The sequence below is a fragment of the Mauremys reevesii genome, linkage group 2 (assembly GCF_016161935.1).
Source record: "Mauremys reevesii isolate NIE-2019 linkage group 2, ASM1616193v1, whole genome shotgun sequence".
NCBI lineage: Eukaryota > Metazoa > Chordata > Testudines > Geoemydidae > Mauremys > Mauremys reevesii.
The window spans coordinates 49,456,363-49,699,284 of record NC_052624.1 but is presented as its reverse complement, the minus strand read 5'-3'; the positions used below and the strand labels follow the sequence as shown (position 1 = coordinate 49,699,284).

The following is a 242,922-nucleotide window of genomic DNA, read 5'->3' as shown; positions in this document are numbered from 1 at the left end:
TCCTTGGACTTCGGCGCTGGCGCGGGCTGTCCATTTCTTTCCCGGTCATTCACCGACTGCACAACGAGGGAGTCGGGGGCACTGAGTACTTTCGCTCCACGCCTCGAGCAGTGGGAGGGATGGACGCAGGTGATTGCCAGATTGTGTGGCATTTTTCTGAATCGTGCGAATGAAGGGCAGGGCCACTCGCATCGGGGCCTCAGCTCCAATCACATTAGTAACCGGATCCTCGTCCTCAGTGACCGCTGCGACTGGGAGGTTGATGGCTTGTGCCACCCGACGGAGGAGGTCCTGATGGGCACGCAAGTCAATCAGTGGGGGATCCGATGATGAGGACCCCGCTACCGCCTCGTCCAGCGAGGAAGACGAGGAATGGCCCTGACCCATGGCTTGTAGCTGTGGTTTGCCCATGGGGTGCGAAGCCTCCGCCTCTACGGGATGTTCCGCCGGTACAGGTGGCGGCGGAACCTCAACCGGAGATGATGGAGGGGGCCTGCTGACAGTGGCTTCTGGCACCCTGTGGTCGGAGGGCCTGGGTCGCCGGAGGGAGGTGAAAGGCCCAGGGGGTCCAGAAGCCCCATTGCTGTGGACCGTGGTCCTGTCCTTGGGGGTCTGCCCGGTAATCTCCATTGCTGCCCTCGTGCGAGGCGACCGACGGTTGGCGGGAAGGCCACGGGGGGGCAGAGGCGCTCAGGGACTGCGCCGTCGATGCCACTAGTCTGTCCGTGGATGGTGCCGGGGACCGGTGCCGATCGTCGCGGTACCGGGAGCGAGAGCGGGACCGTCGACCGCGTGAGTACCGGGAGGTTGACCGTGATCTCGACCGTCGTCGACGGGAGCGGCTCCGAGAACAGTGACGGGAGCGGTGACGGGATCCGGACCTTCTTCGGTGCCGACGGTCCGGAGACCGGGACCGGGATCGCCTCCAGGAGTGCGACCGGTACCGCGATGAGGAGCGGTACCGGGACTGCGACCGGCGCCGAGACGGAGAGCAGTACCGGGATGGTGACCGGTGCCGGGACCTGGATTGGCGTGAAGGTGACCATCTCCAAGATCGGGAGCGGGACCTGGATCGCCTTCTATCCCGTCTGTCAGGGGAAGTAGGCCGTATCATGGCCGGCTTGCCCACTGACTGCACAGCCCGCACTGGCGGTGCCGGGGGCCGGAGGCTCGGTGCCTCTGTTAGCTCTATGAGCTCCCTCGCTGTCGAGAACGTCTCGGGCGTGGACGGGAGAGGCAGCTCGACCACGGTTTGCACCAGGGAGCACGGAGGTACCGGACTCAACGGCCCTGTCGGCGCCGGAGTCGACGGTACCGCGCACGGTCCGTGCGCTGTCGAGGTCGGTACCGAGGGGGTCGACACTGGCTGCTGGACAAGCGGTCTCGATGCAGCAGTCTTCCCAGACTTTGGCTGCGGCTTCCGTATCCCCAATGGTGAGAGGGAACAGTGCTGGGGCTTCGGTGCCGGTTGCTTCTTAAGAGTCTTGGTACCGGACCGGTTGGGGACCGCTGGAGCACTCTGTGCCGAGGACGACGGCGGAGCTGATGGTGTCGGCACCGCAGGGGTAAGCGCCGATTCCATTAGGAGCTGCCTTAATCTAATGTCCCGCTCCTTTTTCGTTCTAGGCTTGAACGATCTGCAAATAGGGCACTTATCTGGTTGATGGGCCTCACCAAGACAACGCAGGCAGGAGTCGTGAGGGTCCCCAATAGGCATGTGCCGCTGGCAAGCCGCTCAGGGCTTAAACCCTGGTGTCTTGGGCATACGCCCGCACCGGACGGGAAAAGAGGGGCTAAGCCCCCCTAATTCCCCTTAATCTACCTAATAACTTACTTAACTAACTACTACTATATACACTAACTACAAAACTAGAACCGAGGTGAGCTAGGGATGTGGAGGACAAACGAGCACTCCACTGTTCCAACGGCCGTCATGGGCGGGAAAAAGGAACTGAGGAACGGACGGGCCGGCTGGGGTATATATCTAGCGCTATAGCGGCGCCACTCCAGGGGGCGCCCAGCCGGCCCGCCGGTGTTGCTAGGGTAAAAATCTTCTGAAGAGCCGTGCACGCACGGCGCGCACACCTAACTGGAATGCATAGGAGCAATCACTCGAAGAAGAATCATGCATTTTAGGAGCCTTGAAATGGTCTTGGGGGAAAGGGTAAGAATAACAGAGACCTGTGTCAGCATGCAGAATTTGAACTTCTTGATGTAATTGTTCAATTTCCTAAAGTCCATGATGGAATAAAGGTAGAGTCTTTCTTTTTTCTGACTGAGGAAATATCTGAAGTAGAAACCCTCAGCAAATGGGAGCTATATTGATGAAAAGAGATCTGCACTCCTCTCCAATTGGTTGGGAGTTTTGGGTTAGCTTTGTGAGTCATCAGTGTGGAGATAACAGTGGAAGCCATGTAAACAAATGAGATCATCTAGAGAAAGGACACAAGGGGAGAGGGAGGAGATCCAAGGATAGAGCCCAATGGAAACTCCATGAAAAGTGAAAGCTGGGAAGAGGAACCCTGCTGAAAGAGATGTTGAAGGGATCAGAAAGAAAGAAGAACTAAGAGCGGACAGATTTGCAAATGTCAAGGAACAAGAAGATTTCAGAGTGAGAGTATGATCACTGGTGTCAAAGGCTATGGAGAGTTTGAGTCTGAAGATGGAGTACAGGCCAGAGATTTGGTCAGAGAGAGAGATCTTGGTGAAAGCAGTTTCAGTGGAGTGAAGACAGCAGAAACCAAATAGGAATAGACCAAAGATGGAGTTGATGGAGAGGAACTTGAGATGTTTGTAGATGGCACATTCTTTGAATTTAGAAGTGAAGGGGAAGAAAAAGAAGAGATAGTAATGGGAGAGGGCAGTGGATCTACTTTGGGATTGTTAGCAGCACACTATGATTACTCCCTATCCTATTGTGATGGGAAGTGACCTGATGAGAGTAGAGTTAGGAAGAGTGTGGGAAGGAGATGAGATGATGGAATCACTGGGAAAGGTGGCATGGTTAGAGAAGAAAAACAGGTTAAATTCCTCAGTGTCAGTGATAGGGGGAAGAAGGAGAGGGGACAGGCAGGTGAAAGGAAAAGTAGGAGAGGGTTTTTCATGTCTGCTCTTGTCACTCTTCTTGTTGAAAAAGTCATCAATAATGTGGAAAAAGAGGACGGTGCATGAGTGGGGAAGGGCTTTAGGGGAGAGTTAAGTCATTCATGGTGGGGGTTGCAATTTGGTAGGCAAATATGTTCTTAGATTATAAACAAGCCAGTAGTAAAAATAATTTAATCATAATTTTTTTGTTATAAATGTATAGCTACAATTTTTTTTTACAATCTCCATTTTCAAATTACATTAATTTGATTAGTCATTAGAATCCTCCTCAATCTTAATGAATGGTGGCATGATGCTTAAGTGTTCCCCGGCACCTAAAGAACCCATTAATATTGAAACAACTATCAAAGAGCTCTTCTTCGTCTTCAGTTACACAGGAAAAATTGTGTGTGTAGATGAAGATGAGATGACAGCTTCAAAAGTTTTATTTTCTAGTATAAATATGAATATATAAACATTATAGAATGAATCAGCAGAGGTAGCACAAAGATCAAGTTTTATACTTGTGTTTATACAAGTCAGGTTCATTTTTCCTATTATTACTCTACCATCTTCCAGTCATTTCTAACTTCTTCAGCAAAAGTGTGATAAACACCACCGCACTAGTGACAAAGTTCTAACACTAGAGACTCAACATGCCAGTCCAGGGGTCAAAAGTCATTCAGGTATTATCAGTTTTATTTTTACAAACCTATAAAATTAATTTCTTACAAATGCCTGCATTGGCAGCAAGGAGAATCAAAGACATTCTAGCTGGAAAAGATGCAGTATGTCTTGTCCACCCTACTGTCCCAAATCTGGATTGTTCCCTTCAGTATCCTGTAGAGTATGAAATTTCTCTAGTGATGGAAAAATTAATTCCCGTAGAGAGTACTCCACAAATTAATAGATCTAACTGATATATATAGAGAACCTAGCTGTTCCCATATGTACAAATTAAGCATAGCATCAAAGAGTGAAGTATCCTACTTTACTGTATATAAGTTAAAATTTTTAATCAACTAGCTTGGTATTAGCTTCTGTGGAATTGTTCAAGGTGTGTATGTTTACAGCTGTGCAAATATCCTACATTAACACACTGCAAGAAATAAGTAAATATGACCTTTATGAGGACAAAGGTCCAACTAGGCCATGAGTTAGTCTTCAAGTCATGATCACTTTGATCCAGACATTGGAATGCTTTTAATCAACATCAGTGGGAGGTCCATGCATAGACTTAGAGAAGTTTGTGTCTCTCAGTTTTAGAACTCTATGATGGCATGTACACTGTATGGACTGTGTGCACCAAAGTCTTGGCTGCATTAAGGTCACTTTGGACTGATCTGGCAGTGCAAAAGAGATGTAAAGACTATAGATCCAGCCCTTTGAAGATTTCCCTTGTGCTAAGGGAATCCCTTCTTGGCACAGAGATTCTCAGGCCCAGATTCACAAATGTACTTAGGTACCTAAGTCCCAGTTTTAGGCTCCCCTGTGAGTCACAAAATCCCCCCTGAACTACCACCTAATCTTGTAGGCACCTAAACTAACTTGGGCCCAGATCCACAAAGGTATTTGGGGTTTAGATGCCTAAGCTTAGGCACCTAAGTTTCAGGTTTAAGTGCTTAAGTCCCAGTTTTGGCTCCGCTGTGTGACGCAGTAGGAAGCGGGGTGGATTGACCTGGGAATGCCGTTTAGTTTTACTGGGACTGTCTGCATGGGGGATGGGAGAGCAGGGGATGACTTTAGGTGAGGAGGGTACCTAAGCCTGTAATCTGAGCCAGGAACGGGGATGGGGCAAGTCAACACCTTTGCCCAGATAACTGGACAAAGGGAAAGGGGAGAGAAGGAGGGGGAGAGAGCCTGCTGGAGGGGTTTTTGGTTTCAGTTTGGGGCTGGCTGGGAAGAGGCAGGGAACCCCAAGTCTGGGGTCTAAGATTCTTGCCCCCCGAAGGGACCTGGCTTGAGGGGTCCTGGTTGTACCTACAAGCCCTGCTTGGGACTGTGTTTCTGTCGTCTAATAAACCTTCTGTTTTACTGGCTGACTAAAAGTCACAGTGAATTGCAGAAAGTGTGGGGGGGTGCAGGGCCCTAACTCCTCCACACTCCATGACACACTGTGAGCCACAAAATTCCCATTGAATGTTGTAGGCATCTAAACTCACTCAGTGCCTATGTTTTCAAAGGAAAAGTTCCTAGGTATCTGAGGGCAGGTCTATACTTACGTGCCAGGTCGACGGGTTGCGTTCGACTTCTCAGAGTTCGAACTATCGCGTCTAATCTAGACGCGATAGTTCGAACTCCGAACGCGCTCCCGTTGACTCTGGAACTCCACCACCGCGAACGGCGGTGGCGGAGTCGACGGGGGAGCCGCGGACTTCGATCCTGCGGCGTCAGGACGGGTAAGTCAGTCGAACTAAGGTAGTTCGACTTCAGCTACGCTCTTCGCGTAGCTGAAGTCACGTACCTTAGTACGACCCCCACCCCGCCCCAGTGTAGACCAGGCCTAAGTTTCTGCTCCTGGACATAGGCACTGCTGCCTCCCTCTATGGATCTGGATACATATCTAAACCCAAGCCCCAGAGAGATTCATGAACTGGGGAAAAATATGCATTTAAGCTGCCTAAGTTGCATGCAGGGCCTGATTCCATATGTGTGCTAGATGCTGCCTACTGGGCCCCGTTCAAAATCTGGTTTGAGGAGGACATGGTAGTGGTGTTACCCACCTTATAACCTTTAGCCCAGTGGTTAGAGCACTTGCCTGGGATGTGGGAGATCCAGGTTAACTGACATTCTGATGTAGGTCTTCTGCTCTGTGTAAATAATTAAAGAGTTGAGTCACTGGAGCCAGGGCTGAACCCTGGGTTTCTGAAGGGGTTTTGTAACAATCAGGCTATAGGGCCATTCTCTCATCCCCTCTCAGGCAGAGGGGAGAATTGAACCTGGATCTCCCATGTTCCAGGTGACTGCTCTACCCACTGGGCTAAAAGTGGATCAGGGCCTTGGCCCCCCAACACTGGGAGTATTTCCAGAGGAAAGTGGGTTTGGTGGGGCATCCCCACATCCCAGCCTATCAAAATGGCCCCTTGTGGTCACTCACAATTGGGCTTATATTAGAACAGCCCCACATCGAGAGAATGTAAAAGCAGCTTAACATCACTTTTGTACCCCTTGCTTCTAATCCTGGTGCTGAGTGCAGTTTGTCCAATCAAGAGAATTTAGCCCTGTAGCATCGGGTCGTGCCCTTCCTTCTAATCCTGGCTAAACCCTATTGTCTTGGTAAAAAGTACAGGGATGTGTAAAACTGACTAGGGGCTGCCTAAGAGCGTTTTTTTCAGGGAAATAGCAAACTAGGGATTTCTAAATCTTCATGTTCTTTGTTGGTTCTTCTGGGTCCTGAGTGCATAACTCCTAAAGACCAGTTGTGTATCAGCTATTCAGAGTAAGCAAACACCCTTACATTAAGAAATGAACCAATTAATCAAACCTTTAATTGACCTTAACTTTTAATAGTTGTGGACTTGTTTTGCTTCGAAGAGAAGAGAGGGAGTGAGAAGGGATGGTCCAGAAAAACTCCCGGTACAATACATATAAGCCACTCTGAAATATGAAGTGTCAGTCCTCTTTATTTCAGAGCACAGCTCATCAAGCTATGTATATTGCAACCACACAAATTCAGTTCCCAACCGTAGCAAATTGTAGCATGTAATGTCTCAGTATCCCCAGCAACTTTACATGCCAAATATCATAATGCAGAACCAAATTTTAGTTTTGCAGACTTAACACTGTTCAAAAAAGAAACATAAGGAATTTAGAAGTACAGAACAAGTTGTTATAATACATTTAAGTTTGCCCTTAAGCCACCCACTTCCTTTACATAACCGCAGTCTACACCTGTGTACACAGATGTAACTGTGAAAAGTGCCATCTTCCCTCCCCCATCCCCCCAAAAAACAAAACATTCCAAAATGGTTTTGTAGACATTTTTGTTTTGTTTTAAAGGATTCTACAGTAAGTGGAACTTGAGTTTTTAGCAGAAAAAACATTTTTAATAAAAGACAGCATTGTATGTGTTAAGAATTCATAAATATTCACAGGCAAGAAGGGGGATGTTTACAGCAGTCATCTGGGATGGGTTTTTGAGAAAGGTAAGGAAGTCAGTTGATTTGTTAAAGACAATACACCACTACCTAGGCAAATATGAAAAGAAATATCCTCTGTATTTAGGGCAGTGCATAAACTGTTGCCACAGTTCTGGGCTTAACTGCATCTCTGCTCCCTCCCTAGTCTGCTCAAAGGCACCCCTTTTAGATCTCAGGCCTCCAGCTGTCATCTCTTTGTTGGTGGGGACTTATGTCCCTTTCCCTCCAAACGGGATTTAGACTTGCAGTTCCCCTGCAATTAAGAACATAAGAATATCCATACTGGGTCAGACCAATGGTTCATCTAGCCCAGTATCCTGGCTCCTGATAGTGGCCAGAGCCGAATGCGTCAGAGGGAATGAACAGAACAGGGCAATTATCAAATGATCCAGCCTCTGTCATCTAGTCCCAGCTTCTGGCAGTCAGAAGTTTAGGACACCCATAGCATAGGTTTGCATCTCTAGCCATTTTGGCTAATAGCCATTGATGGACCTATCCTCCACAAACTTATCTATTTTTTTAACCCATCTATACTTTACTTAGTATATACAGTATAGTATTTGTAGTTCACTGAGTCTATCCCAGCAGATCTGACCTTAGTCCAGCACCCCATGATTCTGCTCTCTCCCAGGGACTATGACAGTGTTTCCCAGTGAGCAGCCAACTTTCATAAAGTACAGTACATTTATTTAGGATAAAAGCATTACAGAGAAAACATATAATACAAAAATAAATAGTCTACATGCATGCTAAGCTTACCAGGTATTACCCATCTTCCACAAGGAGAATCTGTCAGGTCGCAATCTTTCAAACCCTTCCAGCAGGGTTTTGCCCTTTAGGTTACAATCTCGTGTCACTTTTTGGATCAAAATGAGGATCTTTGAGTCAGTTCACGCTGACCCTTTATACCAAAAGTCCTTTGTCTCCTGGATCTCTTCCATTTCCCCTCCCCCATCCCACTTTAAGGTGGTACTTCTCTGGAGTGGTTTGCCTGTCCCAGGAATTGCAGTAATTATTCCCTGATGTTTTTAGTTCCTTGAGGAAGCTCAGTAACCCTCACCATGGAGTTAGCATACAATCCTTTGCTCACAAAAGATACACATAACATTTATAGGTACACACATTTAAGAATAATCCCATGGCCCATCTGGCACATCTCAGCAAAATAGCCTTTTGAAGTTTCTATGCTTCCAAGGTCTCACATCTATCAGATATATCCTGTATCAAAGGGGTAACATAGTATCGGGATAGAACTATAATATAATAGTCAAGATTTGTTACAGTCTACGGTTTATATGAGGAATTTTTTTTAAAGAAGATCATTCAAATTCATACAGCCCACTTCAACTCTTGAGTTCGGATGTGCACCATGTGTACTGACTAATATGTTATATGCATAGGTAAAATGCACAGCAGTGGATCTCATTTAAGAAGCATTCTGATTTGAATAAACTTTACCAAATAAACCATATATGGACACGTGACTACCCATTTTCTCCATTATGTACATCTACAGCTGACATCATGAGTGTCTTTGGCACTGGTAACTCATACTGTCTATTTTGGAAGAGTAAAGAACAGTTATTTACCTACAGTAAGCATCTACAGTGGTCCTGTGGAATGTTTGTCTGTGTACATCCCCACTCCTGGCATCCTGTAATCTTTAGTGTCCTGTTCGCGTATTTTTAGCCTTAGTTTTCCCAGCTTATTGGTCAATGTCAAGACCTCCTTTCACCTCATGGCTGAGGAAAACACTACCCCACATGCAGCAGGTTTACATTAATTATGGATGGACACATAAGGTATCTATTATGCCTTGGAGAAGGTCATATTCCTGATCAGTGCAGCATCTGCCCTTCTCCAATCTCATCCGGCATGCTAGAAAGAGTTACCTCAAATTCCATCTCTTTAAGCAGGCTGTGAAAAAAAAATCGTACTGTGAACAACTGGAGGTTCATCCTCCTAATCTCAGTCCCATGACCAGTGCTTTGGTAGGGGCTTCCAATTTAGAAATACATCACAGTACAAATGCCTTCAGCACTATTAATGTACACCATAGGGGTAACTTGCACTATAAGAAAGTAACAAAGGAATAACTTGGTTGTTGGATAGCCTATTCTTATTTTCACTCTAATCCCACCTCTTTTGTCAGTGAATTTTGTCCTATACATACTTCATCATCCTTATGGATATTTAAGTGTGTAGGAGAATTCTAGCTAATTAACAATACCAATTTACATGAATTGTAAATAACAAGTCAGATGAATTTACTCATCAAAACATATATGTGGCATATATTTGTTGACACGTGTGGGCCCAGAGTGGCAACTTTAGCCATCAGCAACCAGCACCTATCTCATAGGAGTTATCAGAGCTATTGGTCAAAGTCAGATTATTTTAATGGAAAAAAGACTGTTTTCCTAGTTTAGGAAATTACAAGCAATTAAGTCTCTACAAATTAAGTGTGCGCTATTATTTTTGCAATGTTGGTCCCAGGATATTAGAGAGACAAGGTGGGTGAGGTAATATTTTATTGGATCAACTTATGTTGGTAAAACAGACAAGCTTTCAAGCTTACGCAGACCTGAAGAGCTCTGTGTAATATTAAAAGCTTATCTCTGTTACCAACAGATATTGCTTGCAAAAAAGGTATCACCTCATCCACCTTGTCTCTCAGATGATTGCTCAAATAAAGACTTGAGTGACTTTTCCAAGATCAGGATGGTGATTCCCTATTTAATCCCTTATCAAGACCAGCAGGAAACTTCCCTCTTCCATAAACTAAAGCCCCCTTTCTGCAAACTCTAAGAGTATGTCTACATTTGAACTGGGAGTTGTGATTCCCAGCTCATGTACATACCTGTGCTAGCTCTGCTCAAGCTAGCACCTAAAAATAGTGTGTCGGTGATGGCATAGGCAGCTGCCCCAAGTACAATACCGTCCAACCCCCTCGGTATGTACTTGAGCTGCCACCCATGCTGCCATCAACACACTACTATTTTTAGGCGCTAGATTGAGCAGAGTTAGCATGCATATCTATGCAAGCTGGGAAGCGCACCTCCCAGTTCAATTGCAGACATGCCCTAAGAGGCAGGTATAGATTATAGAATAGAATTTCTTATATTTAACATAGCAAATTAGGTCATCAGTTACACCTGTGCAATGTACAGTCTTAAATTCCAACTAAATTATACCTGTGCCACTCCTTTGTTTTCAGTGGGGTTGCACAGGTTGAAAATGAAAACAGCATTTAGCTTTGGTAGTTAATTAAAGTTTTGTTGTTGATGAGCAAAAAGGAACACTAGAAATGACAGGTGAATTGGTTTAGAGAATCAAAACATGAAGCAATGGCACCCGTGCTTCCAACCCCCTCATCTGAGGAGAGAGAAAAAAAAGAATGCTGTTCTCAGGCCTCTGAACTCTACCAGTTGTGGAGGTAGAAGGTAAAATTCGAGATGACCCATCACTGCCTTACACCTCCCTCAGAGGTTCCTATTCTTTCCTTTCCCTGGAGACTGCCTCCTCAGTCTGATGCTGTTATATTGTGTTACCAAGACCAATAATCTTCCTCTGGTTTAGCAGCTTCATGAATTTTGAGTAAGGTCTATTATAATGGTTGTGTATTAAGTCTAGCAGCTGGTAAGAGGAAGGATTTAGTTTCTCAATCTACATAGTGTTACAGTTGTTTTCTCTAGGCACACTCCTATTAGTTCAATCTTTGCTTTTAGATGTGATCTCTGTAAACAGTGTAATAATTCACACTACTACCTTTATTCATCTCCATAGATCATTCTTTCTGATTAAGATTTATATTAATTTATGTTAATTTACTTAAAGGCCCATGTGACTAAGCCTGTAAATGGAAAAAATTAAGAGTGTAAAACGATCAATACACTATAGAAACACAAACATGATTTTTAGCAGTACATTTCAACAACCTCAACAAAATGTCAGCATATAAATTTACAGGCAGTGTTAAAAAAATTAAATATCTTGGGGAAAAAATATCAGCTTTTAAAGAATAAATCATTTGGCTAGAGGAAGCTATGCTGACAAAACTTTATAAAAAGTAGGAATTGAACCTACATTCTAAAGCCCTATCTTGCAAGCGGTTTAATGTCTAAATGTGTAACATGTAACATTTTAGATTTCTTTAATCTTATCCAGCCTTGCACATTTTATAACCTATTCTTCTTATTTAGGAAAGCATCATTTGAAGGTCAAAATAGACTTTTTGATATCTTAAACCAGATTATTGAACACATTTTTTATATATTTCTCATGGTAATTTTACAAACTATTTATCACTTTTATTCCTCACTGACACATTTACTTGGTTGCTGCTTCTTTTTGGGGGCAGGAAGAAGAGGGGGTAGTTATTGACAGTAGCAATATTTAAAGCTCTCATGTTTATGTGCCTGGATATTACTGTTATTTTGTTTTATAAAAATGCCTTTCAAACAAAGCCCTGTAACTCATTTAATTCTCCTATTATTTTCACCAGCCTTAGGATTTAACAAAATACATACACACACAAATCCTCCTTCCATACTTATAAATCATGATTTCTGCAGCCTTGTGTGCACGTCTGTGCCTTAGACACTGGACCCCTTTAATTTGCTAATTAGGGTCCTTTCTTGGCTAGAGTAGCACTTGGCTTCTCCATTTAATAATTTTGGCTTTTCTATGTACAGAAGCCTCTGTATTTCTATTACTTGCTCAGAAAGAGGCTGATAGGGACAAAATACTGGAAAACTTTGTCAGTTGTATTTTTGTTTTCCATGTTTTTTATCCTCTAGTAGTTGGTGGCATCCCACTCCCTTGGGAACCACCAACAGATATAATTGATAGGATCAAGAAGCAGGCCAGCGGGGAGTAGGCCTACAAGGGAAAGGCAAAATTAGATGCATATGCAGTCTTCTGTGAAGGTGCCTGTGGGCCCAGAAAAGCTTTGAGAAGTAGAAAAGGAGGATGGAGGCAGCATGCAGAACATGAGAATATTGGCAGAGCTGAGCAGCCATGGACTAACGGTTTAAGAGAATGGAGGAATGACTGGGGCAGGAAACATAGTTGAGATCCATGGAAGATATCTGTACCAGAAGTAGTTTTGTCCTTCATCACACCTAGTGAGGATAGATAATTCCAATGTAGGGTTGGTAAGTAGATGGCCAGCATCTCAGGGCGTGGTTTGCTGCAGAATAGAGGTTCCATGAGGAAGCAGCAGGGGGACTAGAGGCCACTAAGAGAGAAACTAAGATTAAAATGGAAAGGCATCAAGGGTCTGGTGGGAAAATGTAAAGGAATGGTAACAACAGAGGCAAGGGGCCAGATTTTTAAAGGTATTTAGGTGTCTAAAGATGCAGACAGGCGCCTATCTGCATTTCTAGGCACTTAAATATCTTTAAAAATTTGGCCCTAGGAAGTAACTGGCAAAAGGAAACACAACTTCAGATTAGTTCCAAAGAATGATTAGCCATAACATCAACTTAATTACACTTCTGTCTGAAAACTTTATGTAGCTGATCCAAGTAACACTTAAGATTACTGTAACTAAAATATTAGATCCAAAATATTTCTCTATTTTTTCAGTCTCTTTACTTTGAGCATTTAATATCTCTTTTATTTTAGGTAGTTTCATTGTTTCTTCTTTATAATCACTCAGTTTCCTTTGTTGTCCTTGTGGGGTCTTTCACACAGCAACAAAGAAGAAATAAAAAAAACAACCATAGGAAAATGTGATTGTAAAACCACAAAAGTTGGCAGAGTATTTCAGAGGCAGAATTAGTCCCAGATCCACAAAGGGATTTTGGTGATAAAACTGAGCATTGAAATGACTAACTTTTAGGCACCTAGAAAATCACTGGAACAATGTGATCCACAACATCTGTGTTAGGCACTTAGGCTCCCTACACAATGAATGGGGAGAGATAGGGACCTAAGAATGCGATCCACAAAACTCAGCAAATTTGGTGGGGAGCTGCCTAAGTTAGCCAATGGGAGATGCTGATAAGAGGGCATGTCCTAAGCCCTCCCCCTCTCATGAAGTTAGGTGCTTAAGTCTGGGCTGCAAGGAGGCACTTATCTTTGCTAGCAATCCACAACCAGATCCCCTCTCCTGGAGTCATGTGGCTTAAGCATCTAAGTCAGGGGTGGGCAAACTTTTTGGCCCGAGGGCCACATTGGGTTGCAAAACTGTATGGAGGGCCAGGGTAAGGAAGGCTGTGCCTCCCTGAACAGCCTGGCCCCAACCCCCATCTGGACCTCTCCCACTTCCCACTCCGTGACTGCCCCCCTTAGAACGCCTGACCCATCCAATCCCCCCTGCTCCTTGTCCCCTGACCACCCCCTCCCGGGACCCCCCCCAACCACCTCCCGGGATCCCATCCCCTATCCAACACCCCTGCTCCCAGTCCCCTGACTTCCCTGACCCCTATCCACACCCCCACCCTGACAGGCCCCCCGGGACCCGACGCCTATCAACCCCCCCTGTTCCCCATCCCCTATCCACACCACTCCCAGAACCTCCGCCCCATCCAACTTCCCCCTACTCCCTGTCCCCTGACTGCCCTCTGGGACCCCCCGCCCCTTATCCAACCCTCCGGCCCCAACCCCCTTACCATGCCACTCAGAGCAGTATGTCTGGCAACCACGCTGCCTGGCCAGAGCCAGACACGCTACCGTGCTGCTCGGCAGGAGCATGCAACCCCACTGCCCATAGTGCTGCCTGCGTGGCGGCGTGACTACAGGGAAGGGGCCGGGGGCTAGCCTCCCTGGCTGTGAGCTCAAGGGCCGGGCAGGCAGGCCGGTCCTGCAGGCTGGATGTGGCCCGCAGGCCGTAGTTTGCCCACCTCTGATCTAAATAATTTCTTGTGAGAACAGGTTAGGTGACTTTCTAACTGCACATACAATAGTCAGAGGAGGTGGTGCCCACCTTATAACTTTGAGCCTAGTGGTTAGAGCAATCATCCGGGATGTGAAAATACACAAGTTCAATTCCCCATCCCTGGGGAGAAAGGACTTGAACAGGGGTCTCTCAATCCCCACCAGAGTCCTCTAACCATTGAGCTACAAGATAGTCTAAATATGGGTCTCCCTCAATCTCTTCTGTTGAAGCTATTCCACTGTGAATAAAAAAAATAGAGTGTCTGGAGCAGGGGAACCGGATATTGCGTCTCTTACCCACCAGGCTACAGCATCAATCTCACATTCTCTTTGGCTCCAAGTATTTATACATAGTGGAACTGCTTCAACAGAAGAGGTTGCGGAAGGCTCACATCAGAATAGCCCACATCTCAGTAATTAGACCAGTCTCCTGAGCAGTGGCGGCTCCAGGCACCAGTGCAGCAAGCACGGGCCTGGGGCGGGAAGCCGCGGGGGTGCCCTGCCAGTTGCTGTGAGGACGGCAGTCAGGCAGCCTTTGACGGCATGCCTGCGGGACGTCCGCCGGTCTGTGCTTGGTGCGGCAAAAAAGCTAGAGCCACCCTGCTCCTGAGAGGTAGGATTTGAACAGGGTCTCCCTTCTCCTCCTCAGGCAGAGAGGATTATTGAACCTCCTATATCCCAGGAGATAGCTCTAACCACTGAGCTAAAATGTATAAGGTGGGCACCTCCACCCATCCTCCTGCTGCCAGATTTTGAATCAGACCCAATTCATAGGTGGCGCTAAGCACACCCACCAGATAGGGCCCAATAGGTGAGATAGACACTCCTCCACTTATATTCCCCTAGTATGTGCATCATTCTGGGGTTTGGGTAGGAGATACGTGTCCGGATAGCCAGAATTAGGTAGTATTGTGCATGCCCAGAAGCAGAAATAAGGGCACTTAAGAAACTTTAACAATGGAAATTTAGGTGTCAAGTAAATTTAGGTGACTACAGGATTAGGTGGCAGCTGCGTGGAGTTTTGTGGATCACAGTAGTGCCTAAAAGTGGGACTTAGCTTCCGAAGTACCTTTGTGGATCTTGGCCTTAGTTCATTTTTAGAAACTGACTAGCCTAGAAAAGAAAAAGCAGCTTCTCTCTTATCTAATCAAGAGCATAATTAATCTCTCTTTCACCTTCCCTGTGAAAAAGTTATTCTAATGAGTCCCTGTAGATGTAGTATACATCATGAATTTCCAGTTGATGGTGCCCCTAGAAGTCTCAAGCACCACAACACAGGAAGCCAGCTCTGAAAAGATCTATGATAGGAAGACAGTGAATGTAAAAAAACATGAGCTTAGGAACATGGACTTGATCCATCAAGTCAGTATCTTGCCTCTGGCAAGGGTCAATGATATTTGAGAGAAATGCACACATTCTCCTCACCCATTACACACACAGACTACACCAAAAATTCCTCCCACCCATTTGTTTATGCTCACAAGCTTATTCAACTTGTCCTGTACAGAATTAACTGAGCTGAAAGGTTTAATTATACAGGAACTAAGCCAAAACTGGAGAGGCCTAGTAAGCATAGAGATTAATGTTCCAAAATATAACACTATATATTTTTAAATGTTCATAGCCTATATGTTGTTTTGTAAAAGTCTCCTGGTGAAGAGCTAGAGAAACACAGGTGAGAGTGACACAAGCAGCAGTTAGCATCTACTGTGAAATTAGTCCTATTTCCTAAAGTTAAAACTCTTTCCTACTGGTGGCTGCACCGCCATTAATAGCACTGTTTGTTCGGTACAACATGGATAGTTTCCGTATGTACAATATGAATCTGTTTTAAAGGGCAATAGAAGGAGAATGTAAGGGTAAGGCTACAACTAACTGAAATATGGTGAACTGAAACTCTTAATAGGTTGGCTATGCAATGTGTTACTACCTATATCCCAAGTGGCCTGGAAAAAAGAAAGCAGGTGCTGCCATACCTAGTCAAGAGTGAAACAATCCTTCTGAGTGCCTTCACATGTAGCAGCCACCCTGAATTTGAAGGTACCTGAGTTGAGAATTATGAAAAAGTCTGGAGAAAGTTTTACGTTTTGTAGGTGCTTTTCTCTTTGAACATGTTCAGTGGGCTCTTTCAAATGAAGGTGTAAACATGGTGTGAGTAGAGCTGGTCAGGAATTTTCCAACAACGTTTTTCCATATGAAAATGCCAATTAATCGAAAGTGTGTTGATTTAGACAAATTTCCATTGTTAAAAAAAAAGACATGAATCATTTCAATTATGTCAATTCAATGGAATTTCCATATTAATGGAATGGAACATTTCAGTGTTTGTTTCAAAATGACTTTTTGTATAGAATTTCTTTTATAAATATTTAAAAAAAATGTAAGATGTCAAAGGTGGAACAAAGTGTTTTAATTTGACTGAAACAAAACATTTCTATCCATCCTAATTCATTTTGTTTTGTGGGAAATTTTGAACTTTTTGTTTTGTTCCAGAATGGAAACCTTCTTTACATTTATAGAATTTCCTGTGAAACAGAAAATCTGGTTTCCACCTAGCTCTAGTTGTGAGTATAAAGGTAAACTATTTAGAGATTAGGAATTATTTCAAGGCAAGGTGGGGTTATTTTGTAGATCTGTAAATAGTATGGAATTATATAAGGAATGAGATGGGGTCTGGAATATCTTGGAAGACCTAGACAGTGTTCTGGAATAGCTTTAATGGGTTATTGCCCTGACATATCTGTTCTTCCTTACCTGGGGGACAAGTGTTAACTGGTGATGACATACAATTAGCATTTAGTATCGCTCAAAGTTTGATCCTATCTTCCAAGAACTCTCAGGATGAGAAGCAGCAATACATTAGGGGACATGTTCTAAGGTAGTGAACCAGGGTAAAAATCTTGTCATCAATTTCAACCACACCCTTTCCATGGAAAGACATGCTGGACATGTTATGAGTTTTTCACTTTCCCAGGCAGTGCCCTTATTATCTTTTGACAGTCTCAACAGCAACATAGATCTGTGTGACCATGTGCCTTGATTATTTTAATGCCTTCCCAGCAGGTGTTTCAATAGTGCTTCTCCATCATTTGCCATTTGTACAGAATGCTGTGACATATTTGGTCAGTGGATTGAGTGGTTATATTACATCTACCCTGCCCTCTCTTACTTGTTGGCCTTTTAAGTGACGGATTGATTTCAAGTTGGTCCTCCTGACTTTTAAAGTGCTTCATGGGGTTGGCCATGGCTAGATGTGAAATCTCCTTCTTGAGGCTCCTGCTGAGGGGTATTACTTACACTATTCAGAATTTCCACTGTTTGCCAGAAATATTAAGGCCATTGCACTGTTACCATGGTGACCTCTAGCATGCAGAACTTGCCTGACCATAGCAACAGCCTCTGTCCATTCTTCAGTTTTAAGCAACACCTGGAAACTTTTGTTTTCCAAAGATATTTTTGACTAATTATTATTATTATTTATATTTCCATAGCACTTACGAGTCCCCATCATGGGCCAGGACCTCATTGCACTAGGTGCTGTACAAACAGAACAAAAAGTCAGTCTTTGCCCCAAGAGGCTTACAAATTCCTCTTTTTATCCTTCCCTTTTCTTACACTTTGAATTTGTTTTATTTTAGAGGGTGATTTTTTAAAAGTGTTTTATTGTTGTCTCCACCCCACACACCTTCTCATAGGCCCCTATAATTATTATTGTTCTTGTGGGATTGCTCAGTGATCCTCAATAGGCCTAATCCAAAGACCACTGAAGTCACTGGAGAGATTCCCACATTGAATAGTTGGACTAATGTGCAGTAAACAAGGCATGGGAGCTACACACTGAACAATGAGGAGAAAAAAAATTGTTCATTAAGTGAACACTGTCAATTCTGTGCAATGAATGAGGCAGGGATCCTGAAAAAACAGTATATGAATCATGTGATTAAAGATTGCATCATAATTCATTTTCACAAGGGATCAAATTATGGTTGCGCAGGCAACCATAATTCTGACATTTCCTAACTTTTGACTGCTTGACTTTGCAACCTTAATCATCTTTTTAAGGTAATTTATTTTTATGTAATTTTTCAGTTTTTAAAAAAAGGAAACTGAAAAAAAATATTCCATCATGCGGCATCATATTGACACCCACATGAATCATAGGCAGGGTTGGAACCATTAAGTGCAGTTGCACAGACTTGAGTAACTGTCAGCTGTAGTAGGTTGTCATCCTCTATGTGGATCAGCACTAGAGGGGGATGGGACACTTTGATAGTGCATTTCACAAATATTTGCCGAGAGTAGGCTATGGAGGGGGATGGTCCCTAGTGTGCACAGATTCTTCTGCCCATTCACATAGCTGTGATTCTTCTGCCCTGCCCCCCTCCAACCTATAGTTGTCCCAGATTCATCTTTCCCCCGTCAGTATCCTCTTTCCAGTCTCATTCTCCTCACCTAGCTAGTCCCAGTCTCCACTCCTTGGGCTTCTCATCCCACTCCCAGTGTCACCTGTCTGCATTCCCAATCCCACCGCTCAACCATTCCCATATCTCTCCTCCCCACACGCCCCAGCTCCTTGCCCCAGTTCCTTGTCAGCCAGGCCTAGTCCCCCCCTCTCCAGGCTTCTTATTTGATTTGTCTCCTCCCTGCCTTGACCTCCAATTGACCTCTACATTTCCCCATTCCACTGTCCCCAGTCCCAATATCCCTCCCTGGGCTCCCTGTTCCAATTTTTTTGCCCAGTCAATCAGAATTCTCCATGCCCACCTATGCCTCTCCCTCACCTCCTACCCCTGCCCCACTGGTTTTCAGTCCCAATCTCCTTTCCCAACCTGTCTCGGTCTCTCCTCCCTTTCCCCTCACCAGTCTCTAATCTCAGTTTCTGCCTCTCCCTCTAATCTACTCCTTCCACTCACCTGCACATCTGGCTCTTGTCTCCTCTGCATTTAGATCAGGCAGCTTCATCCTCCTTGTTGCCTGGGCCAACAAGGGGGTTACTGAGAAAACAGGAAAGAGCATTCCTTCTCTATCTAAGTTCAGATGCTCAAACCCAGATATGGCAAGGCCTGTGGCAGCCCAAAACTGTAGTTGCAGAAAAAGTCCTGCTCAGCCCTGGGCTGGTGCATAGTTATACACATGGAATCTTCAAGGAATTTAGTGGTAAAAATCTAAGTCTCTAATTGAGCATGTGCAAATTGTGATTTTTCAAAAGCTTACAACTAGTGAAATTTGGGCAAATTTTCATGGGGACAGCACAAGCCACATCCCTGACACAGAGGCTGCCATCTTAACACATTTTAAATCCCTGTTCCAAAATTTGGGGGGGGGGGGGGGACGGGGATGGGACGAGAGCTTTTTAAAGAAATGGTAATCAGAATTTTTTTAAATTGGCAAAACAATGTACTTTTCTCTTAGCTTCATTCTTGGAAATAGTGGAACCATTTTGGCTGAATTTTTCAACACATTCAGCCTAAGACAAATACTCAGCATGGAAAACTTCAGACCAAATGGTTAAAGTTTGGCTAAGTTATAAGCAACTGAATACTTATAATGGGAAGTGTTGGGCAACCTTAACAGGCGGTGATCCTAGCCCTGCCATTAATTAGTGAGCACTGTATCCCTGGCCAGATTCTGCAACTTTTACTCACTGAGTAGCCCCATTGATTTCAGTGGTGCAGTATGAGGAACAAACTATTAAAGAATGTTAGTAAAGGTGGCAGAATTTAGCCCTCAGTGATCAACTTCCTTGGTAGAAAAGTGTCCTTGCTCTATACACTGGCATAAATTGATAATTTTGCATTTTCATAAGGTCAACCTTTTTTCAGTATAAAAATCAATATTACACATTTTTATAAAGCACCCATACTAAGAGGTTTTGTATTTAAAATGATAAATTGTTTTAGAAATGTTAATTTAACTACTTTAGGAAACGACAAAAAATCTAACCATTTGGTGCCAAATTCTGGTCTCAGTTAAACAAGTGTAAATTTGGAGTAACTTAGCTCAAATTTTGACTTCAGCAAAAATGTTTTGCCCTTTTGGAGTTGGCTCCTCTATCTCAAAAGATCTCCTCTAACGTGAAAAAAAGATGCAAGAATCTTTTGCATGATTTTCAGAAGTATTGAGGGGACTTGTGAGTGCTCAGCATCTTTGAAAAAAAATCAGGACATTAAACTGGAATTACTGGTTGGTTGGTTGGTTTCATTGTCTTTCAGTTACACACAGTAATGCAAATTTTTTTTCAGATGAGTCCATTTCAGAGATTAGATCATTAGGAATTAGTCTTCTTCCAAACCATTCCACCTTTAGTGTTGTCCACTGCATTTTGAGTATATAGTATTAATGAATGGCAAATCTGTTTTACCTGAGAATTTATTTTCTTGGAACAGTGTTTGACTGATTTTCTCCTCTCTTCTAGGTGGCTGGCAACAGACCAGGCCTTTTATCATACTGAGGCAGAAGATCATCCCACCATGCTTTCCCAGAATTGTAGTTTTCAAGGGTACAAAATACTTAATCTTCTTATCAAAATATTTAATCATAAATTAAACTAATTTCCATTTTTAACAGGGCCTTTCATTATCAATAACAGGCCTGAAGACATGGACATTCTGCAACTATTCAGAAATAATCCTCTGTGGGAATCTGATTCTAGGACATGAAGGGTCTAAGCAAGGAAATTCTCAGGTAAGAAGTGTTTCTCCTCTCTGTTCCCTTAATGTCTCATCATCCTAACAATGAGATGTTCACAGCAGTAAAGGCCATTTCTGGGTCAGAAAAGGATAGGATCAATAGTTGTGTACAATAATGACAGAGCAGAAGAAGCCAAGGGATTACGGAGCTACCACATACTTGACTCTCCTGAATCTACTTGACAATCCACAGGATACCTACTTTGCAGTGTCTCAGACATGTGGACGGAAAGTCAAGTTGCTGCCTTCCATTTGTTTTCATGCAAAGCATTTGACATTGCTGCCAATGATGGTTCAGATCCCCCAGTTTAATGAGCTGTGATGACGTTGTGTGGACCTGCTACTTTCGCCTTGTATGGTCTCCTGATTCAAACATTGATCCAGATCACTGTGGTGGTCTTATAGGGTTTCTTGCCCAGATATCAGTTTTGAATGGTCTCTCAAACACCGTGGGCTACCGGTTTGGAGGCCAGTGAATAAGTCACTAACTTCAGAGTCCAGGGATATATCTGTTGCAAATGATGCTTTAAAGAAGATATTTTTCAGCATTGCCTTCATTTTCTTGTTCTTTGGGGAGGTAGACTGTCAATTTGTCCAAACCATGATGGCTCTTTCAAACACAATAATGCAGTGGAGGCCACGAGGAGCTGATGCAGTTACCTCATAATCTGCCCAGACACACAATTATCTTCTTATCTGCAGGATCTCTAGGTAAGAACTCACCCTCCATTGGAATTACTGTCTGATTAGTGAGGTGCTGCTACTTCCAACTTTGGAATCTCTTGTTCTTTGATACAATGGAAAAATCTCTGGAGCAGCTGGCTGGCTGTCATGGACCTACTGGCAAACTCCCATTATGCCTCCTTTTGTATGCCAAGTGGAGAGTAAATTCACAGACCCCTTTCGGACACTGAGAGAATACTTCCTCAGCATTGCTTTGTAAGAACCAACTCTCCCTATGTGCATCTGGACTCTCCTGTCTGCTGCTGGAGACCTTGGCAGAGTAGACAAGCCAGCTTTCCATGACAGCTGCAGGTGAGCTGAGCACACACTGCATTTCCTGTCCTTGTTTTTCCCCGCTTGTATCCTTCATAGACATCTCTGTCCCAGCAGTAAGATTGGGAACAGGAGAGTACCTTAGTAAAACATCTTTTCCAAAGCTCCAAGGAATAAATTTGCTGATTCTCTTTAATGGAACTGAAGTCGCAATTGAAATAACGTAGTTAAAGTTAAAATAAGAGCAGAGTGGACTGAAAAAGCTTCATGATGGAAGTCTGTAGTCTGCTGTTCACACTCTTTTGGCAGAGTAATCTGGAAAAGGCTTAGAAAGCAAAATCTTATGCCCTAGCCAAGGCAACAGGTATAAGGAGAGATCCTTAGCTGGTGTAAATTGTCAGTTACTTCAGTGAAGCTATGACAAATTTTACCATCTGAGGATCTGCCCTGTGGTCTGCCACCAACATTGAGGAGAAAACCTCTGGCTAAAATTGTTGGCCATGAAGATGATAGAGAAGAACACTGAATTAGGGGGCACAATTAATTTCACAGAAGCACAAAAAGTAGAGATACAAAAGTACTATTTAGATCTGCCAGTGCCTGTCTCTGACAACACAGAATTGCGCCTTACAGTAGCTACTCTTCTTATGCTAGTTATCCTGTTGCAAAGAATGTATAGGCTGAATGTTGCATATAAGAAATAATTTTAAAAAACTGTACAAGAACTATTGTTTCGTAAGTGTGAATGGAAATAATTTAGAGCCAAAAGACAATTTTGGGTAAGCAACGGTTTTATTCATAGAGTTGCTCTTAGGTATGCACAAATTAACAGCTAGGGAAATTTCTAGTCAGATTAAGTTATTGTGGTGATACATTTAACAAGAGTAGAGATAGTTTCACTAGATATTCTTTTAATTAAAAAAGCTCATTGACCACCTTTGCTCATCTAACATATTTTAATCATGTATATAAACATAATAAAGTTTTAAAACTTACTTTCATTTTAAATTTTGGAGACTATTTTTATTGAAATTCATAGGTCTATTACTACTTTTAGTGGTATAAAGCATTTAAAGGGCTATACTCAAAATGGCAATTTTACTAATCAACAGTGGCATCTATTATTCTCATATTGGAAAAAAAAGGTGATTGCAACTTTTTAAAATCACTTTTAGTTTCCATAAATCTGTTACTTTGTTTACTTTATCTGTGGGGAAGAATGGATGCATCTATTGCACAGTACATACAGCATAAAATAAAATACAGAAATGCCTATAGTGAAGAGTGAGGATTTTTCTCCCAGTTATTCTAATTCCAGAAACATGAAATCTAGGAAGGTATTTTAAATTCCTTCCTTAATGCCACACCTGTTGCCACTATTTCCCCCCCCTCCCAGAATATTAAAGTTAAATAATACAGATACAGGGTTAATACCGTAGGCCAGATTCTAGTGTAAATTACACTAGTAACATCAGAATCTGACGCAATATCTATAAACAATTCTGTAAAATTACATAAGAGTAAAATGCCATAGTGTATTAAAATCTGGCTTTCCTTTTTATAGTAGAAATTTAAATCTACTCCACACTACCATTTAAAAGGAGGCCTTACGTAGTTTAACATTAAGTAACATTAATTTAACGGAAGGTAAGATCGAACAAGAGCAAAGATGATAGAGCAAAGATAATATTTTGACATTATGGAAGAGACAAAAAGCAAAACAAGGAACAATAGAAAGATCCACAATACCACTTAGACTTTTTTCCCAAAGGTTTAATATTTAATAACTTGCTGGCTATCTAAAAAGTTAGTGGTGCAACCAAAACTGTCTCAAATCTTTGGGCGAGAACAATAATTTATGCAATTACATTAGTAGCTCATAATGGCAGCTAAAAGGAAGGAAAGTATGGCACAATCCAAAAGCATCACATATTGTGCAACTTGCTTGAGGGATAGGACCAGTGGGGATATTCTTGCTAAAATGATCATGCAATAGCTAGTCCAGCAGAAATAATAACTGGGTGGGTAACACTCTCTTACCAGGATCCTAGTACATGTCCTTATGTCTACTTTATGGACCTTATACAATTCTTTAGCTCTAATAAGACATCTGTCTCTTTAAATAAAATATTTTCCATACCACTTCTGGAGGCCTGTTTGCTTGGACTGTCTAGATTATCTAAATGCCAATCCTTCATGAGCCTAACATTCTTTGAATGCTGTACTTCATCTTTTTTAGAATTCTTTTACAGTGGATTTAGATGAATGCCCAGAGCTGACCTTTACAAACTGCTATATAAATATTTGAGTTTGAATGGATGCACTGAATGTGTAATAATGATTTCTACAAATGGTTGCATGTGAGATGTTAATTACTGAGGTTCATATAGTTGTTACTTACTTATAAGCAGTTTCCTTTACATCTTAATACTGATGTGTATGTGTCAACTGACTTAAAAGGACATCCTTGCAAGTAAGATCTTTGATCTCAAGAGTTTATTTTATCTCTGCAACAAAAGATAAAACTAAATTTAACTGGCTGGCTGAACTAAGCCCTCTGTTTTCTCTGCACTACAGCTACTGCCTCGTTCTGAGGATATCACAACTTCCACCAACACCACCGGATGCTGCATTTTGTTGTAGAACTAGGAAAGGTCTTTCCAACTTCTTCACATAAGCTAGGCTACACAGTGAAATCTTCACAACTGCGTGTTTATTATAAAAAAAACAATTCTGGGCTGCCCGTAAGCCTTTGCTTCTCTGAAAGAATCTGTCAGATTTGTGCCTACTATGTACCATGGTTAAGGAAAATCTAACTATCTTTGAGCTACTCCTTCATACTATTTGATGGGTAAGTAGTAAACCTTATTAGAATATTTACCTTCATGTTTTGGTATGTTGAAAGCATTCAGACCACAGGTCTGCAACAGAGAGGGCTAAAGATAAAAACAAAATAACCAAAAACTCTGTTGACAGGATGTATGCAATCAATTAAATGTTAACTCCATGACTCTCCTATTATTTACATTACAGTACAGCCAAAAGGCCTTAGCCAGGATCAGGAGCTCTTTGTGCTAGGTACAGTGCAAATACATAAAGAAACTGTCCCTGTCCTGAAGGTCTAGACAGAAACTGTGACAACAGCAGTTTTGGTATAATGAACAGGGGGATGATAGAAGGGAGGCTATAGCTGATACTGCTAATTTTCTCTTTGAAAAAGCCTTCCAATTCTTGTTCACAGAATGAGGCGGGGACAAATGCCCCAATTATGTTGTGACTTTAACCGCCCATATGCCACGTTCTGTCCAACTGCACTTAATTTCATCTGTACATTTCAGTTTTGGTTAGTTATGTCTTCTACAGCAAAATGATATGCAATGAAAATTGTGTCTCATCTGTTAATTTATTTTCTCCTATCTTCTGACACTCCTACTGTGCATCCTCCTTTCCCGTGCAGCTAAAGCACAGAACAAGAGGTGCAGAAGAAAGCCTTGTCCTTTCATAAGAAGCTCCAGACAGCATTGCTCCCAAAGCTGTAACAACACTTAACTGTTAAACATGGAATTAATTCATAACTATTTGTAAAGAACCAAACAACATTTTAATATCCTGAAAGTGAGTGAATGGAAAAACAAACAAACAAAAAAAAACAACAACAATAAATACAGCTAAGGATATCCCAGAACCCATAACTAAGGTTGGGGAGATTCTCAGATATGACAGTTAGGAGAAAAGACATTAGAATTTTCAGACACTCCTACTGAAGGATTTAAGAATTAGTGAGGCTCTAAAGGAGAGGGAAATTCAGAGCAAACCAGTTGTTTTTGGAAGAGTAAATCTGGATAAGGGACTAAACTACTGAAGGCACTGCCCATTGCAGAGTTCTTCTATCAAAAGTTGCATCCACAGAGGGCATCATCTATTTGGTAGTGTTTTGGATCTCATTGCTTCTTCAGGAAGACCGTCAGACATGAAAGTGTAGAAGAAAAAATGTCTTGCCTTTAGCCTCACATAAGTGTGAGCAGAAGAGCAGCCTTACAAATACCGACAAAGATTTCATGAGATCTCTCTGCCCCAGAAAAAGCCAGTGACCTGGTTGAATGAACCGTAATTCCTGGAGGACCAGATTTGCCTCTGACCTTGTCTGCTTCTGAAATACACATCTCAATCTTGAATATTAATAATTTAGAGACATCTTCCCTATAAATGACTGACAGTACAAAGGGAATCTGAACAGAGAATTTGCTCCCCTTCAGATATGCATATTTGCTTCCCCATAAAGTTCACATCTTTCTTCTTTACGTTGTTTTAGATTCAGACAAAAGAAAGGCAAAACAGTAATGTGGGGTCTGTGCAAATGGATCTTTTTGGGGAATGAAGGCTGGGATAGCTCTCAGTCCTGAAGGAGACCTTGTCACTGTGAAAGATGCTGAGTTGTGGCTCACTGACAAGGTCCCCAATTCTGAAATTCTTCAGAGGTGATTCAAAGGAAGAGGATAATTACCAATCACCAGGTAAGGAACATGCAAGATTAATGGTGGAAAAATTGGGGAAATAGGGAAGACGACACTCTGCCACTTCAAGGAATCTTTTTATATATTGATAAATCAGACCGTCTGCCTAATTCTAGTAATCTATACAAAGTCGCCACATGTACCTTCAGAATGTTCAGCCTAAGGACCTAGGATAGATACAGAAATGGAGAGGCATTGAACATGCTTTGCTTTTTTGTAGTCCTTTGCTTATCTCTGTTCCCTTCTTCCCTGCTAAAGCATGCTAGAACCATCTTCCTTTGAAATGGTTTATAAAAGGGGAAGTTCCTCTTTAATAGTTTGGTCAGTATCTTAAGAACTTAAAGTTATACTTTTAATTTTGCTTCCTTGTTAATGTAATATCACTATATCTGGCAATGCTTGAGTGGGGTTGCGGGCAGGAACTATTCCCCATCCCCACCCCAAAAAACCCTGGGAATTTGGAATTGCTTTGTTGCTGCTGAATGGGTGGAACAATCTGTAGCTTCCTATGAAGGGAAGGGCTTATATCCCCATAGTTTCAGGTCTGATTCTTCCCCATACTAGGTATAGAGAGAAGTGAAAACCCAAAGCATGATTGTCAGACGTTTGCTTCACAAAAAGTTGTTTCTCTGATATACATTCTAGTCTTTTGTGCAAACAGCGCAGTCCTCCTGGATAAAGAATTTACATTTTTTTTTACAAATTTTAAGAATTTACATTTTTTTCATCAATTTGCCTGGTATCCATGAAGTTAAAAAATAAACTATATATAAATTGTGTATCAGTTTGAAACACTAGTAATTACACTCCTGAATATACTCTTTTCCTCCTCTTTTTTATATTTGTTCCAGGACCAAAGCCTACACCTGTAGTCACACAAAGGGTAAACTTGGAAACTGCAGCACTGAGATGTCAAGCTTCAGATTGTACTTTCCAGGAAATAGCAGTAACTGTGTCTGTGGCTGTCTCCATGGCAGATTTCTTGCACACCCTATTATCTAGTTCCATTTCTGGTTTTGCTTGTCGCTATAGAGCTGTTTGTAGGGGCTGGTTCATGATCAGCCTGCTGTCAGGCTGTTCTGGATGCAATTATTCTTTGATTTACCACTGAACATGTGGACTTTGCTCTTTTTTCCTACATTTTAAAATTAGGCCTTTCCAAAGACTTAGTCACATCTTTTTCAGATGAAATAAAAGATGTTTTGTTAAGTTTGATTTATAACAAAATATTCATAAGGAAGCCATCACACATTATAGAGGACATCCCTTGCAAAATGAGGTTTGTTAACCATAGATGACACTTAAAGCCTCCCCTGAAAAAAAACAAAAGGGACTCTGTCTGGGTAAACTGTTTACTAAAAAATAAAGGCCTGTTACTGCACCTACTGAAGTCAATGGAAAAGCTTCCATTTTCTCCAGTGAAACAGAATCAGACGCTAAATGTCTATAAACATTAGCTTTTGAGATGACAACTCAATTTCTCTTGAGAGATTATTGGTACTGTAACTGAAAAACTTCAAAGCTATCAAAAATCAGCTCAAATACATATATATCATTTTGAATTGTTCCAGAATTTTTTATACTGAACGTGTAGTAGAGCACCTATGATACCTTATGACACTTAAAATATGTTATTAACCATCTCTGCTTAGAAATTATTAAAAATTATTATTTTTGTATGCTGCTTTAAATTAAATTTCTTCATTTATGGCCAAATAAATATTCAAGCCACATTGTATAAAAGAGCTCGGTGACTAATCAGTGACTAATACAAATGTATTCCAATGTATATATATCCATCTACTAACCATTTGACTTGTATGGTCATTGAGCACATACATAAATAGGTATCACTCTCTTCAGACTAAGGTTTGAATGGAAACAGCTATATTCTAAAGCATTTAATTTTCTAATGATGTAATGTCGTCATCATGTTAGTAGTGGGCAAGTACTCAGGAGCTAATGCACATAAATCGAATGATTTCCTAATAGTTTTTTTTGGGGTGTATTTTCCATCTCCCAGTGGGAAAATTCACTTTGACTGTCTGGATACCATTAGGATTCTGTATACATTTTTTGTCGATGATGTCAAGCAAGAGAGTGATTTGAGCCCCTAGGCTTTTTAGAGAGAGGGTAATGAGGAATATTGCTAGCAGGTTTGTTGTATGTAAAATTTACCCTCTCAAAGAGATACTGTTATGGCTGTAGGTGAAATGTTTGACCTACTAGCTCTATTTCATGTCGTGGTTGTGTACTTTCCCCTCCTGTGCTCATCTGCTCTTTTCCTATGCATATAGAGCCTTACTGGTCTGTGAGCATTTGAGAGCAGGATTCTAGTAAGGAATGTTTTAATTTAATAAGATATCTTATAAACAAGTGGAAAAAGTGTATTTACAAGTCTACTAATATGGAAAGAACCAGTTCTATGGGTTTGTTGGATACTCATCTCTGTTTTGCAATTCTGCTCTTGGAATGGCTGAGTTGAGGACAAATATCAGTTATGGGATGAAAAACAATATGAACAGGAATATGCCGTTTTCAAAATAGGTAGAAGTTTGAAGGTTAAATGCAAAAGAAACATGAGAATTGAGTTTAGCACTGAAAACCAGAATTTAATTAACGTCCCCCACTAGCCAAGGGATTCAGCACAGAAATAGATTCTAACCAACTTATTAAAAATCTGTTTTCCCTCTCTGTAAAATCTTAGCACTTCTTGGATCACAAAAGGTAACCTTAGAATACAGTGTCATCAGTGCCAGATGTGCCACTGGAATCTATGGGCACAACACAGAAAATATAGTATAAACTAGATTATTCATAATGTCCCTTATGTGAAACTCCATTTTCTTTAAAAATAAAAAGTCATACCCCTGATATTTATTAGTGACACTGAAAATTCTCTTGGTTATCCAAACTTATTCAGTATCTCCCCTGTTGTAGGGATAATCCTGACTGTAATGTACTATGTATGTAAGGATTAGATAATAATGGCATTCTCTTATATGTTTAAAAAGACCCACCATGTTAATATATTATTTAACCACAGCTGTTATTTAAGTGCAATAGATATTTTCCCTGAAAACAAGTAGCTCAAAGCATATTTATAAACTTAACAGATACAGACTGCAAACAAACTAATGAAATGCATAGGTTTTCCAGAAAAAAATCTGAGAAAATAAGATCATTTAACAAACCAAAATGTAATTACAACATAGCTTCTCTATCATTTGTGGTATTTATTATCCCAAACATCTTAAAAGCACCCACATGTGAAAATCTGTATGTATGTTTTTAAATATCCTATGTCACACATTTCTTATGAAAATACCCACTTACAGTTGGCACAGTAAATATATTTTTTTCCTGATAGTCAAAACAAATTTAATCTTGCATATGGCACAGAGAATTCTTCACACAACCCACAAAAGACTTCAGTGAGCAGTTCATTGGGCAACAGCAATTTAGTTAGGTTTTAGCTATAATAAAATATGCATATTCAAGGCTTGAAATGAATTTTTAGGTATTTAGTTGGGTATGGAACAATTTAATGTTTTGTAGTAGTTAAACACTGCCATCTGTATCTTTGGGCCACAATTAAAAAAAAAACCAAGGGTATGACCATTAAAAGTACATATCCTGAGATTTCTTTCTTTAGGGGGCACAAAGGTTAAAAAGGAAAAACTGATCTATGCATAAATCAGGAACACATGTGGCAATGAGAAAAAACAGCAAATGCAGGGCAGTTAGAGAGAAAACCCTTGAGAAAGACAGAGAAAGAGAGACCCAAGTGACCTGGTAAGATGAACAGCAAGGTCTACTGGAAAAAAGGAGAAGCTGACTAGCTTTTCGTTTTGAGTATAGTAAAATCTACTCAGTCATACTAACAAAGTTAAACCTGTAAACTTTCCTCAGAAGTTTAAAACGCAGCATTTGAGACTGGAGCATCAGTTGCCTATTGTAATGCAAAATAGCATGACTTCATTTACAATCGGCATTCATTTCCATCCCTGGAAAAAGCAAAAGATAGTCTAAAAAGAAATATGCACAACAGGCTTTGCATTTGTGGCATTAGAGTAAAATATCAAATGCTGCAGAAGTCCATGACATCACAGGTAAGAATAATGAAATGTGTGCATTTACAGTCCACTTATTGACAGTCACCAATTAATGTATTAACAGATGGATCTCTTACTCAGGATTAAACAAAACTAATAGTTCTGCTTGACTATTTTAGGAACAAATTCAGTATTTCTGATAAGTTACTTAAGTGTAATGTAAGATGATATGTTAAGGAATAAAACAGTATGAGATTTTAATTATTTTAGTTTTTATGCATGTGTTATATAAATGGCATACCACAAAAACATTTAAGCAGTTAAGTTACAAAACAAAATATTTGTGTAATTATCTTCAAGTTGTCACGGTGCACATTCAAAGGGACAGAAAGATAAGGACATATTACAAATCACAAAGCACTGAATTTTCAAGTGTAAAATCATACCAAAATCTTGATAAATTATCATTGATGTTGTAGGAGAGCAACTGGTCTGGAAGGCCATTAGAGATGTCCTGTACTGCTAGCACATTGGGTGCTAGGGTGAAGGGTACATCATTGAGGAACTCTGACATCAAATGATTGCTTTCCAAATGTTGACTTGTTTCATTTCCCTCCTCAGCACCCACTACAGTCAAATGTGAATGTTTTTCTGTATTTGGCTAAAGAAAACAAAGGAACAATACTTTAGACACTACAAATTACGAAGTTTAAGCTTCACACTTGAAAACATGATGACCTATTTATAATATGCAGTAGTGGTGTTTGGTTGGGGTAGACTACAATTGAATTCTTAATGCATACCATGGCAATTCCTGGAGTCAAGCTTAGTTTAGCCAAGGCTGTAATAACAATGGATTTTTCTGAATGAATAATGGCAGTTTTTCTGGCCACATAATCCTACTATACAATTGTGAACACTGATTGGTAAATATATCAATGTAGACTAATTTAAAACACAAATTGCCCAACTGGTTGGGTGTGCCTGTAATGACCACAAAGTTATTGTTTGTTTTTCTTGTTACATGCACTAACAGTTTTTGCACAATGTGACCATCATAGATTATGGAGCAAGCACTGATAAAAAGAAAAATCTGGGCAGTTTACTTCAAAATCCTGCTATGCAGATTAAGCAAATTATATAGTCCATTAGATAGGGTACTGGATTAGGGGAGACTTGAGTCCTGACCTGCTCTGACACCTTGGATAAATCACAATCTCTATCTCAAACTATGGTCCTCAGACTGCTCCTTTCAGGTGGTCTGCACCTGGGTGGCCGCACATGAGAGAATGAGGGGCCACCCACCTAATTAGTGGAGCCGTGCTGGCATGGCTCTACTAATTAGGTGCCTAGATCCTGGAGAAGAATCACATGTAAGGTGAGGCGGTGGCCTTTGGGGGAATAGGGGGTAGGTGGGAGGGGGAAGTGGGGTGAGAAGAGGGGGTGGGGTGAATTTAGGATGTGCAGGGCTGCGGCAGCCTGAGAAAGAGGCGGCTTTCTCCAGCTCCAGGCTGGGGCTGCTGGGGAGAAACAGCTTTCCTTCCCAGCCCCTGCTCGGGGGCTGCCATGGTGGAGGAAAAGAGGAAGAGACCCCCCCCTTCTTAGCCCCAGCTCAGGGGTGCCGCGGTAGGGGAGAGAAGGAGAGACCCCCACCCCCAGCTCGGGGGCTACTGCGGAGGAGGAGAGAGAACACATCTGTCACATTAGAATGGTAAGACTACTGATATTAAAATATGAGTTGTGTGCTTTTATTTGTAGAACAAAACACGTTAATTAAGCTTTTTTATATAGCACTTTTAGTGCTTTACAATAGTTAGCTAACAGTACAAACAACATTTGGAAAGATCATTAAGTGGTCTGCCGAGACCCTCAGCAATTTTCAAGTGATCCGCGAAAAAAAAGTTTGAGAACCACTGCTCTATCCTATAGTTTTGCCATATTAAAAACAGAGACACTAAACCCTCCTTCCTTTGGAAAGCACTTTGAGATCTATGGATGAAAAATACTCTACAGGAGGTAAATATTATATTGCTATTTATAGCTTTAAAGCACTATACAAACATTTGTTAATAATTCACAGCATCTCTGCGAGCTAAGTGATTACTGTATCTCCATTCTACAGAAGGGCAAACATACAGAGAGATGTTAAGTGACTTGTTCAAATCTAGTTAGTGATAGAAGGGCATAGAACAGAACTCAGAAATTCGATTCCCAGCCCCATGTTTACTCCTTTAAACCAGTCTCATATACAAGTAAATGCAAATATAGAAAAACCTAAAGAATATTTTTATTACTAAGGAAGGCATGTAAAGTTATATGATCAGCGTGAACATAAATTTTCAAACAGTTGGACAAGTTTTTAGATGCATGACTCCCATTAACTTTAAAGGGAGTCATAAAGCTAAGATGAGCAATGCTAGATTTGTGTGTCATTTGCACGTAACTATAGTTCTTGTGGAGAAGCTAAGGGTTGTGGCTGTTTGGCAGGGGATAGTTTGGGCTTTTGGTTCCAGGGAAATTATAAGAGGCAGTTGAGTCTTTTGGCAAGGGGATGGGGAGGGATGGCATTTTCCCCCTTGTGAGCAGGACTGGAGATGTCTTGAAAGCAATCTGATAGCAAATAGATGCCTCTCATCTAGTAATGATGGATAAACAAACACTAATAACTGTCTACTAAAATGATCAGCAGTGAAAGAGTTAACACTAACATTTACAATTCATTAGGTTTCAGAGTCATCACACTGCTAAGATTAATAAGGAAATGCTGACCTCTCAGAACGACCTGTTTCAGAATAAGGAAGGATGTACTCCATCACTTACATTTGGAAGACTTTCTTTACAATGATAAAGGCTAGACATTTAAAACATAGGATCTATTGCACAAAATCCACAATCACGGAATATATACGAACACTCACCTTGGGTTTGGAAATTTTACGAGATATCTAATATCCAGATGAACAAACTTAGTAATCAGAATAGATACAAAAGATGGTGTTCCACTGTCCATAGGCAATGCCCAGGTGAAAAGAGAACCTTCCACCCAGCTGCTGGGATTCACTCTAGGCGGCTACCTTTGAACTTAGGTTGTGGTCTCCCTCTTTCATACCAGCCTCAGGGGTCAAAGCTGAAGGCCCTATCTCCTTGAAAAGAAGGAATATTCTCTCTCTCTCTTCTCACATCTCATTCGAGAGCCTCCTGTCAACAGAATATGCCTATGGTTGGATTTCTGCTAGTCTAACCCACCCTCACCCAGTCCCTTGGCTGCTGCAATATGGGTTTGTGTGTGTCTGCTACTCAGGCCTGGTCTACACTAGGCGTTTAAATCGGTTTTAGGAGCGTGATGCCCAAGCTCAGTCAACACCCAGCCGCCGCCGGGAGCAGACGTGCCTGGCGAGAGCCGGCGCCGAGAGCTCTCTCCGCGTAACTGCCCTGCCTGGCCCACTACCCAGAGGAGGGAGGAGCCCCAGGATTGCCGAGCGCTCACACGAGGGGGAGGGGCCCTGCTGTTACCCAGAGGAGCCGCCCGAGCAGTCCTGGCCCAACTTCCCAGAGGAGCTACCGGACCTGCCGCCAAGCCCTCCACCGGAGCCGATGCAGACCGACTGGCCTGAACCGGGTGGGACGGACGAGGTAGGCCTTGAGGGGGAGATGGAGTGTAGCCCGGGGGTAGCCGACTCTTGTCCGGCTGAGGGCACTGATGTGCCCATGTCAGTGTGTTGCGGCCAGGATCCCCACTGACTGCAGCGGGTCCACGCCGCTGCTAGGGCCCCGGGCTGGGACACAGTGGAGTGGGTGGGCCTGTGTCCCCCCTGCCACCCCACTCACGGGTGGCAGTCTTCCCCCTCAACCCAGCGCTCTGGCATAGCAGCTTGCACTTGGCTGTTGCTGCTCAGCCCCTGCCTGAGGGTCTGAGCTAGAGCTGCTGTTTTGCTGCCCCGCCCTGACTGAGGGCTTGGGCTTATTGAACTGCTATTGCCCTGCCCTGCTCCAGAGGGCCAGGGCTTATTGAACCGCTGTTGCCCTGCCCTGCTCCAGAGGGCCAGGGCCTATCTGAACTATTGTTGCCCTACCCTGCTCCAAAGGGCCAGGGCTTATTGAACTGCTGTTGCCCTGCCCTGCCCCAGAGGGCCAGGGCCTATTTGAACTGCTGTTGGCCGGCCCTGCTCCAGAGGGCCAGGGCTTATTGAACTGCTGTTGCTCTGCCCTGCTCCAGAGGGCCAGGGCTTATTGAACTGCTATTGCCCCGCCCTGCTCCAGAGGGCCAGGGCTTATTGAACTGCTGTCGCTCTGCCCTGCTCCAGAGGGCCAGGGCTTATTGAACTGCTATTGCCCACCCTGCTCCAGAGGGCCAGGGCTTATTGAACTGCTGTTGCTCTGCCCTGCTCCAGAGGGCCAGGGCTTATTGAACTGCTGTTGCCCCGCCCTGCTCCAGAGGGCCAGGGCTTATTGAACTGCTGTCGCTCTGCCCTGCTCCAGAGGGCCAGGGCTTATTGAACTGCTATTGCCCCGCCCTGCTCCAGAGGGCCAGGGCTTATTGAACTGCTGTCGCTCTGCCCTGCTCCAGAGGGCCAGGGCTTATTGAACTGCTATTGCCCTGCCCTGCCCCGGAGGGCCAGGGCTTATTGAACTGCTGTTGCCCCGCCCTGCTCCAAAGGGCCAGGGCTTATTGAACTGCTGTTGCCCCGCCCTGCTCCAGAGGGCCAGGGCTTATTGAACTGCTATTGCCCTGCCCTGCTCCAGAGGCCAGAGCTGTTGCTCTGCCCTGCTCCAGAGGGCCAGGGCTTATTGAACTGCTGTTGCCCCGCCCTGCTCCAGAGGGCCAGGGCTTATTGAACCGCTGTTGCCCTGCCCTGCTCCAGAGGGCCAGGGCCTATCTGAACTATTGTTGCCCTACCCTGCTCCAAAGGGCCAGGGCTTATTGAACTGCTGTTGCCCTGCCCTGCTCCAGAGGGCCTGGGCCTATTTGAACTGCTGTTGGCCGGCCCCTGCACCAGAGGGCCCGGTGATCTACGTTGTTCCCGTGACTCCGTATTGGCCTCCGAGCTATCCCCCAGTGCACCAGTGACCGCTCTGGACCGCAATCTGAACTCGGATGCAGTGGTCAGGTAAACAGGAAAAGCCCCGCGAACTTTTGAATATTTCCTGTTTGCCCAGCGTGGAGCTCCGATCAGCACGGGTGGCGATGCAGTCCAAATCAAAATAAAAAGAGCTCCCGCATGGACCATGCGGATGTGATCGCTGTAAGGGCAGGCAAATCCGTTCTATCAGCGCTCCGTTACAGAAGATGAAATTCAGAATCCTTTTTTAAAAATCTCCAGACAGACGCCATAGCAGGGACTCAGCGCACTGCAGCGTGACAAGCGTAACGGAAAGCCAAAGAATCAAATGGATGCTCATGGACTGGAGGACTGAAGCTATCCCACAGTTCCTGCAGCCTCCGAAAAGTATTTGCATTCTTGGCTGAGCTCCAAATGCTTCTAGGGTCAAACACAGTGTCTGCGGGTCAGGGCATAGCTTGGCAATCTACTCACCCACCCCCACCCACCCCAGAAGCGAAAGGTAAAACAATCCTCTGACTCTTTTACATGTCACCCTATCTTTACTGAATGCTGCAGATAGACGCGATAGTGCAGCACTCAACACCAACATCCTTGCTCCCCCCCCCCCCGCCATGGGTGGCTGATGGTACAATATGATGGAAATCCATCCTCATCATCAGCCTCAGCTGATGGTACAAAAGGACTGGTAACCGTCCTCGTCATCAGCCTATTGGCCCTAATATTTTCTGGTGGATGGATGGTGCAATATGGCTGGTAACCATCCTCATCATAGCAACAGGGGGCTGAGTGTAAAGAAAAGATTCAGTTGCCCCTGGACTAGCAGTGGGATGCTGGGCTTCTCTCCTACACACTGCTTAATGTCCTGTCTGGACTATCATAGCAGCTGGAGGCTGCCTTCCACTCATTTCTCACTAACAAGTCAGTGTGTCTTATTCCTGCATTCTTTATTAATTCATCACACATGTGGTTGGACAATTCTACGGTAGCCAAGAAAGGCTGGTGGAAGAACGGAATCAACAGGTGGGGTTGTTACAGGAGCACCCCCTGTGAATAGCATACAGATCATAATTTCTGCAGGCTCTGACACAGAGCAGCTGTGCTCTCTGGTTCTATGATACGGTGGTTCTCTAGTACACTTGCCTATATTAGGCAGCACTGATTCTATTTTTAGATACCAAAAAGGAGGGATTGACTCAGGGAGTCATTCCCAATTTTTGCTTTTGCGCCCCTGGATGATCGGCCAGGGGCACTTATGACAGCAGCAAATGGTACAAAACGATGGAAGGTGCAATATGGCTAGTAACCAGTCTTGGCTTTTGCGCCCCTGGCTGATCGGCCAGGGGCACTAGCAGCAAATGGTACAAAAGGACTGGTAGCCATGATCATCCTCAGTTCCAATTTATGGAAGGGTTTGGATGGTGCAATATGGCTAGTAACCATCTCTGCTGTCATGCAAAAGCAAAAGCATGCTTCTGTGTAGCGCTGCTGAATCGCCTCTGTGAGCGGCATCTAGTACACATACGGTGAGAGTCACAAACGGCAAAACAAGCTCCATGATTGCCATGCTATGGCATCTGCCAGGGCAATCCAGGGGAAAAAGGCGCGAAATGCTTGTCTGCCGTTGCTTTCCCAGACGAAGGAGTGACTGACGACATTTACCCAGAACCACCTGCGACAATGATTTTTGCCCCATCAGGCACTGGGATCTCAACCCAGAAGTTCCAAGGGGCGGGGGAGGCTGCGGGAACTATGGGATAGCTAGGGAATAGCTACCCACAGTGCAACGCTCCAGAAATCGACGCTAGCCACGGACCATGGACGCACACCACCGATTTAATGTGCTTAGTATGGCCGCGCTCCACCCGATTTTATAAATTCTGTTTTACAAAACCGGTTTATGCAAATTCGGAATAATCCCGTAGTGTAGACGTACCCTCAGCTCTCCCCTCTGCTTTCTAGATGCTACAATGGATATGTTTCTTTTATTCTTCATCCCATCCCCAGACTCCCTTTTTGGGTTCTGCATTCTTGTGAGTAGCTCCAGTACCTGCTTGTGCTGTTGCTCATAGTTTTGAAAAGGATTAACAGAATGCAACAGACAGGGTCCTGGTCAGTTTCTTTACTTTTGCCTCTAGGAGCTAAGTGACAGCAGTGAAAATTAATAAAAAAAATAGTATGTTCAATTTTAACTCTGCTGAAGGTTTCCAAAGCTGCAAGGAACAGCTGAGACAATGGAGCTGTATATCTCCAAGCTCAGTAAGACATTCTTGCACTGGTTTATACTCCATTCAAGTTTGGATGGTTATCTTTGCAACTATCAAGGCCAGCAAAAAAATTTTTATAAAAGGAATCTTGGATTATAAAGCAGTTCATCTCACTGGGAAAGCTTCCTACTTGCCAAGAGCAAACAGGAAAGTGGATTTTCAAGCTCTGCATGATAAAAGAATTCATACTGAAATAAAACTATCATGCCTATATAGACACTTTCTTTTCTGAGAACTTTGATTATCAGAAGGAAGCACACTAGTTTAACAATTCAGTTTAATTTAGAAAAGGAGCAATAAAAGACCAGGTATCTGTGCCTTTAATTTCTAACCTCTAAATAAAAAGGCATGTTTACCTTTAAACTGTACCCTGCACAAGCATCACAGTCACTTTATCTCTCCAGATAACTGTCCTATTCGGGCTTTTTTAGAGGTGCTGGTATCTGCTTGCATTACATCTGCCTCATTCTGGCAAGCACAGATCTGAGTCAGAGCACAGTAAATGGAGGTTAGGAAAAGGTGGTATTGTAAGAGTTTGGTTATAAGGGGTTTTCATATAACATTTTTTCTCACCTTTCTAGGGAAAAATGAGCCCTCATTTGCTGTCCTGATCCTATGGCCTAGATGATAATCAGAAATCCCTAGACTCCTATGTTTGTTTGGAAGACTACACTCTTAAGAACACCTGTTTACATCCTAATTTTCCCACAAAGTGGATGAATTCAATTTACAATGCAAATTAGAACATTATGTGCCAAAATTAGTTTAAAAGAAGATGAAAAATACAGGCGTGCGGTACACAGAAAAAAGGTTACATATCCCCTCTTCTTCCATGTAATAAATGTAATACCTGTGAAAGGTGCAAATTGGTAGTACTGGAAATGTTAGTGCAAGATTTAAAAAAAATAAAAAAGGACTGTTAATTTACTTCAACCAGTGGTTGGATTAGGAGGAAAATAAACTGGCAGTATTTTACTCTTAAACCCCATTTTCACCATACTTCCAATCCTCACAATTATCATTCACCAAATCCACCTTGTCAGGTATTTCTGTATTACATAGATATGCATGCTATTTAACTTGTAAAAACAGAATTGCAAGAATATCTCTGAATAGCTGGGAGCAAAGCAGCATGTGAAAAATAGGAGCTGAAAGAAAAAATACTGGGACATCAAACCTGTTACTGGGATAATCTGATCCCTGGCTTCAACAATGCCATGGAGAGACAGCCTCAAGTTATATATAGGTAAATTGAGGCTCAGAGATGTGTAAAGTGTTTGTCCAATGTCACAAAATTCCCACCCCCTGCTGTTGTGGAGAAATAAAAGTCTCAGGGGGATCAATTCTCTGCAACACCTAAGCTAAGGTTAGGTGCCATGGATAAAGGGGGGCTTACAGAGACCTGGTCACTGTTCCCTGATTCCACTCTGCTGGGTCCTGGCATCACTTAAACCTGCAGGGGGGATTCTTTACATTGTGCTACTGGTATGACTACTTCTGCCAGCAGAAAATCAGATGGAATGGATCCTGGTTCTCCCCCTCTGACATGTCTTCTCCTTATGCCAGCTCCAGTGTAGGTGGTGGTGGCAATGCATGATAAAGCCACCACTGCCGGCTTTACACTAGTTGAAAATAATCCCTACACGGGGAAGTCCCCAGGGGATTTCTCAAACAAGGGTAAATTCACTTTACATTGTGTAAGCAGCACAAAGTGAACTTAGTCAACTGGAAAATCCAGCCCCATGTTTGCACTTTTTAACCCCTTCAGTATGGTCGAATACATCCAGGTATCTGGTATAAAATGGAACTCCATTCTTTAGCATATTTGTTTTATGGTAGTTCCCATTTATGTACTAGATACGGTAAACACACACAAGGAAAACAAGTCTCAGCTCTGAATAGTTCACAATTTCAGAATTTTTATTTCTATATTGTCTGGGGTACCCAGTACATGTAATCATGGTCCTCTGCAGTAAAGAAGTTGCATCAGAATGCATGCAAGAGAGATTAGGTAAGATCTTCCACATACAACTATTATAAAGCTAGGAACATTTTTATGCCCCAGAACCTTGACAGTGTCCTTTAACATTAAATACATTCCTCTCTCTCTTAGACTCTGGACAAATAACAGTAACACCTAGGATAATGCCCTCAACACCCAGATTTTATGCCAACTACAGCAGCACAACAGAGAACTGGACTCTCTAACAGAGCACTTTTTCAGTTTGTTAAAATCACCAAGCCAGTTACAATATGCATATCATTACAAAACTGTATTATACAATCAAAGTTGAAGTTATAAAATGGCTTATGTTTTCATGCATGCATCCTTCAACCACATTATTTACAGCAGCAAATCTGAAGAATTTGATATCCCGTATTAGTCACACTGGTTTCTATTTAGACTTCTAATGTGTTTATCCAGTTTACACAATTTCTGAAATACAATGCATTAAAATTATATACTCTGGACATTTCCTAAAGAAAACACTGCCATATTGTGGCACATCATCCTACTAAAACAATATAAATTAAATGCATTCAGAATATCAAACAATTTACGTTTCATCAAATAAATTTACAGGAGGAAATGGTTACACAGAATTAACTTACATAAATGGGGCCTTTTCTTCAGCAGTGAGCCAACATATTTTTTTCCAACATCAAAGGCATAAAATAGATAGCATTTGAACAGGAAAGAAGAGATACACAGTATACAGGTATGGAAAATGGTTAGCCATCATGAGTTAGTGAACAGGAGCAGTAAACTGGGGAGTTTTGCAATAGTGTTCGTCAAACTGGAACAGAGGCAAACAATCCCAGAGTTGGGATCCTCCTTCCAGATGCTGTCATGGTATCCTCTCACACTAAGGATACCTCTCTAGGGGACGGGACTCTTGTTATTAGGAAGAGACAGGTAATAGTAATGAGGGATTTGATTATTAGAAATACAGATAGCTGGGTTTGTGATGACTGGGAGAACCGCATCGTGAATTGCCGAATGGGTGCAAAGGTTGCGGACCTCTCAAGACATCTAGATGGACTTATGTGTAGGGCTGAGGAAGAGCCAGTTGCCACTGACATACAGAAAGATAGGAGAGAGGTCCTGAAGACCAAATTTAGGCTGCTAGGTAAGAGACTAAAGTCCAGGACCTCCATGATAGCATTCTCTGAAATGCTTTCAGTTCCACGTGCAGGGCCAGCTCCACATAGGGTGAACAGACAGCAAGTGTGAAAAATTGGGATGAGGGTAGGGGGGTAATAGAAGCCTATATAAGAAAAAGACCCAAAAATCGGGATTGTCCCTATAAAATCAGGACATCTGGTCACCCTAGTTCCACAGGCAGAACTGCAGTGTCAACGCATAGATGAGACAAATGAGTTCAGAGGAGGAATTTAGGTTTATTAGGAACTAGGGAACCTTTAGGAAAAGGAGGAGCCTACAGAGGAAGGAGGGGCTCCTCCTAAACCAAAACAGAATCAGATTAAAATTAAAAAAGGTAGTAGAGGAGTTTTTAAACTAAGGTCTGGGGGAAAGCAGATTGTGCAGAGGAACACACAGTTAGGACAGACACATCCCTTAGGGAAGGATTTATTAAAGGGGATATAGCCTGGTAAAGAGGAGAGGACAGAAGCTGATAAAGTACAGGGCAGGACCTGAAGAGAAACAAACGAATGAGAGTCCCATTTAACTACATCACATACAGGCAGACACAAATAAATATTGACAAATTTAATAAGTGCTTGTATACAAATGCAAGAAATCTAAATACTAAGATGGGTGAACCTTGAGTGCCTACTGTTAAATGAGGATATTGATATAATATGTATCACAGAAACTTGGTGGAATTATAATAATCAATGGGACGCTAATACTAGAGTACCAAATATAAAGGAATGACAGAGTAGGTCATGCTGGTGAGGAAGCACGACTATGTTACAGAAAGAATAGAGTCAAATATAAATCTCACATGAAACAAACAGTACCTGCCACAGAATCTCTATGGATAGACATTCCATGCTTGAATAATAAGAGTATAGCAGTAGGACTATACTACTGCCCACCTGATCAGGATAATGACAGTTACTGTGAAATGTTCAGGGAGATTAGAGCGGATACAAATTAGAAAACCCAATAATAATGGGGGATTTAAACTATCCCGATATTGACTGGAAACATGTCAACTCAGGATAGAATGCAGAGATAAATTTTCTAGACACCATTAACGACTGCTTCTTAGAGCAACTAATCGTGAAACCCACAAGGGGAGAGATCATTCTTGATTTAGTCCTAAATGGCACACAGAATCTGGTCAAAGAGCTGAATATAGCTGAACTGCCCAGTAATAGCGACCATAATGTAATTAAATTTAACATCCTTGGGGGTGGAGAGGGAAATAGGAGGTAAACCAGAGAAACCCACCACAGTAGCATTTCATTTAAAAAATGAGGAAGCTAGTTAAATGGAAATTAAAAGGAACAGTCACAAGAGTGAAATGCCTACAAGCTGCATGGAAACTTAAAAAACATCATAATGCAAGCTCAAATTATATGTATACCTCAAATTGGGGGAAAAAAAAAAGTAAGAGGACCAAAAAGATGCCAACATGGCTAAACAACAGAGTAAAAGAGGTGGTTAGAAACAGAAAGTCACCTTTTAAAAATTGGAAGTCAAATCCTACTGAGGAAAACAGAAAGGAACATAAACTCTGGCAAGTCAAATGTAAAAGTAAAATTAGGCAGGCCAAAAAAGAATTAGAAGAGCAACTAGCAAAAGACACAAAAATTAACAGCAACATTTTTAAAGTATATCAGAAGCAGGAAGCTTGCTAAACAATCAGTGGGGCCACTTGATGATCGAGATGCAAAAGGAGCACTCAAGGAAGACAAGGCCATTGTGGAGAAGCTAAATTAATTCTTTGCATTGGTCTTCACTGAAGAGGATGTGAGGGAGATTCCCACATCTGAACCATTCCTTTTAGGTGACAAATCTGAGGAACTATCCCAGACTGAGGTGTTATTAGAAGAGGTTTTCAAACAAATTGCTAAATTAAACAGTAATAAGTCACCAGGACCTGATGGTATTTGTGCAGGACTTCTGAAGGAACTCAAATATGAAATTACTGAACTATTAACTGTGGTATGTAACCTCTCTCTTAAATCAGGCTCTGTACCAGATGACTGCAGGATGACTAATGTCCTATGATTTTTTTTTTTTAAAGGCTCCAAAAGCGACCCTGGCAATTACAGACCAGAGAGCCTAACTTCAGTACCAGGCAAACTGGTTGAAACTACAGTAAAGAACAGAATTATCAGACACATAGATGAACATGATATGTTGGGGAAGAGTCAACAGGCCTTTTGTAAAGGGAAACAATGCCTCACCAATCTATTAGAATTCTCTGAGAGTGTCAAGAAGCATATGGACGAGAGTGATCCAGTTGATACAGTGTACTTGGACTTTCAGAAAACCTCTGACAAGGTCCCTCACCAAAGGCTTGTAAGAAAAGTAAACAATTATGGGGGAAGATCCTCTTATGGATCACTAAGTGGCTAAAAGATAGGAGACAAACGGTAGGAATAAAAGGTCAGCTTTCACTGTGGACAGAGGTAAATATCTGGGTCCCCCAGAGATCTCTATTGGGACCTGTGCTATTTGACACATTCATAAATGACCTGGAAAAGGCTGAGCTGGCAAAGTTTGCACACAATACAAAATTACACAAAATAGTTAAGTCCAAAGCAGACTTCAAAGAGTTACAAAGAGATCTCACAAAACTGGGTAACTGGGCAACAAAATAGCAGATGAAATTCAATACTGATAAATGCAAAAAAATGGTGGTGTCTAAATTAAGAAAGATCTTGGAGTTATTGTGGATAGTTCTCTGCAAATATCCACTCAATGTGCAGCAGCAGTCCAAAAAACTTACACAGTGTTAGAAACCTTTAGGAAATTGACAGATAATAAGACAGAAAATATCATAATGCCACTATGTAAATCCATAACATTACAAGATTCCATGTTTAGTGAGTCTCACTGATTCTATACCGTATGTGCTCATTTTAAAAATAAAAAAAGATGCTTTCCTTTTATCTACCATTCTTGTACACTCAAGCTGGAATCAGAGCTAAACTGGGTCCTTTCTCTGTTGTGCATAATTGCCCATATGAAGATTCAGCAAGTTTGAAGAAACATTTCATTTGTAAACTCAGCAAATCTGTTATGGAATCTTCCCATGTTACTGTTTTTAGTCACTATATATTAGAACCACAATTTAAATTACTCTGAATTAAAATGCAAAAAAGTTAGCCATATACCGGTAAGAGGCAATGCAAGGAGGAGTGTGAACGAGTGGTGTCATAGAAAGGGAGAGATGCAACACCAAGTATGTGTGTGTGCTGGGAGAAAAGATGCAGCAAGTGGCAACATAAAGGGAATTGGAAGAGAATGACCAGCACACACAAGTCTTCAATATTCCACCAAGCAAATTCTATTGTACCTCAAACAACATTTCTTTCACATATATTTGGACTGAATAACCTTTGGAGTTAGACTAAAACCTCTACTTGGTGTTGACGTCTGAACACCAGAGTGTACAAAGGGGGAATAGGCATATGATCAATCAAACATTCTTCAAATAAGAGGAATTGTGGCTTAGTTGGGTCAAGAGATTTGGGTTCTATTTCCAGTTCTGCCACTGATTTGGCCCTCCCCAATTTAGATATATTAAATATGAAAGAAGGCCTGATCCGTTTGTTGGACAAAATGAGAGGCCTGAAATGTTAGATGCCTAAGACACGTAGCAGTTAATTTGATTTCTATTTCATTTTCAATTATTTAGACAATTAAAAAAAATAGAGGCTTGAGACTATTTAGTACCCAGAAATACGCCAATGTTATATAACGAGTAGCCACCATGTTCTGATAGATCTAACTGACTGACTCCTGGTCAATTTGGGTTCATGATGTATAGTACAAGACAAGCCCATCAAGCAATCTTTTCAAAACATAAGTATACTGAGAATTATCTGATCCCTATTTGGTTATATGGATCAAAATTTTGAGAATTTGAGCTCCATGAGGCCAAAAGAAAGGCAGAAGATATCGTACGATTATTTGATAGGTACTGACAGACACTGTTTTAGGACTCATACCATCATGTCTGATGGATTTACACCAACAACGTTATTAAAAATGGCAACATTAATAAAACAGACACAAAAGTCTCAGTGCTTTACTGCAACTTGATAGTAGCATCCTAGGGAGAGAGACAAAATCATAAGGCAACCCCCTGTGAGTAATGCTAACAGTTAATATTAAGGGCATCAAAAGAAAAAAGAAATCCACTCCAAATTAAATTTAAAGATCAGAAGTGGCAGATTCACATGGCTATGCTAGAGTCATGGTGGTGCACAGAATGGACCTCCATCTTGAAAAATCCCTTGCAAGTTTTCTTCCTTCTGCAAGAATCAGAATAGGAGATTTAGATTTCTTAAGTCCCTCAAAATTGCATTTTCCAGTTGGGTTCGCCTCATGCTCTACTTCTTTCCATCTCGACTCTACAAACCTTCTATAAAAGCGTATCTTCTTCTGCATGTTGGACTTGACCCCATCATTGAAGTTGTCTTGTTCTTAACTGATGCAAGACTACAACTTGCCAGGATCATCCAAGTATCACCTTGTTGATGAAAAAGTCAAACCAACTGATGTTAAGAATATGTCACAACTTTTGACACCAAAAACTCTTTCATTTCCTCTCCTCTGCTGTTTTTAACAGCCACATTTCTGCTCCATATAACAGAATTGTCATCACTACTGCTTTGAACACTCGTATCTTAGTTGTCTCACAGACATGCTGCCACCTGAACAAAGGCCTTTGAAGATGCTGAAATAACACTGACACAAGACTGATCTGACGTGACTGCTTTGGACATAGAACCTCTTGCTGTCAACCAGCTACACTCGACAGATAAACCTACCCACCCATTCAATATCATTTCTATCTACAGGCAGAGTTTGCAGGTCATTTATTTCTATTTTATAGGAGGCACACATAGCTTTGTTTCTATCACCTTTGATCTTAAGTCCCATAGGTTCTGCAGTTTTTTGCAGCTCTCTTCCAGCATTAGGTGTAGTTGGTCAGTAGTCTCTCCAAGTAAGGCAATATCATCTGAATGCTCAAGATCCTCTAATGATGAATATTTAAATATCACACCTCCTACTCTGTCATCAGATACATTATTTAATGTTCTAATAAACTAAGTCAGAGAAAACATCTCTGGCATATTCCCAATTCTACTGAAAACCAGTCTGTAATACAACTGTTAAACCTCTTTGGCAAAGTGCAGGGAGTTAATAGGTGAGCCTGCACTCTGATCACTCTGACACCAATTAGTTCCCCCAGAGAAAGCTGCCTGAGATAATGAAAGGTAGTTAGCTAATCAGGCTGGTGGGCTTGGTGAGCTAATGAGCCAATTAGCCACTCACCTCAAGACTGATGAAAAGACACAGGAAGTAAGTACCAAGGGGAAGATTAATAGGGCTAGCTGAGCCCAGTCTCACAGAGGCCTCAGGGAAGAAAAGACCTCTGCTCCTCTCAGGTCCAGAGGAGAGGGCCTAAAGCACACATGATACTGTAAATAGTACTGTTGCTCAGGACTCTAAGCATGTCGATGGAGGGAACTGAAATAAATAAATGGTGGATACACTACCGGTAGAATCAGAAACAGTTTCTGTGATGGAGGCAGGTGCAGGGCCCACACTGCTACACCCGCACACACCTAAATGTACCATGAAACATTTCCTCCACTAGGCACATTAAGTCCTCAGGCACCCCATACTGTGGGTAGAAGTATCCACAGTGCTGACTGATGCACTGAGTAAAATGCGACCATAAAGTCCATAAATGCGATGTTACCTTCCTCCTTTTGCTGATCTAATAGTTTTTCAAATAACATTCTGTAAGTGACCTGTGCAGAAACCACACTGGTTAGCTCTCATTTTGGGTTGAGATAGTATTTCACTTGGTTCAGTAGCATAAGCATAAACACCTTCCTTGGGACAGACAGACAGCATCATTCACCTATGCGCTCCTTAGAAATAGGATGATGCAGCCCTTTTTCCAATCTTCTGGAATGTGACTGGTTTTTCAAACTGAAGACAATGCTATGAAGACAGTGAACTAAATCTGGACCTCCACTTGAACAATTCTGCTGCAATACTGTCAAGACCAGGTGCTTTATCTTTTCATAACTGTTTAGAGGAAATAATGTTTGTGTCAATGTCATTGGCCTGTTTTCTGCCAGTAAACAGAGGATTTTGTCAGGGGTGTGTTGGGGAGGATGTACGTGTGTTTTTTCATGTCAGGAGTTTAGGGAGGGAAAGCTATGGCAGTAACCCGAAAAATGGAAGAAACACTGAAGATGACTGGATTGTGGAAGCTGTGGGGTGTACATTATTCTAGAAAGTGTACCGGAGAAGTGCTTCATCCAAATGAAGTGCCACCTACTAGAACTGATGGAAGAGAAAATCTGAGGTAGAAACTATGGCTGAATTTATAAGAGGATTTGAGCAGATAGAGGAAAGGAGAGAGGCAACTGAAGGGAAAACCCAAGACTGGCAGATGCATTCTGGATAAGAAAACTGCAAGGGTAAGATTGCTGGATGAAGAAAGTGGTCCATGGAAGCATGTGTCTATAAGAAAAAGGCAGAGGAAAAGACCCGCTAGTGAAGAAGAAATAGAGCTGAGGAATAAGTTTGCCGAGATCCAAATGAAGGAGAGAGGCAGGCTGGGAAAGGAAGAAGAGAAAAGTAGCGAGTCCTACAAAAAGAGGGAAGAGACAATGGAGATAGGTAGACTTTGGAACCGCAGGAAGATAGAGGATGACTCACAGAAGATTGCGAGTAAGAACAGAAGACAAGATGACATGCAGCCAGAAAGAACAGAAGGGGGAAGGCCTGAGAATTGCATAAACACGAGGAAGAGGCAGGTCTACATAATTGGGGACTCCCTATTTAGAAAAACAGACAAGCCTGTCAGCTGATCCAGAGGACAGAAGGGTGTGTTTTCTGCCAGGAGCTAAGATATGCAACGTGGACCTGAGGCTGAAGAGGATCCTAACGGGAGTGGGAAAGAATCACTGATTATCCTTCATGTGTCATGCAGGAACAAATGATACTGTTAGATTCTTGCTGGGACGCAACAAGGAAGACTACACCAGGCTGAGGAAGATGCCTAAAGAAATGGAGGCTCAGGTGATCTTCAATGGGATTCTCCCTGTCCCTAGAGAAGGAGAGCAAAGATGAGATGAGATAATAATGATCAATTGGTAGCTCTGGCAATGATGCTATAAGAAGGGCTCTGGGGTGTTTGACCACTGGGAGGCATTTACGGACAGAGGACTGGTGGTGGTGGAGTAGCATTGTATACTAATAACAAGGTAGACAAAAAAATAAGAAGTAGTGAAATGGATAAAATGGAATCGGTCTGGGGGAGAATGGTAACAGGCTCCACTGAGATAGTGCTTGGGGTCTGCTACAGAACCCCAGGATCCTATTTCGATATGAATACAGACCTCTTTAATATTTTTAATTAAATAAATACCACTGGGAGGGAATTGTGTGATTATGGGAGACATTAACTTGCCAGATATAGATTGAGGATAAATGCTACTAATAATGGTAGGGGGTCCAGATATTCCTGGATTTGATATTCAATAGATTTCTTCATCAAGTAGTCACCAGACCAAGAGACGATGTCATTTCTGATTTAGTCTTGGGTAAGTAGTGAGGGCCTCATAGAAGTACTGGTTGTAGAGGACAACCTTGGTTCAATGATCATGAGTTAACTTCAGTTTAAACTAAATGGAAAGATAAACAAAATAGGTCTGCAACTAGGGGTCTGGATTTCAAACTTAAAAAAATTAAGGGAATTAGTTAGAGAAGCGGACTGAATTGAAGAACGCAAGGATCTGAATGTGGAGGAGGCTTGGTATTTTAAGCAAAGTTGCAGAAATTATCTGGAGGCTACAACCCAAACAAGGGACGGAAAAAAATACGTAGAGAAGGACTGCAAACTAAACTAAATGAACAATCACCTCAAAGAGTTTATTAAGAGAAGCAGAGAGCTAACATGGAATGGAAGATGGGATGGATCAATAAGGAAAGCTACCTATTGGACATCAGAAAGTGTAGTGATAAAGTGAGAACTCTCAAAAGCCAAGCAGAGTTGCACCTTGCAAAGGAAATTAAAACCAATAGTAAATGGTTCTGTATTCATGAAAATACAAAGAAAACAAAGAACGAAGAAGTGGTATCCTTAAGTACTGAGGGTAGGATGGAAATTAAAGATAATCTAGGTATGGCCCAATATCTGTACAACTACTTTGCCTCAGATTTTAATAAGGGTAATAAGGAATTTGGATGCAGTGGCAGGGCGGTTAATGGGAACAAGGATATGGAAGTAGAAATTATCACATCTGAGGTGGAAGCCAAACTCATATACATCTTAAAGGGACCAACCTGTGGGCCCCAGATAATCTCCATCCAAGAATATTAAAGGAACTTTCACATGAAATTGAAAACCAAATAGCAAGGACTTTTAATGAGTCCGTAATCTCAGGGGTTGTACCCTATGCCTGGAGAACTGCAAACATAGTACCAATATTTAAGAAAGGGGAAAAAAAAAGTGATCCAGGAAACTACAGGCCTGTTAGTTTGACCTCAATTATATGCAAGATCCTAGAACAAATTTTGAAAGAGATTAATTAAAGATGAGGGTAAATGGTAATTGGGATAAAATAAAAAAAATGTACATTAAAAAATGTATCTCGTGCCAGACCAACCCAGTCTTTAAGATAGCAAATTTTATTGAAAAGGGAAATGCAGTAGATCTATTCTACCTAGATTTCAGTAAAGCATTTGATACAGTTCTATATAAGAATCATTAGTTGAATTGGAGAAGGTGGGAATTAACGCATGAATTGAAAGGTGGTTAAGGAACTAGTTAAAAAAGAAGATTTCAGAAGGTCATACGGAAAGGTGAACTGTCAGGGTGGAGGCAAGTTACGAGTGGAGTTCAAGGATCAGTATTGGGACCAATCTTATTTAACATTTTTATTAATGATCTTGGCACAAAAAAGTGGGAATGTCCTAATAAAATGTGTGGATGATACAAAGTTTGAAGGTATTGCCAATAAGGAGGAGGACCAGAATATCATACAAGAAAATGTAGACAACCTTGAAATGTGAAGTAATATAAATGGGATGGAATTTAATAATGCAAAGTGCAAAGGTTATGCATTTAAGGATTATCAACAAGAATTTTTGCTGTAAACTGGGGATTTACCAGTTGGAAGCAAACAAGGAAGAGAAAGACAGAGCTGTACAGATCAACCACATGATGACTATGAGCTGCTAGTGTGATGTGTCTGTGAAAAAGGCTAAAGCAATCCTAGGATGCGTTAGGGGAGCTGTTTTCAGTAAAGAAAGTTAAGAGGGTTACTCACCTGGTGCAGTAACTGAGGTTCTTTGAGATTGTTCCCGCTCCACTTTTGGTTTTCATAAGCCCCCAAGCTTGTAATCAGAGATTTGTAGTAGTGGTGCCCTGTTAGGTCATACATGTGCTGCCCCCATCTCGCACTGCCTGAGGTGACTACATAGCACCTTTTCTACCACAAAGCTCCCAGCAGAAACTCCAAAGTAGGGGGGCGGAGGGAGGGTCGTGGAGCACCTACCGGGACAACCATTTTGAAGAACCTCAGTAACTGCACCCGGTGAGTAACCCTCGCTCCTTCTTCTTCTCCTTCTTTGAGGAGTGTCCCTGTGGGTGCTCCATTTTAGGTGACTGTATAGCAGTGTCCCTCAGTGGAAGGAAGGATCTTTGGAATTGTTATTTGTGGCTGATGATAGGATGGTAAATCCAAATATAGCATCTGAGGATTAATGTTCCAATCCATAATGCTGTGTGAATGTGTGGGCTGACGCCCAGGTTGCTGCTTTGCAGATGTCCATAATGGGGACATTGTTGAGAAATGCTAATGAGGCAGGTAGGGCTTTGGTGGAATGGGCGCGTAACCTTATGGTGGTTGCAGCTGTTGGTGGTGGTAGCAGAAGTGGATGCATTTGGAGATCCATTTTGACAGTCTCTGTTTAGAGATGGCTTCACCTTTTCAGCGTTCCGTGATGGATATGAACAACTCTCAATATAGAAGGCTAATGCCCTTTGGACATTCAGGAGTACTGTTTCTCATTTATTCTCATGGGGTTTGGGGAAGAATGATGAGAGATGGGTGAGTTGGTTCAGGTGGAATGATGATGGAATCTTCGGTAAGAACTTGGGATGTGGTCTCAAGGTAACTTTATTTTTGAAAAATGGCATACATGGTGGATGTACCATGAGGGCAGCTAGCTCCCCTACCCATCAGGCAGATGTGATGGTGACAAGAAAGGCTACCTTCATTGAAAGGTGGAGTAATGAGCATGTCACCAATGGTTCAAACAGTGGTCTGATAAGGCTGCACTAGATTAAGGTCCCAGCTGGTGTAGGAGTTCGTATTTCTTGGTATATGTTACGAAGGCCCTTAAGAAAACGTTTAGTGATTGGGTGAGCGAAAATGGATAACTCACCCATCTTATGATGGAACGCTGTGAGGGCTGTAAGGTGTACTCTAATGGACCTTGTGGAGAGGCCCGATTTCTTGCGTTCTAATATATAGTCCAGTACGCCAGGTGGGGGAGATGAGGTGGCTGTGATTTTTTTTATTTTGGCAGCATGAGTGAATCGTCTCCATTTTTGTAAGTATGTTTGTCATGTAGTTGGTCTACAACTAATTAACAGAATTCTTCTACTTTCTCTAAGCAGGTCATTTCAGCTTCTCGGAGCCATGGAGAAGCCATGCTTTGAGATGCAGTCTTGTGAGGTTGGGATGGTGAACCTGATCTGCATCTTGTGAGAGGAGATGAGGCAGAAGAGGGAGAGTGCGTGGTGGACAAGTAGACATCTTTAGAAGGTAAGGAAACCATGGTTTCTGGGGCGACGTGAGGATTATTAGGATGACTTTGGAATTGTCCATTCTGATTTTGTATATCACTTATGATAGAAGAAGGGTCGGGGGAAGACATAGCGCAAAGGTGCATCCCATCTGATGAGAAAGACATTGCCCAGTGATCATGGACCCAATCTGCTCTGGAATAGAAATTAGGACATTTGGCATTTTGTGCCAATGCAAAGAGGTCTATGATTGGAAACCCCCATTGTTTGAATATATTCCTTGGTTCCCATTTCCCACTCGTGGTCCTGGGAAAATTTTCTGTTTAATGCATCTGCAGTGGTGTTCTGGCATCCTGGTAAATATGCGGCTGAGATGTCGATGCTGTGACTGATGCACCAGGTCCAAAGTAGCATGGTCTCTGTTGGCTTACCCCTTGTTGGCTTATACAGAACATGGAGGCAACATTGTCTCTGAGGATCTTTATGTTTTTTTCTTGATCATTAGTAGAAAATGGGAGCATGCATTGCAAACTGCCCGTTGCTCCAGTAGATTTATATGAAGGATAGATTCCAACCGGGACCAACAGCTCTGGACAGTATGGGTGTTTAAGTATGTCCCCCAACCTAGTAGGGAAGTATCCGTAGTTATCATAATTGTTAGAGGATTCTGTACGAAGGGGACCCCTGTGCAAACATTGTTTGGTCTTATCCACCACTGTAGTGAGTCTTACTTTTTTTGGCATTTGTTTATTCTGTGTCTGTGTGACATGTAGACAGTGCAGAGCCAGGCTTGCAGACATCGCATGTGTAGTCTTGCGTGTTTGATGACGAACGCTGTTGCTGACACGTGGCCCAACAATTGTAGGAAAGTTCTGGCCGATGTCTGGGAGCTGTCTAACATTGTGGAGATCAGATTGAGTAAGGCTGTGAACCATTGCCAGCGTAGCTTCTAGCGCCTCTTGTTGGGTTGATTCTATGAGTAAGCAGTTGTTGAGATAGGGGAAAATTATGATTCCTTGCCTGCAGAGATGAGCCACTACCACTGCAAGGACTTTCAAAAAAAAACCCGTGGGGCAGTGGATAGTCCAAAAAGCAGTACTCTGTACTGAAAATGTTCTGCTCCAAGGACACACCTGAGGAACCTCCTGTACAAGGGATGTATTGTTATACGGACATATGCGTTCTGGTGGACAAGGGGCGAGAACCAGTCCCCTCTTTCCAGCGCTGGAATTATGGTTGCTAATGTGGCCATTTGGAAATATTGGGTCTTCTCGAATCTGTTGAGTTTTCTTAAATTGAGAATGGGCCTCCATCCTCCCATTTTTCCCCTAAGTTAGAAAATAGTGTGAGTAAAATTCCTCCTCCCCGTGTTGTGTTGATACTGTTTCTACTGCTCCTAGTTGGATAAAATAGTTTACTTCCTGTTGCAATAGATGCTCATGAAAGGGGACAGGGAAGGAGGGATGGAGCGTAGGGTGCATGGAAATAAATGGAATGGAATGGAATAGTCTCTCTCAATTATCTCTAATACCCATCTGTCTGATGTGGTGGTCTGCCTGACTGGGTAAAATGGGGTTAGATGGTCTCCAAATGGGCAAGAGGTAGCAGATGTTTCCAGCGCCTGAAGTGATGGGGATCTCAAACCCTCAACCAAGACCTAAAAATTGCTGTCTTGGAGTAGGTTGTTGCAATGTCGGGGCTATCATCATCTTGTCGGTTTCTGTCTATGTCTCTGTAGTTCATATTGCCTTTGTGGTTGTGGGTAAGGCATTCATTGAGCTCTTTGTGCTGTGTAGTATTTGCCCTGTTTCTTCTTGTTCATAGGCGTGTAGCTGCCCAAGGACTTCAGTGTCGCTCTGGAGTCCTTCAGCATATGAACAGACTCGTCAGTTTTGCCAGCAAATAATTTTGGACCCTCAAACGGAAGTCTTCTACTGTCATTTGTACCTCTCTGGGAAACCCAGACAGCTGTAACTAGGATGCTCATTGCATGACTATGGCTGTGGCTATTAATTAAGCCATGATGTCTACGGAATCCAGTGCCTCTTGCAACACTGGCCAGGTAATAAGATTGCCTTCTAAAATCATGGCTCCAAATTGTTCTCTCTGTTCCTTCGGAAGGAATTCAATAAATTCTAAGAGTTTTGAATAGTCTGTGTGGTTGTACTTGGCTAGTAGTGCCCCGTAGTTGGCAATCCTAAAATGTAAGGTTGCTGAAAGTAGGCCTTACAACCGAAGAGGTCTAACCTCTTCCAGTCTCTATCATACAGGGTATTTCTAAAGGGATGCTCTCTACCCTGTTTTTTCACTGCCTCCACCACTCAGGAATTTGCTGCGGAGTGTAAAAAGAGGAATTCCATTCCCCTGGAGAGCATATAGCATTTTTTATCTGACCTTTTACAGATAAGTGGGGTTGTTGCCAGAGTCCGCCAGATAGTTTTTGCCAGTTCCATAAGGGCATTATTAATTGGTAAGGCAATTTTGGAGGAGGTTGAGGAATGTAAAATGTCTAATAGCTTATGCTGGGATTCAGCCACTTCTAAAGATATGTCCAATGAGTCCACTATTCTTTTAAAGAGCTCTTGAAATTGTTTAAAATCATCCCCCATGGTGGGAGGTGGGGAAACAACACTCATCCAAACAAAATTGGCTGTTGGGGCATCTTCCTGGTCTGACAGCTCCTCAGATTCCTCAAGAGCCTCATGTGAAGGTTCAAAGGGTCCCTGTACTGAAGATGAATATCATGGCCTCACCTTATGTGGACCAGAAGGCTTGTGATGGTGTGGGGGGTATGCAGCCCATGGGTTCCAGTAAGGCCAATGTGGTGGTATAGCAGTGGTTATCAAATTATTGTACTGGTGACCCCTTTTTTATAGCAAGCCTCTGAATGTAATCCCCTTATAAATTAAAAACACTTGTTTATATATTTAACACCATTATAAACGTTGGAGGCAAAGCGTGGTTTGGGGTGGAGGCTGACAGCTTGAGACCCCCATGTAATAACCACATAACCCCTTGAGGGGTCTCAACCCCCAGTTTGAGAACCCCTGTGGTATAGGAATTGGAGGTATCCATAGATGCCCGTATCACTTCTGAGCTTCATGTCCCTTGAAATGCTTCCCCTGCTGTGATGTGCCTGGTCTGGTAGAAGCAAGGGCGGGTGGGGGAGGAAGAGTGGTGGGAAGAATAGATTTCCCCTTTGTCATCATCCTCTTCATCACTCAAGAAGGGAGGAGCAGAGCTGGGTGGTGTGGTGATGTGGCTCAGTGCCAATCGAGCTGGAGTGATATTGGCACAGAGACTAGGAGTTTCTGGCATCCTGGAAATCAGTAGATCTTTCCTGCGCAGGAATTGTTGCGGTACTGGGAGACTCGATTCCACTGAAGATGCTGTCAGTACTGGGGGCTGCTGCGTGGATGTTGGAGCCATGCACCGCATCATCTGGATTTTACTAGCAGATGACATCACCATAGTTCGTAGTGATGCCGAGTTGTTCAGTGCCGGGTATTTCATCGGCGCTGATGGTGCCAAGGCAGAGGGTTTCGATGTCCCTTTGGTGCCCTTGTCTTAACTAGCCTGCTTAGGATCTTTCACTCTTGTGGTACTGATGGCACCAGATGGTCCTGCTATCTCAGTGGTGGTAGACCCCGGTGCGGTCGGTACCGATGTGGCATGTCGAATCAGGGAAAGCCTTTTCTTGGCAGATTCCTGAGAAGGGGATGACAAATCCCGCTTTTTGGTCACCTTCTTGGCACTGTGTTCTTTTGCTTGAGACAACCTGGCTGTTAGAGGAGACAGCTGTCTAGGAGTAGTCTGGGCTTCGGGTTTGGACAACGGATGCGAAGACTTCTCCAACATAAGGAGTTTCAATTGCAAGTCTCTAGCCTTTCTGGTGTGGGCTTTCAGCTTATGGCTGTGTGAGCACATCTGCGGTATGTGCATTTTGCCCAGGCAGCAAACACACTGCAAATGCGCGTCCAAGACAGGAATCAATAATCTACACATATGGCAGTGTTTGAAATCTGGGGAACTGGGTATGTGCCCTTAAAGAGGGGTTTTCTCCCTCAAGGAAGAACAACTCTAATCGAAGGAGTCACTAACAACTGAATATTAACCTCAGACAATTTTTTAAAAAGAAAGTAAAATAAACTGGGAAAGAGGCTATAATCCAAATAAACACTATTAACCGTAAGAACTATGCTAAATAGCAGCACCTCTGTATCTAATCTAAGTGCTCTGACTCAAGCCAAAGGTGATAGAGAAAAGGGGGTTGGCTGCATAGCACTATGTAATCGCCTCAGGCATAGCAAGATGGGGCAGTGCAGTGCGTGACCCCACCGGGCACTGCTTCTACAAATCTCCGATTATAAGCACAGGGGCACCTGAACACCTAAAGGGACACTCCTTGAAGAAGTAGTATTATTACAAATGCACAAGGCATTGGTGAGATCTCATCTGGAATAATGTGTGCAATTCTGATCTCCTATGTTTAAGAAAGATTAATTCAACCCGGAACAAGTGCAGAGAAGGGCAACTAAGATGATCAGAGGAATGGAGAATCTGCCTTACAAAAGGAGACTTAAGGTGCCCAGCTTGTTTAGCCTAACAAAACGAAAGCTATGGGGAGATATGATTGTGCTCTACGAATACATAAAAGGCATAACACCAGGGAGGGACAGGAGTCATTTGAGATACAGGCAAATGATGGCACAAGAACAAATGGCTATAAACTGGCCACCAACAAGTTTAGGCTTGAAATCAGATGAAGATTTCTAACCATCAGAGGACTGAAGTCCTGGAACAGCCTTCCAAGGTGAGTAGAGGGAGCAAAAAACTTAACTTATTTCAAGACTGAGCTTGGTAAGTTTATGAAAGGTATGGTATGATAAGGTTGCCCACAATGGCATGTGGCTCATCTATGACTGCTATTAGCAAATATCTTCAACGGCCAGAGATGGGACACTAGATGGGGAGGATGTATTAGCACAGAAGTGGGCAAACTACGACCCACAGGCCACATCTGGCCCGCAGGACTGTACTGCCCGGCCCCTGAGCTCCTGGCCCAGGAGGCTAGCCCCCGGCCCCTCCCCCGTTCTCCCCCTTTCCCCGCAGCCTCAGCTTGCTCGCTCTGCTGCCGGCGCAATGCTCTGGGTGGCGAGGCAGTGAGCTCCTGGGGCAGCGAGCTCCTGGGGCAGCGCAGCTGCAGAGCCCAGCCTGACCCAGTGCTCTGTGCTGCGTGGTGGTGGCGGCAGCGGCGGCATGGCCCAGCTACAGCGCCACCAGACACCGGTGCTCTGGGCAGCATGGTAAGGGGGCAGGGAGCGGGGGGGGGGAGGGTTGATAGAGGGCAGGGGAGTGCGGGGTGGTGGTTAGGGGCGGGGGTGTGGATAGGGGTTGGGGTGGTGGTGGGAACAGGGGGCTGAATGGGGACAGGGGTTCCAGAGGGGCAGTCAGGAAGGAGGAGGGGTTGGGATGGGGCGGCAGGGGGCAGTCAGGGGACAGGGAGAAGGGGGGCTGGATGGGGAAGGGGTACCAGGGGGGCCATCAGGAATGAGAGGAGGGATTGAATGGGGTGGCGGGGGTCCAGGGATGGTCAAGGGCCAGGGAGTGGGGGTGTGTGGATGGGGCAGAGGTCCCAGAGGGGCCATCAGGGAACGGGGGGGTTGGATGGGGCAGGAGTCCAGGGGGTAGCAGATAGGAGGTGGGGGCCAGGCCACGACCACCTCCCCAACCGGCCCTCCATACAATTTATGAAACCTGATGCAGCCTTCAGGCCAAAAAGTTTGCCCACCCCTATATTAGCAGGAGCATTGTAAGTAAAACACGAAAAGTAATTCTTCCACTACTCCATGCCAACAAGGCCTCAGCTGGAGTATTGTGTCCAATTCTGGGCATATTTCAGGAAAGATGTGGACAAACTGGAGAAAGTCCAAAGGAGAGAAAAAAAAAGTCTAGAAAATATGACCTGTGAGGAAGAGTGAAAAAAATTGGGTTTGTTTAATCTAGAGAAGAGAAGACTGAGAGAGGACATTATAGCAGTTTTCAAGTACATAAAAGGTTGTTACAAGGAGGATGAAAAATTGTTCTCCTTAACCTCTGAAGCTAGGACAAGCAACAATGGGCTTAAATTGCAGCAACAGAGGTTTAGGTTGGACATTAGGAAAATCTTCCTGTCAGGGTAGTTAAGCACTGGAACAAATTGCCTAGGGAGGCTTTGAAATCTCCATCACTGGAGGTTTTTAAGATAAAAGTTAGACAAAGACCTGGTCAGGAATGGTCTAATTTTTCATAGTCCTGCCTTAAAATGCAGGGGACTGGAATAGATGGCCTACTGAGGCCCCTTCCAGTCCTACACTTCTATGACTCTGAGTTAGTACAGAAAATTCTTTCCCAGGTGTCTAGCTGGTGGGTTTCACACACATGCTCAGGGTCTAACTGATCACCATATTTGGGGTCAGGAAGGATTTCCCCCCCAGGTCAGATTGGCAGAGACCCTGGGTTTTTTTCACCTTCCTCCAGAGCATAGGTCATTGGTCACTTGCTAGTCTGAACTAGAGTAAGTGGTGGATTCTCTGTAACTTGAAGTCTTTAAATCAAGATTTTAGGACTTCACTGAAGTCTTGTGACCTATGATGGGAGGAGATCAGACTAGATGATCATGATGTTCCCTTCTGGCCTTAAAATCTATGAGTCGAACAGATTCCAGAGCAAGATCAGCACCTCTAAATACACATACATCCCAGATGAATTTAGTTAAAAGTCTCCAAACTAGAATGTGATCCAAGGTTGAATTGCTGCCTGATGGATATTGAAATGTATATATGGCAATTCTTATGATGAAACCAGTTAGCCATTAAAAATAGTCAGTGTAGGGAAGCAAATTCTAATAAAATATGCATCATTATCTGGTCTCTCTTCTGGTAAGCTGTGTGGTCCCAGTAACAATTCAAATCCAGTCCTATCATTGTCAGTTCTCACGTTCATATCTCCTAAGATGACAATATGAAGTCAGGGTGATGTACTAGATACAATGTAATCTAATATGGCATAAAAAGCATCTTTTTCTGAATCAGGCCTTGTATCATGTGCAGATATACACTAATAACTACCGCATGTCCTACATTCAAACTGAAAATGGCAGATATTGGGTGTGGAGAATAAGACTGCCAAGTCAGTAGTGAAGACTGTGCCCTCGGGGATAAAACCAGAGCAACACCAATGTGTCTGCCAGATGTAGTACAGGCATGCAACAACCGAATTTAAAGAATATTTTCTTTTTCTTTGTTGACATTCATATACATTGATTTGTTTTAAATAAATTTTGTCGTGTGAAACCCACTTACAATGTCTATTTCTTCTTAGAATTAGTGTATCCTGCCATTGTGGTTTTAGGAATATGAGACTACTTCACTTGAGAGTAATAAAAACAGTAAATCCCTGAATTTACAATCTTGAGAAGATTAGATTAGAACAAGAGGTGGAAGTGCTCTCTGAGCTGGAGGCCAATCTTTGACCCGAAGAGGGTCTCAGTACCGGGTCAGGCCACATGGCCGCTTCAAATAGGTGTTGCTTGAGGCAAAAGGTCCCAGGCCACCTGGGTCCTCTTTTTGAATGATTTACAAATCAAACAATGCTCTTTAAGTGGGCCGCACTGAGACAAAACAGGCACTGCGTGTGGGGGTCGCTGTTGTAAGAATATGTAGAATGATGTAAGAATGCACTGAACACACTGTATAAATGATTGGAGACCCATTCCTGGGTCATAACAAAATACACACAAGTCAAATCAAAATAAAATATGAAATCACTTATGAAAAGTTATCCATTTATTCTTCTCTCCCACCCACCCCCCTTTTTAATTGTTGGATATTGTCCCTTATTTATTCCTGCCTTGTGCTTTGGCCCAAAGGTAAATAAATTACTGTTCACAAAGCCGGAAGAACAGGAGCAGAAGCAGTGCCCCCTGTAACAGAGGAAACAAATGGGATGAGTGGAAATAAGAAGGAGGGAATAAAAGTGAAAGGGCATTTATTTTTCTGAAGTAAGATATCCCAAACTCAAATACATTTCCGCCATCTGAAAGTGTTCTTTGCAGCACAGATTGATATAGTTATGATACATCATCATATCATGTCATGACATGACACGACATCATTCTGCAACATAACTAGAGCTGTTCTGAAAATTTGTTGAAAAATAACTTAAATGAAAAACAGAAAAATATTCACAATATTTTCTGACCAACTCTAATCATGACACGACAAACTTCATTCTCCTGCCCGTACTTACTTTCAGCCCAACCAAATTCCAGATTTTTTTTTAAATCCCCAAATCTGGTAATTTAGGATATGAGACAAATACTAGAGAAGTGGGAGAGTTCTGCAAAACTTAACACGGGGACTTTTAAAAATTTTTTATCATTAAAATACATTAATCAAGAATCATTTAAATTATACAGAAATTACCGTAACCTAATGAAGTCACATTTCCACACGAGTATAATAAGCCTTATATGGAAATTGTCTTATATTTATGGATATCTCACCTACTAATACCACTTTCTTTAACCTGCAAGGAATCAAAAGGGCCAGAGCTACAATTCAAATACCAATTTGTAAGATCTAGTTAATAGTCCACAGCACACTGTCCAAATGTAAACAGTTACTCCATCTTCTCTTAGCAGTGCTGCCTCATGGGTATACCCGTGTATTAGATCTTCTAGCAGTTTTGATTTTAGTGTAAGTTTACAACATATGAAAGGATTGTGTAGTCAAAGCAGTGACCAGCATGTTAGGTTCCAGAGCCTGGGACCTCTCTTTATACTCCTCAACTAAGATCTGCTTTGAAGGCCATAAGTTTCTCTCACTGATGGATACAGACAGATTTTGGCTAAAAAGTAACTGACAATGACAAGAGGTTAAGGAAATGGCATCAGAGAACTATTTATAGAGCACATGTTTTACCTCTTGGTTTACCTTGTTTTAGTCACAAGCTATATCCAGCTGGATTGCTATACTGAAATTATACTTTGCAGTGCCATTATTGTTTTTTGTTTTATCCATACCATATGGAAAATAGTATGGCTTATTGTACTGGAGGATACATTTTAAATTACCCTTTATTCATCTATAATACAAATGGACAAGAACTATTATGGAAAATATAGAGATCTGTGAATGAAGTGGAGATAGTTATGTCTCTTTATGGCAGACTTAAGTCTGGTTGGTTATAAACAGATGGGAATGCATCTTTCACTCTTTCCTTCACAGATGAAAAAATTTGGGATGCATTAGGCAGGAGCACATCCCAAGTCTTTCTTTTGGTATTATTATGCTGTATTCTCTGACTGCCATGATTTCCTCATATTCAGAGTTTATATAAAATACTTTGTAAATAAATTCAGGTTGTACATACAATCAACTGATGTTCATTTAACACAGTTCCTCCAAGATATTCTGCAGTGCTAATCATAGTGAAGGTTTCACAGTTTGAATGGACTATGTAAAGGAAGCGGGCCCAATAAAAGATATTACCTCACTACATTGTCTCTAATATCCTGGGATAAACACGGCTACAACACTATGTAAAGGATAATATTCAATAGGTTGTGCTTGTGTTAGGAAATATTAGTACCAATTAGGTATATAGTAGAGCATCAGGCCAGACTGATCTCTTATTCAGCCTATTGCATAACTGTGAACTGTGCTGTTGCAAATATGTAATATGTCAGTGAAATGGTTACCGTCCGAGTGGGTAGAGAAGGAAGTTCTTTTATTGTTAAAGTTACTCACTACAGTAAGTTTCTTGCTAACTTGTAGTCTAAAAATAGAGGAACATTTAGAACAGCTAAAGTTATACATCACACTGTGGTAGCGGTGAAAGACAATTCCGTTAGATTATGAAATGGATATAGAAGTCTGATGAATTCTGATGGCCGATTTATGTTGGGACATCTGAGCATCATCTGAAAGCACTGGGTACTTAAATCTATTTTGCTGCTGCCCTTATATTTCATGCTGCAAATACAGAACTTCAATAGATAACTGAACTTTTAACTGGTACTGTCTGAAGCAGCTTTCAACCATATAGGAGTTCTTATTTCTGCATGTGGCTGTATTTTTGAACATCTAGAATGTAAATGGAGCTTTCTGACTTGCAAACAGTCTTTTGATGGGGTCAGGATAGGGAGAGAACTGTTACACATTCTTTATGGACTCTGGACTTTTAAGACAATTTGAGAAATATACTAAACTAGAAAAAACCGTTACCTTCTCATAACGTTTGTTCTTCGAGATGTGTTGATCTTGTCCAGTCCAATCAGGTGTGCACACGCATGTGCAGGGCAGTCAGAAGATTTTTCCCATAGCAGCATCCGTTGGGTCAGCCTGGGCATCCCCTAGAGTCATGCCTTCATGGCGTTCAATAGAGAGACCTGCCAATCCGCCACCCCTTCAGTTCCTTCTTGCTGGCTATTCCAACAGAGGGGTAGGAGGGTGGGTATTGGAATGGACATGAACAACATATCTTGAAGAACAACAGTTACAAGAAGGTGAGTAACCCTTTTTTCTTCTTCAAGTGTTTGTTCATATCAATTCCAATCAGGTAACTCCCAAGCCTAAGTTCTGGAATTGGAGTCAGAGTTGTCCACTGATTGGAGCACTGCTCTACCGAAGGCCGCTTCGGCTCTGGCTTGCTGGGTAATCGCATAATGTGCAGTGAACGTATGGAGGACCATGTCACCACCCTGCATATTTCCTGAGTGGGAACCTGTGCCAGGAATGCAGCTGGAGAAGCCTGAGCCCTGGTGGAGTGCGCCATGAGCAGAGGGACAGGTACCCCTGCCTGGTGGTAGCACTTCTGGATGCAGGACGTGATCCACAATGAAATTCATTGGGAGGAGACTGGAAGACCCTTCATCCTGTCTGCTATGGCCACAAACAGCTGAATAGAGTTTTGGAACGGTTTCATTCTCTCAGTGTGGAAGGCCAGCGCTCTGCGGACATCCAGTGAGTGAAGCCTCTGCTCCCTGCCACCTGAGCGAGGCATAGGATAGAACACAGGGAGGAAGATGTCCTGGTTGATGTGAAATTGGGAAACAACCTTTGGGAGGAAAGCTGGATGTGGCTTGAGCTGAACCTTGTCCTTGTATAACACGGTGTAAGGAGGCTCAGATGTTAGGGCCTTGAACTCGGATACCCTCCTGGCTGAGGTTATCAGTATCAGAAACGCCACCTTGTAAGAGAGAGAGAGCAGGGAGCATGTTGCCAGTGGTTCAAAGGGCGGTCCCGTCAGTCTGGAAAGAACCAGATTGAGGTCCCAGGCTGGGACCAGCTGTCAGACGTGCAGGTATAGCCTGTCAAGACTTTGAAGAAACAGCTGACCATAGGGTTGGCAAAGACCGATTTGCTGAATGGAAGGCTGAGGTAGCAGCCAAATAAACCCTTATTGATGACATGGACAGCCCCTGCTGCTTGATGTGGAGAAGATCGATCAATATATGCAGTATCGAGGCAAGGGCAGGTGATGAACCATGTTGCATCTACCAGACTGAGAATCTATTCCACTTGGCCAGGTAGGTAGCCCTGGTGGAGGGCTTTCTACTGCCAAGAAGGACTTGTCTGATCAGGTCAAAACAGGAAAGCTCCATAAGGTTCAGCCATTGAGCTTCCATGCCGTGAGGTGTAGCGACTCGAGGTCCAGGTGCTGGAGACCACCATGATTCTGGGTCAATAAGTCTGGGAAGAACGGCAAGGTGGCTGGGGTGTCCATGGACATTTCCAGGAGTGATGTGTACCAGTGCTGACGAGGTCAGGCTGGAGCTATCAATATCACTGAGGCTTGTTCCCTTTGTATTTTGAGCAGTACCTTGTGAATGAGCGGAATAGGCGGAAACATGTATAGGAAATGGCCTCCACATGGGAGGAGGAACGCGTCCACGATGGAGCCTGGGCTGTGATTCAGGAAGGAGCAAAACTGCTGACACTTCCTGTTGCGTCGTGGGGAGAACAGGTCTATCTAGGGAAAGCCCCATCGTTGGAAGATTGAGTTCACGAGGTCCGGGCATAAGGACTGCTAGTTGCTGTGGAATGACCAGCTGAGATAGTTTGCCAACTCGTTCTGCAACCCGGGGAGGTATGATGCTTGCAGGTGCATTGAATGTTCTATGCAGAAGTCCCAAAACATGAGGGCTTCCTGGCACAGGAGAGTGGAGAGTGCACCCTCTTGTTTGTTGATATAGAGCATTGCTGTGGTGTTGTCTGTCATTACTGACATACATTTCCCTGATATGTGGGTTTGGAAAGTCTAGCATGTCAAGAGCACTGCTCTCAGTTCCCTGACATTGATGTGGAGAGTGAACTCCGCCTGAGATCTGAGGCCTGGAGTCCTGAGATCTCCCAGATGTGCTCCCCAGCCCAGTGCTGATGCATCTGTCACTAGTGAGAGAGACAGCTGAGGGCTGGTGAAGGGGACCCCTGTACATACTATGTGAGGGTCAAGTCACCACTGGAGGGAGTTGAGGAACTGGCGAGGCCGGGTCACAATCCTGTTCAAGGTGTCCTGAACTGGCTGATGCACCAACGCTATCCACAACTGAAGAGGTAGAAGTCTGAGTCTGGCATGCTGCACCACATAGATACAAGTGGCCATGTGTCCTAGAAGTTTCAGGCAATTCCGGTGGGGAACTGCCTGAGACATCAAATGATGTCATGCTTCCGGGAGATATGCCCTGGCCTGTGTAGAGTCCAGCACCACCCCAATAAATTCTATCCACTGAACTGGGGCAGCATAGATTTCCCCACATTCAGGAGAAGGCCCAGTTTGTCGAACATCATTCTTATGAAGTCAACTTGTGCCTCCACTTGAGACCTGGAGTGGCCCTTGATGAGCATGTCGTCAAGGTATGGGAACATGAGAGAGACCATGCAGAACTTGTGTTTCTTCATGAACTTGTTGAACTCCCGCAGGTCTAGGATGGGCCTGAGCCAGCCTTTGGCTTTCGGTATTAGGAAATACCGGGAATAGAAGCCCTTGCCCTTCTGCTCCTGAGGAAATTCTTCCACTGCCCCTATCGACAGGAGCAAGTGCACCTCCTGTACAAGGAGTTGCTTGTGAGAGAGGTTCCTGAAGAGGCATGGGGAAGCGAGGGTGGAAGGGTGGGGTTGGGGGGCACAGAATTGGATGGAATATCCCCTCTCTACTGTGCGGAGCACTCAACGGTCCAATGTGATGCGGGACCATGCAGGGTAGAAAGGAGATAGTTGGGACAAAAAGGTAAGGCGCCGTGGATCCAGTCCTTGTGCTGGTATACCGTCCTCAATCGCACCTTCAAAAAGGCCTGTTTGGGCACAAAGGTGGCTTGGATTGGCTAGAGCCCTTACCTGAGGACAGGTGCGGCCTCTTCCTGCAGTTCCTATTCCTCCTCCTGGAATCGTTTTGTTGTTGGTAGAACTGCAGCGAAAGTTGCGGCCTGAAGTGTTTCCGCTGCGTGGCGGGGGTGTGAAGGCCCAAGGACTTGAGTGGCTCTTGAGTCCTTCAGGCTGTGAAGCCTTTTATCCATCTTTTTGGAAAACAGAGTCACACCCTCAAAGGGAAGGTCCTGTAGTGTCTGTTTGACCTCGAAAGGGAGACCAGGAGCCTCTTCTCATAGCCGCCACACCCTCGTGGCCGCATCAGCTCCGTCCAGCACAGCCTGCAGGGAAGCTTGGAAGATGAGCTTACCCTCCTTGACCAAGGCCAACAATGGCCTGCTGATTCAAAATGCAACGCTGCAACCCGCTTGTAGAATAGACCTTCCTCCAAAAAGGTCGAGTCTTTTCGCCTCTCTGTTCTTAGGGGAGGGTCCCCACTGATTGGCAGTGTACATGACAAGGGAATCAGGCGGCGGGTGCGAGTATAGATGCTCGTAGCCCGGAGATGGCACAAAATAGCACCTTTCATTGCGCTTAACTGTGGGGGGAAACGAAGATGGAGTCTGCCATAAAGTTTTGGTCATGTCCAATACAGTCTTGATAAGAGGCAGAGCAGTGCGTGCAGGTCTGGAGGGGGCGAGGATATCCACCATGGGAGCTGCGTCCTCCACTACCTCCTCTGCCTGAATAACCAAGCCCTCGGAAACTCGCCACAGCAGCTGCTGCAACACTCTGTTGTCCTCTAGGGTTGAGACTATAGCGGTGCCCACCAGCGCCTCATCTGGCGAGGAAGAGGAAGAAGTGCCTGAAACGGGCGGTTGTTCCCTTCCATCAGCACCCAAGGGGTACCACGAATCGTGAGGATCCCGGGCTGGTGACAACCCGGACAGTGTCATGCCCCTCAGTGCTGGGACAGAAGACAACCATGGCAGGGTTGTAGGTGGTGCTGTCGGCGGTGCTGTCAGCACCGCTGCCGGTGAGCAGAACTTTGAGCCACCGCTTCCTCTCTTTCAAAGTTCTGGGGTGAAACCAGATTCTGCAACGGTCCTTTTTGTGATCCTCACCCAGGCAGCTTAAACATGTGGTGTGAGGGTCACTTTTTGACATTCGCTTGGCGCAGACCTCACACTTTTTGAATCCCGGGGACCACAGCATACCACGGCTCTGGGGAGTCAGGGAGGGAACCCCAACACACTCTAAACTAACAGTAAACTACTACTAACTACAGAAGAACTATAAACAAATGACACTGATAAGGCCCTTGCTAAAGCAAGAGCTATGGGATGTTCCAGCTAACCTTCACTGGTGGTAAGAAAGAACTGGGGGAGGGGGTCAGCAAGGTTCTATATTGAGTGCCATGAATGCACGACACCAAGGGGCACGCAGGCCAACCTGACAGATGCTGTTCCAGCTGTGTGTGTGTGTGTGTGTGGCTGGGTGTGTGGGTGGGTGCGCGCGCCTCCTCCCCCAATTGGAACGGACATGAACAAGCACCCGAAGCAACAGAATTTTCTATTAGATTTTATTGGTCAATTTATCAACAGCATCCAAGTGTGATATATTTTCATCCAGTGGCTATATCTGTTCAAGATAACTGTGCATCAAAAAAATGGTGCTTACTTAACGGCATTGTTCCAACCAATAGCCTATGCCAAGTGGCTTTTAGGAAGGTGAAACCACAAGAGAGCAGATCTGTCCACTTGGAATAACTGTCATTTCACCGACCCTTTCAACCTATTCTTTTATACCTCCACCCCACTTCCTAATCTGTGCTGAAGCTACAACATAGCACTAACTGTTGTGGGAGGAAAAGCAGAAAGTCTTCTTTGAAGCTGTAAATCTGTTTTATGTCCAGTTATTGGAAAGGAGAGCTAAAGAGTGATGTATCCAGCAGTCTCATCTTCATTCCACTGGACAGTAAAAAGTCCTATATTTGGACTGTACAGAAAAAGTAGGGTGATTATTTGAGAAAAGAACTATGTAAGTAAAAATAATTTCACAATACAGATGTAAGAGGAAAATCTTTTAGTTAAAATGATTTAAGATAGGTGTGTGGAGGGGGGGGGGGAGAAATCAAAAAATCCATTAGCAACTGCACCAAGTGGAAAGTCAACTTCTAATCTCTAGTTTAAGCTATGTTTTCAAGAAAAGAACTAAATTTCTCCTGAATGACCTAATCTAGATGGGAAGTTATAAACTAATGAACATCATCCATTTGGGTCTCTCTCTGTGGAATGTGACTATCAGAAATTGTTCATTACACTGACAGTCACAGAGATATTACAAACATTACCAATATGTCTATCAAGAACAAAGATAAAGTTAGAGGAAACAGGAAAATTGTCTTGGACTTTTCAAAAGTGCTTATAAGCTTGGAGTGATTTACAGACTATGTTGACTCCTTTGAATCAAGGAAAGGCTTCCTCAAGAGATATTTAGTGAACAATCATCTCTAGTCTATGAACTATGGATGAAAATAAGTTTCCAAGGAGAAACTAAATATGTTCAGAAAGGACAAAAAGGAGGAAAAAGCAGCTTAGTGTCTTATGGTTACATCAGAAAAACCATCATTTTCCAGACCTTCTTTAGATATTTTTCTGTTAGAAAAAATTACCTACTATAACGCCATTTTCCTGACAATACTTCTAATCAGTCTGGAAATGACTAAACAGTTCTCTGAAGAGGGTACATGAATAGAGAGATGCTTTTCCAAATGTTTTAAGCTAGAATTTCATTTAGCAGTTTTAAATCCAAAATACAAGGGTATAGAGCTGTTATGACATCTGTTGGATGGTTGCAGGCTTAGACACTTCAGAAATTTGATTATTTGAGCACCTTCAAACCTCAATCATAAAAGGCTATACCTTAAGGGTACCACAAAGATACTCCTTAGAGATTAAGGCTATGTCACATGAGCTAGTACTGAACAGAGACAACTCGCAAGTACCACCTAGGGACTGGAGTTATAGATTCCTTTATTTATTAGCTTTAAGAGATTAACCCCCCTAACTTGAGGCTACTACTTTTTCCAATTCAAGACATACAAAATATTTGCTTAAGTGAAAAGCATTAAGAAAACTGCCAGTTATTACTTCTGAGCAAAGCACATGACTCTACATTCTTGTAATATTTGAAGGCATTGTTGTAACTCACTGTAGTTCAGATTTCTCACACTTTCTTCATAGCTCTCAGTTTTCATTTGCTCATAACTTCCCAGAACTAAGCTTTAGGGCTGAAATTTTCTAAGCTTGATTTCTGTCTGAAGGTAAATATTTTGGATGTTTGATCAAGCATTTCAGTCATTTTGGAATATGACAAAAGGAAAATTAAACTTTTTTAAATCAATGAGAGTTAGGCATCTAGGCGTTTTTGAAAATCTCTAGGCACCTGAATTCCTTTGAATATCTGACCTGTAGTCCATTGCCAAGCATAATTTTGTTGGCAGCTGAATCCTACAGACCAATACTATGTAGGGGGGTGGGAGCTGGTTTTTTATTTTGCTCTGCTTGTGAACCAAGGAGTTATAAAACAACATGACCTGCAATTACTTTATTAAAAATACACGTTATTTCAAACTAATCAGGATGCTTATGAGGTAGTGTGAGACTACAATGTTTTGATTCTTTTACTTGGCACTAATGCATGCATTTTCAAGACTATTACTATAAGGTAATACCAGAGGGGAGATATATAAAAGAGAATTTGAGTATGTGTATGCGTTGGGAGATTTTCAGCAGTGAGACTAGAGAAAAAGCTACCACACAAGAGAAAAATCTATTTTAAATAAGAGTAGAAAAACAACCAAAAAAGCTACCCTTTTAAACTGGTATCAGCATTTCTGTAAAGATCAGTGAGTGCTGGGGCAAGCCATACGTAACAAAAAGCTTACAATTGTCTAGATATATTCTGAATCCTGCTAAATAGAGACCTGATCTTGCAGCCCTTACTCATGTGCATAATCCCACTGGAGTGGGACAGCAAATGTGAGTAAGGATTGGAGGAATTCTCATTGTGCAAGCTGAAAAGGGCACATACTGTTATTTACCGGTAATTGCAAGCATACATAGGGTGACTACCTAGATGAAATAAAACAAAGAATGCTCACACACTGCCAAGTCAACCAGGTAGAAACCTGTTCTCTCTATTTCCTCCCTACCCTGTGCATAGGTAAATGGAGGGAGAATACAGTGCAGCTGCAGCAAACAGACTCCCAGAAGCCAAACTATTTAAGATTTACAATCTACAAATATTTTCAATATAAAAGCTGTTGTTCAGAGGCATTACAATTTAGACTTAGGAGCCAAAGAAGTAAAAATATGGTGATTTTGGAAATAATTAAGGAACATGGGATTAGAACAAATCAGTTGCACATCCTATAGGTATCTCTCTCAGCCTACTGGTTCTCTAATTTGAAATGTAGGCTACTGAACCATGAAGAGAGAGAACAGAAGCATCTTTTCCCCCGTGGCACTGAAATTTATTTTATCCCGAAAATATAAATACAATATTTATTAAACATTAAAATATCTTGAATTCAAATTTCTAATAAATTGGTCATTAAACCAAAAAGTAAAATTAATTTTACTCTTTCATCTAACATATATAACAAAGAAGTGTTAAAGTGTGAAAAATTCCACACAATACAAAGTCCTTTACAACTCTGAGTAGACTCAGAACTTCGATTGTGTTTTTACAAGACTTTTTGACAGACTGTAGACTGATACAGCTGAGTAGATATTAGCACAGTCATATCAACTTTTTGTTTTTTTCCTGGCAGAGCTGCAGAAACAGCATGTTGGCTGGGCTGGGTTTCTGGTATCAACAAACTGCATACAAGAGGAGAAAACTCATACTCCTGGTTTACCAACACCATATGGATGTTTTGGATTGAAACATGGCTAGTTCTCATGGAATTGCTTTTTCCTTCCTGATGCAGTGGAATGAGCAGTGCTGCTTCCTTTTGCTGCCAGTTGAGGGAAAACTGAAGTAAACATTGTGATTCTGTTGTTCAATTTCTGTTTAGTGTTGTCTTTCAGTCAGGGGCGGCTCTAGACACCAGCGCGCGCCAAGCGCGCGCGGGCGGCGCTTCGGGCGGGCGGCATTTGGCTGGGAGGAGCTCTGGCATGCCTGCGCCTGGTAGGGGGGAGCCGGGACGCCGGACCTGGCGCAGCGCATGCGCGCGCGCGGTCCCGTCTTCCCCGCGGGCTCGGAGCTCCCGCAGGCGCGCGCGCAGGCGCGGGTCCTGTCCCCCGCCCGCATGCCGCCGCCGCGCGCCGGAGCGAGCTCCACAGGAGGCAGGGACCGACCGCGGGAACGGCGGGCGGCGCGCGGCGCAGCCGCAGCTGCCTGGGCGGCAGCCCCCGAGCCCCCCCCCTTTCAGTCACCATTTTATGCTGATGTGTCACGTTGCAAAGGTCATTGTAACATGATGTTGTATCATGACATCAGGCTGTGATGACACTAACAGCATCTATGGTATTTCAAGACAATTCAAACATTTGGAAAGCCTTACGGGGACTTTCAAAATTCACCACAAAATCAGGATGGATAACAACCTGACTGGTCTGTAGCAGGACAGTGAGCCAGCACTACGGGGTTGCTCCCAATGTGAGGAATACCACAATCCATATTTCGGAGAAAAAAGAAAACTACTGATAATGAGGAATTAATTCTATTTGGTGATTAATTTAACTGCACATTTCCAAAGAGGCAGCAAAGGCAGAGAAGGTCCTGGATCAAATCTGTAGAATTATACATTCATAATCTGGGTGCTCAATAACTACAAATAAGCATGCACAGTAATTTGCATAGTTATATGACTATTTAGATTCATAATGGGTCATTTGTGCAGATACACTTGGGAATGAAATGGGTAAGTTATGCTTGAACCTTTGAATGTAATATTCTAAAACTTTGGTTCATCATTTTTAGCACATCTATTCCCCCCTTCAAATTCAGCCTTCACAATATCTGTTTTGTCAGAGAACTGAACACTTTGACAACAGCTACCTATCAGGTTAATTATTACTGTGTGGGTGTAATATATACACATAGAAATATGTTGATAGGCACAGTGTACAAGCCAAAACAATGAAAAAAACATTTGTCTCCTCTCAGTAGTGCAGTCCAATAGTCTCTCATGGCTCAAACCTGTCCTCTCATATCAACTGTGGAGCTGTCTCATAGGTTCAGTGGCATAACTATTGGTGAAGTAATTAATGTCAGTCTCTCTCTACAGGATGCTCTTTTTGTTTTTATACAGTTTCAATTTATAAATCGCCTAACTAGATAAAGGGTGCTCAAGACCCTTCCAGGAAAGAGTCCAAAAGTTTAACATAGTCTGCAGTCAATCTAATGATTGGAAGCAAAGGATAAACAAGTGAACCTTAAATTTATATATTTTATATAAATAATACTAATACTTCACACTTATTCAGAACACAAGAGCTTTGAATTGTTATCTTCATTTTATAGATAGGCAAGTCACTTCACCTCACTAAGGACACAGAGCAGGTCAGTGATGAAACCAAAATACAAAACACAGGTCTCCGGACTGCCAATCCGGTGCCCCATCTCTTAGACTATGTTGCTTCCCATAAAATACTGGATGGTAGCATGCTTTACATCACTATACAAGGAGCTTCAGAGAAGGGTTGCTAAATGACTGAGGCACAGTGTAGCATGTGTTGTCACTAGTGAAAGGACAGTTACCTGTTCCGTAACTGGCATTCTTCGAGATGTGTTGCTCCTGTCTATTCCACAGTAGGTGTGCATTCTCGCCATGTGCACCAGTGCCAGAAGTTTTTCCCTTAGCAGTACCCATACTGGGGGAGCACTGCGGCGACCCCTGGAATGGCACCTGTATATCGTGCTATAAGGGGAGCCGCGGGCTCCCCATAGCCTCGGTTCCTTTTTGCCGGACAACTCTGACAAAGGGGAAGGAGGGCTCGCCTTACTCGCTCTGAACACCTATTCCCCTCCTCATTCAGCCATGGAGCATCCACGCTGTCAGGTGGAGCGCGGCCAGATTGGGATGGAGGATGCACCCTCCATCCTGGGAGAGGAGGTCCGGGCGGAGTGGTAGCGCCCTTGGGGGGGGGGCGCTAAGAGGCGCAGGAGGGGCCCGTACCAGTGTTGGTGGGCCCACACCGGGGCTATGAGAATGACTTCTGCCTTGTCCGCTTTCACCTTCTGAAGGATCTTGGCGATGAGGGGAACGGGGAAAGGCACAGAGGAGCTGGCCCGACCAGCTCAAGAGGAATGCGTCGGGGATCGTGCCTTCCCCCACCCCTCCCCTGGAGCAGAACCAGGGGTAACGCCGGTTCTGACAGGTTGCAAACAGGTCGATCTGGGGAGCTCCCCACTCTTGGAAGAGCGACCTACAGGTGGAGCGACCATTCATACTGGGGGGAGAAGACCCTGCTGAGGCGGTTTGCTCGCGTATTGCGGACACCCGGGAGATGAGCCGCCCTTAGGGAGATACTGTGGGCTATACAGAACTCCCATAAGTTCAGGGCTTCCCAGCAGAGGGCTAGGGAGTGAGTCTCGCCTTGCCTGTTGATATAGTACATGGCGGCGGTGTTGTCCGTGAGGACTCTGACCACCTTGCCATGGAGGTGCGTGAGAAAAGCCACGCGTGACAGTCGAACTGCCCTGAGCTCCTTAATGTTTATGTGAAAAGGCAAGTCCGGGGCTGACCACAGTCCCTGGGTCTGCACGTTCCCCGTGTGGGCTCCCCATCCGAGGTATTGGATACCAGGTCTATGGACGGGTTGGCCTCTCTGAAGGGAACCCCTTGCAACATATTGGTCGGGCAGGACCACCAGAGCAGGGAACCCAGTACCAGGGGCAGAACCGTGAGAGCCTTGTCCATACTCTCATGAGCTTAGGAGAATTGGGAGGCCAGCCATATCTGGAGGCGCCTCATGCGGAGTCTGACGTGGTCCACCATGCAAGTGCATGCCGCCATGTGTCCCAGAATCCGGAGACACGCCCTTGCTGTGGTCATTGGGAAGGTCGTGACCCAGGCAATGAGATCCCTTAGGGTCTCGAACCGGTCTAGGGGAAGAGAGGCTGTGGCCCTGGAGGAGTCTTGCAGGGCCCCAATGAACTCTATGCACTGAACGGGCACTAATATTGATTTGGTCTCGTTCACGACCAGGCATGTCAAGAGGAGCAGCTCCACTTGGGACTGCACTTGGAAACGAGACTCACCCTTGAGGAGCCAGTCATCTAGGTAAGGGAAGATCTGTACCCCCTCCCACCTGAGGTAGGCCGCCACCACAGACATACATTTCGTGAAGACTCTGGGAGCTGTGGAGAGGCCAAAGGGGAGGACCGCAAATTGGCAGTGGTCCATCCCTACCATGAATCGGAGGAAGCGTCTGTGCCCTTCGAAGACATGGATGTGAAAGTACACGTCCTGAAGGTCCAGGGCCGCATACCAGTCCCCTGGCTCCAGGGAGGGAATAATAGAGGCCAGGGACACCATGCGGAACTTGGAACGGATTAGGAACCTGTTCAGGCCGCGCAGGTCCAGGATAGGCCTGAGACCCCCTTTCGCTTTCGGGATCAGAAAGTAATGGGAGTAGAACCCTTTGCCCTGGAACTGAACCGGTACCCTTTCCACCGCCCCCAGGTGAAGCAGCCGATCCACCTCCTGACCCAGGAGGCGGACATGTTCCAGGTCCCCCGGGGCCATCCTGGAGGGTGGGTGATTTGGCGGGGGTGAGGTGAACTGCAATATGTAGCCCTTGGAAATGGTACTGAGGACCCACTGGTCCAAAGTTATACGGGACCACGCCCTGAGGAAGGCAGACAAGCGGTTGCAGAACACAAACTTTATTAATAGGAGGGCCTCCCTGGCAACAGGCCCGGTGCCCCTCTGCAAATAGTCAAACCCGCCTCTTTCCCTACCTCTTGCCCTTAGATGGTCCAGGCTGCGGGGCAGAGCAGGACTGCCGCTGAGACCGACTCTTCTGGTCTCTGGGTCTTTTGTACGGGGGCTCATATCTGCTCCTCTCAGGTTGAGCCCCTGGGAGCGATTTGGCCTTGTCTTTAGCCGGGGGGACATAGAGGCCCGAGGTCTGCAAGGTGGTGCAGGAATATTTCATCCCATGCAGCCTGACGTCCGTCTGGTCTGCAAAGAGCGCCTTGCCATCGAACGAGAAGTACTGCATCAGAGACTGGGCCTCCGATGACAGCCCGGACAACAAGAGCCACGACACCCTGCGCATGGCGATCATGGAAGCCATCGAGCGGGCCGCCGTGTCAGCAGCATCAGACACTGCTTAGCTGCCGCCGACTCCTCTTCCACAAGAGCCTTGAAGTCTTTCCTATCCCAGTATGAGAGGAGGGGCTCAAATTTAGGCAGGGACTCCCACAGGTTGAAGTCGTACCTCCTCAGTAAGGCCTGGTGGTTGGCTACCCGAAGCTGGAAACTAGCCGACAAATAACATTTTCTGCCAAAGGAGTCCAGTCTCCTGGCGTCTTTGTTCTTGGGGGTGGGGGCGGGCTGGCCCTGATGCGCTCTGTGGTTTACCGATTCCACTATAAGCAAGTTGGGTGCTAGGTGGGAATAGAGATATTCATGGTCCTTCGCCGGCACAAAGTATTTCCTCTCGGCCTTTTTTTGAGACTGGGGACAGAGAGGCGGGAGTTCACCACAGGGAGGGAGAGCGTCACTGGTCGAAGTGGCCCCGAGTCTGATCTGCGTACCGGCGTCGGGGTCAGTACCGACTCCATCAGGAGAGCTCTACGTCTAAAGTCTCTCTCCTTCTTGGTCCTTGGCTTGAACGACCTACAGATCTTGCAACAGTCACTAATGTGAGTCTCACCCAGGCAGTAAAGACACTCAGCGTGAGGGTCGCTCCTGGGCATGGAACAGTGACAGGAGTCACACGACTTGAAGCCTGGGGCACGGAGCATGCCCCAAGCCCACTCTAACAACCAAAGGACGATCTATCAATGGTGCCACTAAGGTCGAGAAGAAGGGCAGCAGCAGAGCTGGAGCACAAAGTTCCGACTACCTTCACTGGCGGCAAGAAGGAATTGAGGGTGGGGGGAGCCCGCGGCTCCCCTTATAGCATGATATACAGGCGCCACTCCAGTGGTCGCCACGGTGCTCCCCCAGTACGGGTACTGCTAAGGGAAAAACTTCCGGCACCGGTGCATGTGGCGAGCACACACACCTACTGTGGAATACACAGGAGCAATCACTTGAAGAAGAAATAAGCAGTCTTAAATGGTTTTACTCTCCCAAGATCAATTCACGGGTCAGTAGATTTTGTTGATCTTTATAATATGATTGTCCCTCCTCCTTACATAGTTTGAGCAACAGTAAAATAGGTAATAATGCACATATTTAAATTATCATTAAGATTCATAAGTTAATACCACATAGGAACAAACATGAGCAGTTCTTACCTCTCAAAGATAGAGAAGACGCTGCAGAATAAGACACACATGACTGAATTGGTTTACATTCACCTCATATGTTGAATGCTATTCTCACAGCCATACAAAAAAAAAAAAAAAGACAGTGGGACAAATCCTCAGCTGGTGTAAATCAGCAAGGCTTCATTGAAGGCAATGGCAATATGCCAATTTACAGCATATTACGACCAGGCCCTATAATTTTAAAAAGAAAGCTGTGATTCTGATTCACAACATGATATTCAGAGAAAAGTACTGGGTCACTGAACTGTTGCAGGTGGGCCCAATTCAGCTCATTCTAATAGCAGATGACTTCAGCATGTGGTTTGTGGTGTAAGGAATAACCAAAGCATAGACAATTTGGACCAACATTCTGAAAGACTTTGTAGGTCAAGAGAAGCCCTAAAAGTTAATATGGCATATGACTAGCTAGTAGTGTAACCTAGCCAGAAACAGAATTCTATTATATGCTCAATCATGCTTGTACCAGACAGAATCCAAGCACTGTACTTTCTACCATCCTAAGTCAGTTAATTGTGTTTGTATGGGTAGTAACAGTTGTCTACAATGGGGCAAAACAAAACAAACAAGGACATCAGACAGTAGTCCTCAGATGGTAAACAACATATTTAACCAGAACAGATGTCTATTATTAAAATGTTACAGCACATTCAATCTATGACCGGTATCAGAGGGGTAGCTGTGTTAGTCTGGTTCTGTAGAAGCAGCAAAGAATCCTGTGGCACCTTATAGACTAACAGACTTTTTGCACCATGAGCTTTCGTGGGTGAATACCCACTTCTTCGGATGCAAGTAGTGGAAATTTCCAGGGACAGGTATATATAAGCAAGCAAGAAGCAAGCTAGAGATAATGAGGTTAGATCAATCAGGGAGGATGAGGCCCTGTTCTAGCAAGTTGAGGTGTGAAAACCAAGGGAGGAGAAACTGGTTCTGTAATTGGCAAGCCATTCACAGTCTTTATTTAATCCTGAGCTGATGGTGTCAAATTTGCAGATGAACTGGAGCTCAGCAGTTTCTCTTTGAAGTCTGGTCCTAAAGTTTTTTTGCTGCAGGATGGCCACCTTAAGATCTGCTATTGTGTGGCCAGGGAGGTTGAAGTGTTCTCCTACAGGTTTTTGTATATTGCCATTCCTAATGTCTGATTTGTGTCCATCTATCCTTTTCCTTAGAGACTGTCCAGTTTGGCCGATGTACATAGCAGAGGGGCATTGCTGGCATATATTACATTGGTGGATGTGCAGGTGAATGAACCGGTGATGGTGTGGCTGATCTGGTTAGGTCCTGTGATGGTGTTGCTGGTGTAGATATGTGGGCAGAGTTGTCATCGAGGTTTGTTGCATGGATTGGTTCCTGAGCTAGAGTTACTATGGTGCGGTGTGCAGTTGCTGATGAGAATATGCTTCAGGTTGGCAGGTTGTCTGTGGGCGAGGACTGGCCTGCCACCCAAGGCCTGTGAAAGTGTGGGATCATTGTCCAGGATGGGTTGTAGATCCCTGATGATGCGTTGGAGGGGGTTTAGCTGGGGACTGTATGTGATGGCCAGTGGAGTACTGTTGGTTTCTTTCTTGGGTTTGTCTTGCAGTAGGAGGCTTCTGGGTACACGTCTGGCTCTGCTGATCTGTTTCCCTATTTCCTCGTGTGGGTACTGTAGTCTTGAGAATGCTTGGTGGAGATTTTTTAGGTGTTGGTCTCTGTCTGCGGGGTTAGAGCAGATACGGTTGTACCTCAGTCCTTGGCTGTAGACAATGGATCTTGTGGTGTGTCTGGGATGGAAGCTGGAGGCATGAAGGTAGGCATAGCGGTCGGTAGGTTTTCGGTATAGGGTGGTGTTAATGTGACCATCACTTATTTGCACCGTGGCGTCTAGGAAGTGGACCTCCCATGTAGATTGGTCGAGGCTGAGGTTGATGGAGGGGTGGAAGCTGTTGAAATCGTGGTGGAATTTTTCCAGAGTCTCCTTCCCATTCAATCTACAACTTTCATCTTAAAGTTCTAACCACAGAAATAGGCCATATAATCATCATCAGCAGCATCCCATTACGCCTCTGGCGTTTAGAGCAGCAACGAAGCTCCTCCACTCCTATCTGTTTCTGGAAAGTCTTTCAGGGGTTCCTCAGCTGTGCCCCAGGTTTTACAGCTCAGCTTCAACAGCTCTTTGCCACGTCGTTTTCAGGCGGCCTCGTTTTCGCTTGCCTTCAGGTGTCCATTTTACTGCTACTCTGGTGATGGAATCAGTTTCCAACCGAAGCACATGGCCAATCCACCTCCAACACCTCCTGAAAATGATGCTGCTCATATCTCCTGGCCCCACTGGGTCAACAGATCTTGGTTTGAGATTGTTCTGGGCCAAAAGATATGGAGGATTTTTTTCTGAGGCAGGTTGAATGGAATGAAGATAGTTTGGACATGTCATACTTTCTCATTCCCCAGCATTCTGCACTATAAAGTAATGTTGAAAGTATGCAGCTCTGATAAATCTTGGGTTTAGTTTTGGTTTTGTATGTTGATGATTTCCAGACTCTATTTAAGCTCCTGAAGGTGTTCCTGGCTTTACTGATTTTGTTCTGGATGTCCTGGCTTGTTCCACTGTCCTGGCTGATAGTGCTGCCCAAGTATGTGAATGTTTCTACATTGGTGAGAACTTAATCCTCTATCTTAGGTAGGCTAAGGGTATGTCTACACTACCAAATTAGGTCAAATTTATAGAAGTCTGTTTTTAGGAAGTGATTTTATACAGTTGATTGTGTGTCTCCCCACTAAGCGCCTTAAGTCGGTGGAGTGTGTCCACAGTACCGTGGCTAGCGTCAACTTTCGGAGCGTTGCACTGTGGTAGCTATCCCACAGTTCCTGCAATCTCCGCTACGCATTGGAATCCTGGGTTGAGCTCCGAATGCCTGATGGGGCAAAAACATTGTCGCGGGTGGCTTTGGGTACATGTCATCAGTCGCCCCTCCCTCCATGAAAGCAACGGCAGACAATCGTTTCATGCCTTTTTTCTGTGCAGACACCATACTGCTTTCAGCAGACAGTGCAGTAGGACTGCTAACCGTCACCATCCAACCACTGCTTCCGCTGCAACTCTGCTCTCTTCGTGCCATGAATCCACCTCGCAGGTCCTCTCGTCGTTCTTTATAAATATCTATTCTCGTGGCATCCCATCATCATTCACCGATTCCGCAGCAACTCTGCTCTCCTGCTCTTGCCTCGATAGCGAATTTCTCCATGTTGTCTGTCATGGGCTCCTGGGAACGTCTGTTCTTCATCGGGAAATGTGCGCGGTGCTAACCATCATCATCCACCGCTTCCACTGCAACTCTGCTCTCCTGCAGATGCCATACCACGGCAAGCATGGAGCCCACTCAACTCACCACTCCTGTTGTGAGCATTGTAAACATCTCGCGCATTATCCTGCAGTATGTGCAGAGCCTGCAAAAGCAGGAGAGGAGGCGATGACAATGCAATCATGATAGTGATGAGGACATGGACACAGACTTCTCTCGAAGCACAGGCCCTGGCAATTTGTTCATCATGGTGATAATGGGGCAGGTTCATGCCATGGAACACTGATTCTGGGCCCGGGAAACAAGCACAGAGTGGTGGGACTGCATAGTGTTGCAAGTCTGGAATGATTCCCAGTGACTGTGAAACTTTCGCATGCGTAAGGGCACTTTCATGGACCTTTGTGACTTGCTTTCCCCTGCCCTGAAGCACAAGAATACCAAGATGAGAGCAGCCCTCACAGTTGAATTACCGTTGGGGATGCTGAAATGCCTATAGTTATCCTTCAGGACCCAGCCTACCCCTTAATGCCATGGCTCATAAAGCCATACACAGGCACCCTGGACAGTAGTAAGGAGCAGTTCAACTATAGGCTGAGCAAGTGCAGAATGGTGGTAGAATATGCATTTGGATGTTTAAAAGCTTGCTGGTATAGTTTACTGACTAGGTTAGACCACAGCGAAACCAATATTACCATTGTTATTGGTGCTTGCTGTGTGCTCCACATTACCTGTGAGAGTAAGGGGGAGACGTTTATGGCGGGGTGGGAGGTTGAGGCAAATCGCCTGGCAGCCGATTACGGTGTGACAGTTCTGTTTGTTTCTCCTTGATGAAAACCTACCCCCTTGGTTGACTCTACTTCCCTGTAAGCCAACTGACTTCCCCCCTTCAATCACCACTTTCAGAGGCAATAAAGTCATTTATTAATTCAATCACACAAATAGGGGGAAAACTCACAAGGTAGCTCGGAAGGGGTGGGTGGGGAGGGAAGCACCAGGTGGGGTGGTGGATGAGGGGAGGAGGGAAGGACAATGCCATACTACAGTTCAAAACTTATTGAATGCCATTCTGTTGCTTGGGCAATCCTCTAGGGTGGAGTGGCTGGGTGCCCGTAGCCTCCTCCTCTCCCCCCCCCCCCCGCCTTCTTGGGTGTCTGGGCAGGGGCGGCTCTACATATTTTGCCGCCCCAAGCACGGCAGGCAGGCTGCCTTCGGCGGCTTGCCTGTGGAAGGTCCCCGGTCCCACGGATTCAGCGGCACGCCTGCAGGAGGTCCACCGAAGCCGCGGGACCAGCGGACCCTCCGCAGGCATGCCGCCGAAGGCAACCTACCTGCTGCCCTCGCGGCGACCGGCAGAGCGCCCCCCGTGGCTTGCCGCCACAGGCATGCACTTGGCGTGCTGGTGCCTGAAGCCGCCCCTGCGTCTGGGTCAGAAGGATCTGGAACAGGGGCTGCAGCAGCGGTTTGTGCTCCTGCTGCCTTTCCTGCAGCTCCACCAGATGCCTGAGCATGTCGGTTTGCTCCCACATTAGGCTCATTAGCCTCTGGGACGGAGATGATAGGGAGAGTGTAGAAACATTTGCAGCTGCGGGAGGAAAAAAAGGGAGAGTAGTTTTTAAAAAGATACATTTTAGAGAACAAAAGGGAAGACTATTTCACACTCAATCAAGCAATTCACATTACAAAGCATATGTGCTTCCCTCCCCTCCCACCACCGCATGGCTAGTATCAGGGAAGATCCCTCTCAGCCAAACATGAACAGCTCAGCATGAACGGGCCTCCACCCACCGCATGGCAAAGGCTTTTAGAGTACCTCCAGGAAAGCTTCATGGAGATGTCCCTGGAGGATTTCTCCTCCATCCCCAGACACGTTAACAGACTTTTGCAGTAGCTATACTGGCTGCGAATGCATCCCAAGTCTTCAGGGCAAATTAAACACGCTTGCTTTTAAACCCTTTGGAGGGTGTACCTTTGTAAATATAATAGACGTGCCTTCTCCAGCTTCATGGTCAGGGAGCCCTCTTTGGGAGGGTATTGGCTCCAGGGTGATAAACAGTTCCGGGCTGCCGGGGAGAAGGGATTCTACACTTGCCTGCTGTGCGCTTGCCTGCTGTACAGATTATTTTCCCCATATAGCAATCAGATTCAGTACTTCCCATTCAGTCCATGATGGATCTCTTTTGTGATTCTGAGACTCCATGGTCACCTGTGCTGATCAGCAATGAAATGAAATTCAAAAGTTCCCGGGGCTTTTCCTGTCTACCTGGCCAGTGCATCTGAGTTGAGAGTGCTGTCCAGAGCGGTCACAGTGGAGCACTCTGGGATAGCTCCTAGAGGCCAATACCGTCAAATTGCATCCATACTACCCCAAATTCAACCCAGAGATGTCAATTTCAGCACTAATCCCCTCATTGGGGAGGAGTACAGAAATCGATTTTAGGAGCCCTTTAAGTCAACAAAAATGGCTTTGTCGTGTGGACGGGTGCAGGGTTACATTGATCTAACACTGCTAAATTCAGCCTAAAATTGTAGTGTAGACCAGGGCTAAGAATTGAATGGCTGAATCCAGACACTTACATCCTACAGGCAGTAGCTCTTGTTTTTGTCATTAACTTATTAAAGAAATAATCCAGACAGCCAAACTTGGCTATATCATTTAGGCAAGCTGACAGCCCAGTCTCATTGCCAAAAACAAAACAGGAGAGATAATGATAGCACTGTCCAGCCCTAGTACTGTCCAGCCTCTGAGCTTAAGTCAAAGAAATTATTAAAAAGGTGACCAGCTCAAGTAAATGTGAAAGTCTATCAACTTAAACAACATGTGCTATTACCCCTAAGATCCAAATAAAATGGACATTAACAACAAAAAATCTCACTTTGTCCTTTTTGGGTCTCATGACATCCAGCACAAACTAAATCATATTTGGGACTATGCCAGACAAGCAAGCACTGTTTACAGAAGTCTCAGAATCCTAGAAGATCACAATGCTGACAAAGAGCTCAGCTAAATATGTTTTTTATAATACTGTCTTGTTTTGCAGAAGTTTTCCTACTGTTAGTGTATGCTCCCGAAAACGTTGTGCATTGTATTACCCGCATTTGACACACAAAACTACAGACAGTTTTCCACTTGTTCCAGATCAGAGAGGATTTCTGTCTCTGCCATTTCCATAGTCTGTTGTACCAAATGCTCCAAGGAAGTTCCAGTGAGCCATATGTAGTCTTCCACATGAATTGTGATACCTAACTATAATTAGGATTATAAGTATCTTACAAAAGGTATATAATTAAAAATGTCTAACAATATATAATTTGGATAACTAGGGATTAAGCAATCCCCCGAGGGAGTCATTTCCCCCCACACCACCATAAAAATATACAAGAAGCCCTCCAGACACAGGGGAACAGCCACTAAATATTTGAGAGGAGTATGAAGCCCATGAAAGAGGAAATCAGCAGAACAAACAGTATAAAATTAATAGGCAAAATTCCTTTAATTTACAGACCCAACATAGCTCACTTTTAGTAGTTTCTTTTAATACAATTACTGTTACCACAGCTTCTGCCCATTAAATTTGATGACATCTGTTGGGTAAAGCGGGCATATTGGTCATCAATAAGAAGTGCAATATCAAATAAGACATGAGCAGCTTTACAAGGTGACAGTAGGGAGATATGAAGAACCAAAGTTATTACTATAAATATCTTTTGTTTCCTGTATCAATTTAACCTCAGGGTGTCCTCAACACCATAGACTGAGAGTAATCTTTACAAATCCTAATATACAACCATACCATCTGTCAAATAATATTTTATATCAGTCTCCACAAGTACATACTAACATAGTTGTCAAGGAGGGGCAAAAAAATATATATAATTTTACTACCTTTCCCTGCCAATGGAATGGGGAACTACATGAAATTAAAGGAAAATATTACCAAAGCTTCAAAATACTATTAAATATATCTAAATAGTCTAACAACAATGCTGATGTTGGGATGCATTATAATCTTAATTTTAGAATCTCAATGAAAATAGGTTAAGACTGAATATTGACAAATTGTGCAATAAAAATGCAAAAGCTACAAACTGAAGTACTGTGAAAACTGATAAAACCATGGTATTTCCTATCACTGTAATACTGTAACTAAATCAGAAGCTTCATGTTTCATAAACAAAGATTATTTTATGGGTTCAGTCCTGAAAAATTGAGAACTCTGGCCCTTATCCAAAGCACAGTATTTAGGAATGTGTTCAACTTGAGGTATGTGAATAGTCCCAATGAAGTGACTTACTGAAACTACACAGGCTGAATTGAAACCAGAGTGCTCAGCACCTTGCCAGGTCATGCCCCTATACTTGAAATTCCTCTGGCTGCATTTTACATAGTGTTACGCCACTTCAGAATAGTGAAGACTGGGAATTGCTGAAATCTAAACAAGTTCCCTTGTGATATATTGAGGAGGACAGAAAATAGTTATCAAGATGGTTTTGTTTTTATTTAGCTATCACTTATGCACTATGCTATTAAGTTAAGCAAGTACTATGTAAAGTGGATATCATTTAACTGCCACGATTTAGAAATTTGCAGTGTTGTACCATAGTATTCCCAGGATCTGACAGAGATGTGGTGGCCTTCTGGCTAAGAGAGATGAAAACGTTATCTAGTATCTTTTGTTGGACCAACCTCTGTTAGTGAAAGAAACAAGATTTTAAGGATAGCACTGTGGAGCTCGAAAGCTTGTCTCTTTCACCAACAGAAGTTGATCCAATAAGAGATATTACCTCACCCAGCTGGTCTCCCTCAAGATTTAGAAAGACACACAGAGAGAGCAACAAATCCAGTAAAATCTAAAGGGAGAAGGAACAGCAAAAAAGACAAAAGTTAATGGAGAATCTGTAGAAGGTATTTGCTTCAAGAACCACACTTTTCACAGTTTCACCTCTGAATAAGTAAGTTACCTATGGAAAATGACACTAACATTATTTTTTATCACCATTTTCCCTGTACCCCAATTACAAAGCCCTCACATTTAAATTCTAAATCAGACAGTGTTTAAAAATAAAAGCCAGTTTGCAATGAGAAAATAAGGATTTGATTCCTTTAAACAACTGAACACTCCTGGTCAATTATGCACAACAAATATTTGATACCCATTATAGTTTAACAGACAAATAGCTTTAAATAAATTACAATATCTTTGCAGAACATTCTTCGAATTCATGTGCTATCATTAATGCAAGACTAAACAAGTTGTATGATATTGTGTTTCTCACTAACACCACATTAAGTATATAAGATGGCAATCTACAGTACAGAGTTAAATACAACAATCATGTAGTTTTTAGGGCTGTCAAGCGATTAAAAAAATCAATCGTGATTAATCACACAATTGTGCTGTTAAATGGTAATAGAATACCATTTATTTAAATATTTTTGGATGTTTTCTACATTTTCAAATATATTGTTTTCAATTACAACACAGAATACAAAGTGTATAGTGCTCAGTTTTTATTTATTATAAACACTGGCACTGAAAAAAACAAAATAAATAGTATTTTTCAATTCTCCCATTGCAAGTACTGTAGTGCAATCTCTTTATCATGAAAGTTGAATTTACAAATGTAGAATTATGTATAAAAAAACCTGCATTCAGAAAGAAAACAATGTAAAACTTTAGAGCCTACAAGTCGACTCAGTCCTACTTCAGCCAATCGATCAGACAAACAAACTTGGTTACATTTACTGGAGATGATGTTGCATGCTTCTTGTTTATAGTATCACCTGAAAATGAGACCAGACATTCACATGGCACTCTTGTAGCCGGCGTCACAAGATATTTACATGCCAAATGCCCTAAGGATTCATATGTCCCTTCATGCTTCAGTCACCATTCCAGAAGACATGCATCCATGCTGATGACGGATTCTGCTCGATAACATCCAAAGCAGTGCGGACCAACGCGTGTTCATTTTCATCATCTGAGTCAGATGCCACCAGCAGAAGATTGATTTTCTTTTTTGGTGGTTCAGGTTCTGTAGTTTCCGCGTCGGAGTGTTGCTCTTTTAAAATCTCTGAAATCTCTGAACTGCTATAACATGAACTATACGGTGGAATGTGGGTAAAATAGCAGGAGACATACAATTCTTCCCCAAGGAGTTCAGTCACAAATTTAATTCATGCATTATTTTTTTTTAACAAGCATCATCAGCATGCAAGCATGTCCTCTGGAATGGTGGCCAAAGCACAAAGGGGCATATGAATGTTTAGCATATCTGTCATGTAAAGACCTTTCAGTGCCAGCTACAAAAGTGCTATGTGAACGCCTGTTCTCACTTTCAGGTGACACTGCAAATAATAAGCAGGCAGCATAATGTCCGGCAAATATAAACAAACTTGTTTGCCTTTGCAACTGGTGAACAAAAAATGGGACTGAGTGGACTTGCAAGCTCTAAAGTTTTACATTGTTTTGCTTTTGAGTGCAGTTATGTAACCAAAAATAAATAAATAAATAAAAATCTACATCTGCAAGTTGCACTTTCACAAGAGATTGCACTACAGTATTTGTATGAGGTGAACTGAAAAAATACTATTTCTTTTATCATTTTTAGAGTGCAAATATTTGTAATAAAAATAATAATACAAAGTGAGCATTGTACACTTTGCATTCTATGTTGTAATTGAAATCAATATATTTGAAAATGTAGAAAAACATCCAAAAATATTTAAATAAATAACTTTCACTTGGTATTCTATTGCTTAACAGTGCGATTAAAACTGCAATTAATCATGATTAATTTTTTAATAGTGATTCATTTTTTTGAGTTAATCGCATGAATTAACTGCAATTAATTGACAGTCCTAAGAGTTTTATTGTGGTTTTTTTTAAGTCCTGTGATTTCTCCTTGAACTACAAATGAAAACACAAACACGCGCACACAAGACTGGAATCAGTTTACTGATATCCAAAATTATCCATCTTCCTTCCATAGGAATTGAAATGTGTGCATTATTATTATTATTTTTTTAAAGTACACTGAGGTTTTAAAAACTGTTTGGTGAATGTCCAAATACTCAGTTACATGGGTGCACATATTTGCGTGCGCCTAATATATGGACACCAATGCCACATCTTAATTTGGCTATTTATGCATGCATGTAGCCAGTTATTTAGGCACCCGCAACATGATGTTTCCATGTGACAAACACTCTGAACATCTCTATGCTTTAATATTTAGAAATAAAATAAAAGATTTACTCCCCCAGAAATTAAATCCAATATTTAATTTCGGAAACTTCTCTCCTCCTTCCTCTAAACATGTAAAACACTTTGAAATAATGCAAGATCGAAGGTATATTTTACATAAGTTATGAAGAGCTATGTTGTCAGCCATTGTTGTGAGAAAACTTCAGGAAGGTTTGTTTTCCTCACATCCCAGCCATAACTTACTTCTCCAGTAGAGACAACATTGTGCATCTATGTCAGAAACCCAGATGGAACAACACATATTAAGGGTGAAATTCATCTTTTTGCAGGGATCCCTCAAAACAGGGTTTAAGTGGAACTTAAGTAGTGCACAGGTCTTGGGCTGCCCTTCTTCACAGGGATGAATTTCATGATAAAGGTAACTTTCCCAACATCATGCTCAGACAATTTGCACGGTTCCGAGATCAGAATAGAGCCCAGCAATGATGTATAGAGTCCAATCCTTGTCTAGTAGAAATTATGTTAAAAGATAACAGACATTTAAAATACATATTGCATTTCTTTGTCAGCTGACACAGAGAATCCTAACCTGAGATGGGACCATTCTATTTGGTTTCATTCTGACCATTGATCGATTCAAGAGCCAGATTATGTTTTAGGAAAGTTTATAGACAACTCCTTCTTCCTCCAATGGCCAAACTAAATAAAAATGTACACTTAAAATACACAGATAAACTATATATGTCATAATAGATCATACAAGTAGCACCTGTAGCATAAAGGGAGATGAAGAACATTCCAATGAGAAAATTACAGAGAGAATAATCAAGCCAGGGGCAGATGTGACATTCAAGAAAAAAGATTCCATTGTTTTATTAGAGAGGGAGTAAGGATTCATTGAAATGGATCCTCATTAGATGGTTTAGTTTGGTTGATAAACCTCAAAGGACCACAGTTTTAAATGTATTTTTCCTTTAAGAACACACAAAAGATCAGTTATCAGAAATAATCAGTATATGAAGAAATTATAATTCAAAAAGTTATACTACATTTTCAACCCTGGTACTCATGTTTGTTTTCTTGCTTAATCTCTCTCCAGCTCTTTTCTAGAAGCCTTTGCTACCAGTTCACCAAATCAGTTTTTGGTTCCTCATTATTTTAAGCTAAACAACACTCACTAATGACGATGAATTAAAGATCATCATATCAGGCACATTTTTTAATCCAGATTTTTAAAAAACCTGCAGACCTTATTTAGTGTCACCCGCTATTAAATGAACAACACTAACATCATGCAAACCTCCAGGATACCAAGAAATTACTGAGACCAAGGCCTTCATGGTAATAAATGCCATAATGACACACAGAAAGCAGAAGGAGAAATAGTTTCAAGGCTAAATTAGATAGCTTTTCCTAAACATTTTACTAAACATTTTAAACAGAAAAAAAACCCCATTTCATTGTGGTACTGCATATAGTTAAAATTATGGGACTATGCAGAGTAGGTTCGCGTTTAGAAAAAAATCATTTATGAGGGGGGAAACTGAAGTGCTTGTGTGGGTACCATGTACAACATTTTTGGGGTGCAAATGCATTAACATGACATATGGATAAGTTCATCTTGTTTATCTGTAATTGTTTCTGTTTCAATGCCTAACTTGCTCGTTATAATTCATTACACCAACATATTTATAACTTGTACCATACCATTACCAGAGATCCATCTTTAAAACTTTCCTAAAAGGTTCCCTTTCCAAATCAATACTGGAGTGTATGCTGAACATACTATCACAGTCTTAGCTATGTCTCCATCTAATTACTAGTAGTAACGTTCTTTTCAAGCTGGAAAACAGGTAAGGGCTGACAATTTATGCCCAATCACAGAGGATATGAGTCTGTTACAGCTCTTCTCTATTTGTTCAGCTTAAACTGTAGATGCTCAGACTTTCAGTTCTGGGGGGCTCTGATTCAATTCTTAATGTTAGCTAAGATGACAACTGACATTTTCATATTCCACAGCTGACAAAGTTAGTGGGAAAGATCTTCTGATCACTTGTCTACATGTGGCAAAGACATCAAATTTGATTCCCCCCACCCCCAAAAAATTTTTTGTTAGATTTCTCCGCATTCTTCTTGTTCTTGACTATTGTTCTAGTTTCTCGTTTTTATTTTATTATTTTGGCTTATGTAAACCTTACTTGATCTTAAATATTTTGTTTAGTCTTCACTATTGTATAGATTAAATTTCCACTGCTACCAACAGACTAAGACAGAATTAAATTATTACATCATAATAGCTCTATTTCAATTCAAGTAAAAATCGTCAATACCTAATACCATGTATAATGTCTAATAGGTTTGAAATAAAAAACTGATCATACCAAGCTGTACTAGATTAGTCCTTCACTAATGCTGTCTGTTGTTGCTGTCACGTGTTCATACTGTGACTGGGTTCATAAAATACACAGTGCTCTTCGTCCATCTTCAAGTCAATACCATATAACCAGATGGGGCTGGAAAACAGCTACACTTGGACCATTCACTTATAATGCATCACGTCCTGGAGCATGCTTTGCTGTATATGTGGGTGCGAGTTTGTTTTGATTAAGTTCATTTTGAAAAACTCACATTCTATCATTGTGGCATTTAGGACAATGAAAACAGTATTTGCACCAAGGCCTATATATCGTGAAAGCTTTGTTAAACCTTTACTTGCACTATCATTTGTTGAGGATTTGTTGGTATTTGCATAAACTTTTAGATGCACTACTGATGCAAAGCATTCTTCTTTTCTTTCTCACTCAACACTATGCTTCTGGGTGACATCCCCGGCCAGTTTGGGCATCAGCTCTACCTAGCCTGCTTGCTGGTCCATTGAGGACCATCAGCTATACAACTGACCCACTGAGAGAAGACAGATGCACCTTATGACTCAGCAAGGCCTGGAGGGGCATGCCTATGGACAGAACTCTAAGGCTTTCAAGCCACGTGCTGGGCAGCTTGTATTTGAAACAAAGAAAGCACAGGCCACATGGCAAAAAACTATAAAAGGCAACTGCATCTTCTTCATTTTGTCTTCAATCCTGCTTCTTAACTCTGGAGGAACTTTGCTACAAACTGAAGCTCTGAACAAAGGAATGAATGACCCATCCAAGCTGTAGATGTGTTCTAGAGGGACTTTCAAGCCAGCAAACTCACCAGTACTGCTAGGAACCTGATATATGGACTTTGAAGTTTTTGTATGTGACTGTTTTACCATCTCTCTTCTTGTTCTTTCTTTTTTCTTTATAATAAACCTTTAGTTTTTGCCAGCCAATTCTTTAGTATCTATGTGGCATTTTGGATAAGATCCAAACCTATAGTGAGCTGGTAATGTGGCTGACCCTTTGGGGTCAGAAGAACATTTAGTATATGTGAGCAGAGTTTAAAATAACGTCTCACTGTACTGGACCTAGGTGCTGATTGGGAGCCAGAAACTGGAAGGCAACAGATTGGGGGGGCTGTGTGATTTCTTTTTTGCTTCTTGATAACCAGTGTGGGAGATCAGAAGCACAGTTGTGACTGCTTGGGGGGAGTTTAACTTCAGTGTTACCCACCAGTCTTGGGAGTATCTGCTCTCCCTTTCACAGCCTGCTCTGACCTTGGCTTTTCCAGCAAGGGCTAACCCAGGCACCTTGGTCACAGATAGTTCAGTGGTTTGAGTGCCTGCCTGAAACTTGGGAGACTCAGGTACAATTCCCTACTTTGGCAATTCATGTGTGACCATGATCAAGTCACTTTCTCTGTGCCTCAGTTCTCCATCTGTAAAATTGGAATTCTACTACTTTACAGCTCCTCTGTGAGGATACAAACATTACAGATTAAGCAGCATTCAGATGCTATGCTAATGCAGGCTATATAAGAATCTTAGATTGATAGAAAAAGGCTTGAATGCAACAGCGCTATTACAGTTGTGTTTCTCTACCATACTGACTTTTTTTTTTTTGGACTCTCAGCAGGACCTCAGTTTATTTAGTTTAAAAAATTAAATCACATCTATGCCCTTGTCTGCAAAGCCAGAGCAAAATCTACTACCTAATATCCTTAGAAATCTCTGGAATAGCAGCAGTTTATTCAATAATCTTCTACTAAGATATGTCACCAAAGACACTTAAGGAAATGTATTCTCTCTTACCTGAACAGGTTGACTGTATGTAGGTCCTGCCTCAGGAAATGAATTTTTATCTTTAGATGCTCTTCTCTGTTCATTAATTGTATCACCTATCAAAGCAAAAAGATAAATTTATTTTAGTGAAAGGTTTTCCATTTTCCACACAAACCAGTAAATTAATTTCCAGAGTACTACTTTGTAATTATATGATTCACTGTACAAGGGAGAATTAAGTCTATGTATAATATGTCATTTCCACATTTATATTTTCCAACTTGAAATCAAGGGAAAAAACCATACACTTGCATTTTGGAAAGCAGTCCACACACAGCTATAATTAGTGGTGGTCCATGAGACAACAGATTAAGATGAGACCCAAATTATGAAAAAATCTTAGAACCCTTGTTTTAGACTGTTCTGGGAATGTTCCAGCAGAGCCAGTCTGGAAAAAGAAAAAATGCTGTCAGTCTTTGAGAGGCAGCAGCAAAGTGGGGATCTGGAGCCTAAGAACATCACACACACAGTTAAAAAGCATGCACCAGCAAGTTGGTCTTCAAGATGTGGTGGATGCCACAGCTATAGCAGGCAAAATCATAGTAAAATTCTAAAGACCATGAACTTGAATTGATCTTGAGGAGCAAATAATGTAAGAGTGGCGAGGAGATAATTTGGAAAGGTGCAAAAATTATTTTAGTCAGATTATCCTGTATACTCCCAATTATCCAAATAGCATATGAACGTAAGAATGGCCATACTGGGTCAGACCGATGGTATATCTAGCCCAGTATCCTGTCTTTAAACAGTGGCCAGTGACAGATGCTTCTGAAGGAATGAACAGAATAGAGCAATTTATCAAGTGATCTATCCCCTGTAGTCAAGTTCCAGCTTCAAACAGTTAGAGATTTTGGGGACACCCAGAGCATGGGGTTGTATCCCTGACCATCTGAGCTAACCATTGATGGACCTATCCTAAATGAACTTATCTAATTCTTTTTTTTAACGCAATTGTACTTTTGGCCTTCACAACGAGTTCCACAGGTTGACTGTGTTTTGCGTGAAGAAATACTTCCTAATGTTTGTTTTAAACCTGCCGCCTATTAATTTCTTTGGGTGACTCCTGGTTCACGTGTTATACACTTCCTTATTCACTTTTTTCACACCATTCATGATTTTATTGTCTTCTATCATTTCCTCCATTAGTTGTCTCTTTTCCAAGTTGAAAAGTCCCAGTCTTATTAGTCTCTCCTCTTCTGGAAACTGTTCCATTCCCTTATTCATTTTTATTGCCCTTCTCTGTGCTGCTTCCAATTCTAATATATCTATTTTGAGATGGTACAACCAGAACTGCACACAGTATTTAAGGTGTGGGCACATCAGGGATTTATACAGTGGCATTATGATATTTTCTGTCCTAATATCTGTCCCTTTCCTAATGGTTCCTAACACTGTGTTAAATTTTTGGACTACCACTGCACATTGAGCAGATGTTTTCAGAGAACTATCCACAATGACTACAAGATCTGTTTCTTGAGTGGTAACAGCTAATTTAGAGTACATCATTTTGTATGTGTAGTTGGGATTATGTTTTCCAATGTGTATTACTTTGCATTTATAAACATTGAATTTCATCTGCCATTTTGTTGCCTAGTCACCCAGTTTGGTGAGATCCCTCTGTAACTCTTTGCATGTTGGCTAGTTTTTTGGGCTTGTTAGGGCTTTTAAAATAGCTTTTTTTTTTTTAAAATTGGCTCCCACCCCGACCCGCCCCCAGGACCAACCAATCAGAAAGCTTGAATGGTGATTAGCTCGCGGGGTGGTGGGATAGAGCTGGGCACAGGACTCTGGGGAGTGGGGCGGAGGAACCAGGCTGCGGGGAGCCAGGCTGAGAAGGGAAAAGAGCAGGAGAGGGGCAGAAGTAGACAGGGTTGGCTGCGGCGGGAGGGGCAGAGCCGGGCAGAGGACCGCTGGGAGGGCACGGCTGGGCAGGACTGGAGCCTGGCTCGGGGGGGCAGGAGAGGTGGGCAGGGACGGTGGGAAAGTGGCAGGGGGATGAGGATTAACTGGAACACAATTACACAGATCTGTTACCTAAAAATGGTGGCTCAGGTGTGGGAATCTCCCTCACATCCTATTCAGTGAAGACTGATACAGAGAATTCACTTAGCTTCTCTGCAATGGCCTTGTCTTCCCTGAGTACTCCTTTTGCACCTCGATTGTCCAGTGGCCCCACTAATTGTTTGGAAGGCTTCCTGCTTCTTCTTATGTACATTACTTTATTTTTATTTTTTTGCTACTAGATTGTATGTCTTTTGCTAATTGCTCTTCAAATTCTTTTTTTGCCAGAGTTTATGCTGCTTTATAGCTTCCTCAGTAGTATTTGACTTCCAATTTTTAAGGATATCTTTTTGTCTCTAACCACCTCTTTTACTCATTTTTGGTCCTCTTACTGGTGGGTTTTTTTTTTGTTTTTTTTAAATTTGGACTATATACATATATTTTGAACCTCTGTTGCGGCATTTTTAAAAAGTTGCCATGCAGTTTGCTGGTATTTCACTATTGTGACTGTTTCTTTTAATTTCTGTTTAACCAGTTTCCTCATTTCTGTGTAGTTCTCCTTTTGAAGTTAAATGCTATTGTGTGGGTTTCTTTGGTATCCCCTTCCACTCCCTATGGACGTTAAACTTGATTAGATTATGGGTGCTACTTATGGTTACTTCTTATTACTGCACAGAACCTTATTTTAACCAGTTGCTTCTCAACTGAATCACTCCCTGCTTCTTCCAGTACTTTAGGACTGCTCCTTGAACCAAAAGGTCAGGTCTCTCTAAAACTGCTCACTCTGAAGTTCCTATTACTAGAGTCAATAATTTCAGCCCAATGGGTAGAGAACTGAGGCACCTTATTATCTTGCCACCATATATGCAGTTTTTCCAGATACTGTAAGGTTAAATTATTCCTAAAGTGTTTACTGAGTTTTATTGTTATGCTGACCTTCTATCCCAACCCTTTAGAATAGGCAACTGAATTATCTGGGTGTGCACTCAAGGTTTGGTTTTGTTTTTTATATCTCATTCTCAAGAGTTTAGGAAAGTTATTTGCCTGTTGGATAATCACCAATATGGAAAAGCAATTTCTAAGACCCCCACTGATATACAGTCTAAGCATTTGTCTAACCTATGATCAATCTTATTGTCCTTATCACTTGAATGTCAGGGATCATTCCTCTAGAAGCATTCTCTGGTTCCTGGGGAGTAAGGACTGAAGGATCTGTTGTAGACATGTGTAAGGTTGTCATATGGACTTCCCCACACACCATTAAGTCTCATCAACTGGACCTTCTGTCTGTGCAGGATACCTCCTTTGGGCAAAAGACACTACAGGCAGCACTTTAAGGTAAGCCCTCTTCAATGGATACTGCTTCCTACACCTGTCAATTATCTCTAATTTTTTCCCTAGGGTTGGAGAGAGGGATACATGATGACTATTTCTCACTGGCAATTTAAAAAAAAATAGCTCTCCGGCATCCTCTTGATTTTTGACAAAGGGCGACACTGTTTTGCCCTCCCTACTCTCTGATTCTGCTTCACCTTTGTAACTGTTGTTCTTTGAGATGTGTTGCTCATATCCATTCCCATCAGGTGTGCGCGCGCCACATACACATTCGTCGGAAGATTTTTACCCTAGCAACACTCGGTGGGTCGGCTGGGCGCCCCCTGGAGTGGCGCCACTATGGCGCCGGATATATACCCCTGCCGACCCATCCGTCCCTCAGTTCCTTCTTGCCGGCTACTCCAACAGTGGGGAAGGAGAGCGGGTTTGGAATGGATCTGAGCAACACATCTTGAAGAACAACAGTTACAGAGGTGAGTAACCGTCTTTTCTTCTTCGAGTGCTTGCTCATATCGATTCCAATTAGGTGATTCCCAAGCCTTACCTAGGCGGTGGGGTCGGAGTGAGATGTTGCAGAACGCAAAACTGCTGAGCCAAAGGCTGCATCATCTCTGGACTGTTGGACCAGTGCATAATGTGAGGCAAAGGTGTGGACTGAGGACCAGGTAGCTGCGCGACATATCTCCTGGAAGGGTACGTGAGCCAGGAAGGCAGCAGAAGAAGCCTGAGCCCTGGTGAAATGTGCAGTGAGGTGGCTCGATGGAACATGGGCCAAGTCACAGGAGGTGCGGATGCACAACGTCACCCAAGATGAAATCCTCTGGGAGGAGACAGGTAGGCCCTTCGTTCGGTCTGCCAGTACGATGAAGAGTTGGGGCGTTTTATGAAAGGGCTTTGTCTGCTCGATATAAAATGCGAGCGCCCTATGGACGTCTAGGGAGTGCAATTGTTGCTCCCGTCGCGATGAGTGTGGCTTCGGAAAGAAGACCGGAAGGAAGATATCCTGGTTGATATGAAAGGCCGATACCACCTTAGGGAGGAAGGCTGGATATGGTCACAACTGCACCTTGTCCTTGTGAAACACAGTATACGGTGGGTCCACCGTGAGAGCCTGAAGCTCAGAGACTCGTCTGGCCGATGCAATGGCTACAAGGAAAACTGTCTTCCAGGACAGGTATAGCAGCGAGCAGGTTGCCAGTGGCTCGAATGGGGCAGTCATAAGTCTGGTTAGAACCAGGTTGAGGACCCAGGTTTGGGCGGGGCGGCGAACTTGGGGGTATAAGTGCTCCAAGCCCTTGAGGAACCTAGAAACCATAGCGTGCGAGAATACGGAGCGGCCACTCTCCCCTGGGTGGAAGGTAGAGATGGCTGCCAAGTGTACCCTCAATGACACCACCAGGCCCTGCTGTTTGAGAGACCAGAGGTAGTCCAAGATGGTAGGGATCGGGACCTCGGTGGGAGTAACACTGTGCGTTTCGCACCAGCAGGAGAAACGCTTCCACTTGGCCAGATATGTTAACCAAGTGGAAGGTTTCCTACCACTCAGGAGAACCTGTTGTACCGAGGCAGAGCAACGTAACTCGGATCGGTTTAGCCATGCAGCAGCCATGCTGTGAGGTGCAGGGATTGCAGGTCTGGGTGGTGAAGTCTGCTGTGATCCTGCATTATGAGGTCTGGGCAAAGAGGCAGGGGAATCGGGTTGGCTATCGACAGGTCTAGCAACATGGTGTACCAGTGCTGCCTGGGCCACGCTGGAGCGATCATGATCAGGTGCGCTTTGTCCTTGCAGAGTTTTAGCAGGACCCTGTGAACCAGCGGGAACGGTGGAAAAGCGTACAGCAGATGGCTCGTCCACGGCATCAGAAAAGCATCCAAGATCGAGCCCAGGGAGAGGCCTTGGAATGAGCAGAACGTCTGGCACTTCCTATTCTCGCAAGAAGCAAAGAGGTCTATGCGAGGAAAGCCCCACTGGCGGAAAACGGAATGGATAATGTCCAGACGAATCGACCACTCGTGAGATCCGCCTGAGTGTTCCGGACCCCTGGGAGAAAGGACGCTACCAGGTCTATTGATTGGGCTATGCAGAAGTCCCAGAGCTGGATAGCTTCCTGCAAAGAGGGGAGGACCGTGGTCCTCCCTGCTTGTTTATGTAATACATGGCCGTTGTGTTGTCTGTGAACACTGAGACACAACGGCCTTGTAGCTGCTGCTGAAACGCCTGGCACGCAAGGCGGACTGCTCTCAGCTCTCGGACATTGATGTGCAAGGCCAGCTCTTGAGCTGACCAAAGGCCCTGAGTGCGAAACTGACCAAGGTGAGCACCCCAGCTGAGAGATGAGGCATCCGTCGTGAGGGACACCGAGGGCTGAGGTGGATGGAACAGCATCCCTGCACACACCAGGGAGGGTGTCGACCACCAGTTGAGGGAGCCTAGGATGCTCGGGGGGGATCGAGACGATCATGTCTATGCTGTCTCTGCCCGGGTGGTACACCGAGGTGAGCCACGATTGGAGGGGATGGAGGCGAAGCCTGGCATGTTTGGTTACGAACGTGCAGGCAGCCATGTGACCCAGGAGACCTAGGCAAGTGCGAGCCGAAGTTGTCGGGAAGTTCTGTAGACCTTGTATAATTGTTACCATCGCCTGAAACCGAGGCTGAGGTAAGCAGGCTCTGGCAAGATTGGAGTCCAGGATGGCCCCAATGAATTCTATTCTCTGTGTGGGAATCAGAGAAATCCACTCTATATTGATCATCAGGCCTAGACGCAGGAATAGGTCCTTGACGATGCCCACATGACTGGTAACTTGGGCCTCGGAGGTCCCCCGAATGAGCCAATCGTCTAGATACGGAAAAACGAGTATCCGACGGCAGCGGAGGGAGGCGGCGACTACAGCCATGCACTTTGAATACTCTTAGGGCTGTAGAGAAGCCAAACAGAAGGACCGTAAACTGGAAATGATGACGGTTGGCCACAAACCGGAGGTACCTTCTGTGTGGAGGATAAATGGCGACGTGAAAATACGCGCCCTTCATACCGAGGGCGGCATACCAGTCTCCAGGATCCAAGGATGGGATGACGGTCCCCATGGATACCATGCGGAACTTCAGCTTTATCATGAACTTGTTGAGTTCCCGCAGGTCTAGGATAGGTCTGAGACCTCCCTTCGCCTTGGGGATTAGGAAATAGTGGGAGTAGAACCCCTTGTCCCTTTCGTCCTTTGGTACCTCCTCTATAGCTCCGATGGTGAGGAGCATCCACACCTCTTGCAAGAGGAATTGCTCGTGAGAGAGGTTCCTAAAGAGGGACGAGGATGGAGGGTGGGAGGTGGGGGACAAAATAAACTGGAGGCGGTACCCAAGTTCCACCGTGCTAGGACCCAACGATCTGAGGTTAGATGGGACCACGCAGGGAGGAAAAAGGAGAGGCGGTTGTAAAAGGGAGGGAACGGACCCTGGGTAATAACTGGTACGCCGTCCTCGGGCGTGACTTCAAAAGTTAGGCTTTGGTCCTATTGGTGGTTTAGAGGGACCCTGATTTTGGCCCCCTTGGGGTCCTGACTGACGCCTACGACTGCCTCGGCCACGCCTTCTGCCAAAGTCCTGTCTTTGTCTAGGCACAGGGTAAGGGCGGTGAGGCTGGGGACAGAAAGGCTGGCGCTGAGTCACCGGCGTGTGCATGCCGAGAGAGCGCATAGTGACGCTGCTGTCCTTTAGGCTTTGCAGCCTAGGGTCAGTTTTTTTCGGAGAACAGGCCTTTGCCATCGAAGGGCAAGTCCTGTATAGTATGCTGCAGCTCCGGGGGAAGGCTCGACACCTGGAGCCATGAAATGCGCCTCATGGCAACACCCGAGGCCAGAGTCCTGGCAGCGGAGTCAGCTGCATCCAACGAGGCCTGGAGGGAAGTTCTCGTCACTTTCTTCCCTTCTTCCAGGAGGGCAGCAAACTCTTGACGGGAGTCCTGAGGAACCAACTCCGTAAATTTGCCCACCACCACCCAGGTATTGTAATTGTAGCAGCTAAGCAGGGCTTGCTGGTTTGCTACGCGGAGTTGCAGGGCCCCTGCCGAGTACACCTTACGGCCCAGTAAGTCCATTTGCCTAGGCTATGGCTACACTTAAACTTCAAAGCGCTGCCGTGGCAGCGCTGCCACGGCAGCGCTTTGAAGCACTAAGTGTAGTCAAAGTGCCAGCGCTGGGAGAAAACTCTCCCAGCGCTGTCTGTACTCCACCTCCCTGTGGGGAATAACGGACAGCGCTGCGAGCGCGGCTCCCAGCGCTGGGGCTTTGACTACACTGGCGCTTTGTAGCGCCGCAATTTGCAGCGCTGCAGAGGGTATGTTTTCACACCCTGCTGCAGCGCTGCAAATTTGTAAGTGTAGCCAAGCCCCTAGCCTCCTTCGATTTAGGAGCTGGTGCCTGCTGGCCATGGCGTTCCCTCTCATTGACGGAGTGGATGACAAGGGAGCAGGGGGAGGATGTACATATAGGTACTCGTACCCCCTGGAGGGTACCATGTACTTGCACTCGACTCCCCTGGCCGCGGGCGGGATAGTGGCTGGAGATTGCCAGATGGTATCCGCATTGGCCTGGATCGTCCGAATGAACGGTTGGGCCACTCTAGTGGGGGCGTCAGCCGACAGAATGTCTACGACCAGATCCTCTACCTCCGAGAATTCCTCCACTTGGAGGTTCATATTGAGTGCCACCCGTCTCAGAAGGTCCTGATGGGCCCTCAAGGTCGATTGGAGGAGGGCCTGAGGAGGATGTTCCTGCCACCGCCTCATCTGGGGAGGAGGAAGAAGAAAGGCCAGGGACAAGCGGGTCCTGTGTGGGCTCGTGCTCCTGGACGACCTCCTGTTCCGGTGGGATCTGGGATTCCAGTGGCTGAACCGGGGCTTCTTCCATACCGGTCGGAGGGGGACAGCTAACTGTCGCCTGTGGCACCCAGTGATCTGACAGAACAGAGCGAGATGGGATCACAGGTACGCCTTTGGCCTGGTGGTACGCCCAAGGTGTCCAGAATGACCACTGATGGGGGCCAGCGTCCTGGGGCTCCTGGAAGACTCTGGTGGGCACATCCGAATCACAGTCCTGTGTGTATGAACTGTCCGCGCGGGGACAACACTGATGCATGTCTGGATGGCCATGGAGGAACTGAAAAGCCCTGGGCAGAGTCTCCCTCTCTAGCTGACGTCGCTCGACGCTGCACCGGGGATCGGTACCGGGAGGCATACCGGTACCAGGAGCGAGAACGGGACCTGCGACCGGAGCGGTGCCGGGAGGTCGACCGAGATCTCGAGGCTCGACGTCGGGAGTGGCTACGTAAGTCATGGTGCCTGAAGCGGTGCCAGGAGCTGGAGCGGTGCCGAGTGTACTGGGCCGGCGAACGGGATGCTGACTGGTGCCGCGAGTATGACCGGTATCGAAATGGAGAACGGTGCCGGGACTGCGAGCGGCGTCGGGACCTGGATCGGCGACAGGACCGAGAATGTCTGCGGGACCGCGATCGTGAATGGTGCCGCTCTGCGGTGCTGACGGAGGGTGGTCTGATCAAGGCAGGCTTGCCGATCGACTATATAACCCGCACCGGCGGTGCCGGGGGTTGAGGCAACACAGACGCTGTCATTGCAGTCAACTCCCTCGCCATGGAAAATGTCTCCGGCGTGGAGGGAATAGTGAGCTCAACCACGGCTCGCACCGGGGAGCTTTCAGGCACCGGACTCGACGGCTCTTGCGTGGCCGGAATCGACTATGCCGATATTGTCGGTGCCACGGCAGGTATCGGGGCTGGGCGGTCCAACTTAGTATAGCGCTCGGGCTGCGGAGCAGGCGGCTCGGACGCAGCAGGAGTCTTGTGCCTCTTCACCCTCGGGGAGAGGGATCGGTGCCGAGCGGACGTCGGTGCCGGTGACGGCCGGTGCCGAGAGGCCTTGGCGGTACCGGCGCGATCCGGTGCTGAGGGAGCGCTTCTTGAAGACTGTCCAGCGCTCGGTGCCGAGGGCGGAGGAGTAAGAGCTTCCTCCATCAGGAGCTGCTTGAGACGAAAGTCCCGCTCCTTTTTTGTTCTCGGCTTAAAGGCCTTACAAATGCGGCACTTATCTGTTAGGTGAGATTCCCCGAGGCACTTAAGACAGGAGTCGTGGGGATCGCTTGTTGGCATCGGCTTGTGGCAGGCCGAGCACGGTTTGAAACCCGGTGAACCGGGCATAGGCCCCGGCACCGGGTGCGGGGAAGGGGATAATCCCCGAACCCCTCTGAACTATATACACTAACTATACTACAAATGAATAAAGTTAACTACAACTATATAAATCTGAACTATATACACAAGAATTAACGAGAGAACTACAAGTAGCTAGGGAAGTGGAGGTCAGCTAAGCCGCGCTCCACTGTTCCAACGACCAACACGGGCGGTAAGAAGGAACTGAGGGGCGGATGGGTTGGCAGGGGTATATATCCGACGCCATAGCGGCGCCACTCCAGGGGGCGCCCAGCCAACCCACCGAGTGTTGCTAGGGTAAAAATCTTCCGACGAACGTGCATGCAGCGCGCGCACACCTAATTGGAATCGATATGAGCAAGCACTCAAAGAAGAACTACATTTTTGTACATTATAACCAGCTGAGACATCATGGGCTTTGCCAACTCTGCACTAACTGAATTTAATCCTAATGCAGTAGAAAAACTTACTGTGCACATCTTTTGGATCTCTCTCCCCATCTGTGCAAATTGCTGTCTCCCCATATATACGATGAGTAATTCTCAAAAATTTCATTTTAAAGTTCAACCTAAAACTGTATCCAAAGGACAATGACATACACATGGAAAGGCTCTCAAAGACTCACTGACATAATATTTATGGATAGTAATATTTGTAAACAAATATACAGTTCAGTTTGTGACTATGAACTCTGAAAGTGGGAATTCTGAGGCTCATAATCATGATGTTCTTATCCAAAATTACATCACTACAGTACAGACTGTCATATGGATGGGATGGTACTTTCCTAGTACCATCTGATCGGATCAGAATTGTTGAACCATCCAAGATCAGAATTCTTGGTTTCTATCCTTGGTTCTGTTATGAGTCACGGTGTTACCTAGACCAATCATTTAACCTCTCTCTGCTATTTTCTGTAAATGTTCATAAAAATGAGTTACCTATCAAACAGCAATGTTCTAAAATATGTTTATGCACTATTTTAAAATTTTCATATGAAAGAAGCTACATAAGTGTGAATTATTATAAAGTTAGACATAAAGTACAATGCATTTTAAAAACACTTTCCTTGCCTGTACTACAAATTATGAAGTGCTTAGCTTGTTCATGGATTAGACAGCATCAAAGAAGCAGGAAAATAGGAAGATACATAGTAAAGAGAAAGAAAAAAACCACAAAAAGGAACCGCAAGGAGTTTAAAGGAAAGACAAACTAAGAGAGGAAGACAGACTGACAGACAACTAGACAAGAAAACCTGAAGTAGCAGTTCTCAACCTTTTCCAAATCAGGTCCTCCCTGGGGCCCTTCTTTTAGCAATATGGGAAGAAAAAGGACAGTAGCAATCACCTAACACCTGTCTGTGGTTCCCCAGGTTAACCCATGTTCTGGAAAAAAAAAAAAAAAGAGAAGAACAAAATGGAGTAATGTGAATGTTGTAAACATTGTATTAAATATGGGAAAGAACATGGACTAATGAAACTGAGGGGATACAACTTTGCTAAAATCAGCTAACTATTTAGACACCCTCGGCAGGTCTTTTTTAAAGCGCTCACTGACCACTTGTACATTCATCCGAACAACAAGCTGGGGCGGCTCTGCACCACCACAAGGAGATACTTGCACAGAGCCTCATTTGATTTAGTATTAATAGATTAAAAATTACCTACCATACTTGCATGTAGTTGCTTAATTTTAAAATATCTAAAGGAAAAAGTTAACATAATGATACCTGGAAGTAGGAGAAGAATATACAATAGCATAATTCGATCAAACTAAGGGATGAGAATGAATCTTCTTAATTGTATAAAAACTCTCTCTCCACAGTTATCAACCATAATTTGAAAATAACTCTCCTACCCTACAGCTACCTCTCCATACATGTGCCACAAAAAAAAAACACACACACAAAAAACCACACAGTAGCTTTAGAAAAAGCAATTTAAAAACTGATACACTATAGCCTGTAAACCAGGTCTATTGTCTACATTTCCCAGGCAAGAATTACTAATACTTGTAGATCAAGAGATTGTGCCCCTCCCTACCTATTACTTAATACAATCTCTCTCGAAATTGCAGCCTCTTTCAAAATCATAGGATTGCAGCAATGAATCCAGAGATCTAAGATTCTAATGGAAGGTTTATGTTGCACCCATTGCAGTATTTGCATTCCATCACAACTTTGTGGGAAGATCAATGTTACTCTTAGGTTTATAACCCTAAGGAAAAGCAGATTCTTTTCCTCTAACATAATATTGCACAATAATCTACTTCTTCCACCAATAATAATCGCCTGAAAACTCCTGTATGTCCTAAACAGTATACAGTAACATGAAACCATTACATTATGACAACATATGAAAAAAGGAATTCCGAACCGAAGACAATTTTACTAGACAGAGGGCATAACCTTTCCGCAGTACCAAAAATATATATATTTCAACAGCTAACACACTAGTCTTGGTCTTCACAATAAAATTAACAGTAGAAATACGCTTACTAACTTTAATGACCTGATGTACTTTAATTTGTGTGAAAAACTGGCTATTTTTCCCTATTTTCATCAACAAAATTAAACGTGTGTGTCTAATCTGTCCTCAGAAACAGTGAAAACAACATCCAAAACCAACAGAATAGCTAATCTCTGGATCAGACTTCTTTACTGTGTAACCAGCTCCATACAACAAAAGATTAAGTGCTACATTTTTTAAAGAGCAAATAGGTCAATAATGTGGATTAACTGGGATTAGTGTTATTTTCAGATTACTTTTGTGCTTTAAAATGGTTTAATATTTCTAGGAACTTCACTTTAAGGCCAGTTTTGTAAAAGAGACTCTGAACTAGGGAACTCCTGATTTACTTTTATCCTCTAATATAAATTTATTTCCATATTGTTTATCAATTTAATTTTATAATCTAAGAGTTTTTAAAATTTTTTAGTAAAATTAGTTATGAAAACCTTTATCACTTTAATACATAAAAAACTTGCTAACAACCGTTGATTCATTCTTTTTATTTTCTTGTTATACTTGGAAATATAACAGTACAACTTCCTTAAGAAAAAAACTCTGACCTTTAAAATACTGGGATTTTACACAAATCTGCTGACCATTTTAATGGAAATCATACAAAGATAAAAACAAACAGATACTTTGTAACAGAATCAAGGAAAATTTATTATAATTTCTCTGTAACTAGATAATTACCATAGACAAGTTATAATTTAGGCAGAAAAATCGAGGTGAATGATCACAATCTTCCACTTACAAGGCTAGTACACTAAAAAGCCATGAAATACAGGCATCTTTTCAGCTGTCTCTTCCAGGTAAATGTGAAACAAAAACACCACAAAATATGAGCTGCATTTATTTCATAGCTTTAGCAACAGAGTTCATACAACAAAACAAATGCATTTATGGATTGTTTGGATATTGCATAAACAGATATAGCAAAGTTACTACCACCAAAAGCTTGTATCATTTGTGGACAAAATGGAAAACTACCATAACCGCAAATCATCGAACACTTATATTACAGTGAAGTATAATGACCACAAAGAGCCTAACCAGAGTCCGTTGGAAATTTTCTGATGGAATGCTTTCAGTTGGAAAATGCCAATTCATCAAAATCAAAACATGGCTGGAATGTGCTGATTTCAATTAAACTTACGGTGGAAACCTGCCTAATTTCCTGCCAGTTCACCTATCCCACCTCCCCAGACTGACAAGGCTTCCAAGCTCCTGGCTCCTCAGCAGCGTGCTTTGCTGGAAAGCCTGAGCATCCAGGCTCCACTCTTTGGACGCATGGGATCCTCCTAATTTCCTGGCTCCCAGTCTGTTTGGCAGAATGCCTGGCAGGCTATTGGAGAGTCCAAGTTCCTTTACAACAGTGGCTCTCAAATTTTTTTTTACTGGTGACCCCTTCCACATAGCAAGCCTCTGAGTGTGACCCCACTTATAAATTAAAAACACTTTTTATATATTTAAACACCATTATAAATGCTGGAGGCAAAGCGGGGTTTCGGATGAAGGTTGACAGCTCGCAACCCCCCATGTAATAACTTTGCGACCCCCTGAGGGGTCCCCAATCCCCAGTTTGAGAACTCCTGCACTATACACCACCTGGCAGGCTGCAACTGAGTGGAAGCTCCCAGGGCTCTCAGACTCCTGGCTGCTTCATAGCCCATCTGACGAGCTAGCAGGGAGACAGGGCTCCCGGGCTCCATGGCTCTTCAGCAGACTGGGGCTACCAGGGCTTCTAGTTCACCAGAGTCTGCAGCTCCTTAGCAGCCCAAGCAAAGGCTCCCATACTCCCTGACAACCTGCCTGTGGGAAACCACTGGGCATGCTCCTGGCTCCCAGGCTCTGCTCCTCCACTCTCCAGACTGCTCTGCAGCTGGCAGGATGCTATGGAGCTCTGGCTCCCAGATTCCAGGGGCTGCTTTGCAGACTGGCTGACCAGCTTCATAGGCTCCCAGGCTGGCCAGTTCCCTGGCAGCTCATCTGGTGAAATGCCAGTTAGCCAGGGCTCCCTGAGCAGCCCAAGGAGGAAGCCAAAATATTTCTATTTTGCTTCTCCCAAAAGGTAGTAGGTCCTGTTTAAAAAAAAACAAAAAAAACTTCCATCACAATTTGATACAAATATTTTTTCTTCAAAATATGAATGAGCCTTTTCACACAACAGAAAGATTGTTTCCCTGTCATCTCTAAACCTGATCTCTGGAAGAAAGTCTTTTTCTATATATTTAAATTAGGCCTGATCTTATTTGCAATAATTTCAAGGTTTGATTTTAAACCAGTTCAACTAAATCTACACAACATTGTATGTATATGGACAGTCTTAAAGTCCACTTAAACTTGGTTAATACTGATTTAATCTGTGTTAGTAAATTACAAGTAAACTAAACAGGACACTACCAGTTTTTAAACTAATTTATGTTTAACCATGCAGGCATTTACACTCATTTAATGAAAATTTTTTAAAGAAAATTCTACCACCATAACATTCAACAATTTATTTCCCTACACTCTAAAAAAAGTGAAACATTAGGTGGTTTCATAGTTTAGAACCATGAAATATGCTACTGGTTTGCATATGACATTATTATATAGTAAATCAGAGGATCTTATAGTATACATCACATCTCATGCCATACGTCTTAATACTGTGGATCTGTAATTTGTAACCAAAACTGATGTTGACAGACAATTAACTTGCATGCAACTGAAGGAGAGAGGAAATGCATGATATGAATTAAAGTATTTCACTGCTTCAAATGAGTGCCCTGGAAGAAACATTCAGACCATCATCTATTTGGTGGTATTTAACTTTTAATAGAAATGCAGGGGAGGTTTGGATTTTCCAGTTCATTCCTCAAATGCAAGGAACAACTGATCAGCTTTAAATTTTGGTCGTTCATTTGGGTGCAAACTAGTATTTTTCTCCTTGCCATGTCTTGTGGAATACTTAACATTGTTCACTTCATTCTCTGAGTCATTAATAGCATTGAAACTACAGAGATGGTAGTACTGGGAATTCAGACTGTGATGAATTTTAGTAAATTCAAATCACGTAGATTGTTTATTTTTCCCCCCTCTCAACGATATCTTCGGTCCTATAAATGTGTCAGAAGATCGAACACACTAAACCCCTGATTACAGTTCTTCAACCATAAACCCTTGCTTGTGATTTTTCTCTTCATTTTCTCTGCAAGACGTTTTAGGACGATACCATAAACACATTGCTTGACAGTTATTTTAAAACATCATCATCTTTTATTACTAACATTCTAAACAAAACAAGTTTAACAAACTCTTTGTAGTTTATTTTGTATGTGGCTAGACAGCCATTGTTTTAACCCAAGGGTAGGCAACCTATGGCACACATGCCAAAGGCGACACACGAGCTGATTTTCAGTGACACTGCCCGGGTCCTGGCCACCGGTCAGGGGGGGCTCTGCATTTTAACTTAATTTTAAATGAAGCTTCTTAAACATTTTAAAAACCTTATTTACTTTACATACAACAATAGTTTAGTTATATATTATAGACTTAGAGAAAGAGATCTTATAAAAACGTTAAAATGTATTACTGGCATGTGAAACCTTAAATCAGAGCGAATAAATGAAGACTTGGCACACCACTTCTGAAAGGTTGCCGACCCCTGTTTTAATCACACCTATCATGTTACATAATGAAAATATAATAGAATCTGCACTACAATGATATTTTTTATATTATTCATCAGTCTATTTAAACAATTAAAGCTGCACTAACAAATGAAACAGCTAACTTTGGAGAAGTGCTCCTGGCCAATTTGTACAAAATGAGATTAAACAGTTGCAATTCTGTTTTACTGTTCACATTACCCAATACAGCAGTGATCTTTTACTTTTCTTTGTTAACAGAAAAGTTTCTAAGTTTCTCAAATCTCAACCCAAAACTGAAGATTCCATTACTCCATAAAGCTTTTGAATTCTCATATTCTTAGTCATCCTCCTAAGCATATTTGGTAATATTGAGAAACTGCAATACACCTAGTCAAACCCACAACCACCACCACACTGAGGCAGATCTAAACACTAAAAGGGTTAACTATTTGCACTTTAAGAAAGAACATTAATTCTGAAAAATTTGTTTCAGGACTTCCAGAAGCCTACATAAGCAAAGTGTTCCTCTTGGTCAAAGCAATCAGTTTACCTAGGAGTACCATTTCGTTTGGGTCTGAGTGCAGATGACAACTGAAGGAAGAAAGAAAGACAGATAGAAAGACAGAAAGAAAGAAAGAAAAGGGAGATGACGAACCTTCAGTGTGAAGAGGAGCACCATAAGGTACCTACACAGATAGAAATGGATGCACTCAAATGAGTATCTGTAGAGTGGGCACCTTTTACAAGTAAGACTAGAAGGAGAAAGCATGGCCATACACATCTCCCTTCCTTTGTTCTGAACTTAGTATCTAGCTAGACAAAGGATGGTCAAAATAGGCCAAAAACTGCCATCCAGTCATGTCTCTGTAGAGCAAGCTAAGTTGGGCATCGTGGCCACAGCTGAAAGGTGTGTTCACGATTTGCTGTTTTTCAAAGATCTGTAACCTTGTGGTTAAGAAATTCCATTGCTAAGCTTGGGTTCCTAGTTGTCCCCAAAGGGTTTACCAGAGAGATCCCACTGCTAGCTAGACTCTGGGGAAATTATCTAAGCAACTGAGGGATTGGAAGGGGTATGGTACTAGTTCCAGAGTGTAAAACAATGGGAATCCCACTGCCCAAGAAGGATGTCAGGCAGGGGATCTGCACTTGGGAGCGTGCCTGAGAGATCCAGAGCTAGGAACAGTAACCAGTCATTACCCAAACCCAGGTGGGCTTAGAAGTACATGGGATCCAGCTGTTAATGGACACACAATGGACAGGTATCCATCCATCCAAAGATGGTGACTGGACCAGGTTATGAAAACTGTATATATGGCTTACTGCGTCTTGGGAAACAGAGAAGACAGGAGAGATCTAAGGGCATAGAAGGACTTGTTTGGGGTACTCTGCATCTGTCAGGCAGAAGACCTGCAGGGAATAGGAGCTGGCTAGGGAGACACCTCAGGTGGGAAAAGTTGTGAAGCTGTGGAAGAAGGGCTAAGACAAGACCCTGTGAGATTGTTTTAGATTGCTTTGGTTTGGTTTGATTTTTTGTTTCTAAATTAATAAAGAATACCCTGAGAAAAGGAAATGGAATTGTGCAATTGCTTGGAGCATGATTTCACCTTTCCTGCCGGTAGATCAGCCCATTGGCCTATAGTCTTAGTCATAACCAATTGTGTACTGAAAGCATAAACCACAGATTAGGGTCTCTGCTTACACTGTCCCAGAATCATGAGTTAAAAGCTCAAGAAAGACTAAAATATCAGAAATACCTACCATCATGTCGATACCTGGTCACTGATCTTCTGTGGCGTCACTTTCCCATGCCTTTTGTGTTACAAATATGAGGGGTCTCAACTCCTAATTGGTGTATTATTTAAGCTCTTCAGATGCCTAGCTACAGGCAGTGTTCTTTCATCTTTTAGGCATAATACATGGCCCTCAGAAGAGCACATCTAACGTAGTGAGCCATAGAACAGAATACAGAGGACAACCTGGCATACCCCCAACTGACATCTGCCATGTGTGATCAGTTTGAAATTATAACGCAGCACTACCAATCCTCCCAATTAGGGAACAGAATTTCTCTCTCATCTCAACCCACGTGATTTAGATACATCTTACTTATTTTACTCTGTGATCAGGCTGTTCTAAGTCTAAGCCAGCCCTGGCAACCCCTTTAAAATGGGGTTGTGACCCACTTTGGGGTCCCGACCCACAGTTTGAGAACTGCTGTTCTAACCTGTAGAGATCAACAGTGGACTCAGCAAATCTGTCATGCATATAAAAATTGCAGAGTTCAGCATGAGGCATACAGCTCCAAGTTCAGAATAGGTATTCACTTTGACCACAAAATATTTAAAAAAACCAAGAAAACCCTTTTAAAAATGTCCAGATAGCACTTTCTGGATTGTGATTTGTGATGCGAATCAAGGTATTTCTATTCTTAGCTCAGACAAACATTGCTGCTTAGAAAAAATATACTATTCTCTTCTAAAAACAAACTATCAGTCTGAGGCTTCACATTTTACTAGATGGAATATTTCTCCACATTGTTTACTTACACATGTAGCATTAATTTTTATTAACTCGCATAGGCACATATAATTTAAGTTACTACTGCTTTCAATGGCTCTGGGAAGCACGATATACTCATATTTATAAGATAAAACATGCAAGTGCTAGTATAAAAGTTCAGTGTACATCTTTCCCTTAAGACAAATGATGTATACCAAGTGATTTTAAAAAAAAGAAAAAAAAGAAAAACAGACTTCCAATATTCTTGTAATTACATATTTTGAGGAAATTGAAACATGTTAATCAATTTCCCAAAATACTGGATCATCAAAAACATTTGTAATAAACTGCTGTCCTGAAAAAGTGTTCAAGTTAAACAGACCTCTATAAAAATTATTTTTACTGTCACAGCATAACATTTGTGACAACAGCAAATGCTCACTAGTAAGCTAAATTTATAAGCTTTTCACGTTACATCTAATTATTTTAACAATTCATTTATGTAGTTTTAGTGAATATTCTGCTTTTCAGAAGTAAATTTATTTTAAAGTATTTAAATTTTCTTTCACATACTCTCTCAATTATACTACAGCTGTCTTGCATGGCCCAACTGACCACTTCCATCATGAAAACAAACTGTACCACAAAATCTGAACTTCTTGATTAAAGAGCAAATGTTTTTGTGAGCCGAGCTAAAACCAGTGCAGCTGCTCCATTTCACTAAGCAAGCACCTCTTCTCCATTCAGCTGTGAAGAATGGCACTGACTGTAAATTGTTCTCCCTGATAGGTTCCACAATAAAAACAAACCACAATACTTTCAATTTTTCAAAGCCATTTTTTTAAAATGTCTGCAGTATACTGGAAACAAGTGTTTTCTTTTGATTCACAGCCTTTGATTTCTACATAAACGTTCCTGTATGCATGCAAAAACAGGTCCCTGCAGGATACTCATAGTGACCGTTTATATTAACTTACCAGATGTACTAGACAGAAACTATACTGGCTAATTTAAAACAGGCTACTATTTAGCAGCTTAAATAGTCTTTGACTAACTGAAAAGTATGATTGTGTTGCTTATAGGATAACTCATGAAAATGTTACTATTATGTCACAATTTTTTTTCCCAATTTCTCAATGATTCAGGGTTTTGTCCCAAGCATAAGCTCCAATTCTGTAGAGACTTACACACATGCTTAACGTCACACATTGTAGAGCAGTCCCACTGAAGTCAATGTGCGGATATGTTTAAATCTTTGCAAGACTGGAGCCATATTTAGTAAAATCTGGAATGAATTACTTTTGTATGTATTTTACTTCATATAAAAATAATTTCATTATGACCTGTGGCAGCACTGATGTGCAGATGGATTTACTAATAAGTCATCAACAGTAGAACAGAAAGGCATGAAATATGGTGTTTCATAAAAAAAGTCACAATCTACTTGAAAAGTGTTTTCTTAAAACTGATTTCTGCCATTTTAGAGGAATAATGGTTCTCATAGTGGATCTTCATTATCCTATTACCACCTTCTTGTGGAGCAAGGCAATGTATCAGGAAATCCTTCACAGCTGGATTCATTTCTATATTCTAAGAACAGTATGAATGGCTATAATAAAATTACAACTAAATGTGTAATCAGAGAAAAAAATAAATAAAAAGGGTAGTGATCAGAAATATTTTTATGTAGCAGAAACACTTTTCATTTTAACATAATGGAAAGGTTTTTTTTTCCTTCTGTAAGCTAATATCAACTATAACCCAAAATGTAGAGCCTAGTCCTGCAAGCCACTGAATGCCTTCATCTCCCACGGAAGTCTGAGAAAGTGTTAAGTTCCTTGCAGGATGATGCCCATTAAAAGTAATTATTTTCTCAGTATGCAAATAATTAATTTCTCCCCTTCATCTACTATAATAGTGACATTTGAGATGGATGATGAATACCAGGTTGCTTACACACTGCCTTGGAACATTATGTTTTTAGTATTAGACCCTTTTTTCCACTTGACTCCCAAAGTTAGTCTTTTTTCCCCCATTCCTGACTACCATGTTTTAAGTTTTGAACTACCATAATGCTTTAAACAGTCTAAAAGTAAATTCTGCAGGAACTGAAAGAACAGTACTTAGTTTGCTCAGCAAAGTGTTTGAGACAGATAATATGTCAAGAAGCAAGCTGTAATTCTATGTACAATGTGAAGTCCATTTTGAAACCAATGCTTTTCATTTAAATTAACATTTCCAGACTCTTCTGCTGGAGCCACCCTATAAACTGACAATGGGCCCAATCCAACTCCCACTGAAGTAAATGGGAGTCTTTTAATTGACTTCAATAGGAGTTGGATCAGGTCCACTGGCACTATGAGATGATAGTGTCAGATCTGAACCACTTTCCATCCTGCTGTAATACTGATACAATCAAATAAATATTTATTCTAAATATTTTACTTTCTTACATAAATCTTTATTATCTGCAAATAACTGTCTTGGTAACCATTATAGTCAATTGTGTCAAAGTGGTTTGCCATGCACTAGTACAAATTTCCAAACACAGCCTGTCATGTAAGAAGGAACAAGTACCTGAACTTCAAGAGAGCTGCTTCCTCATGTACCATTGGCTAAATTTGTTCCAGCAGCTGCATATTTTTTGTTTTCTCTTTATGCAGTTGAGTTTACTGAGTAATACATTATCATCTCACCAACATTTGATATCTATTAAAATTAATGTTCATTTGAAAAATAGATATAAAAATATTTTGTCAGAGAAAAAACTATAATGTATACAAAAGTAACTGGAAAACGTCATTATACATGATAATAGGAATTATTTGCTTAATTTCACTTTTAATCTTAAACTGCTTTGATGTAAAAAACAAAAACATGTTAATATATATAAACTTCCAATTTCTTTTCACCTGTATAACTTAAAACCACAAATTTATTTAAATTAGTTAAAATAAAAAAGGAACATTGCTGGCACACTGAAACCTTATATTCAAAGCTTCAAGCTCAATCAATTTTTATGGACAAGTTCTGAACCCCTGAAAAACAGGATTTACAACAGAAGTGCTGACCTAACTTTAATGACATGAATGGTGCCATTATGCTACTTTCAAAACTCTCTTACACAAAATTAAGTTCATGTCTTGAGACAGTTGATTTAAAGTCTTGCTTTAAGAAATTCAAAAAAAACCAAACTTCTACTGGTTTCACCTTTCTTATGCCTCAGAGCAACCTCAGTATAGAATTTTCACATTAATTACCATTATTTTGCACAAGTACTTACGTATGGGAAAGTTTACTTCTAGCAACATGGGTTAAAATTTCAGTTTTACATTTACTGGTTTGTATATTTTATTTGTATATCTCAAGTACTAGTGAAGAGAAAAAAATTGTTCTCCCCCAGCACATTTAAAACTCTGATATTTTATTTATTTGAAAAAAAAAAGGAAAAATATACAGATTGTAGACCAGGAATCTGATGCCAAGAAAGACAACAAAAGAGGAGTTACATAATTCACCTTTCAAAATTCAGGTTGTTAGTATTCTTCTGGTAATTTAATGTAAACCTTTATTCTTTCTGTGCAAGCTACCTATTTTACCAAGAATGCACTGTATTTTCAGTTCTGTGTACTCAGAAAACAAACATGAATGATCAGTTGGGATGGAAATACTTCTTTCTGCAGAAGTTTCTCAGTGGAGCAGAGTAGCAGCCTCTACTTGGCTGCTACTTGACTCCTCCACCTCTCCCCCAAATATGTCAGCCAATGCAGCTTCACTGGCTTTCTATAGAAAGTAATCTGCACTACTGGAAATAGGTTATTTCCTCTCTTTTAGTGGGGTGGAGCAAGGCAAGGGGGAGAGGGAAAAGAGACGAGAGAGGAACAGAAAGCAGATGATAGGATGAGGAGCTCCAGCATCTTCTCTGGTTTAATTTTCTACTTTCTGTATTAAGAAAAATTTCCTCTGTAAAGTTTAAAAATATTCATGATTCATGTTCAACTGTATGTCACCCAATGGATGTCTGTGTAGTTGAAAATTTCCTCTGAGACCAGTACTGGTAGTTTCCAACTCAGAGGTATTCAAGAATTCACCTCCCTTCTATCTCATGAACACATCATTTGGCTTCCAGCATTAGTTTTTTTCCTCTTTGTTTGCCCATGGCACTGAAAATATCTCTGGAAAAAATCATATATTTGTTAAGTCTCTCTTTAGGTCTCTTCCCAAATTCTTCCTCAAAATCATCCCTTATTTTACAAGTCTCTTGATATTCATATTGTCATTGCTTCCCACATTGGCTACCAGTAGAAATTCTGCTGAATTCTTCAGACTACCATTGGCCATTTTGTCATTTCTCATTCTGACATCTGAGAAAGTAATATTTTTTTCAAATAGTCCAATACACATTTTTTACTAGCAAATCATCATTTAAGACCATTGTCAATCACTGATGGGACTACTGTCCATCTAAACCTTTTCTTAGTGTGATAAAATGAAGTTACTTACTTGTAACCAGAAGTTCTTTGAGATGTGTGGTACCTATCTGTATTTCAAGGAGGACTGTGTGTACGTACATGCACCCTGAGTCAAAACTTTTGACAGTAGTACTCTTTGGCAGTCCATGCATGCGTCCCTGCATTGCCTCATGGTTTTGCCCGACAGGATAGAAGGTCAGGCGGGCCGTTGAAGTCTCCAGTGTCTTCTCCACCACAGATCTATCAAATCCACATCAGAGGGTAAGGAGGGTGGATTTGGAATACAGATAGGGATCACACATCTCAAAGAACTTCCAGTTATAGGTAAGTATCTTCATTTTCTTCTTCGAGTGATGGTCCCTACTGTATTCCACTGAGGGTGATTAAGAAACAGTACCTATGTAGGAGGAGAGTGCAAGGAGAATAATGGGACTGTGGATCGGAGGACTGCTGCTCCGAATGAGGCATCTGTCATGGAATCATGCACTAGAGCACAGTGTAAGGAAAAGCTGTGTACTGAATGCCACATGGTCACCTTGCATATGTCTACAAGGGGCACGCTATGGAGTGCAGCTGTGGAGTCACCCCAAATCCCGTCTGGTGGGGATGTTCCCGACAATTGTTAGCAGCGCATAATGTATCTTGAGACCCATTTAGCAATTTTCTGGGTAGACATCGCTTATCCTTTAATTCTCTCTGCTATGGCTATGAACAGTCTGGGAGATTTCTGGAACAGCTTTGTCTGTTCTAGATAGAAGATCTGCAAACATCTAGCGAGCAGGACCAGCTCTAGGCACCAGCAAAGCAAGCACATGCTTGGGGCGGCACATTTCCAGGGGCGGCATTCCAGCCATCTTTTTTGGAGAGGCAGTTGCGCTTTTGGAGCTGTGCCACTTAGACAGGGCGAGGGTGCCGCGCCCCCATGCGCAGCAGGAAGGGGAAGCCCCAGCCCCAGGATGCTGAGCTGCCAGGGCCCAGCCGCTACCTGGGGAGGAGAGGGCAAGTCTGAGTGGGGGGTGCTGCGACATGCAGAGAAGAAAAGGAAACCAGAATGGGCAAGGCAAAAGGGGCGATTAGGATGGTTGTTGCTCTTTCCCACCTGACTTTGCGGATGACCCATGGTATGAGAGGTAGGGGGGGGAAGGAGGTGGGAGAGGGGGAGAAAGAGTAGTTTATCTGGTCTGACCAGTCGACGACCAGAGTGTTGCCCTGCAAGTGAGCCTCAAGTCTTCCCCGTGAGCAATACTGGGTGCATTTGGTGTTGGTGTGAGGTGTGAAAAGGTCTCTTATTGGGGTCCCTGATTGACCAAAGATGTCCCAGATTACCGTTTCATGCAACTCCCATTCATGGCCGGTTGCAAAGTTCCTGCTGAGAGTATCAGCAATTACGTTCTGGATTCATGGTAGGTAGGCTGCTGTCAAAAGGATATGATGTGCAATGCACCATTCCCAGAGGCATATTGCTTCTGCACACAGGGCTCGGGACCTCATGCCGCCTTTTTTAAAAAAAGTAGACCATGGTAGTATTGTCTGATATGTTGAGGACGTGGCAGCCATGAATGGCTGGTAGGAACATGCAGCAAGCTCTGCACACCAACCAGAGTTCCAATATGTTTATGTGCATCCTGGCCTCTTGTGGGGTCCAGGTGCCTTGTATCATGCGGTCTCCCATGTGGGTGCCCTAGCTCGTGACAGACACGTCCGTTATGATCATCACCCTCAGCAAGGATGGAAGGAAGATCATCCCTGAGCAGATTTGTAGTGGATCTGTCCATCATTTTAGTGAAGAGATAACTTTTGGCGAGATGCTGAGCAAGATGTGCATAGGTTGGTGCATAAGGGAGTAGACTCTTTATAGTCATAGTTGTAGACAATGCAGGTATAGTTGAGTGAAGGGCATGACATATGTGCATGCTGCCATGTGCCCCAAGAGGGAAAGGCAGGTCCTGGTGAGACCAGAGGGTTGGCAGTCAAAGTTACTGTTTCTCCCAGTGTCTGGAATCTGTCCTGTGTCAAATAAGCTTGAGCGGATGCTGCATCGATGTGAGCAACTATGGACTCCAGGACTGTGCAGGGTGTAGTTGATTTTTTTACATTGATGCTGACTCCTAGGAAGAAGAGAAGAGGAGTAGAAGCACCTGGGACATTGATTCCTGGGCCTCTTCTTTGGATTGTGTTGCTAGCAGCCACTCATCTAGATAGGGGAAAATGAGGATTCTCTGATTTCAGAGATGAGCTGCCACCACGGAGAACAATTTTTTTTTTTGTGAATACTCATGTGGCAGTGCTACGTCTGACTGGGAGAACCCTGTATTGGAAATGTCGAGGTCCCGCCTTGAACTTCAGGAACCTTCTGTGATTCGAGTGCATATCAATATGGAACTAGGCATCTTGCATATTGAGAGCCGTAAACCACATGTGGCAATCATTCCCTCCCTCAAAAAAGGCAAGCATGACCATGAGGAACCTTGGTTTGCAAACTGAATGACGGAGGCATTGGAGATCCAAGATAAGTCTCCATCTTCCTTTCTTCTTCGGTACTAGGAAAAAGTTTGAATAGAACCCTGTGCCTTGAAAGAGTACAGGGACTGGCTCCATGGCTCCTCTCCAAAAGAGTGACTCTAGGTGGAGAATCTTGCAATGGAGCACTCTCATGACGTGGATTGTGGTAGAGGGGGTGTGTGGGAGGGAGGCATCGCCAAAAACTCTAAGGCATAGCTGCTTTGGGTAAATATCTAGGACCGACTTGTCCATTGTTATAGCTCTTCATGCTGGCAGAAAGAGTTTGAGGTGGCCACCAAAGGGGGTAGCTGGTAGGGGCACTGGTGTATGGAGGGGGTGACAGCTCTTTCGTGACACTCAGAAATACCGTTTACACAACAATTGGGTGTGTCGCATGGATGACTGAATTGTTGATGCAGATGGATGGGTCTTGTGTACCAGGGGTTCTCACAACAAATTTTTGGGTGGCCTCAGAGTGCGGCCACCAACTCTTGCTGGTGGCTGCTCTGACAATTTTTCCTAAAATACTTAATTAACTTTAGGAAAAACAAATAAATATGCGCATATACATATGTCCAAATCCTCAGTTGTGTTCTCCACCTCCCTGGGGAAACCCGAGGAGTGTAACCAGGATTCCCTACTCATAACAATTCCTGTTGCCTGCAAATGCGAGGTTGTGTCTACTGAATGCACTGCAGCTAGAAGAATGGACCTGGCAAGCAACGTGACTTGATGTAAAACTGCCTGGAACTGGTTGAAATCTTGAAGGGGTAATTGCTGGTGAATTCAGTCATCCGTCCATAGCTGATAAAGTCAAAACTTGGCCATCAAGGCTAAGTAGTTCAAGATATGGAATTGGAGTCCAGCCAAGAAGACGACCTTTCTGTCCAAGAGGTCCAGTCTCTTGCCCTCCCTATTTGTAGGGGTGGAGCACAGGTGTTGCTTGGACTGCTCTGATGCCCCCTGGATGATCAGTGAGTTGGATGAAGGATGAGAGAATAGAAGCCATATGGCCGAGGTATGCTATATAGTGCATGCCAGTTGAAAGATGGCATTGTTGATTGGTAGTGCCAACCTCCCTGGTACTGATGTGTGTAGGATGTCAAGTAGCTGGTGTTGACACTTCTGTACCTCTTCTAATGGGATCTCAAGAGTGTTGGCTATTCTCCACAGCAGCTCCTGGAACTGGTGATAGTCATCTGGGGGAGAAGAAGGGGCTGATGAGATGTCCACATCTGGAAAAAAATGATGGGAGCCCCTCCGGATCAGTCGGAGATGGGCTGATTGGTGAATCATCATCATCTAATGCTATGTCTGAGCAACTATCTGATGAGGATTGTGGGTGGTGACGTGGAGGACTCTTCCAGAACCAAGCAGGACCATTCCAGAAGTGACTACTGTGTTCATGAGCTCCAGGATGACCAACCTGGTTGATCCTGCTGTTGTTGAGCATCTGTCCAGGGGGCCGGGTACCAGCTCTGCAGGTAAGGCAAGGTGGGGAACTGCCACAGTGCACTCAGAACCGTGCAGTAGCTGTGCTTCCGGAATGGGAGCAGTGGGTTGTGTTGAACAGTCGTGTCATCCAAATCGGAGGAGTCAGAATCTTCCATAAATGGTGGAGCTACCGGAATGGGGGGTGGCAGGAACATAGGAGACCCTGGTGGTGCCGAAGTAGGCAGAGTACCAGGATCTGTGTTCAGTACTGATGGATCTGGTGATTGGTGCGGTCTTTTCTCACTCTTGTGGGCCTTGGAACATGTAGTTCCTTCGTGGCTGGAACTTGTGGATGGTGCCAAGTCCTTCTTGGACTTGGAGGAAGACTTACTGCCATGCTTATGCGTATGCTTCCTTGGCCCATGGCTAGGCTGTGGCATGGGTTCCTTAGCACTGGTACCGGCAGAACCTGATGGAGGCTCTGTGGTAGGATGAGAGCTCTTCACTTGCTCAGGTTAATGTACCGGGGGGAGGAGGGGGGTGTCTCCTGGGCAAGATCTGATGCCAGTCACATGGCATCCTCTATGAGGTGCTTCTTGAGATGGAGAGCACAGTTTTCTCATGTATGGGCAGGGAGGAGAGGCAGATACTGCACCTAGACGTGATGTGGAATTCCCCCAAGCAGTACAAACAGTGCTGGTGGTCGTCACTAGTGGAAAACAAGCAAGGGCAGGAAGCACAGATTTTGAATACCAGCATCTTTGGCATGATTCAGTACCCAGGCCCGAGTACTGGTGGGGGAATGTTTGGAAGGAAAAAATCGCTGAAGTGGAATCCCAAGCCCTTAATCCTATAAAAACAACTTGAAACTAGTAAATTTAGAACAAAAGCAATACAATCTTAACTATCAACAATAATAAAAACGCGTTTTCTAAAATTTGGAAAATGAGTCACCAAGGACAAGAGAATAGTAGAAGCTCCAACTCAAACAATGTGCAGGTGAGAAGGAACTGGAGACACCTATGGCCCGGCCCGCCCTTTATCGCCTCGGACGAAACCACAGGCCAATGCAGGGATGCATGTGAAGACCATCTAACAGTACTACTTTCAAAAGCTCCGGCTCCAGGCTCATGGCACATAACTCTGAGTGGAATGCAATAGGGACCATCACTCAAAGACTCTTAATTAATCAACAGAAAAATCTATACATATGTATATATCTATAATCTAGATTTTGATTTAAAGACTCATCTGATTCAAATTCTGTCTCTCTGTAATCAATATTAATTTTTAATATAGGAGGAACTGTTCTTTTGGAGGTTGGACACTTTTGATTTGAAGGGAAGGAAAAGGTTAAAATATCACTCTATACTTTAATATCGTAATAGCTGTCTTTTACTCATATCCCTCTCCCCCCAGAGATTTTGAGTACAAGTGTAGAATCATCACGAGGATGTAAATTAAATAAGCTCTCTGTAGCTTTAAGCATTACACAGTATTAGGAAATAGCCTTTTCAGATTTTTTGTTTTCCATTTGATAAGTTTCCAATTAACCCACATACAAGATTCAGACACTAGAGCAATACTAGTAAGAAAAAAGTCAGGTGACATTCCTTAAGGCTCAGAAAGGAAGCTTATAAAAAGCATTTAAAATGAGGTCAAGATTCACAAAATAAGCTCTTCATGAAATAACTGTATCAATGAAAGCATTTCATATTTTGCTGACTTGCTTCAGACACAGGGAAGAAATTAATACGGAAAACTGGTAAGGCTCAATATACCTACTGGAACACCAAAACGTACCACATACAATAGTCAGTTGTGGGGTCTGAAGAAATTTTATCTTGGATGTCACAAGGACATAAAATACTTTTTCTGAAATCTCATCTATTTCAGATTGATATAGATTTGTTAACAAAGTACAAAGCACAACATGCTGAAGTCTAGATGCTAAGTCAGAAATAAGCAGAGCTGGCAGAAAGTATTTCAACAAGATAAAATGTCTTTGGATTCAACTTCCACTGAGATAAAATACCCAGGCTGTCAAATGGATACTCTGATGAGCTTTCATATGAAGTAAATCCCGAAGGCATACCTAACCACTGTAAAGCATTCATTGTTTATGAGGAAAATTTCTGCTTTTCAGGGTCCCATCCACTGCTCATTGATGCTATATTACAAAATGGTCTCATTTTTATTTTTTTTTAAAAAAGGGTCCAGAATTAAAATTTATTGTTAAACATGGTTATTTAAAGCATATGGAAGACTTTTTTTCTCAATAATCTCCACTTTGCGTTTTACCTCTAATTTGAATGCATATAATGCTGGCATCTGTTATTTGACAAAGTATATCAGTCTCACAAATTCAAATGTCAGAATGTAATTTTCCATTATAAAAATCCCTTATATCTTTACAAAAATATTTCTATGTTGGACCAATTGAGAGAAGACCATAGTTTCATGAGGTGATAGTTTGTCTTAACACTTCTGAAGCTAATGCAATTAGACTGAAATAATGACAAATACAGTAAAAGAAGTTCTGCGACAAGAGACGTTGATACTGTGTAATTGTTATCTACATTCCTACTGCCATCGCCTGGTTTGTTATTATCACCAGTATATTCAGTGTTGTATGGTTGAAGCCCCAAGTTTACAGCCTAAAGCAATAATCAGTTGGAGACTCAGAGAGAGGCAGCAGTGGAGGAACAGAAAGATGGGGCCCAGTTCAGGTTTTTATTGTGAGCCCTCTGGCCCCAAACATTAGTGAGTATAACACTTATACAAAAGCATGCCAATTCAACTGTTCAATACTTAATATTTAATTTTCAAAATGTGCACATGTGAAACAGTATATGACAACATATAACATTAAAGTTTTCTACTTTTCTATTTAAATCACCTTTTGCATGCCTTTTGTTCTTCCAGTCTTTAAAAAAAAAAAAAAAAAAAAAAAGTACCTCAGATCCCGGAAGCCTGCCAGTCATCTTCTGGGGAGCCATGTCAACTGGGGACATTCACACCTTTCTCCCATTCCTCTCTACGTGGGAATCAAACCTATCTAATGAGTTCCCCAGACATTTAGGGCATATAGGGGGGGGCCAAATGATCAGACTATGTTTTACAACTCTTTGACTTGATAGGCAATCAACCACCTACAGTTGTCCAAGTGCAGGCCTAAGGCAGCTTCCATAGTATGCCTTCACATAGCCTTCAACACAGATTGATGCACTGATGCATAGCTGTTACTTGCAATTCTGTACATTCTTTCACCATATTTCTCTGAGTCTTGATTTAGGAGAGAAAGAGGTGTGGTCACTTTTAATATGCTGTTGCCATGGCATCCAGAGCACATAATTTTGGCAGCTCTGCTGACCTTATTAATCTGTGCCTCCTCAGTATACCTCCCTGGTGTTGTACTACATGCTAAACTAATACACCTCTACCCTGATATAATGCAACCCGATATAACACAAATTCAGATTCAATGCGGTAAAGCAGTGCTTGGGGGGGCGGGAGCAGGGGGGGGGGACACGACTGCACACTCCGTCAGATCAAAGCAAGTTCGATATAACGCGGTTTCATCTATAACGTGGTAAGATTTTTTGGCTCCCAAGGACAACGTTATATTGGGGTAGAGGTGTATGTAGAGGCTGCTGAAAGAGAATGGTTATTTATCATTAACTGGAGTGGTTAGAAAATAGCCTCTGCATATTCATGCTTCTCAACACTTTCCCTATTACTTCGGAGTCTTTAGTTAAAACTTCCCAAACCAGTTCAAGGCTCAGAAGGGCATGGGCTACTCCCCTTTCATATCCTCAGAACTCTCCATGAGCGGATGGAGAGAAAGGATGAAAGGCCCTCAATGGACACTACTCACCAGAACATCAGGCCACTTTAAGAACCACAAAACCAGATCTGGAAAAAAAAGAGGGTTTTTTTGCAGCTCAATATACAAGTATGTTTGTAAACTTACATATATGGAATCTTGCCCAAGATGTGTTCACAGCATTGGAAAGAGCCAAGCATGCCATCAGTCACTCAACACTTTCATAATAACAAAAATGAGTTTGGGGATAAGGGTTGGGGTAATAAGAGAACAAAACTGTAATCTTAGTCCATAGAATCACTCTAACTGGCTGTAGGCTTCCTTTTATGTTCCTCTTAACTAATAAAACATCTATTCAGTGAGCCATCTACGTGTACGTACTCTAAATCCAATGCAAGTTATGCAAACACCCACACCCTATTTCAAGGTCACCAAACTTCACATTAAAGGACAGCAAATTCTGCCAATGTAAATGAGATTGTAATCTCAATTTTTTAAGTTCCAGAAACATAACATTTAACAAAGTAGAGAACATACCATATATAGCACTACTAGAGTCCATTTAGGATATTTTTAATTGGGGACTTCCTCCTACTAATGATGGGGACCAAAAAAAATGGAATCAACCTTCAGAAAGGTCCTACCCCATCACTTCTCACTAATCAACTGCCTTTTCCTAAAGGCAGTACTACTCCTCTTTGATGAGAGGCACTGTTCGTAGCTGAACAAGTCATCTCTTGTGGTTGTTAGTTATCTACTTCTCGGATTACCGTCTTCTCTTCTCAGTTTCCCCTTCATCTGTCTCTCACTTTCTCTACACCATGGCCAGTTTCTAGTACATCCTCTCTCCCAATGACACTGCTACTCCCCATTCTGAAGTTTCATTAGTACTTTATGTCTCCCACTGTTACTCATCTAATAGCAGTAAAGTTACTGAGCTCTCCTAGTATAACTCTTGAAACAAGCACTGCATGGTATCTCCCTCTCATTTCACATTATACAAAGTTTTTTCCTCCCCTGGAGTTGCATGGCTTTTACTTTTATTTCTACAGGTTTATTTCTGCAAGTTGTGTGTTATGCAGTCATTCCTAAGTGGCAAACCTTTGGAGTTAAATATACTAGGTCACTCTCTGTGTTGTTCATAAATTATCCTTCTTCCCTTCACACATGAAGAAGAATGTCCACTCATATGACAATGTATACATCATCACATTCAATTAGACAAAATGTATCCAACTTAATATTCAAGTACCCAAGTCACAAAGGTCTTTTTTTTTTTTGGTATTGGAGGTCAGTCATTTTATACTGTGTGTATATATAAACATTGGAGTGGATTTTCAAAATCACCTAGATATTTAAAACTTAGGTGCTTTTGAAAATCCCACCCTTTATTTTTTAATCATCTAAAAAACTGACACTTTCCTTAAATAGCTCTACAGCATTTACAAGCTGATTTCTGATATATAAATAGACTGTATTGAGAAGTAACTAAGAGGTAGAGAAGTACCTTTAAATATGCTTTGCTGAAATAGGTTAGGAGAGTTTGATAACAGAAAAAAACATCCACTTTGTTTATGTTCAGTGGATTCTGTATTATTTTTCTCAAACTCAAAAACCACACAACTAAGAACAGGAGCATTGCACATGTGCACACAATGTAATTTAGCTATTTCATTTAATAATTTCCTGAATTATTACAAAAGATCTGGTAAAGAGATGTTCCTAATGCTCTTCTGCTCATTAAGATGGGGGGTGGCGGGGAAGGGAGCAGGGAGTTACGCATTTAAGAACTGTGCATGCAAAGTACAGATAATGCACAACAAAATTACATCAGTTCTAAGAATCAGGCCATATACTCTGCTGCAGCAGATCTACAATACAAAACAGTTATCTACCTTTTGTTTTGTTTAGCGGTAACCGTAGGGTTGGCTGTGGCGCCCCCTTGAGTGCCGCACTCATCTGTCAGTATATCAGGCAGTGTTGGCCCTATGCCCTCTCAGTTCCTTCTTGCCGGCAACTCCAACAGAGGGTAGTGGAATGGACATGAGCAACATATCTCAAAAGAACAACTGTTACAAAAGGTAGGTAACCGTTTTTTCTTTGAGTGCTTGCTCATGTCAATTCCATTCTAGGTGACTCACAAGCCGTATCCCAGGAGGTTGGCTCAGAATTCACAGACATGCGCTTTGTAACACTGCTCTTCCGAAGCCAGTGTTGTCTTGGGATTGCTGGGTAAGCACATAGTGAGATGGGAATGTATGGATGGACAACCAGGTGGCAGTCTTGCATATATCAGGAATTGGCACATGGGTCAGGAAGGCTGCCACCAAGGCTTGCACTCTAGTTGAGTGGGCAGTTACAATCACTGGTGGAAGCACCTTTGCCTGATCATAGCAGAATCGGATGCAGGCGGTGATGAAAGTCTCTGGGTGGACAATGGATGACCTTTGATCCTATCTGCTACCGTGACGAACAACTGCGTTGACCTGTGAAATGGTTTGGTCCTCTCTATGTAAAAGGCTAGCGCTCTCCTGGCATCCAGGGAGTGCAATCTATGTTCCTCCTCGGACTTATGACGTTCTGGGAAGAATATGTCCTGTCTCGTGTGAAATTATAAAACCACCTTGGGCTGGAAAGCCGGATGCGGCTGCAGCTGGACCTTGTCCATGAAGAACACTGTATAGGGCGGCTCCAATGTAAGTGCCCTAATCTCAGAGACCCTTCGGGTAGAAGTTATTTCCACCAAGAATAACACCTTCTAGGACAGCAGAAGAAGGGAATAGGACGCCAAGGGCTTGAAGGGGGCTTTCATGAGCTGCGCGAGCACCAGATTCAGGTCCCATGGAGGGACTGGGTCCCGGACTTGGGGGTAGAGCCACTCCAGACCTTTTAAAGAACCAGATTGTCACGTTTTGAGCGAAGACCAATCTGCCCTGGAATGGAGGGTGAAAAGTTGATTAGTGGCCAAGTGGACCTTAACTGATGAAATGGACAAGCTCTGGAGCTTGAGATGCATAAGGTAGTCCAGGATCAACTACAGCGAGGCCTGTTCAGGTCTAACCTCTTTGGCTGAGGCCCAGCACATAAATTGTTTTCATTTGGCCAGGTAGGTCGCTCTAGTGGCTTTCTATTACTAGTAGGATGCGCTGGACTCAGGCCAAGCACTCCTGCTCCTCAGTAGTTAACCATGGAGCAACCAAGCTGTGAGGTGCAGCTCTGCCAGATTCGGATGCAGGAGTCTGCCGTGATTCTGCAACAGGCGATCCAGCCAGAAGGGCAGCTGCATTGGAGTCGTCTCCAACAGGTACATCAGCATGCCTAACCAGTGCTGGTGAGGCCAAGCCGAGACTATCAGGATAACCCTGGCCTGCTTGAACTTCATGAGGACTCTGTGAAGCAATAGCACCAGCGGGAAAGCATACATCCGAGCCCCCAACTATGGAAGTAGGAAAGTGTCCAACAAGGAGCCCCTACTCACCCCCCCGAAATGAGCAGAAAAGGTGATATTTCTTGTTCTGATGAGTCACAAACAAGTCCACTCGGGGAGACACCCACCTTCGGAAGATCTCGTCGACCACCTCAGGGTGGAGCGACCATTTGTGGCAAGACAAGAAGGCTCTGCTGAAGTGATTTGCCAATATGTTCCTGGTTCCAGGGAGGTGCGCTGCCAAGAGATGAATGGCATGCTGCACACACAACTCCCAGTGCTGGAGGGCTTCCTGGCAGAGGGCTGACGACCTGGCTCCACCTTGTTTGTTGACATAAAACATCGAGCAGTCATAGGCACCGGCTTCCTTCTGCTCAACCTCCCCACTCTGCCCTCACCCACTGTGTCCCGCCTCTTCCCGCACCACCCAAGGCCCCCCACCTCTTTCTACCCAGTTTCACCCCCTTCCCAGAGTGCGTCCCATCCCCACTCCTCCCCCTTCCTCCCAGAGCCTCCTGCACACCGCAAAACAGCTGATTGCAGTGGTCAGGAGGCACTGGAAGGGATGGGGAGGAGTTGATTGGCGGGGCCACCAGCAGGCGCCCGTGGGGCAGGAGGAGAGAAGCTGGTTGCCAGTGAGTGCTAAGCAGCCGCTAATTTTTTTTCCATGGGTGCTCCAGCCCACGGAGTCAGCGCCTATGGTAGCAGTGCTGTCCATCAGGACTTGAGCCACTTTGCCTTGCAAGTGGGACCAAAAATCCTGACAGGCCAGATGAACTGCCGAGCTCCCTGAGATTTATGTGGCGGCAGTGGTCAACCCCCGACCAACGGTCTTGGGTACTGAGCTTGCCCAAGTGGGCTCCCCAGCCCAGGTCCAAGGCACCAGACACCAGAGTTAGCGACAGGGACGAAGCCGTGAAAGGGACTCCCTGCAACACCGATGTGGGGTCTAACCACCATGCCAGTAATGACTGGATGCGGTCCGGCACCTTGACTACCAGTTCCAGGTTGTGCCTGTTGGGGATGTAAACTGATGCCACCCACGCCTGCAGCGGCCAGAAGTGAAGCCGGGCATGCCAGGCCACATAAGTACAGGCAGCCATGTGGCCTAACAACCTTAGGCAAGTGAGAGTGGTGGTGAGCAGGTGACCCCTTACATGGGAGATTACGTTCAACATGGCTGGGAAACTAAACCCATCTTTAAAAAATTCATTTTGGAACGAATATTTGTTGCTGTTTGCTGGCATCGCATTGTGCACTCTGTGTGTTCTTCACCCTCCCTGTTTGTCCGTCCTGTCTACTTAGATTGTAAGTGCTTGAGTGAAGGGACTGTGTACTACTCTATGTTTGTACAGTGCCTAGAACAATGGGGCTCCCTCCATTCTTGGCTGGTCATTAGGCAGTACTGCAACAAAAACTTTATTAATAATAAAAGGAGGGAACCACTTTCCTGTGGCATTCTGGAAACTGGTATTTTAATACACTTCTACTTGATCTGAGTGGTATAGGAAAGCACTACAACAACACAGCCTAAAAAAAAAAAAAGCCCAACATCTTCTTCAAATAGTCTTCCTACCTAATAGTTTTTCATAATTTTTAACTAATGATGCATTGTTTCTAACACACAGTTGCACTTTAAAATGGTGTCATATTAAAAAGAAAAATCAACTGGAAAATAATTAGAACAGAGGTTCTGAAACTTCATTGCACCATGACCCCCTTCTGACAATACAAATTACTACACGACCCCAGGAGGAGGGACTGAAGCCTGAGTCCACCCGAGCCCTGCATTGCGGGGGAGGGGGGTGCGAAGCTGAAGCCCCAGAGCTTCAGCCCCAGGCAGGGGGCCTCTAACCTGAGACTCGCCACCCAGGGCTGAAGCCCCAGATGGTGCGGCTTGGGCTTCAGCCCCGGACCCCAGCAAGTTTAAGCCAGCCCTGGCGACTCCATTAAAATGGGGTCCCAACCCACAGTTTGAGAACCACTGCATTAGAAGATTCAAAACCAGAAAGAAAAACAAAACCAAAAAAACCCAAAAAACCTGATAAACATATTTCTGCCCCCATTCCTCCCTGACACTACCCTTAAAACAATGATATACAAGACATGGATATCCTCTCATTGGGCTTGACCCTGTTCCCATTCAACTCGTTAACTTTAAAGGTGCAATATCAGGTCCATTGTAGATGCAGGAAGATAATGCAGCACTATGGATATATATCTCTACCCTGATAATAACAACATGACCCGATATAACACGAATTCGGATATAACGCGGTAAAGCAGCGGGGAGCCCCAGGCCCTTTAAAGCACCGCCCAAGCCCCACTGCTTTACTGCATTATATCTGAATTTGTGTGGAGCCCTGGGCCCTTTAAATCCCCGCCCAAGCCCAGGTGCTGGAGCCATACCATACTATACCCAATATAACGCAGTCTCACCTATATGGCAGAGAGATTTTTTGGCTCCCGAGGACCGCGTTATATTGGGGTAGAGGTGTGTATGTATATATCCAAAAGATCTTTAGGCAAGGTGTCTAGATTAGTAAGAACTGCAAGTGAAAAGCCACCCAAGCACAGGCCAGTTGTGTTGGCAATGCTACTTTTGACACTAGATAGTTTCTCTTGTTTGTCTCACCTGTTTCTGATTCTTCCTCCAGGGAAGTAAAAGGCTTTTTATCTTTGTTGTTATATTTCACTGTAGCTCTGGTAACTACTTTACAAGGTTGTAACCATTCACACGAGACTTTGACTAGCTTACTTGAGCATTTCAATTTGACTCTAGCAAAGAGCACACAGATGTGAACTGAAATTATCTAAAATTTATGTGATGGGAGGAAATATGCATGAAAATGTATGCCTTTAAAAAATCTTATGGAAAATATTACAGCCACCAAACTTAGAAGAAAGGAAGGTGAAAGTGTTCAGTGTCTCCTGCTTACTAACTATGGAATGGCACAACTGGGTTAGTGTGGAAGAGATATAGGTTGTTCCATGAATATCCAAGACTAGGATTTAATTCTCTACATTGTGTGCCATGACGTGCATATTTGGCTATTCCTTTTTAATCTCCAGGATTGTCCCTTACAACTGATACTTGTTTTTTAATGTTGCTGTTTCTTTTATAACACAAAATTATTAGGATTAAAGTTTAAACATTGATTTTTACATCTGACACTTTCATCCACAAAACTTCAATTTTTGTGAGAAAGGAAGGCTGTTCCTTCTTTGAAGAGTTTCCAAAAACGTGAATCCTGGAACAAACATTCATGGAGCATCCAGACTACCATGAACTCAAGTTCACAAATCAGTTAACTCAAGTTAAAAACCTCTAGCATACATATATCCTAGGAGATTGTATCATCACACAGATGGAAAATCTCCCCCATTTTCTTTTTAAATGAACAGTCTCGTATTTAAAAAAAAAATTAGAAATTTTCAAACTACTTTTTTCCTATATATTCAAATATGTGTAATATACTCATCTAACCTCACAGAGCACTGGCCAAAACTGATTTAATGCATTGTTTAAAAAAACAAGTACTTCACTAAAACATGAGATGTGTTTGTAAATGACTCGCGTCAGTTGCAAAGCAATACAAACCAACAGTCACCTCTACTGTTGTGTAGGTTTTTAATTCATGAATTATACTCCATGAATTGCTTCAGTTTTGTGATTCTTTGTATAGTCTTCACACTGTAGTTGACAGATGATGTTCCTTTGTTAACTACTTTGCCGTTTCCCGTTGTGAGAAATTAATTGACTGTTACCATTCAGGTCTTAACAAATGGCATTTCTACTGTCCTTTGCTAATTATGCTGTGCCTGTGTTTTACATAACATTTCACACTACATTTATTTTTTCACTTTGTATTTTAGGGCAGCTTATTTGTAAGAATGTGCATTTGTGCTCATATTATCTTAACCTAACAGAGCAGATATGATTGTGTTGTTTCCAAGCCAATTATTCACATACATTTAACAAGCAGTACTGCAGGTTGGTATGAAGCATGAAAAATTAAACTGGGCTGGCACTTAAATATGCACAACTTTCTAACTTGTTTTCAAGTGTAAAAACAGGTATTTTAATGCACATTGCATGTGGGGCCATTAGTGACATAATTGGGACTAATGCCCATGGGATGATATTTTAATTCACGATATTACTTGAACTAGTTTGGTTAAAAACCAAGTTCAACATGATAGGGAGAACAAGTACCAGAATTGTGTTACACAAAATGGTCATTCAATATCATGGTGTGGGGTGCAAAATAAAAATAATCATTTACAGTTGTTAATTTTTCCTGTATATATTCAAGTGATCCAACTTCAATGTATTTAACAAAAACATGAGTCTGGAGTCTATTAATTCTACTTATCTTCTTCTCTGTTAATCTTTATATTCATTGTACATGTCTTGTTTTATTAAAAATATGGGGCTGGAGACAAGGTATCTGGAATTGCTGAGACTAGGAAATAAGTTCCTACAAAGAAGTGAGAAGAAAGAGGGATCCAGGCTTGTTTCCAGGGTAAAATGCCAGAAAGAGCAGGGACGAAAGACTAACTTGAAGAGGAATACATGTATCTTGGAGAAGAGAATAGTAGTTGTCCTATGAGAGGAAAATATTATTAGGACATTGTGAAGGGTAGAAGTCAGAAAAAGAAGGAGCAGAATTTAGACTTGATCAGGGAATTGTTTAAAGCATGCAATGGAAACGGGAGGTGGGCATATTCAGATTCCAAAGGGTATGTCTACACAGCACCTGGGAGGGTGCGTCACAGCATAGGTAGGTAGATGTGGTAACTTTGCTCAAGCTAGCACTCTAAAAATAGCAGTCTGAGCACAGCAGCATAGGCAGTGGCTCAGGCTGACCACCTGAGTATGTATTCAGGGGTCAGGGAGGTTTGTATTTGGGTGGGTAGTCCAAGCTGCAACTTATGCTGCTGTGACCACACTGCTCTTTTTAGCATGCTAGCTCAAGCTAAACTAGTGCACGTCTGTCTACCTGCGCTGGAAGGAACGTTCCCAGCTGCTATGTAGACATACCCAAAGGAATAACCACAGGTGAGACATGCTGCTAAATTGTTGAAAGATGGACTGGAGTCTTATTTTTTATTGTTGTTGTTTCACCTGGGTGAGGAAAGGGGAGGAAGCTCTGACTGGAGTCCTGTGTGGGAAATACAAAAGGATTTGTTAACTACGGAAAGGCAAATGAGTACATAATGGAAGTGTAGACACAAATAATATGAAACTGATTTAAGCCATTTTACTAACACCACACATATGCTACATTAAACAAAAGCATGAAAACAAAGTGGGACTCCCCCTGCTAATGGACCAGAAAGCCAGGAGATGGTTCTGAAGTACAACCTTCCAAGCCGGATAAAGATAATAAAGGAAGCAGAGGTGGCCTGATGATTACGTAAGTGGCATACAGTTAAGGCTGCCACTGCAACTCCATCCAACAGTGTTCCTTTGAGAGGTAGAGGGAAGACATAGCGTAAGGTAATGCATGAGCATGATTACGTCAGCATGCTAGCAAACATGAACATTCAATGTACAAGCTAGAGTGCCTCCATTTTTATACATGTTCAGTTAGAAAAAGAAACTTTGAACTAAATATTGCACAAAGACTATCTGCTTTGAAAATATTTTTAAAAATTCAAAGATTTTTTTTTTACAACCTTACATACAAGGGCATCACAAAAACAAACAACCCAGGAGTGGGGGAGACTATGTACCAGCAGGGAAACTGAGGCACAGCAATGTGCTGACACTGGAAAGGTAAGAAACCTTTTTTGACACAGAGATAACCTCTGAACTTGAATTAGAGTCTTTGCTGTAATGTGTATGGAGAAAAGGCAGCATTAATATTGTGCATTCAAGCCTTAAGTTTTGCATTTCTAAATCCAGTCCTCTGTTCTTTAACAGGAACCAGTTGACAAAGGCCAAGAAATGCCTAGCAATTATATGAGTAACCTGTGCACTTAAAAATTAACAGACACCCATCAGCCAAAGTTCAACTAGAGTCAGATAGTAGTACAGTCTAAACACATTTTCCCACAGATATACATGAAGTGTTAAGTTAAAGAAATCCTTAAGGTAGCATAACTTTGCACTCCCTATTTGTACCTATTTGCTAAACTGGTTTGGGTTGTGTGTGCATTTGTTTTCTGCAATTTAAACCTAAGGTTTTAGTCACTTAATCTGACACTGACAGACTGCTTTAATGCCTTAAATCACTTTTAAATCCCAGAAAATATTATCTAAAAATCTCCACAATACAGGAACACAAGGGAAGATGGCTAGGTGCAAGAAGCAGCAGGTTAAATGTCACCTAAAAAGTGTGGGGGGGGGGAAAACCACAAAATGCCTTTTTGCTCCTGTTTATTGTATACAAAAACCAAATATGTCAGAGGTTTTTAGGCCAAGAGAAGCCGCTTTTCATGAGCTCAAAAGGTGCTGCTCCCCCTTTGTCCCTTATGCGATGGATGCTAAAATGGCTCTCTCCTTCTGTCTCTGTTTCAAGAGTCAGGAAGGCTTCATCCCCTGTCATGATTGTTAAGTGGTCTTCTCCTCCCTCACTCGTTTAGCTTGATAGCTGGGTTTACCTTATATGTAAATGTATTTTTCAGCTGTCCTCTGAGGTATGACCTGGCTCCATTTACACTGCAGATACAGGAAAAACAGGCACAACATTCCTTTGTTTAGGACAAGCTGAGCTTATGCACCGTTTGCAAGATAGCCTTTAAGAACATATTTCCAGAGTATCTATAATCTTCTATAATTCTTCACCACCCTTACAAAAATCATGGAATATTAATGACTAATGTGTTACTAGTTTGCATATGATACCTTACACGATCCCTTTGAGATACAGATTATGGCAGAGTGTATTGGGGCAATCAGTGTGACAGGCCTGATGTGAGTTATGGTATTGTGTAGTGTGCCCTCTGCCAGTGGGCACTGAGGGACTCCCTGGCTCACACTAACAACAGGGCCCTGACTTGGCTGGCCTCTAGGCACTATCACTATATAAATGTTAAACAATAATAACAGCAAGCATAGCACTGACTACCATGAGCAATCCTGCTGAAGTGAAGGTTGACAAACAGCTTTTATTACACACAGGGGTTGAGGGTGAAGGGGAGGGGAAGAGGAATGCAATTATTGTAATAAAGATTTTGCAACACATTTTCTGAATCCTATTTGCTACCTTTACAAAACTGCCATTCAGGCAATTGTCCTGCTTAGGGCTCCAATATAACAATGTCCATAGAAAGAAATAATATCAGGTTGTTACTTTTTACCTCCATTTCTCTCTAAGTGACTGTTTCCACCATAGACCAGGTCCTCTGTTACAAGACACAAAATCCCTGAACAGGTGTTTACTTCAGTAAGGATTTCAAGACTGGGTTTTCAAAGTAATCCAACGTCAATGCTTCTATTAACTACCCAGCAGGAGTACTCATGTTAAGCATAATCACTCCTACACCATGCCCCACACTATTGCATTAAACTGTAATTTATTTGGTCTACTTCTGGGAGTAATTGAATATACCATCAATTCTGGGGACAGTGAGAGTGCCATAATTGAAACTATAAAGACAAATGATTATGAACTGGGCATATGTTTACAAAACTTTGACACAAAATAAACATCAAGATTTATTGTTTGACCTATGCCATGCAAGGACATTGCATATACAGTTAAGGTTCTGAACAATGCAAGCTAGTTAAAAGATCTCTTAAAGCATGCATCTTTCACATATAGTGTTTTATATTTCTTAATGAGCTAACAATTTTTTCAGGTTTTGCAAAAACAAAGAAGGGGAAAAAAATCACAATAATTGATTATTAGAGAGAAGCTGGATAAGGCAGTATCTTCTATTGGACCAGCTTTGGTTGGTGAGAGACAAGCTTTCGAACTTACACAGAGCTCTTCTTCAGATCTAGATTTGTGTGTAATGGCCAGAGAGTTACAGATAGTGAGACGTCAGGGGACGATGTTTTGTTTCTTGCATTTGCTCAGGAAGTAAATGTTACTGTTAAGTTTTGCTTCCTTTTTCTTTATGTTGTGGAGTTTCCATTTCAGATAGCAAAGTTTGAGATCATCCATTGTTATAGGCAGTATTGCTGTAGCTCTCTTGGTCCTAGGATATTAGAGAGACCAGGTGGGTGAAGTAATACCTGAAGAGCTCTTCTTCAGGTCTAGGCTCTGTGTAAGCTCAAAAGCTTGTCTCTCTCACGAGCAGAAATTGGTACAATAAAAGATATTACCTTATCCATCTTGTCTCTGTAATATCCTAGGACCAACATGACTACAACAACAATGCATAGAATAACTGATTATGGTGTTTGGATAAACACCATTTCTATATATCGAATGGTGATGATGCAAGGGAAATAAAACTGCCTGAAATTATTTTGAACTGGCACGTGGATGATCCCCCTTGAAAGATTTATGAACAGAGCTTTGTGAAATCTGGGATTTGAATACAAGCCAGGACTGAAGCCCAGAGATTTATATTGATTCATTAAAGTAGCACATTACATATGTCACCTCAAAAGAAAAAAAATTGAGGAATGATAATTTTCACCCTATCCAGTGCTGCAGACTAACAAATATTAAAGATAAAAGTCCATATAAATTAGCACATCCCACAATTGTTATCACTACCATAATCAAATCAAAATTAACCAGGCAGAATATTAATCAATTAAAAAAAATAAAAGAATGGCCTGCAACATAAACACACACCAACTCTCATCATATTTCCCAAAAAGTCCCGTTTACACTGCAACATAAATAATACATTAAAAAACTAAAATGAACATATGAGTTACATCCTTAGACAAAAAGCATCTTTCCTGGCATTTATGGAACATTTACATTAAATTTATTTATTTTCTTTTTCATTCGTTTTCTAATCTACTGCAGTTATGCATTTACTTGTAAGATTTAAATTCTTGCTCAGTTTTCTTTACTGTGTGCTTTTATTTAAAAGTATAAGTTAATGTGCAAGTTAATAATGAAGAATGGTAAAAATGTGTATTTTAAACAGGTATGCACAACTCTTACAGATGACTAAGTGGTTTTTTAATTAATTCTGAGTCAGAGAGTTAAAATTATATTATATTAGAGAAGCCGCCCTGCTAAAGTGAAGATTGAGAATCACTTACTCTTTAAAAGTGCTCTAACATCCACATGCTGACTTGGATTGTCTTGAAATATGCTGTGCCTCATGGAAGCACAGAGTAGGTATTAGTGGTCCAAATCTGGGCTCATTTGAGCCAGGAGTTTCCAAGAAGCAAAAAGCATTTTACAAAATCACTTGGCTCTTCTGACTTTTTTGTGTACACCTGGCGCTCAAACTATGTCTCTGATCCTCCCAAAACCTCTTTCAGGTGCTTAGGACTTATATTCGTTGGTGCATACACCCATTGCCCCTTTGAGGGAGTGGCACTACATGGCAGAAGTTATTCATGATTATATTTAGAACTCCACATGAGCTTTAGCCCAAGAGAGAATGAAATATGAATGGGCAGTAAGACCATTAAGGCCATTAACAGTCTATATTTCCTGGTTTTCAGAGGTTTGAGCATAGCTGAATTTGACATTCTAGAACAGTGGTTATCAAAAACTTTTGTACTAGTGACCTCTTTCACATAGCAAGCTTCTGAGTGCGACTCCCCTTAAAAATATTAAAAAGTGTTTTTAATTTATAACATTATAAATGCTGGAGGTAAATCGGGGTTTGGGATGGTGGCTGACAGCTCGCAACCGACCCGTCATGTAATAACCTCGCGACCCCCTGAGGGGTCCCAAACCCCAGTTTGAGAACCCCAGTTTGAGAACCCCCTGTTCTAGAAGGACCATGAGACACCACGGAGCACCCTTAACTCTGCATTAATGAAGTTTGGGGGCATTTAATTATGATTAAAAACAGTTGAATTATTAGCAAATTTGTTAAAAAATTAACACTAAACAAGTTATTTAAAAATCTATTGTAAAAAAAATCTGTACACAAGATATTGCTAATTATTCACATTCTAAACCACCTTAATCTACCATATGAGTCAAGGAATTGGACTAGATGACTCAAGAGGACTATTCAGCCCTCCTATTATTATTTTATGAAAGAATCAAAACTCTCTCCAGATTCACCACCTCACTATTAGTCATTTGCTCAAAATGGGATATTTTTTAAATCTTGCAACAAAGGGGAAGATCTTGCCCTATTTGGTGCATGGACAAATCCTTGCACCTGTTCAGAACCCCGATGAAATTAATGGGCTCCACATGAGCACAGGGACCCATCTGTGCAGTTTACTGCAGGATACCGATTTAAGTTTCCTCTCTAGTTTTGCCTGCTGGTTCTACTGAAATAAAAAAGTCAGACCAGCAAACTAGATCACAATAGTGTTAGCTTTACTGAGCCACTGTACTGTATCAAGTCCATGAAACCAATGCTGCCATTATACATGCAAAACATAACTCAAACTTCATTTCCCTCCCCCCATATATGCATGCTATTTTGCAAGTGTGTGTTTATTAACAGTAATTCTTAAAATTGCTACTACTAAATGTACAGAAATAGTAAGCATCAGTTCCAGTTTATAGTAAAACAGGCATCCAATCCCTCAAATACAGTATCTGCATATTCTTGTACATTTAAATATTCCAGGAGTGATTCTCTGAGAAGTCTTAATTTCTGCTTTCAAGGACATCTTAATCTTTGCCATTTCAGTTAAATGTAGTTTTTATTGACCTTCTATGGACGTACACAGGAGAACATTAAAAGAATAAGTGAATTAGAGATTTTTTCTTTTAAAATAACCTTAATTCTGTTTTACAAATGATAAGATCCATTATACAAATAAAAATACATCAGCTAGTACCCCCCATCTCCTTGCAAGTGTAATTCACTATTATTTTTATTACTGCTGAAGCATGACAGTAAGACTGCCATCTATACTATATCATTCACAATAAAGTTAGGTTTCACACTCCACGTGATAACGCAAATACTAACAAAGATTATATTCGAAACCTCCACTTAGGGTGACCAGATACCAAGTGTCAAAAATTGCAGGGTAATGTTCTTATGTAATAAGGGCCTCTATAAGAAAAAGCCCCAATTATCAGGACTGTCCCTATAAAATTGGGACATCTAGTCATCCTACCTCCATTTCAGTTTATCTACAAACTGAAGCAGACTTCAAAAGGAAGCAACACAAACATACCTTTATCCAATATGTTAAGGTTATGCAAAAACAGCAGCAAAAATGACAGTTATGAAAAAGAAACAAAAGGGTCTAAGACTCTTCTCTCTCTCAGGTACCAAATTCATGCACAGGCACGTGTAACAGTGTTTTAGTAACTGTAGAAAAACCCATTCATTAATTACTATTTTTAGAAAATTATCTCTCCAATCCAACAATGACTGACTAATCATCTTAAGTCTTGTTAAAAAAACCTGCATGCTTGTTTTTATACTACTTACACACACATGTACGTTAGGGCATCTTAACACATTCCACTGTAAGACCCTGTTTTCACTTGCTTACAAAGCTTAGCCAAATTTCAACTGTTGACGCTGAAATTTTCCATGCCAGGTGTCTGCCTCAGTATGAGGGTGGGTTTTTTGTTTTGTTTTTTTATTTGAAAGTTTCAGTAAAAACATTTCAGCTGCTTCATAAAATGAGATGCACTGTTTTGCACACATTAAAAAATACTTACAAAAAGTTCACTGATGAGCTATAGTGCCTCCATGTGCTGAAGCAGGGACTTGAAATTAGGTAAAGGTAAAGGTAAAGGTGTTCTCTTACCATCAGGGAGGTGCCTTTTGTCTTCCCCATGAAAACCTGCCCAAATTTGGCCAGGTTATAAATTTATGAAAAATCTCATTATGCATATGCTCAGTAGAAATTTGTTAGAGGCTGGCAGCATTACTCTCTAAAGATTCAATTTGCACTGAGCATACTCCATCCTCGCAGATCTTATCACTGACCAGACTGCACATATACCATTCTCACTGACCAACTGAGCATTCTCTATCCCAATGTTGCAAGGCTCGAGCAAGACTTTTCCCACAATTTCTCGTCCTGACTGCCAGTGGCACCAAGCACTGTCACTGAGACCAGGGAGACTGTCTCTCCTGTACTCTCCATTACCCCACTGCTAACAGCCAGGCAACATGGAGGATAAAGAGGAAGCTGCTTGACTGGAATGAAAAGGGGAAAGGATCTATAGCTACATGAGAACATTCCTCTCCAAAACCTCAAACTGAACCCAGGATTCAGGAGCCCCAACATTCTTCTACAGCTGGGGTGGGCAAACTACAGCCCGCAAGCCACATCCAGCCTGGCAGCCATTTTAATCCAGCCCTTGAGCTCCTTCTGGGGAGCGGGGACTGAGGCTTGCCCCGCTCTAGCACTCCAGCCAGGGAGTGGGGTCGGGGGCCACTCTGTGCGGCTCCCAGAAGCAGCAGCATGTCCCCCCTCCAGATCCTACGCATGGGGCAGCCAGGGGGCTCCACTCCGCACACTGCCCCCACCCCAAGTGCTGCTCCCACAGCTCCCATTGTCCAGGAATCACAGACAATGGAAGCTGCAGGAGCGGTGGGGCAGGAGCGGTACTTGCGGGCAGGGCAGTACGCAATAGAGCTGCCTCGCCGCGCCTCTGCATAGAAGCCGGAGGGGGGACAAGCCACTGCTTCCAGGAGCCACTTGAGGTAAGCGCCGTCCAGAGCCTGAACTCCTGAGCCCCTGCCCCAGCCCTGATCCCCCTCCAGCCCTCCAAACCCCTCAGTCCCAGCCTGGAGCAACCTCCTGCACCCCAAACTCCTCATCCCTAGCCCCACCCAAAAGTCTGCACCCGCAGCCGGAGCCATTACCCTCTCCCGCATCCTGAACTCCTCATTTCTGCCCCACCCCGGAGCCCACACCCCAACTCCAATTTTGTGGGCATTCATGGCCTGCCATACAATTTCCATACCCAGATGTGGCTCTTGGGCCAAAAAAAGTTTGCCCACCCCTGTTCTACGGGCTAATATTTGTGAATCCAACTGGCAAAAATGTTTGTTTCTCCCACACACTCCTGTAGTGGTTGGTCCAGAAAGAGGATAAATTATTACCACCAGTTACTCAATTAGCTCAAAGGGTAGAGTTCCATGCTGTGGATCTAAAGGTCCCCAGCCCTGCTAATGACTTATGTAGGAATTAGTACAGTTCCACATCACTGAATTGCTGTTTTTTCAGTTTGCTTTTTTAAAAACTTGGCAAATTTTATAAAAACTACATTAAGAATATTAAGGTGAAAAGTCAAAACTCTAAAGGTAAGGAAATGCCAGCAGTAAGGTTGCATCTGTGTGCATTCACATATTCTCTCTCTCTCACTCACACACAAATTGCACAGGTAGACAGCTGAATGTTCAGATACAGAACTCTGTCTATGCATACTGTGTGAAAAGAAGTAACCTCACTTGTATAAAACAACTGGATAAAAAAAACTTTTTTAAAATTCAAACTGGATTTTTTTTTAATTTAAATTAAATACAAGTTTATCTATAAAAATAAAGTTATTTAAAATTTGAAACTGACAACTTTGTTAAGGCCTAAACTTATTATAACCTATTAAAATCATTTAATTTAAATAAAAAAATATTAAGCAGTACATGTTTGCTGCCAAATATTAAAGAAAGTGAAACCACTGAACAGTGGCAAAGCACCTGGAACCAGAGTGCGCTGAAGTGCTAAACCAGCTTTTGACAGTAGCAGCCTCTTCCACAGGTGTGGAGAGAATGTGTTTTTCATTTCAGTTTATTCAACTACTTAAGCTGAATCACTAGTTCAACGTTAAGAAGCCAACTGGAGTTGAAAAATCAAGAAAGCTAATTCCCCTCATCCAGTCTAGAAATACAAACGAGGTATGAGAAAATCAGATGTGGAAATTACTCTTTACTCCTGGGGGAATTCTGTGCTACTGTGTGCACATAATTAATGAGCCCCACATATTTTTATTTTTTTGCCCAGAAAAAAAGCTTCTGCTGAAATGTTGCTGTAGTTCCACCTTTTAACCACCAGAGATGCTGTGGAGCAAGAACAGCAGCAGCTCCCAGCAGAAAATAACTTCTGAAGTTCTTCCTTTTGCCTACCAGAGGGTGACAGAAAACAGCAGCAGTGCCCAGTCAGCGAGGGAAGAGAACGAGTCTGCCTTCTTCACAGCACCTGTCAGGCCAGGTCAGGAGACATGGGCTACAGGGAGACCAACGGTGTGGGATACTGGGGGAAGGGGGAGGGTGTCAGACAGGGGCTCATAAGGGCTAGTGTGGAGGACAGACAGGAGTAGGGGCTGAATGGGAGTGGAGGCACAAGGCCACAGGGAAGAGGGAGGGGCAGGGCCACATGGTGAGTAGGGAGGGAATGCAGAGCTACATTGGGGTAGGGGAGTGGCTGGGTGGGGGCACAGAGATACATGGGGACAGGGGAAGGGGGTACAGGGACACATAGGGAAAGAGGAGTGGGTGTCTGAGTGCGGGTGGAGGGGCACATGTGGACAGGGAGTGCAAGGATATATAGGGGTGTAGGAACACCTGGGGACAGGGGCAGATGTGCCTGACTAAATGGGAGGGCTGAGGTCAGCCAGGGCTGCATGGGGATGCTCCCTAACAATCCCTCCCCGCCCCCTCAGGGAAAAAAACAAAAACAAAAAAAACCACACACCTGTTTCATACTTTCTCCACCCATACCCAACAACCCTCCAAGTTCACACCCAGGCTCCTTCCCAGCAATTACTTCCTATTCCCACAGCTCATCCGTTACCCCAGACTCCCCCAAGCCTTTACACTGCTTCTGAGGGGTGCAGGAAATACAATCCTGTATTGTAGATTAAATTAATTATTACTCAGAGTTCTGAATTAATATGCCTAGTAAGGAGTCTATTTGTCAGAAAAACATTTCCTGAATCTTTGTTGTTGTCTTTATTGTTACAGGTATACTTGTTGACAAGTATTTTGAAATAAATAACCAAAAATAATTGAAACTGGTATGATTATATCGTGTTATTTTGACAATTAAAATATGCAGAATTTTAAAATATTGTACACAGAATTTAATTTTTTGGTGCAGAATTTCCCCAGGAGTATCACTTGTAACTGGAAGTTCTTACAAATATGGTCCCTATCTATAGTCCAGATGTGGGTACACATGAACACCATGCGCCTGAAATCAGAGATTTCTAGCTAGGAGTGTTTGTTGGTCTGAACCTGCACAGTTGCTCTCCTCATGATCCAAACAGGAATAGTATAAGGGGTAGTGCAGACTGATGCCTCTCCAGTTCCTCTTCTTATCATGAATCAAATAAGATCCAAAGCAGAGGGAAAGGAGGGCAGATAGTGGAATACAAATAGCAACCACATCTCTCACAGAGCTTCCAGTTACAGGTGAGTAACTTTGAGTGCTGGCCCCTATAAATGTTCCATATAGGTGTGACTGGAAGAGGGGGTGGGAGGATGCTGTTGGTATAGAGGCTGATAATACTGCTGTCTCCATTGCTGCATCTGTAGAAGAGGTCTGGACTAATGTATAATGCTTTGTGAAAGTATGGATAAAGCTCAAGGCAGCCACCTTACGTAAAACTCAGAAATGACCTTAGGGGTCATTTTCAGGAGGAGGTGAACGGAAACCTTCTCCTTATAAAATGTGTTCTATGGCAGACCTGCCATAAATGCTCCATTCACTCACCTTTCTAGCTGATTTGATGGTGACTAGGAAGGCAACATCCATGGAGAGGCAGGACATGGAGCAGGTGGCTAACAGTTCAAGGGAAGTCTGATAAGTATTGAAAGAACAGTATTAAGAGCCTAATGCATTGTTGGTTTCACCACCAGTTGGAAAATTCTAGCGAGGACCTTCAGGAATTTAAATGTTATTGGATGAGTAAAAACAGTATACCTTCAACTGGGGATGGAAGGTGCTGACTGCTGCAAGGTAGACCCGAAGAAAGCATATGGAAATGCCGGACAGATGAGGAGCTAGTCTAAAATAAGGCATTCCTGTGGAATTTAGGGATAATTTATTCTATACCATCTATGTTAAGAAACATCTCTATTTGGTCAGATAGCATTTTCTGGTGGAGTTCTTTCTGCTCTGAGTGAGAATAGTTTGAGCAGCCTCTAAACATGAATGCTCTGGGTCTAAAGCCTATCCAAATACCAGGCCATGAGATGAAGAGGGCCTGGAATGGGATGACTGGTCAGGCTGCTCTCCAGACTTAGTGACTCAAAAGAGGGTTGTATGCTGATAGAAGATCAGGTTGCCATTCACAGAAAGTCTGAAAACCAAAGTCACCCGGGCTACTTGGGCAGGATGAGAATGACTTGACGGCTGTTGTTCTGAGTCATTCGTAGATCTTATGGTATCAGTGGAATGGGAGGACAGGCAAACCTGAAGTAATGTGTCCAGGGCAGCAGAAGAGCATCACCCTTGGAGTCCCGGCCCAGAGATGCTCTGGAGAAGTACCAGGGAAACATCTTGTTCATCTGGGAGGTGAACTGGTCCCAGGATGTTGTTGACCATTGGATGAAGCTCTCATTCAGGACAGAATTGGGTGTCTCGCATTTGTGGTCTGTGGAAGAGTGGTGGACAATCTTAACAGACAAAGAAAGAGTTCTGCACACCTGGTAGGTATGTTGCTGAGAGTGCTGTATGTTTCTGATGCACCAGTTCCATACGTGCACTGCTATTGCAGAGAAAGAATTTTGCTCCACTGTGTTTATTTATGGAGAAAACAGACATTGGTTTTATCTAGATATGCAGTGATGTTGTAGTTGTGTCAGTCCTAGGATATGGTGGGGGAGACAATACGTTTCACTGGACCAACTTCTGTTGGTGTGACAGAAGATTTCGAGCTTACACAGACCTGAAGAGCTCTGTGTAAGATTCTGTTGCCCATTAAAACAGTTGTGTCAGGTGTGGGTGTAAAAGAAAGTGATTCTCATATGCACTTGTTCTGGGTTCATCCCCCAAACAAGAGAAGCCGTGACCTTTGTGGGAATTGTTACCCTGGTATTCATGTTGTCTCTGCCTGGTGAGTAAACAGACCAGAACCAGGCCTTTAGACAACAGAGGTGGAGCTTGGTAAATAGCATTACGTAAGTATGGGAGGCCATGCAGATTACTAGAGAAAGAGACTGTGGTCTGAGGGTGATTTGTTCATAGCATGGAATCTTTCCATAGGGATGTAAAGCCCTTGCTGTAGTGGAGTCTAAAGTCACTTTGATTAGTCTATGGCCTGTGGTCACTGGGCTGCGGACGGCCGTGCCTGCGGATGGTCAATGTAAACAAACTGTCTCACGGCCCACCAGCGGATTACCCTGTCAGGCCGCAGGTTTCCCACCACTGATCTATGCCAATGAGACCATACAGAATTTTGATTTTCAAATAAAGACATTAAGTTGATGTAAACTGAGGATTGGTCTCCATCCTGTTTTTCTTGGAAACTAAGAAACATGAGGAGTAGAAACCTTTCCCTTGATGTTGAGGTGGAACATGCTCTATAGCCCCTCACTGAAGAGTTTCTATCTCCTGAGGGAGAACTCCTTCTGAAAGTGGCCCCTGAAAAAGGGGTTGGGAAGAGGGTTTGTGATAGGGAGGTGACAGACTTGATCACGTAGCCAGAGTGAATGATCTTGAGCACCCACTTGTTTATTGTTATTGTCCTCCAGTTGTGAGTAAAGTGAATGAGGTGGACACCAAAAGTTTGGGAGGGTGGGGGGAATGTAAGATGACGTCACTAGAGAAACACAGTTCTCCAAAAGAAACACAGTGAAACCAAGACTTGTTCTTAAAGAGGGACAGCTACAGCAGTTGTCATGAAGCAGTGGTCAGTGGCATCAACTGCAGCCTGAAGAGATGTTTTAGCTACCAGTCTGCCTTCGATGAGGCCTTGGAATCAGGCGCTGTCCTTCTGAGGGAGCTTGTTCTTAAAGTCCAAGAATGTGAAGCAACTGGTGATATCATACTTTGCCAACTAATAGGCTTTGTTAGCAATTCAAAACTGACGGCTGGTAGAAAAAGGTATCTTCTTCCCTAGGAAGTCTAGCTGCTTAGTACCATTATCAGTGGGTGTTGCCATGGGATGCTGAAACCTAGATTTCACAGTGGCTGCTTGCACCATCAGAGAAGTGTATACTGGATGTGTCAACAGAAACTCCACTCCCTTAGCTGGTAAAAATAATGGTTATTAGCCCTTTCTGGGTGGGTGCAAGAAACAGGAAGTATGCCAAACTATCCTGCTTGTTTCCATAATGGCCTCGTTCATAGGAAGAATCACCCAACCTGGAACAGAAGGTTGCAGAATGTTCAGGAGCCTAGTCTGACTATCCTGTACATCTCCCTGAGTTGGATCTGGAAACTCAGTCACCACCCTCTTCAAGGGCTCTTGATACTTCCTGTAGTCATTGGGTGGGGAAGGTGAAGATGGGGCAATCACCTCATCTGATGAGGAGGATACACTCATCGGAACCATTGGCCCCAGCAGGCCTGGCTCAATTTCTTCTCCCTCATACTTCGATGGAGCCAGTTGGTGTCTGCTAGGAGAGGGTAGGTGGCATTCATGCACAGATCCAGGGTGTTTTGTATAGGGATCCCAAGTATTGCTACAATGCCATTATGAAGAGTTGACTGGTAGAGGGGAACCCGATGGCACTGGGTACCATCGGTCCCCCGGATAGTCATAATGATAGATGACAGACCTTCAGGCGTCTCTGCTGGGCTAGCCTCCTTATGATGGTTACCAGGTGATGTTCTATCCAGAGCCTCTAACTTGGCAATCAAGAAAGTAGGCTCCCATTCAACCATCAGAGCTGTCGGTACTTGTTAACAAGTGCTCCAGCTAGCTGAAACAGGGGTGTGGGAGGGGGATCAGGACTCTGGGTTCGGGGTGCAGGCTCTGGGATGGCACCCAGGGATGAGGGGTTTGAGGTGCAGGAAGGGAGTCCAGGTTTAGGGGGGGCTCAGGTCTGGGGCAGGGGATTGAGGCATGGGGTTGGGGTGCTGACTTACCTCTGGTGGCTCCTTGTCAGCAGCGCAGCCGGGGTGCAGAGGCAGACTGCCCACCTGTCTTGGCACCGCGGACCGCACTGCGCCCCAGAAACGGCCAGCAGCAGATCCGGCTCCTAGGCGGAGATGCGCAAGTGGCTCCACCTGGCTCTTGCTTGCAGACACTGCCCCCTCCCTCCACCAGCTCCCATTGGCCGTGAACCGGTGCTCGGGGTGGGAGCAGCATGTGGAGCACTGTGGCTCCCCTGCATAGTAGCTGTACCCGCTGCTGGCCGCTTCCGGTGTCAGAACAGGTAGGCACTAGCCTGCCTTAGCTTGGCAGCACCACCAATGAGAATTTTAATGTCCCAGTCAGTGGTGCTGACCAGAGCGACCCACTCCCTTACATGCCACTACCCAGTACTGGATCGCAACCCAAACTTTGAAAACCCTGAACTAGATAATACTTTGTCTTGCTTCAGCACAAGGGACTAGACTAGATCAGTGGTTCTCAGCGAGGGGTACGTGTACCCCTGGGGCTACTCAGAGGTATTCCAGGGAGTATACCAACTCATTTAGTTATTTGTCTAGTTTTACAAACAGACAACGTAAAAAGCACTAGCGAAGTCATTACAAACTAAAATTTCATACAGGCAATGACTTGTTTATACTGCTCTATATACAATACTCTGAAATATAAGTGCAATATTTATATTCCAATTGATTTATTTTATAATGATAAAGGTAAACATGAGAAAGTAAAAGCAGCAAAGAGTCCTGTGGCATCTTATAGACTAACAGACGTTTTGGAGCATGAGCTTTCGTGGGTGAATACCCACTTCGTCGGATGCATGTAGTGCATCCCACATGCCTAATCACTACATGCATCCGACGAAGGGTGTATTCACCCACGAAAGCTCATGCTCCAAAACGTCTGTTAGTCTATAAGGTTCCACAGGACTCTTCGCTGCTTTTACAGATCCAGACTAACACGGCTACCCCTCTGATACATGAGAAAGTAAGCAATTTTTCAGTAAATAGTGTACTGTGATACTTTGGTATTTTTATGTCTGATTTTGTAAGCAAGTATTTTTATGTGAGGTGAAACTTGGGGGTATGCAAGACAAATCAGACTATTGAAAGGGATATACTAGTCTGGAAAGGTTGAGAAGCACTGGACTAGATGACCTACTGAGGCCCCTTTCCAATCCTACATTTCTAGGATTCTGCAGTATACAGGCTAGGTTTCAATTACCACTAATTCAAGCTCTTAAATATTTATTGTACAATATCTTCACTACAGTATGTCCATGCCATTTTTCTGAGAGAAAATATTTGTTTAGCAAGAGATGGAAAAATAAGATATCTTTCAGGATCTCCCACATGCCTAATCAAACTTCAGTAAGCCTCCTCCAGCCAAAGCCAGACACATTTACTGATAAAGTCAAATATACAAAAATCTGAAACCTAACCACCCAGCCACAAAATTTAACCACCAAGAAAGGCATTTTTAAAAATACACACGATATGTAGTAATTTTCAGCTAACAGCTATAGCCCTAAATATTACTGAACTTCAGAACATCTCAATTTTCTAAACTAGTACATTTCTCCACTCACATAAAATCTGGTTAGCCTGTCATGTATTTGTTTTATTTTTTAAATGGGATGAGGCAGGGAAGATAACTGACCAAATTTCTGGACTGACACTGGCTGTCTATTTTCAGCATGTAATAACTTGCGTATTAGGATCAAAATGGATGCAGCCAAAGCCCTAATGTCAATAATTTTTAAAAAGTGTCCTAAGTACAATACAGCAATAAAAACCTCTCATCCTTTTACAGACTATGATAGTAATAGAAAAATGTATCCATGCAAACCTGAAAATTTCCTCTTTGGTAACAAGGGCCTCAGATCCATTACAATGCCTACTTGCAGCTTGGGAGCAGAACTAGACCTTTTAGTCCTGGGGTCTGGGGAATGTCCTGCCTCCTGAAGTTTCCTCCAGGTGAGAACTTCTATTGTAAGGATAATTCAGAACTATTTTCTTAATTACAGATTATATTACGGATTTTTAGAGGGAAAAAAAAAAACAAGTTCTCCTACTGCAGAGCATGGTAAATTCCATCTACTGCCAAGACAAATCTTTGGATGTTAATTTCAGCTTCTATTCTGGATGAACCAGGGACTTTATCACTCAAAGAAAGGAAATTTTCATGGAAAGCATGGATAAATTTGCCAATTCTTGTTAATGTTAAGCTCCACACATCCATTACAATGGGATTTTTGTAGCAATGTGTCTCCGGGATGTGAAACAGAGATTACCTATGACAGATATAGCTCTCTCCTATCATGATTCAGCACAGGTTGAATCTGAGCAAACAGCACACAGAATTTAAGTCCCATGCCATAACTATCCAGGAAATCAGGAAATGTTTTAAACCACAATTCCAATTGTTTCTATCATCTTTTGTCTTTCTGCTGAAGGAAAGAAACTTGACAGTTTCAGCACATTGGCTAAGTGGTTCTGGAGACTTCAATCTTTCATTTCTACAGGGAAGATGTTAATCTAGATCAGGTGGAGCAGGCACATACTGGCACTGCAAGCTTTCTCTCCCCTCTCCACCTAACCATGGTACACCTGTTCCGTATATAGAGGCATGTGCTCCTGTGATATTCTGAGATGTAATGGGATTTATGGTCTGGTGTGGCAATCCAGTATTTTTCTTGGGAGACAGCACCTCTCCAGATATCCTTTTCATCATGCATATAGCATGAATATGCTAATAATGCTGCTTCCAGTCCTATAGTACTCCTCCTATATCACATGGAAAAGGAGAAGCAGGAATATTAATCTAATGACAGGAATACCATGACAAGAGCCTTCAACATAGAGTAGTTTGGAAAAGAAAAGGGAGCTACACAAGTTCAAAGTTATATAAACTAACATGTGTCGCCCACACACAAGAAAAATTAAAACACTGGCATACCAATAAAAAAAGCACATGCTCAATTGACCCACGTGTTCATATTTAAGAAAGTTTTACTCCAAGCAACAAGGAAAGAATGATAAAGTGAACTGATGACAGGCATGATGTGTTCCATTCAGTGTATTTCTTAACCTCTTCCCCAAAAATAACTTCATTGCTTTCTTCTTAATACACAAAAAAAATCTTTTTAAAAAAGCATACCACATGAGATATTTTATAGGGAAATGTAAAAAGAAGAATCAGAAGACGACTATTCAGGGAGAAAAGTTACAAAAACACCAAAAAGAGAACATCTATACTCTATAAGACTATTTTTCTTTTAAAAGAAAAAAAGTTTTTCTCCTTTCAGAAGTAGTACGAGTTATGCATCACTGCATCCTGCACCTCAAAGATTTACTTTTTACTGAGTACCAGAATTATTCATCTTGTAGAAGTGTGTAAAATGCACCAATTGAATAAATGTGATCTTCAAATACCGTATCACCTATATGGAGCTTTTAGCCAATAGTTCATCTGAGTTACATGCTTAACAAATTAAGATATTATAAAATCCTTTTTAGTTCACATCTGATCAACTTCTACAAAAAATGAAAAAAATAAGAGTGATAATTTTAAATCTCACACATTAAATGCAGAAACTTTAATTAATAATAATAATTGGAGATATACCAATCTCCTAGAACTGGAAGGGACCTTGAAAGGTCATTGAGTCCAGCCCCCTGCCTTTACTAGCAGGACCAATTTTTGCCCCAGATCCCTAAGTGGCTTCCTCAAGGATTGAACTCACAACCCTGGGTTTAGCAGGCCAATGCTCAAACCACTGAGCTATCCCTCCCCCCTCTTGTGTCTTCACTATAGAGGATGCTTAAATTTCATACCACTCTAAATACACCTCTACCTCAATATAACGCTGTCATTGGGAGCCAAAAAAAATCTTACCGTGTTATAGATGAAACCGTGTTATATTAAACTTGCTTTGATCCACCGGAGAGCGCAGCCCCCCCACCCCGGAGCACTGCTTTACCGCATTATATCGAAATTCGTGTTATATCAGGTGGCATTATATCAAGGTAGCAGTGTATCTGAATTTAATAAATCTGATTTATCCTGGACAAGATGGACATTTATTTCTTCAGCACAATGCCTGAGCCACTACAGCCACTGTCAGTACTTTGGATTTGTTGCACAGAATATAAAATTTAGTTTTTACTACATCCTATAACACTTACATCATCTGCACTGACCCATTCTCAACAGCCAATTAGAGCGCACAATTAAGGTTGTGTTGTGGAGATGGCGTGTAATGTAACTTTGTATTTCCTGGTTTTAAGTTTAACCACTCATCACACTCTGTTGTTTTTAAGTGCCCTTCCAGAAAGGCTGGTCATCAAAAAATAATGTAGATTAGAAAGTTCAGAATACAGTGAAGTTAAAGGTATTTTCCTGAATTATCTGGAATGGTTCAGTCACACTAAATTCAATACTATGGTTTTTGGTTTTCATTTTAAGCATTGAGATGCATACTGCAGTGTATAGAAGAGATTTAATCAACTTTGGATTCACAGTAATGCAGAAATTAAACACATACAAACTGTTTTCTCCCAACAATTTCTTCACTAATGTTGATGAGTTTACTTTGAGAAGGGAAGTTTTATCAAGATTTATAAATGATCTGGAGAAAGGGGTAAACAGTGAGGTGGCAAAGTTTGCAGATGATACTAACTGCTCAAGATAGTTAAGACCAAAGCAGATTGTGAAGAACTTCAAAAAGATCTCACAAAACTAAGTGATTGGGCAACAAAATGGCAAATGAAATTTAATGTGGATAAATGTAAAGTAATGCACATTGGAAAAAATAACCCCAACTATACATACAACATGATGGGGGCTAATTTAGCTACAACGAGTCGGGAAAAAGATCTTGGAGTCATCGTGGATAGTTCTCTGAAGATGTCCACGCAGTGTGCAGAGGCAGTCAAAAAAGCAAACAGGATGTTAGGAATCATTAAAAAGGGGATAGAGAATAAGACTGAGAATATATTATTGCCCTTATATAAATCCATGGTACGCCCACATCTCAAATACTGTGTACAGATGTGGTCTCCTCACCTCAAAAAAGATATTCTAGCACTAGAAAAGGTTCAGAAAAGGGCAACTAAAATGATTAGGGGTTTGGAGAGGGTCCCATACGAGGAAAGATTAAAGAGGCTAGGACTCTTCAGCTTGGAAAAGAGAAGACTAAGGGGGGATATGATAGAGGTATATAAAATCATGAGTGATGTTGAGAAAGTGGATAAGGAAAAGTTATTTACTTATTCCCATAATACAAGAACTAGGGGTCACCAAATGAAATTAAATAGGCAGCAGGTTTAAAACAAATAAAAGGAAGTTCTTCTTCACGCAGCGCACAGTCAACTTGTGGAACTCCTTACCTGAGGAGGTTGTGAAGGCTAGGACTATAACAATGTTTAAAAGGGGACTGGATAAATTCATGGTGACTAAGTCCATAAATGGCTATTATAGGATGGGTAAGAATGGTGTCCCTAGCTTCTGTTCGTCAGAGGATGGAGATGGATGGCAGGAGAGAGATCACTTGATCATTACCTGCTAGGTTCACTCCCTCTGGGGCACCTGGCATTGGCCACTGTCGGTAGACAGATACTAGGCTAGATGGACCTTTGGTCTGACCCAGTACGGCCATTCTTATGTTCTTAAGATCTAATCCTGAAATTGTTTCAATTGTCAACAATCATATTTGCAGAATACATCCCAGCACAAAAAAAGTGTCCGAAGATTGATATTTTAAAGCAAAATTTTCACACTGTATCCAATTGGTATCACTTAAAATACTACCAAAACCAAGGTAAATTCATAGCAACATAAAAATGATAAATGAAACTGAAATTCTGCTTTGAGTTTTTAATTAAGACAAAACTGTTATCACAACAGAATATTTTTGCAGAGTGATCTAGAAGGTCTAAAAATTTACCTAGATTTATTGTTTCCTTGAAGATCTGAAATATTACCAAGAAGGAAATGTAAAGATGTGACTGCAGATTAGGTAAACTATAAATTATCTTCTGCTTTGATGCATGACTACACAATATTCTTCTCTCTCTAAACAGAGACCCCAAAACTAGCATAATTTACAGGAGCCTAACCACGGCTCTGATTTAAGTAGGAGACTAGTTCAGAGCACAGACAGTCCAGAAACTTGAAGCAATAAAAGTTGCTGTGAACATACCTAGGTGCTCAACTTCTGTCCCCAGTGCCACCCCAAGCACCCCACCAAGTTCTTTGGATACAGACTACAAAAGTATAAATATAATAAAATAAAAAAATAATAATAATAAAATCAGAATGTGTTTCCAAGAAATAAAAATTCAAAAAGCACAAAAAAAACTTTGTTAATACGGAATTAAGGTTGCTAAACTCCTAAAAGGAGTGATGACGACTGCAGGATTCATAGCTATCTCCGATAAATTGAATTTGCCTGCATTACATAGATGCCCAACTTGTCTTAGGTATCAAACCCAGGCTGTTTTCATACAATGCAACATGAGAATCTGTCAAGTTATCCTTGTCACCTCCACACATGTCTACAATTCAGCATTAGCAGCATTTCTCAGGGTCTACTCTGGCTTTCAATTTATTTCTGGGTGCAATATGCACTAGCTTTATTCTATAAAGCTCTTAGTTTTATGGTTTTGGTTCTTGCTACTTTAGAGAGCACATTCAAAATCCTGGACCACTACTCTTGTCTTTCTGCTGCTTGAAAGACAAGGACAAAGGGCTGCTCTAAACAAAGCAAAAATTCCCTTTGTGTAAGTGAATCTTCACATGGCATAAAGCCAACATAGACAGCTCTATCTTGTTCCTGGCCTCCAAGTGTAGTGGCTGTTTTGGGGTCAAGTCAAGGTCAGGAAGGGTAAAAGCTAGAGCACATTGCACTCCAGCAATTCTGGGTCAATGGAACAGTCCTTCGAAAGCCATTCCAGATAGCACAAGTCTGAATAGTCTTATGCTTCTCTAGCTCACACAGAGCCAAGCCAGCTCCAAAGTTTTTTTACTCTGAGTTTATTTTTATTTCTTTAGCCTCTAATCCGCCTGAGCATTTCATAGTCACCATCACCATTCTGGTCAGGTGGTCGGTAATATATTCTTATTATTAGAGCATGAAATTACTATCCATAGAGATTCTATGGTAAAGTTTGGTTCATTTAAGATTTTTACTTCATTTTATTCTACGCTTCTTTCACATATAGTGCCAGAAAGAGAAGGTTAGAAAAATCTGACCAAAAATACAAACATGTGAACATAAAAGTAATTTAGAAAATAAGACTATAAACCAAAAAAAGAGATTATATTTGTAATTTCTTAATGGAGGAAAGAACAATCACCTCCCAGGATTTTTTTGTCACACTTCCAGGTAGTTACAGCTGGAAATAGGACTTGAGCAGGTCATCATTTCTAGTTTATAGTGGTTTAGAAATGGAAAGAGTTACCAACAGGAAACTGAAGAATTATAACATACATAAAATTAAAGAGAGAGCAAGAGGTAAACAATCTCTATGGGGAATCCACACAAAAGCAGTAAAAATGAGAACTCTAGTTCTGAAGGTCTACATTGATGCCCATTAAAATAGCTAACACTAAATTCTGCCACAATTTGTGTTGGTATAAGACAAGTAAGTATTCCAACAGTCCTGACAACCACCTATGAAGACAGAGTTAAGTAGAATCAGAAGGAAAAATGATTTGGTGTTCAAAGACACAGCCGTGGGAGTCAGCTCTGGCATGTTTCCATAGGTGCCTTCAGATAAACTGATTTATCTGTGACTTAAATTTCCTTATTTGTAAAATAGATATAATGCTTACCTACTTCACATGGTTGATATAAGGTGTGTTTTTGGGCTAAAGTCAACGGTTGTAAAATGCACAGAGAAATCCTTAATTGGAAGCATGACTCCTTTAATAAATATATGACAGTACTTCCTAACCTAAGTGGAAGAGATGCTCCATACGTTCTCCATAAGTACTAAAAATGAGTATTCACACTGAGGATACACAGAAAGCTAGCTCTCGCTTTACTCTGGATCTCGCCGGTCCTGTCTATTTCCTGGAGTCAGTATCAGCAACTATATATATCACAGCCACTAGGGTCAAACAGGTTTCAGAGCAAGGGTTTCTTGCTCTAGACTAGACATTTAAAAAACTGTGTATATAATGTACACCTGAAAGAAACAATCACTTCAATGAGTTTGGGCATGCTTAATGACTTGTTTAATGGACAAAAGGAATCTGGAGACTAGTTCTGTAGAAAAATTCTTTCAATTCCAGAAAGAGGAACAAATGTGCAATTTTATAAAAATGTATTTTTCACTCCCTTTTTTTAAAATATATTTTACATATAAAACTATGTATGTAGAAGGACATGTGTATGAAGAGAATAAAGAGGTTTAAAAAAAGAAACAAACCCACAGTCACCCTATTACATCTGGTAGGCTTATGGTAGACTTACCAAGACTGTACTTGAACTCTGGAGTTAAATTTACATGACTGTTTCATTGCTGAAGCTTCTGACAACATTAAGATGAAATTTTTACAGACTTTCAAGTGTTCATGGTTTGTAGTAATCTTAAAAAACACAGAATTAGCATGAGACTAAGGGTATGTTTACACTACCTGCCAAATTGGCGGGCAGCGATCAATCCAGCGGGGTTCAATTTATCATGTCTAGTCTAGACGCAATAAATCTACCCCCGATCGCTCTCCCATCGACTCCTGTACTCCACTGCCACAAGAGGCGCAGACGGAGTCGACGGGGAAGTGGCAGCAGTCGACTCACCACAGTGTAGACACCATGATAAGTTGATTTAAGTACGTCGACTTCAGCTACATTATTCACATAGCTGAAGTTGCGTAACTTAGATCGATCCCCCGCCCTAGGGTAGACCAGGCCTAAAACAACTTTTGTCTATGTCCCTCAGAACTAATGGCTCCCCTCTCCAACATACACTTCTCAGAAGCAAAGCAGGAATTTTTTTTTTTTTAGATATTTAGAATCCATTGAACAGTCAAAAATAAGTTTAAAAGAAATTATCCTCCTCAACCATTTTTCATTATGTTTTTTTTTCTTGTTGCTTGAAGGAAATCTATCTATTTAGGAAGTGTAAAACTAATGTAAAAGAACCACAAAGAAAATTTAGTACTGTTGATGAAAAAAATCTATTCTATGAAAGTGTCATGTTGCTACTAAACAAACGTAACCTTGTATCAAGTGTTCATTAGATATATTGTATTATCAGCAAGATTACTGGATCTACAAAATATGTGGTTCACAGACTAACCAAGACTAGGATTTTATGAAGCGAATAAAAAAAAAAAAATCAGTGTTTTCAACTGAAGACAGAAGTGATAACTGTTGCCTGGGGAGGGAAGCCACAATTTAAAGGTTCTGGGAGGGGGCATGTGACTGCCCCACATGTCACCTCTGGATCAAAGTGGTTGCGAAATGGACGACAGGAAAAGCCCTGCTGCAGTGTGATGGGAGCAGTTTCCCCTGGGTAGACTCCCTGCTATAGGAGTGGGAGAGCAGCCTGTGCCTTAGGAACAGGCAAATGGCATTCACCCCATGGCAGTCTGCAAAGCACTGGGACTCCAGCAGCAGAGAAGGAGAAGCAGACCCATGTATTGAGGGAGTGGGGGCTCAGCTCAGCTCCTGCTGCTTTCTCCCTCCCCATGCTGCACAGGCACACAATGAGTGTGGCCACCAGGGGGAACCACTGCCTTCTCGCTGCTAGGCATCCCAATGAGAGGTGGCCCAAAGCCTTGCCCACGCCCACTGCCTTTGGGGCAGAGTCTGCAGTGGCTCCTCTGGATAGGTCCCCTTGGAACATTTAACTGTTGCTAAATGGTAGGCAAATGGGGGGGGGAGAAACGGTACATGTGGATCCTCCCCAATGCATCACCTCTGACTGAAGATACCACCTCCTTTAAAATAAGCAAGATTTAATCTATTATGTTACTCAATTTGTAAATAATTTTATTTCTTAGGTTGAATGTATCTCACCTAATGATGGGATTAACAGAACTGTTTTCAAAAACTGTAGCAACACCCCTCAGACCTCTAAAAACAATTTTTCTGATGAAAAGGCATGTAACAACTGATTCTAATATTTTTTAAATTATATGACAGAAAGCAGCAGGCATTAGCTATGTTAATGCATCAGTAAATCAAAACTTCCCCATTCCCACCTTGTCCTTCCCCATCAAAACATCTCAGTATGGAGACACCTGGTAGTGACGATGTAGATGTGTCTCATTTTGGAATATAGCCTTATGGTTTTTCTCTCTGAAAGTGAATTTAAGTTTTCAATTGGTGTGAAATTTTATCCAAGGTTAGCTTTTATGTCTTTTGACTTTTCTATGTTGTTTTTGTTCAGTTTCTCATTAAAGTTTTAATATATCTTTGAACTTGGGTTCAAACTGAAGTTTTTCTTTGGCAGTCCTATTTTTATTGTTGACCAATATCTCTTAAATGCATTGTCTATCTGCATAAAACATGTGGGGAAAGGGAGGTGAATCCTAAGAAGATTTGATGCGGTAGGAAGATGTTTTAAAACGTTGATACAAGGTAATTTTTTAGCTATTTTTCATGTTAGAACTGAAAGTTTATGCATTGTGCATACAAGCCAGTTTGATTGATGAGGGCTAGGCTCACGAAAGTTTCCCAGATCAATGAGTGAATATTTATCCTCCGTTGGAAGAAATGGGTTGAATAAGAGACTGATTTTAGAACTGACATCAATATTTTGGAATGCTGTTGTAAGGAGCCCAAGAAATTAGAAAAAATATCAATTGGACAAACAAACAATACTAAAGGGTGTGAGGGGAGACCAGAAAGGTCACATCTTTCACAACCTCTAGGAATGTACTTCAGTGATATTTGTTCCATTGCTACTAAAGAGAATGATTGACTGGATAGCACATCTTCCCTGCTGGTGCTTTTTCTTCAAGCTTGGATGGAAAGATTTTGGCTGGCATACAAGGAAAATAGTGACTGCAAACAAGGCTAGCTGTTCAAAATAAAAACACATTTTATAGATTAGAAAAAAGTATGCCCAATATTTTATATAAAAGGAATTTTGGGTGCCCAGACTCTTGAAATGAGCTTGATTTTTAGAGGGTGGATGCTCAGCATGTCCCTCTCCTCCCCCCAAAACCAGGCTTCTTTTAGGTGTATAGCTACATAGGGCAATCAAGGCTCCAGCAGGAGGCAATAGGGAAAGGCTCCAGCAGCTCCTCCCTGCCAGAGCCTCTCTCTGCAGCCTCCTCTCAGCTAGAAACTTTCCTAGCTGCCATAGTCTTTCACCATAGTCCATCCCATGGTAGGGAAAGGCTCCTGTAGTGAGCAGGCAGCCAGAGTCTAAAATAGCAGTGGGCACTTCCATGGGGCCTGTAGAGAGCTGTGTAAGGTATATAGGTGTGGAGGCCACTCTACTCAACCTCCCCAAGCAGTGCCTCACCATCTACAATGTTATTTATATGTATGCTAGTTGGGGGTACGGTGTCTGCACTCTACACGCCACCATTAAATGTACACCTATCCTAAATGTTGTGAACAATACTCTGACATAATGCCAACACCTATACAATAGCTGAGCTGAATGCTAATAAGTTATAGGGTTAGTGAATGACAGAATGTTGCTTACACCTTCATGGTCATTTTCTTCAAGTGCGTGATAGGTTGTCTTTTCCTCAACTATATACCATGTTTTTAGAGTATGAATAATTGAATCTTGGATTCACTTTATTAAGGACAAGTGGGCTCATGGTATTTCAGACCAAAATATACTTGTTCTATAATCAAAACAAGTTTACATAGTGCCACTGCGATTCAGTGGACCATACATTACAGGGAAAAAATATTACAGATCATATTTATTCCTTCTCCACCCCCACCCACTCCAAAAATATAAACAAAAAACATTACACTTACATTAGTCTAAATTCTGCTCATCTCATTCTCACTGTAATGACTTGCTCCATAAACAGGACTACTTCTTACATCCTTTCTATAATGCTTTGAGATGCACTGATAAGTGCTATATATGAGCTAGATGATATTACTTGGGGAGTAAGATAATACTGAATGTGAGTAAGGCTAGCAGAATATAGCTGTTGAGAGACAATTTGAACACTACAAGCAGAAGTAAAAAAATCAGAACAAGAAACTAAGGAATAAAAATACATAAAGTGTATAACAATCAACGTTGCAGAATACTTGCCATTATGACCAAGGAATTCTTTATCATTTATTTTTGAACAGCTGTTTTGATGATAACTATTCAAAATTTTTTTACTTTCATCACTCCTTATTTGCAGGACTTAGAAAAGCAATGTCAAATACTCCTATGCTCAAGTGTGGGCATGTCAATTAAGCAATGTTTATGGATGTTTCAATATATAAATTCTCCAACATGAGCGCTCTAAAGATGCGTTCTGTAATAACTCAATTCTGGAAAATGTTTGCAGCATCTACTATTTTATTCTTCGGAGGATGACCTCTCTCTCTTTCAAAGTGAGGGTGAACAGTCAAATTCTCTTGTGACCTAAAAACAATTTTTTTGTCAGATGACAAATTTCAAAAAGCTTAACAGCCATACAATCTTGAAAAAGATGCTACGCCAATTTTAGCAATTTTTCTTTCAATCAGACAACATAAATACAAGACAATGCTTAACATGTATGTTTTGAATAACATGTTAAAATGTTTATTACACTGGATGGACCAAGGAGAATTTTCAATGGGACACTGAAAGGAAAGTACATACATTTGCCTGAAAGTCCTGAAACAACTTATTCTCTTGAGTTCCAACATGTTACATTACATTCTTCTGAAATTAAAATCACAAGCAGTTAAAAATAGGAGTCCTGGTTGTTACAGTTAATATTCAAAAACTGGTATATTTTTTGAAACAATTAGGATTAAGAGCTAACCGGCTACATCTAGTCCACCCAGCACTATACACAGCAGCTGTTCTTTACACTATATTGTTTATATTATGTTACAGTCATTAGGAGCTACTACAGACATGTCAAATAAAATGTTAATGTGCATAATCAAGTTTAACAGGAACATTTTAAAGCTAAAAAACAATTACGAATCTTACATGTTACAAGGTATGTTGGAATATGACCTGCAGATCTAACCCTAGAAAGTAAGAGGCAGGAGGACTAGAAAAATATTACTTAGTCATGTATATTAAAGAGCTAAAAAGCTTTCAGGGTTTGAATTTTGACTGAGGAGGAATTATTTAAAAAACTACCCTAAAGATATACAAGAAATTTTCCTAGTGTGCAGGCCACAGCCAATGAAGTGATATGTTCTGATCACAGACATTAAGAGTCAAACACATTTGAGTTACAGTGAAATGTAGATCTATTTCCTGTGCTATATGAAATCTAGAAAGAAAAAACACACACTGCTTTTAAGAAATACACCTGCTTATACTGCAAAACATAATGAATTTCTGTTGTTCTGTAACCTAATTCCTTTAATCTACATAAGAGACGCTGACCAAGTTCACTCAACCAAAACACAACTGGCTTTTAGAGTACACTCAACACATGCTTTTCAACAGTATTAATATAGCATGAAGCTTGTGCTCCCAATTATTCATGTTGTTGCATTCTGTTATTTTCTGCTATAAAAATATGCAAATTCATTCCTTTGTGTTATGTAGATCTCGTGGCCCTCAACAGATCTCTCTTGGAAGGAATTACAAGACAACAACATCTAGATAATAACTATCAACATTTCAGATTTCATTTTTTACTATTAAAGTGCCACTTCACTGATAAATTTAATGTTACAAAATGTTTGAAATAAAGCTTTGAAATTATGATTAAAACCTACAGTCTAATAAAAATGGCATACTATAATTACTGTACTATACTCCACTGTTTTTTTACAGTAGCAGCAGAATGCAAGGAAAAAAACTACCACCTAGTGATACAAGTGCAAACTGCAGTTTGTTTTTGTGTGAAACAAGTACCCAAGAGGATTACTTTGACTTCATTACTGAATGAGGAGGTAGCTATTATCTCCTTATGTGACTAGAAAGACAGACGAGAGGGTTGTTATTTTCCTGGACCTGTTCCCTCCTCCTTGCTCAGTAAACTCAGACCGTAGTATTAGACACCTAACAGGATTAGTAGCTTAATTTCGCTTATGCATAAAGGACAGAAAGCAATACGCTTTTTTTCAGATGTAGGTTAATGACACACCAAGAGATTTTAAAACTTCTATTGTCAAAAATTTTGACCAGAGTTTGCATGGGCACAGGCTTTTACTTAACGGTGTACTATTCAGATAGTGCTTTTTATTTTGAAGACTACACCATTCATTTTATTATAAAACAATTTTATGGAGATGAAGTAGCAGTTTGCTTTTTTTGGGAGGGCAGTGGTGGAAACATGAACTACATGATGGATACTGCAGCTTCATTATGGGGAAAGTCACAAGTGACTTTGGATGACAGAAGCACATGCCCAACTGGCATGCTGCCTAGTGTGTTTAATATACTTTTGCTTAAAATACAATAAACCAGTACCATTAACCCTTGCTTATTAGCACCATTCAGAGCCCGTTTAATATTAAGGAAGAAAACATTGTCGATATTGACATGATTCTTCTGCACCTATATTAGCAAGTCCCAGAAAACAAGCAACAGCATCAAGAGCCAACACTTCTATCTCCATGCCATTCATCTTCCAAGTAAAAACAAAGTCTCACTAATAAATCCAATTGTACAAATATTGAGAAATGATCAATTATGCTGTTGTACTAGAACTATTACTAGAAGAGAAGTAATTTTATTTATTGACTTGTACTTTTCATAATACATTTGTTTGAATAAAAGAGTATTTAAAATGCATGTATTTTCTTCTCATTGGTAAATTCTGATGAAAATAAACATATCTGGGAAATGGGGTCCCATTACATATTGGTGGTTTCAACCAAACACTACAGAATAGTTTAAAAAGTTTTGTAAACAAAATCTACTTCTATCACTTTCCAATTGCCTTCATCATTTTGGGTCTTTAATGTTGCAAGGAATATAATACACTCCTGGCTTTGTGTAAATCTTGATTTCAGGAAGGGCACGGAAATCATGAAAATGCCCAAACTGATGTTTTAAATAGTTTTTAAAAAAGAAAAATGTCTATTAAGTCTTTAATACAAAAAATTATCTTAGCTTACAGTGCTGTTTCCACATTTTTGTGGAAGAGTAGACTGCTGTGTGTATGCAACCCAACCCAGCTACACAACACAACCAATTTTACAGCTAAATTTAGTCTACTGAACTCATTCTGTCCTGGGAGTATATTAACCTGTAAAATTCATACCATGCAAACTCTGTGAAATTCAATACTTTGCCCTTTACACTATTATGAATGTTATAAAAAATAAATATTAAAAAACCAATCATGATTTACACCGGGCCCTAATTATACTCTATTTATAATGGAAAGCTACACAGCCCCACTAATTCCAATTTGTAGTGTATCCAATTCTTCTTTTCACTGCAAAATAATACTTCAGGCACCTGTATATCCAGAATACGCTGTAGGAAAATAAAGGTGAGAAAAAATACTTAGCTTTTTTGAAAGACAAAGTCAATATTTTCTGGACAGAAAACTGACTCATGTTGCATTGTTTTTTCCTCATATGGAAGAACTTCAGTGGATTCAAGAGATTATTTTAAAATGTTTTCTGCAACAAAACTACCATTCTCAAAAAAACTAAATATTAAATCTGCTGTACACCATTGCAGACAAAGCGGTTCCTGTATGCTGGGATACCAATGACTGAAGTGAACTACATATGACCTTTAACATAGGAATTACCATAGTGAATCAGACTCATGGTTAAGGCTATGATTTAGTCACAGAGATCACAACAGTCACGAATTTTGTGACTTTACCAAACCTCAGTGACTTCTTCCGCTTCAGCTGTCAGCAGCTGAAGTGGGGGCTGGAGGCAGGACTGTGTGCCCCTGCCCTGCTGCAACTGGGGCTGGATGGCTAGAATCAGGACCCTGCAGCCCCTGGTTTTCAGGCGGTGGGGGGACTGCAGCTGGGCTGTGCACCCCTGTCCCACAGCCAGCTCTAGAGTGGGGGCTGCTCTCCCTGCTGCTCCCAAGCCCCACAGCTTCCACCAGGAGCTGCGGCCAGGGAAGTGTGCCTCCTTTTGGCTGTGGCCAGGGCTTAGCGGGGCTGCAGCTGGAGCCACGCACCCATCCTGCAGCTGCAGCCAGCTCCAGAGCAGAGGGCTGCACGCCCCACCCCCCCACCCCATGGCTGCACCCGCCACTGAAGCCAGGGCTGTGTCCCCAGCCATGGCGGGGGTCTTGGCCTGTCAGTTCTCCCCCCACACACCCCCATCCCCAGGACTCCATTCCTCCACCCTATTTAGTCCTGCCCCCGGTTATTTTTAGTAAAATCACAGATAGGCACGGGGTCCATGAAGTTTTGTTTATTGCCTGTGACCTGTCCCTGACTTTTACTAAAAATAACCTTGACAAAAATCTTAGCCCTACTCATGGTCCATCCAGTCCAGTATCCTGCACAAGATACAATCACAGTTGGCAGATGAAGGATAATCAGGGCCGCCCAGAGGATTCCGGGGGCCCGGGGTCTTCGGCGGCAGGGGGCCCTTCCATTACGGGACCCGCCGCCAAAGTGCTCCGAAGACCCGCGGCGGGGACCCCCCCGCCGCCGAATTACCGCCGAAGCGCAGCCTGGTCTTCGGCGGCAATTCGGTGGCGGGGGGGGGGTCCCCGCCGCAGGCCTTCGGGGCACTTCGGAGGCGGGTCCCGGAACAGAAGGGGCCCCCCGCCGCCGAAGACCGGGCTGCACTGCGGCGGCGGGTCCCGCTTCCGCCGCCCCAGCCCCAGCCTCAGCCTCTTACACGAGCGCGTCTCCGGCGGGGCCTGAGCTCCGTCCCGCTCAGAGCCGCGTGGTGAGGCGGGGCTGTGAGCTCCACGCCCGAGCGGAGGAGCTGCCCGCCCCTCCTCCCCACGCGACTCTGAGCGGGGCGGGGCTCAGGCCCCGTTGGAGCTCCCAGCCCCGCCCCCTCACCACGCGGCTCGGAGCGGAGCGGGGCGGGGCTCAGGGGCTCGGCCGGAGACTCGGCGCTTGGTCCGCTGAGGCTCCAGGAGAGGGGCGGAGGCAGGAGCCTCCGCTCTTCTCTTGGGGGCCCCTGCGGAACCCGGGGCCCAGGGCAAATTGCCCCCATTGCCCCCCCCTCTGGGCAGCCCTGGGGATAATGTGTTACGCCCTTTGCCCCCAACAAAGTTCTCATCCCTAACAGAGATTGGCTTAAAGCCTGAAAACAGGAAGTTTTCTCTCTTTCAAGATTTGGAAACATTCACTATTATAAGTCATAGAATCATAGAATCTCAGGGTTGGAAGGGACCTCAGGAGGTCATCTAGTCCAACCCCCTGCTCAAAGCAGGATCAAACCCAACTAAATCATCCCAGCCAGGGCTTTGTCAAGCCTGACCTTAAAAACCCCTAAAGGAAGGAGATTCCACCACCTCCCTAGGTAACCCATTCCAGTGCTTCACCACCCTACTAGTGAAAAAGTTTGTCCTAATGTCCAACCTAAACCTCCCCCTCTGCAACTTGAGACCATTACTCCTTGTTCTGTCATCTTCTACCACTGAGAACAGTCTAGATCCATCCTCTTTGGAACCCCCTTTCAGGTAGTTGAAAGCAGCTATCAAATCCCCCCTCATTCTTCTCTTCTGCAGGCTAAACAATCTCAGTTCCCTCAGCCTCTCCTCGTAAGTCATGTGCTCCAGCCCCCTAATCATTTTTGTTGCCCTCCGCTGGACTCTCTCCAATTTATCCACATCTTTCTTGTAGTGTGGGGCCCAAAACTGGACACAGTACTCCAAATGAGGCCTCACTAGTGCTGAATAGAGGGGAATGATCACATCTCTCGATCTCCTGGAAATGCCCCTACTTATACAACCCAAAATGCCATTAGCCTTCTTGGCAACAAGGGCACACTGTTGACTCATATTCAGCTTTTCGTCCACTGTAACTCCTAGGTCCCTTTCTGCAGAACTGCTGCCCAGCCATTCGGTCCCTAGTCTATAGCAGTGCATGGGATTCTTCCGTCCTAAATGCAGGACTCTGCACTTGTCCTTGTTGAACCTCATCATATTTCTTTTGGCCCAATCCTCTAATTTGTCTAGGTCCCTCTGTATCCTATCCCTACCCTCCAGCGTATCAACCACTCCTCCCAGTTTAGTGTCATCTGCAAACTTGCTAAGGTGTGCAGTCCACACCATCCTCCAAATCGTTAATGAAGATATTGAACAAAACCGGCCCCAGCACCGACCCTTGGGGCACTCCACTTGATACCGGCTGCCAACTAGACATGGAACCATTGATCACTACCCGTTGAGCCCGACCATCTAGCCAGTTTTCTATCCACCTTACCGTCCATTCATCCAGCCCAGACTTCTTTAACTTGCTGGCAAGAATACTGTGGGAGACTGTATCAAAAGCTTTGCTAAAGTCCAGAAATAGCACATCCACTGCTTTCCCCTCATCCACAGAGCCGGTTATCTCATCATAGAAGGCAATTAGGTTAATCAGGCATGACTTGCCCTTGGTGAATCCATGCTGACTGTTCCTGATCACTTTCCCCTCCTTTAAAGTGGTTCAGAATTGATTCCTTGAGGACCTGTTCCATGATTTTTCCAGGGACTGAGATGAGACTGACTGGCCTGTAGTTCCCTGGATCTTCCTTCTTCCCTTTTTTAAAGATGGGCACTACATTAGCTTTTTTTCCAGTCACCCGGGACCTCCCCCGATCGCCATGATTTTTCAAAGATAATGGCCAATGGCTCTGCAATCTCATCAGCCAACTCCTTTAGCACTCTCGGATGCAGCGCATCCGGCCCCATGGACTTGTGCTCGTCCAGCTTTTCTAAATAGTCCCGAACTACTTCTTTCTCCACAGAGAGCTGGTCACCTCCTCCCCATACCGTGCTGCAGAGTGCAGCTGTCTGGGAGCTGACCTTGTCTGTGAAGACAGAGGCAAAAAAAGCATTGAGTACACTAGCTTTCTCCACATCCTCTGTCACTAGGTTCCCTCCCTCATTCAGCAAGAGGCCCACACTTTCCTTGACTTTCTTCTTGTTGCTAACATACCTGAAGAAACCCTTCTTGTTACTCCTAATATCTCCGGCTAGCTGCAACTCCAAGTGTTATTTGGCCTTCCTAATTTCACTCCTGCATGCCTGAGCAATACTTTTATACTCCTCCCTGGTTATTTGTCCAATCTTCCACTTCTTGTAAGCTGTTTTTTTGTGTTTAAGACGAGCAAGGATTTCACTGTTAAGCCAAGCTGGTTGCCTGCCATATTTACTTTTCTTCCTACACATCGGGATGGTTTGTTCCTGCAACCTCAATAAGGATTCTTTAAAATACAGCCAGCTTTCCTCGACTCCTTTCCCCGTCATGTTATTCTCCCAGGGGACCTTGCCCATCAGTTCCCTGAGGGAGTCGAAGTCTGCTTTTCTGAAGTCCAGGGTCTCTGTTCTACTGCTCTCCTTTCTTCCTTGTATCAGGATCCTGAACTCGACCATCTCATGGTCACTGCCTCCCAGGTTCCCATCCACTATTGCTTCCTCTACTATTTCTTCCCTGTTTGTGAGCAGCAGGTCAAGAAGAGCTTTTCCCCTAGTTGGTTCCTCCAGCACTTGCACCAAGAAATTGTCCCCTACACTTTCCAGAAACGTCCTGGATTGTCTGTGCACTGCTGTCAACTGCTGTATTGCTCTCCCAGCAGATATCAGGGTGATTAAAGTCACCCATGAGAACCAGGGCCTGTGATCTAGCAACTTCTGTTAGTTGCTGGAAGAAAGCCTCGTCCACCTCATCCCCCTGGTCTGGTGGTCGTCTGTAGCAGACTCCCACCATGACATCACCCTTGTTGTTCATATTTCTAAATTTAATCCAGAGACTCTCAGGTTTTTCTGCAGTTTCATACTGGAGCTCTGAGCAGTCATACTGCTCTTACATACAACGCAACTCCCCCACCTGTTCTGCCCTGCCTATCCTTCCTGACAGTTTATATCCATCCATGACAGTACTCCAATCATGTGAGTTATCCCACCAAGTTTCTGTTATTCCAATTACATCATAATTCCTTGACTTTGCCAGGACTTCTAGTTCTCCCTGCTTGTTCCCCAGGCTTCTTGCATTTGTGTATAGGCATGTAAGATAACTCACTGATAGTCCTGGATATTCTTGTTATTTAATACACATCTAAACCCTCTTTGCATCTTAAGTTCTTGGCCTTAACATGTTGCAGAAATGAATTCCACAGTCTGATTATGCATTATATAAAAAGAATGTCCTTTTTATTAGTTTTGAATTTGCCACCATTCTGTTTAATTGAATATTCCTTGTTCTTATATTACAAAACAGGGAGAATAGAACTATTGGCATAAAACAGCTTCCAAACACTTATGGAATGCTACTTGCTAGCATTCCCTCTTTACTGTCATCCTTCAGTGTTCATTTAACAATTTTATTGTGAGAGATCACCACAATATAGAATGTGTATGCAAAGGTGGTGTTCTTAGCACAAGACACCATGCAGAAACAAAATATACTTTGTTTTTTTTAATTCCACAGACACATGGTCAGAACACACTTCTCACTCTCTTTATCCAGAGATAAACACACAATTGGCTTGTGGCAGTGATACACACATATACAGCAATGGGCCTCAGGGGAAGGAGTGTTGAGGACTTCTTTAACCTGATAGCTAACAAAATCTCACATTCACAACTACCTCTGAAAGCTGCTTACCTCTAGAGGTAATGCAATGGGCAAAACAGAGATGGAAACTCTCAATTACAACTCAACAAGGAGTCTAATGATATCCGTGTGTTTACATTCACCCACAATTTATTTTCTAACTTTGTTTGGCCTTTAGGAAAGCATGGTGAGAGAAGGAGGAGGAGGAGGAATGAGGGAAGGAGGGTGGGGTTTATTTGGTGATTCCCAATAACTGGTTTTCCCTGAACCCAATCGACATGGTGAAAGCTTATGCTATGTTGGCAATAATTCCTTTGTAGCATTGTTTAGAATTCTGCACCCACCTATTTCTTCTAGGGTACTCTTCATCTTTTGTAAAAATCCCTTATAAGGGCAATTGAACCTCAGCAAAAGCCCTGCAGAAGAGAGCCAAACTCAGTTCTGAGACACATATCAGAATTAGAGACAGACACAGAGCCAAAATGTTAGTGTAAAAATTTGAAATCAAGTTTGGAATTTCCCTCAGAAAAGCTATGCAACAGAGAAGGCTGGCTGAGCCACTGGCCACTATGAAAGCAGAGAAGACTGGAGGGGAACTTCAGGAGGTCAGGCATTCTCTTGCAGCCAGTGACTGACAAATCTGTTTCTGCCTCCAACTCACAAACAGACTAAGTATCTGTTGGAACAGATCTGTGGACCTTAGCATAAACAGTGAATAATTCCCTTCACAAATGTACTGGGATCACCCTTTCCTTATAAAACGCCATTCAGAAGTACTTTGAGGATGACTGAATTCTCACCCTCCATATATCAGGGGGGTAGTAGCTGTGTTAGTCTGGTTCTGTAAAAGCAGCAAAGAATCCTGTGGCACCTTATAGACTAACAGACGTTTTGTAGCATGAGCTTTCGTGGGTGAATTCCCACTTCTTCGGATGCATCCGAAGAAGTGGGTATTCACCCACGAAAGCTCATGCTACAAAAACGTCTGTTAGTCTATAAGGTGCCACAGGATTCTTTGCTGCTTTCACCCTCCATAGAATTTAGCTGAAGACGTACAGTGACAGAAACTCTCCTGACCACAGTATCACATTTGCCCTGGGGCTCTCCCTCCTTTTTCCCAGTACCAAAAGAACTATCCTTCTTCCCTTAGCTAAGGAGTTGGAAAGAGACTCGGTTTCTTAAGTTATTTACTCTTGTATGCCTTCATTAAAATCCAGACTCCATTGACAACAAAAACAAAAACAAAACAAACAAAAAAAACCCCACAAACACACACCCCACAACAACAAAAGGCACCAGGTTTTAAGGCTCTGAAGTCCTTTACCATCAAATCTGAAAAATAATTTTAAGAAAAATCACCAAATTAAAAACCACACAGGTAGTTAAAGTTTCTAAACTGCTGCTGCTCTGGGATACATGGAGACAGAACTGCTAATGACTTCCTGAAGAAGTCATTCCTTCCTGCGACAGCTTTCCCTGAAGTTGACAGTTTTGTACCTGCTTCCATCTATAAAGGAATGATACGTTCCACTGTCAGGACTACTGGACATTGCCATATAATTATTTCTTTTGGAAAAGAAATAATTATATGGCAATCTATTTTGAAGTAATTTGCAAGGTTAACCACTGTGTTAGTTTAAAACAAAATATGAAATACTGAATCCAAAAATTACAGTCACCACCAGGATGTGTGTGACATGTATGACACTTCTGCCCACAGCTCTTCACACCTGGCATTGCAGCATTGACTCTGGGACTGCCTCAAGCTATATAGTCATTACTTCTGAAGTAATTTACAGAAGCTTATGAATATTTTTTTTTTTAAATGCCGTGCCAGAACAACTGTTAAACAGGACATTACAAAAGTAAAAATTATACCCTTGAAATTAGACCTGCCCTAATAACTTGTAAGTAGTTGGGGCACCTATTGGTATGCAAGACAAACAGTTGTTCTGGAAGCTACTGCCTAATACTTCAGTTAAAAAATTTCTTCTGTTATGAAATTTCCTAACCATTCCAGTGACCATTACATCTACAGGGAATCTCTCTGAAAAAGGTTAGAATCAGCACAAATGGAAGAAACTCCTAAATACATCCACAGTAACTGAAATACTGAGTATTAGTGGGAAAAGGTCAGCCTCAAATAGAGAGGTGGAAGACCTCTGGCAAGAACAAATCAGTAAATCAGGATAATGATATCAGAATATTTATAATGACAGATTTACAGAAGAATGGAATTAATTGCAATAAGAAATAAAAGATCAGTTGCAATACAAGAGTAATAAAAATCTTGATTTTCCTCACATTTGATCCCTCTTACACGACCATGAAAGACTTGATTTAAAAAAGTTTGACAAATTCATAGATTAAAGTGAGCAGAATTCCATTTTATTTCTGGAAAATCTTATTTATAATAACTGAGATTTTAGGAGACTAAAGCATTACTAACTGCTTAAATTTTCACCAAAGTACTCAAGTGCCAGATTCTGAGAGAGAAGACCTCCATTTCATATGTGACTATAAATAACATATGTAACATGCAGGCATTTCCACATTAATATCTGGAAGACATTGGTAGCAACTGAGTTTATAACAAATAAGTGTTTAAGAAGAGTAGTTCTCCCTTTTAATGGGGGAAGAAAGTGTTGAAGTTATTCATGTTTTTCAGCAACACAGTGTTCTTATTTTTCCTCCTTCATTGGGCAACCAGCTAAGAGCCTTAGTATTTAGCTTAAAGTACCCATGTTTCTCTTTATCACAATATATGATATGAAAGCAACAACTATAATCATGTTTAAAGAAATAGAATTGTGTGCACGTGTTCAGTGTTTTGACCAATTTCTGTTCCTCATTCTGTTTTCATGTAAAAAAATTGTTTTAAAGTACCAAATTGACAGTAGTAATATTAAAACACATTATAAAACAGTATTACATTAAAATCACTTACCCAAAAGAACAAATCCATCTGCCTCTCTTTCTGGCAATGACACCTTCTTAGAGTCTTGGCTTTTTCGGAAAAGGTTGAACATATCTTCTTTTCCCGAAGCCTCTCTCTAACAGGAAAATATTGTTAAATAAGTATGAAGTAATACAATTTAGCTTAGAAAAATTACCAAAAAGATAGTACATTACATATATTAACTCTGAACATGTATCTCTAGATTTGAAAAAATCTGATTTCCTTGTGTCATGGATTGAAATACTTTGTTGAGAAAGTCACACTACAGAGGTACAAAAACAATTATTCACCTTCCCTCACTAATAACTTTCAGTCCAAACAGACAATTTTTCTGCAAATTTCCATGTTTGGTCTCTACGTTTCTTCATAAAGTTGAAGGAAAACCCTTCGGCTGTTTTTGATGCATGTTTTCACATTCTCTCACGCCCATTTTAGCAATTTTTCATTGGCATGCTCTCCCTAACTCACCAGACTCAGACAGAGTTAATCCAAAACTAGCTGAACTTTAAAACTTGAAATACAGTAGGTATTTAATCCTCACTATCCATGCTTGTCACCAAGTTGGAACAAATTTTGCTGCAAGTTAACCAATGGCTCAATCCCATTGTAATTTACACATATTACTTCATTCGCACAAGTATCTCCATTGAAGTCAATTGAATTACCTGCATGAAAGTTACACGGGTTTGAACAACTGGGCCCCAAGTTATGAATTTCTGAAAACACTTACTAGGTATTCACAATACAAAGTTTCAGTTTTTCAGATCTTACATTCCTAGAGAACAGCAAAGTACCTGTGTAACTTTTCCAGCAGCTTCTAAAAACCATTTTCAAATATGGTGAATAGCATATGACTGGTAATTCTTGGTTAGGCCAGTGTGCATTTTACTAAGAAACTAAGCAGGCAAGCATAGCATGGTTATTTTCTCAACAAAAGAAAACTTATAGACTGATCATTCTGGGCCAGTTTGTCACATTTAAAACAAGCCAGTTAGACATGCTAGTAGTGGAATAAATGATTTGCACAGCAACAGTGGATACCCAAATTACCATCCAAGCTTTGCAATGTACAATCTCAGCAATTTTGAATAGCCACTACACTCATATACAAAACTGAATCCTGGACAGCTCTTCACATCTCTATTCATTATAATGTAACCTTTGATCATTTCATCAACTTTTATCTAACTAATACACTGCCTGAAGACTTAATGTGCTATGAAAACACTATAAAAAATGACTTCATAAATAAGGCACAGAACAACAGGTTCATGAGGGGAAAAACCCTTCACTTTCCAAAGTTTCCAGCCAACACTAGAAGTCGACTCAGGATGACATTCATTTGAACCATGTCCACAAGCTCTCCCTCCTTATCTCAATTTACCGTGTTCTGAGAAACAGCCTGGTTTAGGAGATTTCTTTGACAGAAGAAAAAAAAAAGTAGCGACTTTTTCCCCCCCATCACCCAAATATTTATTTAAAATGTTCTCTCACATCTTTTATGAAAAGAAGCATAGATGCTATGTCTTTCTTTATTTCATTTTTAATCAAGCTACCAGCTAACAAAAAACAAAAATGATATATACAGTATCAATTCAAATGCCGTTTGCATGACTAATAAAAAGAATACACTTACGGCACAGAAACGTTGAAATCAAGTTATATGTATAATTTATTCCATGTTGAGGGGTAGGAATCCTCCCCCACCCCACTCTAAACTCTGGGGTACAGATGTGGGAACCTGCATGAAAGACCCCCTACGTTTATATTCTACCAGCTTAGGTTAAAACTTCCCCAAGGCATAAATTCCTTTCCTTGTCCTTGGACGGTATTGCTGTCACCACCAAGTGATTTACACAAAAATTCAGGGAAGGGTCACTTGGAATCCCTATCCCCCCAAACCCCTTCACCCTCTTTCCTGGGGAGGCTTGAGAATAATATACCAACCAATTACCTTAGCAATGTGAGCACAGACTGGACCCTTTGTCTTCAGGACACTGAAATCAGGTTCTTAAAAGAACTTTATTATAAAGATAGAAGAATCACACCTGCAAAATCAGAATGGAAGGTAACTTTATAGGGTAATAAAAAGATTTAAAAACACAGACGATTCCCATCTGGACTCAGCTTCACAGTTACAAAAAAAAGAATAAAAAACTCTCTCGGTATAGAAAAATTCACAAGCCAAAACAAAAGACAACCTAACACATTTCTTTGCCCTACTTACAATTTGTGTGGTTTTAGATCAGGGGTCTCAAACAAGTGGCCCGCATGTGGACCACCAGGTTATTTTCTGCGGCCTGTGAGCTTCTTGCGGCCCCCCACCCTCCCTCAGAGTTTACCTAGAGCGGCTCCGACCCCCGGTGCGCACCGGGGGCAGGACAGGCTCCCAGGAAGCGGACAGAACCTGGGGGAAGAGAGGCGAAGGGGTGTGTGTTGACGTTGCTTCAGGCACCGCCCCGAGCAGCTCCCATTGGCCACAGTTCCCCGTTCCTGGCCAATGGGAGATGCTGTGGGCGGTGCCTGAAGCAAGAGCAACACACACACCCCTGCACCTCTTCTCCCCCATGTTCCAATCGCTTCCCAGAGCGGTGCGGGGGCAGGGCAGGCAGGCAGCCTACCCTGCCCCCGGTGCGCACTGGGCCAGAGCCCGCCCCCGAACCCGTTCTGCAGTCGAACCCCCTGCCCTGAGCCCCTTGCCGCACCCTACACCAGACCCCCTTCCCTGAACCCCCTGCTGCACCCCATGTCCCTCCTGCACCCCAACCCACTGCCCTGAGCCCCCTGCCACACCCCTCCTGCACCCCAATCCCCTGCCCTGACCCCGTCACACCCCTTACCCCTCCTGCACCCCAGACCCCAACCCAGTGCCCTGAGCCCCCTGCCGCACCCCAATCCCCTGCCCGCCTGCTGCACTCAGCTCTCTAACATCACATACTACAGGCCATTCCCTCTGATCCCACTGAGGGTTGCCAAAAAGAAACTACACCATTTGCTCAAGAAACTCCCTGAAAAAGCACAGGAACAAATCTGCAGACACACCCCTAGAACCCCAACTAGGAGTATTCTATCTGCTACCCAAGATCCACAAACCTGGAAATCCTGGATGCCTCATCAGGCATTGGCACCCTGACAGCAGGACTGTCTGGCTATGTAGAGTCTCTCCTCAGGCCCTACACTACCAGCACTCCTAGCTATCTTTGAGACACCACTGACTTCCTGAGGAAACTACAATGCATTGGTGATCTTCCAGAAAACACCATCCTGGCCACTATGGATGTAGAAGCCCTCTACACCAACATTCCACACAGAGATGGACTACAAGCCGTCAGGAACAGTATCCCCGATAATGTCACAGCAAACCTGGTGGTTGAACTTTGTGACTTTGTCCTCACCCACAAATTTCACACATTTGGGGACAATGTATACCTTCAAGTCAGCGGGACTGCTATGGGTACCTGTATGGCCCCATGGTATGCCAACATTTTTATGGCTGACTTAGAACAATGCTTCCTCAGCTCTCATCCCTTAACGCCCCTACTCTACTTGTGCTACACTGACAATATCTTCATCATCTGGACCCATGGAAAAGAAGCCCTTGAGGAACTCCACCACGATTTTAACAATTTCCATCCCACCATCAACCTCAGCCTGGACTGGTCCATACAAGAGATCCACTTCCTTGACATTACAGTGCTAATAAGTGATGGTCACATAAACACCATCCTATACTGGAAACCTACTGACCACTATACTTACCTACATGCCTCCTGCTTTCATCCAGACCACATCACATGATCCATTGTCTACAGCCAAGCTCTAAGATACAACCGCATTTGCTCCAACCCCTCAGACAGAGACAAACACCTACAAGATCTCTATCAAGCATTCTTAGAACTACAATACCCACCTGCTGAAGTGACGAGACAGATTGACAAAGCCAGAAGAATACTCAGAAGTCACCTACTCCAGGACAAGCCCAACAAAGTAACAGAATGCCACTAGCCATCACCTTCAGCCCCCAACAACTCAAACCTCTCCCATGCATCATCAAGGATCCACAACCTATCCTGAAGGATGATCCATCACTCTCACAGATCTTGGGAGACAGGCCAGTCCTTGCTTACAGACAGACCCCCCAACCTGAAGCAAATACTCACCAGCAACATCAGACCACACAACAAAAACACTAACCCAGAAACTTATCCTTGCAACAAAGCCCGTTGCCAACTCTGTCCACATATCTATTCAAGGGACACCATCATAGGACCTAAATCACATCAGCCACGTCAAAGGCTCATTCACTTGCACATCTACCAATGTGATATATGCCATCATGTGCCCCTCTGCCATGTACATTGGCCAAACTGGACAGTCTTTACACAAAAGAATAAATGGACACAAAAACCAGTTGGAGAGCACTTCAACCTCCCTGGTCACTCAATTACAGACCTAAAAGTCTCAATTCTTCGACAAAAAAACTTCAAAAACAGACTCCAACGAGAAACTGCAGAACTGGAATTAATTTGCAAACTGGACACCATTAAATTAGGCTTGAATAAGAACTAGGAGTGGATGGGTCATTACACAAAGTAAAAACTGTTTCCCCATGCTAATTTTCCCTCTCCTGTTACTCACACCTTCTTGTCAACTGTTTGTAATTGGCCACCGTGATTATCACTATAAAAGTTCTTTTCCTTCTCCTGCTAATATCCCACCTTAATTGATTAGTCTTGTTAGAGTTGGTACGGCAACACCCATTTTTTCAGAGAGAGAGAGAGAGAGAGTGAGTGTGAGTGTGAGTGTGTTTTTTCAATGCAGCAGGGGTCAATTTAACCAGTCTAGTGAAGACCCACTAAATCAACCGCAGAGCGCTCTCTGGTGGATGCCAGTACTCCACCCAAACAAGAGGGCTGAGATAAATCGACGGCAGATGCAGCACAGTGTAGACACCTCAGTAAGCAGGGCTTTGGAGCTGTGCTCCAGCTCCAGCTCCAGGCAAAAACCTGCAGCTCCACTGCTCCAGAGCTGCTCTGTGCTCCAGCTCAGCTCTAAAGCCCTGGCAGTAAGTCAACCTAAGCTACATTGACTCCAGCTATGTTATTCACATATAGCATAACTTAGGTTGACTTACCCAAGTAGTATAGACAAGGCCTTATCTCCAGCCCCCATAAAAAAACCTAGATACATTCATGGAGGATAGGTGCATTAATGGCTATTAGCCAGGATGGTGTCCCTAGCCTCTGTTTGCCAGAAGCTAGGAATGGGAGACAGGGGATGGATCACTTGATGATTATCTGTTCTGTTCATTCCCTCTAGGGCACCTGGCATTGGTCACTGTCAGTAGACAGGACACTGGGCTAGATGGACCTTTGGTCTGACCTAATATGGCCATTCTTATGTTCAAGGGTAGATAAAGCCTGAGCAGCTTCTCACAGGCCTTCACAAACCCCTCCATGACCTGGCTGCCTTTCATGGAGTTGGGGTCAGGGCTCTGAGCAGAATAGGGAAGGGTTAGGAACGGGGCCGGTCAGCCGCCCTCCATCCCCTGCTCTGCGCAACAGGTGTGTGTGGGGGAGACGAGACTAGTCGCCCCCTAACACCTCTGCGCACTCAGCGCTCCAGGGGGTGTGGGTGGGGCAACCCCAGGCGGCTCCCCTCGGGCAGGGACTGCGGCGCGCAAGGCTCAGCCCCGCTCCGCTCGCTCACCGCGTACCCGCCTCAGACGCTCTCCCGAACCGAACCGCGACACCTGACACTGCCACTGGCACCTCCACTTCCGGGTTCAATCGCCAGGCAGCCCCCGCCTGACCCTCACACCCGCTATAGAAACCACAACCGCCCTCCCTTCCGTACGCCGTAAGAAGGGCCTTTTGGCTACGTCACTAGGACGTCAGTAACGGATTTTGTCCCGTTCGATTGGCGGCCTGAGAGGAAGCCCCGCCCCGCCGCCTCCCCTGTTGCTAGGGTGACTGCCGGGCTCGGAGAGCGGAAGTGCTGGTTTCCCGCCGCTCGAGGGGTTCTGTTGCCTGTCGCGGAGAGCGCGGCGCGGCGCGAGCGTCGGGACCGCTCCACATGGGGGACGTGCACGAGGGGCCGCGGGCCCGCATCGCCACCAGCCACTTAGCGCAGCACCTCGGGAAGCCCGTTTGCTTCGTGGGCCGACTGGAGAAGGTAGCGGGACCCCCGACTCTACCCAGGCCCTGCCCGCGCCGCTAGCCGCTCTCTGCCCGCTCCCTCTGACTCCTCAGGCCGGAGGGTCTGGAGCCCGCTGCCTCCCTGCGTGTCCCCGGGGTCCAGGCTCTGAGGGGCTGTCGGCCGCTGCTGGACTCCGGGCTGCGCGGCTCCCCTCGGTCGCAGGTTCGGCGACGCTGGGCGGGAGGGGGCGGCAATGGGTCCTCTCAGCCCTTGCTGGGGAGCCGCTCCCCGCAGCCAGGCAGCACCGGGCCAGGCTCTACCCACGGTCCTGGCCCGAGGTGTCGCAGACCCAGCGCCCCGTGTAGCTCCGTGCCGCATCTCCACCCCCGGCGTCCCTGCATGGGGGCAGCACCAGCCCCGCGGGGTCCGCCGCGCCAGCGCTGTGCTCAGCACCGGGTACCCGCCCGCTGCCTCTCCCGGCTGCTTACCATAGGTAGGGGGATACCAGCAAATTCGGATCTAGTGGGTCTTTAAAAATGAGTTGCAGGTAGTTCAAATTATATCTGCCTAGTGCTACGATATTTACACAGCCCCGTGATGTTGCCTCTGTCAGGTGTACCCAAATAGAAATAACAATGCCAGCATGTCTCTAATCTCCCCGATCTCTCCGCAAGAATGAGTCTCTCCCTGTGGCTTGTTTGCTTTAAGTGTTATGGTCAAACATGCTAAGCTTGATCTTGACATAATGTTTTACCTGGAGAACTATGGTGGTATAGTGGGTGTTCTTACCAACATAGTTTTGCCAGTCAGCGCCCTAGCATAGACACATTTAAACCAACGTAAAGTATTTTATACTAGTATAGCTTGGTTTGCTTCACCAAACTGCGATACGGTGGAAGTACTATCATACTGGTATAAATGTGTCTGGGCCGGGGGTGGGAGTTGCCACTTTAACTATGCCATAATAATTAAAGTGCAAAAACTTTTAAATGTAGACAAGGTTTTATTGAGGGAGGCTGTGGTTGTAGAGGGAGAAACAATCCCTTAGGTAAAGAGGGTCCTGGACTTTTAGCTGGAGATAGATAGCTAGTCTTTAGACTGGAACCAGGTGATGTATTCCTAGCCTTTGGGACCTGTGCTGCTAGGCAGACAGGCTACTGCATTTTTGTACCATTCAGATTAGCATTTGGCTTCATTCGTAGGCATAATTTGCAGTAATCAAAACTGGAAGTCATGAATGCTGGTCTCAAAAAGACAAGGCACAATCCTCTGGCCAGTCACAGTTGGTATTTTTTGCTGCTCTAGCTCTTTGGGTATCTAAATGCATGAAATGCATGGAGCGGTTCAAAGGACCTCATGCTGGAGACCAACTTAATAATCAAGGACCTTTGATAATGGGAGTATTTATTGAAGCGATAGGAAGAAAGACGTACTTTAGAACCAACCAGCATCAATTCGGTTTAGCCTGGGTTCATGTTTAGCCAGCTGCTTTTCATCAAGAAACTGACTTTGTCTAAGTATTGAGAGACCTGGAAGGAGTTGCTGTTTTTAAGTTTGATGTAAATGAGATGTCAACTTCAGCCTGCCTTGTCTCCTTAGCTCTTCCAAAGGCTTCATATAAAATCAAACAGTGTGGAGGAGAAATTGCTATTGGCAATTCTTCAGATCTACTCTGAAAGGAAAGACTTGAGCCATTTCAGGCAATTTCTGGTCTATCCACAACCCCTGCAATTTTTTGGAGTCAGGCAGAAGTATCTGGTGATCAACCATATCAAGTGGCCCAAAGATGTCTAACATGATGAGTATGAATGTACTTCCTGTGAATATGGGCACAAGAAGTCATCCACCAGCACAACAAGTGCTGTGTCTGTTGTGTGCCCAGCTTTGAAGCCGGACAGGTTCAGGATGCTGACAGCTAGTGTTTGAAACTGTTTTTTTTTTTCCCTAGCTTCTAAATTAGCTTGTTTAGAAAAGGGATGTTGGATGCTGGAGGACAGTTCATGACTGAAGGTTTCTTTAGTATAAGTCAGATATTGCATGTTTGAGGATAGGTGATATCTGCTTCATCAAAGGAAGTTTTTAAAATCTGTAAGTGTGATCTTAGATACTGAGTGGATTTGATTTAAATCAGTAGTCAGGAAGACAGGTTTAAGAGTGGTAGCCGTGTTAGTCTGTATCAACAAAAACAACTCCTTGTTTTTTTAGTCAGGAAGACTCGATTTAATAATGGGTTTCTACATTAAAGTGCATTCTTGTTGGTTGTTATAACCTTAATACATATTCTTCACAACTCAGAGATAGATGTAGGTTTCATTTTTAGAAGGTACACACTATACATTTTTAAAGTGATTTATTTTGAAAACTTTTCAGATTAGTTTTACAACTGTATCAGAAAATGAATGATTGTTTGGTTATTTCATTTACCAAAGGTAATTGAAGCAGATATTTATGAAGTCATTGGGAGGTGAGCTATCTTCAGCCATCAACAGGTTAATCATTAATATTTGGAGGATTTCCTTGCCATGCTGTATTAGGAGGAGAACATCACGAGACAGACACTTACATTGTTTTATTTAACTAAAACAGCAACGTTATGTATTCTGGATTTTTTTCTTCAACAGCAAACATATAATATTTTAACAAAACAAGCATATGAATTTTTTAATTTAGTTAAACATTCAAGTTTTTTTAAATCAGGTTTGTTTTTGTTAAAATTGTTTTTAACTAAAATAGTTAAATGAAATATTTTCAAAAACAAAAATTAAATCGAGTGACAGCCAGGTCAATGTGAGAAACTTCAAATATTGGCTTCTGCAGCTAACTCAGTCATCTTCACCTTCATTTTCCTGTTTGTTCATAATCTGGAAAAGAAAAAACAAGCTTTCCTGCTTTTTCAGGTCCCAAACGATTTCTCAATTTGGAATGAATTAGTCCAAAGGTAGAAAATATTCTTTCTACACTGCCAGAAGAAGAGATAATCACTTCAGCAGTCTTTGAATCCAAGTGCTTAAGTGACTTCCACCAGTTCACTGGTGTGACTTTCTTTAAAACATCATCAGCAAACATATTCTTTGAATGGTTCGCCCTTAGCTCTGAAGTTTATTAGAGGTGGCATTATGGGGGGATGATTTCTGGATGTCCATGTCAGAGCCAACTCCTCTTCTTCAGCAGTTATGGTTTGACCCTGGTATTGAGTATTCAGAATATTTGCAAGAAAATGAGCTGGAGATAGTGCTTGTCCCATTTGTTTTTCTAATGCTTGTAATTTAACTCTGTCATTGCATATTTCTCTTTTTAAGATCTCAATCAGTTCCTTCCAAATTTCAGCAGCATCAGCAATCAAACAGCTATTTCTCTGCATTTTGTTCAAGGCTACAAAATAGGCTTCAGGGTACTCAGCATGTGTTCAACATTTCCCTTAAGCCCAATGTTAAGAACTTTGGCTGTGACAGTGCCATCTAATTTTTCATGATTTTGTTCACAAACTGTCCTCAGATTTGGCCAGTTCTTGATATAGTGCTCAAAACAATCCACTACTGAGTTCCATCGCAAGTCTTGAGGGAGCGTTAGCTTGGTTCCTCCCACTTTTTTTTTTCAGTTTGTTAAAGCTTTTACTGCTACTTCTTGTAAGTATTCTGCTGGGTGTCCATTTCCTGACGTATCAATTGTTTCTGTAAGGAAGACATTCCCTTCTTCTGTTGTCACACAAGCACTTACAACAGGATCATTGTGGACAGTGCTCCACCCATCAGGACTCAGGTTCACTATTTCACCCTCTAGACCTTTTGCACACTGGTCAATTTCTGTTTCATACACTTTATTCAGCAATTTGCCTGCAACAGCTGCTCTATTGGGTGGACTGTATCCTGTTAATGACTGAACCATGTTAATGCAGTGTGGGTTCTCAATCATATTGAAAGGAGAGTTTGTTGCATAAACAAACCGGGCAAGTTTTTTTTTTTTTTTTTGCCAGAGGTGATATACTGTGGCTGTGTGACATATATGATGCGACTGAAACACAATCATCAGGAGATAACGCTGAAACTATAGAAAATGATGGTGATCTTGAAGGTGTATAGACCTCAGAATCCTGTATGTTGAGGATGGACTCTCATAAACAAAAAAAATTAATGCAGTTATTTAATTATTATTACCATACTGCTCATTTAGTATTGCTCATTGCATTCACTGATATTCAGTACTACTTTAAAGGTGAAATTGTAAAAGGAAGATCTGCCTATTTCAGCTATTTTTTATCACAACTGCATCTAAAATGATAGTACCATAGAGTAATAACTATAGTTTTTGCTCAAACATAAGAATTCAAGAATAGTCCAGAAGGAAGACAAGCAGTCCTTAAGAAAGTATGAAATAAAAAAGTTTACCAACCTTTCATCATCTTCATCGCTGCTTCCTCCTGAAAAGGAACACTTCTCATGATGTTGTTTCATTTGGACAACCAGGCCTTGCATTTCTTTGTTGCGCTGTTTGCATTTTGCACGCATGCCTGTCTTACCCACAGGTAGAGGAACTTCATTAAAATATTCCCAAACTGGGTCTCTTTGACCAGCTGACATTTCAGGTTTTCCCTTCTAGCGACAGAATGGTATGGTAGATCTTAAATCAATGAAGACTACACTCAGAAAGACCTCAAGACTTCTGGAATATGCTGCTCAAACAGTTTCACTTTTGTTTCTACTGCCTGTCCCTCCCTTCTCACATTTATTTCCAGACTACTTCTCCTTGTCCAGATCTATTCCGCTCCCAATAATCATCTTCTCATTGAACTTTCTGAAACTTTGCACTTTTAGAGAGAGGTAAGGGATTGACTCTGTGTCATATTTGCAGAGGGACAATAGGGTTGGGGTCTGTTATTTCTCACCTCTCTATATTATTGTATTTATTTATTTTTAAAAAAACATTTTTGCTGTTAACAAGCATGTTATCTCTGGAGACACAAATCCACAGTTTGAGAACTGCAAAACTAGGCATCTCTGACGGTATCTCTTAGACTGAGCACTGAGTCCCACTGGGTAGATAGAAAGATTAACCTAAATAATCTATACAAAAGCCCCTGGAACCCCATATGAGTGGGTCTCTAATCCATGAACTATTGGAACTCATTTACAAAACTTTTCATAAAAATTACATGAATATATTGTCTTGTACTATAGAATTAGAATTTATGATCCCTATTCCATGATATTTGAGCTATAATGTATCTTTAGATAATTTTTTTCCTCAAAAAGCATTTTATCAAAAAAATTTGATTTAAAAAAAAGCCAGATTTGATTTATTTAAAAATAATTATTTTTACCCACCCTGCTTAGATATCCTTTACTCTCTGATCATCCAGAAAGGGTAGGGGTCAGTCACAGATGAATGACCTGATTTCCCTGAAAACTTCCATGACTACTCCATAACCCCTTGTGTGTTTTTTTGGAAGATGGGGAAGATGGAGTTGCTTATTAAAAAATGACTCTCCCTGAAACTTGAAACTTGTCTATAGAAATAAAAAGCAAATAAATTAAGGGTAAAGAATAAGGGGGGAAAAAAAGGGGGGAAAGGGGAATATTTTTAGTTGTAGTAATCTTAGGGGTCTCTTTTTTTTTTTTTTTTTTTTTTTTTTTTTTTTTTTTTTATTTTTTTTTAAAAAATTTTTATTTAGATTTTCAGCAGCTGATCTGTGTGAACTGTCTGAAGTTCTCAGTCTGTTCTCTCTTCTCTTACTCTTACCTTTTTGTTGGTTTGATAGAACTTTGATGAGCTGATGATCAGAGCATGATGAGCATGATGCATGCCATAAAAATTAAAAAAACAACACAGAAGAAACAGAGATCACAGAGAGAGAGAATATGAGTTTTGGGTTTTTTATGTTTTTTCTAAAAGAAGAAAATGAAAATCTACTAAGCTATTTTTATAAATATATAAAATATAAAATTTTTAATAATTAATTTTAGTAGGTTTAATCACTTTTTTTAACGACAAATACAATTTATTTATAACTGTTATTAGGTATTATTATTTAAATTGAAGGGGAATTTTAGGGGGTCATAAGGGGCCCAAGCTAAGAGTGCTTGCAGATCATTACAGGCCCCCAAGCAGGGAGCCAGGATCAGGACTAGGACTAGAGAAAAGTTTGCAATTGTGGGGAGAGACCCAAAAGGGCAGTCTTGCAACAAGGCCTTAGTGTACCAGCTTAGCAGTGACAATAGTAATTAAGCAAAAGCAATGTTGTACAGTGTAACCGCACGTAGGTGGGCAAACTTACAGTTAGGAAAGGCCTATTGTACAATATTACCATAAATGAAGGGTGCATATAGCAAAATGTTTAGCAATAAGTTAACGCAAGAAGAGGGGCATGGAAAAGTCAAACCACCAGTTGGGACAATAACAGGAAAAACCCTAGATGGAGAGGGGCAGTGATTAGCTTGCTAAAAGTAAGAAATTGTGCCAAATAAGGCGATAATAAAGTATATTATGTGTGATGCGTGAATTATGCTTTGCGGTTTTAGCCTTTATAAGCTTGGTAAAAATCTGTTAAAGACAAGGCAGCTAACCCCTTGCGTGGGGCCACGCTGACCTTCCTTATATGCATATTCGTACTCTAATAAAGGTGCCTCAGGCTGTCTGATCCAAAAATCAACGGTGTGGTTAATTTTCCACAACACAATATTGTAAATAAAGCAAAAACATCTCTTGCTTTTCTTCCATATGTAGGAAACACTTCATTGTGAATGTATCTAATGCTATGCTGTTATAGCAACGTCATAATTTTGATTTTGTTTAAAAGGGTTTTACAGAGCTTATCAATATATATATTTGACTTTTTAAACTTTTAGTGAAAATCATACTTTTAAAAATAATGCTCTGTTGTGTTTGCATCACAAGCACTGTACTTTTCAAGAAATGAGGCTATGTCTACACTACAAGCTAGTTGTGCTTCCTGTGCTCATGTACACATACTTGCATTAGCTGTCATTGTGCTAGCATGAGTATAAATAGCAGTGTGGCCACAGTAGCACTGGTTGCGGTAGCAGAAGCATGGCTGAGCTGTGCTGAGGACAAACCTGCCTGAAACTATTGGGTATGTACTCAGCACAACTCAGCTATGCCTCTGCTGTCTTTACTCATACTCCCATGGCTAGACTGCTATTAATGCTTGTGCTAGCTTGATGAGAATTAGCATGAGTATGTGTACACAAGCAGGGGAATCACACCCTAACTAATAGTGTAGACATAGCCTGAAAGTAGCTTAAAAACAAGTGATGCTTTTTAATTGGCTATTCTGACAGAAAGGGAAAAAAATGTAAACTGGTGGTAAAAAGCAAGAATTTTGATCTTAAAAATATTTTTAAGCTGACATGGGGAATAATTTAATTTACGCACTTTTACTGTTCTTGAATGTGTGATATGTGCAGTATAGAATCAAGTTATAATTCAGAAGAAATTTGCTTTGATAGTTCAAAGATATGTACTTAAAGACTTAATCTCTTTATAGATTCACCAATCAGGGAAACTTTTCATCCTTTCAGATGGAGAAGGAAAAAATACAACTGTTGAACTGAGCGAGCCTGTAAGTTTAAGTGTCATTTTGGAAGTTACCATTATTGGTCCTAACTTTTTTTCTTTCCCCCGATCATGTACTGAAAGGACAATAAATGCCTAGAGGGAGCTCAGACCTGCTCCTTTTTGGAAACCATTCTCTGGAGAGCGATGGCTGCTGACTGGGAGCCCAGCTCTGAAGGCAGAGCTGCCACCAGCAGCAGCGCAGAAATAAGGATAGCACGGTATGGTATTGCCACCTTTACTTCTGCACTGCTGCCTGCAGAGTTAGGCCCACAGTCAGGCCCCCAGTCAGCAGCTGCCACTCTCTGGTCACCCAGCTCTGGAGACAGCACAGAAGTAAGGGTAGCAATACCATGACCCCCCTAGAATAACCTTATGACATCCCCCATCCCCCTTCAACTCCCTTTTGGTTCAGGACCCCCAATTTGAGAAGTGTTGCTCTCTCCAGTGAAATCTGGTCTTTTGTGTGCTTTTACCCTATATTATACAGATTTCATGGTCCGTGATGCGTTTTTCATGACCACGAATTTGGTAGGGCCCTATACATACATATATAAAATTTAAATAAACACTCTCATATATTACCTTTGACAGATTCCTTTATTCCCTAGTGTACTCCCTTGTTCTAACATATAAAGAGAGGCCCCTAAAGTAATCTATCCTTCTGGAAAGAAAGGTCCTGTTTTTCATAGTCTAGGAGATTCATTGGTAGGTTGGAAATAAATTCTAGATGTTCAGAAATAATGAAATGGCTGAAGAAAGCACTTACCTTTGGATTGCCAACCTTTGATGATTTTAGTTTTTCTTTTTTTAAATCTTCATTACCTGGGCTCAAGCTAGTAACTTTTAGGTGCCTAAACATAGGGTCTAGCTGAAACACATGAAGAGCACCCCTTTCACAGTCTGGGCAAAAGCCTGTTGCAATTGTAGCAGCGCACTCAGAGTACAAAAACTCTTCTCCTACTGCACCTCTGGTAAGCATGGCACCTACGTGTCTCTTGCACCAGCCTGCAGTGTGAGCCAGCTGTACTGTAAAGGACATAACCCACTCGATCCCCATGGGTTGCTGCTAATCTGTGTGTTACAGACAATACTAAATCCTTTCTTGGTTATAAAGCTGTAGATCTTTTAAATAACAAATTAGGTTGTAGACTTATTTTTCAGCAGTACTGTATTGTGTGAAATGGAACAGACAAATTACAGTAACAAACATTGTTTCCTAAACTGTAGCTGGGTGTGTAACTAGTGACATGCAGAAAATAGTAAACCTACTCTGGTGACTATTTAATTTCTATGTATTCACTAGTTAGATGAAGAACTCTCTGGTGTCATTGAAGTAGTGGGAAGAGTTACAAATCAGGCAACTATCATGTGCATGTCGTATGTCCAGTTCAGAGAAGATAAAAGCGCTTTTGGTAAGTAAAACATAAGCCTGACAAATAACGTACATAAACTTTTTAGATTATAAACATTTCCATAGTGAAGGAAGAGGCATGTCTTTCTCATGAGTCAGGTCCGTCTGGGAGTTGCCAGTGTGGTGAGTGGAGCTCTTTCTACACGTTCACAAGCTGCTTCCAGAAATCTGCTTCTGATACAGGGGGTTCCCTGCAGTGCCAGAGCTTTGTTCCAGAGTTAGTGACCATAATGCAATTACATGCAATATCCTCAGGAAAGATCATACCAAAATGTAGTATTATGGTATTGAACTTTGGGGGCAGAGAGGAATTTAGGGAAAGCTAGTTAGAAAGAACCTAAACAAGAAAGTTACTAAAAACCCTAAAGTCCTTAGACTTAGATTTGGAGGCTACATAAGTAACTTGTCTTAATTACAGAACCTTGAACAGAAAAGAAAGCAGAAAGATAAAAATAATTACAGTAATGTTAATGTCCCTGTGCAAGAGTTGGTTCAAGCCAAAAAGAGTATTCTTATGTAGATCACTTGTACCGCTCTGTCACTGGTTTCTGAACACAGCACACCCCTGCTATGTATACACAGAGTACTATCTCTCAATCCTCCATTCACTGGATAGTATTTTGATGGTGTGGGGAAGTGAGGCTGAAGGACAATAGAGGAATTTACAAAGATTACTTCTTAATTATAAAATACCTAGATACTTATGACACAAGTACAAACCAGCATGGCTTCCATAAAGAGAATGTGTCTACAGTTTGTTAGAATTACTTTATGGTGTCCACAAAATAGTTGATAAAGGGAAATCAATAGTTTTTTTGTTTTAAGCCTTTGGTAAAGTCCCTCACAAAAGGCTAGTCAAGAAACAGTCAGATAATGAGGTGAATCTTTCTCACGGATTAGAAATTTGAGAGACAGCAGGAATATACAGGTCTGTCTCGTCTTACGCGGGGGTTCCGTTCCGAAGTTGGCGCATAAAGCGAAAACCGCGTATAGTCAAAATTAAATTGAGTTGAATAGCGGGCAGGATCGCCCGCACTATATAAACAGTATTTAAATTGTTATTTTTCTCTTTTTTTGTTTTTGCCAACCGTGTAAAGCTGAAATTGTGCATGTTAAATGCGCGTAAGATGCAACAGACCTGTATGGTTCATTTGTTGGTCTGTTTCATTGGACTTGGAAGGAGGCTAATAGGGTGTACCCCAACCCTTTATTGGGTTTGGTAGCAGTAAATAAATGACTTGATAGAAGGGCAAATATTGAGGTAGCAAAATTTATGGATGACGTAGGTTAGTCAAGACTAGAGGATTGTGAATTACATAAGAATAATTGCATTTGATCACACACCCCCAACTCTATAAAGAAATAGACCAGGTAGAGAGAGGGCAACAGAAATGATTAACCATGACAAGGATTTCCCAAGAGAAGAACTTTTAAAAAGAAAAACAAAAAACCTAGTTTCAAGAGGAGACCCAAGAAGCACTATGAGGCAGGTAAAATAAACAGATGTTGTAGAGGAAGTGGATAAACAGTAGTACCCACTTTCATAATACAAGGTTCTGAAGTTTAGCAAGAGGAATACAATACCTTTTCCAAACCATGGAGTACCAGCATAGTTGCTAAGGAATTATCTTTTTGTTCCCCATCACCTAACTTATACATACACTCTGGACTACAACCTCTTCTAAATATTTGTTTTCACCTGTCAAAGGAAATTATAGTTAAAGAGGCCTAAAAATGGTGAGACTCAGCTGAAGGAGGAGGAAGAACTTTCTCAAACTCTGTAATGTAAAAATAGAGAATGTGTCAACCTTGTTATATTGGGCTAGTTAGCATTTTTATCCATTTGTCACGTCTTAATATTTTCTGTCCCTCTTTCAGATCTTGCGCTTTACAATGAAGCACTGAAAATTATCCATGAATTTCCTGAGTACTTCCCATTTGGTGTTACAAGGAATGATTGATACTTCTTGGCACACACCTTCCACATTCAGAGTAGAGAATAACTGCATGGTGTAATCTTATTGTTGAGCAAGGAGGCTGAAATTATTTCGTGGAGGTGCTCAAGAGATGTTTGTTGGCCAACTGCTATTTGAACTGAACACTGTGGCAAGGTACTACTGACTTATTTCATACTTGTCTTTAGTAACAATCCTAAGTGCAGCCAATGAAAAAATGTAGTTTTGTTGGAATTGAGATCTTTTCAGTAAGAGGTAAAATATTATTTTGACTGTTTCAGGCATTTTATATATATATGTAATGTTTGTTTATCCAGAGGAATGTTTTAGTAAGCAAATTAGTTTGTTTTTAAAAGAAAAAAATCAATGGTTAAGTTTGTGTGTGCTTCCTCCCATACCACATGTATCAGGTGTTCTATATGATACTTAGCAGGAAATGTGTATTTAAAATTAAGACATTTTATGGGCTGTAGCTTTAAACAGTATCTTTAAACTTGGATTATGCAAGCTTGGATATGAGTTCTTGTGTCTTGGAAACAGTCACTTTCCTTAGTTTGGCAATAAAGCCTCAAACCTGACTTGAATTAAATGCTATGACTTGTCTATTTTTAACATAACCATTTCTTAGTAATAACTAAATTTAAAAATTACATGAGGCAGCAATTGAATGTGATTTAACTCTCCAACACAAACCAGCAAGAGCACCTATAAGATAGCTAATAACCACTATTGATAAACAGTTTTTAAAATATTGTTTCTAGTTGTCTTTGCTAATTTCAAATGGAGTTGACCATATCACAAAACCTACCACAGACTGCACTCTTGTTGGCAATCTAAGCACAAGCACCAAGAACTGAAAAGATATGAGACTATTATTTTAACTGCTAAAGGTGGCCCTGAGACTAACATTGGCAGGAAAGTTTGCACTGCCACTACTTCTGTTATATATGTTTTGTGAATCAACAGGAGTCTTCAGAGCTTTTAAGTTAGCATGTTTTCAGGAACAAAGTCTCAAAGGGAAAAAAATCTGACACTTTGTATAGTCTGCTCTCTAATTCATTGTCATTTTGGTTAATGAATCTTGTTAAAGTGTGTCCATGATGAATAAGCTCATGTATTCAACCTTTTCTAAATTTTTTAGTGCTCTATGCAGCCTAAAATATTTGCCAATTTTTATGGCTATTTTCCACCTGCAAGAGGTATGTTTAAACATTTGCAGTATTTTCATTTTAGGTAGTGAGAACACAAATGTTTTCAAAGACAGCTTCTTCTTCAGGGGCTAGTCACTCAGTTTGAATCTTCATGACACTACCTAAACCGTATAGTAATCAGAAGCTGTGCTGTTCATTTTAATTAAAATTATGTATCTGGAGGGAGTAGCTCACTGAAATAAGATGGAACACTCTTCACCTGTAGACAGCTTGTTCAAATCCGGATCAGATCAGCAATAACAGAGTTACTGCCCTCAGAGTTCTTCAGTCACCTGTGAGAAATGAATACATCCTGGTTCAGTTGTTACCCAGGGTTTTCAGAACCCACAGCAGTAGTAATTTTACTGTTTTGCTCCAGATGGTGTCAAGTATAAATCATTAGGAACACAGCAATTCCATCTGATGAAAGATTAATGCAAGTAAGCATGCTCTATCTAAAACTGAAGTTTATTAGCTTTAAGCACACACAGACATAAGCAAAAGGTTTAGAACATCCCAAATATTTAACTAAAATCTGGAATAGTATTGAGTAATTAACAGCAGATTCACAGTGGTCAGTTGTTCACCCACCGGGGAGAAAAGGTGTCAGGAAAAACATCTCTTAAGGTGGTTTCAGAGGACTGCTCCGCAATACACTGTACTCCTGTTCTTTTTAAAAACACATAGGTCATAGTAACACCTACTAAATCACTTTTTCTAACTTTCAATAAACTACTTATCAACAAACATTCCTAACCATCTTAATCATAATACTTCTATATCGAAGGTGCCCAAATTCAAGGTTCTCCGTCCACTTACTTTCTTTGTCTCAATTGTTGACTTTTTCTCTCGTCTCCTCCCATTCTGCTCGGCAGAAACTGCCAGCTAGTTTTGACTTGGCCTTGAAAAGCCTTCTTATTCAAATTAATCCTTAACTCTATAGTGTTCTGTTTTATTAATCCATGGTGGCTGAATGCGCATAATATGGTAGCAATTAGCTTGATCACATTCTGGGGTACACACACCCCTCAAATCCACAGTAACACAATCCCCAGTGGACAAGGGCCACCTCAGACTACTTCAGTAGTACAAGTGGAGAGATTCTTAGAGATCAAGAATGAATGGACTAGGGATGTACATAACATAAAAACAATAACCGTGTAACCAATTAAAATTCTCTCGGTTAAACGTTTAACTGGGGAACTAGGAGTATGCTGCAGCACCCCCACATTTAGGGGGGGATCTGCTGCCAGCCCCACGTCCAGCATCCTGGGGTCCCAGCTGCGCACGCAGGGTCCTGGCTGCCGCCACGAGTCCTGGCTGCCGACCCACCCCCAGGGTTCTGCACAGGGCAGCAGCCATGATCCCGGACAGAGTTTAATCATTAACAGAAACCAATAAGCATCAAGCTTATCAGTTAACTGGTTAAACTTGTACATCCCTAGACTGGACAGTGAACTATTCTCAATCCCTGAGATGGTTCTTCCAGGTCCGGGATCAGCCATCTCGTGCAATGCAGAAAAGCTGGCTCTGCCATTCTTGTTGCTGTAGCTCTTTAGTGTCCAGCAACTTTTAGTCAACCACTTTCAAGAGTGCAAAAGAAATATCTGCTATTCTTGTCTTCACTCTACTGTATTTGTTCCTGTAGGCATTTGAGTCCTGTTTTTATTATCTGCCAAAGCTTGGAAGCTGATCTTTGTTGCATACATGTATACTGTACTACAGCAATAGTCATCTGAACAGATAATGCAGTGCAATTTACATGAGCACAGTACGCAGACTAAAATACTGAACAAAATAAATGGCGCCTGCCACTGCTATATGATGACAGCACTTCATACACAATACAGGGAGCCACTGTTGCCTTGGCTACTATAGTTAGAAATACACCCTCCTGAGTGCTGGGTGTGGCTGCATGCCTCAGCCATGGAACAAAATGTTCATGTAAATCTTCCTTATGATACCAAATCCCACCTTGTACATTACTTGGATTGGTTTGTCATACATTTCGCCAACAGTAGGGAAAAGTAAACACTGCAGTTGAGGTACGTGGATAATGTTCACTTGAACATTATGATCAAATAATACTTTAGTGGCTCAAAATATTTTATAGATTCAGATAGTTTGTTACTAAAAGCAATTCATATTTTAGGGATTATTACAAAGACTCCTAATCTAGTAGTGAGAGGATACAGAGCCTTTCACTGATGCATTGTTTTTGTTTTAAATCATGCCTAGGTCAGATAAACTTGTCTTCTGTTTTGTCCACGATGAAATATTTGGTCTTAATCTAGTTTCTAGAAGAAAAATTGATTTTGCAACTCATGCTAATAACTGGACCTTATGGCAAGATTTTCAGTTGCCAAGACTTGAGCATGGAGAATCACCTGTCCTCTCACCTCTTCACATACACATCTTTGATTATTGGAGAGCATTATCAAAGGAGGGAAAAATTGGTTAAAAACATTCCTTCCTGACCCTTTTAAGTGGTCATTTTATGCCTTGAATCTTAAGATTTATTTTTTATCCTGTTTTGCATAGCTATAAACTTTCAATAGTTCACCCTTCTAAACAAAAAAAAAAAAACCAAAAAAACCTCAACCTTAAAGTTAATAGAATCTACCTCATGCAGAGTTTTTATCCCAACAAAGGAGATGTTCCAGAGACTCCATGTTGTCCATTAGGGATTTGGCTGCTTTTGTTGATTTTACACGGAAGGTACTCCTTCAGTGACAATAGGTAGCAGTCTTAAAACAAAGTGCTTAAGTGGATAGTAATTAATCATATTTAATAGTTACTGTACATCTTCCTTTCCAAGGTGCTGTACATACATTCATATTCACACCTGATGCTACTGTAACTCTTATCCTTTGTCTTACTGATTGTATCATGTCTTAAATTAAAGTATAATTTTTGGGGGTCTGGCACTTTGCCTGATTGGCCCTATAAAGCATCGTGCATATTTAAGTAACATATAATCATCACTGAGATAGTTAAGTATGATATAACCATTATATGTATGGGTAAATGGAGGCACAGAAGCTAAGATTATATAAATTCACATAATGAATCAATTAGAAGGTAGGCAAGGTGAAAGCTTTTATCGGACTAAGAGTTGAGGTAATAGCTTTTATCTTGTGTCTTTCATATTCTAGGACCAACATGGCCACAAGAACACTGCAAACACTAATGAATCAGCAACAGATTTAGGAAAAGTCATTGAGTTCTGAATCCTAGTTTCCTGCTTTAACCATTAGACCCACCATTAGTTCCTTTTATAATCCTGGCATAGTATCTCAGTAACTTTCAGTTGCAGTGAATACCATGTGCTGAAGACTATAAATTGGGTATAGAGAAGTACTTTGTTATGAGATTTAAGTTTACTGAATTTTAATTTCACTGACTGCCCCTTCTACTTGGATTATGTGGAGGGGTTAAAAGAGACTGTTTTTCCTATACCCTTTGTGATTTAAGTACTTCAACCAAGCGCCTTTGGTTTACTTCTTTCCAGGCTAAGTAACCCTACTCCTGTTCTATTGTCTCACCGTATTTTCTTAGTTCCCCTTCACTGTACCCCTTCTTAGCTATGTCCCTTCCCTCACTGAGCAATGAAAACAAAACTAGCTTTTGACTGCATAGAATTTATTTAATAAGATGTGTAAGGTGCCTTTTCTGGTTCTCTCTCATGTTCTTTGCTATTTCAATAATGATTTAAAGTCACAATAAATGGAGGAACAAGCAGCAATCCCATGGAATGACAAATAAAATAAGCCATGCACAGCCCAGAATATAAAACACCCACCCTAAATGTTACCCTTAAGCAGCATCTTCCATCCTAGAACTCCATCAAAAGATAAGCCTTACATTTAGTATAGCCTTATATAGTATCCTCAAGGAATGCCAGTAGGCAGATCTTGGGGCCCTAAATGGAAAATGTCAGTACTGTGTATATGCAGTGGTGGTGTAGCCATGTCAGTCCCAGGATATTAGAGAGAAGGTGGGTGAGGTAATATCTTATTGGACTAATTTCTGTTGCTGAGAGACAAGCTTTCAAGCTTACACAGAGCTCTTCTTCAGGTTTGGGAAACTTACTTAAAAGTGTCAAAGCTAAATACAAGATGAGAGCTTAAATTCATAACTTTGCTAAACACTAAAAATCATGAAATGACACTGGATTTATGGCTTATTAAAACAGTCCATAACCCACTAACAACCCTCTAGCTGCTTTTCTCACCTTATGACTGGAGGAGGGTCAACCTTCACCCTGAATGATACTTTGAAATACGCATCAACTACTTATGCCAAACAATTTGTCCCATCTTGTATTTAGCTGTGACACTCAGAAAAAGTTTCGCAGACCTAAAGAAGAGCTCTGTATAAGCTCAAAAGCTTGTTTCTCTCCACAACAGAAGTTGGTCCAATAAAAGATATTACCTCACTCACTTTCTCTCTAGTACTTGAGACAAGATCTTTGGAATGTGCCTCAAAAGTTTAAAATAGAGTTAGGAAAATGTCCATTTCACATTATATGCATTTATTACAAAGGCACCAATTGCAGCCCTATAGTTAAGGTTTGCACAAAAATCAGGGGTTCAGTCTCTTATGTATGAAAAAGTGTGTCCTCTCCAAAATTATAGCATGTATTTTTAAAGGATTAATTTTCTGAGACTTTACGCATCAATTAAATAATTTAGGAGTTAATTTCAAATTACATCCTCCCCCTTTAACAATACCATGAGGGAAGAAAGAGGTCTTTGAAAAATCAGTGTAATCAGCTATGGGACCACAAACACTAATGCCTTAATCATATGGTTATTGCATAATATAGCTACAGGACTGAGTTAAGGTGGTTTGGGTGCCAGAAATGTACATGTCCATACCTGAATGTTTGGATTTTCTTTACGTTTGACCTTAATTCTGAATTTTCAGTGTTCATAATGCATTGTTAGGGCTATTACGTCATCTTTGTAATGTACTTTACCCTACATTAATAAGTTTTTGTCTGAATATAAATATATAAAGCAATTTGAGAGGAATTAGGAAGCAGTATAATACACAAATCAAGTATTCTTTAAAATATCATCATGCAAGTTTAGCAAAGTAGAAATACATTTTCTCCAAACGCAACAGGACATGTTAGCAGCTGGAATAGCCCAAGCACCAGCAGCCTCTTTGATCTGTTTTCCAAGCATCTCATCTTCTCTTCAGATTAGCAGGATGCTTAAATATTTTGTCTAGATCCAAAGTCTTAAATTTAACAACAGAGCTCTGAAGGTTGTCTATCTCAGCATGAAAGGTTTCATGAATGGGAAGCAGGGAAGGCTTAGCAGTGCTTTGGGATTTTTCAGGATGAAAGGTATGTACTTATAGAAACATAAAAATTATGGCCTGCCCACTGGTTGAAGGAGGGAAGTCTGATATTTTAAAATGTAACATTTGTCTTTAAATTTTGCTTTTACTCACACTAGGAACAGACTCCACCAACACTAGTTGTGGACTTGTTACAAAGCTACCAAAGTTCTTTGTAGGCAAATTAATAAAGTGACATGTAAAATGCTCTCAAGAGCAGGCTGACTTCCCCACACCACCCACCCACCGTAACAATACTAATGCTGAATTTCTATCCTCTAGTTTAGAATCTTTTTGAGTAACAATCTTCTCCTTTAAAGAGGAAATAACTGCTAAACAGTCACGTCTCAGCACCAACTCCTGCTATGGCCAACACTGGGGAGGGAAGAAGGATTCCAGCAAGGTGTATCATCTGGTCTGTAGCATAGGATTCCATGGGGAAAGCAAGATGAAGAAAATACTGGTGCTCTATTGAAGATGAAGAGTGTGCCACCCTGCTAACACCCATTCTTCTTCAAGTGCTAGTTCCTATATGTGTTCATGTGCTCTATGCAGCCAGAGTTAGAGATTTCTTGCAAACAGCATCCATTAGTCCATACATGCACCCTTGCTCTCCTAGTGCTTCAAACATAGTGCATATAATGCAGAGCCAACCGATCACCCTGCCCACCTGGGTCAGAACGTCCAGTGGCTGGAGCTGCTGCTTCTTCGTCATTCTTCAATCTGAAAATATTTCAAAGTTTGCCTTCAGTGAATTGTGTACATAGCTCTCACGGCAGGAAACTATTAAACTAATCCCCACCACACATGCACATACCTGTCATGGGTAATGGACTATGCCTGGAACTCTAAGCTTCAAAAACTAATTTTTCTGCCCTCATTCCTTCTGTCAGCAATGCCCGTTGACGCTGTCTGTACTGTCCCAGGGGGCAAATGTCATGGATAAATGTGATCTCTGTTGCTATTTCCCTAGCTGTATGCCTGTGAGGTGTGGGAACTCTGGCTTAGAAAGCACCTCATGGAGAATGCACTGAGGCTGCAATCAGACCAAGGCAGAGGCCTCCCTTCCCCCACTAATATCAGCCCGAATCGACATGAAGTGTGTTTCCTGCCATGAGATGTGACTGGTGAAAGGGAATCTATATCCATGGACTCTCGTCAGGAAAGCAGGGAACACTCCATTTAAGTCTGCTTCGAAGGTGACCGTTACAATTCTGCCTAACTCAAGCAACCCTGCTCATTCAGCACATAAGTAGACTTAGACCATCCTAAGTCCCGTGGCCGTGACAGAAAAGCCCATAAAATCAGGCTTCTATTGGTATTGGACCCCATACCAGCAACACTGATTCCACTGGTACCATCCAAGTTGAAACATCGGGAGCCGTCAGTCCCAGCAAGAAACACCTAACCAGAGCCTCAACTATTGACAGTATCTCTAACCCCATCAGCATTCCTCAAACTCAGTGGAGGAGAGAGACTTATACTATACCAGAACGTGTTTTTTGCCCTTGCAATCCTCAATTTCCCCCATCATCTGGACCTTTTCTCATGAAAGAAGTCATAACTCCACCAGGGGATGTTACCTATGAGAGAAGTCTATTCCTTCTATCTACCAGCCTTGCTTTTCTCCATCAGAACAGTAGGCATCGCCAATAGATCCGGACCCTGTTTTCTCTTCCTTGTGAGAATCTGAGCCACCAAAAGAACCATCATCTCCTCATCCAAGATATTCTAGCCTTTACAGGAGATCCAGAGCCTCTGGCACCAACCTCCACTAAAGCATTTACCTAAGGACCAGTTGTACCCTATGCTTTGGGAACCTTCACAACTCTCTTCTGACCCAGCTTATGGGGCATACTGGGGAATGTGGGATCTGTATGCCAGATATGCAGAGCCTGTCCATTCTGCTACGGAGTCACTCCACCATTTCCTCCAGAGGGACGAGCCAAAATACCTTCCTGACCCCCACGAAAGAGGAAGATTCTGAGCCAATTCCATCAAGATTGCTTCATTGGGAGATGAAGACAGTGACCCTGCTCTGTCCCCTCCAGAATACCATAAACAGTTCCAAGAATTATTATGCACAGGGAAGAGGAACTCCAGATCTCCCTAGAGGAGATCCAGGACCCTCAATGCAAACTGTGGGATATAAAAGTTTATTAGAAAATATTTGAAATTGAACGATACAGAGAGTTGAAACGTCAGATATTGGTCATTGGGGGTGACATACAGAGTATAGGGCGATTTTGGTATTTTGGAATTAGATGGCACATAACATAACATATACAGTCTGTAATGTCCCCAATGTGGGGTATACAGTGGGTAAGTTCAGGGTACAGTCAGTAAGCAGTGAGGGTACATCACTCATACATACAGGTTATAGACAGTCGCGGGCATAAGTAAATAAGCGGGCTGGATAATGAGGTTCGGATGATCCTCACAGGGTAGAGTTCAGTTCGGTTGGTTCAGGGGATAAAGTCCAAGAGGGGAGGTTTAGAGGTCTCTTCTCCCTTTACTACACACTACCGGATCCAGTTGAATAGCACTTCCAGTTAATTAAGCTATTCTGGAACCTGCTAGAGAAGTCTGACATACACCAGCCACATGTGCTCCTACCTCCAGGAGGACAGAGAAATGCTGTTTCATTCCAGCCAAGGGAGCAGAATTCCTTTTTATCCATCCCGCACCTAACTCTGGTCATCCAGGCTGCCACGGAGAGATCTAGACAACATTCAGGATTCACTGCTTCTGACAAGGAGGCTATAAAAATGTGTAGATTTGTTGGAGAGGAAAGTCTTCACATCCACTAGCCTTCAGTTCAGAATAGTGAACTATCAAGTGATGTTAGCCAAGTACAACCATTTGAACTATTCCAAGTTCACAGATTTTGTAGATAAAGGTCATAACAAGACAGAGCTCAGTTCCAAGCTCTTATTGAAAAGGGTTGGCTGGTGGCCCGAACCACACTTCAGTCAGTGGTTGATGCAGCAAACGCATCAAGGTCAGTGGCAACAGCCATTGTAATGCACCATGAGTCATGGCAACATGCTTTGGGATTTCCCAGGGAATTCCAAAACACTGTAGGACTTGCACTTCGATGAAGCCCACCTTTTCAGAGAGAAAAGACAGATGAGTACTTAGTACTCTGAAGGACTGCAGAGCCAGTCTATGCTCCCTAGAAATATAATTTACCTGCTCCAAAGAGAAAATATCACAGGCAGGTCTACAAACCTAGATTGGTTATTCAACAGTTTTACCATCAGTGATCTTACACTCCTCATAAAAGACAAAGGGTGCAGAAGTCTTGTTTCCATTGTGACCAAAAGCACCCATGTATTCACACTCTACACACTATTGTAATAATACATGTACAAAATTTACCTTGTGAAGTATCATTTGAAAAATAACTTGATCAATATATGGTGAAATGTATGTACAACATTATATGTAAAGTTATGAATTCCCATGTATGATGTTGTTAGTACATGTTCAAACCCACACAGCCTGACTAGGCAAAAGTTGTTGAACAGGTCTATCCTAAACAAAGGAATGTGTGTTTACCTCAATTTCCATATAAGTAGTAAACAGGGTCCTTGAGACAGCAAGAGGAAATGGCAGGATACAAGGCAAATCCGCATTTCAGCATACCGAAGGAAGAAGAAAGTGCATGGAGACTCCTTTGCCACTGGACTCCATGTCACCTTCTTTACTGTTTTAATAAACTTCACTTTGAGGGGTAATCCCCAGAAGAATCCACTTCAAAGGGTCACAAGACTATAAAAGTGAGGGACAAACCCCCCCACCCCCCAAGGCATCTCTGACACACTCTTTTTCACCTATGACAACAAAGGAACCAGCCCTTAGACTCTGGGTGCATCTTAAGAGCCTGTGGTGAGAGACCTTGTCAAAGACTTTCCGAAAATCTAAGTGCATTATATCAACTTATCCACATGCTTGTTGACCCCCTTAAAGAATTCTAGTAAGTTGCTGAGGCATGATTTCCCTTTACAAGAGCCATGTTGATTCTTCCCCAACAAATTGTGTTCATCAGTGTCTCATAATTCTGTTCTTTACTATAGTTTCAACCAATTTACCTACTACTGAAGTTAGGCTTGCCGGCCTGTAATTGCTGGGATGCCTCTAGAGTCTCTCTTGAAAATTGGCATCACATTAGCTATCCTCCAATTTTCTGGTACAGAAGCTGATTTAATGATAGGTTACATACCACAGTTAGTAGTTCTGCAATTTCACATTTGAGTTCCTTCAGAAATCTTGGGTGAATACCATCTGGTCCTGGTGACTTCTTACTGCTTAATTGATAAATTTGTCCAAAACCACCTCTAATGACACCTCAGTATGGGACAGTTCCTCCGATTAGTCACCTAAAAAGAATGGCTCAGATTTGGGAATCTCCCTCACATCCTCAGCTGTGAAGACAGATGCAAAGAATTAATTCTGTTTCTCCTCAGTGGCCTTATTTTCATTAAATGCTCCTTTAGCATCTTGATCATCCAGTAGCCTCACTGGTTGTTTAGCAAGCTTCCTGCTTCTGATGTACTTCAAAAAATTCTTCCTATTACTTCGAGTCTTTGGCTAGTTGTTGTTCAAATTCTTTTTTGGTCTTCCTAATTATATTTTTATACTTTATTTGCCAGATTTTATGCTTCTTTCTATTTTCCTCACTAAGATTTAACTTCCACTTTTTAAAGGATGCCTTTTTGCCTTTAACTGCTTCTTTTACTTTTTTTTTTTTTAAACCAACGGTGGCACTTTTTTGGTCCTCTTACTATGTTTATCTATGTTATCCTAGTTTATCTACCAAAGGACTGGTTTAGCACCATGAATGACCTGATTGTTACATAGAATCATAGACTTTAAGGTCAGAAGGGACCATTAGGATCATCTAGTCTGACCTGCACAATGCAGGCCACAGAATCTCACCCACCCACTCCTGTATCAAACCTGTGTCTGAGCCATTGAAGTCCTCAAATCATGGTTTAAAGACTTCAAGGTGCAGAGAACCTTCCAGCAAGTGACCCGTGCCCCAGGCTTCAGAGGAAGGCGAAAACCCCCCAGGGCCTCTGCAAATCTGGCCTGGAGGAAAACTCCTTACCGACCCCAAATATAGCGATCAGTTAAACCCTGAACATGTGGGCAAGACTCACCAGCCAGACACCCAGGAAAGAATTCTCTGTAGTAACTCAGATTCCACCCCATCTAACATCCCATCACAAGCCATTGGGCATATTTACCGCTAGTAGTCAAAAACTAATTAATTGCCAAAATTAGGCTATCCCATTATACCATCCCCTCCATAAACTTATCAAGCTTAGTCTTGAAGCCAGATATGTCTTTACATGTAACCTGGTCTCTCAAACACCACTCAGGACTGATCTTTCCTTTCTGCGTTGTGTGGCTTCATGCACTTATGTTACCCCATTCACCAGATTCAGCTTGCATTGCCTACAGGCATAGCGCCGAACAGTGTATTTACCAACCAAACATCATGAATATCATACTGACAATTTCTTCTAGAGTTACGTGATCTCTAATGTGGTGGAAGGATCTCCATCAAATAAGCATGGGCACTCCCTTTCTGTTCCCTCACTGGACAAATTATTACAGCTGCCTCCCTCCTGGGCTGCGGGGGGGGGAGGGGGTGTCCACCTGGACAGCAATATGGCTCAGAGCACTTAGACACCCCAAGAGGACAGGATGCCCATCAATCTTCTGAAACTTCAGGCAGTCTGAGAAGCTCGCAAGGCCTTTCAGCAATTTATCTGATTATTATATCAAACAATAAAAGTACCGTCTTTTCCATCAACAAACAAGGAAGGTCAAGACCCCACTATGCGTAGAAGCAGTCACCCCTATGCAATTGGTGTATCAGGAATTGAATCACCTTGTCGTCCGCTTACCTTCCAGGAACTCAGAATGTGTTTGCAGACACCCTCAATCAAAGGTGGGAACTGCATGATTTGGCAGTGAACAGTATGTTCCCTCAGTGGGGACCCCCGATCTAGGAGCTGTTTGTTGCATTTCCTGCTTTGTTTCGGAAACAATCTACTGTTCCAGTTGTCTTGTCAAACCATCATTTAGGCACCCTAGTTTCCGCCAACTGCTTAAAAAAAAAATTCATATGGGGTCAATGGGACTATTCATGAGGCTAAAGTTAAGTAGGTGCAAGTGTTTGCAGGGTCAGGGACCTGTCTTGTTTCTATGAAGGGACTATTTAAGGCACTCTAAAAAGCCATAATGAATTCTGTATTTAGCTTCAAAGGATGAAACACTACTACTAATGTCAAAACTGTCAGCCAAAAACACATTTGCTATCCACAGCTTTGACATTTAGAACCTAGAGCTGAAACTTACTTGTCAATCAAATCTGTTATAAATGGATGTGATGCCAGTTCATAGTTAAAGTGTATTTAATTGACAATTTAGGTGTGCAGAATTTAGGAATATATGCCTGTTCTAAGTTAAATATGCCAGCCACACATCATCCAAAAGCATTCCAGGCAAACCGGTTTGCAGATGCAAAATCTTGTCATTGCTATTTTTAAAAGCCATTTTATACTACCTGTTTAGATTTTGTTAGCATCCACTTGTAAACTTTAAGGGTGGGTGGGTGGGTGGGTGGGGGTGAGATACACATACACACACACACACACACACACACACACACACACACACACGAGACCTGGAGGGAAAATCAGCAGAAAAAGGGGGTTAGGCAATCACAGCAAACTTTCATAAAGTTTGCTACTATTTATATTTCCAAAATCATAAGAGAAATACAATTAAGTAATAATCAGACACAGTGTCACAATAAAAACGCCCCCTTCTCCCCCAGGGTCCCGTGGGTAAGCACGAGTGTTGTATATTGCTAATGCCTTTACATGCATTGAGAAGTATCTTGGGAAGGGTTAAAGGTGTGAGTGTGGAATGGAAGATTCCTTTGCAGGTTACAAGAGGCCAAAGGAGGAGAAAGGAACGGGTTAACTCAACGATCCAGCTAGGCCCAAGGATAAGGAATAAAACTGCAGCCCAAGGCCAGTGCACACAAACAAGCTCTCTGCTGCCAAACAGCCAGAAGCCTGTATCTCAAATCACTGCCAGCCATGAGAAAGGGAGAACTGAGCCAGACAGAACTGAAGGGGTTGCAAAACCAGTAAGACTGTGAAGGCCAGTGAGTTGAAAAAACAGTCTCATGACCCTGAAACCAGTGTGTTTTGGGGAAACTAAGGGAGCCACGGAAAGCTGGTTTGGACTGGTACCGAAAGCACGGAGGGCAAAGGTCCCTGGACGAAAACACCCCCGGAAGAACCCAGGGCTTAAAACCCTCCTGAGAGCTGAAGCAAGTCAGATTTACAGCGGACCCTAGACGAGCTGTGCACAGGGCAGAACTCTTGTCTACCCTTCCCCCTCCTCTTCTTACGTTACACACACACACACACACACACACACCCCCGAAGGCTGGCCGAGCCTGGGTGTAAGTATGAAAGTGGGTTAGGGCTTGGGCACTAATACTTTCTTCCTCCCTCTGAATGACGTGAGGTGCACCCAGCACTCACCACTGTTAATTGGTTAATAAAGCTTTAAACTTTGTCACTTCATCTCCTCCTCTAAAGATCCTGCAGCCTCAGCCTGATCACCTGAAGGCAGATTGGTAACAGATTTGTTACAACAGCTGTTTCCAACCTCAGGAAGAGTAACTACTGAAGCTGTACAACCAGCAAAACATGTAGTAGAACAGCAGCCTTGTTATAGTTACACACAATTAGCTGAAGGTATAGGGCTGTAGGAGAGAGGCGGCCTAGACAGAGCACATTGTACTCTCTCTCTGGCTGGCATTTGGAGCTATAGCCAGCATTGAGACCACCCTAAAGTATGCCAGGGATAGGAATGGCCACCCGGATTTGGCATTGCAAACTGTTTCTTTGCAACTCCCCTCCTCAGCTTCTGTATTTAGTGGCTTTTTCTGAGGCCTGAGGCAAAGATTTTTCCAGTATAGAAGCCTAAATAAACCAAAAATAAAATAAACCAAAAATAAAACTGAAGAAAAAAAAAACACATTTCATTAACAGAAATTGCATGTATTTATTCTTTACTGTTCTCATACCTTCATGGGCTGTGGTGTCAGTAGAATGCTAAGGAACAATGAAGATAAAAACCACAAAGAAGCAATTCACATTAAAGCAGCAAATCAGACAGACAGAAACCACAACTTTATTTTAAAACCAGCACAGGAGAAATAGTGATAATGATTAACAAGATTAAAATGTTGAAGACATTGCACTTCTTGTGCTGTACTGAAATGAGGGTGTTGAAATATAATGCATTTTCCTGAAAGCTTGAGCACTGACTACATGTTCTTATACTGTATTAGAATATACAAACATTCTTAACTCATATGATTTAAAGACATGAAGAGAATCATAAATTAAGCTTCTAATTTCATGATGATAGGATTTGACAATTCAAAATGAGAACACTTTTACATGAGGAAAAATGACAATAAGTCATGCTGTTTATACTGGATATTCCAGAAAAAAATAAAAAATAAAAATAAAAAACAAAAATCAATGAATTGTCACTACTATGGTGACAATAGTAGTGACAAAATAAAAATAAAATTCTTGACAGTCTAAAATCCAGATTCCTGTGAAACTGAAACCTAAATATTATATTGCCTGCACTATATCATCAGAGGAATACCTTATGCATTAAGTTCAAATTTACATTTATTAATGGAGTATATTTCAGATTGGCAGAAACCCCTGAAAACATCAAAACAAAGTGTGCAAAATATAATTGGGTAAGTAGAAATAAATATTTCCTGCTAATAAGACAAAAATCTTTCCCCCTTCCAAGTAAGCCTTTGTACAAATAATCATAGTCCCTGGTGAGGCATCATATACTGTGATACAGCATGGCCAGAGGGCAGCAGGAGAGGGTTAGAAGGGAGTCTTATTCCCTGTAGAGCAGTGTTTCCCAAATTTGGGACGCCATTTGTACATCCCTCGGCCCATGCTGCTTCCAGCAGCTCCCATTGGCCTGGAGTGGCAAACCGCAGCCAGTGGGAGCTGCAATCAGCCGAACCTGCAGATGCGGCAGGTAAACAAACCGGCCCGGCCCGCCAGGGGCTTTCCCTACACAAGCGGCATCTCAAGTTTGGGAAACACTGCTGTAGAGGGAAGAAAGTTTGCTATAGATTATTAAAGCACCTGAAGCTGGTCACCTGATAAAAACCCTGCTTCAATCAGACAGGAGAAGAAGTTGAAGCAGAGTGGATTGGTGTCAGAGCAGAAAACAGTTTGGAGGGAAGCAGAGGAAAGTTTGGAGAAGCATTGCAGTGGGCTAAGACCACCAAGACCCTAGGTAAAGGGACACCTGGCTTGTGCAGAGAGAGGGCAGGAAGCCTCCACAAGAGGAAGGGCAGGAGAGGGAAGTAGCCCAGGAAAGGGAACCACTAGTTCAAGTGGCATACCGCTATCCCTCGGTTCCCTGGGCTGGGACCCGGAGTAGAGGGCAGGCACAGGTCTCTCCCTCTCCACTCCCCTCCTCTAGGACTAGTGGGGCAATTAATATCCCAGTTCAGGGGCAAGAAATAGCACCCTGACCCCCCCTCCAGAAGATAAAGTGTGAGACCCATCATAGTAGTGCCAGCAATTTGCCACACAACATAATTTACATTTGGCTTCTACTTTATTGCCAATACAGCGGAATGCTGGTAACCAGTTGCATCTTACAGTATGTTCTGTTTTTTAAAGACCAATTTTTCACAATACTGGCAATAAGATACCATTTTATTGCTAGTGTTCCATCTTCTAACATTTGGGGGGGGGGGGGTTGAGTGACAATAAGAGCTGTTAAGTATCAATTTTTATTCACCAGTTTAAAAAACAAAAACCAACCTCCACCCCCACCCTCCAAATAAACTGATGTTATTACTTAAAGCAGTTTCTTCTAATTCTGTGTGAAATTTGTTGCTTATAAAAATCAAGGACAAATAAACACTCACTAGAGCCAAGTATAGTGTGGCCAGATGACACTCAGTGCTCCACTAATGAATTTTATTCCTGACCAGCAACAGGTTATGAAACTACTCTTGACCAGAAACTTTAAAAATTGTGCAATTTTATGAGGAGGGCCAATGTCCACTGGTAATCTGTAGCATAATTTGAATTGGTGCATTTCACATTTCAACACATTTTGCAAGAGCAGGTAAACCCTGATTTTCTTAACACTGAATATTCAAATCTCCATGTTATCTGAAATTTATATTGGTCCAGTAATCATAATTTGAATTGAATCTGATTAACTTTTACAAAACCTCAGGTTTGTGTGCATCCAAAATATCATCAAGAGTCCTTCATAAAAATCAGGATTATTTGTATTCTGTTTTGAAGTTGATATTCCTCTTTTTATTAAATGAAACAGTTTGAAGAACTTTGTTAGGAAAAAAACTTGAATTAAAAATTTTACATTCAAACAGCAAGATATGTAGGTAAACTTGCATTGAAATAGTCTTAGTATTAATAAAATGTGACTACAGAAAACAATTACATGAATGCAACTTTTCTTTCAAGAAAAATCTATAGCAGAAATTAAACATTTTAATAGCTGGACTCTTGAAAGAATTTCAGAATCTTTATATACAAAGATATACAGTATCCTTTGTATATAATGAGCAGTGATGAATGAAAATAGAAAGCTATAGCATAACTCAGGGATTTGCTCAATAACAGTCTTCAATTATCTATTTTGAATGCCCAGAAATCATACTAAAAACAGTATATAATACTGGCTCATTTCAGATGGCGGATTCATGGATTGTTCAGTGTTACTCTGAATCATAGAATATCAGGGTTGGAAGTGACCTCAGGAGGTGAAGGACGGGGTGGGGGGGGAGGGGCATACAGCATACATAATCAATTAATACAGTAGCTACAAGGTACAAAGTGAACTTTGGAGAATATCCTGCTCTGAAAAAAATCTTACTGAATTTCAACAGAACCTGTGGAAGTATTTCTAAAAGGATCTGCTTCAACACACTGACTGTAGTCCATATGGCACACTTAAAAAGGTTCATTCCAGCAACACCTGGCTCTGTGAAGCACATCTAAACTATTCACACACCAAAACTGCTGATCCAACAGAATGATTTATTTTTCCATTATAGGCGATTCATGAGTTACTTGTTTTGAGGTATGTATAGGCTGTGAAGGACATTTATTAGCCCCACGTTTTTAAACTTGGTTGTTTTATGGCTGAACAGTCTCTGCTGGGATGAGATTCCCTGTAGTATCCAACTGCATACATTTACATGAACACGCAGAAACTGGACACTCCGTATGGTCCCTGGGTGAGAAAGGAAACGGGGGATTATAAAACTAAAGGAACAGTTTTGTAATCTCAGTCCTGTATTTCCCAAAATGTAAATCTGTGCAGCAACATGATCAAAGAAATCAATAGTTGAACATAATTTGGAAATAATAATAAAACATACAGAATAAATCAGCAATAAGTTATCTGAAAGCAGAAGATCAATCCTTTTAACTATGAAAATATAGGCAGAAAGGACATAGGAGCTCAAAGTAAGTTTTATACTGTCAACTTGAAGTAGATAAAATTACAACGACTCTCCCCCCCTTGTCCTGTCTGCATCTTTGAAAATGCTCTCTCTAATATGTAAAATGGTGACACATTAGAAGTTTAAATTCAAGACAGGGAGTCCAATATAGTATGACAAATTGGGCTCAAATATCCCCAGCAGTAGGCACCAACTGCAGGAGGTATAGCATGACATCTAGAGAGAGGAGACCCTAATTTAATAACATCCTACAGTTTAATGGGATAAAAGGCTACTTACTGTGCATGACACAGAATAGCTAATGGGCAACATGCCACATCTTGCAATAAATCATGAGGCAACCTAGAAACTAATCCTAGCCATGCTGCTAAACTGTCAGAATACAACTCCAATGAACCTGACATTTGACACCTGTCATCACAACATGAGAAAATAGAAAGGAATATGTTTTTAACACAGTACACAAAATTTAAAAACAAGACAAAAAACCTCAGGACTGTCAAAATGAAATCACTATTTACATTTGGGAAATTGCAAAGAATCCTGTGGCACCTTATAGACTAACAGACGTTTTGCAGCATGAGCTTTCGTGGGTGAATACCCACTTCTTCGGATGCAAGTCAGATCCTGAGCAATAGCTGACCCCCAGTACCATGATAAACAGCAGCCTTTTGTCCAGCTAGCAAGTTCTCCACTTTATCAGACTGCTTCCGTAGGCTGCCAGCTTCCCTTTCTGTTGGACCACCCCTAACAAAGGCTGTTCCCCACAGGAATTCTCCATTTCTTTGATCCCTATATCAGGACACATCTCCCCTACATCTTTCCAAATAGAACCATCAAGCAGTACCAATATGCCAAGACAGAAAAGAGAAAGTCTGTTCACACTTACAGCTGTTTCTAGATAGGGCATGGCTTTCAGCATAATGGCACAGGGGTTAATTGGATAACTGGCCATTACTGGTATAGTGTCTTGTAATCACACACAACTGTCTTGAATCTCAAGCAAATGCTCAGACTCTCCGCTGTGGGATGATAGCAGAAATTTGGCTCTACTGACATATACATTCCATGCAAAAGCTAGCGTTAATGCAATATTAAGACTTGGAACTCAAGGATTCAAAATCAGGAGATGCAGAGTTAAAGCTGAAATCTCAACCTTAAGCGTGGTTCACTTGTTTTACGTAATACCAGACAAGTAAATACCATATTTAATAAATATGACAGCCAAGGAGGTATGTCCGATATGGCACATTAGGTATAAATTTATGAGAGGCTACATGTTTAATTTTGTCAGTTTACCTGAACCAGCTGAGCATGTGTCCAGCATGACCACCATGCCTGCAGTTGTGGCACCATGTAAACCAGTTGTTGAACTGGGCTAATTTCTTGTCCTTGCTAAGATCCACCTTTTCATCTGACTTTGATACTCCTATGGATAGGTAAGAAACTTTCAGTCAATATCTGTGCTATATTGGAGTATTAAAGAACTTAAAATTGAAATTAGGAGCTTGATTTGGAAGCAGAAATAAAAACTGATAATTTTCTTAATTTATCACCCCAAAATAAATGAAAATTAGTTATTTAACCAATGATTCTATCTTGAAAGCTTTAGCATTTTTCTTCAATATGGTATTTCTCATTTGAGCACAAATATTTTGAAATATTATAGTTGTTTACAGTGTTACGATGTGTATTTTACATGACTTTTTGGTACTCCCAATACTACTGAGATCTTACATTCTGGCTTCTCAGTAGGTTTCATATGAGAGTATTTGCAATACATTTCTATTTTGAGATTTTATAAAATCACTTCCACCCCTAACAGAGGTAATTAGCAAAATTAATAAACAGGAAAAAAATGTTAATATACCAGGAAGGATAAAACCAATAGAATTATATTGTTAAACTACTGTTTTAGCTGTTACTGTCACAGTAATTTCTGCTTGCCTATTAATAGCTTCATTTCACACTATTTCTTTTGCAATAACTGCTACATTTTCTAATGTTACCTATTTCACTGGGAGGATTTCTTTTCTGCTTTGGAAGAGTGTTACTCCAGAACCACATAGTAACACATCAGTAAGCTATAAATGGAAACAATTGTAATAAAGAAGTCTTAAGATGGACTGGTGAAACAGTTGGGAAAGATGTGTGTATGTATGACAACATAGTACTATATTCCATGTCTGTAATATCACAATACTGAACTATAAGCATGGTTGGTGAGAGAAAGCATCAACACAATTTGTTTAGCATTTAACCAGTAAGACTGAAGGCTGTTACAGCCATGAAATAAACCTCATGACACCACAGCAGAGGACATATTAGTTTTCTAGTTAGCAATTAAATTTTTGCAACAGACATACATTTTACATATGGGGGAGCATCACAGGATGGCTGGCCCTTTCTGGGGAGTCAGGACCCAGTCTACCCATGACAGGCTTCTTCAAGGAGAACCAGTCCATCTGTAAGCAATTAATTGCCAAGGGGGAGTGGTTGGCAGCTAACTAATGAGCACCTGGACCTGACAGGAGGCTACTAGAGCTCAGTTGGAGGAGGGTGTTCCTGGAGAGAGTAGCTCCTAGAGACTAGCAGGAGAACTGCTTGCCTGTAAACCTCTCTAAGGTGATAAGTGAAAGGACTGAGTAAAGAGGGGCCAGCTGGGGAGAACCCAGCTCCAGGATGACAGTAGGGAATTCCTGACCTAGGGAGAGTGAACTTGTGTTGAAATACAACCTGGCAACAGGAAAGCTTGATTTAAGGAGAGTGAGCCATTTGAGCTATAACTCTGCTCCAGGAAGAGTGGCTGTGGAGTCCTGAACTTGGGAGAAGACACTTGTCAATATTAACCACAGTACCAGCAGTAGGGTTGGACTAGAGGGACTAACAATGAGGTTTTTGTACTTTTTTTTTTGGTTAACAAAGTTAATGAGCCCCCACAACAAGGGATGGGGTAGGTGGATCCTGTTCTCAGTACCAGGTCTCAGTGAGTGATTGCAAACACCAAGAGGGAGCTGAGGGCTGTATACCTGCAGGGCCAAAATGGGGCATGATCAAGGACATATCCCTGTCATAGGGAAGAGGAGAAGAGAATAAGTTTTACTATAATTACATTTTAGAAATAAAGTGTTTTGGTTTTATTTATTTTTTTAATAGTTTCAAGACATGGATTAATCTTATTCATGTTTCATGTTGCAGTAAACATGTAAACAGTTGGCTATTACATGTACCCTAGAAAGTTTAAAGTAAGAAGTGCATATTCTCTTGGATATATTTAATGGCTTTAACTTGCTGCATTGTCTTTGTTTTTCATCCTACATTTACAGATTTGTCAATAAAGAAAGATACTATAATATCATTTACTAAAGTTGTATTTTTTACCTACTTTTTGTTTATAGCATGAAATTCTTAGCAATTCTATAGTATATTTCCATCTTGGGATCACTTTACAAACATCAAACTAATCCTAACAACCCTGTGAAGTACATAACTAAGTTTTATTCTCATTTTACTAAAGCAGAGAGGTCAAGTCACTTGCCCAAGAACATAAAGGAAAACTGTGTTAGAGTCAGGATTAGAAATCAGGAATTCTTAGTTCTTCTCTGTCCTGTGTTCTGACTACACCTCTACACCGATATAACACAAATTTGGATATAACGCGGTAAAGCAGTGCTCCAGGGGGGGAAAGCTGCGCACTCCGGCAGACCAAAGCAAGTTTGATACCGCGTTATAGGTGAAACCGCATTGTAAGATTTTTTGGCTCCCAAGGACAGCGTTATATCAGGGTAGAGGTGTACTAGACTCACACTTCTCCCACGTGTGACTGGGCTCCAGAAGACTGAAGTCTTGAGTCATAGGATACATACATCTTCATGGGCAGTGGCAGCAACCGAAGAACAGTAGGCTGCGATGCAAGAATGTACTTCATCATCTACTTCGGAGAGCCTACTCTCTAGTAGTCAGAGGGTAACCTCCATGTTCATTGAGGGAATTGGTATCTTACAGGCAAACAGTCAGGAACAACTAATTTACATACTGTCAGGCATCAAACAATTGTAATCAGAGATCTCATCACTGAACTGGGTGGGATTTGAACCAGTGAATCTTTCAATGAGAGAGGTATTTCAAAATAATAAGAGTAGAAAGAGATATTGCATTGCATTTGTGTCATTAAACAGGGGCCGCTAATCATGCGCCTTTAAATAGTACTGCATTTTAAGATTAAAAAGGAGTTTCTTAAAATTGTGCCATACCAGGGCAGCTGGAAACTGGAGTCCCCATATTTATTAGGCAAAGTGCACAACGAGGAAGGGGTTTCCGACAACCAGGACAACTTGTAACCTTTGACTTGGTTGGTGAGCCACTTACTCCATATTGACTAAAACCTCGGCCCTGATGAGGTATGGCTGAACAGCTATAAGAGATTGATTTCCCACAGAAATTGCAACTCACAAATACCTGCAAAAACACAGACAAGAGCCAAAATTAAGAATAGGAATGAGATACTTGCAAGAGGGTACAACCAATAAATTCTAGTTATGTTTGTGAATTGAGAAGTTTTTGCTTTGCTGATTTAAGATAAAAAGCTAAAATCTCATCCAGAATAGACAGTCAGCCACAAGCTACAGAATTAAAAAACAACCACACACCTTAAGTCAACAACAGCAATGTATTTGAATTGAAATATACATAGGAGGAGTGCCCATCTGAAGTTCTAAACAGAACATGAAGGTAAACAGATACAAAAAAGTTTAGAGTCTTGAGAGATACAAGGCTATAGGGCTCTACAGGACACTATTTTAAGGAAAAAATATTGATTCTTGTGTCTTTAGTCATGTAAGGCATTTTATCTCTTACACACACAAAAATTCAGGGCACTTTTTAATCAATATTTGTCACCGTGTCAGTATTTTCTTACAGTGAATGGGACAAGTGTAGAGCTCAATGCACTGCTGCAGTTTGAATGATTCTTTTTAGCAGGGGATGAAGGAACCTGCTTTCACCATAGAAAGTGCTGGAAATCAAAGTTGTTGAAAGGCCTGTTTCTACTCTTATAAAATGATTATATAAACACCTCCTAAAATACACTGAACAAAAACGAGCTTACTTTAATAAAAGACTTGAAAGCTTATTTCCACTGTTTTGTAAAGGGAAACTGGATTTTTTCAGTACTATTTTCCATCATCTAACAATCAAGATTGCAGCTTTTGTCAGACCACCGCCACCCTGCCTGCCCTACGTACATTTAACAGGCTCTTGCAGCAACATTTTCAGCATGGCCTTAAACTAGGCCTTCCTTTCTGCTGGTAGAGGCCAAGATGTGGCTAATAATGAGCACGTGCCTCATTTCTCTATGCACGTGTGACAGACTAACAATATCCTGAACAAATCTTATGAATTAAGTTAAACCTTATTGAATACCTTTGGGGTACAGTGTATTAAAAAGCAATTGTGTTATGTGTTATTGTGGCAGTATGTACTCTCTCTTGTAGGGAGGAGGGATGCTAATGCACTTCCTCTGTCAGCCCTTTGAAGCTACCGTCTGGAGAGGTATACATATACCCTAGTTCACACTCCATTTTCCAGGGACCAACAGAAAGACAGGAATTTTAGATAAATAGCCTGGTTTTAAAATGCCTCACAACCTTCTTCCCCAGCAAACAGATAGGATCCCTGGGTCCAAAAAGGTCCCAAATCCTTTAGAAAGGGTTGGAAAGTCTAACTGAAGACACATAAGGCTGTGCTAGGTCTGAGCGGACGCTGTGATGAACGTGTTAAAGGAAACCCTATGGATGAGGTGCTGAAGGACTAACTTTTTACCTTATTAAATGCTCACAAAAATATAATTCATGTTTACCTGCGCTAAAGGTTTTGAACTGGGATCCAGCTTACTCCTATGGATGTCAAATTCTGCTCGTTTATGCCAGAACCTCCAAGCATCCAACAAATTCCTGTAATTCTCAATCCAATATTGAACCCTTTCATCCTTAAGTACGTCGGACGGAGAACCCTAAAGCATGAAATAAACCACCAACATACACAATACTAGAGATGTAATTAATTGTTAACACGACAGGGGTCAGGGTCTGGGGTTGGGGTCTGCTGCCAATTTGTTTTAAACGTTAACCTCAATATATTAGTGCAGGGGTCGGCAACCTTTCAGAAGTGGTGTGCAGAATCTTCATTTATTCACTCTAATTTAAGGTTTTGTGTGCCAGTAACACAATTTAACATTTTTAGAAGGTCTCTTTCTATAAGTCTATAATATATAACTAAACTATTGTTGTATGTAAATAAAGGTTTCAAAATGTTTAAGAAGCTTCATTTAAAATTAATTTAAAATGCAGAGCCCCTCGGACCGGTGGCTAGGACCCAGGCAGTATGAGTGCCACTGAAAATCAGCTCACGTGCTGCCTTCGGCACACGTGCCATAGGTTGCCTATCCCTGTATTAGCGGTAAGACTAATACTTATTGGTTAACTGTTTAATATTTTACATCCCTACACAATACAAGTAACATTTCTTCAGAGGGTTTCACATGATTTAATAAAAGATATCTGAAGCAACACAATGTAGTATGTCTAAAGGAAACATTCAAGATTATTAAATAAAAAAATTCAGCAAACATGAGCTATAATGTAATACTACGCTTTAGTACTGTTCAGAAACCCATGTATCTTATAATTGTACCAAGCTTTGCTAGGAGCATGATCGGGGCGGCTCCAGGCACCAGCACACCAAGCAATGACATGGTAAGAATCCAAGTTCTTCTGCCACCAGTTTCTGGGAAGGAAGAAAAGTACTGGGACATTTAACAGAGCACCATCCCGGGATTCTGCATGGGAACTCAATCAGTATCAGACTGTGGCTAGATGTGCCCAGCCCAGCTAGTGGAAGGGGAAAGGAGTATTCCATGAGAACCTCTGCTTCTAAGGTGCCAAATGAAATACTGAACGTAAAACTACATAGGCTATACATGGTATCTCTCATTTTTTTAAGTACATGCTAAGAAGTACTTTTCAGTTCACTATATAAGATTTATTACCATAGTGCTGAAGAATAATGGAGTAACCTGAAATTACTTCAGAGAGAAATACTAACCTGGAGCATACAATAGCTTGCTGTCTGGACATCCCCGGTTCTATCAACGTAACTTTCCATTAAGTCCACTCCATCTTTTGTCAGTCCTGTCAGCAGAATTCCTTCCAAGTTCCCAGCATCTTTCAATTCATTTGTCAGCTTTTCAACGAATCTATTCAGCTACAAAAATAAAGGATTTCCACCTTCATTTTCTTCTCATGACCTTTTAATGTGATCAATTAGCACATGCTAACACTTCAACTTTATTAATTTTCTCCCTAAGAGGTATCTGCTGGAATTTATGCAGAAAATGAGTCTAAAATACAGAAACATCCACTTCATTGCATCAGAGTAAAAATCCTGGCAAATGTACTCAAGTTTCCTCACATGGTGGGAAAACAAAAGATAAGCCACCATTTCAGTAATTTAAAAAATACCCTTTCCTACTGTCAAACAACCTATCTGATTTCTCTTAACCTAATCTGGAATATAAAACCACGATTTGAGGACTTCAATAACTCAGACATAGGTTAGGGATTTGTTACAGGAGTGGGTGGGTGAGATTCTGTGGCCTGCGTTGTGCAGGAAGCCAGACTAGATGATCATAATGGTCCCTTCTGACCTTAAAGTCCATAAGAGTTTGCTGTTCTAACAGTACAAAACATGCTCTGAAGTCTTAGAGATTAACACACATTCTCTTTGAAAGAACTTCTTCATAATTAGACAACAATTTAAAGAGCATTTAAACAGCAAAGAGAGTTTGTTTAGCTTGATCAGGTTGGTTAGTTACAGGCATGTAAAACTGTTTAACCAACTTTCCCATGAAAACAGATTAAACAAATTTACATGCCTAGATAAGATCACTAATTGAAGGATGCTTAATATTTATTTGCTAACCTGATCATGTGTATGTGAGCCAGACAAAAGAGAAGGAAGGGCAATCAAGAGACAGACTGTGAAAACCTCCTCTACACAGTTTGGTCCTGATCCAGCCATTGACACCATGCAAACAAAACTCTCTGTCAGCATGAAGCACCACTGAATTAAGTGGGCAATCATCAATGCAGAATCAGTTGTGGAATAAGATCCTATAATTATAAGATTGCTAGTAAAGATACATCAGGGATTATAATGACTATGGCATTAACAGTATGTGTATCCTGTTAGAAATACATGTATTAACGTAGTAACATGCTATAAAAATAGTGAAAGTATTAATACTGACCCCTAATTATCACAATTGGAAATCAGACTGAAGGTATAATCTGATTTTCAGATTATACAATAGTGAATTTATTGCTTTTTATTTTTAGGAAAGGAACACATTGTATCATTACTTCCATTATTCACACTTTTAGAATTTTTTATAAAAGGTTCTGATTAAAAATACAGGATGGCTATCAGTTTATGCTACTATTCAAAACACACACTCACCTGTGCATCATTGAGGAATTTACAAGCAAATGCCACTCTGTCTCGTACTGCTACCTTATTCTCATACTGTGAGGAAAGACAGATACATATGGCAATATAAAGCTAAAATTTCCAAATCACTCATTGCTTCTAAACAGAACAGTAGGCTTACTGTATAACTAATGCCATGAATTTCATTATGCACATGAATAAGAGGTGTCCTCACATTGTGATATTAACTCTTTTAAGTACCGGGTACCTTATGCTTAGTCACAAAACGATTACCAGGGCAATCTACCACAATGGCAAGAAAGCCTGACCCAACAAATTGCATTTCAGTCTATGAAAAGCTGGCAAGTCACAGTGCTGGTCCATAGTGCTTCCAGCATGTATAGTGGAGAATACATCCAAGCAGCAGGGATACATGCAGGGTTAACTCACACAATTAACTCAAAAAATGAATCACGATTAAAATTAATTGTGATTAATCGCAGTTTTAATCGCACTGTTCAACAGAATACCAATTGCAATTTAATAACCATTTTTGGATGTTTTTCTTTATTTTCAAATACAGCACAAAATACAGAGTGTACAGTGCACACTTTATTTTTGAAATATTTGCTCTGCAAGAAACAAAATAGTATTTTTCCAATTCACCTCATACAAGTACTGTAGTACAATCTCTATCACGAAAGTTGAACTTACAAATGTAGAATTATGTACAAAATATAACTGCATTCAAAAATAAAACAAAAGTCCACTCAGTCCTATTTCTTGTTCAGACAAAACAAGTTTGTTTACATTTGCAGGAGATAATGCCGCCTGCTTCTTGTTCACATCACCTGAAAGTGAGAACAGGCATTCCTATGGCACTGTTGTAAAAAATCTTGCGACGCCAGCTACATGCCAGATGCGCTAAATATTCATGTCCCTTCATGCTTCAACCACCATTCCAGCGGACATGTGTCCATGCTGAGGACAAGTTCTGCTTGATAACAATCCAAAGCAGTGTGGACCAACATGTTTATTTTCATCATCTGAGTCAGATGCCACCAGCAGAAGGCTGATTTTCTTTTTTGGGGGGGATTCACGATCTGTAGTTCCTGCATTGGAGTGTTGCTCTTTTAAGACTTCTGAAAGCATGCTTCACATCTCTTCCCTCTCAGATTTCAGAAGGCACATCAGATTCTTAAACCTTAGGTCGAGTGCTGTAGCTATCTTTAGAAATCTCACATTGGTACCTTCTTTGCATTTTGTCACATCTGCAGCGAACACGTTCTTAAAATGACGATGTGCTGAGTCATCATCTGAGACTACTATAATAGGAAATATTTGGCAGATAAAAATAGAGCAGGAGATATACTATTCTTCCCCCAAGGAGTTCAGTCACAAATTTAAAATTAACTTAAAAAAAAAAAAAAAAACCACACACAAAGATGAGTGAGATCACCATGGAAGCATGTCCTCTGGAATGGTAGCTGAAGCATGAAGGGGCATAGGAATGTTCAGCATATCTGGCACGTAAATACCTTGCAATGCCAACTACAAAAGTCCCACACGAATGCCTGTTCTCACTTTCAGGTGACATTGTAGTAAGAAGCCAGCAGCATTAACTCCCCTAAATGTAAACAAACTTGTTTGTCTTAGCAATTGGCTGAACGAGAAGTAGGACTGAGTGGACTTGTAGGCTCTGAAGTTTTACATAGTTTTGTTTTTGAGTGCAGTTATGTAACAGCAACAAAAATCTAGATTTTGTAAATTGCACTTTCACGATAAAGAGATGGCATTATGGTACTTGTATGAGATTAATTGAAAAATACCAATCATCATTTTTAGTGCAAATATTTGTAATCAATTGGTATTCTATTGTATAACAGTGTGATTAAAACTGATTAATTGCAATTAATTTTTTTAGTTAATCATGTGAGTTAACTGCGATTAAAATAGACAGCCCTAATTTAAATATCACAGAACACAAAGTGTACAGTGCTCACTCTATTTTTATTACAAATATTTGCACTGTAAAAATGATAAACAGAAGAAATAGTATTTTTCATTGGGAATCCCAACCTGTCTTTTTTTAATTATTATTTTAGGGTAAACTGCGGGCAGGGGGGGAGGAAATTAGATTTAATTTTCAAGTATACCTTTTTTTTTTTTTTTTTTAAATGTACCACTTATTTATTATCCTTCCCTTTATCTTGTTGGCCCTGTTTGTGTTACCTTTTGCCAATCCCTTCTTAGACTCCTGTGACTGGTTTTTAGTGTTTTGGTGGATTATTCTATGAACTGCTAACCCTCCTTAGATTTCCATTTGCTCTTATTCCCCCACATCCTGGAGAGAGTGCACATTTACTGAAAGGGAGAACATTCATCTCAGCCTCACTTTAAGTCATGACTGCTTTTCCTCACAATGTCTGGACAGCTATCCCTTTGATGCCAGTTAACACTGATCCTTACACTGGCCAGAACAGTTTCCATTGAGTGACGGCACTTTCTTGCCTCCCTTCCCCCAATCACTGAGGGACTAAATATGTTGCCTCTGCAATGGTTCAGCTACCTTGTGGCCTGGGGAAACAAGAAATGGCAAATGGGAATTGATCCTGAGGCTCCTGCATAGGTAAGACCCTACCAAATTCATGGTCCATTTTGGTCAAATTCACGGTCATAAGATTTTTTCAATAGTAAATTGCATGATTTTAGGTGTTATTGGGTGGATCTTGACCCAAAAAGGAGTTGTAGGGGGTGGGGTTGAAAAGTTAACATGGGAGTAGCAGTACCATCCCTCCCTCCCTTTACTTCTGCGTTGCTGCTGGGGGCAGCACTGCCTTCAGACCTCAGCAGCTGGAGACCGGTGGCTACTGGCCAGGAGCCCAGTGCTGGAGGCAGAGCTGCCACCAGAAGCAAGCATGGTATTGTAGAATATTGCCATCCTTACTTCTGCGCTGTTGCCTGCAGAGCTGGGCCCCTCCCCTGTCATTAGCCGCCACTTTCCAGCTGCCTAGCTCTGAAGGCAGCAGCACAGAAGTAAGGGTGGCATGGTATGGTATTGCCACCCTTACTTCTTTGCTGCTGGTGGGGCGCTGCCTTCAGAGCTGGGTACCTGGCCAACAATCGCTGCTCTCTGGCTGCCCAGCTCTGAAGGCAACGCAGAAGTAAGGGTGGCAATACCATGACCCCTTCTCCCCCCCTCCCCCCAACACACACACACACACACACACACCCTTTTGGGTCAGAACCCCCAATTTGAGAAACGCTGGTCTCCCCCATGAAATCTGTACAGTATAGGGTAAAAGCACATGAAAGACCAGATTTCACAGTCCGTGATGCATTGTTCATGGCCGCGAATTTGGTAGGGCCCTATGCATAGGATTACCCTATTCTACTATGCCAGTTGTTTTAAGAAATTTTGATTTGTTTTTCCAGAAAATAGCCTAAGCAAGGTAGTCAATCTTTTAAATATTTTAAAAGATCAGTTTTTTAAATTTGCTAGAAAACAACAAAGACGACAATTGAGTGAACTGGAATGCTCACTTAAGGGAAAACATGGGGGGAAATTTGATGAACTTCTCTGCTTTCTCAATTTGCTTTCCCTTCCCTCCTCTTTTTACCATCTTCTCACTCATTTGCTTCCCTTCCTGCTTAAGTATATTCTTAACATTGTCTTTTAGTGTTTGAAAGAGAGAAGATCCCAACTATAAATGTAAAGGGTTATTCATGTAGTTTTGTATAGTTTTACAATAAGTTTACAATTAAAGAAAAAACCCTAAATTAACTCTTAAAAGTTTTACTATGAAGACAACTTTGACATTTTTAGCTAGAATTTTATTCCATCTTTTATGGATTCATGAATATCATAGGATTCTTTAAAGGAAATATTCATGAGAAAACAACAGTGAGCATCAGGAGGAAGTAAACAAGAATACATTCTATTTAGAATTAAATTCAAAGAATTCATGTATAGGCCTCTGCATACAGTTAAAGGACATTTAGTGTGACAAAAAATTGCTTACCAAAACTCCATCATATGAACCAGATTCACTTGTCAGAAAAGCAAACATGGCACACAAGTAGGGGTTGTTTAGTTGTAATCTCAGAGTGCTGCACATTTCTCTCCAAAGGGAGTTCTTCTCATCTGTATATCCTGATAAAGCCATTGCTACTACATTGAGGTTCAGATCACCTGATTAACAAAAACCACCAAGTATAGGGATAAAAATTCAGAAGCACTTGTCCAATAATCTGAAATAGCCCACATATGCTGACATTCAGACATACTTTCCTCGCTCCCTGCACCACTAAACATTAAAAACTAATGAAAAGCAATCTATTTAAATAATATAAAACAAACACCTCCAAAAAAGATTGATCTTGGGTATTGGACTAGATATCAGCATTTCTAGGGTTCCAGTGGGTGTATTTTGTACAGGGCATGAGATCATCCCTTGCTCTTTCAAGAGATTAAGACCAATAATGCATTAAAGCAGGGAGTGACAGATCAGAATTTGTTAAATTCTCTAACATGGGGCCCAATCCAACCCTCACTGAATTAAGTGCATCAAGGGTGGGTGTTCACTTGCTGCCATTAATGCCCTGATGGGGTTTCTATGCAAGGGAAAACTGATCTAGCAACAGTAAGGCAAGTTATCTGCAACCAAAAAAAAATAAAAAAAAAAATTAGAAGGTACAAAAATATACCTTTTCCAGAAGAAGCTCCTTTATTTAGGATCTGTATTGCTCGCCGTATGTCCAAGTTGAAAAGTGCCACAGCAGCAGCTCTCTCCCAGTCTCCTTCTTGTTCCAAAGAATTTAGAAAGGGTTCCACATCTAGATCTGTTCCCTTCTTTATCCACCCACAGAGCTGCAAGGCCAATGACCTCTCCTCACTTAGATACTGAATAATATCTGCCTGCCTATCGGACCCACTCCTGCTATGCCTCAGACTCTCTGTTGTTCCTAAGAAGAAACAAAATTTAAATTCACAATTTGCAACATTTTAATTTCAAGCTTCACTGAAAACAAAAAGTTAGTTTACAAAAGAACATTTACTAAAAACTTTTGTTTTAGCATTAGTATAGAATAGAATTTGCTGTAAATACATGACTTCTTAGCATGTACATCAAACTGATACTTATTTCCAATCAAGTCTTCTTACCAACACAACATTCTGGAAACTCTTCATTACTCCTATGAACTTTGTAACAAGATTTTCAGATTTGAAAAAGCAAAAATTAAGCTTAAAAAGGAAAGAGGTGACAGAACAGCACATGCTTCTGTTATTACTAGTATTCTATGGTTCATTATTTCTCTCAGCAGCCAAACACGTTCCAAGTGCCTCCCAGAATAAAAAGACATGATTCTTGCTTCAAGGCACTTAGCCACACATTCTGTAAGTTCCTTGAAGCAAGACTGATATAAGTGAAACATCTTTTTATTCAGCTAAGCAAACACACGGCATGCATACACACACACACACACACACACACACACACCCCTCTCTCTCTTTCGCACACACGGAGGACTTACTCAGTATTTTCGTTTACATCACTGATTATATTATTCTGACATAGACTTTGTACTGGTTACTTCTTTGTATATTTGATTGCTGCTGCATTCTTATTCAGAAAAACAAAAACAAAACCCCATATTGTCAAATGGTTACAGAAAAAGAATGAATCGTTTTCAAGCTTTTACATAATATCAGGAAAAGCAATGTTTGAAATAAATCTTCATGACCTTTCAAGTTGAAACCCATCTTGCTCTACGTTAACGGACTTTCAAAGCAAACCAGAAATTCTGGGTGCTATTGCAAGAAAAATTATGTTTCATTTCAAATTACCGTATATACTCGTTCATAAGCCAAATACTTTTAGTAAAAAAGGGAAGCACCAGAGACAGAGGTCAGCTTATGAACGGGTATAGAGAGGGACAGGTGGGCCACAGCCCCTGCCCGCAACAGAGGGAGCAGAGAGAGGCAGAAGGGAAGAGGCGGGACAAGAGTCTCTCCACTTCTGGCCAGGCAGCTCTCCCCCAGCCTCCAAAGCAGCTGCAGCTCCATGGCTGCCCGGTCCGGCCCACCAGATCAGGCTCCGTCCGCGCTGCCCGGCCCAGCCCACCAGATCAGGCTCCGGCCAGGTCAGAGACATCCTCTGAGAGACAGAGACATAGAATATCAGGGTTGGAAGGGACCTCAGGAGGTCATCTAGTCCAACCCCCTGCTCAAAGCAGGGCCAATCCCCAGACAGATTTTTGCCCCAGATCCCTAAATGGCCCCCTCAAGGATTGAGCTCAAAACCCTGGCCAACGCTCAAACCACTGAGCTATCCCTCTGCCCCGGTCCTCCCCAAATAAGGTGGGAAGGGATGGGACGGGGAGAGTGTGAGGGTCCCAGGCTAGGGGTGGGGTCATGTGCAAGGTGGTCACAGGGGTTACTCCCCTGACCCCCAGCTTCTCCCCCACAAAAAAATTTCCCCACCAGTTCCTGTCCCAGCCCGTCAGGGTAAGCAGCTGACACGCCGGGACACTTTGTTTACTTAGGTTTACCTCCATGCCTGCAGACGCTCGAGGTAAACAAACCATCTCAGCCCACCAGCAGCTTATCCTGATGGCGCAGGAGCCAAAGTTTGCTGACCCCTGAATTATAGGGTTGGCTTATGAACAGGTTATTGAAAATTTCCATTTTTTACTTATCCATCTTGGGGAGGGTGGGGGTGTCAGCTTATAAACAAACTGGCTTATGATCGAGTATATACAGCATTTATCCAAGAGCCAAATTAGAAACTAATGTTTATTTGTGCTTCTGTATCATCTTTTTGCATATTCATTTTTTTTCATATACTGTAACATCTGTTCTAACAAGTTAATTTTGTACATGTGACAAAAAGCATACCAGTCTCCACAAAGTTTTTGTAAACATGCTGCAGTATAATTATTAAAGTAGTAATGTTCTTACCCAAAGATGATTTCACAATTGATTTAATGCCTGCATAAACTAAGGACCCTTTGTTTCCTGTAAGCTTCTGATCCATATCTTCAGTATACTGTTTCATAAGTATTCACATGTATAGGAAACATGAAAAAATCTTAATGTTTAATTACAGAAGGCCCCATTCTTTCAAATGTACTTCTATTCAAGTAGTCTTACGTACCAGCCTCTCCACAATAGGATGGTCACCTGCAGATCACCACACTAATGGAACATTGTAAGCAAAATATACTAAATTTTAATAAATTAACAAAAGAAAACAGTATGACTGCACTGCTGTCAAAGAAGATTTCCTTACTTGCTAATTTGTTTATGGGTTGGCTGGCCCCAGCTCACTCACTAGGATTCTGAATAGCACCCCCCCAATAAAATCAAGGGAGGTACAGTCTACATCAGCAAAAATCTAAAGGGCTAAACTTAGAGAAAGGGTGAATGGAGAAATGTAAAGTCTCTTCAACAAGAAACTTAATGGCTTCTCCCCTTAAGTGCCTACCCAGCATCCAAAAGTGTCAGAGACCTCAACATTTAGCACTTTTCTATACATGAAATTATTCCTGAATAAGTCCATGTGTAGACACTCCTATTCCAAAAGTGCCTTGTTCCTGTTTATCTTAACCCACTTTCAAAGTGGATGTAGCTAAACAGCAAGAAGGCATATTCTGGAAAAGCTGTTTCTGAATAACTGTATGTATAGAGTATCAGAGAGGTAGCCGTGTTAGTCTGGATCTGTAAAAGCAGCAAAGAATCCTGTGGCACCTTACAGACTAACAGATGTATTGGAGCATGAGCTTTCGTGGGTGAATACCGACAAATGCATCCAACGAAGTGGGTATTCACCCACAAAAGCTCATGCTCCGTCTGTTAGTCTATAAGGTGCCACAGGACTTTTTGCTGCTTGTATGTATAGACAAGTCCATAGCCTGTAAATATTAGTTCTTAGCTACATGGGGAAATTTACAGGTATAATTATAATGGTATAACTATGCTGGTAAATTTTCCCATTTAGACAAGCCCTTAGTGAAAGTGTGCAGGGAGCAAAAGGTGACTGCTTTTTACAGTTGCCCACAAATGTGTGTTGCTTTTCACCCAAATAGTAGCCCAGGATATAGCATGGAATGGACCCAGTTTCCACTAGCAGGGGGGTACTTCTACATTCTGAAATATTTAACTGCCTCCAGGTTTGTAAATATGACTGAGCCCTAAATCAGGAAAAGTATACAACTGTCTAAAAGGTTTGGAACTATTCAGGTAGATTTTTAGAGTCCTATGCAATCATGCATGAAAATAAATGTTTAGCACTTACATACTTTTAATCTTCAAAGTGCTTTACAAACATTAGTTAGTCTTTACAATACACTCTGAAGAGTAGATGTTTCATTTTTACAAGTGAAATATTTCCTAAAAATAGTTACCAAAAAAAAAAAAAAAAAAAAAAGAGACCATATTTAAGTTAAATGAAATGTAAGCACTACCCTGATCATGCAAATAGGTATTTGATTGCCTCTGTAACTGTATTTTGAAATGTCCTGGAGAGATGAAGGACATAAACACATGTCTGGAAAGAAAAGTACTAGGACAATATGTTTTTTTCCTCCATTATTTTTTCCCCTGGGATTTGGAAAAGTAGAATTTCAATTCCTATGTTTAATATTCAGAAAGTATTTGCAATATCTTGCACTGTTTACATTATAAGCTCTTTACCCATTCAGTATGAAATATAAATTGTTTATATAGAGACTGATCTGCATACAAGGTTCCTTTACAACTTCCCTTATTTTACATGTTAAAGGATATAGTGCAGAGTGTACCAAAGCGACTTCAGCTGAGAATCTTCATTTCCAGCTAGAAGATGGTTTCTCCAGACCTGTTCAGTATCAAGGCCATACCTGGATAAAGCCCTGAGACGCATTTTGGTGGCTATGTCTTTTTCTGAGGAACTAGCCTTTCCTTCCTCTGTGCATTCGTATAAGTGTCGGCCACAAGCCCACATAAGAGATGTAACTGGACTCCATGCCAGAGAAATCCTTTCAAAAACTGTGAAGTCAGACATAGTTCTGTTGGGAGTCACAACTACCATTCGATTTTGACTTGTGGGATGCCATGCAAAGGAAGCAATATAATTTTCACATGGTTGCACACTTCGTTCAATTATTGTAGGTTCAGTTTCATCTCCAATAGGTGTGGGAGTATGCTGCATATCATACAATCTAATAATATTACTATCCCTAGTTAAAGTAGCTAGCAGTCCAGTTCTTGTTGGACACCAAGCTACTTTTGTTAGGGGCTTTGGTTGCTCTGTCAGGGTCAAAACAGGCTTTTCAAATTTTCTGAGATCCCATATGGCAACCTGACCTTCATAGAAGGAAGCCACACGATCATGGAAGTATGGGTCTACAGTCACTCCCTGAACTGCCTTGGTATTTACAAACATTTTTTGGCTTGTATTTCTAAGGTCAAAGATAGCTAAGTTTCGGTGCATTCCAGCTAAAAGAAGTTTCTGGTCCCGTGGAAGCCAGCAAAGAGAAAGACAAGCATCATTCTGTCCTAATTCATAAAGCGGCTTCGTCACTACCAGCCCAGCTTCAGTCTCTCCAGCTGAAAGTCTCACTTTCTCTGTGGCAACTGCACTCTCTGGAGTGTATTTGCTACTTATATCCCAGATCAATACTGAAAAGTCAGCCCGATGTTTATCTAGGCCAGCAGCAAGCCAATTGCTGTCCAATGGATTCCACGCTAAGGTATTACATTGCCGTGCATGTTTTGGAACAAATTCTTTTCCTATCAGCTCTTTGGACTTTGAGTTGTGATCCTGGCCCAGACTGGTAAGGACAACTCGACCGTTTGCTTGTCCAACGGCTAGAAGACATTCAGGATCATATTTAGGATACCAAGCCACACATTTCATGTATGGCGTGTCTGAATTTATTGACAATAACGTAGCTGTAGTTTCTTCTGATAATCGCAAGGATCCTGCTTTGAGTTCTGAACTCACTGCAGACTCAATGTGATAGAGGCTCAATTCTGAGTCACATACAACAAATCTATCAACATGGTGTGGAGCCCAGAGAATATCAGGTTTGGAGCCACTCATGTTGCAATTACAGATCAATGCAAGTGATTTAAAGTTCTACAGGAAGACTCAGGTGATGTCCATCCATATGGAAACTGTTAAGAAAGGAATTGTAATGGTTTTAGTGAACACATTTTTATATTCATTCTTTAAATGCCTAACTCATCTTTAAATTAAAACTAGGACTAGGTCTTGAGTTATTTCCAAGGCAAACAAACATTCAAGCATTGTATATACTTAAGCTGAGATTGTAAAATTCTCCCCCATCACCCCAAGGTTCCATTCTCAACCCTCTTCTGTCTGTTATTGATATAATAAGGGTGAAAACATTATCTACTGAGAAAAAACATCCAGCTAGTCTTCTTTGAACTGAAAACAGAATTTTCCATATGTATAAAACCCTCTGTGAATATTACTCCTTTATTATACTACCATGAGTATTGAAGTATCTCAGCACCACATGATCTCAGACTTTAGTTCATCTCATGTGGCAATATGAAAAAACTCTGTCAAAGCACAGATGTCTTCTCTGTGGCAAGAAAAAGACTTAAAAGAAACCAACTCATATACAGGCTATATATAGTATTAGGCGCACATACACATATTATATTGTCAAAGGCACTTACAAAACTCTTAAGCAGCTCGTTTCTTTCCCTTTTGCTGATTGTGTTGCAATGCAAAGAGCTTCAGTGCGGTTTTATACACAGAACTGGACTTTAATTCAAACATTAATTCCCACCTACTATTACTCTGCTACAAAGAACCTTCACACGTTAGCGGGAGGATTTTTTGTAGCTTTCCCTCCTCGGGGACACTCGTTGTATGTATCATTTTGAAGAAATCTGCCTTCCCCCAGAGCAACGCGCGCATTTCCGGAAACCCACCCAGCGGCGCGCGGCGGGGAAGGCTCGGGCCCGCTCCGCTCCCTCACCGCGTACCCGCCTCAGACACTCTCCCGAACTGAACACACCTTCGCTTCCGGTTTCGGTCTCCAAGCAGCCCCGCAACCGTCCTCCGTCTTCTACGCAGTAAGAAGCGCCGTTTGCCTACGTCACCAGGGCGTCGGTAACGGATTTTGTCACGTTCGATTGGCGGCCTGAGAGGAAGCCCCGCCCCGATGCGGCCCCCGTTGCCAGAGGGCGACTGCTGGGCTCGTCGGAGAGCGGAAGTGCTGGTTTCCCGCCGCTCGAGGGGTTCTGCGGCCTGTCGCGGAGGGCGGGGCCGCGGCCGCGGCGCGAGCCTTGGGACCGCTCCACATGGGGGATATGCACGAGGGGCCGCGGCCCGCATCGCCACCAGTCGCTTAGCGCAGCACCTCCGGAAGCCCGTTTGCTAGTTGGGAAAAAATCCATTTAGTTGTTGATTGGAAATTTTAGTTGACACTGAAACATGAATCCACACTTTAAAAGCAGATATAGATGATAAATTACTTGTATCTGAAAAAGCATAGTAGTTTTGGAAATGAAAAGTATGGACAAAGACTAGCTTCTTCACACAGCTGCATTTGTTATGACAATGGCACATTCGATTCGACAATGTTGGTTTGCCTAATAATTTCAAATTATGATTTATAAACAACAGTAAATCATCACATTCAAAGCTGATGTTTATTGGTGTTTTTGATGTTTCAAATATGGCACCTTGCCAGTGAAAACATACAAAACTTGCTTACAGCAACCAGGCAGCCCCAGTAAGTTTAACTTCTCTTTTTTATTGAAACAAAAAGGAGTCCAATGGCACCTTAAAAACTAACATTTATTTAGGCGTAAGCTTTCATGGGTAAAAAACCTCACTTCTTCAGATGCATGGAGTGAAAGTTACAGAAGCTGGCATTATGATGACACACGAAGAGAAGGGAGTTACCTCACAAGTGGAGAACCAGTGTTGACAGGGCCAATTCAGTCAGGTTGGATGTGGTCCACTCCCAATAATAGATGAGGAAGTTTCAATTCCAGGAGAGGCAAAGCTGCTTCTGTAATGAGCCAGCCACTCCCAGTCCCTATTCGTGCCCAAATTAATGGTGTTAAATTTGCAAATGAATATTAGTTCTGTTTCTCTTTGAAGTGTGTTTCTGAAGTTTTTTTGTTAAAAAATAGTGACTTTTAAATCTGTTATAGAATGGCCAGGGAGATTGAAGTGTTCACCTACTGGCTTTTGTATGTTACCATTCCTGATGTCCTATTTATGTCTTTTTTATTGATATTTCATGAACGTTTACACATATATAGAAGGAATTAATATACTTTCTCATTCTTGGGACAACTTGATTTAGTATGTTTTAGTGAATTTGCTCCAGAATACTAGATTCGTGTCTGGAAAACTTATGTAAATATACACTTCCCAGTCAGCCAAGATTTTTAAAATGCATTATTTGCCAAGGTCATTATCTTGCATCGTCACTATCTCAAGAGGTCTTCTCTCAGGGAGTTTCTGTACTAAACATTTGTACTATATTATAATTAATTTTTCAAGTCAATTTAAATATTTTTTAAATATTTTTTGTTTTAGAAATCTAAAACTTATGTGTTTTGGTTTAATTTGCATTACCCTATCAAAACATTTAATTTATTCATATCTGTTTTACATGTTTCAGATGAAAATGAAAAGACAAAAAACAACAGTTTTTCCACTCAAAGGCCTCAAAAACCAACCAAGATGAAGAACATACCAAGAACTAAGAATATGCCAACATGTCATCTGAAGGTTCTAGTGGTGTATCTACATCTGAACAGCCCGAAGTACAAATCCAGCTATCTACTAAAGAAACTGTGTCGCCACAATCTAAAGGCAGTTCCTGATGTTTGTCAGTCAGTAGATGCACTTCTAGATGTTCAGGTTATAGAAGACACACTGTGACAACCCACATCTTAGAAGAGTTAAACGCTTGTAAATTGGACCCCAAACAGATGTCAAATTGTACATTTCATGGAGCTGCAAACTTATCTGGAAGATACTGAGAATAAGCTTTGCTCAGAAAAAAGTGTAACCCTAATCTCTCCTATACACACTTCAAAGGACATCTACTCCAGCTCGCAGTAGTAGGAGCTGCAGAATCTTCAAAAGACATTTTAAAAGCCATACATTTAATGTCTTTGTTATAGACTTTTTTCAAGAAGAGTCTAAAAAGACTGAACATCATGGAAAAAATAGACAATGCTCCGGAACTGAAGTTTAAATTAGGCCAACCTGCGAAAAATCCCTGGCTTCCTCATGAGCGAACCTTGGCTGGTGTCTTAAAATTACTGCAACCATTGTTGCAGAGAAGACAATCACCATTCTCGCTCTTGTAAGTCGACTGTTGAAACCACTTGGGTCATTAAACAATGTCATCCAGGCATCCGCTACAACAGTAGTAGATCTTTGTCCAGCAATACAAGCTATACTTTGATCAATCAGAGAGATATCAATTTAAAACATACTGGAAGATGCAAAGACTTCAGTCTAGAAATTGACCAATGAATCCTTAAGTAAAGATGACAAAGAACTGTTTGTTAAACCAGCTGAAAGAGTATACAGACTTGATTCTTACAAATCTACAACAGCGACTTCTGGATTCTACTCAATCTCTGTGTAGCTTTTACAGATGCCTATCTTATAAAACATGGACAGTTGAGTGGAGCGAGGCACTACCAGCAATGGGGCTGTCATGTGATCAGGACAGAATAGAGAATTTGAACACATATGTCATACGACAAATGAACGAAGATTTGATTTCGACTTGTTCTTTTTTATTATCACTAGTGGCTTGACCTGATCTTTGTGCTGTGTTTCCTAGGATGAAAGAAATAGAAGTTCATCTCTTGATCCAGTCACAACAGTTACAGTTAATGTTTTTTTTTGTCATTGAATAGAATTTTGTGTTCTGAAAGAAGTCATCTGCTGCCTGATCATGTGAATGAACTAGTGAGCATATCAGTTGAAGGACTGGAAGTACCAGACACACGAGAAACCACCAAAGATTAACGTATTCAAGAAGATCACTAACAGAGTTGTGCAAAATTACAACAAGAAACCAAGAAGGATGTAGATGTAGTGCTTCATAGAAGACTTGAGTAGCCAACTTTAATTTGTGATGATTTTAAAACATGAGTTAAATCTAATAAAATGGTTGTGCAACATTTTTCAGGTTTTGCTATGGTGCCATACAGCTCACCTTCACTCTCACAGTCTCACCCCTCGGCCCTCCCTCCCACTCCCTCCCCGTAAATTAGAACACCTCTAATTTCAGTTCCTGGGGAAAACACTGAAGTGGGCCATTTCGGTAAAAAGAACGAGGAGAACTTGTGGCACCATAGAGACTAACAAATTTATTTGGGCATAAGCTTTCCTGGGCTAAAACCCACTTCATCGGATGCATGCAGTGGAAAATACAGTAGGAAGATATATATACACAGAGAACAAGAAAAAATGGGTGTTGCCATACCAGCTATAACGAGACTAATCAATTAAGGTGGGATATTATCAACAGGAGAAAAAAAGCTTTTGTAGTGATAATCAGGGTGGTCCATTTCCAACAGTTGACAAGAAGGTGTGAGTAACATTAGGGTAAAAAATTAGCATGGGGAAATAGTTTTACTTTGTAATGACCCATCCACTCCCAGTCTTTATTCAAGCCTAATTTAATTTAAAGTGGTCCACTACTGTCAAAATTGACGTAAAGTTGGACTCTGGTAATTCTATAATAAAGTCTATGGTGATGGCTGCCCAGGATTGAAAAGGGTTATGCAAGGGCCTTGTCATGGATATAAATATCACAAAAGGCAATGAGGACTGTATTGTTGGGTGCCTCCAAAAGGCACAGGATATTAGTTGTTGGGTCTTGAAGTGCCCCAACTCTCCTGCTAGGGGAAAATCACGGCATAGTTCAGGACTGCAACTCTTCCAGGTTCAGGAGATACATTCCTTTAAATATGTGACCTCTTCCCAGGAGTCATGCAGCTGCTTGTGGATAATAGTTTCTTCATGAGGCAGAATTCCAGAGGTAGGGACTGAGCATATCAATCTCAGTATATCCTGGTGATGAGCTTCACTGAGAAAATCTACAGGATTTGAGAATGTGGGTTGGTTCCTGAGTGGATCCTCATGCAGTGGTGAGCTGGAGCCGGTTCCCACCGGTTCACAACAACTGGTTATTAAATTTAGAAGCCGATGTAGAACAGGCTGTTAAAGGGGCAGGTGGGTGGGCAAACGATTCCGGCCCATGGGACCGGCCTGTCTCCAACCCGCCTGAGCTCCCATCTGGGGAGGCTCCCCCCGGCCCCTCCCCCGCTTCCCTCCCCCCTCGCAGAGCCGCCGAGTGCCAAGCCGCAGCTCCTGCCACTTTGAGCATCAAGGTAAGGGGGGGCCTGCAAGCTCCAGCAGGCCACGCGGCATCGTTACACGTTGCCCTGAGCAGTATGGTAAGGGGGCCGGGCCGGGGCTGGGAGAAGGGGTTGGATAAGGGGCAGGGAGCAGTTGGAGAGAGCAGAGGTTCGGGGTGGGGGTGGTCAGGGAACGGGGGTTGGGTAGGCGTTTTGTAGGTCTGGGATGATTCACAGTGGCTGCGAAACTTTCGCATGCATAAGGACACTTCCATGGAACTTTGCGACTTGCTTTCCCCTGCCCTGAAGTTCAAGAATACCAAGATGAGAGCTGCCCTGACAGTTCACAAGCGAGTGGCAATAGCAATAGCCCTCTGGAAGCTTGCAATGCCAGACAGCTACGGTCAGTCAGGAATCAATTTGGAGTGGGTAAATCTACTGTGGGGGCTGCTGTGATCCAAGTAGCCAAAGCGATCTTTGACCTGCTGCTATCAAGGGTAGTGACTCTAGGAAATGTGCAGGCCTGCTGCAATGGGATTCCCTAACTGTGGTGGGGTGGTAGATGGAACGCATATCCCTATCTTGGGACCGGAGCACCAAGGCAGCAAGTACATAAACCAAAATGGGTATTTTTCAGTGGTGCTGCAAGCACTGGTGGATCATAAGGGACATTTCACCAACATCAACACGGGATGGCTGGGAAAGGTACATGACGCTCGCATCTTTAGGAACTCTGGTCTGTGTCAACGGCTGGAGCAAGGGACTTTATAGACCAGAAAATAACCATTGGGGATGTTGAAATGCCTATAGTTATCCTTGGGGACTCAGCCTACCCCTTAGTGCCATGGCTCATGAAGCCATACACAGGCAGCCTGGACAGTAGTCAGGAGCTGTTCAACTATAGGCTGAGCAAGTGCAGAATGGTGGTAGAATGTGCCTTTGGACGTTTAAAAGTGCGCTGGTGCAGTTTACTGATATTCCCATCATTATTAGTGCTTGCTGTGTGCTCCACAATATCTGTGAGAGTAAGGGGGAGACGTTTATGGTGGGGTGGGAGATTGAGGCAAATCGCCTGGCCTCTGATTACATGCAGCCAGACACCAGGGCTATTAGAAAAGCACATCAGTGCGCAGTGCGCATCAGAGAAGCTTTGAAAACCAGTTTCATGACTGGTCAGGGGTGGTGTGAAAGTTCTGTTTGTTTCTCCTTGATAAAAACCTGCCCCCTTGGTTCACTCTACTTCCCTGTAAATAAACTGCCTTCCCTCTCCCACCTTTGATCACCGCTTGCAGAGGCAGTAAAGTCATTGTTGTTCAAAATTTATGCATTCTTTATTACTTTGTCACACAAATGGGGGGATAACTGCCAAGGTAGCCTGGGAGGGGCGGGAGAGGAGGGAAGCAACAGGTGGGGTGGTGGTGGAGGAGAGGAGGGAAGGACAAGGCCACACTGCACTTCAAAACTTATTGAATGCCAGCTTTCTGTTGCTTGGCAGTCCTCTGGGGTGGGAGTGGTTGTGGGGCCAGAGGCCACCCCACCGCATTCTTGAGTGTCTGGGTGAGGAGGCTATGGAACTTGGGGAGGAGGGCAGTTGGTCACACAGGGGCTGCAGCGGCGGTCTGTGTTCCTCTTGCTGCCTGTCCTGCTCAACAATACGTCGGAGAATATGAGTTTGATCCTTGAGTAGCCTGAGCATTGCTTCCTGCCTCCTTTTGTCATGCTGATGCGACATCTCCTCTCGCGCGTCCCTCCTGTCCTCACGTTCATTTTGTGCTTTTCTGCACTCTGACATTTTCTGCCTCCATGCATTCTGCTAGGCTCTTTCAGTGTGGGAGGACTGCGTGAGCTCAGAGAATATGACATTGCGAGTGCGTTTTTTTCACCTTCTAATCTTCACTAACCTCTGGGATGGAGACGATACAGCGAGCATTGAAACATTTGCAGCTGCAGGAGGGAAAAAAAGGGAGAGTAGTATTTTGACTCTTATATTGAGGGCCTGCCGGTTTGGTGTGAGAGATCACACATGCAGGGCTGGCAGGCAACAGAATTCGGCTTGCAGGCAGCCATGGTAAGCCACAGTCTTTTGGCTTCTTTAACCTTCATAACGTGGGAATGGTTTCAAACAGCAGCGCCCTCATGTCCCATACCAAGCACCCGTTGGGTTGGCCATTTAAAATGGCTTGGCCATTTAAAAGGAGGGGCTGTGGTTTTGGGGTTAATGTGCAGCACAAACCCAACTAAAGCCCTCCACACCACCCTATTCTCTGGGATGATCGCTTCTCCCCTCCCCTCCACCGCGTGGCACACAGCGAGGATTATTTCTGTTCAGCCACAGGCAAACAGCCCAGCAGGAACGGCCACCTCTGAATGTCCCCTTAATAAAATTTCCCTGTTTCAAGCAGGTGACCATGAATGATATCACTCTCCTGAGGATAATACAGAGAGATAAATACGGATGTTGCTTGAATGCCAGCAAACACCGGGACCATACACTGCCATGCTTTGTTATGCAATGATTCCAGACTACATGCTACTGGCCTGGCATGGTAATGGAGGATGGAATAAGGCTGCCCTGCCCAGAAATCTTCTGCAAAGGCTTTTGGAGTACCTCCAGGAGAGCTTCATGGAGATGTCCCTGGAGGATTTCTGCTCCATCCCCATACACGTTAACAGACTTTTCCAGTAGCTGTACTGGCCTCGAATGCATCCCAAATCTTCAGGGCAAATTAATCATTAAACACACTTGCTTTTAAATTATGTACAATATTTACAAAGGTACACTCACCAGAGGTGCCTTCACTGCCTTCAAGGTCCGTGAGCCCGCCTTGGGTGGGTTGGGAGGGTACTGGGTCCAGGGTGATTAACAGTTCCTGGCTGTTGGGGAAAACATTTTCTCCGCTTCCTTGCTGTGCGCTAACTTCAACGTCCTTATCCTTCTCCTCTTTCTCGTCCCCTAAATCTGCTTCCCTGTTGCATGAGAGTCCATTGATGGAGTCAAAGCACGGGGGAGGGGTAGTTGTAGGGGCACCCCCTAGAATGGCATGCAGCTCATCATAGAAGCGGCATGTCTGAAGCTCTGCCCTGGAACAGCCGTTTGCCTCTCTGTTTTTTTGGTAGGCTTGCCTCAGCTTCTTAAGTTTCACGTGGCACTGCTGTGGATCCCTGTTATGGCCTCTGTCCTTCATGCCATTTGAGATTTTTTCAAATATTCCAGCATTTCATTTTTTGGAATGGAGTTCAGATAGCACAGATTCATCTCCCCATACAGTGATCAGATCCAGTATCTCCCATTCGGTCCATGCTGGAGCTCTTTTGCGATTCTGGGACTCCATGGTCACCTGTGCTGATGAGCTCTGCATGGTCACTTGTGCTGATCAGCTCTCCACGCTGGGCAAACAGGAAATGAAATTCAAAAGTTTGCTGGGCTTTTCCTGTCTACTTGGCCAGTGCATCGGAGTTGAGAGTGCTGTCCAGAGCGGTCACAATGGAGCACTCTGGGATAGCTCCCGGAGGCCAATGCCGTCTAATTGTGTCTACTCTACCCCAAATTCAACCCAGCAAGGTTGATTTCAGCGCTAATCCCCTCATCGGGTAGGAGTACCGAAATCGATTTTAAGAGCCCTTTAAGTTGACAGAAATGGCTTCGTCGTGTGGACGGGTGCAGGGTAAAATCGATCGAACGCTGCTAAATTCGACCTAAACTCGTAGTGTAGACCAAGGCTAAGTGGTTCCAAGTAGTAACAGACAGAACAAAATAAATTACCAAGTGAAATAAAATAAAACACGCAAATGAGTACAGATAAAATCTCACCCTGAGAGATGTTTCAATAAGTCTCTTTCACAGGCTGGACGCCTTCCTACTCTGGGCACAGTCCTTTCCCCGGTACAGCCCTTGTTCCAGCTCAGGGAGTAGCTAGGGGATTCCTCATGATGGCTGCCTCCTTTGTTCTGTTCCACCCATTTATATATCTTTTGCATAAGGCGGGAATCCTTTGTCCCTCTCTGGGTTCCCACCCCCTCCTTCCCAATGGAAAAGCACCAGGTTAAAGATGGATTCTAGTTCAGGTGACATGATCACATGACTTAATTTCCCACTTGCCAGCACACACGTATTACAGGGAGACTTAGGAGTAAAACAGAGCCATCTGCAGACAATTGTCCTGGTTAATGGGAGTCATCAAGATTCCAAACCACCGTTAATGGCCCACACTTTGCATAATTACAATAGGCCTTCAGAGTTATATTTCATATTTCTAGTTTCGGATACAAGAGTGGTACGTTTATACAAATAGGATGATCACACTCAGTAGATTATAAGCATTATAATAATATTTTACAAGAGACCTTTTGCATGAAGCATATTTCAGTTACATTATATTTAAACTCATTAGCATATTTTCATAAAATTATATAGAGTGCAACATCACAAAGGGGTTAAAAATCGATACTGGACCCAGGTAGCCCTTCCCCTAAAGATCTGCTGAGCATGCTCCCACTGGAGGAGTGGGTTAAAAGGAGCTCAGAAGCCCAGGCAAAGAGAGGTGGAGAGGCTGCAGGAGAGATGAATCCTTCTCCAGGAAGCCAGACAGATAGTTGAATCTGAGGTGGGACCCCAGAGTGGGTGAGGCCTTCAGGAAATGCCTTCTCCAACCATCACCACTTTTAGGAATCTGCAGGTCCTGCGGGGCCCTACTTATTTGGACTCCTTTTGTTAAGCAATTGATTGTTTGGTGAAAAGGGTCATGCTCCAAATTAAAGGGACATATGGATAGGAAGTAGCCCAGAATGGTGGACTTAGACTCTCTGCAGGGATGATCCTGCTGGTATTGCTTCCCACAGGGCCCTGGCCTGGGACTGGTCTATTAACCTGACAGAGGCAAGGAGCCAGAGGTCAGGTGCACTAACTGCTAGGCTGCCTGGCCTTCTGAGCACCCTATCAGACATGGCGGAGAATGCAGGCAGATTAGTATCCCAGGCACGAAAGTAGGCCAGAGAAGAGAGGAAAAGAAAAAGCAGAAATGGATTTAGAGAAACTGCTGAAGTGGGTCCTGGAAAACGAGCAATAGCAGGCAGCCAAGCAACAGTTACTATGATTAAGAGATCATTATATATACAGATATGAATAAAGTTCTTAGGTCAGTTTCATAGTAGAGATGGCGAGGCTGCTAATTTGTAAAAGCCCTTCCAGAGTCAGTTCAATAGGTTATATTCCAATAGGCAGACCATGTTCAGAGTTTGTTCAAATTCTTCCATGAGAATTTGCAGAGATAATCCAGGGTAGACCTGGAGACCTCAGTCTTGCGGCTTGAACTACCCCTGACAAAGTTTAAGCAGATATGAGATAGTAAGGATTAGGTCCCAAAGTTCTTTTATAGCTGAAGCTCAGCTGATAAACCACTTGGCAGCAAGTGATCACACCAGACATTCTTTGGATGAAGAATGGGTAATATCTGCCATATTTATATTTATTTATAAATATATATAATTTATATTTCCTAGGCACACTCTGGTAACTAGTTGCCTTCATTAGCATAAGGCAATTAATCATTCAGGCAGTTCACAGCTAGTTTTACAATGTGGCATCACAAATTTTGAAGAGAAATGAAGATATTATGACACCACCAGTTCCACATAAATGTTAATATTCCTTTTTGATCTCTGAATCAATAGAACATAATAATGAAACATTACAGACAGGAACTGAAGTTTAGCATCTACAAGCTAATTAGATCACATTGTTAAACTTCTAATAAGACATAGGTAAACACAGACATCCATCAATTCTCTAACAATACATGCATACATATTAAAGAATTTAGTCTACTTAACATGGCTTTGGTAACTATCCACCGGGAATGTTCCTCTTTTACCATTTCAGTACTTTTCTAATATGTACATAAAGGTTGATTTGGGGTCATTTAGCCTGCTTGTTGCTTAACCCTCATTGCCTCAGTGTCACACCTCTCAACATGGACTTACTATCTGGTGAGGCAGACTTAATAGAAGAACAAAGGAATAACCCAACCTTGGGTCAAGTTCATGAATAGCTTGCCTGAACAGATGACACAGTACTAGACCCTCAGCAATTGAAACAGTGGCACAATTTTGAGCTGGGTGAGGAAAGGGCATATCGGGCTGCAAAGGATTCCAAGGTGGAGGATGTCAAAATGCAGCTGCTAGTGCCAAGAAAGTTCTGAAGGGGGGTGCTCCAATTGGGCCATGTGATACCATGTGAGGGTCACCTGGGGAGAGAAAAGGCACTCAGCAGAATGAGTGTGCATTTCTACTAGAGTAGAACTTTTCAGAGGAGTAGGACTTTTATGCATCATGCCTGAGCGTCAGAGGACAGGTCAGAGAAAGATCCCAGTGGTGCCACTGCCCACTGTAGCGGTGCCCTTTGATAGAATAGGCGTGGACCTTGTGGGCCTGGTAGAAAAATCTGCAGCTGAATACAAATACATACTGGTGATTGTGGACTATGCCACCCAATATCCCAAGGCCATCTCTCTCTGATGAGCTACAGCAGCAGAATTAAAGGGGGTTCAGAGAAGGGTGACAAGAATGATTAACAGCATAGATTGACTTATTTGTAGAGAGATTGGGATTGTTTACTTTACAAAAGAAACAAATAACAGAAGACACAATGAAATATATAAAATAATTAATAGTCTGGAGAAGGTAGATAGGAAGAACAAATGCTCTCCCAGTCTAATAACACAGAGCAAGGGGATGTTAAATGAAACTAAAAGGTGGCCAATTCAATACTGATAAAAAGAAATACTTTTTCACATTATGTGGAATTAGACTGGAAACTCATTGCCAAAGGATGCCATTGAGCCAATAATTTAGCAAGATTTTTCTTTTATTATTTATGAGGAGTGACTATTTGTGTGTTGCTGGTAATATGTAATCCAAACTTTGATCTCCACATTTATATATCAAAGAACCAAACTGACTGATGTTTCTGAACAGGTGCTTGTGACAGGTTCAGTCACAAAGACTCCCTTGGGACTGTCACCTGATGTGCTGGAATTATCTCTGAGCCTATTTTCTCTGATGGCTTGGGACTTCAGAATTCTGCCTTGATGATCCAGACACGCCAGTCTGCTGCAACACAGACCCAGGTTTGAATCACGCCCCCATAGCTGCAGGCTTTAACTGAAAACCACTCAAAAAGAACAGGAGTACTTGTGGCACCTTAGAGACTAACAAATTTATTTGAGCATAAGCTTTCGTGGGCTACTTTCCACTTCTTCGGATGCATAGAATGGAACATATAGTGAGGAGATATATATACACATTCAGAGAGCACGAAAAGGTGGGAGTTGTCTTACCAACTCTGAGAGGCCAATTAAGTAAGAGAAAAAACTTCTGAAGTGATAATCAAGATAGCCCAGTACAGACAGTTTGATAAGAAGTGTGAGAATACTTACATGGGGAGATAGATTCAATGTTTGTAATGGCTCAGCCATTCCCAGTCTCGTTTCAAGCCTAAATTGATTGTATCTAATTTGCATATCAATTTGAGTTCAGCAGTTTCTCATTGGAGTCTGGTTTTGAAGCTATTCTGTTGCAAAATTGACACCCTCAGGTCTGTTATTGAATGACCAGACAGGTTAAAGTGCTCTCCTACTGGTTTTTGAATGTTATGATTCCTGATGTCAGATTTGTGTCCATTTATTCTTTTGCGTAGAGACTGTCCGGTTTGTTCTTTTGCAGATACAGATTAACACGGCTGCTACTCTGAAACCTGAAAACCACTCAGGTTACCTATTTCCAGCACCCAGACACTCAGCTCCCAGTGGGATCCAAACCCCAAATAAATCGGTTTTACTCTGCAAAGCTTATACAGGGTAAACTCACAAATTGTCCACTCTCTATAACACTGATAGAGAGATATGAACAACTGTTTGCTCTCCCGGGTATTAATAATTTACTCTGGGTTTGTTAATAAACAAAAATGATTTTATTAAGTATAAAAGTAGAATTTAAGTGGTTTCAAGTAATAATAGACAGAACAAAGTAAGTTACCAAGCAAAATAAACCAAAACACGCAAGTCTAAGCCTAATACATTTAAGAAACTGAATACAGCTAAATCTCACCCTCAGAGATGTTCCAATAAGCTTCTTTCACAGGCTAAACTCCTTCCTAGTCTGGGCCCAATCCTTTCCCCGGTACAGTTCTTGTTAGTTCCAGCTCAGGTGGTAACTAGGGGATTTCTCATGACTGGTAGCCCCTTTTGTTCTGTTCCACTCCCTTTTATGGCTTTGGCACAAGGCAGGAATCTTTTGTCTCTCTGGGGCCCCACCTCTCCTTCTAGATGGAAAAGCACCAGGTTTAAGATGGATTCCAGTACCAGGTGCATTGGTCAGATGTCCTGTGAAACCCCAAGCCTCCATTCTTTCTGGCCTGACTCACATAAACACAGGAAGGCTTACAAGTAAACAGAGCCATTTATAACCAATTGTCCTGGTTAATGGGAGCCATCAAGATCCTAAACCACCATTAATGGCCCACACTTTGCATAGTTAAATAGGAGTTCAGAGTAATACTTCATATTTCTAGCTTCAGATACAAGAATGATACATTCATACAAACAGGATGAACACACCAGTAGATTATAAGCTTTGTAATGATACCTTACAAGAGACCTTTTGCATAAAGCATAAATACTTCATATTTCTAGCTTCAGATACAAGAATGATACATTCATACAAACAGGATGAACACACCAGTAGATTATAAGCTTTGTAATGATACCTTACAAGAGACCTTTTGCATAAAGCATATTATATTTACACGCATAAGCATATCTCCATAAACATATGGAGTGCAACGTCACAGTGCTAGTGGGCTGAGACAAGAATTTTGTTTTAGACAGTGATACTTGTACACCATGTTCACACTACTTGTCAAAATAATCAAGTATTAAAAGAGTTTTAGTATAAATGTATGTTGACTGAAGTGAGATGAAACTTTAAATCAGCCTGCTGTAATGGACTGAGATCTCAAATTAACTTTCAGACTATTTATTTTGTGCATCTGAATTAAAAAAAAGTTTTGTATGTGTGGTGGTGAGTTATGACTTTCATTAGATTAATAAAAAAGAAATTTTGTGAGAACCAGTCCTTGAAAGGCACTTAAATAGCTGACCTGATAATCAAATGATATACAATCTAAGCCCACAAGATGGAGCCCCAATCTCTTCCTTTTGCAAGATTGAATAAGAAAGCATTTTTCTACTAATGAGTTTGATCAATCAGTCCTGACTATTGGAGAAAGTATCAGCAAAATATAATTTGACATAAAATTCAGAATGTCTTAAAACTGATATTGTGAAAATATCAAATTTCCCCATTCTTAATCTAAAATGTAAGGAGTAGAGCTTTTAGAAACTGTAATTTTAAAGTTGTCTACAAGTTTCCCCTGAGGCCTAGTACAGTGGAATTTGAAAATACTTTGTTGATCGCATTCACATTTTCTCCCACTGTGCTGGGACCTTCAAAGTGGTCCATTTGGAAACTTTTCTTAGAACAGGCTGGCAGATCTGTAGGAGGCTAAAAATCTTTATAAGTTGCAATGCACAAAATATCTGTTTTGGTCCTCCTGAGTATTGCACATTCTCTAAACAGTGTAACCAAAGGAAACTATGCATCAAGCAAGAAAGAAATGCCAGGTGCCCACTTGCATTATTCCAGCGAGGAAATCCGTGTGCTCTCTCAGGGTGTCCTGAAGCTTGGCGCTGCATTAAAGGAGCAGGTTGACCATCACATAAGGTGGAACAGAGCAATTAGTATAAACAAATATGGATGAAGTTGCTTAAATAAATCCCTCTTGGTTTATATCATTTTCTATTTAAAACTACATTCTAAAGCTAATATGTGCTTCAGGAAGCCAAAAAAAGAAAAGCAGACCAATTTTTATATATGCTTTCAATAATTCTCAGAGTGACCTGAGAAGAAGTCTTAGTTGTGTCCAGGAAATCATAATATCTTTCCACTATAAGAACTAGAGGTCCAACATACATTGGCAATAGCTTAATCCCAAGTACAGTGCATTGAAAAATATCAAATATAGTTTTAAAAAGGCATAAACAATCTCTAAGTAAACAAGGATTCAGTTGCCATTTAGCCAGGAACTAGGAGAAGTCAAAAGGATACATTTTCAAGGAAGGATTTTAGCCTACTCTTACTGAGGTCAATGGGAGTTTAACCATCAACTTAATTGGGAGCAAAATTGGGCCCTGAATAAGTGATCAGCAATTTCAGTTTCATCTGTCAGACAGATCTGTATGCGTCAGAGCTACATAATCTTACCTGCTCTATGAAATAAAGGAAAAAGCAATCCTGAAGTGAGTCATTTGTGCCAAAATATAAAAATAAAAGCCACTGGTTAGTGGACAAATAGTATCTAGGTATCCAGTTACTTAAATCCGTAGACCTTTCTCAATAGGCAGAATAATAGATTTTACCACTAAAGATTTACCAATGAGGATTTTGGTTGAAATACTAAACCAGAATAACAGTATCAGGGTAGGTTACTAGAGGTTAGAAATGGAATAGGGAAGAAAGGAGGGCAATACATTACAGATATCTAATCCACATATGAGTTAGCTGGAACAAAAAGAAGGTTCTGAGTGAAGAGGGGCTTGGGGAGAGCTACAAGCAGCATATAATATATTGTCACATAACCTATATTTGCAAAAATGTAATTCAAGTGTACATTCACCCAAACATAGATTATAAAAAACAAAGCAATAAATAATGTGAGAAGTAAAGGGAAATAAACTTAGAGACTAACTTTTCATACCAAGAGGTTACATTGTGCATTTGATACAGGAGAAGCAGCATATGGTACAGGTATAACCCACTGGTCAGTGTGGATGACAGATACTTAGTGAGATCATACAATCTGAGCGAGCATGCAGACAGCCCTAGCTAGATGAACTAAAAAGAATATTTGATGTGGTGCAGACAGCTATTGCAAACAGGGTTGCTACACTTGATAGCTTAGTAAACAGAATTAATAATATTAAGCCAGATCTTAAACCTGGAGATGGACACTCTTCACATCAAATTTGATATTTTTTTAAATGCAAAGACCTGATCAGGCTGAGTAGCTGAAGAAAATAAAGTACTGAACTGTAAAGCTCTCATCCTTAAAAATCAATATCTATAATATATAGCTCCTCGCAGTAGCAAATTGAGAAGAAAGGCAAGAGCTGGGATTATCCTTACAGAATGGTTTCACAAACTACAAAGATGACCCATATATGTGGAACAGATTTACAGACTTCCCAGCCACAGATACACAAATACAATCAATGCGGACATCATTGTTGCCAGAATATCAGATGTTCATGACGGGTGCCAGATTTTACAAACACTCTGATAACTGGAGGACATTTTGTCCAAGAATTGTAAATTTTAATATTTCCTGAGTGTTGTGTGGTTAAGGCTCAGATTTGCGTGCCCCAAATGAGCTAAAAACTATTGGAGATGGGCTGAAAATCCATTAAATCAACTCTCCTTTGACTCTACTGGCAGTGAAGATAACTCTTGAACACAGTCAAAAGTATGCAGTGATTTTCTCTATGAGGGTTGAGTTGATTGAATGGATATGCTACTACATACTACAAAATATGTTGATAGTGAAGGTCAGGGGGGCGGCAACCTTTCAAAGAAGAAGAGCCATTTTTTTGTTTTTGTCTTTGACCAAAATATTTCGAGAGCCGCATCACACACAAAGCTACTTGTAAAATTAGAATTTATCAACTAATAATAATTGAACATATTAAAGTTATTACTACTCACCAATACTTTTAATGAGACTTCTGGAGTTTGAATTTGAATATGAACAGGAGGGGGCTCCGGAGGCTGTGGCTGTGGCAGGGTATTGGGGTGCAGGAGGGGATCCGGGGTTTGGGAGGGAGTTTGGGTTCAGGAGGGGGTTCTGATCTGGGGTAGGGGATTGGGGTGCGGAAGGGGGTGCGAGGTGCATGCTCTGGCCAGGAGGCACTTACCACAGGCGGCTCCCAGCCAGTGGTGCAGCAGATCTCTGGCCCCACGCCGCTCCCAGAAACAGCTGGCTGCTGGCACAACTCTGCGCGCCCCTGGTGGGAAGGAAGGTGGCTCCGCACGCTGCCCCCACCCCCAGCATCATCCTCACAGCTCCCATTGGCCAGGAGTCGGCCACTGGGAGCTGTGGGGGTGGTGCTTGCGGGCGCAGGCAGTGCACAGAAACCTGTTGCCCCCCTCCTCCCAAGGGGTGCGCAGAGATGTGCCAGCAGCCAGCCGCTTCCTGGAGTGGTGTGGGGCCAGAGCCCTGCTGTGCCGCTGGCCGAGAGCCACAAGGGGACAGCCAAAGAGCCGCGTGCGGCTCTGGAGCAGCAGCGGCCAATCCCTGGTGTAGGTGATATATATACTACTTAGTTATATGAATTGTATCTCAATCATCACTAATATCATCACTATCCCAACAGATGTTGGATGCTGGCCTCTATTAGTAATTAATACTACATAGTATTACTATGTAATATTAATCTTTAGAACAGAAAAAGTAGAAAGAAAGAGGAAGAAACAAAGTATAAAGAAGAGGAGAAAGTATTGCAAGATTAGGTGGCCATGCTACATATAACATAGAAAAGTCCATTGTGTGCATTCATTATTGGCGGCAGGAAAATCATTTAGACCATATGAATCAGAGACAGATAAAAGTTTATCCCGGCCTGCTCCCTGCCAATGCAGGATTGTTACCTACAATACATTTTTAATGTTCTCCCTCTTGAGTAGTTTTAAATGGTTCAGGTGATGGGGCTTACACTGTTTTTCTTGGGAGACTATTACACGACTTGATAGATTTGGACTTTTTGGCTACTATATCACCTAGCAAACCATGGTGTCTGGAACAGTCTGTGTGCCACATTTTAAAAGACTTGTAAATTGCAGCTGGAGTTGTTGGAGACTGACTTATGAATGCAGTGGGCTGGATGTAGTTTCTAAGTATGGTACCATTCTGTGGTCCATCTTGATTTGTTTTTGTTAAATGTTTTCTTGTTGTTCTTATTCTCACCTAATTAAATTCAGTGTAGTTCATTAAAAAGGCATGTCTGGCTTCCTTTGACCTGGAAACATAACACAGACTCATGTGTAATTTGTGGTCCACTTTTTCCCATACTGGTTGATGTTTTTTAGCATAACTGGTTTTGACATTTCCCCCTCTCATTGAACACATGTGTTTTGGATTATTTCCCCTAAATATTTTTCTATGCTAAATCTCATTTTGTTATTTTCTGCCCCTATTCCTACCTTTCTAAGTCAGGGGAGGGCAAACTACAGCCTGCAGGCTGGGTCTGGATTGCCAGCCCCGTGGCACAGTGGGGCTAAGGCAGGCTCCCTACCTGCCCTGGCCCCACGCTGCTCCTGGAAGTGGCCAGCACCACATCCCTGCAGCCCCTGGGGGAGGAGGGCAGAGGGCTCCATGTGCTGCCCTCACCTGCAGGCACCGCCCCCCACAGCTCCCATTGGTCGGGAATGGGGAACCGCGGCCAATGGGACCTTCAGGGGTGGTACCCGCAGGTGAGGGCAGTAGACAAGTAGAGGTCATAAAAAACATTCGCTAATGATGTCATAGAGTGAAAGTAAGCACCATGACACATTTCATAGCAAATAACCAGTGGTCTGGCTCTATGGTTAATAACGTACATAATTCCTCCCAAAATATCCCACATCAAAGTTTATATTAAACATTTATGAAATGAACTTTAGCTATGCAAAGGCTTCAAGTTAGCCTGTCTCTTGACTATTGTTTAAACACTGGAGGAAAAAATTTAAGCACATTTGGGTGGTCCCCATCCAGTGCAATTGCTGTACAGTTCTCTTAAAGGGAACCAGAAACGGGGCAGTGAGACAGGATTATCTATACTACATTACAGAGGCGGTAGCATGTCAAACACCATCTGCTGCAGTTCATGCTGCCAAGAAAGTCAAACACAATCATGAGTAATAGTTTAACATTTAGAAAAAGCCCCAAGTGGTAACATGTATAGAAGCTTCATCTTTCTTCTTTGGGTTAAATCTTCATCTTTCATATTTGATACTACTAGGAAGGCTATGTGTTTGACTGGAAAAGCCCAAGTAATTTGTTTCCTTTCTTTGCACAGTTTTTCCTATTGAAGAATACTGAACAATCTGAACTCTATAAATGGTGTTACTCTAATAAAAGGATTGATTCTCTCCCCTCCCAACTTACAGTATTTTTCTTTCTTTCAAGCACAATGTAATACTTTTGTCCATAGTAGGTAAGGCTGTATGTTTGTCACAGCCATTACTTTTATTACCAAAAAATGGGACTTTTAGAGAAAATAATGGTTTCTCAATGTCTCATCTCAGTCAGCCTGCCACTGACCAAGACTCCTCAATGATTTTTTACAGAGTTTGTTCTGTATATGTTGAGTGCATTGAATAGAAGTATTTAAGTGGATTTAAACTATCAGTTACATATTTTTTAATTTTCTACACATTTTTTATTATTCAGTAAAGTAAAGTATATGTAAAGTATACTACAGTACACAGTAGTAGTATACAGTAGTATACAGTAGTAGTATACTAGCATACTAGTATAGTAAAGTTTTTCATGAGAAACAACTTAATTTTAAAATGTGCCATAATTTCTATCTTTTTATCTAAAATTATTACTTGATCTTTTTTCACCATGACAGTTTTTCATTTTTGTTGTGGCAAATAACCAGCCTTAATAATGGAAGTGTAGGAATTTTTTTAATCAGGTGACTAGGATGTTCTTACTGGTAATCAGTTTGTGCACTATAATGTAGCACTCCAGCAGCATTCTAGGGGGCCTAAAAATTGAAGCAGGGTATTGTTGTGAAAGGCATCAAGCTTACTTGCCTTAGCATCGTTTGGAACGCTTGTTGTTTTAACAATGTAGTTATGTGTACCCCAGATCAATAACCATCACTAGAAGGACATTACAACATTCTGCAAGTGCTTGCGTAGTCCCTTCTCTGCTGCAGGTATATGACACATATTGTTCACAGAAGCAAAGGATTCATTCAGACTCAGCCAAATAAACCAACCACACCCAGAAGTCTCAAGACCAAAAAAGACAGGAAAGGTCCATGTAGATTATTTTTTTTGTTTTCACTCCCTTTTTTTTTCCTTTTGTCTCTTTCAGATGCCCTTCTCCTAGAAAGCTAAGAATCCGGAAACATCTGGAGAGAATCCATACCCATACTTAACTCCATAGACTGTTAAAATATCCTGTAAATGGATTAACAATGGGCCAAATTCTTACCTTCAGTAGCCATACACTGCTCCTACTGAAATCAATGGGAGCTGTGTGCATATCTGAAGCTCAGTATGTTTGAATATACCTTAATTCTTTATTTGAGCATAAGTTTAGTTATGCTGGGCCTGTCATGGGGCAGGCTCAACTGGGGCACCCTATTGCATCAAGCCATGGCACAACAGAAGCACCTGCCTCAGTTTCCTCTCAGTCCAGCCATAAAAAGAGCACAGTCTCTCAGACTGTCCAATTCAAAGTTCAACCCCTGGGCAAAATTTACTGACCCGAGCACGGAGGAGCTGCAAGCCCTAACAGAGGCCTTCTTTCCCGATGACCAGGACTACCCTCTACAGAGCCAGGTACACCATGAAGGGGAGTTCAGAAGTGGCCCAGGGGTAGCCAACCCCTGTCTGGCTGCAACACTGACAGCAAGTGAGTCAGCGTGTTGGGGTCAGGATCCCCGCTGTCCCGGTGGCAGACCGCTCTACCACTGCTAGGGCTCTGGACCAGGACACAGTGGAGTGGGTGGGCCTGTGTCCAGCCTGCCACCCCAATCCGTGGGTGGCAATCTCCCCGTCTCTTAGGCAAGAAGCCTGCGCTTGTTGGCCCTCCACCAGAGCTAGGAGGCCCAACTATTTGCTGCTCAGCCTGAGTGCAGGCCTGAGCCCTCAGACTCTCTACTGCTCTGCCCTGATCAAGGGTCTGGGCTAATTGACTGTTTGCTGCCAAGCCTAACTATAGCCCTGAGCCCGAGACTCTTCGCTGTCCCGCCCTGACCAGGGGCTGGGGCTCCGTAATGGTGTTTGTTGTTTGGCCCTAATCACAGGCCCAAGCTCACGTCTCCCGTTGCCCTGCTGATTCCCCATGTCAGGCGACCCCCAGAGACGTAGTGGGGTGGATTGGCTGCCCACAGATGCGAAAGGGGAGGAGCCACTCCCCCCAGTGGACTACAATGGGTGATGCCATTGCTGGAATACTGTGTCCAGTTCTGGTGTCTATAGTTTAAAAGGGATGTTGAAATACTGGAGAGGGCTCAGGAATAAGCTACCAGAATGATCTGAGGTTTAGACAATATAACTTGCAATGACAGACTTTAGGAATGCAATCTATTTAGTTTATAAAAGAGAAGGGACTCCTATCATGGAACCTCTCCCCTCACTAAGAAGGGAGGAAGTGTTGCATCATGGAAGATGTAGTCCAGCCTGAGAGCCCAGTCCATAGAGGAGAATGGGAGCACAAGGTGTCTAAACTAAAAATCTCATCAGGCTTTGAATCGAAACATTTCAGTTTTTGGATGAAAAGTTGAAAAAAGTTTCACTGAAAAGTTGACATTTTCTGTGGAAAAAAAAGAAGAGATTTTTCCGAACAGCTCTATTGTTAAGTACCTGCCCAGGGAGAAATGCTAGAAATAGAGGGCTCTTTCATCTAGCAGATAAATACATAAGATACAATAGCTGCAAGTTGAAGCTTGAAAATTTGTAGCTGGAAATAATGTGCACATTTTTCAATGAGGGTAATTAACCACTGGACAGGTTAAAGGGATATGGTAAATTCTCCACCGCTTGTAATCATTAACTGAATGTCTTTCCAAAACTTTCATCTACAAGTTATGGAACTCTGTAGAA

At 42.2% G+C, this 242,922-nt stretch overlaps 3 protein-coding genes across 14 annotated transcripts; 1 reads left to right on the top strand and 2 right to left on the bottom strand.

The window, feature by feature from the left end:
- Positions 1 to 6,715: 6,715 nt before the first annotated feature.
- Positions 6,716 to 172,811, bottom strand: UMAD1 (UBAP1-MVB12-associated (UMA) domain containing 1). Of its 7 annotated transcripts, none has more exons than XM_039523096.1 (5): positions 166,923 to 167,010; positions 100,257 to 100,360; positions 90,202 to 90,287; positions 30,806 to 31,020; positions 6,716 to 7,476 (listed from the first exon to the last, which is right to left on the bottom strand). In XM_039523096.1, the coding sequence occupies exons 2-5, from the start codon at positions 100,339 to 100,341 to the stop codon at positions 7,389 to 7,391; spliced, it is 474 nt and encodes a 157-aa protein (XP_039379030.1). In that variant the 5' UTR covers positions 100,342 to 100,360; positions 166,923 to 167,010; the 3' UTR covers positions 6,716 to 7,388. The 7 variants fall into 7 exon arrangements, with proteins under 7 accessions (XP_039379030.1, XP_039379032.1, XP_039379033.1 ...); XM_039523098.1 differs by lacking the exon at positions 100,257 to 100,360 and adding an exon at positions 172,644 to 172,811 and having other exon boundaries at positions 6,726 to 7,476; positions 166,923 to 167,028; XM_039523099.1 differs by lacking the exon at positions 100,257 to 100,360 and adding an exon at positions 172,651 to 172,811 and having other exon boundaries at positions 6,726 to 7,476; positions 166,923 to 167,028.
- A 36-nt stretch (positions 172,812 to 172,847) lies between these two features.
- Positions 172,848 to 184,594, top strand: RPA3 (replication protein A3). Its single transcript, XM_039523104.1, has 4 exons — positions 172,848 to 173,108; positions 180,574 to 180,648; positions 181,948 to 182,056; positions 183,934 to 184,594. The coding sequence occupies exons 1-4, from the start codon at positions 173,010 to 173,012 to the stop codon at positions 184,014 to 184,016; spliced, it is 366 nt and encodes a 121-aa protein (XP_039379038.1). The 5' UTR covers positions 172,848 to 173,009; the 3' UTR covers positions 184,017 to 184,594.
- A 15,991-nt stretch (positions 184,595 to 200,585) lies between these two features.
- MIOS (meiosis regulator for oocyte development) lies at positions 200,586 to 221,808 on the bottom strand. 6 transcript variants are annotated; one of them, XR_005594217.1, is made up of 11 exons: positions 221,664 to 221,808; positions 219,418 to 220,788; positions 217,591 to 217,689; positions 215,337 to 215,594; positions 214,652 to 214,821; positions 210,660 to 210,725; positions 209,247 to 209,405; positions 208,003 to 208,155; positions 206,514 to 206,603; positions 203,445 to 203,574; positions 200,586 to 201,913 (listed from the first exon to the last, which is right to left on the bottom strand). XR_005594217.1 is itself a non-coding variant. In XM_039525277.1 (11 exons), the coding sequence occupies exons 2-11, from the start codon at positions 220,712 to 220,714 to the stop codon at positions 201,817 to 201,819; spliced, it is 2,634 nt and encodes an 877-aa protein (XP_039381211.1). In that variant the 5' UTR covers positions 220,715 to 220,788; positions 221,664 to 221,808; the 3' UTR covers positions 200,586 to 201,816. The 6 variants fall into 6 exon arrangements, 4 of the variants coding, with proteins under 4 accessions (XP_039381211.1, XP_039381213.1, XP_039381212.1 ...); XM_039525277.1 differs by having other exon boundaries at positions 206,399 to 206,603; XM_039525279.1 differs by having other exon boundaries at positions 206,399 to 206,603; positions 221,578 to 221,681.
- Between the last annotated feature and the right edge of the window lie 21,114 nt (positions 221,809 to 242,922).

Excerpts from the sequence above, each read along its gene's own strand:
- UMAD1 (XM_039523096.1), bottom strand. The coding sequence starts at position 100,341 with ATGAAATTTTTGAGAATTACTCATCGTATATATGGGGAGACAGCAATT. Across the intron at positions 90,288-100,256 it reads AGATCCAAAAGATGTGCACA|GTGATACAATTAATGAACAG; the intron begins GTAAGTTTTTCT and ends TTGCTTTGATAG. Across the intron at positions 7,477-30,805 it reads GATAATTTATCAAGATTTTG|GGGAACTGCAAGTCTAAATC; the intron begins GTATGATTTTAC and ends TCTTAATTGCAG.
- RPA3 (XM_039523104.1), top strand. The coding sequence starts at position 173,010 with ATGGGGGACGTGCACGAGGGGCCGCGGGCCCGCATCGCCACCAGCCAC. Across the intron at positions 180,649-181,947 it reads CTGTTGAACTGAGCGAGCCT|TTAGATGAAGAACTCTCTGG; the intron begins GTAAGTTTAAGT and ends TGTATTCACTAG. Across the intron at positions 182,057-183,933 it reads AGAAGATAAAAGCGCTTTTG|ATCTTGCGCTTTACAATGAA; the intron begins GTAAGTAAAACA and ends TCCCTCTTTCAG.
- MIOS (XM_039525277.1), bottom strand. The coding sequence starts at position 220,714 with ATGAGTGGCTCCAAACCTGATATTCTCTGGGCTCCACACCATGTTGAT. Across the intron at positions 217,690-219,417 it reads GCTTTGGTACACTCTGCACT|TTATGAAACAGTATACTGAA; the intron begins ATATCCTTTAAC and ends ACATGTGAATAC. Across the intron at positions 214,822-215,336 it reads AGGAGCTTCTTCTGGAAAAG|GTGATCTGAACCTCAATGTA; the intron begins GTATATTTTTGT and ends TTTGTTAATCAG.